This window comes from Anomaloglossus baeobatrachus, chromosome 8 (genome assembly GCF_048569485.1).
Source record: "Anomaloglossus baeobatrachus isolate aAnoBae1 chromosome 8, aAnoBae1.hap1, whole genome shotgun sequence".
In the NCBI taxonomy this organism is placed as follows: Eukaryota; Metazoa; Chordata; class Amphibia; order Anura; family Aromobatidae; genus Anomaloglossus; species Anomaloglossus baeobatrachus.
In genome coordinates, this window is record NC_134360.1 from 208,621,600 (window position 1) to 208,858,740 (window position 237,141).

General features: G+C 47.4%; 2 protein-coding genes and 1 long non-coding RNA gene across 4 annotated transcripts; 1 reads left to right on the top strand and 2 right to left on the bottom strand.

Annotated features, from left to right (window-relative positions):
- Positions 1-18,589: 18,589 nt before the first annotated feature.
- Positions 18,590-163,063, bottom strand: LOC142248819 (uncharacterized). 2 transcript variants are annotated; one of them, XR_012724947.1, is made up of 4 exons: positions 162,895-163,063; positions 161,373-161,484; positions 26,217-27,112; positions 18,590-19,822 (listed from the first exon to the last, which is right to left on the bottom strand). It is a non-coding gene; the product is annotated as an uncharacterized LOC142248819 (long non-coding RNA). The 2 variants fall into 2 exon arrangements; XR_012724946.1 differs by lacking the exon at positions 18,590-19,822 and having other exon boundaries at positions 23,058-27,112.
- On the top strand, positions 19,534-132,079 carry GLIS1 (GLIS family zinc finger 1). The gene is made up of 9 exons (XM_075320129.1): positions 19,534-19,700; positions 26,199-27,138; positions 67,681-67,842; positions 77,089-77,199; positions 88,538-88,622; positions 96,021-96,162; positions 124,683-124,858; positions 128,695-128,784; positions 131,699-132,079. The coding sequence occupies exons 1-9, from the start codon at positions 19,579-19,581 to the stop codon at positions 131,821-131,823; spliced, it is 1,953 nt and encodes a 650-aa protein (XP_075176244.1). The 5' UTR covers positions 19,534-19,578; the 3' UTR covers positions 131,824-132,079.
- A 686-nt stretch (positions 163,064-163,749) lies between the features above and the next one.
- DMRTB1 (DMRT like family B with proline rich C-terminal 1) lies at positions 163,750-214,019 on the bottom strand. The gene is made up of 5 exons (XM_075320128.1): positions 213,501-214,019; positions 197,143-197,223; positions 176,081-176,289; positions 173,885-174,035; positions 163,750-166,046 (listed from the first exon to the last, which is right to left on the bottom strand). The coding sequence occupies exons 1-5, from the start codon at positions 213,790-213,792 to the stop codon at positions 165,967-165,969; spliced, it is 813 nt and encodes a 270-aa protein (XP_075176243.1). The 5' UTR covers positions 213,793-214,019; the 3' UTR covers positions 163,750-165,966.
- Between the last annotated feature and the right edge of the window lie 23,122 nt (positions 214,020-237,141).

Sequence of the window (237,141 nt, forward strand, 5' to 3'; positions counted from 1 at the left end):
CCAGGGCTGGTTTTCGCTTCAGGACCGCTTCCCAGCTGCCGGTTGCCGCAGGTCCCAGTACCCTCAAGCATCACCCAAGGACACAGTTCTCTTTAAACAACAAAGTTTCTTTACTGAGTAAAACAATATCAAGTCTCTCATCACGCCTGCAGCAGGTACATTTCTTCTGAGTTACAGGGGCCACAAAAGTACTTTTCCATAATACTTCAGATGTACACTCCGGTTCCCCATCGGGATTGCCACCAGCAACTGGAGTCACTCTTAATTTGCTGGCCAGCCACTTCCCTGGTACTTGGGCCTCTGAGTCCTTCATTCCCTTACCCAACTTAATTCTGCTGGGCAGATCAAATAGTCCTTCAGGTCACCCCTCGTCCCACCCACAGGGATTTAGCTGTTAGCTATGATGGGACCTTCTTGGATGGCACTCCTCTCCCCGGCTCCATCAAGATCTACTCCCGTTGTTGGAGCCCACTGACCTTCCGTTGTTTGAGGGGGTTCTTTGGGTATCCACCAGGGGGTGGCCACCATGGTTTGGACTTCACCCGCTCGGTACGTGGTTAGACTAGCCCAACTCTCACTTGGGCCCCACGGGTCCGGTACCAGGATACGACAGAGTGGGTAAGAGTATTTAAGTAGTATATTGGGATCTTATCTCCTCACACCTCTCACAGATATGAGGTTTCTCTCTCCCATCAAGACTCTCCTGTCTCTTACTCAGGGTTCGCCTTTTTTGTGCGCATTACTCCTCCCTCACTAACCCTTTCCTATCTAGCAAGCACCAGGGAATTGGCTGAGCACACCATGGCCACCTAGTGGCCGTTTACCCATAACATACAAAAATGCAAAACGTTACATGACACTTATACAAAATGGATTTGCAGGTCTGGGGTGGGCCGAGCCCAACACTCTATCACAAGGTACAGAACTCTGTCATCTCCACCATCAGGGGTAATCCGGATGTAAGGGATAGCCTAGGGTCCTCTAGCGTCAGAGACAGTATCGGGACCCCTGTCCCTCGCTATTCTGCAGTCACAATGTGGATTTTTCACAAACCTCCTAACATCTCCGTGGATGAAAATCATTACAATATGTCTTGTTACCTTGAAATCTTAATATAAATTATTAGAGTAAAACTTATATTAACACTTTCATAGGGCATTAGTGATTACATTTTATTTGGAGCGCATTACCATCAGAATGTGTTTGATTATAGGAATAAAGCAACCACAAAGGAAAAGCGAGTGATTTTCTTTCCTTGTGTGTCTGATATTGTCGGAGCCGATTATAAACTTCATTGGTGTTGCGGTTTTGGCAACAGTGGAAGCGGCTTTCAGCTGTTTGACATGTCTTGTAGCCGTGTTATATTCTAGAAACATAGCTGTGGAATGATCGGCCGGGCACATCTGCTTTCTATTTCATGCTCTTTCTGACGTGAAAACCTCTTATTGCCTCTGTGCTTTAGGTAGAAAGCACGTGTGGAATCATTACACAGGGTTCTCTCTGAATTGGGAAAAAACAAAATACAAAAAAAACAAACCAATGATTGTCGCCAGTTCTAGGTAGTGACGTATGGTAATAATATGAAGCCAGGAAGAAGGGGGGATCTGATACTTTTGCATATCATATCTTCATGTTGTGGAGACGGTAACTGGATCAGCTTTGCGTTCTTTATTCCTGGAAGCCTAAAGAGGAAGGTATGGTCCTAAATGATTATTAGCTATAAGTGCTCAATGCATATATTCAGTCTTCTATTGGGGATTGGGGATTTCTGATTATCAAACATTCCGGAAGAAAGGATGGAGATATATGAATGATATAGAAAAGCATTAATCATTTATTTATAAAATTGCTGATTGTTTTATCTGCTCCCACTTCTGCTACTAATCTAAAAACAAAAATCTAGGTTATTATTTTGGGCCAGAAATACATGCCAAACTATTAGAATCTTCTTATCTGATTTATGCGGCAAACATCCTATATAGCATCTCTAGGCCTCATTGAGATGTCCATTTTTCACGTTTTTTACATGTTTTTCATGAGTAGAACAAGTATTCATTATAGTCTATGGAGCAATTTACATGTCTGTGTAAACAAGGCCACAGGGGGCGCTGTAGTCATGATCTGCATTGTGTCTAAGTGCAGCCTCCTAAATAATAAATAAATACACTGCACTCATAGATTGTGATGCAAAAATCTGTGAAGTCATTCGACGTTTCGACCCCACGTGGGTCTTAAGGCCCCGTCACACGCAACGACATATCTAACGATATATCGCCGGGGTCACGGATTCCGTGACGCCCATCCGGCATCATTAGCGACATCGTTGGGTGTGGCACCAACGAACAGCCGTTAACGATCAAAAATACTCACCTTATCAATGATCGTTGACATGTCGTTCATTTTCAAAAAATCGTTGATTGTTGCAGGACGGAGGTTGTTTGTCGTTCCCGAGGCAGCACACATCGCTACGTGTGACACCTCGGGAACGACGAACACAGCTTACCTGCGGCCGCCGGCAATGAGGAAGGAAGGAGGTGGGCGGGATGTTACGACTGCTCATCTCCGCCCCTCTGCTTCTATTGGGCGGCCGCTTAGTGACTTAGAAAGGAGGCAGTTCGCCGGCAACAGCGACGTCGCTAGGCAGGTAAGTCCGTGTGATGGCTCCTAACGATATTGTGCGCCACGGGCAGCGATTTGCCCGTGGCGTACAAACGACAGGGGTGGGTGCTTTCACCAGCAATATCGCTAGCGATATTGCTGCGTGTAAAGCCTTCTTTAGTCAAGAGTTGCTTAGAGATGAGTGCCAGGGATATGGAAATTTGAGTGGATTATAGCGTTGGTAGAGAATACCTTGAGGATAAAGGTCCTGGGTTTAGCCAGCGCAGAATACACCATATCAACAGCCACAGCGCTGCTGTGCTGGCTAAACCCAGGACCTTTATCCTCAAGGTATTCTCTACTAACGCTATAATCTACTCAAATTTCCATATCCCCGGCACTCATCTTTAAGCGACTCTTGACTAAGGCGGGCTTTACACGTTGCGACATCGCTACCGATATATCGTCTGGGTCACGTCGTTAGTGACGCACATCCGGCGCCGGTAGCGACATTGCAATGTGTAAATCCTAGATGCGACGATGAACGAGCGCAACGCTGATCTGTGTAACGTCGTTCATTTCCATAATATCGTTACTGCTGCAGATACGATGTTGTTTGTCATTCCTGCAGCTCCACACATCGCTGTGTGTGACACTGCAGGAACGACAAACATCTCCTTACCTGCGTCCACCGGCAATGCGGAAGGGAGAAGGTGGGCGGGATGTTATGTCCCGCTCATCTCTGCCCCTCAGCTTCTATTGGCTGGCCGCTTAGTGACGTCACGGTGACATTGCTGTGACGCCGAACGCACCTCCCCCTTGAAGGAGGGATTGTTTGGTGGTCACAGCGACGTTGCCGACCAGGTATGTGCGCGTGAAGCTGTCGTAGCGATAATGTTCGTTACGGCAGCAAGCACCAGATATCGCATGTACGACGGGGGCGGGTGCTATCGCGCTCGACATCGCTAGCAATTGCTAGCGATGTGGCAGCGTGTAAAGTCCGCCTAAGACTCAGGCGGGGTCGAAACATCGAATGACTTCACAGTCGCCTCAATAAATTTAAAAAATTGTTTTTGCACCACAATCTAGGAGTGCAGTGAATTTATTTATTATCTTGGATTGGACCCATTTTTCACTTGCACCACCACCCACTTGCCTGAGTGCAGACCAATTTTTTTGATCTATACTAAGTGCAGCCTCCTTTCCCTGCTACAGGCAGGTTGTCAGGCCAGTAGACATCTGGGGTTCATCCACTTACTTGCCACATGGGATACTTTGGTTCCTTCTCTTCTCTGGGTGCAGATTCAAGCAAGGAGACAACAATCAGGGTTTCTTTTCTTAAAGGGAATCAATCACCAGGATTTTCGTATATAACCTAAAGCCATACTGATAGTGCTATGCTGGCACTATGAGGCTGATATTGAACTACTACAACAAAAAAGTGTACAATTTTTTTTTTTAACATTTTATAATCTTAAAAGAACATGCACACTTTCTGAGGTAGACAGTCGATTTAAATCTCTGGATTCAGGAGATTTGTTATGTATCTTCAAGAAATAAAATATGGCTTCCCTAATTGTAACACACAAGACTAGGTTTCAGGATCCTTCTTTACTAGAAAATTTAGGACATGGTATTAAATTGCCCTCCTGGTTTACAATTGCAGTATGTGAAGATTAAAAAACAGGCTGGTATTCAGGTGCCGCTGTGCAAGTATATCACACATCAATGAATTTATAGGCACACTACACTGACTATGCAGGTCCTGCACTTCTCTGTCTCACTTGAATATTTGGATCATTATTAGGAGACTGATTAAAACTCCTATTTTCACTGTGCTTCAACACAAGTGCAGTTAGTAGAACACAATCCAATTTTGGCCTTTCTCGTATGTGTGAAATGTGCTGTAGCCTCTATCCCTACAGTATAAAAACATAAAATGGTGCTGTCTGTCCAGTCTCCATTTTTTATACTGGCTGTAATAGTCCCAGCTGATTGGCTATGCTAGACCATGTGCTATCTGTAGAACACTATGGGGAAGCCAGCACAGGCATGCTTGATCTAATTAGCGCTCTGAATCTGGCACCAAGCATTTGTTTTTATTCCGCAATCATCAAATAGCAGACTGATTTAATTTTGTGAGGACCAGCAAATATCAGGAAATTGTACTTGAAGTCCATTCTCCGCAGATTCATTAAATCATCTGTAGTATATATGTTTGTTTGTATATATGTATATATATATGTGTGTATATATATATATACTGTGTATATATATATATGCCATATATAACTGCTAGCTGCCAGCATATAGAGAGCATTATACAGAGTATAGTAAAGTATAGTAGTACAATGTTTTTGCAATCAAAAAGTTGGCAGACTGTAAGTATTAAAGCCTGGTAGGGAAGCCACATATTTTAATTAAAATGCAATAAATAGAGGACATCTCATAAAGCTATTCCTTTTGTACATATTGATTTAATAAATATATTTTTTATTAGTTGGTAAGCAAAGTATAACTTCAGGCAAAAATGAAAAATTTAGGCTTCATTTCTTATCCTCAATATATTATCTGGCCTGTCTGTAAGAAGGGTGCCTATGGCACATTGGTGAACTTGGGCTGACCGTCAGAGAAGTCAGACACCATCATGTGCGATGTGCCTATGTTATGGTTGATGCGCAGGGGATGTCATGATATTACCATGTTTCATTTGACGGTCTTAGTCCCTTTAAAAGTAATGATTACTGTGCGTCTCTGATCAGTGATGCTATGTGACAGGGTAATGTGGTACAGCATGTTTCTGTTGCAGGAAAAAGTCTAATTTATATATTATGAGGAGCTGGTCATGAACTAAAGACTATTTCCAGCATGGAGTGCTGGCTATGTCCAGCTTATTGTTGTGTTTTATTAGAGATTTGCTTGCTTGTCAGTTTAAGGTCACTTGTCTGTACACAATTGGAAGGGGGAAGGGGTTGTATCACTCTGTCATATTGGTTGGTCTCTATGGACTCTAATGCTCTCAGGCCTACAGTAGGATTAATTTCCCGCATCTAGCGGGGGCTGTGTCTTTGTTACTTCCTGCAGGGGGCTTCCCTGATATACAATCCTGCAGACAGTCCACAGACTGCCCTCCTTCATACTTAGAGTTACAATAAACAAATGTATAAGGGAGTCGGATATGATCTCATCTCTTCACCCAGAGGGCTGAACCCAAAAGAGGTAGAAAAGAGAGGAGACACATGTTTTATCAGTAGTTGGTGCTGTGACGTGAAGGGCGAGGATCTGTTACTGTGGCCAGGTCCTGTGGCCATGAATTGACCATAGAGATTGGTGCTGGATACACGTTCTATGGTTGTGATATCTGTCCTCTGGCTTGAGGAACTATCCTAAGGACTGTTGTTGTCGGATGGAGCTGGATACAAGCACTATGGTCATGATAGCCGTCGTCTGGAGGAGCATAAGGACTATGGTTGCTTTAAGAATGTGTACGGAAGGAAAAAAAAAAGTTGCATTGTTAACCTGGTTATTAATACAACCCACAACCTCAGATCTTTACATATATTATGCTGTGTTTTGACGTGTTTATCATAGCAAAAGCCGAGCTGCAAAGGGCAGTACCACCTTGGAGTTTATATAACTTGATAGCAGCTGTATTTGGCATTTGCAGAAATTAAGAACACAAGTGACCAGAGAGAGAGAGACAGAGAGAGTATGTAAGACTGAATCCCCTAGTGCCTGAGCAGTAGCATGGAATGGGTTACCAGTAGTGATGGGCAGACTTGCAGATAAGTGGGACCAGAGAGTATAACCGGATTAAAAAAAAATCCCAGTTTGAGCCCATGATTGGTCCCGGTTATCTGGCCAGACACCGGTCCCCATATAAGTCTATAGAGACCAGAATCAGCCAATTAAAAATAATGGTAGAAGGGAGAGGGGGAAAGGAGCAAATGCTTAATACTTACCGAGGCTCCGGCGCGGCTGTAATTTCTCCCACAGCTGCTCATTCACTTCTGGGGCCACTCATTATTGCTAATCCATATGCACTGCTTTCCATTGCTATCATAACATGGGGGGACCCTACGCCAATTGTTTTATTTATTTGTTTTTATACCATGATAGTGACCTGCAGACAGCGCCTGTGATTGGTTGCAGTCAGACGCTGTCACAATGGCTGTAAGTGCATCTGACTGCAACCAATCACAGACATGAGGACGGCCGGTGGGCGGAGAAAGCAGTGCATATGGATGAGCAATAATGAGCGGCCTCGAAAGTGAACGGTTGGCCTCAGGAGCAGTTACAGCCTCGCTAGAGACTCAGTAAGTATGAAGCGCTTGCTTTATTCTTATTTTTTCTTTCTTTTTTTTTTTATTCTCCAATGCCAGATTCAGATCATTAGTCAGAATTCCCTGAGAATTCCGGGCCTGATGTTTGAAACCGTGTGGATCCGGACTTTTACAGTCCAGGTCTGCCCATCACTAGTTACTAGCAAGCACCAAGAGCAGGGCAAATATTTCCCCCATAACCCACTAGTAATGTCCGCTGAGTGCCTCATTAAAATAAATAATGCGTACATGGGTTCCCAGCTCACACAGACAAAGTCCACGCACCCAACAAGGACCAGGTACTTCATGCAGCGTGGCAGGGGCGTCCGGAGTCAGTCCTCCACCCTCTACTACTGCTCCGCGACCACTCTACAACTATACTATACAACTGTACTGCAAAAGCATAATAGTCGGGGCCAGGCTATAAATTATTTTACCTCGACGGCCAAGGTTGGCCACTTCCTAAATTTCTTCTGGTTCTTAAATGCTCATTATTGTAAATTTAGGAATGGGATGGTGAGGGGGTTTTTGAATTGCCAAATGTGTATTTAATAATGAAACGTAAGATTTTCCTTTTTAAGATTGAGCCTCTAGGATTCATCATTCTCTTCTCTTCCCCCCTCCCAATGCTAAAGATGATTTCCAGCTTTATAAGCATATAAAATTTTAGGCCAAATTAATAAAATAAATTAATAATTGGATGATGCGATACTTAAACTTTGTAGACGACGCCAAAAATTATACTGTGATATTGGACTGTCTTCCTGGCAATGGAGGATTCATGCAATTGTCTTAACATGATCTAGAGAACGTTAGATGGCAGAAAGAACTGATCGATTCACTCTGAAGACTTATGTCTATGGCTGCATCCTCTCAGCAGTAATGGTTTTTATACAGTGAGATGTTACCCCAAATTACGATGGTCATCAGACACCTGTGGAATATTTATTTTGAGATAAAGGGAGTCTGTCATACCCCAAAACAAAAAATTAAAGACGACTTTTCACTGTATATACAGTTAGGTCCAGAAATATTTGGACAGTGACACAATTTTCGCGAGTTGGGCTCTCCATGCCACCACATTGGATTTGAAATGAAACCTCTACAACAGAATTCAAGTGCAGATTGTAACGTTTAATTTGAAGGTTTGAACAAAAATATCTGATAGAAATTGTAGGAATTGTACACATTTCTTTACAAACACTCCACATTTTAGGAGGTCAAAAGTAATTGGACAAATAAACCAAACCCAAACAAAATATTTTTATTTTCAATATTTTGTTGCGAATCCTTTGGAGGCAATCACTGCCTTAAGTCTGGAACCCATGGACATCACCAAACGCTGGGTTTCCTCCTTCTTAATGCTTTGCCAGGCCTTTACAGCCGCAGCCTTCAGGTCTTGCTTGTTTGTGGGTCTTTCCGTCTTAAGTCTGGATTTGAGCAAGTGAAATGCATGCTCAATTGGGTTAAGATCTGGTGATTGACTTGGCCATTGCAGAATGTTCCACTTTTTTGCACTCATGAACTCCTGGGTAGCTTTGGCTGTATGCTTGGGGTCATTGTCCATCTGTACTATGAAGCGCCGTCCGATCAACTTTGCGGCATTTGGCTGAATCTGGGCTGAAAGTATATCCCGGTACACTTCAGAATTCATCCGGCTACTCTTGTCTGCTGTTATGTCATCAATAAACACAAGTGACCCAGTGCCATTGAAAGCCATGCATGCCCATGCCATCACGTTGCCTCCACCATGTTTTACAGAGGATGTGGTGTGCCTTGGATCATGTGCCGTTCCCTTTCTTCTCCAAACTCTTTTCTTCCCATCATTCTGGTACAGGTTGATCTTTGTCTCATCTGTCCATAGAATACTTTTCCAGAACTGAGCTGGCTTCATGAGGTGTTTTTCAGCAAATTTAACTCTGGCCTGTCTATTTTTGGAATTGATGAATGGTTTGCATCTAGATGTGAACCCTTTGTATTTACTTTCATGGAGTCTTCTCTTTACTGTTGACTTAGAGACAGATACACCTACTTCACTGAGAGTGTTCTGGACTTCAGTTGATGTTGTGAACGGGTTCTTCTTCACCAAAGAAAGTATGCGGCGATCATCCACCACTGTTGTCATCCGTGGACGCCCAGGCCTTTTTGATTTCCCAAGCTCACCAGTCAATTCATTTTTTCTCAGAATGTACCCGACTGTTGATTTTGCTACTCCAAGCATATCTGCTATCTCTCTGATGGATTTTTTCTTTTTTTTCAGCCTCAGGATGTTCTGCTTCACCTCAATTGAGAGTTCCTTAGACCGCATGTTGTCTGGTCACAGCAACAGCTTCCAAATGCAAAACCACACACCTGTAATCAACCCCAGACCTTTTAACTACTTCATTGATTACAGGTTAACGAGGGAGACGCCTTCAGAGTTAATTGCAGCCCTTAGAGTCACTTGTCCAATTACTTTTGGTCCCTTGAAAAAGAGGAGGCTATGCATTACAGAGCTATGATTCCTAAACCCATTCTCCGATTTGGATGTGAAAACTCTCATATTGCAGCTGGGAGTGTGCACTTTCAGCCCATATTATATATATAATTGTATTTCTGAACATGTTTTTGTAAACGGCTAAAATAACAAAACTTGTGTCACTGTCCAAATATTTCTGGACCTAACTGTATATATATATATATATTTATTTATTTAAACTGAATACATCCTCCAATTGCTGTTGCCTCACTGATTCTGGAACCATTTTTCATTTTCTTTTGTGCCCCTGCGTTCAAATGTGAAGCCACCCAGTAATAATGGGGCAAACCTGTGCTTCCATCGGCTTCAGAAATCAAATAAGGCGGATCCTTATTTCTCCCTTCATTATCAGTCGGGGAGTCCCATACAAATTAGACTGTCAACCGAATCTATCAATGTCAGAGTCCAATGTGTATGGGGGCATTAAGACAGATACACTAAAGCCAAGGAGCACCAGGGTCACGATGTGACTGCAGGATAGGGAGGACCAGGGGGCTCCTGCTAGGGAACCCTTGGCTATCCTTAACCTCAGGGTTACCCCTAATGGTGTAGATGCCTAAGTCCCATGCCTAGCTATTCTCCTAACCATATCTAATCTCTAACCCCCACCCACCCAAGAAAGGAAGGGGCAGGAGTATGATGGTAACAGAATAAATCAGACAGGGGAAAACCAAACTCAGACACACTGCAAACTCACAGAAACAAAAACTAAGAGACTAAGGAAAAATGCAAGAGCAGGAAGGTGGCAACAAAAAATACAACAAGGGTTAAGACCACAACTGCTCACTTTAATAATGTGCAACAACCACCAGCAAGTCTGTATCACAACACCTCACCAGAACAGTATAGGTAAACTATAGCTGGCATTAATGAAATAGTAAAGTCAGCATATATAGGAGGGGAGTGAAAGTGATTGGCTCCCCCACAGCATGTGATCAAAGAGACTAACAAGCAGCCCATCAGAGGTTAACTCTTGCTAGCCTGCTGAAGCCTATGGGTCAACTCCTGTGTCTGCCTGCGCGGGTCACAGACATCATAGAAGTTAGCAGGCAGAGAGCCAGAATCTGTAGTTTCCACAGATCCTGACGTCGCTATGACAGTTGGTTATGCCTGCGACAACTACTAAGGACCGATCGAGCCCCTCAATAGGTTTATGACTGTCTTCTTACTATCTTACGGGAGAGGCTTAAAATTGTTGAAACCTATTGTAGCTGTGATGGTAGAACTTCTCAGAGTAGTATATTGCTTCAATAGCGATCCAATAGTCGGCGGGCATCCATTGCCGTTCACCACTGTATTATTCTTTGATACATGCCCTGTCATCATATCAGTAAGATGAATAGTCTTCTCCAGGGGAGTTTTGCAAGTAAAAGTCAGCATTTAAGTTCTCACTATGCATCCACTGCCAGATCCTACCAAAAAACTGATGACACTCATATAAGTTCATGGAGCTTTCTTTGCACTTTCAGGGCCAGATTATAATGAAATGCATGCTATGTACAGTCATATGAAAAAGTTTGGGCATCCCTAATAATGTTAACCTTTTTTCTTTATAACAATTTAAGTTTTTGCAACAGCTATTTCAGTTTCATATATCTAATAACTGATGGACTGAGTAATATTTCTCGATTGAAATGAGGTTTATTGTACTAACAGAAAATGTGTAATCCGCATTTGAACAAAATTTGACCGGTGCAAAAGTATGGGCACCTCAGCATAAAAGTGACAATAATATTTTGTAGATCCTCCTTTTGCAAAAATAACAGCCTCTAGTCGCTTCCTGTAGCTTTTAATGAGTTCCTGGATCCTGGTTGAAGGTATATTTGACCATTCCTGTTTACAAAACAATTCCAGTTCAGTTAAGTTTGATGGTCGCCGAGCATGGACAGCCGCTTCAAATCATCCCACAGATGTTCAATGATATTCAGGTCTGGGGACTGGGATGGCCATTCCAGAACATTGTAATTGTTCCTCTGCATGAATGCCTGAGTAGATTTGGAGCGGTGTTTTGGATCATTGTCTTGCTGAAATATCCATCCCCTGCGTAGCTTCAACTTCGTCACTGATTCTTGCACATTATTGTCAAGAATCTGCTGATACTGAGTTGAATCCATGCGACCCTCAACTTTAACAAGATTTCCAGTGTGGCATTGTGGCATTGGCCACACAGCCCCAAAGCATGATGGAACCTCCACCAAATTTTACTGTGGGTAGCAAGTACTTTTCTTGGAATGCCGTGTTTTTTTGCCTCCATGCATAACGCCTTTTTGTATGACCAAACAACTCAATCTTTGTTTCATCAGTCCACAGGACCGTCTTCCAAAATGTAACTGGCTTGTCCAAATATGCTTTTGCATACTTCAGGCGACTCTGTTTGTGGCGTGCTTGCAGAAACGGCTTCTTTCGCATCACTCTCCCATACAGCTTCTCCTTGTGCAACGTGCACTGTATTGTTGACCGATGCACATTGACACCATCTGCAGCAAGATGATGCTGCAGGTCTTTGGAGGTGGTCTGTGGATTGTCCTTGACTGTTCTCACCATTCTTCTTTTCTGCCTTTCTGATATTTTTCTTGGCCTGCCACTTCTGGGCTTAACAAGAACTGCACCTGTATTCTTGCATTTCCTTACTATGTTCTTCACAGTGGAAACTGACAGTTTAAATCTCTGAGACAACTTTTTGTATCCTTCCCCTAAACAACTAGGTTGAATAATCTTTGTTTTCAGATAATTTGAGAGTTGTTTTGAGGAGCCCATGATGCCACTCTTCATAGGAGATTCAAATAGGAGCACAACTTGCAAGTGGCCACCTTAAATACCTTTTCTCATGATTGGATACACCTGCCTATGAAGTTCAAAGCTCAATGAGGTTACAAACCAATTTAGTGCTTTAGTAAGTCAGTAAAAAGTAGTTAGGAGTGTTCAAATCAAGAAATTGATAAGGGTGCCCATACTTTTGCAGCGGTCAAATTGTGTTTAAATGCGGATTGCACATTTTCTGTTAGTAAAATAAACCTCATTTCAATCCAGAAATATTACTGAGTCCATCAGTTATTAGATATATGAAACTGAAATAGCAAAAACCCAAATTGTTATAAAGAAAAAAGGTTAACATTAATAGGGGTGCCCAAACTTTTTCATATAACTGTATGTAACATATGCTCAACATATAGTGATGTATCATTTTATTTTCCTCTATTAAAGTGGACCTGTAACTTGTAAAATAAAAATGCATAAATATGCATTTTTGCCTGGTGCAAATGCCTCTCTTCTCCTGAGTCTGACATTGTTTTTCTTTTGTTTCTACTCCTCTACATTCCTGAAAATTGACATTATCTTTCCTGCAGGAAAATATTGTCTTTTTAGCCAACTGGGCGTTGTCATTAAGAAGACACCCACAAGGAAGAGTTGAAGACCATGCCCACTTGGTTAAAAAAAAAATATATATATATATATATATACAGTACAGACCAAAAGTTTGGACACACCTTCTCATTCAAAGAGTTTTCTTTATTTTCATGACTCTAAAAATTGTAGATTCACATTGAAGACATCAAAGCTATTAATGAAAACATGTGGAATGAAATACTTAAAGTGTGAAACAACTGAAAATATGTCTTATATTCTAGGTTCTTCAAAGAAGCCACCTTTTGCTTTGATTACTGCTTTGCACACTCTTGGCATTCTCTTGATAAGCTTCAAGAGGTAGTCACCGGAAATGGTCTTCCAACAGTCTTGAAGGAGTTCCCAGAGATGCTTAGCACTTGTTGGCCCTTTTGCCTTCACTCTGCGGTCCAGCTGACCCCCAAACCATCTCAATTGGGTTCAGGTCTGGTGACTGTGGAGGTCAGGTCATCTGGCGTAGCACCCCATCACTCTCCTTCTTAGTCAAATAGCCCTTACACAGCCTGGAGGTGTGTTTGGGGTCATTGTCCTGTTGAAAAATAAATGATGGTCCAACTAAACGCAAACCGGATGGAATAGCATGCCGCTGCAAGATGCTGTGGTAGCCATGCTGGTTCTGTATGCCTTCAATTTTGAATAAATCCCCAACACTGTCACCAGCAAAGCACCCCCACACCATCACACCTCCTCCTCCATGCTTCACGGTGGGAACCAGCCATGTAGAGTCCATCCGTTCACCTTTTCTATAAAGACATGGTGGTTGGATCCAAAGATCTCAAATTTGGACTCATCAGACCAAAGCACATATTTCCACTGGTCAAATGTCCATTCCTTGTGTTCTTTAGCCCAATCAAGTCTCTTCTGCTTGTTGCCTGTCCTTAGCAGTGGTTTCCTAGCAGCTATTTTACCATGAAGGCCTGCTGCACAAAGTCTCCTCTTAATAGTTGTTCTAGAGATGAGAAGGTGTGTCCAAACTTTTGGTCTGTACTGTATTAGGGAAGAGGGGACCATATCTCAGGAATGGATTGGTAAAGGACCAGAACAAAACTAGGGCCAGATTCAGGAGAACAGAGGCATAGACCCCCTCCATGAAAATAAAGGGTAGATAATGTAACTGGACATTTTTGGAGTAATCCACTGAACCCACCTCCCCTAATTCTGCATTGCCGGCTGTAGAATAAAGACTAAATCCTTACTAATAAATATAAGAGAGCTACATAATCATCCCTTTTCTCATATGTTAACAGTACAGCGTCACTTACTGTGTATATATATATATATATATATATATATATATATATATATATATATAAAATTTACTACTTAAAATTATATATTAATTCCCACTTTATTTTACAAATCTATTTTCATCTTTGGATTGTAGATTTTTTGCATGATTATGTAGGTGAACTTTGCTTTAACCATATAGCGTTATCTTTTACACCACCCACATGGACCACAGTAGAACCATAAGGCGACTCAGTGGTGATTCACATCAAATATTTACTATACAGCAACAGGGAGTTAGTGGACTAAGGGATAATCAATACACGGTACAAAAGTACAAATCAGGCAAATCAATGACAGTTGATAATATACACAGTAGCAATCTTTTGATCTATTACATACAAGTAATTAAGATTCTGTTTAATAGGGTCTTACCAATGTTATCCCAATCCCACCCTTTCTGTCAGGGAAGTGTCAGTGTCACCCTACTTCTGGTTATAATATTCCCTTTTACAAACAAATTCAAAGTTTATATAACTGTTTATATATTATTTGTACACTAGACTTGACGTGGCTGCACTAAAATTTACTGCTCCACTAATACAACTGCGATAACTAGCTTTACTTTTTTAGTACCATACGTCAAGGCGGGAAGTAACGGCCCAACTCACTCGGGCACTGCACTGGAGCGAATGTTCAATTCTCGATCTCCAGTCGTCGGTATTCACTCTTTGGTGCTTGGTCCTCCTCTGGAACCGATGTTCGGCGTTCGGTCTTCTGTGCTTGACCTTGAAGACTTGTCTTTCTCAGAACCGATGCTCGGAGTTCAACTTTCAGTGATTGACCACGAAGTCTGATCTCCCTCTGGTAGACAGTATTCAGTTTTCGGGGTTCCTCGTTGTAGTTGGTATGACTCAGGTGTCCTTCAAACTCAGTTCACTATAAGTTGCTTCCACCGCAGTCGAGATGGGCCTGCTTCTCTGTGTATATCCGCCTCCCTGCTACTTGTCCACCTCTTTTCCGCCTGCCCGTGTTTTTGTATTTTTGTGCCACAGTTGTCACCTAACCTGGCGTCCCCTTCAAACCCTTCCTTAGAGAAAACACACTCTTTGCACTTTAGTTCCTGTTGGTTCTGTCTCACCAGCAGATGGCGATGTTTGCTTACAAGTACTATGGGACATTGGGCACGAGCGTCTTCTGTTTGTCATCCCCTTACACAAGATTTTGCAATATTTTTTTTACTTGCAAGAGTAGCAGGTCGTATGCTATCTATGTTTAAAGTGTCCATTTTGGAAGTTTAGATGACCTAATTTTTTACTTTAAAAATGTTGGTAGGTATGAGTTGACAAATTAATAAAAGATATAAGCATAAAAGTCTTTTCTCCCTACAGATTTCCTTTAAATCTTTATATTCTTGGAGAACAAATTTAGTTGCTGCTGAAGGCTGCTGGACAGGCTTGGAGGGCTACTGTATGTGATAGATACCGCTGGTCAAATGACCCTTTTTTCTTCCCTGTGTCACTGGTGTGTCATGGTTGACAGACAACCCTCTGGTGTCCGGCTGTAGAAGGTCGCTGTGTTTGGCTACACAATCTACTCCTTGATATTCCATTGTTCTCTGATGTGAATGGAGTGCTATGTATCTTCTTTGTTAGGGTTAAAGCTGGGTTCACACACAACGACAATGACGTCGCTGTTACGTCACCATTTCCTCTGACGTAATAGCGACCTTACATGATCGCTAGTTCGCCATCAAACATGTAATTTTAAGCAGCGAAGGAGCAGCGATCATAGCGACCTTGACGGTCGTTGGGACGTGTCACACGCGTCGCTGTGCGACGACTCAGACCTTGATAGAGGCGTGGTGTTTACCCCTAGACATGTTTTGCGTTGCCTCTTTTCACGCCCCTCTGTTCCGATAGGTGATCGCTACAGCGCCTTTGCGTTGCCTTTTTCACTCCCCTCTGTTTCAATTGGTGATCACTACAGCGGCGCCTGATTGGGTGACCGTGCCAAACAAAGAAAGACACAAAGAACGATACACTAGCGACACCAGACAGAGACTCTACTACGTGGAACAAAGAATGGAACTTAAAGAATGAAATCACTGTAACGCCTTTGGCAAGTTACCCAATCGGAACGCTGTTATGACCACCAATCGGAGTTGTGGGGGTGTTGTAAAATACACCGCAAAAACACGCCCTTGTCCTGCCTTCAGTCCTACGTCACTGCCTTCAGCGTCGTCGCGACCGTCGCTGCTGCGGTGTCAAACACAAGGATGCATGTGGCGCAGCAAGATAGCAGCGATCAAAAAATGACCTGGAATATTCAAGAGCGAGCAGCGATCTCGCAGCAGAGGTCTGATCGTTGTTATGTGTCACACACAGCGACGTCGCTGTTGAGGTCGTTGCTACGTCACAGAAAATGGCGACTTAGCAGCGATGTCGTTGTCATCGTCGCTGTGTGTGACACCACCTTAACTCTTTCCCTTTTGCACCCTGTGGATATCTAGGCAGTTCAACTGCAAATCTTAATCCCCACTCTATATATACCTTAGTTTGTTGCCATTGATAGAGTTTACTCCTATGCTGTCCAGATTGCAAGCAGCCGGCTTGAAATCTCATGATGGAACATGTTGCTGTCATTCTCCCAAAGTCACCTTGCAGATAAGTTGTCAATTTGCATCCCCATGTTTGTTTTCCCTGTGTGTTCTTTAGGTCTTAGTGGGGTTGACTAGTGCTCATCCCATCCTGTCACTACCTAGGGAATATTTCAGGGTCAGCCAGGGCCTAGGTATCCTGATCGGCATATAGGTGCGGAACCTATCAAGGGGCGTCAGTGGAGCCAGGGGCCAGGGTAGGATTTACCAGGGTTCACCATCTTCCCCTTCCCTAGAGACAGGGTTTCCCTCTCCCCCACCTTTTCGCAGTTCATCTGGAATTCACCCATATGAGCGTGGCACCCTGTTATGCAGTGCTGCATGAATATGCCACTATTTAGAAATGTCAGATCAGTGGAGCCCAACCTAATGAACCAAAAGTTTGTGGAGTAGATATTGGTGACTAATTCTTATCAGATCATTGGAAGTTCAACACCTGGAACCTCGACAGATCAGATGTTCACAGCTTTGGCCAAATGTGTACAGAGCCGAAACAGCACAGCTGCATACACAGTGTGGTGGGAATAGGGACTGAGCTGGGGTGTCACCATTAATAGGTCACACATACAGTAGTTTTATTTATGGAACAATATTTTTAAAGGGAATCTGTCACCAGATTTTTGCTTCCCCATCTGAGAGCAGCATAATGTAGAGACAGAGACCCTGATTCCAGCGATGTGTCACTTACTGAGCTGTTTGCTGTCATTTTGATAAAATCAATGTTTTCTCTGCTGCAGATTTAGCAGTTATTCAGAGCTCACGAATATGCTGGACTGCCTGCAGCAAGCCAAGTAGTCCTGTAATTATAATCTACTGCTGATTGAACTGTGATTTTATCAAAACTACACTAAGCTGCCCAGTAAGTGACACATCGCTCGAATCCGGATCTCTGCTCCTATGTTATGCTATTGTCAGATTAGGTGGCAAAAACCTGGTGACAGATTCCCTTTAAGGCTCTGTTCACACATCAGTTTGTTATCTGTTTCTAATAGATCCATTTGGAAAAGATAAAGCGCAGTTACCAAAGTTTCAGTTTTTAAATTGATACATTCATCTACAATTTTTGTGTCCTATTTCTATTTGTTTGTATCTACATTTGCTAGAAGTATCTCTGAGCACCTCTAGTTTTCGGGGTACACCCAGTGCTTATAAACAGATCCGTGAACAGATGACATAACAGGTGACCATCCATTATCATCCATTTCCCATATATTTCAGTCGAGATCAGACAAGTGTATTATATGTATATGTTCTGTCGGAGTTAAAATCGGAAAGAACACGGAACGCGCATAAATCAATGTTATTCAATAAGGCTGTTCAGATGAAAGTGTACATTGGTGTCTTACGCATTTTGGAAGAAACTCACCCATTTATGTCTATGGGTGTGAAAAAAATGGATCTAAAACATATCATCTGTTTTTTTGTACGGATACATGGCAATTATTAAAACAATTCTTAAAATTTAAAAAATGTACAAGGCCCAATAAAGCTTTTTAACTGTTGATTTTAGACAAACAGTGGCCCTATGAATGTAAGAAATGGACGATAAAAAGATGCCATATGGATTGAATATGGATAATACAACATATGGATGAAATTTGTTTTTTTCTGTATTTTTCTAAAACTCATCTGAACTCGGCTTTAAAAGGTTGGCCACTACTTTTTTTATATGAATGACCTATGCTTTGATGCTTTATTAATGACCTATCCAAAGGATAGATAATAATAGATACAATGGATAGATAATAATAGAAAGTAGTGACCGACCCCTTTAATGTTAAATAAAAAACAGAAGTGTAATTTTCTTTATTTTTTGGGATGTAAAAAATTTGTGCAGACAGCTTTTTTATCAGTCGGAAATTGGGATAGGTCTTGTAACTGAACGTTTTATTTCTATTTTCCAGAAAAGCGGAAATAAAAAACAGACATGTGAACACAGCTTTATTGTATGAGGTTGAACAGTAAAAATGGATTCTACTTTTTTATTATAATATACTAGGTGTAGAACCTTGCATTGCCCGGGATAGTAACTGTCTCTCTGTCTCTGTCCCACTCCCTCTATCAGCCCATCTCTATCCGTCTCTCTGTCTCTCTCTGTCCACCTCTATCCACGTCCTCTCTCCCTATCTGCCTCACTCTCTGTCTTTCTATCTATCTCTGTCTGTCTGTCTCTCTGTTGCTCTCTGTCTGTCTCTCTATGTCTTGCTGTCTCTCTGTCTGTCTCTGTTGCTCTCTGTCTCTCAATGTTTCGCTGCCTCTCTGTCTATCTCTGCCTGTCTCTTTCTGTCTGTCCTTGTCTGTCTCTTTCTGTCTGTCTCTCTGTGTCTTTCTCCCTGTCTCTGTGTGTCTCTTCTCTGTCTCTACCGAAATCATATTACCTCACACATAAGCTTCTTATACTAAGAATGTCCTTCGTTGCCTATAGCAACCAATCACAGCTGCTATTAATGACCTGTAGCTCCCAGCTCCATTGACTTTAATGTAACAAGGTTTTTTGGCGAATAATTGTAAAGTGCAGGGTTACATTTTCCCCTAAAACATAATCTATGAAGTTCCCTGAGTCAAATGAGACGTCTGTACAAAATTTTGTGATTGGAAATGTGACAGTGCGGATTCCTTTAGCGAACATACACACATACATACACACATATACATACATACATATATACACATACATACACACATACATACACTCTAAATTATATATTAGATGATTATAATGTTGGCTTGATTCACTATAACATATTGATTTTGGACTCGAAAGAGTCTTTACGTATTCTTATTCTGTTTTAGTGAATGGAGGATTTGCTCAGTTCAATCTGAAGAAAAGTTTCCTTGGAATTGAAGGGATGACCAGCACAGTCTTTGAGGACAGAGACACTTTCCTTGGTCATGTCAGGAATCCGGCATCTTCTGATGATCTCATGGGTTCTTATGAGACGGCGTCCGACGCTGAGTACACAAATACCAGGTAATGAATGTATGTGCTCTAAGGAGAGCTCTGTAGTGTCAAACAAATGACCGCGGAGTAGGCTACACTATATGTCCTCTTGGTGTTGATGTATCATTCAGATTAGATGTCATATCTCTTATCTACGAATAAAAAAAATAACAAAAAACGAGAGTAGCGTAATTATGTCGTCTCATCTTCAGTCAGTCAGGGCAATTATAAGACAATAGTAATTAGGAGGGAGAGTATAAAGCACAGGTTAAGGGTCAGGACGGATACTTGTTACCATATTGTACTTCCCATAATGAAGGGATGAGAGATGCTCATACATCAGAAATCCGACCCCTCTCTCCATCTCATCCCTAATGTTTTTCCCAGGACGAAGAGACACGTTACACAGGAGCAGGTTCATTGTCCTTGTCACGTGGTCTTCTCGTGATCTCACCAATCAGGTTGTACATCAAAGACTTAACACAATGTAGTTCTCCAAGGATCCATCTAGGCTGTAGTAGTGAATGGTGCGATATCGAAGGGAGACATAGAGTGTTAGATAGAGGAGAGCAGCGAACGGCGCGCGAACGGCGCACTCCTGGGGGTGTGATCGAGGTAAGGCCGTGTTTTCTGCTGTTATAGTATATACATATATATATATATACATATATATATGTACATATACAGTATATATATATATATATATATATATATATATACATACACATACAGTACATATATATATATATATATATATATACATACATATACAGTATATATACATATATATACATACATATACAGTATATATATATATATATATACATACATATACAGTATATATATATATATATATATATATATATATATATATATATGTACAGTTAGGTCCAGAAATATTTGGACAGTGACACAAGTTTTGTTATTTTAGCTGTTTACAAAAACATGTTCAGAAATACAAATATATATAATATGGGCTGAAAGTGCACACTCCCAGCTGCAATATGAGAGTTTTCACATCCAAATCGGAGAAAGGGTTTAGGAATCATAGCTCTGTAATGCATAGCCTCCTCTTTTTCAAGGGACCAAAAGTAATTGGACAAGGGACTCTAAGGGCTGCAATTAACTCTGAAGGCATCTCCCTCGTTAACCTGTGATCAATGAAGTAGTTAAAAGGTCTGGGGTTGATTACAGGTGTGTGGTTTTGCATTTGGAAGCTGTTGCTGTGACCAGACAACATGCGATCTAAGGAACTCTCAATTGAGGTGAAGCAGAACATCCTGAGGCTGAAAAAAAAGAAAAAATCCATCAGAGAGATAGCAGACATGCTTGGAGTAGCAAAATCAACAGTCGGGTACATTCTGAGAAAAAAGGAATTGACTGGTGAGCTTGGGAACTCAAAAAGGCCTGGGCGTCCACGGATGACAACAGTGGGGGATGATCGCCGCATACTTTCTTTGGTGAAGAAGAACCCGTTCACAACATCAACTGAAGTCCAGAACACTCTCAGTGAAGTAGGTGTATCTCTCTCTAAGTCAACAGTAAAGAGAAGACTCCATGAAAGTAAATACAAAGGGTTCACATCTAGATGCAAACCATTCATCAATTCCAAAAATAGACAGGCCAGAGTTAAATTTGCTGAAAAACACCTCATGAAGCCAGCTCAGTTCTGGAAAAGTATTCTATGGACAGATGAGACCAAGATCAACCTGTACCAGAATGATGGGAAGAAAAGAGTTTGGAGAAGAAAGGGAACGGCACATGATCCAAGGCACACCACATCCTCTGTAAAACATGGTGGAGGCAACGTGATGGCATGGGCATGCATGGCTTTCAATGGCACTGGGTCACTTGTGTTTATTGATGACATAACAGCAGACAAGAGTAGCCGGATGAATTCTGAAGTGTACCGGGATATACTTTCAGCCCAGATTCAGCCAAATGCTGCAAAGTTGATCGGACGGCGCTTCATAGTACAGATGGACAATGACCCCAAGCATACAGCCAAAGCTACCCAGGAGTTCATGAGTGCTAAAAAGTGGAACATTCTGCAATGGCCAAGTCAATCACCAGATCTTAACCCAATTGAGCATGCATTTCACTTGCTCAAATCCAGACTTAAGACGGAAAGACCCACAAACAAGCAAGACCTGAAGGCTGCGGCTGTAAAGGCCTGGCAAAGCATTAAGAAGGAGGAAACCCAGCGTTTGGTGATGTCCATGGGTTCCAGACTTAAGGCAGTGATTGCCTCCAAAGGATTCGCAACAAAATATTGAAAATAAAATTTTTTTTTTTGGGTTTGGTTTATTTGTCCAATTACTTTTGACCTCCTAAAATGTGGAGTGTTTGTAAAGAAATGTGACAATTCCTACAATTTCTATCAGATATTTTTGTTCAAACCTTCAAATTAAACGTTACAATCTGCACTAGAATTCTGTTGTAGAGGTTTCATTTCAAATCCAATGCGGTGGCATGCAGAGCCCAACTCGCGAAAATTGTGTCACTGTCCAAATATTTCTGGACCTAACTGTGTATGTATATATATATATATATATATATATATATGTTTTAACCTGGGCAGATAAAAAAAAAGTGATGCTGGGTTACAGTGCATTTATACCATACCTACAGATTAAATGCACAAGGAATGCAATTAAAAATTCATATAATTCTATTTAATCAAAAAATGGTTAAGAAAAAAACATTTAACCATATTTTGATTGAATAAAATTATATGCATTTTTAATAGTATTCCTTGTGCATTAATCTGTAGGCTGGGCAGATATCAATTGAAAAGTTTTAGTTAAAAATGTATATGTAAATATTTACAAAAAAAAGACATATTAGGAAATTCATAGAGCATATATAAAGAGTAACTAAACTTTTTTGCCTTTATTTTGGCCAGCATGGCAAGCTATAACACTCAACAATATAATACTGTTGTGCTAAGGCGGGCTTTACACGCTGCGACATCGCTAGCAATTGCTAGCGATGTCGAGCGCGATAGCACCTGCCCCCGCCGTACATGCGATATCTGGTGCTTGCTGCCGTAGCGAACATTATTGCTACGGCAGCTTCACACGCACATACCTGGTTGGCGACGTCGCTGTGACTGCCGAACAATCCCTCCTTCAAGGGGGAGGTGCGTTCAGCGTCACAGCGACGTCAACGCGACATCACTAAGCGGCCGGCCAATAGAAGCGGAGGGGCGGAGATGATCGGGACATAACATCCCGCCCACCTCCTTCCTTCCGCATGCCGGTGGACGCAGGTAAGGAGATGTTTGTCGCTCCTGCGGTTTCACACACAGCGATGTGTGATGCCGCAGGAACGACAAACAACATCGTATCTGCAGCAGTAACGACATTATGGAAATGAACAACGTGACACAGATCAGTGATTTTTTACACTTTTGCGCTCATTCATCGTCGCACCTAGGATTTACACATTGCGATGTCGCTACCGGCGCCGGATGTGCGTCACTAACGACGTGACCCCAACGATATATCAGTAGCGATGTCGCAACGTGTAAAGCCCGCCTAACAGAGGTGTAGTCCTTGTCAAAATAGGGCCATTAAATATCTCCACAGGGTTTAACCCATATGCAATAATAACGATACACTGGTAAAAAAAAGACTAAAATGGAATACACCGATATATGCAAGTTATACAATCACTTTATTAGCGGATTTGTCTTCATTCCTGTAAAAAAAATACTTTTAAGTGGCTTCCAGACTCCCGCTTTCTCCCATTTATTTGCCTGCCTTCTGATGTATTGATACTAGAACTGGACCACGGATGATGGACGTGAAAGGATCAGCTCAGCACCTGTGTCACTAACGTTGAGGAGGAGATTGTCCGGATAAGGTTCTCAGGCACATGACCGAATTTTCAGCCAAGTGAGATCCGACAAAACATTGGATCACACTTGGAGCAATGTTATTCTATGGGGCCATGCACATGTCTGATTTTTTTTTTTTCCTCAGGCTGAGACGGTCCACGGAAAAAAAAACCCATAATGTCCAAGTTGCGTCCAATTATCGGATCGCACTCGGCCATGCAAGTCAAAAAATTGGACCAAACTCGAATGACATCTGAGTGTCATTCGATTTTCAAGGACTGATACAATGGAGAAGATGGAGAATTGCTTTTACCATCTTCTCCACATCTGAGAAAATCAGATCATACACTGCTTATACTCTGATCAGAGTGTGATCCGGTTATCTCGGATGAGAGAAAGTACTTTCGTCTGCACCTAGCCTAAAAAGAACACTCAGAGGAAGACATCAGTGCTGACCCATCACTGCCATCATCTGTACTCCAAATACGTTCTCATGTCAGTGCAGCTGGAGGCAGGTAAATAGACTGGGGAGAAGCCGGGGTTTGGAAGCCTCTTAAACATGCATTTTTTTTAATAGAAATGAAGACAAATTCCCTAATAAAGTGATTTACAAAGTTTCATAACTTTTAATGCAGGACAAAATGATTGAAAATAAAAGCTTAGTTACTATTTAAGAAGCTTAATGAGTAGAGCAAAACAACTACAGTGGTTATAAATGTCAATGGATAGCGGATATGTCATTATATTAGAGGACATGAATGAAATATTGTAGCTTTGATCTGTAGTCCTAAAGTTTAACTTTTTGAACTGCAAAGTTGTGAACAAGAATATGATCCTTTATTTTTGGGTGAATGCATTCAAGAATTACCATCACAAGACTGCATTTTAATGACTGTGATGGGAACACATTTTAAAGGGAATCTGTCAGCAGGTTTTTGCTACGTAAGCTAAAGACAGCATGCTGCAAGGGTTAAAACATAGAATTCCGGGATGCCTGTGTTATCAAGGTCCAATTTGTTTTTTATTTGCTATGTTTGTTTAAGCAGTAGGACTCCTCATGGCTGGGACTACAATGACATGTGCACAGCAGCCTACACGCCCCCTCCTCTGATTGACACCTCACTGTCAATGTATAATCTTTATATAGAGCCTGGTGTGGGCAGGGACAGCTCTCTCAGCTCTGCTACATGATTAAACCTAAAAATTGTGATTGTGTCCGAACGGCTGTACCCAGTAATCTAAGTGATACATCGTTGGATTCAGGATCTCTTTGCTTACATCATGCTGCTCTCAGATGACATAGCAAAAGATGCTGACAGATTCCCTTTAAGAACTGTAGTATGGCAGTATATGAATCACTGTAGTACTGCTGCATTTTAATGACTGTAATATGGCAGTATTTTAATTATTGCAGTATGGTGGTATTTGAATGACTGTGGTATGGCCGCATTTTAATGATTGTAGTATAAAACTATTTTAATGATTGGCAATATTTTAATGACTGTAGTATGGCAGTATTTTAGTGATTGTAGTATGGCAGTATTTTAGTGATTGTAGTATGGCAGTATTTTAGTGATTGTAGTATAGCAGTATTTTAATGATTGTAATATGGCAGTAGTGTAATGACTGTAGTAAGGCAGTATTTTAATGATTGTAGTACAACAGTATTTTAATGATTGTAATATGGCACTATTTTAATGATTGTAGTATAGCAGTATTTTAATGGTTGTAATATGGCAGTATTTTAATGATTGTAGTATAACAGTATTTTAATGGTTGTAGTATGGCAGTATTTTAATGATTGTAGTATGGCAGTATTTTAATGATTGTAGTATGGCAGTATTTTAATGATTCTAGTATAGCAGTATTTTAATGGTTGTAGTACAGCAGTATTTTAATGATTGTAATATGGCAGTATTTTAATGATTGTAGTATAACAGTATTTTAATGGTTGTAGTATGGCACTATTTTAATGATTGCAGTATGGCAGTATTTTAATGATTGTAGTTTAGCAGTATTTTAATGGTTGTAGTATGGCAGTATTTAAATGACTGTAATATGGCGCTATTTTAATGACTGTAGTATTGCAGTATTTTAATGATTGTAGTATAGCAATAATTTAATGATTGTAGTATAGCAGTAATTTAATGGTTGTAGTATGGCAGTATTTAAATGACTGTAATATGGCGCTATTTTAATGACTGTAGTATGGCAGTATTTTAATGATTGTAGTATAGCAGTAAATTAATGATTGTAGTATAGTAGTATTTTAATGATTGTAGTAAAGGAGTATTTGAATGACTGTGGTATGGCCGCATTGTAATGACTGTAGTATGGCAGTATTTTAATAACTGTAGTATGGCTGCGTTTTCCGGCCTGATATATATGAGACTGCCAGTACTAGTCATAAGATCTGTAGTCGGAATATGAATACATTATGGTTGTCTGAAGACCTAAGAAAGACTTCTCAAAATTGACCCATTTGGTGAAAAATTTTACATAACTTTCAGTTCTATGCCGTCCATAACGTTTTTGAAAATTGGGTGGCCTAGTGTATCAAGGTGAAATAATGATTTAGTAAAGGTAAGAAATTTCGGCTGTGTAAGATGCGGTCAGAAAATTGTAAATTTGAGAGAACAGTTTAGTTATACTTCGGTTCAGTGTCTTTGTCCCCTCTTTCCCTGCAGGTCTGCCTGTTATTGCACCTCTATATCTTTTTGTCTGAATGGGGCGCGCTCTTCCAGTCGAATCAAGCAAGAGGGTTCCTGTGACTTCTCCCACCTATCGGCAGGATCACGGCACTCGGGCATCTCAGAGTTAAGAGCGTCTCTTCTTCCGGACACAGCGGTGACACACAATGGATTGAAACAGTGTCTGTCATCATACTTTTTAGACGCCACACACAGCACTTTCCCAGGCTCATTCACAGCCAGTAACCATTCTACCTCTGCCCAGCACCAGTCTGGAGGAAGACGAGGATGTTCCACTGATAGCGTAGAAATAGTGGGAATTATTCACTCCTCGCACACGTCGTTGCCACCTTGCGTGAATGGGATTTGCGCTTCCCCTCCTCGTACACAATTTAATTCCGGGGGTGTTCCTAACTGTAGCCCCCCAAAGGCATCCCAACCTGAGGGGTTTTGTACATTGCCTTCTTCTGCTCAGTGCCTGCTTCCTAGTGCCGGAGGGTATGAACTGAAATCCCCTGAGCAAGTGAATGTGCCCTGCTCAGAGGGCAGTGCCAATCTCTTCCTAAACACAATTCCCAATGACTGTAGTAAGCTCAACTTTCTGAAGCAGGAGCCAGAAGACAACTATCCACAAGGACTGCTTTCTCCCCTTCATCTTACGCTTGCCATGCCGCCAAAGACGATTTCAACTGATGAGCGGGACGACCTTGGCACGGAGAGGAGACAGCTGTGCCGCTGGATAGATTGCAGCGCCTTTTATGATCACCAGGAGGAATTAGTGAGGCACATTGAGAAGACTCACATTGACCAGCGCACCGGGGAGGATTTCACGTGTTTCTGGGCTGGTTGTACGAGACGTTTCAAACCTTTCAATGCCCGGTACAAACTGCTCATCCACATGAGGGTGCACTCTGGGGAAAAGCCAAATAAGTGTATGGTGAGTTCATATCTTCCATCATTTTTAGAGTACCATAAAGTGAATCTCTACCTTTTACTACAATGCTATGGTAATACACACAGTAATGTCACAGCACAGGGGTAATACACACAGTAAAGTCACAGTACAGGGGTAATACACACAGTTAAGTCAAAGTACAGGGATAATACACACAGTGATGTCACAGTACAGGGATAATACACACAGTGATGTCACAGTACAGGGGTAATGCACACAGTGATGTCACAGTACAGGGGTAATACACACAGTGATGTCACAGTACAGGGATAATACACACAGTGATGTCACAGTTCGGGGATAATACACACAGTGATGTTACAGTACAGGGATAATACACACAGTGATGTCACAGTTCGGGGATAATACACACAGTGATGTTACAGTACAGGGATAATACACACAATAATGTCACAGTGCAGGGATTATGCACACAGTGATGTCACAGTACAGGGATAATACACACAGTGATGTCACAGTACAGGGGTAATACACACAGTGATGTCACAGTACAGGGATAATACACATAATGATGTCACAGCACAGGGGTAATACACACAGTGATATCACAGTACAGGGTAATACACACAGTGATGTCACAGTACAGGGATAATACACACAGTGATGTCACAGTACAGGGATAATACTCACAGTGATGTCACAGTATAGGGGATAATACACACAGCGATGTCACAGTAGAAGGATAATACACATAATGCTGTCACAGCACAGGGGCAATACACACTGTGATGTCACAGCACAGGGGGTAATACACACAGTGATGTCACAGTAGAGGGATAATACACACAGTTATGTCACAGTACAGGGATAATACACACAGTGATGTCACAGTACAGGAATAATACACACAGTGATGTCACAGTATAGGGGATAATACACACAGCGATGTCACAGTAGAAGGATAATACACATAATGATGTCACAGCACAGGGGTAATACACACAGTGATGTCACAGTTCGGGGATAATACACACAGTGATGTTACAGTACAGGGATAATACACACAATAATGTCACAGTGCAGGGATTATGCACACAGTGATGTCACAGTACAGGGATAATACACACAGTGATGTCACAGTACAGGGGTAATACACACAGTGATGTCACAGTACAGGGATAATACACATAATGATGTCACAGCACAGGGGTAATACACACAGTGATATCACAGTACAGGGTAATACACACAGTGATGTCACAGTACAGGGATAATACACACAGTGATGTCACAGTACAGGGATAATACTCACAGTGATGTCACAGTATAGGGGATAATACACACAGCGATGTCACAGTAGAAGGATAATACACATAATGATGTCACAGCACAGGGGTAATACACACTGTGATGTCACAGCACAGGGGGTAATACACACAGTGATGTCACAGTAGAGGGATAATACACACAGTTATGTCACAGTACAGGGATAATACACACAGTGATGTCACAGTGCAGGGATAATACTCACAGTGATGTCACAGTATAGGGGATAATACACACAGCGATGTCACAGTAGAAGGATAATACACATAATGATGTCACAGCACAGGGGTAATACACACTGTGATGTCACAGCACAGGGGGTAATACACACAGTGATGTCACAGTAGAGGGATAATACACACAGTTATGTCACAGTACAGGGATAATACACACAGTAATGTCACAGTACAGGGATAATACACACAGTGATGTCACAGTACAGGAATAATACACACAGTAATGTCACAGTACAGGGGTAATACACACAGTTAAGTCAAAGTGCAGGGATAATACACACAGTGATGTCACAGTACAGGGAAAATAAACATAGTGATGTCACAGTACAGGGATAATACACACAGTGATGTCACAGTACAGGGATAATACACACAGTGATGTTACAGTACAGGGATAATACACACAATAATGTCACAGTACAGGGATTATACACACAGTGATGTCACAGTACAGGGATAATACACACAGTGACGTCACAGTACAGGGTAATACACACAGTGATGTCACAGTACAGGGATAATACACATAGTGATGTCACAGTACAGGGATAATACTCACAGTGATGTCACAGTATAGGGGATAATACACACAGTGATGTCACAGTACAGGGATAATACACACAATGATGTCACAGTACAGGGATAATACACACAGTGATGTCACAGTACAGGGTAATACACACAGTGATGTCACACTACAGGGATAATACACATAGGGATGTCACAGTACAGGGATAATACTCACAGTGATGTCACAGTATAGGGGATAATACACACAGTGATGTCACAGTACAGGGATAATACACACAATGATGTCACAGTACAGGGATAATACACACAGGGATGTCACAGTACAGGGTAATACACACAGTGATGTCACACTACAGGGATAATACACATAGTGATGTCACAGTACAGGGATAATACTCACAGTGATGTAACAGTATAGGGGATAATACACACAGCGATGTCACAGTAGAAGGATAATACACATAATGATATCACAGCACAGGGGTAATACACACAGTGATGTCACAGTAGAGGGATAATACACACAGTTATGTCACAGTACAGGGGTAATACACACAGTGATGTTACAGTAGAAGGATAATACACATAATAATGTCACAGTACAGGGATTATACACATAGTGATGTCACAGTACAGGGTAATACACACAGTTATGTCACAGTACAGGGATAATACACACAATGATGTCACAGTACAGGGATAATACACACAATGATGTCACAGTATAGGAATAATACACACAGTGATGTCACAGTACAGGGTAATACACAGTGATGTCACACTACAGGGATAATACACATAGTGATGTCACAGTACAGGGATAATACACACAGTGATGTCACAGTACAGGGGTAATACACACAGTGATGTCACAGTACAGGGATAATACACATAATGATGTCACAGCACAGGGGTAATACACACAGTGATATCACAGTACAGGGTAATACACACAGTGATGTCACAGTACAGGGATAATACACACAGTGATGTCACAGTACAGGGATAATACTCACAGTGATGTCACAGTATAGGGGATAATACACACAGCGATGTCACAGTAGAAGGATAATACACATAATGATGTCACAGCACAGGGGTAATACACACTGTGATGTCACAGCACAGGGGGTAATACACACAGTGATGTCACAGTAGAGGGATAATACACACAGTTATGTCACAGTACAGGGATAATACACACAGTGATGTCACAGTACAGGAATAATACACACAGTAATGTCACAGTACAGGGGTAATACACACAGTTAAGTCAAAGTGCAGGGATAATACACACAGTGATGTCACAGTACAGGGAAAATAAACATAGTGATGTCACAGTACAGGGATAATACACACAGTGATGTCACAGTACAGGGATAATACACACAGTGATGTCACAGTACAGGGAAAATAAACATAGTGATGTCACAGTACAGGGATAATACCCATAGTGATGGCACAGTACAGGGATAATACACACAATAATGTCACAGTACAGGGATTATACACACAGTGATGTCACAGTACAGGGATTATACACACAGTGACGTCACAGTACAGGGTAATACACACAGTGATGTCACAGTACAGGGATAATACACATAGTGATGTCACAGTACAGGGATAATACTCACAGTGATGTCACAGTATAGGGGATAATACACACAGTGATGTCACAGTACAGGGATAATACACACAATGATGTCACAGTACAGGGATAATACACACAGTGATGTCACAGTACAGGGTAATACACACAGTGATGTCACACTACAGGGATAATACACATAGGGATGTCACAGTACAGGGATAATACTCACAGTGATGTCACAGTATAGGGGATAATACACACAGTGATGTCACAGTACAGGGATAATACACACAATGATGTCACAGTACAGGGATAATACACACAGGGATGTCACAGTACAGGGTAATACACACAGTGATGTCACACTACAGGGATAATACACATAGTGATGTCACAGTACAGGGATAATACTCACAGTGATGTAACAGTATAGGGGATAATACACACAGCGATGTCACAGTAGAAGGATAATACACATAATGATATCACAGCACAGGGGTAATACACACAGTGATGTCACAGTAGAGGGATAATACACACAGTTATGTCACAGTACAGGGGTAATACACACAGTGATGTTACAGTAGAAGGATAATATACATAATAATGTCACAGTACAGGGATTATACACATAGTGATGTCACAGTACAGGGTAATACACACAGTTATGTCACAGTACAGGGATAATACACACAATGATGTCACAGTACAGGGATAATACACACAATGATGTCACAGTACAGGGATAATACACACAGTGATGTCACAGTACAGGGTAATACACAGTGATGTCACACTACAGGGATAATACACATAGTGATGTCACAGTACAGGGATAATACTCACAGTGATGTCACAGTATAGGGGATAATACACACAGCGATGTCACAGTAGAAGGATAATACACATAATGATGTCACAGCACAGGGGTAATACACACAGTGATGTCACAGTAGAGGTATAATACACACAGTTATGTCACAGTACAGGGGTAATACAGTTAAGTCAAAGTGCAGGGATAATACACACAGTGATGTCACAGTACAGGGAAAATAAACATAGTGATGTCACAGTACAGGAATAATACACACAGTGATGTTACAGTAGAAGGATAATACACATAATTATGTCACAGTACAGGGATAATACACACAATGATGTCACAGTACAGGGATAATACACACAGTGATGTCACAGTACGGGGATAATACACACAGTGATGTCACAGTACAGGGATAATACACACAATAATGTCACAGTACAGGGATTATACACACAGTGATGTCACAGTACAGGGATAATACACACAGTGATGTCACAGTACAGGGATTATGCACACAGTGATGTCACAGTACAGGGATAATACACATAGTGATGTCATAGTACAGGGCTAATACAGTGATGTCACAGTACAGGGTAATACACACAGTGATGTCACAGTACAGGGATAATACACATAGTGATGGCACAGTACAGGGATAATACAGACAGTGATGTCACAGTACAGGGATAATACACATAGTGATGTCACAGTACAGGGATAATACAGTGATGTCACAGTATAGGGGATAATGCACACAGCGATGTCACAGTAGAAGGATAATACCCATAATGATGTCACAGCACAGGGGTAATACACACAGTGATGTCACAGTACAGGGATAATACACACAGTGATGTCACAGTACAAGGATAATACACACTGATGTCACACTACAGGGATAATGCACACAGTGATGTCACAGTACAGGGATAATACACACAGCAATGTCACATTACAGGGATAATAAACACAGAAATGTCACAACATAGAGAAAATTCACACAGTGATGTCACAGTATGAGGATAATAAACACAGTGATGTTACAGTACCAGGATTATCTACTTCATGAAGTTACTGTAAAGTGCTTGTAAAGCTAGTAATGTTACAGTATAGAATACTTACAGACCTTTTAGTCCAGCCCCAGTGCTACCTGATGAACGCCCAAAACTTGCAACATAGAACTGTCAACTTTTGCGATTTACATAAACATTGCTTCTTTTTTACTTTCCCAATGCCAACATTTTCTGGGTTTATTTATTAAAAATTTGGACAGTTCCAGAAAAATTGAACCTTTTCTTAACTACTGTATGCATTGGAAGAAAAAAAAATCAGGTTACAGTCAAAGACGTTGGAATTGAAGATCACAAGGGCATTGCAAGGACTAAACAATAAGGTTTCGTGGCAAAGCTTAGAATGGGACCCCATTCAATATTCTATTTTCCCGTCTGTTATTTAGATGTATCCATGGTCATCATTTACTGCACCTTAGCTTTAAAGGCGAATCATGAATGGGTGATTGAAGCTGCCCAAACCATAGACCATCTCCATCTTTATAAAAGTACTAGCTGTACTACCCGGCTTCGCCCGGGTTAATAACTGTTCTTAACAAAATAGAGTGTATTAACAAAAATGTATTCTGCACACAAAATCCACAAAACAAATAGATAGAAATGTAATTATTAAAAGGCAAAAACTAAGCATTTCACAACATATATTTCAACACCACAGATATTCCACACAGATTTAACTAAATTGGCCAAGTAATGTGCTCCGTCTGTCTCTTTCCCTGTCTGTCTCTTTCCCCGTCTGTCTCTTTCCCTGTCTGGCTGTCTTTGTCTGTCTCTTTTTTTTGTCTGTCTCTATTTCTCTGTTTCTTTCCCCATCTGTCTCTTTCTAGGTCTGTCTCTTTCCCAGGTCTGTCTCTTTCCCCATCTGTCTCCCCGTCTCTTTGTCTGTGTCTTTTCCTGTATGTCTCTTTCCCTGTCTGCCTGTCTCTGTCTGTCTCTTTCCTTGTCTGTCTCTATTTCTCTGTCTCTTTCCCCGTCTGTCTCTATCAAGATCTGTGTCTTTCCCTTCCATCTTTGTCTGTCTCTCTGGCTGTCTCCTCCTTCCCTTTCTGCCTGTCTCTGTCCCTGTCTGCATGTCTGTCTGTCTCTTTCCCGGTCTGTCTCTTTCCCGGTCTGTCTCTTTCCCGGTCTGTCTCTTTCCCGGTCTGTCTCTTTCCCGGTCTGTCTCTTTCACCGTCTGTCTCTTTCACCGTCTGTCTCTTTCACCGTCTGTCTCTTTCACCGTCTGTCTCTTTCACCGTCTGTCTCTCTGTCTGTCTCTCTCTATCCTTCTCCCCACCGACATCTTATTACCTCACATATTAGCTTCTTATACTATGAATGTCTTTTGTTCCTATAGCAACCAATCACAGCTCCTACTAATAACCTGTAGTTCCAAGCTCCATTTACTTTAATGGAGCCATGTTTTTTGGAGAGTAACTGTAAAGCGCGGGGTTAAATTTTCATGTCAAAACATAGTGTACGACGTTCCCTGGGTCACACGAGGTGTCTGTGCAAAATTTCGTGATTGTAAATGCGACGGTGCGGATAAACTTTTCATTTCACTTTTTCCCCATTATGTAGATAGGGGCAAAATTGATTGGTAAATTGGAACGCGCTGGGTTAAAATTTCGCCTCACAACATAGCCTATGACGCTCTCAGGGTCCCGACGTGTGAGTGTGCAAAAGTTTGTGGCTCTAGCTGCGACGGTGCAGATGCCGAACCCGGACATACATACATACATACATACACACACACATACATACATACATTCAGCTTTATATATTAGATATGTATATTGAACAAGAAGCTGGAATGAGGTAATTGTGATTACTAGTCACAATTATACCTACAACCTGGCCAGAAATGTTGGCATCCTTGAAATTGGTTCAGAAAATGAAGTATTTATCCCAGAAAATTATTGCAATTAATTGTTTATTTCCTTTGTGTGTACTGGAACAACATAAAAAAACTGAGAAAAAAAAAGGCAAATTGAACATAATTTCACACAAAACGTCAAAAATAAGCTGGACAAAATTGTTGGCCCCTTTCCAAAATTGTGGGTAAATAACTTTATTTCAAGCATGTGATACTCCTTCAAACTCACTTGTGGCAAGTAATAGGTGGGGGCAATATGAAAATAACACCTGAAACCAAATAAAAAGAGGAGAATTTGACTATCTTTGCATTGTGTGGCACACTAAGCTTGGAGAACAGAAAGAAAAGAGAACTGTCTCAGGACTTGATAATAAAAATTGTTGAAAAATATCAACAATTTCAAGATTACAAGTCTATCTCCAGAGATCTTGATGTTCCTTAGTCTACAGTGCGCAATATAATCTAGACGTTTCCCACCCATGACACTATAGCTCATCTCCCTTGATGTGTATGGCAGAGAAAAATTGATGAAAGGTTGCACCGCAGGATAGTCCTGATGGTGGATAAGCAGCCATAATCAAGTTCCAAAGAAATTTAAATTGTCCTGCAGGCTCAGTGTTCATCAGTGTCAGTGCAAATTATCCATCAACATTTGAAGGAAATCTAATGCTATAGCAGGAGCTCCAGGAGAACCCCATTGCTGACAGAGACATACAAAAGATAGACTGCAGTTCACCAAAATGTGTGTGAGCAAGCCAAAATCCTTCTGGGAAAGTGTCTTGTGGACAGATGAGACCAAGATAAAGCTTTTTGGTAAAGCACATCATTCAACTGTTTACCAAAAATGGAATGATGCCTACAAAAAAAAGAACACAGTACCTACAGTCAAATTTGGTGGAGGCTCAAAGATGTGTTGGGGTTGTTTTTTTTTACTCTGGCACTGGGTGCCTTATTGTGTGCAAGGCATCATGAAATCTGAAGATTACCAAAGGATTTTTGGTGGCAATGTAGTGCCTAATGTCAGAAAGCTGAGTTTGTGTCCTAGGTCATGGGTCTTCTGTAAGGAGAATAAACCCAATCATATTTCCAGAAGCCCACAGAAATGGATGGAAACAAGGCGCTGGAGAGTTCTGAAGTGTCAACAGTGAGTCCAGATCTAAATCCCATTCAACACCTGCGGAAATATATCTTAAAATTGCTGTTGGGAGAAGGTGCCTTCCAGTATAATAGACCTAGAGCAATTTGCAAAAGAAGAGTCCAAAATTCCAGGTGAGAGGAGTAAGAAGCTTGTTGATAGTTAAAGGAAGCGATTGATTGCAGTTTACTCCAAATGGTGTGCAACCAAATATTAAGTAGAGAGGGACAACAATTTTGTCCGGCCCATTTTTGGACTTTTGTGTTAAATTATGTCCAATTTACCTTTTATTCTCAGGGGTTTTTTTATGTTGTTTCAATACGCGCAAAGGAAATAAACATGTGTATAACACAACATATGTAATTGGAATGAATTTATGGGAGAAATACCTCATTTTCTGGAATGATTTCATGGAAGCCACTACTTTAGGCCATGCCTGTATCCCCACCGGCTTCTTTTAGTTTATGCATATTTCTAGAAACCCCGTGCCCACTGTGCTTGTTATTTCAGCAGCAAACACTGACCTGCGGTGCAGCTTTCCAAGCTTTTCCTATGTCAATTGTTTGCTGCGGATTCACATGTGTCCTCCATAGGGAGAACACAAGCGAGAGACCACAGCGCACTGAACCCTGATTGTGGGCACGAGCAGCTGTGGTCTCCTGCGTTCTCCTGCGGAGACGGTCAGGTCAGGACCCGCTGTGTCCAGGACGCAGTGAGCCCTGATCGTGGGCACATACCCTTACAAGGAAATTTGCATTGATACAGAGGCGTTGAGAACCTGCTTTGTTTGCTTCCCTCATACTGATAGCCATACTCGTGCCTAACAGTCTATAACTGGCAAAGCACCGATCTCTTTTTTTTTTTTCTTTTTAAATGTGATGTTTGCTAAAGTTTACATATATGCCAAATCACTGCAACTGTAATGGTCTAGTCACACATAGCGATATCGTTAACGAGATCGTTATTACGTCACAGTTTCCAGATCGTTGTTAAATCATTGGTGAGATATCACACAGTCATTTTCCCAACGACTTTAGTAACGATGCAGCGACCCGTATAACAATCTCGTTGGTCGTTGGGACCCTGTCACACAGCAGCTATGTAACGATTACAACCTCAAATAGGGACAGTGTTTGACGCGGTGAGCCACGTAGGCGTGCATATGCGTCGCCTTTTCCACACCCCTCCGCTCCAATTGGTGGCCAAAACTGTGTTCTGATTAGTTGTCCGGCCTAGAAGGCAACTTTGTATCCCTTCATCCTTTGTCCCTTTTTGAGCCTTGCTTTGAGGATAGAACCTGCGACTGCACCCGGATTCATTCGTACTTTGTTCCTGGTTGCTTGCTTGCTTTTCGGATCAAAGCTGCATCTGCACTTTTATTATCATAGCATATTGCAATTTTAGCATATCAAAATTGAACAAAGCATGAACCGATACCCAATCAGAACGCAGTACTGTTATCAGCACCAACCAATCGGTGCAGAGGGGGTGTGGAAAAGGTGACGCAACTACACGCCTGCGTGTCACAATTTTAAGTTCTCATCTAGGTCGTTAACGAGATCGCTGTTAGGTGTCAAACATACAGATCCATCCTGCCCAGCAGGACTCCAACGAGCCAAAAATGGCCCAGGAGATTCAGCAACGACCAACGATCTCACAGCAGGGGGCGGATCGTTGGTACGTGTCAAACATAATGAGATCGCTGGTGTAGTCGTTGTTTCGTCACAGAAACTGACGTAGCAACGGTGTCGTTAGCGATCTCGTTATGTGTGAAGTGGCCTTAAGAGGAAAGTCTTAAAATGTGTAAAAGGTTTAAGAAAGGATACAAACATCCATAACAATTTAATGGGGGAACCTTACTCAAAAAGATGAGTTTCGATTACTGGAAATGTGATTTAGTACGGTCGTTGGAAGAAAATAGCTTATAATAATGTTTTTTTTCACTACCGCTGTTGACTAGCAGCTAGAATTTATTGAGTCACCTTGGAAAGATAGTCGGAGATCTGAGGCAGAGGCTGCACGCAATGTGGCATGTAACAAGGAGCAGCTTGTACGTTGCATCGTGCCGCATTCCACTGAAGTACATCGAATCACATCTATCAGTGATCATGAAAGACTGCAATTTCCAAAAACTGTCATCAAATCTTAAGCTTCAGAGAAAAACAAGATTTTCCTTCATCCAAAGCGGAGATTTAGTTTTCTGCTTTAGACATATCTAAATGCCAGAGCTGCTAGCCTGATTTTTTCTTTTTTTTTAAATGGACAACTTATCCTAAAATAATGGATAATTAACAATTTTACATAAACATTGCAAAATCATAATGAATCATAAAGATTAAAAGTGATGCATGTCACTTGAAAAAGGATCCACTGTCAAGTCTACTTCTTGTAGTTTTGCAAATTAGTGGCGAGGCGCTCAGAGGTGCACACCACTCGTCAGACACATTCTTGATTCATTAAGAGTAGAGATGAGTGAACCCAAGGTTTGGTGTACAGTGTTCGTATCTAGCACAAACTTTTCAAAAAGAACAGAATTCGAGTGCTTTATGTATGTAAACCACTCTCGCGGGTGTCGCTTTGCTTAGGTACACTCGGTGCTCGTCCAGTGTAAGCCGCTTGCACTGTTTGAACGGCTCGGACTGGGGGCGACAACAGCATGATCGGATGTGTCTTGCCCCAGGACTATGGGGTACTCGGTCCCGGGCCGTATATGTATGGGGATGCTGTGTCACGGGTGTGGTATGGCCGTTGCTCGATTCCGTGACCCTGGGGGTCGCTTTAAAAGGGGTTATTTATACAGGGGAGATTATAGAGTTTATATTATGACGCCACTTGCGGGTTGCGGTTATAGTTTTGGAACCGCCACTGCACAATCTATTGGCACTGTGGCTGGTGGTGATGGCAGCTTGGATGTAGGGCCCTCTGCAAGTAGGGCCGGGGCCCCAGGGGGTTGATGAAGGTATTCGGCGTGGAAAGAAGGGAGACCACACGATGGGGATACAGTGCAACTGGTGTTTACTCACAGCGGTGGTAATGCTGGTTCACTGAGGATGGCTGGTTTCGACCCCTGGTCCCTTTAGTCCCAGTGCCGGTGTGGTAATGTACCGCCCTGAGAGGGGCTCGGCTGCTCCCTTGCTGGGCCAAGCCGCTCGAGGTCCGGGCTCGGGTTGTCGGTGTCTCGAGCGCCTCCGGACCGGGGGCCACGTCGCTCTGTTAAGGGGAGGCAGTGAGGTGGTGGTGTGGGACAAGGTTCGCAGCCGGGGGCCGCGTTGTCGTTGTATGGGTCGTGACGCCACCCATGGGTCGTGGTGACGGGATGCACCACCGCTGCGGCTGGAGTGAAGGGGGCTCCCAGGATCGGTGTTGAAGGCGCAGCCTGGATGTTAGCCCCTCCGTGGGTAGGGGCGGTGTGTCCCGGGGCCCGGCGGGACGGGCGATGATGTTGTCGGGGTGCAGGGTGCCGTGCTGCGGTGCGGGGTTGTGCCCGGATGGCACTGGTGTACTCACTATTAATTCACACTCAAAGTCACTGGTAAACCACAGTTCGGGTATGGTCGGGTCCCGCAGCCAGCTGCTTGTGTCCCTTGTGAGGCTGATGGTGGCCCCTTTCCCTTGCACCTTCTGTTGTGATCTTTGTCTCCCCTGCCTGGGCAGTGGTAGCCCGCTCCCCGGCGTTTAGCTGCCGGAAGAGCCCTTGGTCGCCCACAGGCGCTGGCCCATCGGATGTTTGGCCCTTGGCAGGGGCTCTCACCCGGTATCGGTGGGCTGTTGCCTTCTTTCGGGACTTTGGGTGAGGATAAACCCGTGAGGTCCAGACTGCAATCAGTGAATTTGCCTAAACTCAGTGGCTTCTAAGCTAGGACGGGGTCTGAGTACCTGGTTTCTGGTGCTCCGGTAAATGGTTGACTCCCCAGTTCAGGGCCGGCGGGCTCCAACCCTGGCCCGGTGCCTACTGTTCCGCCGGTTGCTATACCGGTACTCCTGCAGGCGGCCACCAACGTCTGCCTGCCTGACGTTACGGGGATCCCAGGCTCCAACTTGGGACCCTAACAGCTTTTCTCCTCACACCTCCTGTCAACTCCAACTCTCCTCAGACTCTCCTCAAAACTAACTAACTGTTTGAAACTCCTGCCTCAGGACAGTAGTCTCCTCGGTGGGCGTGTCTTTCCGCCTGACTCCGCCCACCTGGTGTGCCCTACTGGCCCTGAGGGAGGCATCAGGTCTCCCTTTGGGGTGACGGGTGTGTCCTCACAAGGGGTGGGTGTGTGTGTGTGGGGTGTGTTGTTACCTGTGACCCCCTGGGGTCCAGGGCGTCACAGTAACCTGATGGCTTATTTCCCCTGCATCTCTCACTGGTTTGGTGGAACCCCAAAGCTTGAAGCGTCTGGGGGGTCTCTTATTGTTGTGGTCAGTTTCTGGTCCGTACGGCTGGCAGTGTGAACCCTGTAGGGTCAGTGTTTTGTTCCGCTCCCTGGCTCTCTCGTTACTGCTGGTGCCCCCAGATTCTTGGGTCAGTGAGGTCTTGGATGGTCCTCTCACTGAGCAGGTATTTGCCAGGCAGCGTGAAATGCTCACCTGACCTAGGCCCTGTGCCCCGTCGGTGCTATGGTTCCAGGGGTACCTCGTCGTACCCTCCCTAGCAACCACTCTCCTTCACTCTCTGTCCCCTTCCACTGTCACTACAGACTCTCCTACTGTCTTGCTCCCCCCCAGGTTGGCCGGATCGGCTCCACCCGTAAGTGGCCATCCATTGGGTCCCAAATTAGTCAGTCACCCATGATTGGGAGAGGGGAACTGGAGATGTTTATGTGTTTTGATGTTACTGGCACTGGTCTTCCAGGTCCCTGGGGGTAGGCCCTACATCCTTGTCAGGATGCAGTACTTAGTAGTGCCCTGATGGGTTCAGGAGTGCTACAGATGTAGTGTGCACCAAACACAAAAGAGTGGAAAACGATCAGATGTGATCTCTTGGCTGCATGGGGTGGAGACCTGAACTGCCCAATTATTGACTTCTATTGGGGTTCAGGTTAAGTCCGAGTCCCAAATCGAACAGTATCTAAAGTGCAGCTGAACTCGCTGAACCGAATATCCAAGGGTCCGCTCATCTCTAATTAAGAGGGGTGCATCTCTTCATAAATCAGGAGTGCCTGCATCCAGTAGAAAATCGCCGGTCTGGATGAATCGGGGCCAATATGTCTGACTCAACTGTTTAGTAAAAGGATTGTGGACTCTTTAACAACAGGAAACAAATGAGACATTTTATTGTGGTCCTTCAAAATTCCGCTTAATCCTCTTCTGATAGTTCCAAAAAAAGAGTGATCACAAGGTAATTCCTTGTAGTAACAAGCTCATCCCTCCATCTGATGTCAATTACTGTCTTCCTCCTTCTCATCTGGACGCTCAAGGTTTTCCTGGCTTGTCCATCACTGCCAGATCCTATATTTACCCCCCTACTTCATATAGTCTTCTTCTCAACAGGTCCACTCACTTGGGCCATGCAGTAGTAAGAGGAAACCGCCTAATCTCCCTGCAATATCCTGTTATGTTTCATACTTAGTGCATGTTATTTTAGTTTTATTGCATTTGAGATTTATCTGCATTATAATCAGAAAAGTGTCCAACCAAAATAATGAGGCAATGCCTTCTAGACCTTCATGTTTGAAGATTAATTTTGCTGCTTTCTTAGATTCAGTGTTCCAGACAACTGGAATTTTGATTGTCTGAGACAAGAGAAATTAGCAAATTTAATATGCTTTTGTATGGAAGCAGAATAACCTCCGTCGTCCCAGTCGGCTCTTACATTATCCGGCTTTTCAATCTATGGATGGAGTGTGGGCCGTGAAATGGACTTTACTTCCAAAATGATGAAGTCATTGTGTGAAACATCCTTATCACTATATATTTTAACAAATGTGTCTCACTTGGGTGACCATGGGTAAGTGCAAACCTACCAACCTGTCAAATTCAGAGCAAATCATCTGCCCCATAAGGTAAGGGGTTCACAAAGTTACACATGTCTTTTTTTTAAAAAATGTCTCTGTAGGTAATGCAAGGCAAATATGAGTGTAAACGCCATCTTGTCCTGGATTTTGGATATCTTCATATAATCATGTCCATAACAAGTCATTCTCTTCCTATTGAGGAAAAACGTAAATTGCGATTATACAAGATTATAGTGGGACCAAATGCACTGGGCATCTTGGGATACATTGTCCAATTCAATGAGTCTACAGATTTTAGAAAAGTTAATGATTTTTTTTGGTCATTGCTATTACATGGAGTCAATTCAGACTCCGCTGTCCCTCGTAGGGATTCAAGCATATCCATATCCCAATTAGGTATGTGGAAAAGGTCAGTCCAGATTGAACAACCCCTTTAAAGGGCCATTTACACGCTGCGACATCGCTAACGATATATCGTCGAGGTCACGGTGTTTGTGACGCACATCCGGTGTCGTTAGCGACATCGCAGCGTGTGACAGGCTGGAGCGACCTTAAACGATCGCAAAAGAGACAAAAATCATTGGTATATGAGAGGTCGTTCATTTACCAAAAATCGTTGTCTGGTAAGTAGCGATGTTGTTCCTCGTTCTTGCGGCAGCACACATCGCTATGTGTGACACCGCAGGAGCGACGAACATCTCCTTAACGCCGTCCACCGGCAATGAGGAAGGAAGGAGGTGGGCGGGATGTTCCAGCCGCTCATCTCCGCCCCTCCACTGCTATTGGACGGCTGCCGTGTGACGTCACTGTGACGCCGCATGAACCGCCCCCTTAGAAAGGAGGCGGATCGCCGGCCAGAGCGACGTCGCAGAGCAGGTAAGTCCGTGTGACGGGTGTTAGCGATGTTGTGCGCCACGGGCAGCGATTTACCCGTGACGCACAACCGACGGGGGCGGGTACGCTCGCAGAGCAGGTAAGTCCGTGTGACGGGTGTTAGCGATGTTGTGCGCCACGGGCAGCGATTTACCCGTGACGCACAACCGACGGGGGCGGGTACGCTCGCTAGCGATATTGGTACCGATATCGCAGCATGTAAAGTACCCTTAAGTCTTCAGTCCTCATAATTGTCTCTCCAGGAAAGGAGACAAACTCTAGCGCCACCTATTGGAAGTAGCAATCCTAAAAGTCAAAAGTGGCCATTTAACAAGCCTTTTCATATGATCTAGGATATATGCCAGTTCAGAATCCCAGTTTGCAGACATGGTGTTTTGGGGTGATTGCCCCTCGTCAGTGCAAAGTGTGGGTTTAAGGACAAACTCTAGCGCCACCTATTGGAAGTAGCAATCCTAAAAGTCAAAAGTGGCCTTTTAACAAGCCTTTTCATATGATCTAGGATATATGCCAGATGAGAATCCCAATTTGCAGACACGGTGTTTCGGGGTGATTGCCCCTCGTCAGTGCAAAGTGTGGGTTTAAGGACAAACTCTAGTGCCACCTATTGGAAGTAGCAATCCTAAAAGTCAAAAGTGGCCTTTTAACAAGCCTCATAAGTAAGCCATTTGGTAGATAGGACAAAAAAAATCACATATGTTTTAATTAGGTGATGTACATTGTATACATTGTAATAAGAGCATTGAAGATCATTGATAAATATTCCACATCCATCTGTCAGAATATGAAAATGGAATCCAAATGTAACATTCCCTAAACTATTCTAACTGTAAATCTCACCTCGGCCTGCAAATAATTACAACCATCCGCACGATGTGGAATGAATACATCTGGACGGTACCCAGCGTACAGGTCAAAAAATTTATTGCCTCGGGGAATGCTTTCATAGTCATGGAGTTTATGAGTGGACCAAGGGGGTTTATTCTTCAGTGATGTAATGGCACTTCATGTACTTCATGTACGCTCTGCGGAGGATACTGCGCACACGATGGTACTGTACATTGCACAATTCTGCTGCATCACATGCAGTGTGGCCGTCCTCCATAAACACCTTTCACTGTCCATTCTTTCTTTCTTCTGTACTTTTATGGACTATTATTTTCTTTTCAGAAATGAGAATTATTCAATAATTAAAAGGTTCCTACACACATTGCTGATTTGGCCTGGATTGTACTCAGCACAACTGCAGCTAATCTGCAAGATCTGTACATCTTATATTAGGATGGTTTTGAGGATTTGCAGCAGATTTTCAATCTTTGCAATACAAAGGGGGAAATCCATTCTGAAAACCCACAGATAGAATTGACGTATTGCAGATTTCATAATTATAAGCATGAAAATTTTCCATTACACACAGATGAGATTTTTTTTGTAGTAGGTACTGTGATTACATTGCAGATTTTCTGCTCAGAAATCCATGCGGAAAATCCCTCGCAAAAGTTCTATGTGTGTTTCTGCCCTATGGACACTTTTAGGTTGGCAGAACATGCAGTGACATTTTGATGTAAACCCTACAAATGTAGCTCATACGATAGTGATAGTCTTCGAATGACAATGCAATCCAAATTTCCAGCAAAGTACCCCTTACATTAATAGTGCCAGTGAATTCCCACCTTAACGAACAGAGTCACGTATGAACAGTTCAAGTTGACAGGAGCCAATGCAAAAGCCCCATAGGGGACGCCCAAGGGGTCTTCAGGTTCCCATACCAGACTGCACCCATTTTTGCCCAGGCAAAATTTTGTTGGGGCTAGACCCTTATACACTTACACTCTAAAAATGCTGACAGTCATATCACAGCATAGGAATAATTATTAAAGATATGTCACAGAATCTGTGATGCTAGTCACTACTTACGGGCAGTATGGACGGAAGGTTAGTCAGACAAGCCGGGATCAGAACACAGGAAGACACGACAGGACACAGGGAATAAGCAGAAATGCAGTCAAAGAACAGGCTGAGGGTCAGAATTCCAGGAGAGTTCATACTCGATACAGGGAGCAGACAGAGACGTGGTCAAGTAATGGTCCGAGGTCAGAAGCCAGGAGGTCACGACAAGAACAGGGAGCGGGCAGAGAGGGGTCAATAAACAGTCCGGGGACAGGAAGCCAAGATCAGAATGCAAACAGGAGCCAAAAGCACAACTGAAGAACCAGGTTGTACGACTGGTGAAGTTCTGGTAAAGCATGCGCAGGACTGAAACAGAGCAATTACCAGGAACAAGGAACACCTGAACAAGTGCCTTCCAGAACCAGCATGTAAACCTTGAGTAGAAAAACAACCTGTCAGCAAGTGCTCAACAAACACAGCACAGAATTACACATGCATGCAGAATGGAACGCATAGAGGCCCTGTAGTGGAACGCATAGAGGCCCTGCAGTGGAACGCATAGAGGATCTGCAGTAGAATACATCGATGCGTTCCTCCGCAGGACCTCGTGCTGCACTGCACTGCGTCTCATGTCGTCTAGAAGCAATTAGTATCGCCATATTTGGTGAGTGTGTGCGATCTGATGTGTGATTGTGTGTGATCTGATGTGTGTGGGTGTCCGTTCTGCTGCAGGTCTTCCCATTAGGCGTCTGGTGAGTACGATTGCGGGGTCTTCTGTCTTCTTCCTTCTCTCTTTTGGGGATGTCTATAATAAAGTGTCCTGCTGTATTTTTTTTAACTTTTTTAACTGAATGGACACGTCATTATTGAACTGTGACTAGGTGTCACGCTTGCAGGGTGTAGCAAGCGTGGCGAAGTGCATTCAGACCTACATGCATCTGAAGCACAACAAAAAAATCACAAGAAAAGGGTGGCACCGAGGACACAAAAACAATGGGAGGCCCTGGAACTAGTGAGAGGGGTAGGTTGGCATATCCTAACCTCACCTGTAATTGTTCCTTCTCTCCTCACCAGTCCCAATTACAGTCTCAGCAACTGTTGCCGAAAAGGAACCTGGGACCCTCGGAAGACCCTACAGTTACGCTGACTAGTGGGGAACAGAAGGGGTTTACTAGACCTAACCACTACACTAACCACACCCGGGAAGTAAAGACACGCAGGGGGAAAATTTGCAAACAAAAGGATATAGCCTGCGCACAGGAACTTGACTTGCAGAACCTTCCTCAAAGGTGGCCAGAACACAAATCAGTTTGTATCTCAGCAGGGGATGCTGGGATACACCACTATTTAAAGCTGAAGGGTGTGATTACTTAGTAAGTGCAGCTGATCATTTAGCAAGGAAATATGGCGCCCCTGGGCTTCAGGCCCCACAGGGTATTGCACCTCATTTCAGGGGTAATATCCATCCCGGGTTAGGAGGGCATTAACTGCTGGCGTCTTCACAAAACACACACATACAACAGTAAGGTGCTTACCCACAGGGGGTTGGACTAGGGTAGTTAGCCATCACGAAGCATGGAATATACAAAAATACTCCGGCACACTAGCTTGAATGATGAGAAATGCAATATGGTGCTCAAAAAAGTTTTATTCTGATATATTCGTAGAAGACATTGCCCGACGTTTCAACCCTGTGGGTTTTTATCAAGGACTTTTGTCTAATTTTATTAAATACAGAAAGAATAAAAAAATTGTTAGAACAGAATAACATACATGATTATATCAGAAAAATATGATCGATTACATGATAGTCATGACAAGACAGTAATTACTTGGAGATCCCAAGATCATCATCACAATAATGTGAGTAAAATAAAGGATGAGCCTCCTATGACACAAGATTTTAATGTTCTATGGAAAGAACATCTCCTATACGTGTTCAATGATTATCAGAAAAATACATAATGTCAAAATGACCATTGAGAAAGGATTCTCCAGTCGTGCTGTGTGTGTTACCCACCATTACCATCTGTAAATAATACACGGACTGCATGTGACTTGGTTTAAAATTGGCCACAGCAGCCTTTATTACCTATTATTTACATACTAACACAAGGGGGCGCCGTCTAACGGGCGACCCCAACAAATAACAATAGGTAACACAGTAACCAATACAGTAAATATACAACCCTGGGTAGGCCCAGTCCAGGAACCACTTCTCACTCCAGTATCCCTGGCCGCAACACACCGACCCAGAGATGAGGTATTAATCACCTACGGATTAACCCCCCAACTTTGCAGAACCCCGTGCCTGCAACATCCCGGAACCTGGAGCCACCATACCAAGATGGTGTCTCTCTGTCCAGTTACCATTGCCTTCAACCGCCTCTGGACCAGACCTACCCCCCGCTGCTGTGACAAAGAAACAACCCAGACAAAATTCCCCTCGGTATTAAACACAAGGGAGGGTGGGCGGGGATCGTTCCATATCCGGAAGTCAAGAGAGAGGGGGGTAAGTCAAGGTCCTTTACTTACACCCCTCAACTGTCCCACCTCTTCCTCCAGGGAACTCCTCCTACCCACCAATCCCTCTATTCTGCCTTATAAACAAACCATTCCTGTTTCCATTAACCCCATCACTCCTTCCCTTCCCTCTAGTCATGTCGCCCCTCCACCCTATGGGTTCCATGGCTTTCTTGACCATTGAGAAAGGATTCTCCAGTCGTGCTGTGTGTGTTACCCACCATTACCATCTGTAAATAATACACGGACTGCATGTGACTTGGTTTAAAATTGGCCACAGCAGCCTTTATTACCTATTATTTACATACTAACACAAGGGGGCGCCGTCCAACGGGCGACCCCAACAAATAACAATAGGTAACACAGTAACCAATACAGTAAATATACAACCCTGGGTAGGCCCAGTCCAGGAACCACTTCTCACTCCAGTATCCCTGGCCGCAACACACCGACCCAGAGATGAGGTATTAATCACCTACGGATTAACCCCCCAACTTTGCAGAACCCCGTGCCTGCAACATCCCGGAACCTGGAGCCACCATACCAAGATGGTGTCTCTCTGTCCAGTTACCATTGCCTTCAACCGCCTCTGGACCAGACCTACCCCCCGCCACAGGACAGGGCACGTGACTCCTTACGTGGCCTGGACCCGCCACACACCAAAAGCTTGTACCACACCTCCACGCAATCACAGCGTCCACAAAACAGCACCAATAACGTTAAGATACACCCCCATCGCATCTCCAAAACCACCAGTTCAGCGTCACCAACTTTGGCGCCGCCCCCAATAAGGCTCGATTGATACTGCCTACTGCACGAGCCCCACGCCATTCCAACCTGGTCACACTATCAAAACTACCCCACGCTTAAGCCCGGGTATGTCTTCCACAATGCAACAAACCAACAACAATTTTTTTTTTTTTTTTTTTTTAAACATTCATAAATAACTTCTCGAGGTACCAAATCGCTGCCTCCCACTTACTGGACCAGTACCATCGACCCGTCCAGACCCAACTGGCAAAATTCGGGCGAGCCTCAGACCCCCGAGGCCCCGAGAACCAACGAATGCCCAAATATCCAAATGAGGCACACCCTCACCACAAAACCCAGAGGTTATAAACCCACAGATAACACCAACCTGTTACACCAACCCATTCCACTCCCAAAATTACTCAAACGCCCCCATTGGCCTTAACCCGATAACAACTGAGGCCAAACGTAACGCCGACAAACGGGAGGACTCCCACCTCCCAATACTTTTCACAACCCCTTTTCTGAGACCACCGAGGGGCCTTTGTGGCAGCCCAATCCAGAGGGAATACGACCCGTAGTATTCCGGGCGCCCACCCCCACCACTTGCAATCAAGTCTGCAGCACTGCCACAAAATGGTACCTTAACTAACGTGACACAACAATAACCCTGGGCGTCCTCATAACATAATTCCGCACCCGGGACTGCATACAACAACACCAACCTTCACCATCCGCCTAGCCTGATTCGGTGAGCGACGAAGCCGGCGCTCAACCCACTGCACCACCGCGGACACATCCTCCAACATTCAACCTCCGCTCTTAACCGTAGATGGGCTGACCAACCCCACAATCTCAAAGCCCCCCAAAAGGCTAACACGAACCGTTGTGGACAAGAGGAAACAAAACCCGCTCGTGCTCAGATGAACATAGCAACCACAAAACACTCACCAAACGCTGCCACAAAACAACGGAGACGGACCCTTGTGTCCCGCTCCCTCACACCCGTACGACAAAACCCCTTCAAGGCCTGCCGCGCACTAAGATCCTGTGAAAACATCTCTCCACATCTAATCCTCAACAAGACAGCCACAGCCGCCACCCTCTGCTCCACTGCCGACGCCGGCCTAGCAACCTGAAAACCGTTACTCACCACTGCCAACGCCGCCACCAAATACTCCACCAGGCTTTCCTCACACATGGCCCCAAACCACGTTATCCGCGCCCCCCACACTTCTAGATATCAGCACCAAATAACCTCAGTCACTGAGCTCTGAGCCGCTCCCCAACACAGCCACACCAGACTCCACAAGCCCTTCGGACACACCGTGCCCACCTCGTCTGCTACCCGGCCTCAACTCCCGAAACCTGCAGAACTGGAAGGAAACAAAGCAGCTGCTATACCCTTGGCGAACCCCCAGTACTGGTTGCGCCACGCATAAAATTTTTTTTTTTTTTTTTTTAAAAACGCATACAATTGAGAAACCAACTGCCACAAGTACGCCACCCTTGGCCCCAGGATTAGCAAACCAACTATTAATCTAATTCTCCACCAACTGATAGTCAGAATGACAGCACACCTTCCTCTCGGAAAAAACTACCAACCTCCACAACTCGACCCCTACCACCGATTGGAAGTGCTACCCACGATGCCCAACCCGAAAACAACTGGACCCGCTGCAACCGAGTACCGCAGCCACGTTCCATCAGGTACCACCTTACCCAGCCAGAATCCGCGGCCACTAAATCGCCGTAAGAAAAACAAAAAACCTCCTACACCATCAGATCATCATTGATCTCCCTCGTGACCCACACAAATGATCCGATGGCTGCACCCTCGGCGCAGCCATCGCCAGCCGTCCAGCAGACACTCGCCCCAGCGGCGTAACTCTGCACCCGTGGTTCGACCGCCCCAGCAAAGACTGCACCGCCTGAAACCACACCGTCTTAGCTGGCCTAACTGCCTCTATCACAGCCCATAGGACCACCCCATTACCCACGAAGCCTACCTCTCTGACCATAACATCAAACTTTATCCCCCACAAACCGTATCACTGGCGTTGGACCCTCAGTCTTCGCCTGCGCCAACCGGCCCAAAAAAAAAAAGAGTATCCACCACCATCTGCAATGAAACAATCAACCCAAACGAATCATCAACCCGCCAACCCGATGGAAAGAGAATCAACCTATAATGAATGAGAGGTGTAAGCTTGGACACACCACGCACCAAACACTCCACCAAGGAATAACTGCCTCCAAAGGAACATAAAATGGGACAAAACCCATTAGCCCCCACCGATCAACATAATAATAACTCCCCTCCCCCCCGCAGCACCCGAACTGCTAGCTAGCAGGGTAGACCAGTAACAACCTAATGCCACCTCCAAAACCGCCTTTGCCATCAATGCTCCACGGCTCACCGCCTTTACCAAATCCCACCCTCTGTCAAACGACACATAATAAACCGCCGACAATTCTGGAGCCAAGCAGGCATACACCGATGACTCCTCCAGATAAGATACGTTTTGAACAAGCCGAAATATATATATATATATATATATATATATATATATACGGCTCCTTTCCGGCACTGCCCCCCCAACAGAGAAACCCAATCATGACAAGGAGGGCCCCGAATGGCCCACCCATCCTGCCCAAAGCCACTTCCTGACCCCTATTTCCACCGACAACCACCAGGCGTCCCCTAGCCCAGCGCAAACTTCCAATAAGGAGGCGAAGATCCACCAATACAAATAGAAAGACACAGAATTACTATGATCTTTACCACCACCCAACACTTATGCTTAAGACAACCGTCCGCGCCAAATCTGCACCACCCATCATTCTATGCCCCCCAAACAACCCTCATTGTCCGTGTCGCCGGGGTTCCAAGCCCCGAACCGCCAACTGCCCCCCAAAAGGGGCTGACTAGGAGCCGCCATCCACTGCAGCCCTAAGGATGTGCCCGTATGATCCTACCGCATACCGGCACGCAACACCTTCCCTTGCTGAAATTACTCGGCGTACTGAAGCCAGACTAAACCGCCATATGACCTAACACGCCACCCCAAATGGATCCATATAACCAAACCATGCCGAACCAATTACCCAATTCCTTCCCCTAATACCCTTGCCAAAAACGCAAATGCCCGCAGCCACGTTGCAAATGTACGAGGGGTGAGCCTCCACCGGCGCTCCCCCCCCTCTACTTATCCTTCCCGGAATCACTTGGCTTAACCTAATCCAGGTGCCACTGTTCCAGGGGGAGCAGCGAAATTATTTCTACACTTTCCCCCATTCAAATCTTATCCCTCACATCCTCCAGCAGGTGAGCCCCCCCCAACGGGCCTTCGAAGTACCCATACCTCTCACACTTGGCCACTGTCATCCAGACGCACCACCTCACCCCGTCTTCTTTCTTCACCACTCACTCTGTCACAGCCCTTGCCGCCTCTGCCCGAAAATGCTCCCCTGCCGCCTCATGCGCCCTCACTCTGCTTGCCGCACCTGCGCCCACTAACCACCGATCCCGTCCATGCCCCCGGCGGTGCATGCGCACTCTCCACAACCGTATATACCACTGCAGTAAAATACCCCATGCCTGATCAAAACACAAAAACCCACTCGGCGCTGCCGTGTCCGCAGCCGCCCCCCCACCAACTGCGCCCCAACCCTGCCGAATCCACGGCCGTCTCACCCGACCGCGACCCGGCGTATCCTGGAATAAAAGTCACGCCATCCGGACATCTGATTCTTCCGTCGCTGCTTCCTCCTCCTCCTCGCTGGAGCCAACCGCCTCTGGCTCATGTAACGCAGACGCCGCTGAAGCGCTGCCACCACCACGGCCGTCCTCCTGGTACGCCGCGTGGGCACCATCCTCCAAGCTCCATCTTCTGTCCCGCGGCGACAACCCCGGAAACCGTCCCGTCCCACGGGCTGCCAGCGCGGGCCTCATCTTCTGGCCCGACCCCCCCCCGCTGCCTGCAAGGACGGGGGAGTGCCTGTGGCCCGACCCGCTGCCAGCAGACTCCCATCCAGAGCCGCCAGCCTTCTGCCCTCCTGGGCCCAGAAGGCATCCGTCCGCCGGGCCCTCCACCCCCTGGGGGAGACCGCCGCTGCCGGGAGCTGCACGCCTGCTCTGGGTGACCAGGCAGGGACCGCAGGGCCCCCGTCGTCACCCCCACGTACCGACGCCTCCCGGGCATCCGTCGCACCAGGCTCGCCTGCCCTGGTGCCGGACCCCCTGCTGGCTGCAGCCCCCCGGCCCCCCCCCCTCCACTCGCGGGGGGGGGATAACGCTGGCCTCCGTCCTCGCCGGGCGCTCTCCTGGCCAGGAGCCGCCGCATCCAGCCCTCCTGGGCCCGTGAAAGCCTCTGTCCGCTGGGCCCTCCCCCTCCTGGGGGAGACCGCCGCGGCCGGGAGCTGCACCCTGATCTGGGTGACCAAGCAGAAACTGCAGGGCCCCTGCTGTCACCCCACTCACCGCCGCCTCCTGGGCACCCGTCGCACCAGGCCCGCCTGCCCTGGTGCCGGACCCACCACTGGCTGCAGCTCCGCGGCCCCCCCCGCCGTCCGCGAGGGGTAAAGCTGGCCTCTGTCACAGCCGGGCGCTCTCCCCGTCCGGGAGCCGCCGCATCCAGCAATCCAGGCCGCGTCTCGGACCGGAAGTAGGCCGCAGACTAGCCACGCCCCCTTCCCGGTTGCCGCGGCCCGGACGGAGATTCCTCCCGCGGCCGGAGCAGCAGCTAAGTACTGCCCTGCCCCACGTCACTACCGCGGAGGGTCCCCGAAGGGGCTCTCGCATCTCCTCCTCGCTCCCCCCGCACACGGCCAGTACCTGAGAGATGAGGGAGGGGGGGGGGACGCCGCCCGCAGCTGACAGGGGAGCGAGGGGAAAGTGCCAACGGGTTAACCCCCAGCAGCCAAGACGTGGGACCGCGCTGCCAGGGGCCCGTGCACTGCCATGATGAATCCGCTGGTCCCGGATAGCAGCCATCCTGTCGCACGTCCGGATCGTTCCATATCCGGAAGTCTGGTGATGTGAGGGGCTGGGGAACCTCCATCATGACGTCCTTGTACAGATCTTTGTGTCCTTCTAAATACTCCCACTCCTCCATGGAGAAATAGAAGGTGACGTCCTGACACCTTATAGGAACCTCTCCAGTCAGATCGTTCCATATCCGGAAGTCAAGAGAGAGGGGGGTAAGTCAAGGTCCTTTACTTACACCCCTCAACTGTCCCACCTCTTCCTCCAGGGAACTCCTCCTACCCACCAATCCCTCTATTCTGCCTTATAAACAAACCATTCCTGTTTCCATTAACCCCATCACTCCTTCCCTTCCCTCTAGTCATGTCGCCCCTCCACCCTATGGGTTCCATGGCTTTCTTTCCAGGAGCAAGGTAAGTACACACATACCTATCAATACAAGGTGAGTTGCGCGAGGAGCACCAAGAACGCAATATCTCTAAGGCCCCCTTCACACGTCCGTGATACACGTGCGTGTTTGGTCCGTTTCCGTATATACCGGAGACACGGCCAAACGTGCACCAATGTTAATCTATGATTGTGGTCACACGTGCGTTATTTCATTATGTCCGTGTGTGCGTGTCCGTGATCCGTATGTGTTTGCGTTTTGCACGGATGCATGTCCGTTATCTGCACGGAGCACGCACACGTGGACACAATGAAAGTCTATGGGTATGTGCACACACGTTAGTAAACACGTATGCATCTACCTATAGTCCGTGTCCGTTTGGTGTTTTTATTTCTAGTGATGTCGGCTATTCTTTCTATTTCTGTGTATGTCGGTCAATCTCCCTGAGTCCGTCGGTCGGTCTCTCTGTCGCTCTCTGTCTCTCTGTCCCTCTCTCACAGTCTGTCGGTCAGTTTCCCCCTCTCTCATACTCACCGTTCCCCGATCTCCGGCGCGGCTCTGCACGGCTTTCACACACAGGATGTTCCAGCGTCGCATCCAGCTCTGCTGCATGGAGGTGACCGGAACTGCAGCAGACACAGCCGCTCCTGTCACCTCCACGCAGCTAATGAAGACAGCCGCGCGATCAGCTGAGCTGTCACTGAGGTTACCCGCTGTTACTGGATCCAGTGACAGCGGGTAACCTCAGTGACAGCTCAGCTGATCGCGCTACTCACCTCATTTGCTGCGTGGAAGTGACCGGAGCGGCGGTGTCTTCTGCAGCTCCGGTCACCTCCATGCAGCAGTGCTGGATGCGACGCTGGAGCATCCTGGATTCCGGCGGACATGGAGGGCTTTTTGGGGCTGATTAAAGTGGTGAACCAGGGTATATGTTTGTGTTTTTTATTTCTAATACAGGATTTTTTTCTGGTGTGTGTGTTTATTTACTGTAATTTACAGATTAATCATGGAGGGTGTCTCATAGACGCCTGACATTATTAATCTAGGATTTAGTGGCAGCTATGGGCTGCCATTAACTCCTTATTACCCCGATTTGCCAAAGCACCAGGGCAAATCGGGAAGAGCCGGGTACAGCCCCAGAACTGTCGCATATAATGTATGCGGCAATTCTGGGCGGCTGCTGACTGATATTGTTAGGGTGGGGGGCTCCCCATAACGTGGAGCTCCCCATCCTCAGAATACCAGCCTTCAGCCGTATGGCTTTATCTGGCTGGCATTAAAATTGAGGGGGACCGCACGCCATTTTTTTTTAATTATTTATTTATTTATTTTACTGTACAGTATAGACACGCCCACCGGCTGCTGTGATTGGGTGCAGTGAGGCACCTGTCACTCAGTGTGGGGGCGTGTCTCACTGTAACCAATCATAGGTGCCGGTGGGAGGGGAAAGCAGGGAATAGGAGATTGTTTAATGAGCGGCCGGCTTTTTCAAAATAGTAAAAGCCGCCGCAGCAGTGTGAATGCCGTGCAGCGCCGGGGATCGAGGAACGGTGAGTATGAGTGAGGGGGGGAAACTTCAGTCACTCGGGGGATTAGCGGTCACCGGTGAATCCTTCACAGGTGACCGCTAATCAGTACTCGACACAGACAGAGCCGCGGTATGAGGATAAAGTCGGGTGAAGTTCACCCGAGTTCATTCTCATCGCGCAACTCTGTCTGCTGTCAGCCGACATTTATAAACGACATTGTGCATCACACACACGGACATTCCACACGGACATTCCACACGGACATTCCACGTACACATACACGTTAATTCCACACGCACACACGGACGTTCTACACACAAACACGGCTAGCATACGCAATTCACACAGGTGCCACACGGACCATAAAAACGGACACAAAAACGGGACACGGACCCGAAAAACGGCCCGTAAGACACGTGCGTGTTTTTCACGGACGTGTGAAGGGGGCCTAAGAGAGATCATGGGGTTTCTGAAGGAAAAAAGATCTCAATCAGTGTACATGCAATGACATACTGAAAGATAGGAAAGACAGTGGTGTATTAATGCGGTACCCAATATGCATAAGTAAAATGGGGAATGTTGTTTGGGGTATACCTGCAACCGCCTTTATCGTATGTGCAGATGTCGCTCTTTCACCAGTAGGTGATATAGAAAAAACAGGTGTATGTTCACCTGTAAAAGGGGATTATTGACGTAATTAAGTATTCTTAATAACCAAGAGATGGGGATGGACAAAAATAGGCAAGTGAATACCTTATGTTCATGAGAAGATTATCAAGGATATCAGGTATGGTATAAGAGATACGCAGTATCTATATCACTGTAGGTAATAAGGAGAAAAAGAATTTCATAGGTGATGTACAAAAATACTCATTCTGATAAGAGAGACTTGTTTTGTCTATAGGGGTACATACCTGTGTCAAGGACTACTTGAGGGACAAGTAAGGGATATGTGGATCCAATAGATGGATAGCTGATAAAGAGGCAAGAGAACGTAGTGGTAAATCTATCATTGATGTGTCTCTATGGTTGTAAAACACATTTGGACCATATTGATTAGTATCATATAAGACTCCATATGTGATACATAATGACAATGCTTAACGGCTGAAATATCAGGGTTAATATATCTGAGTGCACACATGAACATAAATAAATTATGCAGAGGGAGGATACATTAAACAGGCAGCGCTTAAAGGGACCTTTCTAGTCAATCACAGATATCTGCACATATCTCACATCAGAGTTAGCACGTGAACATACATATAATATGAGGAATGTGGATGCATTAAAAAAGCGAAGCTTAAAGGAGCCTCTCTAATCAGGTCACATACCTCCCGGTTGAGATGAGGTACATGTGGGTTGTTAGTGGTATATGCCAATGGCTCTAAAGGGAACAATTGGGGGGTAAGAGATAAGTAACAGGCTTAAGGTGAAGGACACAGTGACGGGGAGAGGACGTACATACCTGTCGTGATGCAAGGAGGACCCAGGGAGCGTGTGGAGCCTATGGTGTGGGTCAGCCTGTGGCAATTTATGTCTGAGTGCAATGCCATAGCGGCGTATGACATGCGCTGACGCATGCGCGTGGGGTAGAATGCCCCGCGCATGCGCGGTGCGACAGGGTACCCCAGGGACGTTCGTCGTCACAGCACACGCGCGGCAGGCAGACAGCCACGCGCACGTGTGTGGGCGGTGGAAGTGTGATGTGTCAACGCATGCACATAGGGCGGAACGCCCCGCGCGTGCACGGCGCAATGGAGCACCCCAGGGGGGAAAGCCCGTCGTCACCGCGCAAGCGCGGCAGGCAGACAGCCCCTAGCCTCCTAGATAAAGTTAAAAGCCTTTTTTGCAACATGGAAGCGGCTATATACAGGTTACAGGTATGTGTGCTCCATTATGGTTCTGCTTTTAACTTTATCTAGGAGGCCGCATGGCACATGAAATACAGAATATAGAGTAGGACCCCCGTATTGAGATTTGCCGTGACGTTGGCAGGGGTGGCTCAAAAAATTGATCAATTTGCTAAAAATCTCATTTTTTTTATTATAGTACAGTTGGAATAAATCTGTGAATTTTCACTTTTTATATGATGCATGCCAATTTCAGATCGTGCTGGCTCCTTTTTTTTCATTGATAGGTATGTGTGTACTTACCTTGCTCCTGGAATTTTGACGTTATGTATTTTTCTGATAATCATTGAACACGTATAGGAGATGGTCTTTCCATAGAACATTAAAATCTTGTGTCATAGGAGGCTCATCCTTTATTTTACTCACATTATTGTGATGATGATCTTGGGATCTCCAAGTAATTACTGTCTTGTCATGACTATCATGTAATCGATCATATTTTTCTGATATAATCATGTATGTTATTCTGTTCTAACAATTTTTTTCTTCTTTCTGTATTTAATATAATTAGACAAAAGTCCTTGATAAAAACCCACAGGGTTGAAACGTCGGGCAATGTCTTCTACGAATATATCAAAATAAAACTTTTTGAGCACCATGTTGCATTTCTCATCATTCAAGATAGTGTGCCGGAGTATTTTTGTATATTGCACTCCTATTTTTCCAGAGCACCTAAATTTATGGTAGTTGAGCCAGGTCTAATCTTTCTACATCACGAAGCATGGGACTTCCCCAGTCGCTAGGACAATCGCTGGGGGCGGGCACCACTTGAGGTAAGAAGTTGGCGCAACTATCACACTAGAGCAGACTTTCCCGGGCACAGCTTGGGATAACATGTTGCACAGACAACAGGAGTTGAGCGTTCCTCTCTCTTCATGGACCCGTGGCTTGGAGCTGGAGGCTCAGCCCGGGTTCCGGATAGCAACCAAGAGACTCTTCACTAGAAAGACTTTCACGGGCACCGGCGGTGACCGCCAACTATCCGGGATCAGCTGGAGCCCATCGTGCCAGAGATCGGTACTCTGGGGAAGCGCCTGAACTACTTGTGAGTAAAAGACCTGGAACCGCAGCCCCTGCCTCTGCCTCTCATTTGCCAGCGCCATCGCCCAGTGCTGCAGCGCCAACGGGAACCACCACCACAGTCTGTCCTCCATCATCCTCCCCGGGGTAACCCCGCTCCACCTGTGGGGAGCGACACCATCCCGGCTGCGACCTTCACCATCAGCCCCGGAGAGCAGCACCCGCAGCAGAGGCCCATCTCTGGCCGCGGACCACAGGTGGCATCACGATCATAAAAAGACTTTCCTCACCATCACTACCACTCCCATCCTTCATCCTTTCTCCCGTCCACCGCCTTCCCTCCCTCCTGTATGCCTCGGAGGCACAAAATCGGGCCAGGCCACCTCAGGACGACGCAGAGGATCTGCAAACCCTGGCCCGGCGACGTGTCGGATGAAAACCCCTGGACCCCAGGGTGTTACAGAACTGTTTTGGAAAAGCTGCAATAGTAATACTGGCACTTAACCACTTCAGTGCCAAGAGAAATGAAACCCATTTAAATGAAGAGAGCCAGGTAAGAGGCTCCAGTCCAAGGGCTATCACTGGTCTCAACATGCAGGGATCGTAACACTAGAGCTTATTTTCGGTGTAGGGCTTATATTTAAGCCTTAAGCGGGCTTTACACACTGCGATATCGGTCCCGATATCGCTAGTGTGGGTACCCGCCCCCATCTGTTGCGCGACACGGGCAAATAGCTGCCCGTGCCGCACAACATCGCCCGGACTCGTCACACATACTTACCTGCCCGGCGACGTCGCTGTGACCGGCGAACCGCCTCCTTTCTAAGGGGGCGGTCCGTGCGGTGTCACAGCGACGTCACTGAGCAGCCGCCCAATAGCAGCGGAGGGGCGGAGCTGAGCGGGACGTAACATCCCGCCCACCTCCTTCCTTCCGCATAGCGGCCGGGAGGCAGGTAAGGAGAGCTTCCTCGTTCCTGCGGTGTCACACGGAGCGATGTGTGCTGCCGCAGGAACGAGGAACAACCTCGTTACTGCTGCAGTAACGATTTTTGAGAATGGACCCCCATGTCACCGATGAGCGATTTTGCACGTTTTTGCAACGATGCAAAATCGCTCATCGGTGTCACACGCAACGGCATCACTAATGCGGCCGGATGTGCGTCACCAATTCCGTGACCCCAACGAGTTCGCAATGTCGTAACGTGCAAAGCCCCCTTTACACCGAAAATGCTGAAAATCCTTCCTTGGACTTATTTTTGGGAGAAGTCTTTTATATTTTTTTTAAATTCTTTATTTAACCGTAAACATGTAAACATTCCAAACTGAATCAATTGCAATGGAGAAGTCTTATTTTTAAAAGCAGTAATTACTGCACCTCCCTAGTAAAATAGAACATTCTCCCACAAGTTCTGAGCGCTTTTGATTCTGCTGAAAGATGAAATCTGCAACATCATCATTATAGATCCTTATGATGCTTTGGTGATTTGACTTCGGTTGAGCAGAGCCAGGGGATGTCTCAGTATTCCAGCCCAAATTACAGACACTAATTAGGCATCCCTATTACAGGCATATGATAACGACCCCTGGAAAAAAAGCATATAGCACCCAATCTCGAGATCTTATCAATAATAGTTGTAAAGTCAGTAAATTTCAAAGTTTTAACTATTTAATGCTCACAAAAGAATGGCTGATGCATATATAGATAGTACACGTTATTGCTACTATGGTTTGTCCGCTCTCTGCAAAAGAATAATTTGTTAATTCCAAAAAGAAACCCTCAAAGAGCTGAGAAAGTGCGGTGCCTGGCCTGGCTGAATGGGATCTTTGTTTGGAGCTGACGTAATGTATACACTAATTGTATATCTTGTATTAAGTTTGTAATGGCCGGGGCTGCATCACTTAATCAAAACACGGCCTGATGGCAGAAGGCTTAATTAGCTGCTTCAGTGGGAGCGCAGCTAGTTAAATATTGTGATTAGATTAATTAGAAGGGATTATGGTTACGTTTCTCGCTTCTGTACACTGTGAATTTTCCGTGGTGGTCTAAGCTTCAGTTCTGTAATGCATAGCTTAACCCATAAATTGCCAGGGGTGTTTTCAATTTAGGGAACAGCCATACAGGGGCTTTTCTGAAAATACAGATTAACATGAAATCCAGTGCAGAATAATGCAAAACATAAGGAATCTTAGTCATTTACTAATCTTAGCTGATCAGCTTGTTATCTAATATATAAAGCTGAGTGTATGAATGTATGTGTGCATGTCCGCTAAAGGAATCCGCACCGTCGCATTTACAATCATGAAAATTTGCACAGATGCCTCATGTCACCCAGAGAACGTTGTAGACTGTTTTGAGGGGAAAATTTAACCCTGCGCTTTACAGTTACTCTCCAAAAAGCTGCCTCCATTAAAGTGAATGGAGCCTGGAACTACAGGTTATTAATAGGAGCTGTGATTGGTTTCTATAGGAACAAAGGGCATTGTTAATATAAGAAGCTTATGTGTGAGGTAATAAGATGTCGGTGGGCAGACAGATAGAGAGAGAGACAGAGAAAGACAGACAGACAGAGACAGGCAGGGACAGACGGGGAAAGAGACAGATAGAGACAGACGGGGAAAGAGACAGACGGGGAAAGAGACAGACACAGATAGCCTGATACAAAGACAGACAGAGAGATAGAGACATAGACACAGACAGACAAGGAAAGAGACAGACAGACAGCGACACACAGACAGAGACTGGGAGAGAAACAGAGAGACAGTTACTATCCCGGGCAACGCCCGGGTACTACAGCTAGTGTTCTATATATTTAAAGGGATTGTCTGGGACTAGAAAATTGATGACCTCTCTATAGGATAAGTCAACCATATGAGATCGGTGGGGGTCCAACACCTGGCACTCCCACCGATCAGCTGATGATATTTGCTCCAACATTGGCCCAATGTAAGCTGAAAAAACGTAGATCTGTACATTATTTAGTGGCAGCTGATGAATACAGCAGTTTCTCTCCTGGCCACTTGATGGGTTATCATCAATTCTTTGGTCCTGGAAAATCATGATCCATACTGTTATACTGAACAAAAGTTACATGGTTAAGACTCTATGGTAATCCGTGATTGATTCAGTAGTAGCCTGTATGGGTACCCTTTAAGGAATTTGCATTTTGTTCTTCTATCATTAATCACTTACACTCAAAAAGAAATTGATAAGGATGATGTGAATAACGGGGAAAAGATATCTGTAATTATTGTATCTGTCAGGAATCAGCCCAGAACTACTTGGGAGGACCTGGTCAATGACCTGAAAAGAGCTGAGACCACAATCTCAAAGATTACAGTTAGTGACACACTACCTCGTAATGGACTAAAGTCCTGCAGGGCACGCAAGGTCCTACTACTTATGCCAGCACATGTCCAGGTCTGTTTGAAGTTTGCCAATGACCATCTGGATGATCCAGAGGAGGTTATGTGATCAGATGAGACCAAAAAAGAACTCTTTAGTATCAGATTTACTTGCCATGTTTGGAGGAACAAGATGGATGAGCACAACTTCAAGAATACCATCCCAACCATGAAGCATGGAGGTGGAAACATCATACTTTGGGGGTACTTGTCTGCAAAGGGGACAGAACGACTGCACCGTATTGAAGGGAGGATGGATTGGTTCATGTATAGCAAGATTGTGGCAAACAACCTATATGCTTCATCCTTCATGCAGGTGGCAGCTCAGGATGAACTGCGCCCTCGTTGTGCCCCTCTGCCCAGCCTGAGCCGCCTGCTTCATGCTTCATACGTCATACTAATGTGTAGTGTCCCAACACTAACCTGTGTGGCCGCTCAGGGGCCCAAGAGGTTAGGGGACCCATTTCTACCTACAATGCAGGTGGAATTGTGTATTTTGATGAGCTCTTTGGCTGCAAAGGGCCCATATATTGTTCTTGCACAGGGACCCTTTTCTGTCTGTGTCTGTCAGTGCCCAACACGTTTGTCCATATAGTGTATATAAGTATACAGTATTGTAAAACTGGAATGTAATTTGATGATGAAAACACAGATATAATTGATAAACTATTCAATATATTTCTTACCCAAATACATGGAATATTTTCGCAGCATGTAAACTGAATGTTCATAACATCAGAAAATTCAACAGTACGAATACAAATTCAAACATTTCCTTTTTTAGGAGTCTTCATAAAGAAAACTGTTAAAATTCCCAAATGGGTTTAATTAAAAGTCTCTTAATATAATAAGGCATCTCCCAGCGCTCCGTTAACTATCTCCAATAAATCTTCTAATGCAAATCAGGCAAAAATAGATATTTCACATTCTAAGTTCTAGTATTAATATTTGGTTATTTAAGTTCTATATAAAGAAGTTATTTTTAAGTCTTGTAAGAATCATTACTTATTTATTATAATCGCATCCGAATTACAGAACTGGTTATTTTGCCAAATACCAATCTGGTTCTTCTGCTATCAACCATGTAAAACTGAAAATGTGCAGATCGTGAGGTGCGAGGGATCAGCCCAGTCCGTCCATTCAACTCAGACATGTCATCTTTGTTGTTCTGAATCATGGCTCGATTCATATGAGCACTTTATGGCGCTATTTTTTTGCACTATATTCAGAATGTTTGGCACTGGTAATGGTATGTCGTTATTCATCAAAGCGCTTTATATTATTACTAGCTGTACTACCCGGCTTCACCCGGGTTAATAACTGCTGTTAACAAAATAGAATGTATTAACAAAAATGTATTCTGCACACAAAAACCACAAAACAAATAGATAGAAATGTAATTATAATGTCTGTCTCCCCCTCTGTATATATCTCTCTGTCTCTCTCTCTATCTCTTTGTCTGTCTGTCTCTTTTCCTGTCTGTCTCTGACTGTCTTTGTCTCTTTCTCCGTCTGTCTCAATCTCTTTCCCTGTCTGTCTATCTCTGTCACTTTCCCTGTCTGTCTCTTTCCCTGTCTGTCTCTTTCCCTGTCTGTCTCTTTCCCTCTTTCCCTCTGTCTCTTTCCCTGTGTCTGTTTCTTTACCTGTCTCTTACCCTGTCTGTCTCTTTCCCTCTCTTTCCCTGTCTGTCTCCCTCTCTTTCCCTGTCTGTCTGTTTGCCTGTGTCTGTCTCTTTGTCTGTGTCTGTCTCTTTACCTGTCTGTGTCTGTCTCTTAACCTTTCTCTCTCTTTCCCTCTCTTTCCCTGTCTGTCTCTTTCCCTGTCAGTCTGTCTCTTTGTCTGTAAATAAGAAAGCCGCGGAGACACCATCACGTGTTTCTCAACGCTGGCAGGAAACTAGCCAGGTCTTTCACCGGGAAGGAACAACCACGGGAAGGGCAGTCTCCAGTCAAGGAGACCACCTATACCAAACATGGTATCCATCCACAGACAGCCGTTTCGGGGTATTTGCACCTCATCAGTGTGGAGTAGGAATCTGGCTAGTGAGGGCAATGCCTAGTAAAAGACTACTTAAGCAAGCATTGTTGACCTTAGGGAGATCAACATATCCACTGCGGAGACACCATCACGTGTTTCTCAACGCAGTGATTCTAGAGCATTGCCCCCTGGGAAGTATGCAAATAAGAAAGCCGCGGAGACACCATCACGTGTTTCTCAACGCTGGCAGGAAACTAGCCAGGTCTTTCACCGGGAAGGAACAACCACGGGAAGGGCAGTCTCCAGTCAAGGAGACCACCTATACCAAACATGGTATCCATCCACAGACAGCCGTTTCGGGGTATTTGCCCCTCATCAGTGTGGAGTAGGAATCTGGCTAGTGGGGGCAATGCCTAGTAAAAGACTACTTAAGCAAGCATTGTTGACCTTAGGGAGATCAACATACTTCCCAGGGGGCAATGCTCTAGAATCACTGCGTTGAGAAACACGTGATGGTGTCTCCGCAGTGGATATGTTGATCTCCCTAAGGTCAACAATGCTTGCTTAAGTTGTCTCTTTGTCTGTGTCTGTCACTTTGTGTCTGTCTCTTACCCTGTCTATGTCTGTTTCTTACCCTGTCTATGGCTGCCTCTTTCCCTGTCTGTGTCTGTCTCTTTCCCTGGCTGCATTGTGACACGCCAACATTCCATATAACGGCGTGGCTGCGCATTCTTCTGAAGTTCTGGCCGCACTGTGGCTCCCAGCTCCATTCGCTTTAATGGAAGCAGGTTTTTTGGCGAATAACTGTAAAGCGCGGGGTTAAAATTTCCCCTCAAAACATCGCCTATGACACTCTCGGGTCCAGACGTGTGAGTGTGCAAAATTTTGTGGCTTTAGCTGCGACGGTGCAGATGCCAATCTCGGACATACATACACACACAGACACACACACACATTCAGCTTTATGTATTAGATTGATATATGCACTGTTTGGTACTACTATTAATACAGACACTGTATGGTACTTTTTATATTTGCACTGTTTGATACTATTAATATGGACACTATATGGCACTTAATTTTTATAAATTTAACTTTTATTAACATTATCAATAACACAGGAAACACCGTATTGTACAGAATAAAGCACAATGTCAGAACACAAGCATTGTATCGAGGAATTGTTAGCAGATCAAATCCTAAAATATGGGGAGATACAAAACTCAAGACTGTATAAACAACGATGAAGCTGTAACCGACTACTGTCGGAGGATCAACATAATACCTTTTTATACTATATAACGAGGCCACTTTAGAGGAGTGAACAAAACCGGGGCCGTAACTCAAGTGTGAGTTGGCAGAATAGAAGATACTGAGTAAAACATGAACAAGAAAGAAAAAGAGAGAAAAGAAAGTCAGAGAAGAAAAAGGTGGGAGGGTTGGGCACTATATGGCACTTTTAATATGGGCACAGTGTGGTACTATAATTATGGTACTTTGTATATGTTGCATTTTTCCTTAATGTTAACATGGGTGCTGAATATTACTTTTTATATAGGCACTGTATGTCATTATTTTGGAAACTTTATATGAAAATGTTCATGACGATTATGTATGCGGTTTTTGATCTGAGCACTGTATATTAATACACGCTTAAGTACTGTATGGCGTCATTCATATGGGCATTATATGATACTGTAAGTTTATAATGTGCTGTTTTACTTGATGCATTGAATTAATGATTTGCTCCTGCACATTCTCCCTGACACATTTGGATCACCTGAAAAATGTGAACTGGAAAAATCTAAATTTCTCCCATTTTCACTTACAATAGTTTTGCTAAATCGCCCTTCAGGGTATTATTACCACCTGTGCCTGTCATTCAGCCATAGTGGGACTCAATTATGGCATTGATCTGATCAACATTTGCCAGCATTATTTATTTCTACTCTTGTTGTGATCTGTGTAGGTTGTAACACAGGACATATACTGGGTACGGAAAGTATTCAGACCCCTTTAAATTTTTCACTGTTTAATTGCAGCCATCACTATTTTTGGTTAGGTCTGGGATCCTGGATATGAGATGGACAAGGTTGCCCAGTATCCCAGTATACTGTATATCAGGGTACGAAAGGAATGATGCCTGTGTTGCGACGGGAGACAGACCACTGCAGGGGGGCTACTCGAAACGCTTGGATACGGGATCGTTGCTGTGGCTCGAGTGGCAGCCAGACCCGGGCTCGTGCAGCCGTCCATCCTCACAACTATATAAAAGGGGTTATTTACAGGGGAGAGTTTGTCAGTGACGCCGCTGCCTTGGTATGGGTTCCCGACGCTGATGGATTGGGGCAGCAGGATGGTATCCCCTCCACGGGTAGGGGAGGTGTTGTCCCGGGGCCCAAGTGTCTGGAGGAGGATGCTGCGGAGTGTGTTCTGCAGGGTTGGACCGGGTGGTATTGGTGTATTCACAGTTCTGGAAGAATTCACACAGAGTCTGTCGCGGGCGGCTGGGCGCTGCGCTCGCTAACGCTCAGGTCCGGCGCTGCTGCTTGGTGGCTCGAGCGGTGGGCCGGATCCGGGGACTCGAGCGGCGCTCCTCGCCCGTGAGTGAAAAGGGTGGTTGGTTTGTTTGGGGATTTAGTCCGTGACGCCACCCACGGGTTGTGGTGAAGATGGGCACCACCGCTGCTGATGACTGGGATCCCGGGAGCGATGGTAGGGAGCAGCTGGGATGTTGTTTTCCCCCTCCGTGGGTAGGGGTCGGTGGTCCCGGGGCCCGGTGGTGTGACGGGGAGGCAGGGTAGGTAAGGTGCAGGGTTGCAGGGACAGCGCGGCGCGGTGCCGGATGGCACGGGTGTACTTACTCAGCAAGAGATGCACAAAGTCCTCGGTAAACCAAACGGCTGGATGGACGGGTCCCGCAGCCGGCTGCAGTGTCTCTACCCGGGCAGGTGATCGCGGCTGTCTTTCCCTGCACCTTTGTGTACTGTCTTGACTATGATGGGTCCCCAACGGTAGTCCACTCCCCGGTGTATGGATGACGGAGGAGCCCGTTTGCCCGCAGGCGCTGGCCCTTGGGCCTCTAGCCTTTGGCGGTAGCTGTATACCCTCACGGTGCGGACGGTTGCCTTCTAACTTCTTTGGCTGTTAGGAAACCCCTAGGGTTCCTGTCACACTCGGATTTGACTGTTGACGGCGACTCCAAGCCTAGTCGGGGTCCGATGGCCCTGCCTGTGTGTACTGGCTTCACTTCGCTCCCCGATCGGTATCGGCGGGCCACCGCCCGTCCCCGGTCCTATGGTTCCGCGTTGATTCACCACTCCTGCAGACAGCCACCACCGTCTGCCAACCTTCTTTTCAGTGCCTGGGCCACAAACCCAGACACTCTCCACTTCACTCCTCTCACTTCAACCTCCTCCACTGTCCTGCTCCTTTTCCAGCCTCCAGGCCTGTGAACTCCTCGGTGGGCGGGGCCAACCGCTTGGCTCCGCCCCACCTGGTGTGGACATCAGACCCTGGAGGGAGGCAACAAGGGTTTTGTGTTTGGCTAATGTTGCTGTCTAGTGGGTGTGTGTGTGTGTGTTACCTGTGACGACCTGGCTAGTCCAGGGCGCCACAAGTCCAAATGGTAAACCAAATTGCCAGTGACCGGTAACCTCCGGCGGGTGTATTCAGGTCCCACACCCTGGTACAGCAAACAGGGGTCCCTTCCTCCTGCACTTAGTGTTTGTGCCCTTAGTTTGACTACTCCGCTTGAAACGGGGAAGCCCACTCCCGGTGATTTTTGTGTGTAGGGAGCTGTGGCCCACGAGAACTGACCCATGGGATCTTTGCAGGCAATTGCGGAGCCCTATCCCCCTTGTTTAGCTTCTGTCTCGCTCTATCTGGGCCCTCTTGTGGGACAAGACCTGCAATCTTGTCCTCGGCTGGTCAATTAGAAAGGTGCTTGAAGCTGTCCTTGCTCTAGGGTCCAGGTACCCCGACAGTGCATGGCCTCTGGACCGGATTCCTGCTGTCAGCACCGGCGGGCTACAACCCTGCCCCAGTCCACTTAAGGTCTCCCGCAACCAGATCTCCGTCGCCTGTGGCCCTATCTGCCGACTGCCACCTAGTCAGTAGTCCGGTAGTCCAGGGGCTCCAACCCCTGACTCCGCTGTCACTTCACACTCCTCTCACTTCCTCTCCCTGACTGAACTCAACTCCAACTCACTTGCTCCCTCCCATCACACCTCAGGACCCCTAGGTGGGCGTCACCATCCGCTTGGCCCCACCCACTGGTGTGTCCCTATTGTCATGGGGGGTCACTAGGCTTTGCTGGCTGATGTTGTGTACCTGGGTTTGGGTTAGGTGTTGTGGTGCCAAGGAGGAGAGATTCCTGCACCTTGAGGAGGGGTGCAGTCATCTGTTACACCCTGATTTTGTCAGGGCATCACACCTGTTCTCTTTATTTAGCAATATTAATAAATAAATGAATATTACATTTACCTGTTATAAGTGGATCAGGGTGACAGATTTTACCCACAATGACACTTTAAACAAGACGATCAGCAGGACGTGATGAAGACCGTTTTCAGCTTCTGACTATAAAGCATGAGATTTTTCCATTGGAATTGGGGTCAATTTACTTGTGTATGGCCAGGATAACGGAATACCTGGCCTTTCCCCAATTTTAGCCTTATCTGCTTGGTGCAAATGAGTCACTTATGCAAATTTAAAATATATATTAAATTATTTACATTTTTATCTAATGATAAAGTATTATTGATATTATTTTTTTGCAGTTTGAAGGCTGCAATAAAGCATTTTCCAGGCTGGAAAACTTGAAAATTCACCTACGTAGCCACACTGGAGAAAGGCCGTACGTGTGTCAACATCCCGGCTGTCAAAAAGCCTTTAGCAACTCCAGTGACAGAGCCAAGCACCAGAGAACCCACCAGGACACGGTAAGAAGTGTAGGCAAGAAGAACACGAGATGTTTACACCCACAAATATGCATCTTTAAAGGATTATTGTTGGCTAATGTTTGTAAAAGCAAGCACTTTTGCAAGCCACTGCTAATCAAAACTCACAACATTTTTTAAAGGGATTGGTCACATCCAAAATGCTATTCAATTCCAAGCAGAAAGTTATATAGCGGACTTAGCCTTCAAACAAAATCATACCTTTTATCTAGTTTTTCATGCCTTTGTTGTCCATAAATTGATTTCTATTTAATATGCAAATAATTAACTCTAATTTGCATATTTAATAAAGATCGTTTTCTGAATAACAAAAGCCACCGGAAATTAGAACAGCTATGATTTTTATAGAGGCTATGTCCACTATATGGATATCAGCTAAGTTTAAACTGAGTTTTGGGGGTGACAGAGTCCCTTTAAATGTTAAGTAGAGAGCCCGCAAAAACAAATAAAAATGAACATGCCAATAATAAGTGCTCATCAAATGCATTTTATTAACCAAAATCAAGTTTATCATGACTGGGGTCTCATAAGCTTTAGTTCCCCAGCCCGGATTACTCCCAGTCCACCCCCGGATGTATGTACTATGCCTACACAGATCATATTTATTAGTTACATTAGTCTCATAATTAAGCCAAAATTTGTTCCCACGACACACCCACTTAGTTCTTTGGCCTGAATATTAATCTCGAGTTCTATGAGAGCATGTCATGTCATGCTGCCCAAAATGCAAAGTACAGAAAACAAAGCAATAAAAAATGTGAATATAATCAAATGTTATACATTTATTCATTCCATAAATTAGACTAAAAGGATTACTGGGAACGTAGAATTGCGGCATTACCGAATATGGCGCTAGAGCCAAAGTAAAAAAAAACAACAAAAACATACAATGATCTATATTTAATGGGATATCTATGACTTAATAACTGCTGGCCCTGATCACTGGTAAACAATCATGTGTAACGCAATATTGTGGCCGTGTGTGCCAGCGAACATAACGACGTATAGGCTGTTGTGCTAAGTGACACTTTACTGACAGTAATGCATTAAGGTTTAACGAAGCCTCATATAAAGTTTATATAAAGTTTTTTACATAAACATGAAAAAAACCCTTGTTAATAGCCTCTTAAAGGTGTCCAGGCACACGACCGTATGAAATAGATACCAGACATGGGGGGAGATAGGAGAAAAACAAAGTAAGTACAAGCCATGGAGGCCCGTAGAGAGAAGCTCGGCCCTGGTTGGTCTCCACCCCATAACTCTAGAGTCGTGAGGACTTATGTAGGACTCCCCTCCCCAGAGGAACATTAGAAGGTAAAGGGACGTGTAGAGTGAAAGAAACAAACTGTTGGTTTTGGGGAGGATGGTCTTGGAGCCCCCATAATGGGAATCTTATTTTGATCCTTGATATCCGGCCTTTCTAATCAGGATTCTAATTGGATCGTTGCTATGAGGCCTCCTCTTTTTAGTTATTAATGCTAAATTTGCACTAGTATTACTTCCTACAACCCATCGAGAGCAGAGATCAATAGTGTCAGGCTCCAAAGGGTTTTCTGGCTAGTAAAAATGCGTTAAATAAAAAATACTCATCAATCCCCCACCATTACTGTTTTGTCTAGTACTCAACTATCCATACTTCCATTTATAGCAATTATTGGTCAACACAGGGACATGGATAGTTGCCAACATTTCGGGGTTTGGAGAAGGGGGTATCCTGCCCCGACCCCTCTCTACCTGGGAACGCTCACCCCTGTCCATCTCATATCGCCCACATTTATTTACCCCTTAATGCCCAAGTGTCCCAGAAAATCCAGGAACATGAGGAACATGTACCACCAGGTCGTATGGGCACCGCGCTCTTTCACCAAGGACACTCAAAGTAGAGGTGTGATTTCAGGTGGGCTGCATGACACTTACTGGATCTTCAAGCTGATATCCATCATTCCACTGCCGGTCCCGCAGCACCAGACTTCACTTGGCAACCAAACTTGTTCAGTTTATTCTTCATACCGTTATGACAAACATGGCCTCAATCCCCATGGTTCTGATTCTATTGTTTCTGGGGTACTGTCCCCCGCTATCTTGGACCTCGTCCTCAAGCTACTGAGTCTGTGTCTCCGTTTCCTCACTTCTTCATGATTTCGTCTGCTTCTGGGCTTTGACGGGCGTCTAGTCACACAACTCTCTAAGCCCGTGGGGTGAGCCGTAGACTCTGCACCTCTCGAGGTTACCTTAGGGTTCCCTGACACCGTGGTCAAGTCTTCTCACACCCAAACCCTATTCAGACCTGGCACCCTATGAGGTCTGTGTTACTAGCCAACCCTATTGCCACTTGCCATTCCTCCTCTACCTCAACTGAACTCTGTCCTATCTGATAGTTAATCTACCGCTGCTCTGTCCTTCCCGCTATTTGGCGCCTGCTGGTGAACGGCCCCAGCTCTGCTACAACAGGAACCTACTAGCACTACTAGCAGCATTTACAGTACATGTTAACACACACTTATAACAATCAACACCATATACTATATTCTTAGTATAAACTGATCTTTCACAGTACAATTAGACAACATGTGGCATAAAACAGTTTAGGAACACGACCACCTCTTACACCTCACATGGTGCCATAATGTACTTTGTCACCAACAACCACACACCAGACCAAATTGGCAGTGTCAATGAAATTACACATCTTTACCAGTATATACTTTTCAAAACAGAATTAAATAAACACATCCATATAAAAAATGAATGTCATATATGTAAAATGAGGTTTATGTTTTCTATTCACTGACTATAAAACCAATGTAAATTATAGGCAGAGCTTCACTTTATTGAATGCTCTTAGTACAGACTGTACTTTCTGACTTTACTGACATAATCTGTCTTTTTCTTTTCTTTCTCTGAAATATATTTTATCTGCAGAAAGGTAATGTAAAAAATTCCTTATAACCCTTGTTGTGTTTCTAACATGAACATACTGTTCACTGCACACCTGTAGTAAATGTATTTTAGATGTGCATCAAATCATACGTTTACCCTTAAAGGGGTATTCCCATCTCCAAGATCCTATCTCAATATGTAGTAGGTGTAAAAATAAGAATATTAGCAAATATCTCCAATTAGAAGTGTAGTATAGTTCTCCTGATTACCTATATCATTAACCTCATGTGCAGGGCATTGCAGGAGCTTAGGTATCCAGAATTATGACCACTAGCACTAACTAGATGAGTGGCCGTAACTTTAGATACCTAAGCTACTGTAATGCTCTGCACATGAAGTAAGTGATATACCTTTTTAGAAGAATTAAACTACATTTTTAATTGGAGATATTTGATAATATTCTTATTATTACGTCTACTACATATTAGGATAGGTTCTTGGATATGGGAAAGGGTTATTCTCAACAAAATCATGTCCATTGGAGAGGGGATAACTTGTTGATAGCACAGGGTCCCCCAGCAATCCTAAGATTCAGTCTCTGCAGCCCTTTCAGGCATGGATTCACAGTGTCCATACTCGGCCTCCTCTCCATTTGTGGTCAATGGGGCTGCCAGAGAAAGCCGAGTACAGCACTTGATTTTCTCCAATAGTCCCTTAGGCTATGTGCGCACTAGACCGTTTTTCCCGCAGATTTGCCCCGGAAATTTCTTGAGAAATGTCTGCAATCTTTGTGCAGACATTTCCCATGAAATTCAATGAGAAAAAAAAATAGCTCTGCGCACTGTGCGGATTTTTCTCAAGAAAATTTCTTGAGAAAATTTTCTCGAGAAACTTTCTTGAGAAAATGTGCATGTCCATTAATTTCCGCAGGTACCGGGGGTATTCCGGGGGTATTCCGCAGGTAGCAATGATGTGCGGTATACCACCGGAATAGCCGCGATTTACCTGCGGTAATGCCCATCGCTGCCTGCGGTTTTGCAGGAAGCGATGTCATTATGCCAGGAAGAGGAGCAGAGGAAACACACGTCACACTCCCTGGACGCCGCACAGAAGCACTTCCGTGCGACCTCCAGGTGTTTGTGCAGTGTGTGTCCTGCTCCGGCCTCGCGGCTGCCTGCACTGCAGGGTGTCAGTGTCTGCCCGCAGTGTCAGCAGCCTGTCACGCGGCAGCGCAGGCAGACACTGACATCCTGCAGTGCTGGGAGCCGCGGGGATGACGATCGCTGCTGTCAGGAGGTGAGATCATTACCTGCTGTGACGATCTCCTGCCTCCTGACGTCAGCGCTGTCACTGCTGTCTATGCCCGTCTCGCGAGCGGCCCGAGACTGTCACTAGCGGTGACGTCACGGGCTCTCGCGATAAGTCAGTGACAGCGCTGACGTCAGCAGTACAGGAGATGATCACAGAAGGTAATGATCTCATCTATGCTCCTGATGGCAGCGCTCGTCATCCCCTGCAGTGACCTGAGCTGACCTATTGATGTTAGCTCAGGTCACTGCATTGCTCTCCCAGCCAATGGGGAACATTCTGTTTTTCATTGACTGGGACAGCGACTATGGTATGGATCGCCGTGCCCCCCCCCCTTATTGGATTACGCCGGACGTGGAATTGATTGTGCTCTTTTCAATAAATTGGTTAAAGAGGGAATGTTTTGGGGAGTGTTTTTTCAAATAAAACTTTTTTTGTTGTCTATTTTTTAATTATTACTGACTGGGTTGGTGATGTCGGGTATCTGATAGACGCCTGACCTCACCAACCCCAGGGCTTGATGCCAGGTGACATTACACATCTGGCATCAACCCCATATATTACCCCGTTTGCCAACGCACCAGGGTGCGGGATGAGCTGGGGCAAAGCGCCAGGATTGGCACGTCTAATGGATGCGCCACTTCTGGGGCGGCTGCGGCCTGCTATTTTTAGGCTGGGGAGTGTCCAATAACAGTGGACCTCCCTAGTCTGAGAATACCAGACCCCAGCTGTCCGCTTTACCTTGGCTGGTGATCCAATATGGGGGGGACCCCACGTTTTTTGTTTTAAATTATTTATATAATTTAAAATAACAGCGTGGGGTGCCCACTGTTTTGGATTATCAGCCAAGGTGAAGCTGCCAGCGGTGGTCTGCAGGCTGCAGCCGTCTGCTTTACCCTAGCTGGCTACAAAAAATGGGGGGACCTCACGTCATTTTTTTTTAATTATTTATTTATTTTATGGCTAAATACAAGGCTAAGCACCCTTTAGGCTACTTTCACACATCCGGCTTGAGCTCTGCGGCTCAATCCGGCTGTGCAAGCTATGCAACGGATGCGGTGAAAACACCGCATCCTTTGCATAGGTTTTTCCTTTGCGGCCAGTCCGGTTTTTGCCGCTTGCGGCATGCTACTGAGCATGCGCAGTGGCAAAAACCGCATGCGGCGGCCGGATGCGGTTATTGCCGCATCGCGCCGCATCCGGCCGCCATAGGCATGTATTGAAAAATGTGCCGCATCGGCCGAATGCGGCGCGATGCGGTTTTTTTTTGCCGCACGAAAAAACGTGCCAGGCAACGTTCCATCCGGCCGCCGCATCGGCTACATCTGCCGCATGCGGCAAAAAACGGACGGAACGCAAGGCCATGCGGCACAATGCGGCACTAATTAAAGTCTATGCAGGAAAATCGCAACCGGCAGCAAAAAAAACCGGTTGCGATTTTCATGCAAAGTGCCAGATTGTGCCGCATAGCAAAAACCGGAGGTGTGAAAGTAGCCTAAGTGCCACATGAAAGTCACTAAAGGGTGCCAGCTTAGAAAATGCAGGGAGGTGGAACATTATATAGGTTTTTCTCATCTATCTATCTATCTATCTATCTATCCCTCTATCTATCTATCCCTTTATCTATCTATCTATCCATCTATCCATCTATCCCTCTATCTATCTATCTATCTATCTATCTATTATCTATCTATCCCTCTATCTATCTATCCATCTATCCCTCTATCTATCTATCTATCTATCTATCTATCTATCTATCCATCTATCCCTCTATCTATCTATTCATCTATCTATCTATCTATCCCTCTATCCCTCTATCTATCTATCTATCTATTCATCTATCCATCTTTCCCTCTATCCATTATCTGTCTATCGATTATCTTTATTATTTATTGCAGGGACAAACCTGCGGTAAATCCGCGGTAAATCCGCGGCAAATTCGCGGCAAATCCGCGGCAAATCCGCGGCAAAAACGCATGCGGATTTGGTGCGGATTTTTTCCGCAGGTCCGGAAATCTTTCACTGGCAGAAGTTTCTCAAGAAATTTTCTTGAGAAACTTCACATTTCTAGTGCGCACATAGCCTTAGACAATGAAAGGGCCAGTAGTCCCATAGACAATGAAAGGATCGGAAGTCAAGCGTGCACACTTCTGCTCTATTCCTGATGGGGCTGCAAAGCGCTAACATCAGTTGCTTCCAGCAGTTAGGCCCCCATTATTGATAGAATTTGGGGTACATATATTTTGGTCCCTTTTTGCTGCAATTTTTAAGGCAAAACAGAAATTCTGGAGCTTCACGTTTTTCTTTTCTTTATGGCGTTCATCGTATAGGTTAATTTATATTTTGATTGGTTGGACTTTTAGAGACTCATTGATACCAAATATGTAAAAAATTATATATACAGTACAGACCAAAAGTTTGGACACACCTTCTCATCTCTAGAACAACTGTTAAGAGGAGACGTTGTGCAGCAGGCCTTCATGGTAAAATAGCTGCTAGGAAACCACTGCTAAGGACAGGCAATAAGCAGAAGAGACTTGTTTGGGCTAAAGAACACAAGGAATGGACATTAGACCAGTGGAAAACTGTGCTTTGGTCTGATGAGTCCAAATTTGAGATCTTTGAATCCAACCACCGCGTCTTTGTAGAAAAGGTGAACGGATGGACTCTACATGGCTGGTTCCCACCGTGAAGCATGGAGGAGGAGGTGTGATGGTGTGGGAGTGCTTTGCTGGTGACACTGTTGGGGATTTACTCAAAATTGAAGGCATACAGAACCAGCATGGCTACCACAGCATCTTGCAGCGGCATGCTATTCCATCCGGTTTGCGTTTAGTTGGACCATCATTTATTTTTCAACAGGACAAAGACTCCAACACACCTCCAGGCTGTGTAAGGGCTATTTGACTGAGAAGGAGAGTGATGGGATGCTACGCCAGATGACCTGGTCTCCACAGTCACCAGACCTGAACCCAATCGAGATGGTTTGGGGTGAGCTGGGCCGCAGTGTGAAGGCAAAAGGGCCAACAAGTGCTAAGCATCTCTGGGAACTCCTTCAAGACTGTTGGAAAACCATTTCCGGAGACTACCTCTTGAAGCTCATCAAGAGAATGCCAAGAGTGTGCAAAGCAGTAATCAAAGCAAAAGGTGGCCTAGAAGAACCTAGAATATAAGGCATATTTTCAGTTGTTTCACACTTTTTTAAGTATTTCATTCCACATGTGTTAATTCATAGTTTTGATGCCTTCAATGTGAATCTACAATTTTCAGTCATGAAAATAAAGAAAACTCTTTGAATGAGAAGGTGTGTCCAAACTTTTGTATTGTACTGTATATATATATATATATATATATATATATATATATATATATATATATATATATATATATATTTTATTATTATTATTATTTTTACATTGTGAAAAGAAGGATTTGAAACTTTCTGTTTTACTTTATTGGGGACTAAAATATGTGATTTTTTTTTTCATTGCTTATTTTATATAGTGCAATACTGCACTGGCAACTCAGTGATGTCAGATATTGACAGCAGACTTTAAAAGGTTAAATTGTAGCGATTGGAGCTCAGGTCCGGTCACTACTTTTAGGCCACGTTCCCACGTTGAGTATTTGAGTTTTTTTACCTCAGTATTTTTAAGGCTGTGTGCGCACGTTGCCGAATTTCATGCATTTACACTGAGTATTGCACCGCAGCGTAAATGCATGCGACCTGCGTCCCCTGCACAATCTATGAAGATTGTGCAGAATCCATGTGCACGTTGTGCAGTGATTTGGATGCCAAAATTTTGTTCCAAATCGCTGCGTTCTAAAAAGTAACATGTCAATTATCCCGTGCGCTTTGGATGCAGCCCCCGCTCTGTCTATGAGAGAGGCAGCAGCCAGAGCGCATGAAATCGGCTTTTTTTCTGCAGAAACACTGCATCCATTATGCAGTGTTTCTGCAGCGATTTAAAGCGCACGTGAGCTGTCAAATCCCTGCAGAAATTTCTGCAGGGACACGACACAACGTTCACACATAGCCTAAGGCCACGCAAACACATTCCGTAGGGCCCAGTGCACATATCGAGTATTTAGTGAGTTTTTTATCTCAGTATTTGTAGCCAGAACCAGAGTGGAACAATCAGAGGAAAGGTACAATAGGAACACTGGCACCAGTTCTGGATTTCCTGGTTTTGTCTTACAAATACTAAAGGCCGCTTTACACGCTGCGATATCGTGACCGATATCGCTAGCGTGCGTACCCGCCCCCATCGGTTGTGCGACACGGGCAAATCGCTGTCCGTGGCACACAACATCGCACGGACCCGTCACACTACTTACCTGCCTGCGCTGTGACCGGCGAACCGCCTTCTTTCTAAGAGGGCGGTTCGTTCAGCGTCACAGCGACGTCACAGCAGCGTCACCGAACCGCCGCCCAATAGAAGTGGAGGGGCGGAGATGAGCGGGACGTAACATCCCGCCCACCTACTTCCTTCCTCATTGCGGGCGGCCGCAGGTAAGGTGAGGTGGTTCTTCATTCCTGCAGTGTCACACATAGCGATGTGTGCTGCCGCAAGAGCGACAAACTACTTTGTACACCGAGCAGCAGCGATATTCGAGATTAGGGGGGGATGTCACCGAGCAGCAGCGATTTTGACCGTTTTTGCGACGATTCAAAATCGCTCATAGGTGTCACACGCAAAGACATCGCTAAAGTGACCGGATGTGCGTCACAAGTTCCGTGACCCCCAACGAGATCGCTTGAGTGATGTCGCAGCATGTAAAGCGGCCTTTAGGCAAAAAACTCACCAAATACTAATACTCGACGTGTGCTCGGGGCCTTACAGGGTATGGTGTGGGCTCAGCTCCTGATATACTACTACATCCTATATCCAGAAGGGAATTTTAATACTGAACACTGTAAATTCCCCGAAATAAATCTAATTATTTTTCTTTGTTGTATATATATATATGGGTATAATTGTGCAAATTCATTATTGTCGAAAAATAAAATGTCTATTATTTGTCCGATTCCTTCCACAGAAGCCGTATGCCTGTCAGATCCCTGGCTGCTGTAAACGCTACACAGACCCGAGCTCCCTACGGAAACACGTGAAGGCGCACACCGTAAAAGAGCAGCAGCTGCGCAATAAGGTACCCGAGCTACAGAAAAGTGCTACTGGAATAATAAGCCAACACTGCGGGTCTAGAGAATGCAGATTATTCATTTCTGTACACATTAGGCTTCAAAATTGTAATTTCTTGTGCAAATTTCTGCGACTGAAAAAACCCTTAATCTCACTTCTGTTAAAGTAGCAAACTCTAGAAATGTCGACAATTCTGCAGTGAATGTGCTACGATTGCTGGTTTATGTGGATGTTTTTAGGTCACGTTAGCACCATGCCTTTTGGTGAGTTTTTATATTGCACATTTTTTGCGTTTATGACTTTTTCATGTGTCATGTTTTAAATAAAGCTACTTTGTTTTAGGCCTCTGCCACACTTACGTGACAAAACGTAATGTTTTTGTCACGTACGTGTTAAAGGGGTGGTTTTGTTCCCCGTGTGCCGTGTTTATGGCACGTACGTGTTCTCCGTGTGTTATACGTAATAACACACGGAGAACGGAAACTCCGCTTTACCTGTTTCATCCGGAGCTGTCTGCGGTGCTGAATGACAGCATCCGGCACTGGCCACGCCCCGCTGACGCTGCTTCTGGCCCCCAGTGAAGAAGATGCGTTGTTCAAATTCACTGGGGGATGGATGCAGGTGACAGCCACGGCAGACACTGCAGGGCTCGTGGAGGTCAGTGTGTGTTTTTTTATTTTTAACCTGACGTGTGTTTCTCCGGCGCGTGTCACACGGAACCGCATCCACACTACATCCGTGTGGTACGTGTGCGGGCCGCAGCAACACGGACATGTCAGCGTATGGAACTCACGGAGACACGTAAGTACGGAACGGACACACGTGCTGTTCCTAAATACTTACGTTTCTCCTAACCATTGGGATTACCTAGGTCCCCGTGTGTACGTGTCTCCGGTATGTGTAAAAAATGGCAAACACGTACCGGAGGCACGGATGTGTGATGGAGGCCTTAGATACGTCCTGGTATTTGGCTTAGGTAAAACATTATTGATACAGTCGAGTACGGATTACTGTGGGGGTTTTTTTGGCGACTTTTCCGCATCTAATGCAAGTCTAAGGGTACAATCTGCACAGAAAATTGAGTGTTCCAGCAAGAGGAATTGACATGTTGCAGATTTGAAACACACACCACAGGTCTGAGTATAAAATAAGCACAGCGAGCAGGAAATATCTACAGTCAGGGCCAGAAATATTTGGACAGTGACACAAGTTTTGTTATTTTAGCTGTTTACAAAAACATGTTCAGAAATACAGTTATATATATAATATGGGCTGAAAGTGCACACTCCCAGCTGCAATATGAGAGTTTTCACATCCAAATCGGAGAAAGGGTTTAGGAATCATAGCTCTGTAATGCATAGCCTCCTCTTTTTCAAGGGACCAAAAGTAATTGGACAAGGGACTCTAAGGGCTGCAATTAACTCTGAAGGCGTCTCCCTCGTTAACCTGTAATCAATGAAGTAGTTAAAAGGTCTGGGGTTGATTACAGGTGTGTGGTTTTGCATTTGGAAGCTGTTGCTGGGACCAGACAACATGCGGTCTAAGGAATTCTCAATTGAGGTGAAGCAGAACATCCTGAGGCTGAAAAAAAAGAAAAAATCCATCAGAGAGATAGCAGACATGCTTGGAGTAGCAAAATCAACAGTCGGGTACATTCTGAGAAAAAAGGAATTGACTGGTGAGCTTGGGAACTCAAAAAGGCCTGGGCGTCCACGGATGACAACAGTGGTGGATGATCGCCGCATACTTTCTTTGGTGAAGAAGAACCCGTTCACAATATCAACTGAAGTCCAGAACACTCTCAGTGAAGTAGGTGTATCTGTCTCTAAGTCAACAGTAAAGAGAAGACTCCATGAAAGTAAATACAAAGGGTTCACATCTAGATGCAAACCATTCATCAATTCCAAAAATAGACAGGCCAGAGTTAAATTTGCTAAAAAACACCTCATGAAGCCAGCTCAGTTCTGGAAAAGTATTCTATGGACAGATGAGACAAAGATCAACCTGTACCAGAATGATGGGAAGAAAAACGTTTGGAGAAGAAAGGGAACGGCACATGATCCAAGGCACACCACATCCTCTGTAAAACATGGTGGAGGCAACGTGATGGCATGGGCATGCATGGCTTTCAATGGCACTGGGTCACTTGTGTTTATTGATGACATAACAGCAGACAAGAGTAGCCGGATGAATTCTGAAGTGTACAGGGATATACTTTCAGCGCAGATTCAGCCAAATGCCGCAAAGTTGATTGGACGGCGCTTCATAGTACAGATGGACAATGACCCCAAGCATATAGCCAAAGCTACCCAGGAGTTCATGAGTGCAAAAAAGTGGAACATTCTGCAATGGCCAAGTCAATCACCAGATCTTAACCCAATTGAGCATGCATTTCACTTGCTCAAATCCAGACTTAAGACGGAAAGACCCACAAACAAGCAAGACCTGAAGGCTGCGGCTGTAAAGGCCTGGCAAAGCATTAAGAAGGAGGAAACCCAGCGTTTGGTGATGTCCATGGGTTCCAGACTTAAGGCAGTGATTGCCTCCAAAGGATTCGCAACAAAATATTGAAAATAAAAATATTTTGTTTGGGTTTGGTTTATTTGTCCAATTACTTTTGACCTCCTAAAATGTGGAGTGTTTGTAAAGAAATGTGTACAATTCCTACAATTTCTATCAGATATTTTTGTTCAAACCTTCAAATTAAACGTTACAATCTTCACTTGAATTCTGTTGTAGAGGTTTCATTTCAAATCCAATGTGGTGGCATGCAGAGCCCAACTCGCGAAAATTGTGTCACTGTCCAAATATTTCTGGACCTAACTGTATAAATCTCATTTATTTAGCTGGAAGTGTAGGATGCTCCATTCTTGATGCAGCGAAAATCTACAGCGTCTAAAATTAATTGTGGACACAAAGGATAAAGGTTTTCCCTTTTTTAGGCATTATTATTTATTATTATAGCACCATTTATTACACGGCGCTTTACATGTGAAAGGGGTATACATAATAGGGACAAGTACAATAATCATAAACAATACAAGACACAGACGGGTACAGGAGGATAGAGGACCCTGCCCGCGAGGGCTCACAGTCTACAAGGGATGGGTGAGGGTACAGGAGTCGAGGGTAGAGCTGGTTGTGCGGTGCTATATCAGACTGAGGGTTACGGCAGGTTGTAGGCTTGTCGGAAGAGGTGGGTCTTCAGGTTCTTTTTGAAGCTTGTCAAGGTAGGTGAGAGTCTGTTGTGTTGTGGCAGAGCATTCCAGAGTATGAGGGAGGCACAGGAGAAATCTTGGATGCGGTGGTCAGAAGAGGAGATGAGAGGGGAGTAGAAAAGGAGATCTTTCTGAGGATCGAAGGTTACGTGCAGGTAAGTACCAGTAGACTAGGTCTACAGATGTAAGGAGGAGACAGGCTGTAGATGGCTTTGTAGGTCATGGTTAGGGTTTTGAACTAGAGTCGTTGGACATTTAAAGACAACCTGTAAGAAGATGCTTGCTGTCCAACCCATGGGCAGCATGTAGATCCTACAGACTCATGTTAGACTATAGGTTGAAGTCGATCGACTTAAAGGGTTATTCCTATCTCCAAGCTCCTATCCCAATTTGTAGTAGGTGTAATAATAACATTAGCAAATATCGCCAATTAGATATGTAGTATAGTTCTCTCTTACCTCATGTGCAGGGGATTGCAGCTTAGGTATCCATGGTTACATCCACTGAGATAGAGACAGTTTGTTGCTCGTGGTCATAACCATAGATACCTAAGCTGCAATGGCCTGCACATGAGGTAAGAGACATGGCTATATCAGGAGAAATATACTACATTTCTAATTGGAGGTATTTGCTAATATTCTTATTATTACACCTAGTACTGTACATATTGGGATGGGATCTTGGAGATGGGGATATTCCTTTAAGTCTACCTTCAAAATTAAAAAAAACTATGAAACAACTGTTTCAGGGCTCACTCAGACGTCAGTTTTACGAATGAGCACTACCCATGATTTTCACAACTATAACTAGTACCTATGATAGTCTATGGGGCTGTTTACATACCCATTTTTTGTAAGAGTGAATGGTCCGCACAAAATCTCGAACACTTGTGCGATATTGATACGGGTGTCTGATTAAGAATAACAATGTTATGGATCCGTGAAAAAAAATTGGACAGTGCTCAGATGCCATCCTTGTGCTGTCCAATTTTTACGGACTGATTGATAGGAGAAATGATCAAAAACTCTGCTGAAACTTTTTACGTTGTTCTCATCCATGAAAAAAAAAAAAAAATATTTCTGGAAGAGACAAATGCGCAGATAGTGTCTTATCCTGGTGGAACCAGAATAAAATGCACGGAAACACTCACCTGGTGGAGTTCTGAGGGTCACAACTACCATGAAAGCAGACATATGGGGGCCGCCATCTTTGTTATTTGCTGGCCTGCACTACATATAGTTTAAATCACCATTTTCATTTGGTCGTTCCCCCGCTTCTTGGGGTATACTTTTGTACTCTATGTGACCTCTATTATGTGTAATGTTTGTTATATATGTCTTTTAATGCATTTCAATAAATATTTTGATATATTTTCCAAAGATGGCGGCCCCCATATGACTTCTCAAAAATGGCTGCCATTGTGTGCACATGCACTAAACCCTCCTGCTTGTATTCAATCCGCGCCGGCCATCAATGTATGCACCGCCGTCATGCATATGACGTCACCGGGTCACATGTTACCCAGCATGCCGGCGGTGTAATGATGGCAATGGGCGTATATAATTAGCGGGAATAGAGTTTCACTGCCGTGTGCCACCTGTTTGGTACCAAGAAAGTAGAATTGGTCACCACGTTGGCTGCCGCAGACCCAGAGGGTGAATCGGTGTATGTAGAGCAGAGGACAGAGTTAACCCACACTGCCGTGTGGATAGAAGTAATTACTAATCTTCATGATTTTATTATTCAACGCGTTTCAGAGTCTATACAACACCTTCTTCAGGAATCAAAATCACTAATGTACATGTTGTTGTTGTAGTTTTGGCTTTAGAGACAGATGTGTGTATACTTGAATACTATCTATTTCCAGAGCTGGGCTCACACATATTGTGGGTATTTCCTTGCTGATACTCATGTTTTTCCTATTGCTCTTTCATTTTACTCCGTCTGTCATTCTTATCCCTTTTGCATTAACTGCCCAGATGTAAAACATCTGCTGGCGTTGTGCCCGACCACATCCAAATAGAGGGAAAGTCTGAAGCTGACTTATTTGTAGGTTTTAGCGGGGATTTAACGCCAAACAGACCTACTTCACCAACCTTGTTTCCTCACTTGCCAACAATCCAAAAAAACTCTTTGACACCTTTCACTCCCTCCTCAGTCCCAAAGTACAGACCCCTGTCACAGCCCTTCATGCTGATGACCTGGCCTCGTATTTCACAGAGAAAATAGAAAACATCCGCCAAGAGATCAGCTCCCAGCCACCAAGCCCTGTGAATCCCATCCCTCCCCATATTCCATCCAGCTCACTTTCCACATTTGACCCAGTCACAGAGGAGGAAGTCTCCAGGCTCCTATCCTCCTCTCGTCCTACAACTTGCCCTACTGATCCCTTCCCCACACCTCTACTCCAGTCCCTCTCTCCGGTTGTCGCCACTCACCTAACTAAAATCTTCAATCTCTCTCTCTCTTCGGGTATCTTCCCCTCCTCCCTCAAACACTCTATCATTACTCCATTATTAAAAAAACCTTCTCTTGATCCGTCCTGCACAAGCAACTACAGACCAGTCTCCAATCTCTCCTTCATCTCTAAACTCTTGGAGCGCCTGGTCTACTCTCGCCTCACCCGCTACCTCTCCTCTCACTCTCTTCTAGATCCTTTACAGTCTGGCTTCCGCCCTTTACACTCAACAGAAACTGCCCTTGTCAAAGTGACCAATGACCTATTGACAGCAAAACGTAACGGTGACCACTCTCTGCTTATTCTTCTTGACCTTTCTGCTGCCTTTGACACTGTTGACCACCATCTCCTTCTCTCTATGCTCCACTCTATCGGCCTAAAGGACACTGTTCTTTCCTGGTTCTCTTCCTATCTTTCTGGCCGCTCATTCAGTGTATCATTTGCTGGCTCCACATCTTCTCCTCTTCCTCTCACTGTTGGGGTCCCTCAAGGCTCAGTCCTTGGCCCTCTTCTTTTCTCCCTCTACACTGCCCCAATTGGTCAGACCATCAGCAGATTTGGCTTTCAGTACCATCTTTATGCTGATGACACACAGCTATACACCTCCTCCCCTGAGCTCACCCCCGCTGTACTACAGAACACCAGTGACTGCCTGACTGCAGTTTGCAATGTCATGTCTGCTCTCTATCTGAAACTTAACCTTTCCAAAACTGAACTTCTTCTTTTCCCTCCATCTTCCAACTTTCCTCAACCTGACATCTCCCTCTCTGTGTGTGGCACAACGATAAGTCCTAGGCCACAAGCCCGCTGCCTGGGGGTTATACTTGACACTGATCTTTCCTTCACCTCCCACATACAATCTCTTGCCCGCACCTGCCGCTTGCACCTCAAGAACATCTCTAGAATCCGCCCCTTTCTCACAATGGAAACGACAAAAACCCTCACCGTGGCCCTGATCCACTCTCGCTTGGACTACTGTAACTCTCTATTAATTGGTCTCCCCCTAACTAGACTCTCTCCTCTACAGTCAATCCTTAATGCAGCAGCCCGGGTCACCTATCTGGCTAACCGCTACTCGGATGCCTCTGCTCTGTGCCAGTCATTGCACTGGCTGCCCATATATCATAGGATCCAATTCAAACTGCTTGTTCTCACCCACAAAGCTCTCCACAGTGCAGCACCCCCCTACATCTCCACCCTCCTCTCTGTCTATCAGTCCACCCGTTCTCTACGCTCTGCAAGCGACTTTCGACTAACATCCACACTAATTCGAACCTCCCACTCCCGGATCCAAGACTTCTTCCGAGCTGCACCAACCCTCTGGAACGCTCTACCCCAAGAAGTTAGGACAAATCACAACTTACTCAGCTTCAGACGCACCCTAAAGACGCATCTTTTTAGGGCGGCCTATCACACTCCCTAATCAGATTCGATTCACATAGTCCCTCTACAACCTCTCACAACATAGCTCCACATCAAACTCCATGGCACCCAAAGGCATCTCAAGGCTCGGGCCCACTGGTCCAGGAAACCATTATCCAGCCCCATTTCCGTGAGATGGTTGGATTGTCATTGTAAATAAGCACTTGAACCTTGCCTCTCCCCCCATCTCATTGTAGATTGTAAGCTCTCACGAGCAGGGTTGTATTTTTTTTTCCCCTCTAAATATTGTATTTCTATAACTGTTACTTGTTTGTATATGATCCTCCTGAATTGTAAAGCGCTACGGAATATGTTGGCGCTATAGAAATAAAGATTATTATTATTATTATTATTATTAAGGGTGAAAGAATTGAATTAGGCTAGGTCTTAGATTCTTCATTTTTTTTTAAAAGAATGCTATGATATGAAAACATTTTATCCTGTAATTTAAAGACTATGGGTCCAGTCTTTATCCTGGGCTCAATCCCAATTCAAATGTTTTACTTACAATGAATGTCATGAACTTTTCTTCAAAGCACATCTGACTTCTTCATTCTCTTAGATAAGGGATCACAAAGTAGCAGAGTTATACAGAACATTTTTACAAGCTTTAGGCTGAGTGCGCACGCTGGGTTCTGCCGTGACAAATATTCGGCACCGTTTTGTCACTGCATTTGCGTTTCAAAACGCTGCCGAAAAGCTGCGTTTTGGAAGTATTTTGAATGCGGAATGGATGCAGAAATCATGCGTTCTAGATGCTTGTTCTTACCAAAGACAGAGTTGGAAAAGCATCCAAAATGCACAAAAGAAGTGACATGTTACTTTTTAGAACGCATCAATTTTGTAAAAAATTTGGCATGCAAAACGCAGTGTTTTAAAACGCAACGTGTGCATGGATTTTGCAAAATTCTCATAAACTTTGCTGGGGACGCAGAACGCATGCGTTTACGCTGCAGTTTAAAACGTTGCGTAAACGCATGAAAAATGCACACGTGGGCACATAACCTAAGGGGTACCTTGCACACTACGATATCGCAGGTGCGATGTCGGTGGGGTCATGTCGAAAGTGACGCACTTCCTGCGTCGCTCTCAACATCGTAGTGTGTAAAGCCTAGATGATACGATTAACAAGCGCAAAATCATCATAATCGTATCATCGGTGTAGCTGACGCGACGGTCCGATGTTGTTCCTCGCTCCTGCGGCAGCATACATCGCTGTGTGTGAAGTCGCAGGAGCGAGGAACATCTCCTACCGGCGTCACCGCGGCTCCCGTCAGATATGCGGAAGGAAGGAGGTGGGCGGGATGTTTACATCCCTCTCATCTCTGCCCCTCCGCTCCTATTGGCCGCCTGCCGTGTGACGTCGCAGTGACGCCGCACGACCCGCCCCCTTAATAAGGAGGCGGGTCGCCGGCCAGAGCGACGTCGCAGGGCAGGTGAGTGCATGTGAAGCTGCCGTAGCGATAATATTCGCTACGGCAGCTATCACAATGATATCGCAGCTGCGACGGGGGCGGGGACTATCGCCCTCGGCATCGCAGCATGGCTTGCGATGTTGCTGCATGAAAAGTACCCCTTAGAGTTGTCATTTGGTCATAGAGTCACTAAAGCTTCATAGTAAGGGTACGGTTTCACTTGCGCATAGCTTCCGATGTGACAGCATCGGAAGCAATATCCTAATGACCCTCTGCTGTGAGCATCAGCCGAGGGTCATGTGACTATGATGCGATCTTGCGATTAGGTCACAGCTGCGGAGGAGGGGGGAGCACTTTCTTCCTCTCCTCCGCGGCCTCTGGTCTCTGCGTACATCGCACTGCAGTCGGATGACATGCAAGTGCAGTGCGATGTTTCACACGCTCCTATAGACTTGTATGGAGGTGCGTGAGCCGAGAATCGCTGACAAACGCAGTATGCTGCGATTCATTCCGAATACCGATATGGCAGGAGAAATCAATCACAGATGGACACTGCTTGAAAGTTTTGCACTGGTGCGAGTGCAGATCAATGTTTTATCAGATTTCACTCATCCGTAGAAAAAGCAAGTGAAACCGTACCCTAAATCACATACTCTGATCTCATTCTTCCAGTGGCTGAAAGTCTATAAGATATGAAGTAGATTGATCAAACTTATTTTTCCAGCACATCCCACAGATGCTTGATCAAATTGGGATTTTGTAAGACAGGAATTTTGCCATGTACATCAAACCGTTCATGAACATTTTTTACAATGTGGCAGGGGCATTATACTGCTGCCATGAAGCTGGGAACTTAGTGTGTAGAATGTTTTGGAAGGTGGTACATGTCATAGTAACTTCCACATAAATGCCAAGATTTCCCAGTAGAACACTGCCCAGAGTATCTTATTGCCTTTTCCATCCTGTCTACTTGCTGTGATGCATCCTAGTACCATCTCTTCCCCAGGTAAGTGAAGTACATGCATCCAGCTATCTATATGATGTAAAAGAAAATAGGATTCCTCAGACCAGGCTACCTTCTTCCACTGCTCTGTGATCCAATTATAATGGTGATGAATGTGTCGCATCCGTATGTTACATCTTGTATTGGAGTGGATTTACTTTCATTTGATGTTGAAGGGGTTAAAGACCCTTTCCCTAATGAGATTATTCATAGCCTTTATCACAGCTGCAGCATCTTATCATTACTCCCTCCCGCTATATTTATCCACTCCTGGTTTCACTCCATGCCAGTTATAGATCTTCTATACTGACCACTTTGAAAGAGCCTGTTTCTGTAGAAGTTGAGCTGTTTGTTTCAGTTGCAGCTGTGGAGCTTCTTGCTGGAGAAATCGAGGAGGAATGTTGTGTCTTTCCCCCAGCCATTTGTCTTACCTTCCTTGTTCTATTGTAGTAGTGAGACTAGTCTCTCAATGACCTGCACACTAGTCAGGGTGAGTTCATGGCCAAGGAGGGCCTAACCATGTGAAAGTGCACAGAGGAAGAACCCGTTTAGGGACGTTAGCAAGTGCAGGGATCAGTCTCAGCTGAGTGTTAGAAGGTGACCCCACTTCCCTCTATCTATCACCAGGGTCTTCCTTTACATCTTCTTTGCTACTACCTTTGTGTTGTGCCATACGCTGGGCATTCCCTCACCCCGGTGTGACATCACAAGAGGCAATGGGCACCTTTACTTGTCTGTTGCTACACAGCCCAATCTACAGAAAACTGTTCTCACATTTTCATTTGTTGACAGCATTATTTTACTTTTTTCAGAAATTCATGGATAATACTAGGAATTCAAAAGGAGGCCAATATTTACTATAAATATGAATTGTGTATTTATTGGGAAATTATTACTGTGAGATGAAGGGTCTATTTAAATGGGAATTCTCAAGAAGACAATATTTTAAATAGAGGCCTAAAGGGGGCTTTACACGCTGCGACATCGCTAATGATTTATCGTCGCGGTCACGTCGTTAGTGACGCACATCCAGCGTCCTTAGCGACATCGCAGTGTGTGCCACGTACGAGCGATCTTAAACGATCGCAAAACAGGCAAAAATCGTTGGTTTTGGAGAGGTCGTCCTAAAACCAAATATCGTTGCTTGTTTATTAGCGATGTTGTTCGTCGTTCCTGTGGCATCACATATCGCTATGTGTGACACCGCAGGAGCGAAGAACATCTCCTTACCTGCGTCCACCGGCAATGCGGAAGGAAGGAGGTGGGCGGGATGTTACGTCCCGCTCATCTCCGCCCCTCCTCTGCTATTGGACGGCTGCCGTGTGACGTCGCTGTGACGCTGCACAACCCGCCCCCTTAGAAAGGAGGCGGTTTGCCGGCCAGAGTGAGGTCGCTGACCAGGTATGTGCGTGTGACGCTGCCGTAGCGATAATGTTCGCTACGGCAGCGATCACACAATATCGCACGTACGACGGGGGCGGGTGCTATCGCGCTCGACATCGCTAGCCGATGCTAGCGATGTCGAAGCGTGTAAAGCCCGCTTTAGTCATATGACTGGCAATAATATGGAGTTTTAGGGCTTTTTTTTCATACTGATAGGTAATTTAGATTGTGAGCGCCAATGGAGACAGTGATGATCACGTCTGTAAAGCGCTGTGGAATTAATAGCGCTATATAGGTGAGTAAATCATACTAAACTACGACAATTATAAACAATTAGTAAAGTACATTGATATTGGAAGACATAATACTTGCGTACCAGGCTGAATATTCCATTTTTTTTTACTGTTTGGGGATAAATCATTTACAAACTGTTTTTTTTTTCACAGGTGCAACATACACTGGACGGAAAATGGACAAAAGCCATCACACATGAGATTATGAATGGCACGAGACCGTGTGACATGCTGACAGGTATAATCCTAATCCTACAGTATGTTAGACGCCGGTCACATGATGTGCCAGAACATTGTCCGTCACTGACCATGTGGCGGCCTCCAAACAGTTAATTACATACAGATGGATAAGCATTTGTTTTCTAGCCATTAATCATAGTGGTAAATAACCAGGCTAGCCTGGGAATAATAAGTCAGTTAACCCTATATTCCCCAGGAGTCAGAACTAATCAGTAGACTGCAGGTTTCTTCTTGGGATAAGGGTCATTATTATAGATGAAATCACGTCATTTATATTTTATTTCAAAGAAGCCATAGTATTACTCTGCCGAGACGAGAGTCGAGTTGGGAATGAAATTTCTAGAATGTTTTTCTTTTATTGAGTTTTCAGACACCGTACAGATATTTACTAATTACCAAAAAATCCTCCTGGAAAAGGAACTTTTATATATATATATATATATATATATATATATTATATATATTATATATATATATATATTATATATATTATATATATATATATATATATATATATATATATATATACTGCTTACAACAGTGGTCTCCCATCTGTAGCCTAAATATTGTATAACTACAACTCCTCACAGCCTGCAGATGTAATAGTATGCTGGGAGTTATACTGCTGACACAGCTGAAGAGCCACGGGTTGCACAAGAGGCATAGAGGCAGAAATCACACGTCAGAAATACCTCTGTCTCATAAGAAATCACTGCTCAAAAAAAAGGGAACATTTAGATCACACATCAAATCGCAATGACTCATTCAAGATTAAAAATGGAATATAGATTGTCAAAGTCGTAAAGTTTTTCCTTGCGGTAATCACCAAGTTGGGGTAAGGAGGCTTATAGTCCATGCAATGCTCCCATGAGAATTTAAAGAGGTTGTCCACTGCTTTTATATTGATGAATTATCTTTAGCATAGGTATCATAGTATCATAGTATCATAGTTTTTAAGGTTGAAGGGAGACTCTAAGTCCATCTAGTTCAACCCGTAGCCTAACATGTTGATCCAGAGGAAGGCAAAAAACCCCAATGTGGCAAACAAGTTCCAATGGGGAAAAAATTTCCTTCCTGACTCCACATCCGGCAATCAGACTAGTTCCCTGGATCAATACCCTGTCATAAAATCTAATATACATAACTGGTTATATTAAATTTTTCAAGAAAGGCATCCAGGCTCTGCTTAAATGTTAGTAGTGAATCACTCATTACAACATCATGTGGCAGAGAGTTCCATAGTCTCACTGCTCGTACAGTAAAGAATCCTCGTCTGTGATTATGATTAAACCTTCTTTCCTCAAGACGTAGCGGATGCCCCCGTGTTCCAGTCGCAGGCCTAGGTGTAAATAGATCTTTGGAAAGGTCTCTGTACTGTCCCCTCATATATTTATACATTGTGATTAGATCTCCCCTAAGCCTTCGTTTTTCCAGACTAAATAACCCCAAGTTTAATAACCTGTCTTCGTATTGCAGCCCCCCCATTCCTCTAATAATCTTGGTCGCTCTTCTTTGCACCCTCTCCAGTTCAGCTATGTCCTTCTTATATATCGGTGACCAGAATTGTACACAGTATTCTACGTGCGGTCGCACTAGTGACTTGTACAGAGGTAGAACTATATTTTTTTCATGAACACTTATACCTCTTTTAATACATCCCATTATTTTATTAGCCCTGGCAGCAGCTGCCTGACACTGTCCACTAAAGTGAAGTTTACCATCCACCCATACACCCAAGTCTTTTTCTGTGTCTGTTTTACCCAGTGTTCTACAATTAAGTACATAATCATAAATGTTATTTCCTCTACCCAAGTGCATGACCTTACATTTATCTACATTAAACTTCAATTGCCACTTCTCAGCCCAATCCTCCAATTTACATAAATCTCCCTGTAATATAAAATTATCCTCCTCTGTATTGATTACCCTGCAGAGTTTAGTATCATCTGCAAATATTGAAATTCTACTCCGCATGCCCCCAACAAGGTCATTTATAAATATGTTGAAAAGAAGCGGGCCCAATACTGACCCCTGTGGTACCCCACTATGAACTGAGACCCAGTCCGAGTACGTACCATTAATAACCACCCTTTGTTTCCTATCACTGAGCCAGTTTTTAACCCAGTTACACATATTTTCCCCTATCCCCATTATTCTCATTTTATGTACCAACCTTTTGTGTGGCACCGTATCAAAAGCTTTTGAAAAGTCCATATACACAACATCCACTGCATTTCCCTGGTCCAGGCTTGAACTTACCTCTTCATAGAAGCTGATCAAATTAGTTTGACAGGATCGATCCCTCATAAACCCATGTTGATACTCTGTCATAAGGTTATTTTTCTTGAGATACTCCAGTATAGCATCTCTCAAGAAACCCTCAAGGATTTTACCAACCGTAGAGGTTAAACTTACCGGCCTATAATTTCCCGGCTCAGTTTTTGTCCCCTTTTTGAATATTGGCACCACATTTGCTATGCGCCAGTCCTGCGGTACCGACCCTGTTATTAAGGAATCTAAGAAGATTAAAAATAATGGTCTATCTATCACAGAACTCAATTCCTGTAGTACTCTGGGGTGTATGCCATCCGGGCCCGGAGATTTGTCAACCTTAGTGATTTCGAGGCGGCGGCGTACTTCCTGCTGGGTTAAGCAGGTAATATTCAAGGGTGAATTTATGGCATCACTGGTCATGTCATCTGCCATGGCATTTTCTTGTAATGTCTGATCAGCCGGGTCCGACACCCGACAATTAGCTGTTCTCGGTGCAGGCGGCGGTAGACGCAAGCGGCAGAAACTGCCCCGTCTCCTGATAGCAGCTGGGGATTTGAACATCTGCCTCCCTTTCAAATCAATAGAAAACGGATGTACAGTACTCGCTATCAAAAGACGGAGCAGCTCCAGAACTGAGCTTTTACAGCTACCTGCTGCTGCCGGTGGCACAGCGAACAGCTGATCGGTGGGTGAGCAGGCCAATCAGACATTGATGACCTATCCTAAGGATAGCCCATCAATGTAAATATAGTGGACAACCTCTTTAAATATGCAGGGGAGCCTGAAACTCTAGTGATACCTATTGAAAGTAGGATTGTTACTTGCAATAGGAGGCATTAGGCCTAAGCCACACGGCATGAAATTCGGAGCGAGTGGAATGCGATAAAACATCAGATAAATGCGAATGCGATAAAACTCAGACCAATATTAGCCTGTGTGCCAGTACCCATGAGCGATTATTTTCTCAGCCCTAATCGGACCGAGAAAACAATCGCAGCATGCTGGGGGTGCAATGCAATCCTTGTTTCTCTCACACCCATTCAAGTCTATGGGGCGAGAGAAAAATCGCACTGCACTCGCATACACCGGTGTAATGCGAGTGCAGAGCGAGAATGGCAATAGCCGGCAACAGAGGAGAGAGGAAGATAAATCCCTCCCTCCCCTGCACAGAGCCGGCCCTCCCCTGCTCAGAGCCGGCCAGCCCCCTGCAGCCGTGGTCCGATCGCAAGATCAGACCTTAGTCGCAGTGACACTCGCATGACACTCGGCTCCCGCTGTGCTGCCAGCATGAGCCGAGTGTCATGCGAAGATCGCAGTAGTCCCCCGTGTGGCCCTGGCCTTAGAGTACCTGTTGCTATGTGAAACGGCTACTTGCATATATAAATTCCCAGGGGAGCATTCCACGACCCAGAAGTTTCCTTTTGCCGACTTGGTGCTCCCTACAAGACAAAACGTTCGACCTTCTGATTTGCACTAATGAGGGTCAAAAGCCCTGAAAGACGTGTTTATGAAATAAATCTCAGCCTTTAGGCTAAGCTCAAGAATAGCCTCTGTTTAAGTTAGGGCAGATGTATATAATGCACAGTGCGTGAAAGCTTTGGGGTGTACGTTGAGTGCCTCATATCATCATTTGATAAGGTGGCCCAGATATCCACGATAGATACTCTTGGCTGAATAGTTTGAGAGCCCAAGGTGCAGACGTGACCTGGGTGTGGGATCCTATGTGTTTTTCATGACCCATCTACACAGCACTTCCTTTTCATAATTGTAAGCATACACCCTTATGAGAATGGGAATTTTTATATTTCTCACCTCCATTATTTATTTTAATTATTTTCAGTGTGTGTCACTTTGTTCACTATGTATTCTCCTATTAAGGATTATTTTGAGGATCCGTTATGGATTTTCTCCTTATCCGCCTACAGGGTGAAGGTTTATCTTTCCTTTGCAAACCTCAGGTTCTTCTCCAGGATGAGAATCAACCTAGACTGAGCTGCTATTTCCACTGGGGTGGCAGCCGAGGTGGATGCAGAGAGGACAACCAGCCCTCTCTAAGTTTCATGGAGGGGAGGACAGGAATACCTTACCCTCATGGTTCTTTTCTGGTTTGGCGGGAAAGGGGAAGATTTATGTGGGGGCCCTTCTCACTTTGGAATTGGCAGATGTTTGTGCACTTTTGTAGTATCCACATTTTTAGCTTATTTTGCTGATAAGCATAATCTCAGGCTCTAAATAAAAAGATGTGTTTACTAGTGATGAGTGAGCACTACCATGCTTGGGTGCTCAGTATTCGTTGAGAGTAGTTGGACGCTAGGATGAGCGCAACTTGAGTATTGAGCATAATAAGTCAGTGGGGGACTAGCGCATCTTCTGGAATATTTTCCATACCTAACAGCAGTCAGATTGTCGTTGGCTATCACAAGTAGGTATTTGTGACCCTCCAAGAATGTGCCACCAGTGACCATCACTGAGCCATTGCCAAATCGGCCCTGCTGGATGATATTGAAGGCAGCATTACGTTCACCATGAAGTCTTGAGACTCTCATGTATGTAACATGTGCGCAGTGAAAACCTGCTCTGTGAGAAGAACTTGGCATCAATGGTGGACCTGCCAATTCTGGCACTCTCCAGTGACCCCTAGAAAGGCAATTGAGCTTCGTCATGCTGGGCTCTGAGCACAAGTCCAACTACAGGAGATCAGGCCACCATGCCACTCTCATGGAGTCTAGTTTTGACAATATGGTCAGAAAAATGCATACCAGCAGACCTCTGGAGGTTATTTTGTATTGATCTGTTAGAGATCCTCATTGCACAAAGCAGCAGATACCAGTTCTGCTATTGGATTGATGTCCTTCTATGTACCTCTTTATATAATAGTTAGTGCCATGGCTTCTGCTAGCAGCTCTTGAGACTGCGTTGGGAGACACAGCGAGCATTTTTGAGACGGCACATATGAATGTATCATTTTGGGTGTGCTGGTCTACCTGTCCAACCTGAATGAGCTGCATGTACCACCTCATGTTATCAGTAGTGATAAGAACAGTATCAAAAAGCAAAACTAAAGAAGATAGCAATTGCTTGTGGTCACCACCTAGAAATCAATTCCCTTTTTGGGATTTGACTTGCAGTTGCCACTTCAGCACTCTGATTACAATTACCAATACTGGACAGATTGATATCCCTGAACAGAAACTGACGCATGATGCATGGTTATATTGTGATGTGCAAGTGTTTCCCAACAATTTTTGAGCAGTGTATATAAAATATTATACAGTGCCTTGCGAACGAATTCGGCCCCCTTGAATTTTTCAACCTTTTCCCACATTTCAGGCTTCAAACATAAAGATAAAAATTTTAATGTTATGGTGAAGAATCAACAACAAGTGGGACACAATTGTGAAGTTGAACGAAATGTATTGCTTATTTTAAACTTTTTTTTTTAAAAATAAATAACTGAAAATTGGGGCGTGCAATATTATTTGTTTACTTTACTTTCTGTACAGCAAACTCACTCCAGAAGTTCATTGAGGATCTCTGAATGATCCAATGTTGTTGTAAATGACTGATGATGATAAATATAAGCCCCCTGTGTGTAATCAAGTCTCTGTATAAATGCACCTGCTCTGTGATAGTCTCAGTGTTCTGTTTCAAGCACAGAGCATCATGAAGACCAAGGAACACAACAGGCAGGTCCGTGATACTGTTGTGGAAAAGTTTAAAGCTGGATTTAGTTACAAAAAGATTTCCAAAACTTTAAACATCCCATGGAGCACTGTGCAAGCGATCATATTGAAATGGAAGGAGTATCATACCACTGCAAATCTACCAAGACCCGGCCGTCCATCCAAACTTTCATCTCAAACAAAGAGAAGACTGATCAGAGATGCAGCCAAGAGGCCCATGATCACTCTGGATGAACTGCAGAGATCTACAGCTGAGGTGGGAGAGTCTGTCCATAGGACAACAATCAGTCGTATATTGCACAAATCTGCCTTTATGGAAGAGTGGCAAGAAGAAAGCCATTTCTCAAAGATATCGATAAAAGTGTCGTTTAAAGTTTGCCACAAGCCACCTGGGAGACACCAAATATGTGGAAGAAGGTGCTCTGGTCACATGAAACCAAAATCAAACTATTTGGCCACAATGCCAAACGATATGTTTGGCGTAAAAGCAACACAGCTCATCACCCTGAGTACACCATCCCCAATGTCAAACATGGTGGTGGCAGCATCATGGTTTGGGCATGCTTTTCTTCAGCAGGGACAGGGAAGATGGTTAAAAATTGATGGGAAGATGGATGGAGCCAAATACAGCACCATCACTCTTGAAGAAAACCTGTTTGAGTCTGCAAAAGACCTGAGACTGGAACGGAGATTTGTCTTCCAACAAGACAATGATCCCATACATAAAGCAAAATCTACAATGGAATGGTTCACAAGTAAACGTACCCAGGTGTTAGAATGGCCAAGTCAAAGTTCAGACCTGAATCCAATTGAGAATCTGTGGAAAGAGCTGAAAACTGCTGTTCACAAACGCTCTCCATCCAACCTCACTCAGCTCCAGCTGTTTACAAAGGAAGAATGGGCAAGAATTTCAGTCTCTCGATGTGCAAAACTGATAGACACATACCCCAAGCGACTTGTGCTGTAATCGCAGCAAAAGGTGGCGCTACAAAGTATTAACTTAAAGGGGACGAATAATATTGAGCCCCCAATTTTCAGTTATTTATTTTTTAAAAAGTTTAAAATAAGCAATAAATTTCGTTCAACTTCACAATTGTGTCCCACTTGTTGTTGATTCTTCACCAGAACAATACATTTTGTATCTTTCTATCTATGTTTGAAGCCTGAAATGTGGGAAAAGGTTGAAAAATTCAAGGGGGCCGAATCTTTTTGCAAGGCACTGTAGCTGGAGACCCTGATGTAGATTTAGCTTTGGGGCCCAGAGACTTCAATTTAAACCTCTGCAGTGCTTACAATGCACAAGTGTAAAATCAGGATAATACTTAGACGGTCCGAAGATATGGGATCTCCATGTTGTGCCAATACATCCTTCTGTAGCAGCCTATCCTCACATATTACTATGTATTGATAGTTTCTATATTTCTTGGTTTATACTTCAGGGCTATACAGTCTGTGCTCCAATAACCAGAGCATATCAAGTCCTGGTTTACTGTCCCCGGCCTCTGCAGTTTCGTCAAGATGTCCTGCGTTGGATTCACCTGCTAACTGTCTGCTATCTGTTGCCGAGAGCGCTCTGGAGAGGTAATGTTTATACAATCGGGATGTACATTAAAAGGGTTTATATTGATGTCCCGTTCTTAGGATAGGTCATCAATGTCTCATCAGTTGGTGTCCGACACCTGGCAGCCCTGCCGATCAGCTGTGCACACTGCTGGCAGCGGCAGCCAGAAATGCTCAGTTCCAGAGCTGCACTGTCTTCTGATAGTGGCCGTGTACTGCACATCCGCTTCCTATTGATTAGAAGTGGAGGTAGATGTGCAGTACCCGGCCACGGCCGCTATCAGAAGACGGGTCAGCTCTGAAAATGAGCATTTCTGGTCGCCTACTGCTGGCACCAGCAGAAATCAGGCAGTCGGCAGGGGTGCTAGATGTTAAGCAGGCTTTACACACAGCGACATCGCTAGCGATGTCGCTGGTGAAAGAACCTGCCCCCGCCAATTGTGCGTCACGGGCAAATCGCTGCCTGTGGCGCACAATATCGCTTACACCCATCACACGCACTTACCTGCTTAGCGACGTCGCTGTGGCCGGCGAACCGCCTCCTTTCTAAGGGGGCGGTTCGTTCAGCGTCACAGTGGCGTTACTAAGCGGCCGCCGAAAAGAAGCGGAGGGGCGGAGATGAGCGGGCAGAACATTGCGCCCACCTCCTTCCTTCTTCATTGCGGGCGGCCGCAGGTGCGGTGATGTTCCTCGTTCCTGCGGTGTCACACATAGCGATGTGTTCTGCCGCAGGAACGACGAACACCCGCGTTCTGCAACAGCAACGATAATTGGGATTAGAATGACCGGTCAACGATTAGGTGAGTAATTTTGATCGCTAACAGTCGTTCGTGCGTTTCACAAACAACGACGTCGCTAACAACGCCGGGTGTGCGTCACGAATTCCGTGACCCCAACGACACCTCGTTAGCAATGTCGTTGCGGGTAAAGCACACTTTAGACCCTGACCGATCAGACATTGATGATCTATTCTAAGGGGCCCTTTGCACACTACAACATCGCAGGTGCGATGTCGGTCGGGTCAAATCGAAAGACGCACTTCCGGCGTTGCTCTCGACATCGTAGTGTGTAAAGCATTTTTGATACGATTAACGAGCACAAAAGCGTCGTAATCGTATCATCGATGTAGCATCGGTCATTTCCATGAATTGGGAAAGACCGATATTACGATGTTGTTCCTGTGGCAGCACACATCGCTGTGTGTGAAGCCGCAGGAGCGAAGAACATCTCCAACCTGCGTCCCGGCCGGCTATGTGGAAGGAGGGAGGTGGGCGGGATGTTTACGTCCTGCTCATCTCCGCCCCTCCGCTTCTATTGGCCGCCTGTCGTGTGACGTCGCTATGACGCCGCACGACCTGCCCCCCTAGGAAGGAGGCGGGTCGCCGGCCAGAGCGACGTCGCAGGGCAGGTGAGTGCATGTGAAGCTGCCGTAGCGATAATGTGCTTTACGGCAGCTATCACCATGATATCACATGAGACTATCGCGCTCAGCATCGCAGCATCGGCTTGCGATGTCGTAGTGTGCAAAGGGCCCCTAAGGATAGGCCACCAATGTAAAAGTAGTGGCCAACCTCTTTAAGGCCATGTTCAGACAGGGAAGAATTGTCACAAATTGCAGCATGAGTTTAGCACAGAAAAAGTTGTGGCAGTTTAAAGAAAAATACAAGATATGTCTTTTAAAATCCCACTTGGGAGGAAAATCTTGTGTACAAGTAGGAGCATGCTGTGGATTTTTATACCTGCAGCAAGTTTATTATGTTACAGAGGAACAATATACAGTATTTTCACTATGGGTCTTGTTCCCCCGTAGCGTACCGTAAACAGTATTATCCACTGCATTTTTTTTATGCATGAAACCTGCAATGTGTAACAGCTCAATCAAAGTGGATGTAATTGTGTAAAAACTCATACCCACTGCTCAACTTGTGCTTTTCATTATGCATTTTTTTTCACTATAAGCTTCTATTTGAAGTCTGAAAAAAAATCAATATAATAAACACAATTGTGTATTTAATTGCAGAATCCCAGCATTTCTACATTGCAAAAAAATGCATTAAATATAAACGGCTGCATTAAATGTAACCAAAAATGCATAAATAAGGTAAAAACATATTAAAGAAAATGCTGAAAAAAACAGTAATTAGAGTTTTCTTTGTCGCTCCATTGGGAGACCCAGACAATTGGGTGTATAGCTTCTGCCTCCGGAGGCCACACAAAGTACTTTAAAAAGTGTAACCCCTCCCCTCTGCCTATACACCCTCCCGTGGATCACGGGCTCCTCAGTTTTATGCTTTGTGTGGAAGGAGGCACACATCCACTCATGCATTCTCAACTTAGTTATGTCGGTTGGAAGAAAAGAGGGCCCCCACGGGGCCCCCGGCATGTTTCCCTTCTTACCCCACTACGTCGGCGGTGTTGTTAAGGTTGAAGTACCCATTGCGGGTACAGAGGCTGGAGCCACATGCCGTCTCCTTCACCATCCCTTAAGCGGCTCTGGGAGAAGTGGGATCCTGACCGGTCATCCATATACTGGGACCGTGCTCCATCCGCAGCCCCTGTGGGAACCTGCCGGACCGGAGCCTCTTCAACCTCAGGGACCGGGCCCTGCAACTCAAAGGTACTCTGTGTCCCCATAGGGGACTGTGCAGGGAGCGCACCTTCTTCCCGGAAGCCGCGGCGGCTGCTGAATTCAGGAGGCCGGTGGACTTCCGCGCCGACCGTGCCTGCTTGTCGGGCGCGGTCTCAAATTTAGTCCCCGGCTTCATCGCGGCCTAGTCGCAAAAATCCCGCCCCCGGGCCTGCCTGTCAGGGGTAAGGGCGGGATTACCGACCTGACGTCGAATGTGAGGGCTGGAGCATCCTGCATGTTTCCTCCCCCCTCACTGATCACTGTGGGGACCCCAGATTCCCGCACTTTTGCTGGCGCCGCCCACGGCTCCACTCCTCCCCTGAGAGCTCCGGCAGCCATTTTTTGGCATTCTGCCGGTGGAGGATTCTCAGTGAACAGCCCTGCAGCTCCGGGGGACACAAGGCAGGGAATCTGGAGGACACACTCCGCTCGTTAGTGGTCGGTAAGCCACACCGGTCACCCGGTGCTGGTCCCCCTAGGGTGCCGGATTAGATACGTATATATCTATATCTATCTGTTCGGTGGGCTGTATACCCCTTTCCCATATACCCTCAGTGATCACTCTCCTAGGAGACAACAGCATGTCGTCCACAAGGAGCAAAGCTGCTAAGGCACAGGGTTTTTTTGCGGCCTATACCTCTTGTGGGGCTATGTTACCTGCGGGTTCCACCTACCCTCACTGTGAGCAATGCTCGATCCCTGTTTCGCTTGCTCAGCCGGAGCCTCGGACACTGGTGGGCCCCTCGGCTCATGTAGACCCCCCTGCTCCCCCTGACCAGGCTGCAGGGACAGAGTTCGCCTCTTTTGCTGAGAAACTCTCTGAGTCACTTTCTCAATCCATTGCACAGTCTATGGACAAATGGTCTTCTAAGCTGCTAGAGGCTTTGCAGTCCAGACCGGACCCTTCACAGGCCCCAGCCCCTGTTGGCTCGTCGCCTCCAGGCCCCTCTCGGTCCGCGCCACAGGGGTGGCTTATAGGTTGGCCCCTCGGTCTCAGGCGGAGGACTCCTGCCCGGACCGCAGCCCCCGACCGGCTAAGCAGTCTCGCTGGGACTCTTCCCCGACTTCCTCTCGCTGCTCGGGATCCCAGCTTGAGGACTCTCTGGAGGACGAGGCAGATGTCGCAGCTCAGGGCTCTGACTCTGACGTCGCCCTTAACCTTGATACACCTGAAGGGGACGCCTTAGTAAATGATCTTATCTCGTCCATCAACCAGGTGTTAGATCTCTCTCCCCCGCCTCCTCCTGTAGAGGAGTCGGCGTCTCAGCAGGAGAAACACCAGTTTCGGTTCCCCAAACGTACACGCAATACGTTTTTCGATCACTCTAACTTCAGGGACGCTGTCCAGAAGCCCAGAGCGGTCCCGGACAAGCGCTTTACTAAGCGCCTCACTGACACGCGTTACCCCTTTCCACCTGAAGTCGTTAAGGGTTGGGCTCACTGTCCCAAGGTGGATCCTCCAGTCTCCAGATTGGCGGCTAGATCCGTGGTGTCGGTTGCAGATGGCTCATCGCTAAAAGATGCCACTGACAGACAGATTGAGCTCCTGGTGAAGTCCATCTATGAGGCCACGGGCGCGTCTTTTGCCCCGGCCTTTGCAGCCGTGTGGGCACTCCAAGCTATCTCGGCTTGTCTGACTGAGATTAATGCTGTCACACGTAATTCTGCTCCGCAGGTTGCGTCTTTGACCTCTCAGGCGTCAGCCTTTTCATCCTACGCCATGAACGCCGTCCTGGACTCTGCTAGCCGTACAGCTGTAGCATCCGCTAACTCGGTGGCAGTCCGCAGGGCCATGTGGCTGCGCGAATGGAAGGCAGATTCGGCTTCCAAGAGGTTCTTAACTGGTTTGCCGTTTTCTGGCGACCGTTTGTTTGGCGAACGATTGGATGAGATTATTAAGGAATCCAAAGGAAAGGATTCCTCCTTACCCCAGGCCAAACCTAAGAGACCTCAACAGAGAAAGGTTCAATCGAGATTTCGGTCCTTTCGTCCCTCCGCCAAGTCTCAATCCTCTTCGTCCAACAGGCCGGAGAAAGGCCAGAGGAACTCCTATGCGTGGCGATCCAAGTCTCGCCCACAAAAGGCCGCAGGAGGCACTGCCTCCAAGACGGCTTCCTCATGACTCTCGGCCTCCCCTGACCGCATCCTCGGTCGGTGGCAGGCTCTCCCGCTTTGGAGACACCTGGTGTGGCCACATGTTCAAGACCGATGGGTGAGAGACATTCTGTCTCATGGTTACAGGATAGAGTTCAGCTCTCATCCTGCGGCTCGCTTCTTCAGAACCTCTCCGCCCCCCGCTCAGGCCGACGCACTTTTTCAGGCAGTAGCCGCTCTAAAGATGGAAGGAGTTGTTATCCCCGTTCCCCTTCAGGAACGTGGTCGCGGATTTTACTCCAACTTGTTCATGGTGCCAAAAAAGGACGGGTCATTCCGTCCTGTTCTGGACCTCAAGCTGCTCAACAGACATGTGAGAACCAGACGGTTCCGGATGGAATCTCTCCGCTCAGTTATCGCCTCAATGTCACAAGGAGACTTCCTGGCATCGATCGACATCAAGGATGCTTATCTCCATGTACCGATCGCACCCGAGCATCAACGTTTCCTGCGTTTCGCCATCGGGGACGAACACCTCCAGTTCGTGGCATTGCCTTTCGGCTTGGCGACAGCACCACGGGTTTTCACCAAAGTCATGGCATCCGTTGTGTCAGTCCTGCATTCTCAGGGCCACTCGGTGATTCCCTACTTGGACGATCTCCTAGTCAGGGCCCCGTCTTGGGTGGCGTGTCAACAAAGTCTATCTGTCGCTTGGCGACTCTCCAGCGGTTCGGGTGGATCATCAACTTCCCGAAATCCATAGTTTCATAGTTTCATAGTTTTTAAGGTTGAAGGGAGACTCTAAGTCTATCTAGTTCAACCTGTAGCCTAACATGTTGATCCAGAGGAAGGCAAAAAAAACCCAATGTGTCAAATAAGCTCCAATGGGGGAAAAAATTCCTTCCTGACTCCACATACGGCAATCAGACTAGTTCCCTGGATCAACACCCTGTCATAAAATCTAATATACATAACTGGTAATATTAAATTTTTCAAGAAAGGCATCCAGGCTCTGCTTAAATGTTAGTAGTGAATCACTCATTACAACATCATACGGCAGAGAGCTCCATAGTCTCACTGCTCGTACAGTAAAGAATCCTCATCTGTGATTATGATTAAACATTCTTTCCTCAAGACTTAGCGGATGCCCCCTGTTCCAGTCGCAGGCCTAGGTGTAAAGAGATCTTTGGAAAGGTATCTGTACTGTCCCCTCATATATTTATACATTGTGATTAGATCCCCCTAAGCCTTTGTTTTTCCTAACTAACCCCAAGTTTAATAACCTGTCTTGGTATTGCAGCCCCCCCCATTCCTCTAATAATCTAGGTCGCTCTTCTATCTACCTGTAAGATTATGCTATTTATAACCTTCTATACTTTTGCTAACAAGAAATGCATCCATTCCTCTCTTAAATTCATTCAGTGAGTTGGCCATCACTACTTCCTCAGGAAGAGAGTTCCAGAGCCTCACTGCTCTTACCGTGAAGAACCCTCTTCTATGCTGATGTAGGAATTTTCTTTCCTCCAATCGAAAAGAATGCCCCCTTGTTCTTGTCATAGTCCTTGGTACAAACAGATCATGGGAGAGATCTCTATATGGCCCTCTGATATATTTGTGCATATTTATTAGGTCTCCCCTAAGTCTTCTCTTTTCTAGAGTAAATAGACCTAATTTTGATAACCTTTCCGTGTATTGTAATGCACCCATTCCATTTATTATTTTAGTAGCCCACCTCTGAACCCTTTCAAGTTCAGTAATGTCTTTCTTCAGCACCGGCGCCCAAAATTGCACACAATACTCCAAGTGTGGTCTGACTAGTGATTTGTACAGAGGGAGAATGATGTTTTCATCTCGTGCCCCCAGACCTCTTCTAATGCATCCCATCACCCTATTTGCTTTGGTGGCTGCTGCCTGACACTGGGCACTCCAATTTAGATTCTTATTCACTAAGATGCCTAAGTCTTTTTCCATGTCTGATTTCCCCAGCAGTTTCCCATTTAGTAAGTAATCGTAGCATCTGTTTCTCCTTCCCATGTGCATAACCTTACACTTATCTGTGTTAAACCTCATTTGCCATTTTTCAGCCCAATTCTCCAATTTACTCAAATCCATCTGTAGTTGCAAACTGTCCTCCTTTGTGTTAACTACCTTACATAGTTTTGTATCATCTGCAAATACTGATATTTTACTCTGTAAACCATCCACCAGATCATTAATAAATATATTAAATAGTAGGGGGCCCAATACAGACCCCTGTGGCACCCCACTAGTAACCCTGGCCCAATCTGAGTATGCACCATTAATAACCACTCTTTGTTTTCTACCACTAAGCCAGCTACCTACCCATCTACACACATTTTCCCCGAGCCCAAGCTTTCTCATTTTACTTAGCAGTCTTTTATGTGGGACAGTGTCAAATGCTTTACCGAAGTCGAGATAAATGACATCCAATGATTCTCCTCGGTCCATGTGAGAGCTTACATCCTCATAGAAGCTGATCAGGTTAGTTTGACAGGAGCGATCCTTCATAAATCCATGTTGATATGGAGTTAAACAGTTATTAACATTGAGACATTCCATAATAGTATCCCTTAAAAACCCTTCAAACATTTTACCCACAACAGATGTTAAGCTTACCGGCCTATAGTTTCCAGGTTCCCTTTTGCACCCTTTTTTGAATATTGGTACCACATTTGCTAGCCGCCAATCCAGTGGAACAGACCCAGTTTCTATAGAGTCTTTAAATAAAAGGAATAGAGGCCTGTCTATCACATTACTTAACTCCCTTAATACCCGAGGGTGAATGCCATCAGGGCCTGGTGATTTGTCAATTTTAATGTTACTAAGTCGGTTCTGCACTTCTTCCTGGGTTAGGCAGGTCATACTTAATGGGGCATTTACATGATCACTCTGCATTTCCCCTGGCATATGCTTTTCCTGTGTGAACACAGTTGAGAAAAAAGTATTTAAAACATTTGCTTTTCCCACATCGCTTTCTATGATTTTACCCTCATTATTCTTTAAAGGGCCAACACCATCAATTTTAATCTTTTTTCTGTTTATATAATTAAAGAATAGTTTGGGATTTGCTTTGCTTTCCTTAGCAATGAGTCTCTCAGTTTCTACTTTTGCTAAATATATTTGTTTTTTACACATTTTATTTTTTTCTCTATATATTTTTAATGCTTCCTCGCTGCCTTCTTGTTTTAGCTTTTTAAATGCCTTTTTCTTATTATTCATTGCCCCTTTTACATCCTTATTTAGCCACATTGGTTTTCTCCTGTTCCTAGCCCTCTTATTTCTGTATGGTATGGCTAGCTCGCAGTGGGTGTTTAATACCGATTTAAACATTTCCCACTTATTTTCTGTGCTCCCATTTTTGAGGACATTGTCCCAATCAATTTGGCGAAGGTCTTCTCTAAGCTGATCAAACTTTGCTTTGCTGAAATTCAGCATTTTTTTTGACCCAATCACTGACGTACCTTGGGATGGAGTTTCATACCCAGCAAGCGTTAGTCAAGCTTCCGAGAGACAAACAGCTTTCTCTGCAGGCAGGGGTGCAATCCCTTCTTCGGAGTCAGTCATACCCCTTAAGGCGCCTCATGCACTTCCTGGGGAAGATGGTGGCAGCTATAGAGGCAGTCCCGTTCGCGCAATTCCATCTTCGGCCACTCCAATGGGACATTCTCCGCAAATGGGACAGGAGTTCGGCTTCCCTCGACAGGAACGTCTCTCTTTCCCTTGCAACCAAGACGTCACTTCAGTGGTGGCTCCTTCCCAACTCTCTGTTGCAGGGAAAATCCTTCCTACCCCCAACCTGGGCTGTAGTCACCACGGACGCGAGCCTGTCAGGGTGGGGAGCGGTTTTTCTCCACCACAGGGCTCAGGGAACCTGGACTCCGATAGAGTCATCCCTTCAGATCAATATTCTGGAAATAAGGGCAGTGTATCTAGCCCTATTGACTTTTCATCGGTGGCTGGAGGGCAGGCAGATCCGTATCCAGTCGGGCAACGCCACTGCCGTCGCATACATCAACCACCAAGGCGGCACTCGCAGTCGTCAAGCCTTCCAGGAAGTCCGACGGATTCTGCAGTGGGTGGAAGCCACAGCTTCCACCATCTCCGCAGTTCACATCCCGGGCGTAGAGAACTGGGAAGCAGATTTTCTCAGTCGTCAGGGCATGGACGCGGGGGAATGGTCTCTGCACCCAGACGTGTTTCGAGAGATCTGTCGCCGCTGGGGAACGCCGGACGTCGATCTCATGGCGTCACGGCACAACAACAAAGTCCCGGCATTCATGGCACGGTCTCAGGATCACAGAGCTCTGGCGGCGGACGCGTTAGTTCAGGATTGGTCGCAGTTTCGACTGCCTTATGTGTTTCCTCCTCTGGCGATGCTGCCCAGAGTGTTACGCAAGATCAGGTCCGACTGCCGTCGCGCCATTCTCGTCGCTCCAGACTGGCCGAGGCGGTCGTGGTACCCGGATCTGTGGCATCTCACGGTGGGTCAACCGTGGGCGCTTCCAGACCGCCCAGACTTGCTGTCACAAGGCCCGTTTTTCCATCTGAATTCTGTGGCCCTCAACCTGACTGTGTGGCCATTGAGTCCTGGCTCCTAGCGTCTTCAGGGTTATCTCAGGATGTCATTGCCACCATGAGACAGGCCATGAAGCCTACGTCCGCCAAGATCTATTATAGGTCTTGGCAAATCTTCCTATCCTGGTGCGCTAATAACGGTTTTACTCCATGGCCGTTTGCCTTACCCACTTTTCTTTCATTCCTTCAATCCGGAATGGACAAGGGTTTGTCACTTGGCTCTCTCAAGGGCCAAGTATCGGCGCTCTCCGTGTTTTTTCAAAAGCGCCTAGCCAGGCTTCCGCAGGTCCGCACGTTCCTGCAGGGAGTTTGCCACATAGTCGCACCTTACAAGCGTCCGCTGGAACCCTGGGATCTTAACAGGGTACTAACGGCTCTTCAGAAACCACCTTTCGAGCCGCTGCGGGATGTCTCTCTATCATGTCTTTCGCAGAAGGTGGCCTTCCTAGTGGCAGTCACATCACTTCGGAGAGTGTCTGAGCTAGCAGCGCTGTCATGCAAAGCCCCCTTCCTGGTGTTTCACCAGGATAAGGTGGTTCTGCGTCCGGTCCCGGAATTTCTCCCTAAGGTGGTATCCCCTTTTCATCTCAATCAGGATATCTCCTTGCCTTCATTTTGCCCTAATCCAATTCACCAGTGTGAAAAGGATTTGCACTCTTTGGATCTTGTGAGAGCACTCCGGCTCTACGTGTCTCGCACGGCGCCCCTTCGTCGTTCAGATGCGCTCTTTGTCCTTGTCGCTGGCCAGCGTAAGGGCTCGCAGGCTTCCAAGTCAACCTTGGCTCGGTGGATCAAGGAACCGATTCTCGAAGCCTACCGTTCTTCTGGGCTTCCGCTTCCTTCAGGGCTGAAAGCCCATTCTACCAGAGCCGTGGGTGCGTCCTGGGCATTGCGGCACCGTGCTACGGCTCAGCAGGTGTGTCAGGCAGCTACGTGGTCTAGTCTGCACACTTTCACGAAACACTATCAAGTGCATACCTATGCTTCGGCAGACGCCAGTCTAGGTAGGCGAGTCCTTCAGGCGGCGGTTGCCCACCTGTAAGAGGGGGCCGTTTTTTCGGCTCTTTTTATTGAGGTATTCTTTTACCCACCCAGGGACTGCTCTTGGACGTCCCAATTGTCTGGGTCTCCCAATGGAGCGACAAAGAAGAAGGGAATTTTGTTTACTTACAGTAAATTCCTTTTCTTCTAGCTCCTATTGGGAGACCCAGCACCCGCCCCTGTACCCTTCGGGCTGGTTGTTCTTTTGTGTACACATGTTGTTCATGTTGAATTGTTCTTTTGGTTCATGGTTTGCAGTTCTCTGAACATCCTTCGGATTGCATTTACCCTAGACCAATTTATAAGTTTTCTCCTTCCTGCTTTTGCACCAAAACTGAGGAGCCCGTGATCCACGGGAGGGTGTATAGGCAGAGGGGAGGGGTTACACTTTTTAAAGTACTTTGTGTGGCCTCCGGAGGCAGAAGCTATACACCCAATTGTCTGGGTCTCCCAATAGGAGCTAGAAGAAAAGGAATTTACGGTAAGTAAACAAAATTCCCTTCATTGTGCATAATAAAAAACAGCAGAAAAAAAGCAGAATTTTCACAACTGAGAAAGCCTCCTAATAGCTGTTTAATATTTATTTATTATATACTGATAATTTAAAGGATTATTCCTAAAATAAAAAGGTATCCCTTACCCACAGGATAGGGGATAACTATGGACTCAGACGTCACTGAATTTCTGGTGCGAGAAAATCAGTCCTGTTTTTTAATCCGAATTTTATCAGTGTCAGAGTTTGGTCCGAGTTTCATCAGTTTTTCTTGGATTGAAAAAAATAAATTTAGGTTTCTCAACATTCACATATCAAACAGCCCATGAAAAAAAGACAGCACACAAGTGCCACCCAATTTTTTAATGGATCCATAGATTGATAAATCAAAGTCTGACAAGTGTCCGTAATTTTGTGCAGCGACAGCAAAAATACGATGGACATGTGAACAGCCCCATAGACTAAAATAGGTATGAGAGCTATCCATGAAAAACACGGACGTCTGCGTGAGCCCTAAGGCTATGTGCCCACTGTACTTTCCTATACAGAGACCACTGCAAACAATCGTATACCCCTTACCATGGGTCTCTATAGTGGTCTAATGGCTTGTCATTCATCCAGACAGTGGCCACCGTCTGGGGCATACCTACTCAGCAAATGTGCCCAATAATAGTCAAAAACATAAGCGGGCTTTACACGCAACGACATCGCTAACGAGATGTCATTGGGGTCACGGAATTCGTGACACACATCCGGCCTCGTTAGCGACGTGTGCGTGTGAAACGCAGGAACGACCGCTAACGATCAAAATTACTCACCTAATTGTTGACCAGCTGTTCTAATCCCGATTATCATTGCTGTTGCAGGACGCAGGTTGTTTGTCGTTCCTGCGGCAGCAAACATCGCTACGTGTGACACCCCAGGAACGAGAAACAACATCGTACCTGTGACCGCTCGCAATGAGGAAGGAAGGAAGGAGGTGGGCGGGATGTTACACCCGCTCATCTCCGCTTCTATTGGGCGGCCGCTTAGTGACGCCGCTGTGACGCCGCATGGACCGCCCCCCTAGGAAAGGAGGCGGTTCGCCGGCCACAACGACGTCGCTAGGCAGGTAAGTATGTGTGACGAGTGTTAGCGATGTTGTGCGCCACGGGCAGCGATTTGCCCGTGACGTACAACCGACGGGGGCGGGTGCTTTCACCAGCGACATCGCTAGCGATGTCACTGTGTGTAAAGTGGCCTATAGGATGCTTGCAATCCTGAGAATGGTGCATTGGAGCAAGGGAACAATCCTGCACAGCTCAATCTCTTCTCCATTCATTGTCTATGGGACTGCTGGAAACAAAGGCAGATTGCATGGCTAGGTGCTTGATTTTATACACAATGGGTCTGAATAAAAACCTCTTGTCCATTTAGTGTGTGTGTATATATATACTGTATAATTATATTTATATATATATATATATATATATATATATATATATATATATATATGTGTGTGTATATATATATATATATGTGTGTGTGTGTGTATATATATATATATATATATATATATACATATATACAGTTAGGTCCAGAAATATTTGGACAGTGACACAATTTTCGCGAGTTGGGCTCTGCATGCCACCACATTGGATTTGAAATGAAACCTCTACAACAGAATTCAAGTGCAGATTGTAACGTTTAATTTGAAGGTTTGAACAAAAAAATATGATAGAAATTGTAGGAATTGTACACATTTCTTTACAAACACTCCACATTTTAGGAGGTCAAAAGTAATTGGACAAATAAACCAAACCCAAACAAAATATTTTTATTTTCAATATTTTGTTGCGAATCCTTTGGAGGCAATCACTGCCTTAAGTCTGGAACCCATGGACATCACCAAACGCTGGGTTTCCTCCTTCTTAATGCTTTGCCAGGCCTTTACAGCCGCAGCCTTCAGGTCTTGCTTGTTTGTGGGTCTTACCGTCTTAAGTCTGGATTTGAGCAAGTGAAATGCATGCTCAATTGGGTTAAGATCTGGTGATTGACTTGGCCATTGCAGAATGTTCCACTTTTTTGCACTCATGAACTCCTGGGTAGCTTTGGCTGTATGCTTGGGGTCATTGTCCATCTGTACTATGAAGCGCCGTCCGATCAACTTTGCGGCATTTGGCTGAATCTGGGCTGAAAGTACACTTCAGAATTCATCCGGCTACTCTTGTCTGCTGTTATGTGATCAATAAACACAAGTGACCCAGTGCCATTGAAAGCCATGCATGCCCATGCCATCACGTTGCCTCCACCATGTTTTACAGAGGATGTGGTGTGCCTTGGATCACGTGCCGTTCCCTTTCTTCTCCAAACTTTTTTCTTCCCATCATTCTAGTACAGGTTGATCTTGGTCTCATCTGTCCATAGAATACTTTTCCAGAACTGAGCTGGCTTCATGAGGTGTTTTTCAGCAAATTTAACTCTGGCCTGTCTATTTTTGTAATTGATGAATGGTTTGCATCTAGATGTGAACCCTTTGTATTTACTTTCATGGAGTCTTCTCTTTACTGTTGACTTAGAGACAGATACACCTACTTCACTGAGAGTGTTCTGGACTTCAGTTGATGTTGTGAACGGGTTCTTCTTCACCAAAGAAAGTATACGGCGATCATCCACCACTGTTGTCATCCGTGGACGCCCAGGCCTTTTTGAGTTCCCAAGCTCACCAGTCAATTCCTTTTTTCTCAGAATGTACCCGACTGTTGATTTTGCTACTCCAAGCATGTCTGCTATCTCTCTGATGGATTTTTTCTTTTTTTTCAGCCTCAGGATGTTCTGCTTCACCTCAATTGAGAGTTTCTTAGACCGCATGTTGTCTGGTCCCAGCAACAGCTTCCAAATGCAAAACCACACACCTGTAATCAACCCCAGACCTTTTAACTACTTCATTGATTACAGGTTAACGAGGGAGACGCCTTCAGAGTTAATTGCAGCCCTTAGAGTCCCTTGTCCAATTACTTTTGGTCCCTTGAAAAAGAGGAGGCTATGCATTACAGAGCTACGATTCCTAAACCCTTTCTCCGATTTGGATGTGAAAACTCTCATATTGCAGCTGGGAGTGTGCACTTTCAGCCCATATTATATATATAATTGTATTTCTGAACATGTTTTTGTAAACAGCTAAAATAACAAAACTTGTGTCACTGTCCAAATATTTCTGGACCTAACTGTATATGTATTCATATTCACTGGTTTCCTATGTCCCATTTAAAGCTGCTTTACACGCAGCGACATCGCTAGCGATGTCGCTGGTGAAAGCATCCACCCCCGTCGGTTGTGCGTCACGGTCAAATTGCTGCCCGTGCCGCACAACATCGCTCGGACCCGTCACACTATACTTACCTGCCTAGCGACGTCACTGTGGCCGGTGAACTGCCTCTTTTCTAAGGGGGCGGTTTGTGCGGCGTCACAGCGACGTCACACGGCAGCCGTCCAATAGAAGCGGACGGGTGGAGAAGCAGCTGAAAGAAAGTGATGTCCACCTTGTTGCTGGAGTACGCAGGTATGGTGATGTTCCTCGTTCCTGCGGTGTCACACATAGCGATGTGTGCTGCCTCAGGAACAACGAACAACCTGCGTCCTGCAACAGCAACGATATTTGGGATTAGCACGACGTGTCAACGATCAACGATTAGGTGAGTAATTTTGATTGTTAGCAGTCATTCATACGTTTCACACGCAACGACGTTGCTAACGAGGCCGGATGTGCGTCACGAATTCTGTGACCCCAACGGCATCTCGTTAGCGATGTTGTTGCGTGTGAAGCCCCCTTAACATCAATCAGTTTTGTTAGCTCAGAACAAGGTTAGTTTTGGACATTATTGCAATTTTTGCCTTTATAGTGTTAATTTATCGATTCATTTAGAACCCTAATTAGCATGCGACCAATTTTATCTGAGGTGGCGGACGAAAACTGTGAGCGAGATTTAAAGGGTTAACAAACTGTGCATCATGTTTTGAGCCAAAATAAGCACAATCCCCTCCTTCCCTCATAACTCTAGACATTTAAATATTTCTGTAAAATTACCTACTAATTTACTTGCAAATGTTCAGGCAGGATGTGACAGCATCAAGAACGCTGTTTACTCTGGGGGAGGGGAGACCAGTGGCCGAAGTTGCTTAGAGTGGTCAGTTTGTTACAGTTTTTCGCCTTAATGATTGACGACCATGAGGTAGGATATATGCAGAGAGACCTGCGGTGATTAATGTCTGAGCGGTTCAGGAAACATGCATCTCACAGCGCTAACAGTCAGCGTGGAGCTGTGACACTTGACAATCTTTATAGACATAATTTACAAAACCAGTCGGTAAATCGTTACATTACTGCATACGCTTGTAGCACGTACACCAATTAATGTCAATGCACTCACAGCAGCTAATGCATTAGATAATGTCTATCACCCCCAGCTCTACCTGTTTGGGTGGTGAAGTGTCAAATTTGTTTGGACTATATGGCCCTATTTGATCCCTGAATATCAGAAGCTTCATGCACTCGACATTGAATTCTAATGTGCGGTTACCATTGAGGGCAGAAGGGCAATAGCTCAGAAACCTCCTCCATCAACACTAAATCAGAATATAATAAAAAAATGAATTTATTTTAGTAATTCAATACAAAAAGGGTAACACATATTATATAGAGTTATTACACACAGAAGGATCTATTCCTATATATTATATAGAGTCATTACACACAGAGTGATCTATTCCTATATATTATATAGAGTTATTACACACAGAAGGATATATTCCTATATATTATATAGAGTCATTACACACAGAGGGATCTATTCATATATATTATATAGTCATTACACACAGAGGGGTCTATTCCTATATATTATATAGAGTCATTACACACAGAGGGATCTATTCCTATATATTATATAGAGTCATTACACACAGAGGGATCTATTCCTATATATTATATAGATTACACACAGAGGGATCTATTCCTATATATTATATAGAGTCATTACACACAGAGGGATCTATTCCTATATATTATATAGAGTCATTACACACAGAGTGATCTATTCCTATATATTATATAGAGTTATTACACACAGAAGGATCTATTCCTATATATTATATAGAGTCATTACACACAGAGGGATCTATTCATATATATTATATAGTCATTACACACAGAGGGGTCTATTCCTATATATTATATAGAGTCATTACACACAGAAGGATCTATTCCTATATATTATATAGAGTCATTACACACAGAGGGATCTATTCCTATATATTATATAGAGTCATTACACACAAAGGGATCTATTCCTATATATTATATGGAGTCATTATATACAGAGGGATCTATTCCTATATATTATATAGAGTCATTACACACAGAGGGATCTATTCATATATTATATAAAGTCATTACACACAGAGGGATCTACTCCTATATATTATATACAAATTGTCTCTCCAGGAAAGGAGACAAACTCTAGCACAGCGCCACCTATTGGAAGTGGCAATGCTAAAAGTCAAAAGTGGATATAGTCATTACACACAGAGTGATCTATTTATATATATATTATATAGAGTCATTACACACAGAGGGATCTATTCCTATATATTATATAGAGTCATTACACACAGACTGATTTATTTCTATATATTATATAGAGTCAATTCACACAGAGGGAACTATTTGACGTGTTTATTTTTGTTAATGTTGATGATTATGGCTTACTGCCAATGAAAACCCAAAAGTCATTATCTCAAAAAAATTAGAATATTATATAAGACCAACTAAAAACAAGATTTTAAACTCAGAAATGTTGGCGCCTACTGCAAAGTCTGTACAGTAAATGCCTCAATACTTGGTCGGGGCTCCTTTTGCATGAATTACCGCATCAATGCGGCGTGGCATGGAGGCGCTCAGCCTGTGGCACTGCTGAGGTGTTATGGAAGCTCAGGTTGCTTTGATAGCAGCCTTCAGCTCGTCTGCATTGTTGGGTCTGGTGTCTCTCATCTTCCTCTTGACAATACCCCATAGATTCTCTATGGGGTTTAGGTCAGGCGAGTTTGCTGGCCAATCAAGCAAAGTGATACTACGTTTAATACACCAGATGTTGGTGCTTGAAAGTCCTGCTTGAAAATGAAATTTCCATCTCCAAAAAGCTTGTCAGCAGAGAAAAGCATGAAGAGCTCTAAGGCTATGTGCCCACGAGCGCATGTTTCCCGCAGCTGCCAGCCGGCGTCCGCTGATATTTTTAGCTGCGAGATTCCAGCTGAATAGCTGCGGGAAACATGCGGACATTCATGCGGCTTACCTGCGGACGTCCCGGCCTCTATCTCCATAGCGGAGGGCCGGGACATCCGCAGGTAATTCCACATGAATAATTGACATGCAATTATACGTGCGGATGCGGACATCCGCAGAATGTTCGGCAGCCACACTTTCCGCAGTGTGGACACAGCACTCCCCATGTCCCATAAGATAACATGGGGAGTGACTGTACATGCTAAAACCTGCGGATTTATCTGGAAAATCCAGATAAATCCCCAGGTTTTCCGCGGCAAAATCCGCAGATGCAAGCTCCCATGGGCACATAGCCTAAAAGTACCTGGTAGACGGCTGCACTGACTTTGGTCTTGATAAAACACAGTGGAGCTACACAAGCAGATGACATGGCTCCCCAAACTATCACTGATTGTGGAAGCTTCACACTAGACCTCAGGCAGCTTGGATTGTGGTCTCTCCACTCTTCCTCCAGACTCTGGGACCGCGATTTCCAAATGAAATGCAAAATTTACTATCATCTGAAAACAGCACCTTGGACACTGAGCAACAGTCCAGTTCTTTTTCTCCTCGGTCCAGGTAAGACGCTTCTGGCATTGTGTATCGGTCATAAGTGGCTTGACACAAGGAATGCGACACTTGTAGCCCATGTCCTGGATACGTTTGTGTGTGGTGGCTTTTGAAGCACTGACTCCAGCAGCATTCACTCCTTGTGAATCTCCCCAAATTTTTGAATGGCCTTTTCTTAACAATCCTATCAAGGCTGCGGTTATCCCGGTTGCTTGTGCACCTTTTTCTACCACTCTTTTTCCTTCCACTCAACATTCCATTAATATGCTTGGATACAGCACTCTGTGAACAGCCAGTTTTTTTTTAGCAATGACCTTTTGTGGCTTACCCTCCTTGTGGAGTGAGTCAATGACTGCCTTCTGGACATCTGTAAAGTCAGCAGTCTTCCCCATGATTGTGTAGCCTACTGAACCAGACTAAGGGACCATTTTAAATGCTTAGGAAGCCTTTGGAGGTGTGTTATGGTTATTATTACAATTTTCTGAGATAATGACTTTTGGGTTTTCATTGGCTGTAAGCCATAATCATCAAAATTAATAGAAATGAACACTTGAAGTAGATCACTCTGTGTGTAAGGACTCTATATAATATTTGTGTCCCTTTTTGTATTGAATTACTTATTATTATTGAGATGTACCTGTAACTTCCAGCCATCAAAAACTTTCAACATAACATCTGTGCATCGCACAAAAATTTCACTCATGCCCAAGTTATTGTTGAGGCTGGTCCAGTCTGGGTCTAGCTGTCTCACCACACTAGTCCTGCTGGATGTGCACATGGTGAGCAGCTCTACATAAGTTGATTTTACAGAAATGTAAGTCAGTATGGAACATCAAAAACATTTGATTAATTCTGAATAAATCTCTAAGGCTATGCTTACCAGAAATTATGAGTGGACAATTTTGGCCGGATTTAAAAAAAAAAAAATGTTTGGTTCGAGACCCGAACTTGACCCCAAACCCCATATAAGTCAAAGGAGAACCGAACTTCTGTGCTGTAAAATGGTTGTAGTAAGGACTCGGGGGCTGCAGAAGGAAGCAAGATGGGGGCAATTGCACTGCAAACAAATGTGGATGTCACGGGTTGTGACAGGATCACTAGGAACAAGGGAGCCTACACTGGCCCTCAGGCTAGGGGAACCCTCACTGACCCTGATCCCAAAGATATGCATAAAGGTGGCGATGTTTGGGAGGTTTTGCTAACCCTAGCTCCTGAACAGCACTGGTCTAGTGGCTCGCCTCCCTCCACACAGGAGAGGGCCGGGACAGAAGAGATTAATCCCACACGAACAGACAAAACTCAAAATCACAGCAATCGCTCACAGACTTATAGACAATACGTGCTAAGGAGGAAACTAAAGGAAGGGAGGAAATAATCAGACAACAAGAGTACTTCCAAAACACACCAAACAGCTCACAGAATTTCACCAGGATCTGGATCTCAAAGCACAAGGAATAAGATCGCATAAAGCTATCATATGGCATGGTAGACCAGGTTCCACCATCTTAAAAAGGGCGGAAGCGACTGTAAGGCTGTGTCCGCACTTTGCGTTTTCACCTGCTTTTCTGAAGAGTTTAGAACTGCAGCGTTTTCATGCCAAAAAGCATGCGTTTTGATTTTCCAGCAAAGTCTATGGGATTTGCGGAATTCTTGGCCGCACTTTGCGTTTCAAAACGCTGTGTCAAATTTGCATAATTTTGGGCAAAAACTCAGCGTCCAAAGAAGCAGCATGTCAATTGTTTTTGCCATTTGGGCTGCGTTTTGCTAACACTGAAGTCAATGAGAAGTGGGAAAAAACAACAACCATCAAAATTCCAGCGTTTTAGCTGCTTTTTACCAGCAGAAATCATGCGTTTTGGACTACAACAACGCATGCGTTTAGATCATCAAAATAATGGAATGATATGTTCCTTTACACACACACATAGTCCGACAATTAAATTAATTTAAATTATTAAATTGTTATTTTTAACAAAAATTGTATAAAACCGCTATAATTATATGATATAGATCTTTTATCATTATGATTTAAATAAATTTAATTTTTTTTTCTTTTTTTCCCTTTTTTCATAGTGTTTGCTTGTTTAAACTTTATTTATCAGTGTCTTTATGTTCAAAACGCATCTGTCTTTATGCAATGGAAACTCATGTAAAAAGCGCTAAAAACGCAGGTAAAACGCGGTAAATACGCACGCGTATTTACCGCTAATTTATGGTCAAAAGCAACTTTGGCAAATGCAATTTCTGCCAGAGGATGCGTTTTGAACTGCAACTACCTTGACGCAAAGTGCGGACATAGCCTAATAGGTCTTCTGCAACACGTGATTCAAGCAGTAATCCACAGGCTAGCAGAAATTAACTCCTGCAAGCTCGATTACTAACAAGAGCACTGCCTGTGCAACTCATAAGCAGCATTGTGTGGCGTGTCTGACTCGGCTGTGTGAACAGCATCTGAAGTAATCCTGACACTCATTGAGTTTCAAGCCAGACACCGTGTGACAGTAGATAGGGTATAAAATATAAAAATGACGTGGGGTCCCACCTATTTTTGATAAACCGCGCAGGTAAAATAGAAAACTGCGGGCTTTAACACTCAGCTGTCAGTGTTATCTTGGCTGGTTATCAAAAATAGGCGGGAGCCCACGCCTTTTTTTAAGTTATTTAAATAAGTAATTTAATAAAATGATGTGGGGGTCCCCCAGTATGTTTGATAAGCAGCCAAGGTAAAGCAGACAGCTGGGGGCTGATATTATTATCAGACTGGTAAGGCCCATGGATATTTGGCCCTTCCCAACCTGATAATCTAATCTAATGGATGCACCACTTCTGGGGCGGTTGTGTGCTGCTCTTTTTAGGCTGGAAGAGCCCAATAACTATGGACATCCCCAGCCTGATAATACCAGCCCCCAACTGTCTGTTTTACCTTGGCTAGTTATCAAAAATATGGGGGACCCCATGTCATTTTTTGAAATTATTTACTTAAATATTTTTTTTGATAACCAGCCAAGATAAAGCTGACAGCTGAGGGTTAAGGCCCACAGATGTCTATTATACCTGTGCTAATTATCAAAAATAGGTGGGAGCCCACATCATTTAAAAAAAAAAAAAAATTAATGTTCACAGAAGCATACAGCAACTTTCACATGCAATAAAGCCTGTTGATGGTCTGTGCTGCTGTCTTTCAACAAACTTTAACATATGAACACTACCCCAATTCGGACACTGACTTATTTTTTAGTATGTGAGTCCGAGACCCTGACACTTGGTATAAACACGAATTTAAGGTTAGGCCCCCACTTTGCGTTTCCACCTGCGTTTTTGGTGCTTTTTAGGTCCGTTTTGAGAAGCACCTTTTTTATGCCAAAAGGCATGCGTTTTGATTTCCCAGTAAATTCTATGGAAAATGGGGATTTTTAGACCACACTTTGCGTTTTAAAACGCTGCATTTAATTTGCATATTTGCATATTGTTGCAAAAACCATGCGTTCAAAGAAGCAACATGTCGATTGTTTTTGCCATTTTGGGTGCGTTTTGCTAACATTGAAGTCTATGAGAAATGGCAAAAACCAAGATTCCAGCAAATTCCTGCGTTTTACCTGCTTTTCCAGTGCAGAAAACATGCGTTTTGGACTTCAAAAACGCATACTTTTTGGACATCAAAAATCTTAATTACTCACCGGTAATGGGATTTTCAATAGCCCATGACAGCACCACATGAGAGATAGGTTCCGCCCACATCAGGACAGGAAACCCACTGATAAAAAGGCGGTACCTCTCCTCCACATCAGTAGGTTTTCAGAGCCAGAGAGGACCAACAAAACACAATAAACAGATTAATCACACCACCACCCAAGGAAACCACCAATAACTCTAACACTCCCCGAAGGGTGCCCACAACCAGTGAATAGGGGGGGAACTAAGGGTGCTGTCATGGGCTATTGAAAATCCCATTACCGGTGAGTAATTAAGATTTTTCCCTGCCGCCCATGACAGCACCACATGAGAGATTTATATAGACCAACCACCTTAGGGAGGGACCACCGCTTGTAAGACCCGTCTCCCAAAGGAAAGGTCAGTTGTGGAGGACAAGTCCAGCCTATAGTGCCGAAAGAAAGTCCCAGGAGACGACCAAGTAGCCGCCCGACAGATCTGGTCAAGAGAGGCATCCGCCCTCTCCGCCCAAGACCGCAACACTACCCTATCATCCAGAATCTGGGTATAAGGGTGAACCACAGACAAGGCTTGGAGATCCCCCACCCGCCTGGCCGAGGTGAGCGCGACGAGGAGGAAAACCTTAAGTGACAGCAGTTTAAGAGGGACTTCCCCCAAGGGCTCAAACGGAGGCCCCGTGAGGGCATCCAACACTAAATTAAGGTCCCAAGGGGGAACCCTGGGAGCCCGAACAGGTACAGACTTGGACTTAGATTTAATGAACCGGCAAACCCATTCATTCTGCGCCAGACTACAATGAAACAGAGCCCCTAAGGCTGATACCTGCACCTTGAGCGTACTGGTGGAGAGCCCCAATTCCAACCCCTTCTGGAGGAATTCCAGAATAGCCGGGATAGGAGGGGGGCCCTCCGCCCGAGCCCCCGACTGAAGGAGAAAGCGCTTCCAGACCCTACCGTAAATGGCTGTGGTGACCGCTTTCCTACTGCGAAGAAGAGTATCGATCAAGCAAGAGGAAAACCCACGTCGAGCTAGCAGCCGCCGCTCAAACGCCAAGCCGTCAAATGGAGAGCCGGGTCGGGGGGGGTGACGGACTGGGCCCTGGGACAGGAGACGAGGGGCGTCCGGGAGAACCCAAGGATCCCCCAGAGATAGTGTCCGCAGCCAGTAAAACCACGCCCGTTTTGGCCAGAAGGGGGCGATGAGAATAATCTCTGCCCTGTCGGTCCGGATTTTCCGGAGAACCGAAGGCAACAGGATCAGGGGAGGAAATGCGTACAGGAGGCCCTGAGACCAAGACATCTGGAAGGCATCGAGGGCAACAGGATCGTCTCGGGGGTTGAGAGAGCAGAACCTGTCCACTTTCCGATTTGCCCGGGTAGCGAACAGGTCCAGAACAGGGACACCCCATAGAAGCGTGATCTTGTGAAAGACCTCCGGGTCCAAGGACCACTCCCCCTGACGGAGACAGTGCCGGCTGAGGAAGTCTGCCTCCTCGTTGTCCGTCCCCTTGATATGAAGAGCTGTCAAGGAGGAGAGATGTTGTTCGGCCAGCTGGAAGATGTGCAAAGTCAGAGCCAGAAGAGAAGGGGATCTGGTGCCGCCCTGATGGTTGATGTACGCTACCGTCACCCTGTTGTCCGAAAGGATCCGAACATGGCGACCTTCCAAGAAGGGGAGGAACCCCTCTAGCGCCTTGAGAACCGCCATGAGCTCCCTGAAGTTGGAGGACTGTCTGACCAACTGAGCGTCCCAGGGACCCTGAAGCACCAGGTGGCGTAGATGGGCACCCCACCCCCAATGGCTGGCATCCGTGACTATAGTGTCCGTGACCGGGGAAAGCCAAGGAACCCCCATCCGGAGGTGAGAGGGGTCCTGCCACCAACCCAGGGAGTGCAAAGTGGCCGCAGACAGGGTCAAAAGCTTCTCCAAACAGCCCCCTAACAGTCTCTGAAACCGAAGGACCTCCATCTGGAGGATTCTGGAACGCAGTTGGGCCCACCACACTCCTGGGATGCAAGAGGTAAGAGCCCCGACCAGCGACATAGCTTGTCGCAAGGACATGCGAGGGCAACTTTTCACGGAAGAGAGAAAGGACAAGATCCTGGCGACCTTGTCCTCTGGCAGGTGGCACAACTGGCTGGTGGAGTCCAAGACGAGACCCAGGAAGACTTGACACTGGAGAGGCTGGAGTCTGGACTTCTGTCGATTCACCACCCACCCCAGTCCTTCTAGGATGGTGATGACCTTGGTCACGTGAGTCGCACAGAGAGACTCCGACTGACCCACTATCAGGAGGTCGTCCAGATACGGAACGATCAATATGTCCTGTTCCCTGACATGAGCCATGACCTCCGCGAGGACTTTGGTGAAGATCCGTGGGGCCATGGAAAGCCCGAATGGCAGCGCTGCGAATTGGAAGTGTCTCAGCCTCCCGGAGACGCGTAGTGCGAATCTGAGGAACCGCCGGTGAGCCGGAAAAATAGGGATGTGATAATAGGCGTCCTTCAAGTCGAGGACCGCCATGAAACACCCTGGATACAACAGTCTGACAGTCGACTTCATGGTCTCCATTTTGAAGGCTCGCTGTTCCAGATGCAAATTTAAGCTTCTCAGGTTGAAGATGGTGCGGAAGGAGGAGTCCGGCTTCCGAACCAGAAACAGAGTGGAGTAAAACCCCTCCCCTTCTTGACCTATGGGGACCTCCTGAACGACGTTCCTTGAGAGGAGAGTGAGCACTTCTACTTCCAAGGCCATCTGCCGCTCTGGGGACCGCAAGGACGTTAGTATGAGAGACCCCCGAGGGGGCGAACGGAAGTCCAATTTCAACCCCTCCTCCACAATCTGAAGGAGCCACCTGTTGGAGGAGATTGCCCGCCATGCATGGAGGAAGAGGGACAACCGACCCCCTACCTGATGATAGGCGTCATTGAGAGGACTTGGGCTTATTATCGGAGTGCTTGCCGAAGAGAAAACCCGAGTTGTTCTTTCTACGGTCCTTCCACTGATCATGCGGTTTTTGAGACTTCTTTGCAAAAAACTGACGTCTCCGAAAGGGCCGGCTGCGAGAGGACGCCACCGGAAAAACTGGAAACCCCTGTTTCCTATCGGATGCTTTAGTGAGGAGGTCGTCCAGGCTAGAGCCAAAAAGATAGGCACCCTCACAAGGCATGCTGCAAAGCCGTCCCTTGGATTGGACATCACCCTTCCAAGTCTTCAGCCAGAGGGCCCGACGCGCTGAATTGGACAGCGCCGCCGACCTGGCGAACAGTCTTAAAGAATCAACCGAGGCATCAGCCAGAAAGGCAGCAGCACCCTGTATTAAGGGCAAGGACGAGATAATATCCTTCCTAGGAGCGTCATTGCGCAACTGGTCTTCCAACTGCTGAAGCCACACCATCAAAGACCGGGCAACACAGGCGCCGGTCACGGCCGGGCGCAAGCCACCCGCCGCAGACTCCCATGTACCTCTCAGAAAACCATCAGCCTTCCTATCCAGCTGATCCTTAAGGGACCCCAAGTCCTCAAACGGCAAGGTAGTGGAACGAGACGCCTTGGCAATAGCGACATCAATTTTTGGGGTCCTATCCCAAGAGGTAGACGCCTCCTCATCCACAGGGTACTTCCGTTTTAGGGAAGAGCTAAGATTCAACCTTTTGTCCATCTTTTTCCACTGGTCAGTAATGAGACCTTGAACCTTTTGGGGAATGGGAAACCCCTTACGCTTCCTGGAATCCAAGCCCCCAAACATGACATCCTGGGTAGATTCGGGCCCCCTGGAGTCCACTATGCCCATGGTCGAACGTACAGCCTTCACCAAAGGTCCCACGTCTGCTGTAGGGAAACAAGGACGACCACCCTCATCGGAAGAGGAAGAGGAGCCAGAATCGGAGGGGGAAGATCCCGAGGATCCCGACGACCGAGAGCCCCGGGCCGAACCCGCCGAGGTATCGGGAGTAGACTGCTTATGATGACGGGACTTCTTGCGCCTCCTGCCTCCCTTAAGGGATTTAAGGGACTCCTGTACTTCCGCCCTGATAATGGAGCGCAATTCAGAGGAGAACCCCGGCCCCTCTTTGAGCAGGGTCTGTTGGATACAGTCTGCACATAGGGCCTTGGTGTAATCCGAAGACAGGGAGGATTGGCATATGGCACATTCCTTGTGACGCTGCTTGGAGGCACTCTTCTTCGGTACCTAACAAGAGAGGGGACACGGAAACGGGGACTTAGAAACACGAAGACCACGAAGTCCACTCACCCCCACGACTCCAGGCAATACCGGATCAGGAGGCGGATTCCCCTTGGATCTCCTGGGACCCACCGACCGAACGCTGCCCGGGCTCGACACAGCCTTCCGGGAACGATCCGCAGAGCCGCGGTCCGAGCCACGCTGGGGCGACTCCTTGCGCTGCTCCTTGCTGCGGGGGGAATCTCCTGCCATAATGGAGGAGAAAAAAAAAACTCACCAGTCCCAAGCGCCGGCCAGAGATATCTCTTTAGATGGGCGCCGCCATCTTGGATCCGAGTGCGCATGCGCACACCAGTCACTTCCTGGTCGCAGGGCGCACGGCATCCTGGAATCGCGTCACTTCCGGTCGGAGCGTCCAGCTTCACCCCGGCGTGCAGCACAGCAGGGACAAGCCTTCCAGCGGCCGCCGTGAGTGCGCACATCCCCGGAGCGACGCCGGGCCGACCTCCCGCTCCAGGCCCGCGCCTCACCGCCGCAGAGGTCCGAGACCGAGGGGGGGTGCATCCAGGCCCGAGCACCGGCTTCAGGTAAGTACCAGGCTTCCACACCGGGCCGGACCTGGGACATCAATGGGTTGTCCATACCAGGACAGGAAACCAAACTGATGTGGAGGAGAGGTACCGCCTTTTTATCAGTGGGTTTCCTGTCCTGATGTGGGCGGAACCTATCTCTCATGTGGTGCTGTCATGGGCGGCAGGGAAAATAATGATTTCATATGTCCCTTTACACACACACATAGTCCGACAATTAAAAATAAGAATTTTAATAAATTATTGCTATTTTTCCATTAAATATCATATTACCGCTATAATTTCATTAAATTAATCTATTTTCATTATTTTTCACAAAAATATAGATTTGTTTCTTTTTTTCCAATTTTTTCATTGAGTTTGACTATTTAAACTTTATTTAGCAGTGTCATGATGTTCAAAACGCATCTATCAAAACGCAGGTGGAAAAGCATGAAAAAAGCGCTGAAAACGCATCTAAAACACGGTAAATACGCATGCATTTTCAGCGCTAAATTTCTGAAAAAGGCAACTTTGGTCAAATCAATTAAGCCCAAAACGTGCGTTTAGAACTGCAAGTAGATGAACGCAAAGTGGCGCCCTAGCCTAACAGTTCAGGTTTGTTCATACCTACTTACAAGGTCTTTTTCAGCAGAACCACTTCAAAATACTCCTTAAAAATGCTTAGAAAATTCCTCTTATGTATTGGAATGGCGAAGCCACATTTATTTTTTTGTTCTTGGAATGGATTTGAAAAGTGCCCAATTGAAAAAAAAAGGTGCAAAAATTTTGTGAAGAGGACCCTCTTGGAATCCATTTCAAACTAGACACTAAAATCAAAAGGCTCCAAAAAGCGCTCAAGGAAAAAACTTTTCCAAAACTCTTCAGGAAAAGAAAAATTTGCCTCCAAAATTAGTGTTTCCTAAAGTGATTTCAACATGAAAAACTTGTCATTTTTGAACGCCTCATTCTGTGTTAACAAAACGTAAAACATAATGGTGGCGGTATAAGGCTATGTTCGCACGTTGCGTTTTTTCCCGCGTTTCTGCAGCGTTTTTAGCTGCAGCGTTTTTGTGCCAAAACGCATGCGTTTTTGTTTTCCAGCAAAGTCTATGGGAAAAGCAGAAATCCTGTCTGCACTTTGCTTTTTTTTCTGCAGCGTTTAATTTGCATATTTGTGGTCAAAAACAATGCTGAAAAAGAAGCAGCATGTCAGTTGTTTTTGCCATTTCTGCAGCGTTTCCTTAACATTGGAGTCAATGAGAAATGGCAAAAAGCAACCAAAATCACAATTCCTGCGTTTTTCATGCTTTTTACCTGCTTTTCCACTGCGTTTTTGGCTCCAAAAACGCATGCTTTTCTGGACATAATTTAATGGGTTCTAATGTTCCTTTACACACACACAATAACCGAAAATTTGAATGTTAAAAAATTAGAAACTTCACCTATTTTTCTGATAGAATGTGCATAACCACTATTTTTTCATTAAAAATGATAATTTCCCATATCGTTTTATTAAAAGTTAATTTTATACTTTCTTTCTCTTTTTTCATTCTTTTTGACTAATTCAACTTTATTTCTCAGTGTCTTGATCTCAAAAACGCATCTGCAGAAACGCAGGTGAAAACGCAGGTAAAAAGCGCTAAAAACGCACTAAAAACGCGGTAAAAACGCATGCGTTTTTAGCGCTAAAAATGGTCAAAAGCCATTTGGTCAAAAACCAAGGGAAGGAAAACGTGCAGAATAAACTGCAGGTACTCCGACGCAACGTCCGCACATAGCCTAAAAGTGTTGGGACCTTGCAGGTTCCCTGTAATCAATAGATTAAATTCTGAATATGGGACATCCTTTTCTTACCCATCCTGAGAAATAACAGAGAAATAAAGAAAGTACATTTTTGGCTAAAAAAAATCTTTAATATGTCAGAATTGTCACGATGGCAACAATCCTTGTGTTTGTACAGCTTGTGATGTTCCTGTTAAAAAAAAGATCTAGGAGACTCTCGATGAATAGGTCTTGTTCCTGGACTAGGGCCAAGTAGCTGCCCCAAATAATGAGACATTCCAATATATTGATCCTCCAGAACATAGGGAACCAATTAACACTTACAATCTAAGCATGACAAAAAGTACAAATATGCCAGCAACCTGGGAGATAGCAAATTAAGTGATCCATATCCAAACTAAAGTGATCCATGTGCGCGAGATTTGCAAATGAACAATTCTGTAACCGCTTTCTAAACTAGACTACGACAGTAATAATTCTGGAAGCCAAGGTAGATGATGTTAATGTACGGTGTATATAGGGCAGGGGCACTACTGGGCAGTGGTTATGAAAACGGCGGCACCATGCCTTCCAGAATGACATTCTCTCCTCTTCTATGTGTCACACAGAATGTCTCCCCATGTTCTCAGTCATCTCTCCAGTCCTATGAAGTCTACGGTCTCATCTTCATTACTACACCGGGAATCTTCTACCAGCTCCCACCAGAAGTCTCACCATGGAGAGCAAAGTTTAGTGGGGAAACATTACCGCACATTTCAGGGTCCTACAGCACCCCAAATCTCAGGTATTAAAATGTGTTTGTGTACATATCTGTTTTGTCTTCTTTTTATATTGTTTTATTATACAAATAGATTAATGAAACCAAAATTCAATTATCCCAAGTATACTCACATTGTAGTCACCCGCCTCCACGCTTTGTTGCCATAAGTTATTCTATATTCTAGGACCACATGGGAGCAGATGTATTGGTTTCCATGAGTAGGTTTGGTCCTGTAATACTAGAGCTACAAGTTGTGTGGCCAATGTTTGCTCTATGCTGCTACCACTTTGTAGGTCAATGGAGCCACATTACAATCTGCAAAGTACTACAGCCATGACAAACAAGTTACAAAAAAATCTGTCTGTCACCAGGTTTTTGCTGCCATATCTGAGAGCAGCATAATGTAGGGGTAGAAACACTGATTCCAGCGACGTATCACTTACTGGTCTATTTGCTGGAGTTTTGATAAAATCTGTTTTATCTACCAGCCCTCTAATTCTTACTCTGTATAGTCTTACCCACACCACTGATTGGCAGCTTTCTGTGTACACTGTGCATAGACAGAAAGCTGCCGATCAGTGGTGGGGACGTGCTTGGGACAACCTGGCAGCATGAAAGTAGTGCAGTAATGATAGTTTCCTGCTGATAAAATAGTGATTTTATAAAAGCTTCAGCAGGCAGCCCAGTAAGTGACACATCACTGCAATCTGGTCTCTTTACCATGCTTCTCTCAGATTAGGTGGCCTAAATATACCACATTTCACTGCCCCTCCAGTCTTCAGAATGCAATATTTAATGTACAACTAGTGGGGCAGATATACAGCACATTGATGATTATGTCCCATAAATCTGTTTTTTACTAGTTATTTATGATGCATTGCTTATATAGCACCAACAAATTCTGCAGCGCTTTACAGAGATTATCATCACTGTCCCATTGGGGCTCACAATCTAGATCAGTTTGTCTTTAGTGTGTGGGAGGAACCTGGAGAACCTGGAGGAAACCCACGCAAACACTGGGAAAACATACAAACTCCTGACAAACTACTGAGCCACCGTACTGCCCTATATATAGTACAGTGTTAACCACTGAGCCACCGTGCTGCCCTATATATAGTATATTGCTAACCACTCAGCCAGCATGCTGCCACATATATAGTACAGTGCTAACCACTGAGCCACCGTGCTGCCCTATATATAGTATATTGCTAATCACTCAGCCAGCATGTTGCCCTATATATAGTATATTGCTAACCACTCAGCCAGCATGCTGCCACATATATAGTACAGTGCTAACCACTGAGCCACCGTGCTGACCTATATAAACCGTAGTACATTGCTAACCACTGAGTCACCGCGCTGCCCTATATATAGTACAGTGCTATCCACTGAGCCACCGTGCTGCTCTAGTTAGGAATGATTGAGACACATGAAAGCAGGCGGATGCTCATGGTAGTTGTTAATGAATTTGGTGCATGGTAATTCAGGGTTCCCTTCATTCTTCATTAAAACTGACACGCACAACAAAAGAATTGAGGCAATCAAACAGCCCTGTTCAACGTGTAATGGCTGCTTCCCAGTGTTGCAGATCAATTCATATTTATTTCAGTGCAATGTTTACGTAGTGATATCACCAAAGCTAATAACCACTGATCAATGGGTGTTTTTAGTATTTGGATCAGATAATCTGATATGTATGACCTGTATTAAGATTTGGTCATCAAAATAAGACAACCCCTTCAATGTTTCAAAATTGAGAGAAAAAAAATCCTTTTAGGCTATGTGCGCGCTAGAAAAGTGATTTTTCTCAAGAAAATTTCTTGAGAAACTTCTGGAAGTTGAAGATTACCGCACCTGCGGTAAAAAAAACGCACCAAAACAGTGGGAAAAACGCATGCGTTTTTGGCGCGATTTTGCCACAGGTTGGTCCCTGCGTTTTTTTTATGCTGAACTGCAATAAATAATATAGATAATAGATAGATAATCGATAGATAGACAGATAATGGATAGAGGGAAAGATGGATAGATGAATAGATAGATAGATAGATAGATAGATGAAAAAGACCTATATAATGTTCCACCCCCTGCATATCGTAAGCTGGCACCCTTTAGTGACTTTCATGTGGCACTAAAGGGTGCCTAGCCTTGTATTTGGCCAAAAAATAAATAAATAATTTAAAAAAAAAATGACGTGGGGTCCCCCCATCTTTTGTAGCCAGCTAGGGTAAAGCAGACGGCTGCAGCCTGCAAACCACAGCTGGCAGCTTCACCTTGGCTGGTAATCCAAAACAGAGGGCACCCCATGCTGTTATTTTACATTAAATAAATAATTTAAAACAAAAAACGTGGGGTCCCCCCCAAATTGGATCACCAGCCAAGGTAAAGCGGACAGCTGGGGTCTGATATTCTCAGACTAGGGAGGTCCACTGTTATTGGACACTCCCCAGCCTAAAAATAGCAGGCTGCAGCCACCCCAGAAGTGGCGCATCCATTAGACGTGCCAATCCTGGCGCTTCGCCCCAACGCATCCCGTTGCCCTGGTGCGGTGGCAAACGGGGTAATATATGGGGTTGATGCCAGATGTGTAATGTCACCTGGCATCAAGCCCTGGGGTTAGTGATGTCACGCGTCTATCAGATACCCGACATCACCAACCCAGTCAATAAGAAATAAAAAATAAACAACAAAAAAGTTTTAATTGAAAAAACACTCCCCACATTCCCTCTTTCACCAATTTATTGACAAGAACAATCAAATCCAGGTCCGGCGTAATCCAATAAGGGGTGGAGGGGTCTCACGACGATCCATACCATAGTCACTGTCCCAGTCAATGAAGAACAGAAGGTTCCCTGTTGGCTGGGAGAGTAATGCAGTGACCTGAGCTAACATCAATAGGTCAGCCCAGGTCACTGCAGGGGATGACGAGCGCTGCCATCAGGAGGTTAGATGAGATCATTACCTGCTGTGACGATCTCCTGCAGTCATGCCATCAGCGCTGTCACTGCCTTCTATGCCCGCCGCGTTCTCAGCAGTATCGCGAGAGCCCGTGACATCACCGCCAGTGAAAGTCTCGGGCCGCGGGCATAGACGGCAGTGACAGCGGTGACGTCAGGAGGCAGGAGATCGTCACAGCAGGTAATGATCTCATCTCACCTCCTGACAGCAGCGCTCGGCATCCCCGCGGCTGCACGCGCTGCTGTGTGTCAGTGTCTGCCTGCGCTGCACGGTGACAAGCTGCTGACACTGCGGGCAAACACTGACACTGCTGTGCTGGCAGCGGCGGGGCCGGAGCGGGACACAGACTGCACGGGCACCAGGAGGTCACACGGAAGTGCTTCTGTGCGGCGTCCAGGGATTGTGACGTCTGTGTTTACTCTGCTCCGCTTCCTCTTCTATCATAATGACATCACTTCCTGCAAAACCGCAGGCAGCGATTAACATTACCGCAGGTAAATCGCGACTATACCGGGGGTATACCGCACATCATTTGCTACCTGCGGTATACCCCCGGAATTTCGCGATTACATTATAGTGAATGGAGTGAAATACCGGGGGTATACCGCAGCTACCTGCGGAAAAGAAGTGACATGCACATTTTCTCAAGACATTTTCACAAGAAAATCTTCACAAAGAATTTTCTCGAGAAAAAAAACACTGTGTGCGCAGAGCTATTTTTTTTTCCCATAGGTTTTGCTGGGAAATGTCTGCAGAAAGATTTCAAACATTTCTCAAGAAATTTCCGCAGCAAAACCGCGGGTAAAAACGCCTAGTGCGCACAAGGCCTTAGAATGTATTGATACAAGATCTGAGTTTTTGTGATGATTTTAGTGCAGATGATAAAAATAATTTTATTTGTGCAGAATTTCAAGGTAGTTTTGTGCAGTATCCAGAATGCTACAGAGAGGCGCTGGAACCAGACCGGTACCATGGCCCAGGCACACCGAATGCAGGTACAGATTGTTGTTTTTTTGTGTGTGTGTGTGTGTGTATTTATTTATTTATTTTTTATTATATTTTGTAGCCTCCAAACATAATATCAATATAAATAGATAGATAGATAGATAGATAGATAGATAGATAGATAGATAGATAGATAGATGGGGATTATGCTTGTACTTTAGTCCAGCAAAATAAGAATTCTCTGAGATTGAAGCTAATTAGCTGCTAAGAATACCATCATGAAAATACTCCCCCTCCGCACAAAAAAAAAAAAAAAGATTTCTTTATATGGTTTTTGGACGTTTTTTTCAACCAGAAAAATCAATGTAAAAAACATTGTGTCAACCTACCCTTTGGCCTCATTCAGACATGCATGTTCTATCTGTGACAGGCTACTCACATCTCTGTGGATGTCTGCACACCGTGTGTCAGTAAAAAAATCAGAGACATATCCACCTTTTAATCCAAGTCATAAATGAATATTAACCATACAAGTCAATGGGTTCGAGAACATCACACGGATATCATCCTTCTTCAATCACTGTAATGGGCAGGAGAAGCTTTGCAATTTATTCATTTAATTTTTCATACGTGAAAGCTCTACCATGCTCGGCACTTGTTACACGCAGTTAAAGCTCGGTTGAGCATGGAAGATTTCCCAGTAAAGCACTTGAGTCCCCCATTGCCTTCCATTATACTTGGGGACCCAAGTCGCACCCACCCGAGCCTTCAACTGCTCATTACAAGCACCCGAGCATAGTAGTCCTCACTCATCACTGTTGATGAAAGTCCATTATTTAACCTTACTAGAAAAAGCATGGATGTTTGAATGATCCCTTAGTGGTAAGGCTGCGAATGCAGTTTGCATTCTCCTACTTGCAGTTCTAAACGCACGTTTTTGGCTTAATTGATTTGACCAAAGTTGCCTTTTTCAGAAATTTAGCGCTGAAAACGCATGCGTATTTACCGCGTTTTAGATGCGTTTTCAGCGCTTTTTACCTGCTTTTCCACCTGCGTTTTTGTTAGATGCGTTTTGAACATCATGACACCGCTAAATAAAGTTTAAATAGTCAAACTCAATGAAAAAATTGGAAAAAAAGAAACAAATCTATATTTGTGTGAAAAATAATGAAAATAGATTAATTTAATGAAATTATAGCGGTAATATGATATTTAATAGAAAAATAGCAATAATTTATTAAAATTCTTATTTTTAATTGTCGGACTATGTGTGTGTGTAAAGGGACATATGAAATCATTATTTTGATGTCCAAAAAGCATGCATTTTTGAACTCCAAAACGCATGTTTTCTGCACTGGAAAAGCAGGTAAAACGCAGGAATTTGCTGGAATCTTGGTTTTTGCCATTTCTCATAGACTTCAATGTTAGCAAAACGCACCCAAAATGGCAAACACAATTGACATGCTGCTTCTTTGAACGCATGGTTTTTGCCACAAAATATGCAAATTAAACGCAGCGTTTTAAAACGCAAAGTGCGATCTGAAAATCACCATTTTCCATAGACTTTGCTAGGAAATCAAAACGCATGCCTTTTGGCATGAAAAAGGTGCTTCTCAAAACGGACCTAAAAAGCACCAAAAACGCAGGTGGAAACGCAAAGTGGGGCCCTAGCCTTAAAGGGAACCTGTCAGCAGAAATTTCGCCCAAAACCTAAAAGATTCCCCCTCTGCAGCTCCTGTGCTGCATTCTAGAAAGGTCCCTGTTATTATTGTGCCCCCTTTCTGACCAAAATAAAGACTTTATAAAGTGGTACCTTTTTGTATTCAGATTCTGTAAATGTGACACGGGGGCGGGCTGCCTGATGGCCGTTAGTCTGCCTCCTGCCGCTTTAGGCCGTCCCCCATCGCTGATTTCCATAGCTGTGGACGCCGCCCAGTGCTCCACAGGTCCCCGCGCATGCCCAGTGCTCATCTCTCGTGGATGAGCACTGTGCCCAGTGTCACCGCTGGTGACGTGCGTGCATGCTTTAAATTATGGGCGGTGCTCTGATGTTTATTACCAAGCAACCGCCCATAATCGCAGGACCGCGCTTTCCCCCTCGGCGTCCTTCGTTCTGCGCAAGCGCGGTGCTGCTGACCCCACGTCACCTCCTTCTATCTATTTCCTGCCTCAGGGCAAGATGGGAAGGAGGTGACGTGGGGTCAGCAGCACCGCGCTTGCGCAGAACGAAGGACGCCGAGGGGGAAAGCGCGGTCCCGCGATTATGGGCGGTTATTATTATTATTTATTTATAGAGCACCATTAATTCCATGGTGCTGTACATGAGAAGGGGGTTACATACAAAATACATATACAAGTTTGCTTGGTAATAAACATCACAGCACCGCCCATAATCTAAAGCCTGCGCGCACGTCACCAGCGGTGACAGTGGGCACAGTGCTCATCCATGAGAGATGAGCACTGGGCATGCGCGGGGACCTGTAGAGCACTGGGCGGCGTCCACAGCTATGGAAATCAGCAATGGGGGATGGCCTAAAGCGGCAGGAGGCAGACTAACGGCCATCAGGCAGCCCGCCCCCGTGTCACATTTACAGAATCTGAATACAAAAAGGTACCACTTTATAAAGTCTTTATTTTGTTCTCACAGGGGGCACAATAATAACAGGGACCTTTCTAGAATGCAGCCCAGGAGCTGCAGAGGGGGAATCTTTTAGGTTTTGGGCGAAATTTCTGCTGACAGGTTCCCTTTAAAGTGTTCCCGGTGTACCCCTTGTTTGTGGTGGTGAAAACCATGTTTGTGTCTCACCTGCACACCTGACCTTCCCCCAAGTCCATGCGTGACACAAACAATCAGATTCCAGCTCACATTTTTAGAAAAACTTTTGAAAAGAAAATGGTCAATGTAACTGGTTGTCACTTGCAACTCCTCCACTTAACAGTAAGTTTTACTTTTTCTTTCCACAGGATATGATGGACATTGTATCCCTGAAAACGGCAGGACCAACTGCTCCCAAGAAAGAGACTTCTTTCCGAATGCGGCCTTTGATCACTGTCTCCCCCAAATTCCGTCCATTTACACAGACACTTAGAGCCGCTCATCACTGCACCATATGGTCTCCAATCCACATAACCTGCTCTAATTTAATGAATATTTTCTTGTGCAATTGTCTGTATATTATATTATTTCCTTCATCTGAAGATTTTGTCATTCTGTGACAGAATTCGAACTTAAGGCACTTTGAAAATTGTACTTTATATATAGATATATCTATACACAGTATATTTTAATGTAGGTATTGATAACACTTAGTAACTCCAGCACAGACCTCATGTATATATGATTTATAACCCTTGTATTCTGTTTTATACGTTCTATCCTATGTGAGAACATTAAAACTGGACGTAATGCAAATTACAATGGTTTTTTTGTATTATATGTATATAAAAGAAAACAAATTATTTCTGGGCCCATAAGAAAAATGTGTATCTGGGCACTCTCAACCATCACATGCCACTTTTAATATTGATGTCTTACATGGCAGAGGAGCCTTGAGCGGGCTTTACATGCAACGACATCGCTAACGAGATGTCGTTGGGGTAACGGAATTCGTAACGCACATCCGGCCTCGTTAGTGACGTCATTGCGTGTGAAACGCAGGAACGACCGTTAACGATCAAAATTACTTACCTAATCGTTGACACGTCGTTCCTTTTCCGATTATCGTTGCTGTTGCAGGACGCAGGTTGTTCGTCGTTCCTGCAGCAGAACACATCGCTACATGTGACACCGCAGGAACGAGGAACATCACCCTACCTGTGGCCCTCCGCAATGAGGAAGGAAGGAGGTGGGCGGGATGTTACGGCCGCTCATCTCATCCCATCCGCTTCTATTGGGCGGCCGCTTAGTGACGCCACTGTGACGCCGAACGAACCACCCCCTTAGAGAGGAGGCAGTTCGCCGGCCACAGCGACGTTGCTAGGCAGGTAAGTAGTGTGATGGGTCCTAGCGATGTTGTGCGCCACGGGCAGCGATTTGCCCGTGACGCACAACCGACGGGGATGGGTGCTTTCACCAGCGACATTGATAGCAATGTCGCTGTGTGTAAAGCCCGCTTTTGGGTTGAGATGAGACTTCTACCTCTTCATAGGTAATTTACTAAATATGTTGAAGATGGGAAAATGGAGTGTCATCTCATCAAATGTTGTTGCACTTGATTAAGGAGATCTGGGTCATCGCATGTAAATGCCCGGTTTAGCTTCAATTTAAGGGGTACTTTGCACACTACGACATCGCAAGCCGATTGTAGCGATACCGAGCGCGATAGTACCCGCCCCCGTCGCACATGCGATATCTTGTGATAGCTGCCGTAGCGAAAATTATCGCTACAGCAGCTTCACATGCACATACCTGCCCTGCGACGTCGCTCTGGCCGGCGACCCGCCTCCTTCCTAAGGGGGCGGGTCGTGCTTTGTCACAGCGACGTCACACGGCAGGCGGCCAATAGAAGAAGAAGGCCGGAGATGAGTGGGACGTAAACATCCTGCCCACCTCCTTCCTTCCTCATTGCAGCCGGGACGCAGGTAAGGAGATGTTCCTCGTTCCTGCGGCTTCTCACACAGCGATGTATGCTGCCGCAGGAACGAGGAACAACATCGTACCTGTCGCTGCAGCGACATTATGGAAATGACCGACACTACACCGATCATACAATTTTGACACTTTTGCGCTCATTAATTGTAGTAAAAAGGATTCACATACTCCGATGTCGACAACGACGCTGGATGTGCGTCACTTTTGATTTGACCCCACCGACATCGCAGCTGCGATGTCGTAGTGTGCAAAGTACCCCTAACAGTTAGCAATGAAGAGTCCACCAGCAATGAAACCATGAGTGAAAAAAATAAAACTTCACATTTATTGTGGTGGATTAAAAATCATCATTGTAGAAGCCGATCCACATTATGGCTTAAAATGTACGTTTCGGGTTTTTGCAGTGCGAAAACGCTCTAAAAACGCATGAGCATTTTTTACTTGTTGGTTTTCTGTATGGGGAACATCCGCACATGAATCTCAGTATACCCACAGAAATTGACATGTTGCAGATTTGAAACACGCACCGCAGGTCAGTTTACGCAGCAGAAAAAAAGCACAATGGGCAGGAGATTTCTGTAAATCCTATCCACTTTTCTGGATCTGTAAGATGCTGAGATTCTAATTCAGCGAAAATATGCAGCGTCAAAACCTCTTCATGGGCACAAAGCCTTATGGACACTGCAATGCTAAACATGTTTAGTTGTAGCATTTTTAAATTGTGAAGAGGCAGATATCAAGTGTTTCTTTTTCAAAAATTAAAAAATATTAATTTTTACTTTTTTAGTCTTCTAGTGGACTAATAGTATATAGCACATATGTAAAACTCAGTCCCGTGGGCAAATCTGGCCAGCAGGCTGACTTTACTTGTCCCGCCATGATGGGCGTGGATGCCCAAACAGTTGAAAGCAATGATGGAAAAGCAGAGTCGGCTCCCTCCCCCATCATTCTGTGCCTGACGTCTCAGCACAAGGGGCACAATGAGCACTCAAAGTGAGTATTTATTATTTTTTTTTAATGTGGGTTCATTAATCTGGAGGGCTATGTGGGGCCCATAATACTGAATGGAGGACAATGTAGGGCCTATTAGGCTATGTGCGCACAGTGCGTTTTTCGCGGCGTTTTTGCGCGTTTTTCGGGTGCGTTTTTGGCCTTAAAACTGCAGGACTTTGCTTCCCCAGCAAAGTCTGAGTTTTCATTTTTGCTGTCCGCACACATCTGTTTTTTTTACCTGCGTTTTTGAGTTAAAAAAAAAAAATGGACATGTCAGTTCTTTCCTGCGTTTTTCGCCCATGCAATGCATTTGAAAAACGCAGCTGTCACAAACCACCGGGGGGGTCACTCAGAAATCCCCCGCGCTGGCTACCAGTACGTCACAATCGGGGGGTAACAAGTGGGGGTCACCCCTCCTTTATACCTCCCGACCGACAGACAGAGCACGTGACGCGCTCTCTAGCGCCCCTCTTATAGTCAGGCCAATTATGGAATTGCCCGACAATAAGCAAGGAGGCCGCTATACTACTTATGCCGATTATTGAAGGGTCCCCAGTGAGAGTAGGGTATATATTCCCCCGACCTCCGCGGGCGGAATATATAATATCTTCCCGAGTCTCACTGGCCTCCCCACAAGAATCCTTGGCACAACTCGCTGCCACCAACCGCTTCACGGTAACTATTAGCCGAACACACAGACGTGGGATTCAAGATCGAGATAACAGAACAGCCCAAGATTAATTATATAATTTAATCAGCCTAAAGCACACTAGAAACTACAATATATACAATAGGGAATCTACAGAATATACATATGTCAGAGTACAGTTACAATCAAAGCATGGGTTACAAACAGGCATACACAGTTCCAGCAGTTACCTTGTTGCGTCTGGCCACAGGGGGGCGCTGTAGACCAGGTTTCCAGGAACTCCCTCACAGGTCTTTCCCAACCAGGCCCCCGAGCAGAAGAACACTGGAAAATGGCCGAAGTAGGGTTATCAACCTGGGCAATCCAGGTCCCCTCCTACCTTAGTGACCTCACAGGGAGCACTGCTCCACCCCGGGCTGGAGTTATGGACAAAATCCACAACATGGAATATGGCCATAACTTGGCCTGGGAGCGTCGTAGGCGGACGCCAATGCTCTCATTGTGACAGTTATGAATTTAGCTACAGAATGAGGGGACTCATGACCTGTCTGCCAGTTCCCCATTGGCTGATATCACGCCTGGGGCATTTCCCAATGTCCTGCTCCCATAAAAAGGGGGTGCCGGCATCGTCCACATGCGGAGACACCATTTTTATGGTTGCCATATTTATCGGAAATATGGCTTGCGAGATATGAACCATTTTTTACTGGAGTCGTTCTGTCTGGCTATTTCCATAGCCTTGCTAACTAGCTAGCAGCCCCCACTACAGGGTCACGGCAGGGAGTCATCCTGTGTCCATTGTCCCTAAGCCACCTAATTTCCATATCACAGGACATGGCCATGGGATTTGTTGCTAAACCAGTTGTGTGAAGGAAAGGGGGGGTGACACCAGGAGAGGGCTTCCTGACATACTTGCATATCATGATTTATCGTCATATCTCCGGATTTACCTCACAGCAGCGACACGCAGAGATCAAAAACGCAGCAAAACGCAGCCAAAAACACACCAAATCGCGGCAAAAACGCATGCGTTTTTGATGCGTTTTTCGACGCAGGTGCGTTTGTGCGTTTTTAGTGGCCAAAAACGCACAAAAACGCAGCGTCAAAACAACGCAGCGTGCGCACATAGCCTTATTCTGTATGCAGGACTACAGTGGGTACGGAAAGTATTCAGACCCCTTTAAATTTTTCACCCTTGTTTCATTGCTTCCATTTGGTAAATTCAAAAAAGTTATTTTTTTTTCTCATTAATGTGCACTCTGCACCCCATCTTGACAGAAAAAAAAACAGAAATGTGGAATTTTTTGTAAATTTTATTAAACAAGAAAAACTGAAATATCTCATGATCATAAGTATTCAGACCCTTTGCTCAGTATTGAGTAGACGCTCCCTCCTTTTGAGCTAGTACAGACACGTGTCTTCTTGGGAATGATACAAGTTTTTCACACCTGGATTTGGGGATCCTCGGCCAGTCTTCCTTGCAGATCCTCTCCAGTTCCGTCAGGTTGGATGGTGAACGTTGGTGGACGCCATTTTCAGGTCTCTCCAGAGATGCTTAATTGGGTTTAGGTCAGGGCTCTGGCTGGGCCGGTCAAGAATGGTCACAGAGTTGTTCTGAAGCCACTCCTTTGTTATTTTAGCTGTGTGCTTAGGGTCATTGTCTTGTTGGAAGGAGAACCTTCGGCCAAGTCTCAGGTCCAGAGCACTCTGGAAGAGGTTTTCTTCCAGGATATCTCTGTACTTGGCCACATTCATCTCTCCTTCCATTGCAACCAGTCATCCTGTCCCTGCAGCTGAAAAACACCCCCATAGCCTGATGCTGCCAGCACCATGTTTCACTGTTGGGATTGTATTGGGCAGGTGATGAGCAGTCCCTGGTTTTCTCTACACATACCGCTTAAAATTATCACCAATAAGTGCTATCTTCATCTCATCAGACCAGAGAATCTTATTTCTCGTAGTCTGGGAGTCCTTCATGTGTTTTTTTGCAAATTTTATGCGTGCTTTCATATGTCTTGCACTCAGGAGAGGCTTCCGTCGGGCCACTCTGCCATAAAGGCCCGACTGGTGGAGGGCTGCAGTGATAGTTGACTTTGTGGAACTTTCTCCCATCTCCCTACTTCATCTCTGGAGCTCAGCCACAGTGATCTTGGGGTTCTTCTTTACCTCTCTCACCAAGGCTCTTCTCCCATGATTGCTCACTTTGGCTGGATGGTCAGGGAAAGGAAGGGTTCTGGAAGAACCTTGAGCACTGCAGAAATTGTTTTGTAACCTTGGCTGGATCTGTGCCTTGCCACAATTCTGTCTCTGAGCTTCTTGGGCAGTTCCTTTGACCTCATGATTTTCATTTGGTCTGACATGCACTGTGAATTGTGAGGTCTTATATAGACAGGTGTGCGCCTTTCCAAATCAAGTCCTATCAGTTTAATTAAACACAGATGGTATCCAATGAAGGAGTAGAACCATCTCAAGGAAGATCAAAAGGAAATGGACAGCATGTGACTTAAATATGAGTGTCTCAGTAAAGGGTCTGCATACTTATGACCATGTGATGTTGTAGTTTTTCTTGTTTAAAAAATTTGCAAAGATTTTAACATTTCTGTCAAGATGGGGTGCAAAGGTGTACATTACTGAAAAAAAAAAGAACTTTTTTTGAATTTACCAAATGGCTGCAATGAAACAAAGAGTGAAAAATTTAAAGGGGTCTGAATACTTTCCGTACCCATTGTATGTGGGGCCCACTAGTCTGTATGGAAGGCTATGTTGGGTTAGTGGAAGGCTATGTATTATCATGTATGGAGGACTATGTGGGGACCATTTTTCTGTATGGAGGACTATGTGGGGCCCATTATTCTGTATGGAGGACTATGTGGGGCCAATTAGTCTATATGGAGGGCTATGTAGGGCCCATTATGCTGCATGGAGGACAATGTGGTGCCCATTATGCTTTATGGAGGGCTTTGTGCGGCACATTATTCTGTATGGAAGATTATGTTGGGCCCCAATTAGGTTGCCCCTTGACTTTGTCAAAGTTTTTATTTTTGGCCCTGTCTGTATTTGAGTTTGACATCCCTGGTGTATAGTAACATTGACTTTCTCATATGAAACCTAGCCATAGGCTGAGCCTCATAGAAGGACCAAGATCGTAGCTGGGGACCTTTGGTTACGATCCCTTATGATTATAGACTACTGCACATCAGAGTCATTTTGGACAGTGGAGCATGAAGAATGTAAATGGGTTTGTTCTCGCAATATGACTCCTGGCATTATACCCTATTAGGATTCATGATCAGACGAGGGTCAATGCTATGGATTACAATGACAAAAGCAGAGTGAACTCTACATAGGTCTGGAAATAGGCACAACAAATTACTTTGTACTGAACGTTGTATTTTCTACTCCATATAATATGGATAATATTCTATGGACTAAAGAGCCTTCATTCTTGTATTTCATCAGATCTCAAATGTCATAAATGTAGTACAGCAGGTTAAGGGCACAAGGGCATCATGTACATGGCCCCGAGAGATCTGGGTATAACTGAATTATTGTTATTCTGTGATATTTAAAAGCAAGAACCTGTTGATAAAAACATATTGTACTGATTACGCTGTTATTTTTCTCTTCTGACCTGCATGAGACAAGTGACAGAGACAGGAGACAGCTGCTGTAATGGCTCTATGTATCACAATCACGCTGTAAACTATCAAAATGTCAACAACAACGGCCTGTGGCCCCAGGTTTGTGTATACAGAACGGCTGCCATGAAATTATTTGTACGGCAGACATAATTCGGTAAAGAAAGCCTTTCAGCAGTCCATTACTTAACATGCCTTGGTCCCAAAGTAACCATGTTATGGGGCGCCATCAGTTATTCCACCTACTCTGAAAGTGGTGCCTTGCAGCAAGATACCATGGTGCCGCAAAACCTAAATAGTCAGGTTTGTTTACAGCCAGAAGCTGAGTTAATAGTAATGTCTTAAAGGTGGTGTCACACACAGCGACAACGACAATGACGTCGTTGCTACGTCACCATTTTCTGTGACGTTGCAGCGACGTCCCGTCGCTGTCGCTGTGTGTGACATCCAGCAACGAGCTGGCCCCTGCTGTGAGGTCGCCGCTCGTTGCTGAATGTCCAGCTTCATTTTTTGGACGTCGCTCCCCCGCTGTGACGCACAGATCGCTGTGTGTGACAGCGAGAGAGCGACGAAATGAAGCGAGCAGGAGCCGGCATCTGGCAGCTGCGGTAAGCTGTAACCAAGGTAAACATCGGGTAACCAAGGTGGTTACCCGATATTTACCTTAGTTACCAGCCTCCGCCGCTCTCACGCTGCCAGCGCCGGCTCCTGCTCTCTGCACATGTAGCTGCAGTACACATCGTGTAATTAACCCGATGTGTACTGTAGCTAGGAGAGCAAGGAGCCAGCGCTAAGCAGTGTGCGCGGCTCCCTGCTTTCTGCACATGTAGCTGCAGTACACATCGTGTAATTAACCCAATGTGTACTGTAGCTAGGAGAGCAGGGAGCCAGCGCTCAGTGTGCGCAGCTCCCTGCTCTCTGCACATGTTGCAGCACAGCGACGCGTGTCGTTATGATCGCTGCTTCGGCTGCTGTGTTTGACAGCTAAGCAGCGATCATAACAGCGACTTACAAGGTCGCTGCTACGTCACAGAAAATGGTGACGTAACAGCGACGTCGTTGTCGCTGTCGTTTAGTGTGACCCCAGGTTAAGACTTTAGTATAATGTCCAATGTTTGGAAATGCAAATGAAGATACAATGAAGATAATGTGTGTCTGCTGTCACAATCAGCTGTACGTCAGGTGCCTCATTCTGAAAGGATGTCTTTTATGACAAAAACAGATATTTGTAGCCTTCATGTGCCAATTAAATGGTTGAGATATATAGTACTACTACGAGTGACTAACGTTGTCCTCTGACGTTTTGGGGTTATCTGAACATAGCGCTTCAGGAGTGCCCTGCTCCCCAGCCTCCTGTCTGCCAGGGAACAGTGCGCTCCTGATGACTGGCAGCTTGTGCTGGCTGCATCGTGACTTGAATTGAACGCCCTCATGAAGCCGACCAGGGAGATCTTCAGAGCATCGCTAACATATTCTATGGCAAAGTACTTGCAAGCATTGCGCTTTGTGCCTAGGAGACCGACCACTGCTGCTAGACTGCATAGGTAGCTGGTAACCTAGGAAACAACCTCTACACTATAGAATTAAAAATCCTTTAATTTTTTAATTCCTTACCAACATAGGCCGTATGTCTGCTCTCTGACTTTGATGTGAGCCCGCATGCCGAGCCCACATCTTTCCCTGCCCACATCAGCTGATCTGATTGGAGATGGCTATTAACCAGTTAAATCCCACTGTCAATCTCTGACTTAACGCGCGCTGGCGGGGAGTGAGTCATTCCCTGCTCCCATTGGTGGCTCCGTGATGTGATCATGTGGTGCAGATGTGTTGTCATGACTTCCAGGGGTCAGCTGATGACCCCTGTGTTTGTCATGACGAACCTCCTGTGAACACTGGCTGTGTGGTGGCATTCACAGGAGATCTGCATACAGCAGAGATGTTGATGTGCTGCTCTGTGCAAGCAATCTGATAATCGCGGCTTCAAGTCCCCCAAAGGGACTAGTAAATACAAGAAGAAATGGGGAAAAAAGTTAAAAAATATGAAAAAGACACCAAAAAAAGCAAACGTTCAAACCACCCTGTTTTTCCCCATTGAAAATTAAAACAATAATAAAAAAAATGCAGATTTGGTATAGCCGAGTTCACAAATGTCTGATCTATCAAAATATAAATGAATCATATCGGTAAAGGATACAATGAAAAAAATATATAAAAAAGCTACAACATTGAATATAATGCAATAAGAGGCGATTCAAACATCGTATGCACCCAAAAATGGTATAATTAAAATCATCAGCTCAGGGCGCAAAAAATAAGCCATTACTGAGTCCTAGATTCTGAAAAATGACAATGTTACGAGACATAGAAAATAGCGCAAAGAATGACAATTTTTTTTTTCAATTTTCTGAATTTTTCTCCTCCCACATATTAAAAAGAAACCTTTTCATGATTGGTATCTAACAACCCGTACTGACCTGGGAAATAAAATTGAAGGGTTAGTTTTATCATATAGTGAACGTGGTAAATAAAAAATTTTTTAAAAAAAAACAACTATTGTAGAATTGAAATTTTGTTTACAATTTCATTGCACTTGGAATTTTTTCCCTATTTTCCAGTACAATATGGGGCAGAATGAATGGTGTCACTCAAAAGTACAACTCGTCCCGCGAAAAAAAAAACCAAACAAGCCCTCAAATGGCTATGTTGAAAATAAAAAGTTATGATTCTTGGAAGATGAGCAAGAATAAATAAAAATGGAAAATGTGTACGGCATGAGGAGGGGTGGGGGGTAAAGAATTTTTAATATGAGGTAAGTTGCAAAGTTATTTTTACAGGTACTTTGCAATTTTAACCATTGATCATGATGTCAAGACAACTCCTTTATGTGGATTTTTCCACAACTGACTATTTTTATACCTATCGATGATATGTGATAGATGTCAGTTCACTGGGAGTCCTTCTTCTGTGACCTCCACCAATGGCTAGAATGGGGATCCTATATAACCTCACTGTGCGATCAGTGTTCGATCACATGCCCTGCAACTTAAACTCTATGAAACTGGTGGAGACAGCAGAGTACATCGTAAAGTAACCATAGATATTAAATGGCCTTGATGGGTGCATGCTCGATCAATTGCTTCATTCAACCTTTTCCCCGCTACAGTCATAAATTGAGAAGAGGCTCATTTGAGTGATCGTTGGAGGATGGGTTCCCGATGATCAAACATTTATCACTCATCCCACTAAATATAAATTGTGGGAAAACCACCTTAAAATATGTTCAGTAAGGTTCTGCTGAGGTGACCATCATTTGTGATTTTTTTTTTTTGTTCCTATGGAATATCTATCATCTCCAATGTAGTAGTGAACAAAGCCTAAATCATATATGTCTTGTGCTACCTTATACCCTGTAATCAGCACAATACGATTCCCCGGACACTTTCTTATAACTGTATCCGGTGAATCTGACATTATAAGGCTCCATTGGTCACATAAACTGCTCACAGAAATATTTGGATTTCGGGTGAAATTTCAGGATGATTCTAAAATGCACTCCTGTGAACTTAATGTGACCTTCTCTAAACCTTTGGATGCTCAGGTCCAACTGTTCAGTGTTTGAGGACTTTTTGCACAACTTGCTGTTCGCTAACAAGGAGCTTACTGACAAACTTCACAACAGGTGTTAGATCTACAAATCGTCCAAAATATTTCGGGGTTCATTTAGAATTGGTATTAAACAGTGCTCCACATCATGCTGTTGACGTTCTGACATGGCCAAGATGACACCTAACAATTGATCAGCAGTACCGCGCCATTGTGAGGCTTCAAGCAGGAAGTGGCCATTGAGCTTAGTGTCACAGAGTGTCATCAGCAGGTTGTACAGAGATACAGAGAGACTAGGAGAGTCACAGAAAGGCAGAGAAGTGGACATCCTTTAGCCACATCCCACACTGATGACCGCTTCATTGTGAACAATGACCCTCGGATCCGGATGATGGGTGCCTCCCACCTCCCGGCATTCAAGTGTCATGTCAAACCATTTGAAACCGTTAAAATTAGCATGGTCTGCATGCAAGGCGATCGACAAAGAACCTGACCACACCACCAAGCACAGGCGTCATCTATGCTGGACGAGGGACAAGTGAGTCTCAGTGCTGGTCACTGATGAAAGTTGACTTATGCTCAGCAGTGATGATGATCGCCATTGATGTTGGAAAGGTCAAGGAGAAAACTATGTATCGGCCACTATTGTCACCAGACGAGCCTTTGGTGATGGTGGTATTACAGTGTGGGCTGGTGTCTAGTCAATACAGAACGACCCTACACTTTGTGGATGGTACAGTGACAAGCCCCTACTACTTGAATAACACAATCCAGTAATTGCGCCTCTGCATGAACAACACCGGCCTAATTTCTTCTTCATGGATGACAATGCTCCAGCTCATCAAGGTCTCATCATTAGGGAACGGCTGCTGGACACTGTGGTACTTCAAATGGAGTTACATGCACTTTCTCCAGATCTTAATCCCATAGAAAACCTATGGGATCAGCTGAGTCGCAGTGTAGAGGCTGTAACTCTGTACCCCAGAACCTCAATGACCTGAGGGCCGCCCTTCAAGAAGAGTGGGATGCCTCCGCAGAAAATAACTCCACTTGTGACCAACAGGAGACTTCATTGTCAGCTGTAATTGATGCTCAAGGCCACATGTCAAGTTACTGAGACACTGAATTTTTTCTTGGGGTTAGGGGGGTATACCCACCACTGTTGTTGCTTTGGTTTAAATAAATTGTTTGAGATTAGGAAATCCCCATTGCACGCTTCTACTTACATGCCCTACTGTCATGGTAAAATATCACAGCAGCATGAACTTTTTAGTTTTCCTTAAATTTCATCCGAAAGCCAAATATCCTTAACTTTTTGTGAGTAGTGTATACATTCTTTATTAGTGAGGTGTCACTAATTTGACAAAGGTGTTTTAATAACTGAGCTAATGAGTTTTTTTAACTAAACTTCACAACGGCAGCCATGGTTCTCAGACAACCTACAGAGACATTGATGCATTCTCCTCTCTGTGAAGCTGTGTCTAATTAGCGAGGCCATAAAAGAGACGAAACGCTTTCAGACCAATGGCTCCGGGCAGAACACTAAATCTTATTGTTAGCACAGTAATAACATTCAAATACAAGTAATTGAGTTAATAATTAAAAGTTACGGGGAAATTAAATAAGGAGGGCTGGCCATATGGCTTACATTACCGAACATTTCCAAGTTCAGTTTTACATCCACGTAAGGAGAGTTGTGTAATTTGTGGAATTTGTCAGAGTACGCCAGTGACTGCACTACAGCGAGGTGGAAATGGCTAGGAAGAAACAGGAACCAGACCAGAAAAAAAATCTCTCTTATTCAAAAAAGCCTCTTTAGGTCGGGTTGACACAAGAGGTCATTATTGCATTTGCACTACTTTTTGTCAAGTTTTTGGTGTTTGCATCTTTTTTTTTGTTCATACCATATTCATCATTCCATTTGTCATTTTTAAAGTCACTTTAAGGGCTTGTTCGCACGTAAATGCTGAAATTTCTGCAGCGATTTGACAGCACATGTGCGCTTCAAATCGCTGCAGAAACACTGTGTAATGGATGCAGTGTTACAGCAGAATAAATGCCGAATTCATACGCTCGGGATGCTGCCCCCACCATAGACAGAGTGGGAGCTGCATCCAGAACGCACAAATTAATTGACATGCTGCTTTTTTGTACGCACGGATTTGGGTCAAAATTTTGGCATCCAAATCGCTGCGTTCAAAAAAGCAACGTGCGCACGTATCATGCACATCTACATAGATTGTGCAGGGTACGCAGGACGCATGCATTTACGTAGCAGTGCAATACGCAGCGTAAATGCATGCAATTACGTAATGTGCACATGAGCCCTAATGTGTTCTGTCTGTTCATTTTCTTAGCTCAAGATTATATGTGGAGTTTATTTTAGGCTATGTGCGCACTAGGCGTTCACGCTGCGTTTTTATGTGCGTTTTTGTCTAAAAAACGCACCCGCGGCTAAAAAACCGCGGCAAAAACGCATGCGTTTTTGCCGCGATTTGGTGCGTTTTTTGCTGCGTTTTTGCTCACTGCGTTTTTAATCAGTGCACAATGCCATTAAAGATTGTTGATGGAAAAAAAAAAAAAAAAAGGTCTGATGTCATTTCCTTCTTCAAAATGTTCATTGTATGCAGGAGAGCAGACAGCAGCTGCAGAACTACAAGTCTCAGCATCCTCCATTCACTAGTGTATGCAGGAGAGCAGACAGCAGCTGTAGAACTACAAGTCTCAGCATCCTCCATTCACTAGTGTATGCAGGAGAGCAGACAGCAGCTGCAGAACTACAAGTCTCAGCATCCTCCATTCACTAGTGTATGCAGGAGAGCAGGCAGCAGCTGCAGAACTACAAGTCTCAGCATCCTCCATTCACTAGTGTATGCAGGAGAGCAGACAGCAGCTGCAGAACTACAAGTCTCAGCATCCTCCATTCACTAGTGTATGCAGGAGAGCAGGCAGCAGCTGCAGAACTACAAGTCTCAGCATCCTCCATTCACTAGTGTATGCAGGAGAGCAGACAGAAGCTGCAGAACTACAAGTCTCAGCATCCTCCATCCAGGACTGTATGCAGTTTTTTGCCCAAAAAGAAAAAAAAATGACATGGGCTTCGCCATATTTTTGTATGCTAGCCGGGTACAGCAGGCAGATACGGGCTGCCCCCAACCCCCAGCTGCCTATTTGTACCCGGCTGGGAACCAAAAATATAGAGAAGCCCTTTTTTTTTAATTATTTCATGAAATAATTAAAAAAAAAAAATGACGTGGGCTTCGCCTAATTTTTGAGTCCAGCCGGGTACAACTAGGCAGCTGGGGATTGGAATCCACAGTGCAGGGTGCCCATGCTTTCTGGGCACCCCCACTGCGAATTGCAGTCCGCAGCCACCCCAGAAAATGGCGCTTTCATAGAAGCGCCATCTTCTGGCGCTGTATCCAACTCTTCTAGCTGCCCTGATGCCGGGTGGCTAGCTAGGTAATAATGGAGTTAGGGCTAGCTGTATATTATCAGCTAGCCCTAAGCCCGAAATTCATGGTGTCACGCCAATATTAGACATGGCCACCATGAATTTCTAGTAATGATAAAAAAAAAACACAACACACAGAAAAATATTTTTATTAGAAATAAAACACAACACAATTAGTGACTCCATCTTTATTGAAAGCCCCCTCCGCAGTAATCCTGGGTCAGGGTCCCGCGCCGTCCAATCAGGATCCAATATCATCTGATCGGTTTGCTGGAAGGCAAAGCGATGAGATGATGTGTCAGGTTCAAGTGCCTGAATCACATCACACATCAGCTGATTGTATAAAAGCCGGTTATACAATCAGCTGATGCATCAGTAGAAAAAAAAAATAATAATACCGGTAATACTCACTTATGTGCTGTGGTGATTACCGGCAGCTCCTGGAGCGATCGATTGGACAGGAGTCTGATCCTATACGATCGCTGCCGGAGCTGCCGGTAATCAGCTGATGAAGTCCCCTGACGGCAGGATCAGCTGATAGCCGGCCGGGCGCGAAAAAGCCGGCGAGACTACGATCAGCTGATGCGTCAGGTGACTGCATCAGGTGATCAGCGCCAGGTCCTGCAAGCAAGGTCCTGCCCCGGGGAGACTGCACACAGCCAGAGCGGCGGGACCGGGAGGAGCTGGGAGCGGGCATGGCACCGGGACCCTGCGGACAGGTGAGTATATGACATTTTTTTATTTTTCTACTGTTCACTTTTGTTTTCGCCGCTGCCTCCACCTCCCGCCCAGACATGGCGCCGCACGGAGCTGACATGCACAGGACGGGAGGTGGAAGCAGCGGTGACGGTACCGGGAGGATTCCTGCTTCTGTGTTTACCAACAGAAGGAATCCTCTTCCTGTACACGTCACTGTAGTGCCCACCCCTTGCGTTTATAGCTGCGTTTTTAGTCATAGAAACGCGGCTATATGCGTTATTCATTGCGTTTTTAACATCTCATTGAATTCAATGAGTGAAAAACGCAGTGGAAAACGCAGAAATAATTGACATGCTGCGTTTTTGTGGTCACCACAAAAACGCAGCTAAAAAAAAACGCTGTGTGAGGACAGCACTTCTGAAAACCCATTGACATTGCTGGGGAAGCAATGTCACTGCGTTTTCAGCACAAAAACGCGGTAAAAAACGCCGCTAAAAACGCGGCAAAAACGCCTAGTGCGCACATAGCTTAGGGTTCCAGATATGTTTTGCAAACGTATTCCAGTTGAGGCAAGCTCAGACAAAGAGAAATAAAACAGTGTTACAAACTTTCCTGCTAGACTTTCAGAAGGAGCTCAATGTCAGATTTTCAGATAAAGGCCGGCCACTTCCTCTTATTAGTGCAGTTTTCCTCAAACACTGACCAGCACAATGGCTGCTGGAGAAGGCGCATGTGACCCAATCAGTCCATTGGAACCATCCAATTGTAAAACACCTCCTCACGGTAAAAGCTGCTTTTCTATTTGGGGATAGATTGGTTTGGTTACACTGATCTTCTTTAGAATTTGCCTCCAGAGCTTATTATAAATGAAAGAAGGCATTAACAGAGTAAGACATATAGATAAAAGAGCAGACTGTCAGTCATTACATGTCTCACACTTGTAACATTTCCTTTTATTTATAACAAGCTCTGGAGGAAGATTCTCAGGGAGATCTATGTCTGACTGTGACGGCTGGTGGATGTGGACCCACTGCACCATGGGCCAGGATAACCTGGAGTGGCGTAACTAAGAAACTACCTGGTCTTCACTAGGGCCAACGATGGTGATGATAGGCTTGGCGGCAGGTAGTCGCCAGGTACCACTCAAGGGCAGTCCCCGGGTCTACAGCAGCTGACCGACGGGTGAGGGCAGACGTACGAGGTACAGGCTGACAAGGGAAAAAGCCAGTCTGAGGACGGGGCAGGCAGCACAGGTTCAGGATACAGAGCCAAGGTCAGGAGCGAAGTGATCACACTGGACGGATAAACAAGCCAAGTCAAACACATGAGAATCATTGCAAAATAAAGCCAGACTCAGCACAAGTCAAAGTCAGACTAAACCTATATATAATCAGGCAAAGGTGTGGAGGTAGGAGCTGTCTCATATGACACCAGAAAGCAGAGGATAGGCCAGGGAAGCAGAACTCTGCAGGACACAGTGGATATAAATTCCAGCATAGTCTGGCTGCGCCTCCCCATAGCCAGGTGGAGATTTTCCAAGACAGGAGTATGCAGCAGAGCTGGGAGTACTGCAAAGCAGCTGAGCAAAAAGACCTGCCACTAGGGAAGCAGGGCGGAGAATGTGGTGAGTAGGATGGTACTGAGAAGGCATGCGAGACACCAGCGTGACACCGACCAATAGATCTTAACAGCTCAGTTACATATTAAGAGAAATATGAATTTTTCTGGAATAAGACATTACATTGCAGATAACAAGGTTTCACGTTATTCAATTTTCACACCACATCTCCTGAGCAGGGGAGGATGCAACAGAGTATAAAGACATTACAGCATGGGATCATAGTTGATTCTTTTTGTGAGGTAAAACATTTTTCTGCCTGTTTTTAAAAAATATTTTACCTCAAAGAAGAAGGGAATTTTGTTTACTTACCGTAAATTCCTTTTCTTCTAGCTCCAATTGGGAGACCCAGACAATTGGGTGTATAGCTATTGCCTCTGGAGGCCACACAAAGTATTACACTTAAAAGTGTAAGGCCCCTCCCCTTCTGGCTATACACCCCCAGTGGGATCACTGGCTCACCAGTTTTAGTGCCAAAGCAAGAAGGAGGAAAGCCAATAACTGGTTTAAAGACCAATTCAATCCGAGGAAACATCGGAGAACTGAACCATACCACATGAACAACATGTGTACCCGAAAAAACAGAAAAACCCCGAGAAAACAGGGCGGGTGCTGGGTCTCCCAATTGGAGCTAGAAGAAAAGGAATTTACGGTAAGTAAACAAAATTCCCTTCTTCTTTGTCGCTCCATTGGGAGACCCAGACAATTGGGATGTCCAAAAGCAATCCCTGGGTGGGTAAAAGAATACCTCATGATAGGGCCGTCAAACGGCCCTCTCCTACAGGTGGCCAACCGCCGCCTGAATGACTTATCTACCTAGGCTGGCGTCTGCCGAAGCGTAGGTATGCATCTGATAATGCTTGGTAAAAGTAAGTAGACTCGACCAGGTGGGTGCCTGACACACCTGCTGAGCCGTAGCCTGGTGCCGTAATGCCCAGGATGCACCCACGGCTCTGGTAGAATGGGCCTTCGGCCTTGAGAGAACCAGAAGCCCAGTAGAACTGTAGGTTTCAAGAATTGGTTCCTCGAGCCCCCGAGCAAGGGTGGATCTGGAAGCTTGCGACTGTTTACGCCGACCAGCGACAAGGACAAAGAGTGCATCCGGGTGGCGCAGGAGCGCCATGCGGGAAGTAGAACCTGAGTGCTCTCACCAGAACCAACAGATGCAAATCTTTCTGAAATTGATGGACTGGACGAGGACACAAAGAAGGTGAGGTGATATCCTGATTGATATGAAAATGGGATACCACCTTAGGGAGAAATTCCGGAACCGGACGCAGAACTACCCTGTCCTGGTGAAGGACCAGGAAGGGAGTTTGTATGAGAGCGTTGCTAGCTCGGAAACTCTCCTAAGAGACGAGACCGTTACTAGAAGGCCACTTCCCGTGAAAAACGGGAAGGGAGACATCCTTCAAAGGCTCGAAAGGCGGCATCTGGAGAGCAATTAGAACCTTGTTCAGATCTCAGGGCTCTAACGGCCGCTTGTACGGAGTGCTGAGAAGACAAACTCCCCGTAGGAACGTGCGTACCTGAGGAAGTCGTCGTTTCTGAAAAAAAAAAACAGAAAGCGCTGAGACTTGTCCCTAAAGGGAACTGAGCGACAACCCATTTTCCTACCTAGATTGCAGGAAGGAAGGAAACATAGACGATGCAACCGGCCAGGGAGAAACACCCTGCGCCGAGCACCGAGATAAGAACATCTTCCACGTCCTGTGGTCAATCTTGGCGGACGTTGGTATGCTAGCCTGTCTCATGGTGGCAACCACGTCCTGAGGTAATCCTGACGACACTAGGTTCCAGGACTCCATGCCACACCATCCGGTTGAGGGCCATAGAATTCAAATGGAAGAATGGCCCTTGAGACAGCCAGTCTGATTGGTCTGGTAGTGCCCCCGGTTAGCCTACCGTGAGGCACCACAGAACCGAGTACCACAACATCCTCGGCCAATTTGTAGCGACGAGGATGGCGCGGCCGCAGTCGGTCTTGATCTAGCGCAGTACTCTGGGCAACAATGCCAGAGGTGGCACCTAAGGTAGCTGGAACTGCGACCAATGCTGAACTAAGGCGTTTGCCGCCAGAGCTCGATGATTGTGAAACCGTGCCATGAAGCTGGCACATTGCTGTTGTGCCGTGACGCCATTAGATCGACGTCCGGCCTCTGTCAGCGGCGCCCGATCTCCTGAAACCCGTCCGGGTGAGGAGACCATACTCTTTCGGCCACACCTCAGCGACTTAGGAAGTCAGCTTCCTAGTTTCCACACTTGGGATGTGAATTGTGGATATGGTGGATGCCGTGTCTTCCACCCACATCAGAACCTGCCGGACTTCCTGGAAGGCTTGCCGGTTGCGCGTTCTTCCTTGGTGGTTGATGTATGCCACCGCTGTGGAGCTGTCCGACTGAAGTCGGATATGCTTGCTTTCCAACCGCTGTTGGAAGGATTGTAGGGCAAGATACACTGCTCTGTGTTCAAGAACATTGATCTGAAGAGTGGACTCTTGCTGAGTCCACGTACCCTGAGCGCTGTAGTGGAGAAAAACTGCTCCCCACCCTGATAGACTCGCGTCTGTCGTAACTATCGCCCAGGACGGGGATAGGAAGGACCTTCTTTTTGACCAAGAGGTGAGAAGAAGCCACCACCGTAGAGATTCCTTGGCCGCCTGAGAAAGAACGACGACTCTGTTGAGGGACGTCGATTCCTCGTCCCATTGGCGGAGAATGTCCCATTGTAGTGGACGCAGTAAACCTGCGCGAAAGGAACTGCCTCCATTGCTACCATCTTACGTAGGAAGTGCATGAGGCGTCTCAATGTGTGCGACTGGTTCTTAAAGAAGAGCTTGCAGCCCGTAGTGAATGCTGTTTGTCTAGCGGCAGCTTCACTATCGCTGAGAGAGTAAGAAACTCTATGCCTAGACATGTTATCGATAGGGTCGGGGTCGGATCTGACTTTAAAAAGTTGATGATCCACCCAAAACTCTAGAGAGTCTCCAGCGCAACGTTCGGGCAGTGTTGGCATGTTTCCTAAGAGAGTGCCTTGACAAGTAGATCGTCTAAATACGGGACCACAGAGTGACCCTGAGAGTGCAGGACTGTGACTACTGCTGCCCTGACCTTGGCGAAGACCAGTTGGACTGTCGCTAGCCGGAAGGTAGAGCTACGAACAGAGGGTGTTCGTCTCCTATAACGAAGCGTAGAAACGCTAGTGCTCTGGATCAATCGGCACGTGTGGATAAGCATCCTTGATGCCTAATGATGCTAGGAAATATCCTTGGGACCTTGAGGCGATGACATGGCGGAGGGATTCCATCCGGAACCGCCTGGTGTCCACGAGCTTGCTGAGCATTTTTAGATCCAGAACGGGACGGAACGGCCCGTTGTTATAGGTACCGCAAAGAATTTGGGGTAAAAACCGTGACCTTGTTCCTGAAGAGGAACGGGGGTCATCACTCTTTCTGCCTATAGAGTGCACCCTGTTTGCAGAAGAGCAGCGGCCCGGCCGGGAGGTGGAGAAATTCTGAAGAATCGAGTTGGAGGACGAGAAGTGAGCTCTATCCTGTACCCGTGAGACAGAATGTCTCACACTCAATGGTCATTGACCTATGGCAGCTAAATATCGCCGAGGCGGGAGAGCCTGCTACCGACCGAGGCCGCAAGTCATGAGGAAGCCGCCTTGGAAGCGGGTTTTCAGACTGTCGCTTTTTTGGGCGAGACTGAGCCCGCTAAGAATCTTAGCTCCTCTGATCCTTTTGAGTCCACATTGGACGAGGAAAAATGGGACCTGCCCGAGCCTCGAAAAGGCCGAAAACCCCGACTGCCTCTTGCACTGTTGGGGTTTGTTGTGTCCGGGCTGAGGAAAGGATGAATCCTTACCCCTGGACTGTTTGATGGTTACATCCAACGCTCACCAAACAGTCGGTCAGCAGAAAAAGGCAACTGGTTAGGCAACCTTTTTTGGAAGCAGAATCTGCCTTCCATTCACTTAACGAGCAGACCAGGCTCTGCTTAAAAACACGGAGTAGCGGAGGCTACCGCCGCACGGTTCGCAGAGTCCAGGACAACCTGAATCGCGTAAGAAACAAATGCAGACATTTGAGAGGTTAAGGATGCCACCTGCGGCACAGATGTACGGGTAACCGTGTCAATCTGTGTAAGACAAGCTGAAATAGCTTGGAGTGCCCCAAGGGAGAGAATGCCGGAGCCAACGGTGCGCCGACAGCCTCATAGATGGCTTTCGACCAGAGATCCATCTGTCTGTCAGTGGCATCTTTGAGTTTGCAGTTCCATCTCCCACTGCAACTATGGATCTAGCTACAAGCCTGGAGATTGGAGGATGCCGCTCGGGACATTGGGTCCAGTCCTTGACCAAGTCAGGGGACAGGGATAACGTGTATCCTAAGCCGTTTGGAGAAGCGCATATCTGGATAAGCGTGGTGTTCCTGGACTGCCTCTCTGAAGGCAGAGTGGTCCAGAAAAATACGTGAAGCTGACTCCTCCACTGGAGGAGCTGTGAGAAATAACCCACATTCTATAGATGGACGCTATAAGATTATTTACTATGGCGTCACAATCAGGTGTATCCAGATTGAGAGCGGTCTCAGGATCAGAATCCTGAGCCGCTACTTCCGCCTCATTACACAGCGAGTCCTTCTGTTAGGACCCTGATGAAACCGAGGCCGCTCATAGCGAGCCCACTTAGGCTGTCTGGGACTGACGTCCGTGCAGAGCCGTGACTCTGGGATGCGTGTGACATTCCCGGAGCTGTTAGTTATTCACACTGAGGGGGGCCATGGATCAATGATTCAACAGTGCCCATATTGTGAGAGACATGTCCGGACTGCTAGGCTTCTAGTATCATAGCCATAGTCTCAGAAAAACTGTCAGTAAATACTGCAGACACCGTCCTCATCCCCTGGCCATTAGTGCATACAATGGGAGTCTATGTACCTGCCGGCCGTATAGCCGTACATGCTGTACCAGCTGTATAGAAAAACATGTGGTTCTGCACCTTTGTTTTACACAGAGAATATGCTGATAACTCCTCCGCACAATCCAGGAGGGTATATACAACGTGCGACCAAACAGTGCAATGTATATAGTACAAGCATATCTATAAGTGCACTTCTGCACTAGTGGGGTTAGCACCACAGGTGCTGCTTAACGCCTGTTACAGCGATTGTGTGACTATCAGAATGCCAGGGTCTTCCACACTTGTCTCTGTATCGTACAGAAACTGACACTAATGGCTGCCGGTGTCCTTGTAGAGAAGGAAGCCGTGGGCGTGCCTGAGAAAGTGCGGGAATCCGGATTCACAGTGCACACAGTGAGAGGGGTGGAGTATGCAAAACATACTCCAGCTCTCAGCTCTGCTCTATGCAGCGTCACGCCCCTACCCTGACTGTCAGGGCTGTGGGCGGTAACGAAGGGAGACTAGGCCCAGAAGCCGGGGACTCGAGTTAACAGCGCGGCCGCCGTAAAAGCGCGGGCCGCGCTGAAGTCCCCGGCGCACCACAAGTGCCAGCCGCGCCGCAGTTCCAGCGGCCGGCGCGACCGATTCATAGAAGTGGCCAGCGTCCCGCCCCTCTCCTGACTGGCAGGTCTGGGGGCGGGAACGAACGGAAGCAGGCCGCAAAAGCCGGGGACTCTAGTTATCAGCGCGGCCGCCGTAAAAGCGCGGGCCGCGCTGAAGTCCCCGGCGCACCACAAGTGCCAGCCGCGCCGCTGCCAGCGGCCGGCGCGACCGATTCCTGGAAGTGGCCAGCGTCCCGCCCCTCTCCTGACTGGCAGGTCTGGGGGCGGGAACGAACGGAAGCAGGCCGCAAAAGCCGGGGACTCTAGTTATCAGCGCGGCCGCCGTAAAAGCGCAGGCCGCGCTGAAGTCCCCGGCGCACTACAAGTGCCAGCCGCGCCGCAGTCCCAGCGGCCGGCGCGACCAATTCCGATAAGTGAGCCTGCTTCAGCAAAGCTGAATGAGGCCATGGCACAGGCGCCGCAGCGCTGATGTCCCCCGGCGCACTACAACACCCAGCATGCTGCGGTGTGAGCGCCAAATGCACGGGGACACAGAGTACCTTGAGGAAGCAGGGCCATGTCCCTGATGTACTCCGCTCCATCCAGCATCTTCTCCAGGGGCTGTAGATGGAGCACGGTCTCAGTGCCTGGAGACCGGTAAATCCCACTTCACCCAGAGCCCTGTAAAAAGGGATGGGGAAGGAATCAGCATGTGGGCTCCTGCCGCCGTACCCGCAATGGGTACCTCAACCTTACAAACACCTCCGACATACAGTGGGGTGAGAAGGGAGCATGCTGGGGACACTATATGTGTCCTCTTTTCTTCCATCCGACATAGTCAGCAGCTGCTGCTGACTAAAAAGTGGAGCTATGCGTGGATGTGTTGCCTCCTTCGCACAAAGCACAAAACTGGTGAGCCAGTGATCCCACTGGGGGTGTATAGCCAGAAGGGGAGGGGCCTTACACTTTTAAGTGTAATACTTTGTGTGGCCTCCAGAGGCAATAGCTATACACCCAATTGTCTGGGTCTCCCAATGGAGCGACAAAGAAAGAATTATTTGAGATCCCGTGCTGTAATGTTTGTACACTAATTTACTTCATCCCCTGCCCAGGAGATGTGGTATGATCAGACCATGTCCCTGTACGGTCAGACATGGCCATTACACAGTACACAGCAGGGGCACAGATATAAGATTATCTCAGCACAGAAACATTTTTTTTAAAACACATCCAATTGTGGAAATTATGATTATTCCAAGATCTGTTGATTAAAATGAACTTTGTTCTAGAAGAACCCCTTTAAGTTTCTTTAACTGCCATGTTGATATAAACTACAGTGTGATTGGTTGTCATGAGCTAATTGTTTGGTGTGCATTTTTCATGGTGTTTTGTTTCCAGGACATATTTTGCTTTTTAATAACACAGCTTGCAGCATGTCCTCTATGTTCCATTTGTGTTAGGTTTTGTCCCCACTGAGTATGAAAAACTTTACAATTATTTACTACAAGTACTATTTTAACAAAAACTATGGCAGATAACCACTCTAAGATATTATCTGCTCTTGATCTGACTCTGTGGAGTCAATTCATCAAACACTATGCAACAGAATTCTGCCATAAAAGTATTTAATTTGCAAAAAAAATTTGCAAAAATGTTGTAATTTTTATGCCAGCCCCAAGAATATTTTTGAAAAGTGGGTGTGGCTTAATCAGTGAGGGTGTGGTCAATTGCAGAATACAAATTTACCATCATTTTTTAATTTAGACTGAAATATACTCCATACATTAAATATCTCTGGTGAACACCTCTTTAATGAATTAAGCTTACCTTACTCCAGGGACTCTGCGTCAAGACCGACTTATAAAACTCCAATTTTTTTTAACCTTCCTTATGTGTTTTTCAGTACAAATATAAATGAATTTTTGTGTTCATTGGGTTATTTCTTTTAAGGGTAACCATTCACTAAAAAGGTATGTAAAATACCCTGTTTCCCCGAAAATAAGGCACTGTCTTATATTTTTTTTTGCCCTGAAAAAAGCGCTAGGTCTTATTTTCAGGGGGTGTCTTATTCTCGAGGAGACATGGTTGGGGGTAAGTTTACCCCACCACAAAAAGCAGACCCCCCCCTCATCCCAGGATCGTCATGCTTACCAGCCCAGGGCGTCTGTATGGCTCCCAGATCCTCCTGTGATCTCCCAGCAGGTACGCTGCATGCCTCCCCTGCGTCTGGCCGATATCAGATCTCTCTCTCTCACACACAGACACACACACACATCACTTCTCCCTGCAGCTGTGCTCCCCTGCGTCTGGCTGACATCAGATCACACACACATACACACACATCATTTCTCCCTGTGATCTCCCTGCAGCTGTGCTCCCCTGCGTCTGGCTGACATCAGATCACACACACACACACACACACATCATTTCTCCCTGCAGCTGTGCTCCCCTGCGTCTGGCTGACATCAGATCACACACACACACACACACACATCATTTCTCCCTGCAGCTGTGCTCCCCTGCGTCTGGCTGACATCAGATCACACACACACACACACACACACACATCACTTCTCCCTGCAGCTGTGCTCCCCTGCGTTTGGCTGACATCAGATCACACACACACACACATCATTTCTCCCTGTGATTTCCCTGCAGCTGTGCTCCCCTGCGTCTGGCTGACATCAGATCACACACACACACATCATTTCTCCCTGCAGATGTGCTCCCCTGCGTCTGGCTGACATCAGATCACACACACACACACAATCATTTCTCCCTGTGATTTCCCTGCAGCTGTGCTCCCCTGCGTCTGGCTGACATCAGATCACACACACACACATCACTTCTCCCTGCAGCTGTGCTCCCCTGCATCTGGCTGACATCAGATCACACACACACACTTCTCCCTGTGATCTCCCTGCAGTTGTGCTCCCCTGCGTCTGGCTGACATCAGATCACACACACACATCACTTCTCCCTGTGATCTCCCTACAGCTGTGCTCCCCTGCGTCTGGCTGACATCAGATCACACACACTCACACACACACTGAAACCCCACTTCTCCCGTGGCCGGTCCCAGCAGCTGTGCTGCACGCCGTGCTCCTCTGCCTCCTGCCGACACTCACAGATCCGATCGCTTACGTTCACACACAGTCACACATCAGACAGCATACACGCACACATCTGATTGCATACACTCACACACACACACCCCACTTCTCCCTGTGCCCTCCTGTGGGCGGTCCCAGCAGCTGTGCTGCACGCCGTGCTCCTCTGCCTCCTGCCGACACTCACAGATCCGATCGCATACACACACACACATCACTTCTCCCTGCAGCTGTGCTCCCTTGCGTCTGGCTGACATCAGATCACACACACACACACACACACACATCATTTCTCCCTGTGATTTCCCTGCAGCTGTGCTCCCCTGCGTCTGGCTGACATCAGATCACACACACACACATCATTTCTCCCTGCAGATGTGCTCCCCTGCGTCTGGCTGACATCAGATCACACACACACACACAATCATTTCTCCCTGTGATTTCCCTGCAGCTGTGCTCCCCTGCGTCTGGCTGACATCAGATCACACACACACACACATCACTTCTCCCTGCAGCTGTGCTCCCCTGCATCTGGCTGACATCAGATCACACACACACACATCATTTCTCCCTGTGATTTCCCTGCAGCTGTGCTCCCCTGCGTCTGGCTGACATCAGATCACACACACACACTTCTCCCTGTGATCTCCCTGCAGCTGTGCTCCCCTGCGTCTGGCTGACATCAGATCACACACACACATCACTTCTCCCTGTGATCTCCCTGCAGCTGTGCTCCCCTGCGTCTGGCTGACATCAGATAACACACACTCACACACACACTGAAACCCCACTTCTCCCGTGGCCGGTCCCAGCAGCTGTGCTGCACGCCGTGCTCCATTGCCTCCTGCCGACACTCACAGATCCGATCGCTTACGTTCACACACAGTCACACATCAGACAGCATACACGCACACATCTGATTGCATACACTCACACACACACACACCCCACTTCTCCCTGTGCCCTCCTGTGGGCGGTCCCAGCAGCTGTGCTGCACGCCGTGCTCCTCTGCCTCCTGCCGACACTCACAGATCCGATCGCATACACACACACACATCACTTCTCCCTGCAGCTGTGCTCCCTTGCGTCTGGCTGACATCAGATCACACACACACACACACACACACACATCATTTCTCCCTGTGATTTCCCTGCAGCTGTGCTCGCAGCTGTGCTCCCCTGCGTCTGGCTGACATCAGATCACACACACACACACACACACACACACATCATTTCTCCCTGTGATTTCCCTGCAGCTGTGCTCCCCTGCGTCTGGCTGACATCAGATCACACACACACACATCATTTCTCCCTGTGATCTCCCTGCAGCTGTGCTCCCCTGCGTCTGGCTGACATCAGATCTCACACACACACACACACACACACATCATTTCTCCCTGTGATTTCCCTGCAGCTGTGCTCCCCTGCGTCTGGCTGACATCAGATCACACACACACACACACACACACACACACACACACACATCATTTCTCCCTGTGATTTCCCTGCAGCTGTGCTCCCCTGCGTCTGGCTGACATCAGATCTCACACACACACACACATCATTTCTCCCTGTGATTTCCCTGCAGCTGTGCTCCCCTGCGTCTGGCTGACATCAGATCACACACACACACACACATCATTTCTCCCTGTGATTTCCCTGCAGCTGTGCTCGCAGCTGTGCTCCCCTGCGTCTGGCTGACATCAGATCACACACACACACATCATTTCTCCCTGTGATCTCCCTGCAGCTGTGCTCCCCTGCGTCTGGCTGACATCATATCTCACACACACACACACACACACATCATTTCTCCCTGTGATTTCCCTGCAGCTGTGCTCCCCTGCGTCTGGCTGACATCAGATCACACACACACACACACACACACACACACAATCATTTCTCCCTGTGATTTCCCTGCAGCTGTGCTCCCCTGCGTCTGGCTGACATCAGATCACACACACACACACACACACACACACACACACACACACACACATCACTTCTCCCTGCAGCTGTGCTCCCCTGCGTCTGGCTGACATCAGATCACACTCACACACACACACACACACACATCATTTCTCCCTGTGATTTCCCTGCAGCTGTGCTCCCCTGCGTCTGGCTGACATCAGATCACACACACACACACACACACACACACACGCACATCACTTCTCCCTGTGATCTCCCTGCAGCTGTGCTCCCCTGCGTCTGGCTGACATCAGATCACACACACAGATCACTTATCCCTGCAGCTGTGCTCCCCTGCATCTGGCTGACATCAGATCACACACACACACACACACACACACATCATTTCTCCCTGTGATTTCCCTGCAGCTGTGCTCCCCTGCGTCTGGCTGACATCAGATCACACACACACACACACACATCATTTCTCCCTGTGATTTCCCTGCAGCTGTGCTCCCCTGCGTCTGGCTGACATCAGATCACACACACACACACACACACATCACTTCTCCCTGCAGCTGTGCTCCCCTGCGTCTGGCTGACATCAGATCATACACACACATTTCTCCCTGTGATTTCCCTGCAGCTCTGCTCCCCTGCGTCTGGCTGACATCAGATCACACACACACATCACTTCTCCCTGTGATCTCCCTGCAGCTGTGCTTCCCTGCGTCTGGCTGACATCAGATAACACACACACACACACACACGCACATCACTTCTCCCTGTGATCTCCCTGCAGCTGTGCTCCCCTGCGTCTGGCTGACATCAGATCACACACACACACACATCACTTCTCCCTGCAGCTGTGCTCCCCTGCGTCTGGCTGACATCAGATCACACATACACACATATCATTTCTCCCTGTGATTTCCCTGCAGCTGTGCTCCCCTGCGTCTGGCTGACATCAGATCACACACACACACACACATCACTTCTCCATGTGATCTCCCTGCAGCTGTGCTCCCCTGCGTCTGGCTGACATCAGCTCTCACACACACACACACACACACACACACACATCACTTCTCCCTGTGATCTCCCTGCAGCTGTGCTCCCCTGCGTCTGGCTGACATCAGATCACACACACACACATCATTTCTCCCTGTGATTTCCCTGCAGCTGTGCTCCCCTGCGTCTGGCTGACATCAGATCACACACACACACACACACACACACATCACTTCTCCCTGCAGCTGTGCTCCCCTGCGTCTGGCTGACATCAGATCACACACACACACACACACACACACACACACACACATCATTTCTCCCTGTGATTTCCCTGCAGCTGTGCTCCCCTGCGTCTGGCTGACATCAGATCACACACACACACACACACACACATCACTTCTCCCTGCAGCTGTGCTCCCCTGCGTCTGGCTGACATCAGATCACACACACACACACATCACTTCTCCCTGTGATCTCCCTGCAGCTGTGCTCCCCTGCGTCTGGCTGACATCAGATCACACACACACACACACACACACACACACTCAAACCCCACTTCTCCCGTGGCCGGTCCCAGCAGCTGTGCTGCACGCCGTGCTCCTCTGCCTCCTGCCGACACTCACAGATCCGATCGCTTACGTTCACACACAGTCACACATCAGACAGCATACACGCACACATCTGATCGCATAAACTCACACACACACATCACTTCTCCCTGTGATCTCCCTGCAGCTGTGCTCCCCTGCGTCTGGCTGACATCAGATCACACACACACACACACACATCACTTCTCCCTGTGATCTCCCTGCAGCTGTGCTCCCCTGCGTCTGGGTGACATCAGATCACACACACACACACACACACACACACACACACTCTCTCTCAAACCCCACTTCTCCCGTGGCCGGTCCCAGCAGCTGTGCTGCACGCCGTGCTCCTCTGCCTCCTGCCGACACTCACAGATCCGATCGCTTATGTTCACACACAGTCACACATCAGACAGCATACACGCACACATCTGATCGCATACACTCACACACACACCCTTCTCCCTGTGCCCTCCTGTGGGCGGTCCCAGCAGCTGTGCTGCACGCCGTGCTCCTCTGCCTTCTGCCGACACTCACAGATCCGATCGCATACATTCACACACACACACAATATCGCACATACGCGCGCACACACTCACAACATCTGGACATACCACATGATTCCGGCCATGTGATCCTCGGCAGGTCCTGGAAGGTCACTGCACGCACAGTATCGCTGCTGAGAATTAAGCGATATCGCCGGATGTTGTGAGTGTGTGGATGCGATCTGTAGTGTGTGTGTGTGTGTGTGTGTGTGTGTGTGTGTGAGAGTGAGTGAGTGTGGTCTCATGTGTGTGTGTTCCGCTGCAGGACCTTGATGCGCTCACCTGCTCCCGGTCGGCGTCTGGTAAGTATGATCGGGGGTCTTCTTTCTTCTGTCTTCTCTCTTCTGGGGGTGCCCGCTGCCTATAATGAAGTGTCCTGCAGTGTCTTTAACTCTTTCACCGCTGCATGACACTTCATTATTGACCGCGGCTAGGTCTTATTTTCAGGGAATATCTTATATTAAAGCTTCCCTGAAAACTCCTGGGAGGTCTTATTTTCGGAGGAGGTCTTATTGTCGGGGAAACACGGTAGGTACTAACCCAATTATGTGACTCGTAATCTAGCTATGCTCCCTATGTATCTTATACAGCAGGGGTGGGGAACCTTTTTACTGCCGGGGGCCATTTGGAATTTTCTACCAACCTTCGGGGGCCGCATCAAATTATCAACTTGAAAACCACCAGGCTATATTTGGTCAAACAATTAATTAACTCACCCCTACTGTGGTGGCAGGAGCTGCTTCTCTTTGGTGTGGCTGTGATGTTCGGTGATATTGATCATTTTGTTTCTCACAACTGCTTTTCCAGGTTTGTCTTGGTCTGGAGAGGCTGGGGGCATACACATCCCAGGAGAAGATGGGGCATATACATCACAGAAGACACTGGGACGCATATACATCACAGGAGACACTGAGGCATATACATCACAGGAAACATTGAGGCATATACATCCCAGGACAGGCTGGGGCGTATACATCACAGGAGGAGCGTATAGATCACAGGAGGGGTGTATACATCACAGGAGATGCTAAGCATGGACAGCACTAGTGGCGGGCACAGACAGCACTAGGCGGCGGCACAACGGACAGCACTAGGCGGCGGCACAACGGACAGCACTAGGCGGCACAACGGACAGCACTAGGCGGCACAACGGACAGCACTAGGCGGCACAACGGACAGCACTAGGCGGCACAACGGACAGCGCTAGGCGGCACAAAGGACAGCGCTAGGCGGCACAACGGACAGCGCTAGGCGGCACAACGGACAGCGCTAGGCGGCACAATGGACAGCGCTAGGCGGCAGCACAGAGAGCGCTAGGCGGCAGCACAGAGCGCTAGGCGGCAGCACAGAGCGCTAGGCGGCAGCACAGAGAGCGCTAGGCGGCAGCACAGAGAGCGCTAGGCGGCAGCACAGAGAGCATTAGGTGGCAGCACGGACAGAACTAGGTGGCAGCACGAACAGCACTAGGCGGCAGCACAACGGACAGCACTAGGCAGCATAACGGACAGCACTAGGCGGCACAACGGACAGCACTAGGCGGCAACACAGAAAGCGCTAGGCGGCAGCACAGAGAGCGCTAGTTGGCAGCACAGAGAGCACTAGGTGGCAGCACAGGGAGCACTAGGTGGCAGCACAGGGAGCACTAGGTGGCAGCACAGGGAGCACTAGGTGGCAGCACAAAGAGCACTAGGTGGCAGCACAAAGAGCACTAGGTGGCAGCACAAAGAGCACTAGGTGGCAGCACAAAGAGCACTAGGTGGCAGCACAAAGAGCACTGACAGTGACAGCACAGAGAGCACTAGGTGGCAGCACAGAGAGCACTAGGTGGCAGCACAGAGAGCACTAGGTGGCAGCACAGAGAGCACTAGGTGGCAGCACAGAGAGCACTAGGTGGCAGCACAGAGAGCACTAGGTGGCAGCACAAAGAGCACTAGGTGGCAGCACAAAGAGCACTAGGTGGCAGCACAAAGAGCACTGACAGTGACAGCACTAAAAGGCAGCATGGACTACATTAGGTGACAGCACTAGGAGGCAGCAGGGAGAGCACTATGTGGCAGTACTGACAGCACTAGGAGGCTGCACAGATTACACAGCACTGAGGGGTTACACACAGTACTGGGGGGTACACAGCACTTGGGGCAACACATAGTACTGGGGGTACACAGCACTTGGGGCTACACACAGTACTAGGGGGTACACAGCACTGGATGGGGGGGCAGCGATGGGTTGCATACTCACAGTACAAGGGGAGGAGGAGGAGTAACATAGCACAGGTCCAGGAGGCATGTACCGCAGGAAGGCATCTGCTGCACCTCTTCTGCTGTGACTGGAGCACAGCGCGCTGTTTACCCCGCCCTCAAGGTAAACCCTCAGCATGCGAGCACAGGCCCGGGTTCAGTCTAGAATGTATGGGCTGTAGTCAGGTCCCGAAAAGAGCCCGTACATTCTAGTATGGGCTGCAATCAGGATCTGTAAATAGCCCGTACATTCTAGCATCTACCCATAACGCACTGGGATTTTAAAGGGCCGGCGGCTAGCAAAAGCGCAAGTGCCACTCGAGGACTGGGGTAGCCTGGAATGTGCCCGGGGGCCGCATTAAATGTCATCGCGGGCCGGAGGTTCCCCACCCCTGTTATACAGTATAGACAATAATACACAGAGTATATGAGCTTATAGGCGGCATGCAACCAATTTAAGGATAAAATAGATTGTGCTTTGCTGCCCCCTTATGGATAAATATCAGAATGTATTAGGTAATTGAGAGATTATTGTATATTGTTGTATCTGATATTATCTGTATCTTATATTATTTTACAAAGGTACAGTATATCTTTTATCTACAGGGTATTTTCACCTACTAGATTTTATATGTAGTCAGCAGAGAAAGAAATTTACAGGTGATATTTTTGAAGACCACGCCCATGTCTAGTCCTGCAATTTGAAATAAATGGGGGTGGTTGTATACTGTGTGTGTGTGTATATATGTATTATATATAATTTTAACGTCAAATAAAAAAAGCCATTTATTATCAAGTAGACACACACTGTTTTAGATTTACAGGTTTTCGAAACAGATGTTAGTAAAGGGCACGCTCAACTTTTATTTGCCAAATTTTTTATTCAATCCTCTGGTAAGCTGCAAATGAACAATTGCAATGTGATAAAGTAGATGAGACAAAAACTGCATCAATCACATCCTATGTAACAATTATAACTGAAAACAGGTAAATATAGACATAACAGTTCTAGGTACGAGGAAAAGGCAGATTTTTTTTTTTTACAGTTCAGTATTTTTAAGTTAAACTGTAAGAAATTCGTGAAAGAGTATGTTAAAAATGCTCATGTCACAATTATCTTCTTGCGTAAACAGGCTGAAGATCAGCAGATGAACAAGCAAATGATGAACAAGCAAAATGCTCATTCATTGGGTGAAATGATCTTTAGTGCAGGGAAAAATTGTTCTCAGCAGTGCATCATCCGGTGTAAACAGAACTCACGCTGCTCGAAAACTGCAGCAGCCTGTGCGCACTGAGTGATCTAGTATAGATCGCTCACTGCACATCGCTTACTTTGGTCTGACTGTGTAAATAGGCATTTAAACGAGCGCCGATTGGTAAAAGTTTACCGATCGACAGTCATATTTTGCTGCTGGTCAGTTCGTGTAAATGGATCCTTAGCCCCATAATTGGCGCTTTGGGTGATTTTCTCTCATGTACATACCTACAGAGCAGGATAAAGAAGCTGAGCATAAGAGAATCCCTTTCAGCAGCTCTTGGCAACATCTACAACAGATCTGTGGGAGCTGCGGATTTGTGCAGATGTGTAAAGTGCTCTGCCTTCAGTGGATGCTGCGCAGTGGCTCCCAAAATGTAATTTAGAGACTATACAGTATTATCATTTAACACCCTCTATGTCCCTTTGCCTGTAGGCTCTTCTGTTTTTAATATTAACAAGACACTTAAAGGGAAGCAGTCCCGTTGTAGACGCTGCCTGATCTGTGAGCAGCATGGTATAGAGGAGGAGCAGAGCAGAATGATATATAGGACTGTTAAAAAAAACTCACTAACACTAATATTTTATTCATTGAAATCCTGCTGTTTGAATGTTAGAGTCCAGTGGGCGGTCCTACTCAATGATTGACAGCTACATCTGTATGCAGTCATACAAGGAAGACTGTCAAATCACTGAAAAGGACCGCCCACTGGACTCACATGCATAGAAATAGCCGACATTTTCATGAATAAAATGCAAATTCTACTGAATCTTTTCCAACAAAAATGTATGAGTCTGATTAGCTCTATAACATCCTTCCTACAGATCAGACCCCATTTTCAAAATGGCAGGTTCCCTTTAGGATAGGGTATGTTAAAAATTTGCGGAGTACTACAGCAGCAATGTTATGAATGAGGTTTCAAAATTAGTGATGAGCGAGCACTACCATGCTCGGGTGCTCAGCACTCGTGACGAGCAGTTGATGCTTGGATGGGCGCAACGTGAGCACCCGAGTATAATGGGAGTCAATAGGGGACTCGAGAATTTTTACGGAGAGTTCCCAGAAAAATGCTTAAGTTTCCCATTGACGTCTTTTATGCTTGGGTACACGATTCTCACCCATCCGAGCATAAACTGCTGGCTACAAGTACCGTGCACCCGAGCATCGTACCTGCTCATCATACAGTACTTGAAATCCACAGCATGAATTGACCAGTGCTGCAGATTTTACCCCTTTCATTACAATAATGAGCAATACAGAAAATCTGCACTTCTGCAACTCAATCTGGGGTGGTTACATTCTCTAAAAGTAAGACTCTGTTCAGGTTACATTTTTTTGCAGTCTGATATACAATAAAGCAATATAAAAAATAAGAACCCGGGCCTTTACTAACTGAAAAGTAGCCACATACCTATTGACCTGTGTTACCCTTTGGTGTATGTTAGGCAGGTTTATTTTTACAGTTCTGAAAAGGATAGGTAATGTTTGTTTTTTTTCTTATTCATCTGCCATATAGTAACATCTTTTTCTTTTTTACCCAAACTGAATGGCTTAGGCCCAGTATGAAGACAGTGTAACGTTACTATGAATTTCAGATATAAATTCATTTACTGAGCTCATGTTTCTCCGCTGGCGTGTGCGGAGCTAATTCATACATGGACTCAGACATATATAAAACTGTACTTGGAGATCCTACAGTTTTCTTCCATTTCAATACAACTGTACAACACCCCGTCACACAAGTGATGAGGGCATAATAACAGATAAACCAAAAAATATCAATACATAGATACATATGTCAGCATTGCTACAAATAATTAGGTACTTTTTCCCCTGGTTGGTGTCTCGCTCCTCTCTGATGCAATCCTAAGGCTCTGGCTATCTGGAACAGCCTGACCTAAAACACAAAGATATAGGTATTAACATACAAATGCCATTTGATCATCAGGATAAATCCTGCCGTGTTTTCAGCAGCTTATAAGAATTGTGAATAATGTTTATAGGTTGCTTTAAACAACACACAAAAGTAAAGGCCCCGTTACACGGTACGATATATCGGGTGATATGTTGTCGGGGTCACGGATTCCGTGACGCACATCCGGCATCATTAGAGATATGTCACGCTTCCCGGTCCCCGTGTCACGCTCCCCGGTCCCGCTCTCCGGTTCCCGACGGCGCTCCCTGTTCACCGCTCCGGTCCCCGGTCCTCTCCTCCACGGCCTTCCTGCTCCCTCTCCCTCGCCTGCGTCCTCCATGCGTCCTGTTCCCCGCTCCCGGCGCTCCTCTGCGACGCAGGACACTCTGCCAGGCACTCCGTCTTCCTCTGCACCGCTTCCTGCCCTGGCTTCTGGCACACGGGCCTCGTGCATGCGCATTAGGGCGCGCGCGCGGTCATTGACCCTCTCTTAAAGGGCCAGCGTCCAGAAACAGGATATTGCCTATGCAGGTACAGGGTATAAGAGGATTCTCCTTCCAGGTGGGCGGGGCCTGTTCTACGTGTTTAGTAAGCTAGGAGTTCAGGTCCCCCTTTTGCCTTCTCCGGTATTAACCCTTGTCTGTCTCGCAGAGCCGGTCCTGCCACGCCAACCGGTCCTAACCACGACTGCTCCAGAACTCCTGTCGGTGACTGTCGGCTGATATTCCACTACCTCTTCAGTCCCGCAAGTCTGCGGTCCCTGGCTCCGTTTGGTGACCTGCCATCTTGCTCAGCTGTTTCCGGATTCCGCCTGACATCTCAACCCGGCCTCTGATTCTGAGCCTCGTCACCCGGACTACCTTCTGGAACTCTGTGATCCCAGGGACATCTACTTCCGAGTTCTCTGTACGGACTGTCTTGCTACCAGGAGTGCTTCGGCTGCCGTGCATCAAGGCCCTCTGGCGGGGTGACCGGCCTGGTTGCCTCACCAGGGGAATCCGGTGTACGGTCCAGTGTTTCCACCACCCGGATCTAACAATATCGTAGCGTGTGACAGCTACGAGCGACTGTTAACGAGCAAAAATACTCAACTTATCGTTGCTCGTTGACACGTCGCTCATTTTCAAAATATCGGTCACATTCCTTGATGCCGGTTGTTCGTCGTTCCTGAGGCAGCACACATCGCTCCGTGTGACACCCCAGGAACAACGAGCACAGCTTACCTGCGTCCCACCGGCAATGAGGAAGGAAGGAGTTGGGCGGGATGTTACATCCCGCTCATCTCCGCCCTTCCGCTTCTATTGGGCGGCCGCTGTGTGACGTCGCTGTGACACAGAACGTCCCTCCCCCTTCAGGAAGAGGATGTTCGCCGCCCACAGAGAGGTCGTTCAGGAGGTAAGTGCGTGTGACAGGGGTGACCGACTTTGTGCGACACGGGCAACAAATTGCCCATGACGCACAAACGATGGGGGCGGGTGCAATCGCACATGCGATCGCACAATAAATCGACGCGTGTAACGGGGCCTTAAGATGCTTGAGAGAGTTGAGCACATTTTTGCCAGATGAGGATGCATTGGTGGATTCACTAAGAAAAGTTGATCTAGATTCGATCTAACAAAATTGTTATCGGCAAAAAGACACACGGCAAATAGCGGATACAAAGAAGGCTGCATTTAGAATGAGGGAGAACATCTTACATTTTAAGGAGAAATATTGTATTAATTTTTTAAACCGTCTTTATTGAAAGAAAAACAAAGGTACACACACATATCCAAGATAAAATAAAAGGAAACAAAAGAAAATACACTTTGTCAGTAGTTAAAAAAAAAAAGGGAGATAAAACGGCATATTTTAAGTATAAACCAACAAATAGGGAGAACTTCCCTATATTAAGTTTTTAATACTTCTCACTTTTAACTCTATTCCTGCATTTTTCTAAAAATAAAAATCACATGGAAAAACAATGAAAATAGCAAATGTATAACCTGGACCTTACACGTACTCAACAAGACAAATTAATAGCTCACTTGCTGATCTATAGGGGCACCAACCAATGGGTCGGTGCTAACTTGTTAATATGTGGGGTTTGTCTTAAGGGGGCTTTCCACGCTGCAACATCGCTAATGCGGAGTCGTTGGGGTCACGGAATTTGTGACGCACATCCGGCCGCATTAGCGATGTTGCTGCGTGTGACACCGATGAGCGATTTTGCATCGTTGCAAAAACGTGCAAAATCGCTCATCGGTGACATGGGGGTCCATTCTCGATTATCGTTACTGCAGCAGTAACGATGTAGTTCGTCGCTCCTGCGGCAGCACACATCGCTCCGTGTGACGCCGCAGGAACGAGGAAGCTCTCCTTACCTGCCTCCCGGCCGCTATGAGGAAGGAAGGAGGTGGGCAGGATGTTACGTCCCGCTCATCTCCGCCCCTCCGCTTCTATTGGGCGGCTGCTCAGTGACGTCGCTGTGACGCCGCATGGACCGCCCCCTTAGAAAGGAGGAGGATCGCCGGTCACAGCGACGTCGCCGGGCAGGTAAGTATGTGTGACGGGTCTGCGCGATGTTGTGCGGCACGGCCAGCGATTTGCCCGTGTCGCACAACAGATGGGGGCGGGTACCCATGCTAGCGATATCGGGACCGATATCGCAGCGTGTAAAGTAGCCTTTACTCTCCGGGCTACAGCCAGATATTTGTCCTACCGTCATGGATCCCTCTGTGCATCAGGTTACCATGTTAATCCAGCATGCACCGCTGAAGTCGTGTCCCTAAGCTTTTTTTAGACCAGCTCAGGTGACACGCCACTTGAATATTCTGGTAGTTTGACCACAATCTTAAGCGGGCTTTACACGCTGCGACATCGCTAGCATCAGCTAGTGATGCAAGCGCGATAGTCCCCACCCCCGTCGTACGTGCGATATCTTGTGATAGCTACAGAAACGAACATTATCACTACAGCAGCTTCACACGCACTTACCTGCCCTGCGACGTCGCTCTGGCTGGCGACCCGCCTCCTTCCTAAGGGGGCGGGTCGTGCCGCGTCACAGCGACGTCACACAGCAGGCGGCCAATAGAAGCAGAGGGGCGGAGATGAGCGGGACGTAAACACCCCGCCCACCTCCTTCCTTCCTCCTGCATAGCCGGTGGTGGCAGGTAAGGTGATGTTCCTCGCTCCTGCGGCTTCACACACAGCGATGTGAGCTGCTGCAGGAACGAGGAACAACATCGTATCTCCTATTGGTGCGACATTGTGAAAATGACCGACACTACACAGATCACCGATTTTCGACGCTTTTGCGATCGTTTATCGGCGCATCTAGGCTTTACATGTTGCGACGTCATTACCGGCGCTGGATGTGCGTCACTTTCGATTTGACCCAGACGATATCGCAGTAGCGATGTCGCAGCGTGCAAAGTACCCCTAAGGCCCTGTGCGCTCGTTTTTTCCCGCACGTTTCGCTGCAGAAAATGTTCATAACATCTCTGCAGTGATTCACCAGCAAAACCTATTGGAAAAAAAAATGCTGTGCGCACTATGCGGAATTTGACAGCTGCATGTTTTGCTGCGGGATTCCCGCAGCAAAAACAATTGCATGTCACTTCTTTTCCGAAGGTCCCTGCGGGATTTCACTCCATTGACTGCCATGTAATCATGAAATCCCGCAGGGAAGTGATGTCATTACAGGAAGAGGAAGCGGAGCAGAGAGTAAACACACACACATCACTCACACACAGACATACAATACACACACATCACACTCACACACAGACATATAGAATACACATACAAATCAAACGGAAATATATAAAAAAAAACACGTGGGCTCCGCCGTATTTTTACCTTCCAGCCGAGGTAAGCACACAGCGGCGGCCCGGTATTCTCAGGCTGGGGAGGGCGAGGGGCAGGGTTAATGTCCCCCCTCCTCCTGCAGCCGGGAATATCAGCCGCAGCTGCCCCGGGACTGTCGCATGCATTATGCGACAGTCCCGGAGTGTCCTCGGCTCTTCCAGATGCCGTGGCTATCCAGGTAATAACGAGTTAATGGCAGCGCATCGCCGCCATTAACTCCAGGCTTGATCATGGCAGCGTCTATGTGACAGCTGACATGATTTACCCGTAAGTAAAGTGAATAAACACGCACCGAAAAATCCTTTCTTTTAAAGCCTCCTCTTTAACCCCTTTATTAACCCCTCCCATCACACAGCTCCGGCGTAATCCACAGCTCCGGCGTAATCCACGTCTTGCACTGCTTGCATCCAGAAGCGAGTGACACAGACACAGGCTGAATGCAGCCTTGCAACGAGACAGCAGAGGTAACCACAGGGCATTTCCCACGGCCGGTAATGTGAACTCACATTATTGCTCGGGAGAAATGCAGCGTGTGCTCACAGGGACTCTATCTATCCCTCTGTCTATCTATCTATTCTTCTATCTATTCCTCTACCTGTCTATTTATCTATCTACTATCTATCTCAGAAGGAAATGACCCCTTTTTTTTTTTTTTTTCAATGTGCTTTATTGCATTGAATGCATTAAAGCACACGTACCAACCCGCACACAGCAAAACCGCGGCAATACCGCGAACAATACTGCAGTTAAACCACGGCACACCGCATGCATTTTTCGGGTGTGAATTGCTGCGTTTTTTTACCGCGGGTGCGGTAATCTTTCAGACCCTGCGGAATTTTCTTAAGAATATTCCGTTTTCCAGTGCACACAGGGCCTAAGGGTGACGAAGTCAGAGGAGTTGACCGAGTTACCTGAGAAATCTAGCATGGACTACTGCAAAGGAAGGCAGTCATATGAGAAGAAAGTGAGGCCAAGAGCTTTTGCCGGGATAGGTAACACCAGCTCTGCCATACCTGGGATCTCCTACATCAACCCTCAAGTGCAACTCCTAACAAACCTAGCTCTGACATACCATTGGGCTCTGCTACATTGGAGTATGATCACACTTTTTTTTTGCTGCATTTTGTTTGCAATTTTTTTTTTCAATAGTGTTATGCAAATAAAAAAAAGCTGTAAACATAGGACGAAAAAAAAACGCAGCTAAAGGAAAAACACAACAAAAATGTGGCAAAAAGTGCAGAAAAACCCCCCAGCTTTTTGTAAATAGCTTTTTTACTGCCAAGATAACAGGTTTTACTGTAGAAGAAAAGAAGGGAATTTTGTTTACTTACCGTAAATTCCTTTTCTTCTAGCTCCAATTGGGAGACCCAGACAATTGGGTGTATAGCTATTGCCTCTGGAGGCCACACAAAGTATTACACTTAAAAGTGTAAGGCCCCTCCCCTTCTGGCTATACACCCCCAGTGGGATCACTGGCTCACCAGTTTTAGTGCCAAAGCAAGAAGGAGGAAAGCCAATAACTGGTTTAAAGACCAATTCAATCCGAGGAAACATCGGAGAACTGAACCATACCACATGAACAACATGTGTACCCGAAAAAACAGAAAAACCCCGAGAAAACAGGGCGGGTGCTGGGTCTCCCAATTGGAGCTAGAAGAAAAGGAATTTACGGTAAGTAAACAAAATTCCCTTCTTCTTTGTCGCTCCATTGGGAGACCCAGACAATTGGGATGTCCAAAAGCAATCCCTGGGTGGGTAAAAGAATACCTCATGATAGGGCCGTCAAACGGCCCTCTCCTACAGGTGGCCAACCGCCGCCTGAATGACTTATCTACCTAGGCTGGCGTCTGCCGAAGCGTAGGTATGCATCTGATAATGCTTGGTAAAAGTAAGTAGACTCGACCAGGTGGGAGAACTGTAGGTTTCAAGAATTGGTTCCTCGAGCCCCCGAGCAAGGGTGGATCTGGAAGCTTGACTGTTTACGCCGACCAGCGACAAGGACAAAAAGTGCATCCGGGTGGCGCAGGAGCGCCATGCGGGAAGTAGAACCTGAGTGCTCTCACCAGAACCAACAGATGCAAATCTTTCTGAAATTGATGGACTGGACGAGGACACAAAGAAGGTGAGGTGATATCCTGATTGATATGAAAATGGGATACCACCTTAGGGAGAAATTCCGGAACCGGACGCAGAACTACCCTGTCCTGGTGAAGGACCAGGAAGGGAGTTTGTATGAGAGCGTTGCTAGCTCGGAAACTCTCCTAAGAGACGAGACCGTTACTAGAAGGCCACTTCCCGTGAAAAACGGGAAGGGAGACATCCTTCAAAGGCTCGAAAGGCGGCATCTGGAGAGCAATTAGAACCTTGTTCAGATCTCAGGGCTCTAACGGCCGCTTGTACGGAGTGCTGAGAAGACAAACTCCCCGTAGGAACGTGCGTACCTGAGGAAGTCGTCGTTTCTGAAAAAATACAGATAGCGCTGAGACTTGTCCCTAAAGGGAACTGAGCGACAACCCATTTTCCTACCTAGATTGCAGGAAGGAAGGAAACATAGACGATGCAACCGGCCAGGGTGCCTGACACACCTGCTGAGCCGTAGCCTGGTGCCGTAATGCCCAGGATGCACCCACGGCTCTGGTAGAATGGGCCTTCGGCCTTGAGAGAACCAGAAGCCCATCCTTCGCACAAAGCACAAAACTGGTGAGCCAGTGATCCCACTGGGGGTGTATAGCCAGAAGGGGAGGGGCCTTACACTTTTAAGTGTAATACTTTGTGTGGCCTCCAGAGGCAATAGCTATACACCCAATTGTCTGGGTCTCCCAATGGAGCGACAAAGAAAATGCAACGTGTGAACATAGCCCAAGTGTGTCTCCTGACAATGCAGTTCTGTCATGCTGCGGGCTCGGCTTCTCTAGCCTATAGCAAGGCATCAAACATATTCAGCTCTATTACTCCACGCTGTTCCAGGTGCCATCTGGCCTATCTAGTTCAGCTGCACGAACACCTCCAGTGTCTGTAGCCCGATTAGACCTACGGCATAAACAATCCATCTCACCAGGTGAGCCTTTTTAGAATAAGCACCTTGAACAAAGCCAAAGATGTTTTTTGCAGTTGATGTCACAGGAATAGGTTAATGTAGCTCTCTATAGATCACAATTTTCCACTCCCTGTTGTAGCGCTGCCAACTCAAGGCTATACTGTATGTCACTGGTCTCCGATTTTACAATGTTGATTTCTTGTCGTCTGATATATCAGCCTATCAGATAGTATATATGTCAGCAACAAAGACTGCATGAAGTGAGAATAATTATCCAAGCTACAGCACTATTATTAGGGCTCCTATTAATAAAAACTTGTGGTGTATCCCTGTACATAGTTACTTTTATAAAGAAGATAAGTATGGGCTTGATTCATTAAGATTGGAATTTTGTATACTAGTCTTAATGAAGACAGCTTGAATAAGAAGCGCTTAACTTAGTAAGAAGCTTGTATCTCTTAATGAATTTGGTGCACTTTACAACTGTCGTGCGCCTTTGCCTTTGTGTATATATTTGTGTTTCTTCAGATATTTTGTCATACCATGCCTGAGGAAGAGACCTGAGATGTCTCGAAAGCTTGCTTTAGAACATCATATTTTACTTTTATTTTAGTTAGCCATTAAAAGGTATCACAACTACAAAATTTTAATTTTGTTTCTCTCACTGAGAGCAATCAATCATTTTGCCAAACATGTTACTCCAGTCTGGGGGCTGCCATAATTTACGCTAGTAAGTTGTAAATAATTCTGAATTTGCCAGGCGGGCTTCGCCACACTTCTTCCTAGCTCGGCCCAGTTTGGTGGCGCTGACCCGGACTGGCGTAAAATATTGAAAATTGCAACATTTTTTAACATAAATTTTACGATATTTCAAAGTCGCCAGCATTCTTGTGAATAAACCATGATACATTGGTCCCATATGTTTGTCCCTTACCAGATAAGATTTTCTTGGGTTCTGCCATGAAACTAACATTCAGAGGCATGGAAGGAGGCATGTAGTGTAGGCCTGACAGATAACCAGGGGGTATGTACTGAGGTATGGGAGGGTAATAGCTTGGACGGAAATCTCCTCTTCCATCTTGAAACTGCAAGAATGAAACAAAGCATAAAATATATATACACACAATATATTACCATTATACTACTAGACAAATTAGTATTCGCTGCCCTCTTAATATTTTCCCTGTGTTATCAATGCAAATAATTATTGGCTTTTAACGCTAGAACGCATACCTGGGGCCTCGCAGGCCTGCTAGGTCATATGTTTTCTATGGTAGATTGAATTGCTTGCGCGTTCTAGGGTTAATCATCACAGACACAATTACCGTATTTTTCGGACTATAAGACACTTTTTTCCCCCCAAATGTTGGGGGAAAGTTTGGGGTGCGTCTTATGGTCTGAATATAGGGCTACGGCCGGGAATGAGGGTGCTGCGGTGGAACGGGCCATCGGGGGCACGAGCAGGCTGTAGCAGCTCCTGCCGTGACCACGTTGGCTCGCTCATTACATATGCACGCCCATCATCCCTCAGCGCTGAAGCCGGCGCTGACAGGTGGGCGGGATGATGGGTGGGGGTGCGCGCATAATTAACATGATCACCCCTGGCAACTACAGCCTGGAGTGATCATGTGCGGCTGTATTCACTGCCCCCTGCGCATCATTATCAGCACGGGGGGCAGTGAATAAGTACGGTATATTCACCGGCCACTTCCGTGCAGCACCGCGATCTCCTGCAGTCTGCCGGTTAGCTGATCTGTATAGAGAGCGGTGAGCACAGCGATGACGCCATCGCTGTGCGCGCCGCTAGTCTCCACGCACGTCAGCTGACCGGCAGACTGGAGGAGATCGCGGTGCTGCAGGGAAGTGACCGGTGACGGCTCCACACAGATCAGCGGCGCTGCTGCCACCACAGACAGGAGGAGGAGCGATGCTGCATGGAGCGAGGAAAGGTGAGTATAAACGTTTATTGTTTTTTGTGTGATACAGGATACATGCCATATAGCAGGATGAGGGTATATAGCAGCATGAGGGTATATAGCAGCATGGGGCCATATAGCAGGATGAGGGTATATAGCAGCATGGGGGTATATAGTAGGATGGGGCCATATAGCAGGATGAGGGTATATAGCAGCATGGGGGTATATAGCAGGATGGGGCCATATAGCAGGATGAGGGTATATAGCAGCATGGGGGTATATAGCAAGATGGGGCCATATAGCAGGATGGCAGTATATAGCAGGATGGGTGTATATAGCAGGATGAGGGCATATTCCAGGATGGCAGTATATAGCAGGATAGGGGTATATAGCAGGATGAGGGCATATACCAGGATGGGGTACCTTAGCAGAGAATTTGGGGACATTACCCCCATAACAGTGTCAGCAGCAGATCCTCGCCCCATAGCAATGTGTCATGACCACATTTTTTGCTTAAGATTTTGTTTTCCTATTTTCCTCCTCTAAAACCACGTCTTATAGTCCGAAAAATACGGTAAGACTTCTGTAATATATAAAATATTCAAATGTTCAAGAAATGTCTGTTTTTTCATAATTCACTATGTGACTTGTCTCCATTCAGCCATGGTGTGTATAACCCCACCCAGACGATGGATGAAATAGCTGGTCCAAAATGCAGGTGATCTGTCACAAAATGATGTATAGTTAGTGGCTGCAGGCTGTAATATACCGGCATCATCCGCCTAACATGGCTAGGAACAAAGAAAACTCTGTCTTCAGCCATTTAACCCCTTACATTCAATGGTGATTAGAAACGGCAGTATATCGTGTGGTTAAACAAAAGGAATCAGCTCAGATTTGCACATTATGGTATTTTAATGGGGTTTAATTAAAAAATGTTAATTTTTTTCCATGACATGTTAAAACCTCACATATATAGGCTACCACTGCAATTATAATGACTTGTATAACTATGTTAATAAGTTAGTAAAGCTGCTGTAGCTGATGGCTGTAATCAGATCTGTTCAGTCCAACTATAAGATGTAGGATTATTTTGGGGTCTTTATCCACTTTCATTTAGGTAGGCAACGGTTACGTGGCAGCCTCATGACTGTTCCATCTCAGACAGTGTACATAGTGTAGCCAAACTAATTTCTTGGTAGTCCTGTACTCACCGGGTAACATGGTCGTAAGCCTCTCAATGGAATAACAGGAGGAGTGGTATTAGTAGGAGGAATTAATGTACTTCCAAATCCTGGTGAAGGTAAGCCCACTGGGAAGGCAGGGTAGTGATATATAGGTGAACAGCCAAGATACATCCTCGTAGTCTCTCTTTCAAAGTAATCCAAGGTTGGCGCATATTCTGAGGAGTACATAGGAGGTCCTGAAAAAAAGCAGTGATCCTACCGATTTATCTATTGGTCTGGATTTACTTATCTACAATATATCATTTAGCTACAGACAACGAAGCAGACATTTTCGGCACATCCAAAAAAAGGGAATTTTGTTTACTTACCGTAAATTCCTTTTCTTCTAGCTCCTATTGGGAGACCCAGACAATTGGGTGTATAGCTTCTGCCTCTGGAGGCCACACAAAGTAATTACACTTTAAAAAGTGTAACCCCTCCCCTCTGCCTATACACCCTCCCGTGGACCACGGGCTCCTCAGTTTTGGTGCAAAAGCAGGAAGGAGAAACTTATAAATTGGTCTAGGGTAAATTCAATCCGAAGGATGTTCGGAGAACTGAAAACCATGAACCATAAGAACAATTCAACATGAACAACATGTGTACACAAAAGAACAACAGCCCAAAGGGCACAGGGGCAGGTGCTGGGTCTCCCAATAGGAGCTAGAAGAAAAGGAATTTACGGTAAGTAAACAAAATTCCCTTTTTCTTTGTCGCTCCATTGGGAGACCCAGACAATTGGGACGTCCAAGAGCAGTCCCTGGGTGGGTAAAAGAATACCTCGATAAAAAAGAGCCGAAAAACGGCCCCCTCTTACAGGTGGGCAACTGCCGCCTGAAGGACTCGCCTACCTAGACTGGCGTCAGCCGACGCATAGGTATGCACTTGATAGTGCTTCGTGAAAGTGTGCAGACTAGACCACGTAGCTGCCTGACACACCTGCTGAGCCGTCGCCCGGTGCCGCAAAGCCCAGGACGCACCTACAGCTCTGGTAGAATGGGCTTTCAACCCTGAAGGAAGTGGAAGCCCAGAAGAACGGTAGGCCTCGAGAATCGGTTCCTTGATCCACCGAGCCAAGGTTGACTTGGAGGCCTGAGAGCCCTTACGCTGGCCAGCGACAAGGACAAAGAGCGCATCTGAACGGCGCAGGGGCGCCGTGCGAGACACGTAGAACCGGAGTGCTCTCACTAGATCCAAAGAGTGCAAATCCTTTTCACACTGGTGAATTGGATTAGGGCAAAAGGAAGGCAAGGAGATATCCTGATTTAGATGAAAAGGGGATACCACCTTAGGGAGAAATTCCGGGACCGGACGGAGAACCACCTTATCCTGGTGAAAAACCAGGAAGGGAGCTTTGCATGACAGCGCTGCAAGCTCAGACACTCTCCGAAGAGACGTGACTGCCACTAGGAAGGCCACCTTCTGCAAAAGACGGGAGAGAGAGACATCCCGCAGTGGCTCAAAAGGCGGCTTTTGAAGAGCCGTCGGGACCCTGTTAAGGTCCCAACGGACGTTTGTAAGGTGGGACTATGTGGCAGACCCCCTGCAGGAACGTGCGGACCTGCGGAAGCCTGGCTAGACGCTTTTGAAAAAACACGGAGAGCGCCGACACTTGGCCCTTGATAGAGCCGAGGGACAAAACCTTGTCCACTCCAGATTGAAGGAATGAAAGGAATGTGGGTAAGGCAAACGGCCATGGAGAAAAACCGTTAGCAGTGCACCAGGACAGGAAGATTTGCCAAGACCTATAATAGATCTTGGCGGACGTTGGCTTCCTGGCCTGTCTCATGGTGGCAATGACATCCTGAGATAACCCTGAAGACGCTAGGAGCCAGGACTCAATGGCCACACAGTCAGGTTGAGGGCCACAGAATTCAGATGGAAAAACGGACCTTGTGACAGCAAGTCTGGGCGGTCTGGAAGTGCCCACGGTTGACCCACCGTGAGATGCCACAGATCCGGATACCACGACCGCCTCGGCCAGTCTGGAGTGACGAGAATGGCGCGACGGCAGTCAGGCCTGATCTTGCGTAGTACTCTGTGCAGCATTGCCAGAGGGGGAAACACATACGGCAGTCAGAACTGCGACCAATCCTGCACTAACGCGTCCGCCGCCAGAGCTCTGTGATCCTGAGACCGTGCCATGAAGGCCGGGACCTTGTTGTTGTGCCGTGACGCCATGAGATCGACGTCCGGCGTTCCCCAGCGGCGACAGATCTCCCGAAACACGTCTGGGTGAAGAGACCATTCCCCCGCGTCCATGCCCTGACGACTGAGAAAATCTGCTTCCCAGTTTTCTACGCCCGGGATGTTAACTGCGGAGATGGTGGAGCCTGTGTCTTCCACCCACTGCAGAATCCGCCGGACTTCCTGGAAGGCCAGACGACTGCGAGTGCCGCCTTGGTGATTGATGTAGGCGACGGCAGTGGCGTTGTCCGACTGGATTCGGATCTGCCTGCCCTCCAGCCACCGATGGAAAGCCAATAGGGCTAGATATACTGCCCTTATCTCCAGAATATTGATCTGAAGGGACGATTCTATCGGAGTCCAGGTTCCTTGAGCCCTGTGGTGGAGAAAAACCGCTCCCCAACCTGACAGGCTCGCGTCCGCGGCGACCACAGCCCAGGTTGGGGGTAGGAATGATCTTCCTCCCGACAGAGATGTGGGTAGGAGCCACCACTGAAGTGATGTTTTGGTCGCGAGGGAAAGAGAGACGTTCTTGTCGAGGGAAGCCTCACTCTTGTCCCATTTGCGGAGAATATCCCATTGGAGTGGCCGTAGATGAAATTGTGCAAACGGCACTGCCTCCATAGCTGCCACCATCTTCCCCAGGAAGTAAAGTGCATCGGCCTGAGCGGGGGGCGGGGAGGTTCTGAAGAAACGAGCCGTAGGACGTGAGCTGAACTCTATCCTGTAACCCTGAGACAGAATGTCTCTCACCCATCGGTCTTGAATATGTGGCCACCAGGCGTCTCCAAAGCGGGAGAGCCTGCCACCGACCGAGGATGCAGCTAGGGGAGGCTGAGAGTCATGAGGAGGCCGTCTTGGAGGCAGTGCCTCCTGCGGCCTTTTGGGGGCGTGACTTGGACCGCCACGCATAGGAGTTCCTCTGGCCTTTCTCCGGCCTGTTGGACGAGGAGGATTGTGGCTTGGCGGAGGGACGAAAGGACCGAAACCTTGATTGTATTTTTCGTTGCGGAGGCTTCTTAGGTCTGGACTGGGGTAAGGAGGATTCCTTTCCCTTGGATTCCTTAATAATCTCATCCAATCGTTCGCGAAATAAACGGTCGCCAGAAAAAGGCAGACCAGTTAAGAACCTTTTGGAAGCCGAGTCTGCTTTCCATTCGCGCAGCCACATGGCCCTGCGGACTGCCACGGAGTTAGCGGATGCTACAGCCGTTCGGCTAGCGGAGTCCAGGACAGCGTTCATGGCGTAGGACGAAAAGGCAGATGCCTGGGAAGTCAAAGACGAAACATGCGGAGCAGAATTCCGTGTGACAGCATTAATCTCAGCCAGACAAGCCGAGATCGCTTGGAGAGCCCACACAGCGGCAAAGGCCGGGGCGAAAGACGCGCCCGTGGCCTCATAGATGGACTTCACCAAGAGCTCTATCTGTCTGTCAGTGGCATCCTTCAGGGATGAGCCATCTGCAACAGACACAACGGATCTAGCAGCCAATTTGGAGACTGGCGGATCCACCTTGGGAGAGTGAGACCAGCCCTTAACAACTTCAGATGGAAAGGGATAACGCGTGTCAGTATACCGTTTAGCAAAGCGCTTGTCCGGGACCGCCCTGGGCTTCTGGACAGCATCCCTGAAGTTAGAGTGATCAAAAAACGTATTTCGCGTACGCTTGGGGAACCGAAACTGGTGTTTCTCCTGCTGAGAAGCCGACTCCTCCACAGGAGGAGGCGGGGGAGAGAGATCCAACACCTGGTTGATGGATGAGATAAGATCATTTACTAAGGCATCCCCCTCAGGTGTATCAAGGTTAAGGGCGAAGTCAGGGTCAGAGCCCTGAGCTCCCACATCCGCCTCGTCTTCCTGAGAGTCCTCCGAGCAGCGTGAGGAAGACGGGGAAGAGTCCCAGCGAGACAGCTTTGCCGGTCTGGGACTGCGGTCCGGGCAGGAGTCCTCCGCCTGAGACCTAGGGGCCAACCTGGGAGCGCGCTGCGGCGCGGACCGAGAGGGGCCTGGAGGAGACAAGCTAACAGGAACCGGGGCCTGTGAAGGGTCCGGTCTGGATTGCAATGCCTCCAGGAGCCTAGAAGACCATTTGTCCAAAGACTGTGCCATGGATTGAGAAAGGGACTGAGAGAGTTTCTCAGCAAAAGAGGCCAACCCCTGTGACTCTGTCCCTGCATGTTCAGGGGGAGCAGGGGGGTCTACCTGAGCCGAGGGGCCCACCAGTGCCCGAGGCTCCGGCTTAGCAAGCGTGGCAGGAGTCGAACACTGCTCACAGTGAGGGTACGTGGATCCCGCAGGCAACATAGCCCCACAAGAGGTACAGGCCGCGAAAAAAACCTGTGCCTTAGCAGTTTTGCTCCTTGTGGACGACATGCTGTTGTCTCCTGGGAGACTGACCAACTGAGGGTATATAGGGACCAAGGTATACGGACTGACCGAACAGATATATATATCTATTGTATAAATATATATATGTATCTATACCGGCACCCCAGGCGGGCCAGCACCGGGTGACCGGTGTGGCTTACCGACCGCTAACGAGCGGAGTGTGTCCTCCAGATTCCCTGCCTTGGATCCCCCGGAGCTGCTGAGCTGTTCACTGAGAAGCATCCACCGGCAGAATGCCAGAAAATGGCCGCCGGAGCTCTCAGGGGAGGAGTGGAGCCGAGGGCGGCGCCAGCCAAGAGCGGGAATCTGGGGTCCCCACAGTGGTCAGTGAGGGGGGAGGAAGACATGCAGGATGCTCCAACCCTCACATCCGACGTCATGCCGGAGAACCCGCCCTTACCCCTGACAGGCAGGCCCGGGGGCGGGATTTTTGCGACTAGGCCGCGGTGAAGCCGGGGACTAAATTTGAGGCCGCGCCCGACAAGCAGGCACGGTCGGCGCGGAAGTCCACCGGCCTCCTCAGTTTTAAACTACCGCGGCTCCCGGGAAGAAGGTGCGCTCTCTGTACGATCCCCGACAGGGATACAGAGTACCTTTAAGTTGCAGGGCCCGGTCCCTGGGGTTGAAGAGGCTCCGGTCCGGCAGGTTCCCTCAGGGGCTGCGGATGGAGCACGGTCCCAGCAAATGGAAGACCGCTCAGGATCCCACTTCTCCCAGAGCCGCTAAGGGATGGTGAAGGAGACGGCATGTGGCTCCAGCCTCTGTACCCGCAATGGGTACCTCAACCTTAACAACACCGCCGACGTAGTGGGGTGAGAAGGGAACATGCCGGGGGCCCCGTGGGGGCCCTCTTTTCTTCCAACCGACATAAAAAGTCTGAGAATTCATGAGTGGATGTGTGCCTCCTTCCACACAAAGCATAAAACTGAGGAGCCCGTGGTCCACGGGAGGGTGTATAGGCAGAGGGGAGGGGTTACACTTTTTAAAGTGTAATACTTTGTGTGGCCTCCAGAGGCAGAAGCTATACACCCAATTGTCTGGGTCTCCCAATGGAGCGACAAAGAAAAGAAGAAACTGCAACATATAAATGGGCTCTGTAAACTCTGAAATGCTATGATATGAAACCCATGACCCCCCAAAACATTGAATGCTGGTCACGCATATGGCGCTCATTTAACTTTGATGCTCAAAGTGGCCCCCGTCAGCTGCAATGCACATCTGGACTCTGGACAGCATACTGTATCTTGCTGCACGTTGTGCAATATGGAAGGTGACACGTTTGCACAAGCATCTGTGATACGTCGTCGTAGGTCCTGCAATGTTGGTGGAGGGGTCGCATACACCTGCTGTTTGATGTGACCTCACAGAAAGAAGTCCAATGGGGTCAGGTCAGGTGAGCGTGAAGGCCACTCCACACAGCCACCATACCCAATGACTTGTAGGAAGGTCTCCATGAGGTATCGCTTCACGTCCGCAGCCTTGTGAGCTTTACACGTTCTAATCATAGCATGTCTGTATGCAAGGTGTCGATTCGTATTGAATTGATGATGCCCTACAACTTTGTAATTCACTTTTGTTCTCTATCTCGTTCCGTTTTCGAGATATGAAATGCTAACTCCGTTGTTTTCCACCAGGTGGCGCTATAGGTGGTTTCATTGCGTAGCACATGGCTACTTTACTATACCTAGACACCACTTCTATGCCTATAGCTGCCGCCGTTCTCAATTTAATGGCGGTGGACATGATATTGGTGGACACACTGTATAACCATGATGAGAAAGGAGTGGTGGCAGATCTCATGACAACATGTAGATTTTTTTTACACTTGATGAATAACTTATGAAGTGACTGAAGCCATATATTACACAACTAAGGGGTGGAATACATCAAGACATGCTATATGTCCACCAGTTTTGGTTCACTGGAGCAAGACTTGTAAATTAACCCCTACAGGGAACCAAACATCAGGATTTTCGTGTATAAGCTGCAGCCAGTGCAGTACTGGCACTATCAGGCACATTGTGTACATACCATCAGGGGGCAGCTCGGGTGTTTAGGCAGTGAAAAAGGGAATTTTGTTTACTTACCGTAAATTTCTTTTCTTCTAGCTCCTATTGGGAGACCCAGACAATTGGGTGTATAGCTTCTGCCTCTGGAGGCCACACAAAGTATTACACTTTAAAAAGTGTAACCCCTCCCCTCTGCCTATACACCCTCCCGTGGACCACGGGCTCCTCAGTTTTGGTGCAAAAGCAGGAAGGAGAAAACTTATAAATTGGTCTAGGGTAAATTCAATCCGAAGGATGTTCGGAGAACTGAAGACCATGAACCATAAGAACAATTCAACATGAACAACATGTGTACACAAAAGAACAACCAGCCCAAAGGGCACAGGGGCGGGTGCTGGGTCTCCCAATAGGAGCTAGAAGAAAAGGAATTTACGGTAAGTAAACAAAATTACCTTTTTCTTTGTCGCTCCATTGGGAGACCCAGACAATTGGGACGTCCAAGAGCAGTCCCTGGGTGGGTAAAAGAATACCTCAATCGAAAGAGCCGAAAAACGGCCCCCTCTTACAGGTGGGCAACCGCCGCCTGAAGGACTCGCCTACCTAGACTGGCGTCAGCCGACGCATAGGTATGCACTTGATAGTGCTTCGTGAAAGTGTGCAGACTAGACCACGTAGCTGCCTGACACACCTGCTGAGCCGTCGCCCGGTGCCGCAAAGCCCAGGACGCACCTACAGCTCTGGTAGAATGGGCTTTCAACCCTGAAGGAAGTGGAAGCCCAGAAGAACGGTAGGCCTCGAGAATCGGTTCCTTGATCCACCGAGCCAGGGTTGACTTGGAGGCCTGAGAGCCCTTACCCTGGCCAGCGACAAGGACAAAGAGCGCGTCTGAACGGCGCAGGGGCGCCGTGCGAAACATGTAGAACCGGAGTGCTCTCACTAGATCCAAAGAGTGCAAATCCTTTTCACACTGGTGAATTGGATTAGGGCAAAAGGAAGGCAAGGAGATATCCTGATTTAGATGAAAAGGGGATACCACCTTAGGGAGAAATTCCGGGACCGGACGGAGAACCACCTTATCCTGGTGGAAAACCAGGAAGGGGGCTTTGCATGACAGCGCTGCAAGCTCAGACACTCTCCGAAGAGACGTGACTGCCACTAGGAAGGCCACCTTCTGCAAAAGACGGGAGAGAGAGACATCCCGCAGTGGCTCAAAAGGCGGCTTTTGAAGAGCCGTCAGGACCCTGTTAAGGTCCCAAGATTCCAACGGACGTTTGTAAGGTGGAACTATGTGGCAGACCCCCTGCAGGAACGTGCGGACCTGCGGAAGCCTGGCTAGACGCTTTTGAAAAAACACGGAGAGCGCTGACACTTGGCCCTTGATAGAGCCGAGGGACAAACCCTTGTCCACTCCAGATTGAAGGAACGAAAGGAATGTGGGGAAGGCAAACGGCCATGGAGAAAAACCGTTAGCAGTGCACCAGGACAGGAAGATTTGCCAAGACCTATAATAGATCTTGGCGGACGTTGGCTTCCTGGCCTGTCTCATGGTGGCAATGACATCCTGAGATAACCCTGAAGACGCTAGGAGGCAGGACTCAATGGCCACACAGTCAGGTTGAGGGCCACAGAATTCCGATGGAAAAACGGACCTTGCGACAGCAAGTCTGGGCGGTCTGGAAGTGCCCACGGTTGACCCACCGTGAGATGCCACAGATCCGGATACCACGACCGCCTCGGCCAGTCTGGAGCGACGAGAATGGCGCGACGGCAGTCGGACCTGATCTTGCGTAGTACTCTGGGCAGCATTGCCAGAGGGGGAAACACATACAGCAGTCGGAACTGCGACCAATCCTGCACTAACGCGTCCGCCGTCAGAGCTCTGTGATCCTGAGACCGTGCCATGAAGGCCGGGACCTTGTTGTTGTGCCGTGACGCCATGAGATCGACGTCCGGCGTTCCCCAACGGCGACAGATCTCCCGAAACACGTCTGGGTGAAGAGACCATTCCCCCGCGTCCATGCCCTGACGACTGAGAAAATCTGCTTCCCAGTTTTCTACGCCCGGGATGTGAACTGCGGAGATGGTGGAGCCTGTGTCTTCCACCCACTGCAGAATCCGCCGGACTTCCTGGAAGGCCAGACGACTGCGAGTGCCGCCTTGGTGATTGATGTAGGCGACGGCAGTGGCGTTGTCCGACTGGATTCGGATCTGCCTGCCCTCCAGCCACCGATGGAAAGCCAATAGGGCTAGATATACTGCCCTTATCTCCAGAATATTGATCTGAAGGGACGATTCTATCGGAGTCCAGGTTCCTTGAGCCCTGTGGTGGAGAAAAACCGCTCCCCAACCTGACAGGCTCGCGTCCGTGGTGACCACAGCCCAGGTAGGGGGTAGGAATGATCTTCCTCCCGACAGAGAGTTGGGAAGGAGCCACCACTGAAGTGATGTTTTGGTCGCGAGGGAAAGAGAGACGTTCTTGTCGAGGGAAGCCGCACTCTTGTCCCATTTGCGGAGAATATCCTATTGGAGTGGCCGTAGATGAAATTGTGCAAACGGCACTACCTCCATAGCTACCACCATCTTCCCCAGGAAGTGCATGAGGCGCCTTAAGGGGTGTGATTGACTCCGAAGAAGTGATTGCACCCCTGCCTGCAGAGAAAGCTGTTTGTCCCGCGGTAGCTTGACTAACGCTGGCTGTGTGTGAAACTCCATCCCAAGGTAAGTCAGTGATTGGGTTGGTGTCAACTTGGATTTCGGGAAGTTGATGATCCACCCGAACTGCTGGAGAGTCGCCAGAGCGACGGTAAGGCTTTGTTGACACACCACCCGAGAAGGGGCCCTGACTAGGAGATCGTCCAAGTAGGGGATCACCGAGTGGCCCTGAGAGTGTAGGACCGCCACGACGGATGCCATGACTTTGGTGAAAACCCGTGGGGCTGTTGCCAGGCCGAAGGGCAATGCGACGAACTGGAGGTGTTCGTCCCCAATGGCGAAACGCAGGAAACGTTGATGTTCGGGTGCGATCGGCACATGGAGATAACCATCCTTGATGTCGATGGATGCCAGGAAGTCTCCTTGTGACAACGAGGCGATGACTGAGCGGAGAGATTCCATCCGAAACCGTCTGGTTCTCACATGTCTGTTGAGTAGCTTGAGGTCCAGAACGGGACGGAATGACCCGTCCTTTTTGGGCACCACAAACAAGTTGGAGTAAAAACCGTGACCACGTTCCTGAGGGGGAACGGGGATCACAACACCTTCTGACTTCAGAGCGTCCACTGCCTGAAAAAGTGCATCGGCCTGAGCGGGGGGTGGGGAGGTTCTGAAGAAACGAGCCGCAGGACGTGAGCTGAACTCTATCCTGTAACCCTGAGAGAGAATGTCTCTCACCCATCGGTCTTGAACATGTGGCCACCAGGCGTCTCCAAAGCGGGAGAGCCTGCCACCGACCGAGGATGCGGCTAGGGGAGGCTGAGAGTCATGAGGAGGCCGTCTTGGAGGCAGTGCCTCCTGCGGCCTTTTGGGGGCGTGACTTGGACCGCCACGCATAGGAGTTCCTCTGGCCTTTCTCCGGCCTGTTGGACGAGGAGGATTGTGGCTTGGCGGAGGGACGAAAGGACCGAAACCTTGATTGTATTTTTCGTTGCGGAGGCTTCTTAGGTCTGGACTGGGGGTAAGGAGGATTCCTTTCCCTTGGATTCCTTAATAATCTCATCCAATCGTTCGCCAAATAAACGGTCGCCAGAAAAAGGCAGACCAGTTAAGAACCTTTTGGAAGCCGAGTCTGCTTTCCATTCGCTCAGCCACATGGCCCTGCGGACTGCCACGGAGTCAGCGGATGCTACAGCCGTTCGGCTAGCGGAGTCCAGGACGGCGTTCATGGCGTAGGACGAAAAAGCAGACGCCTGGGAAGTCAAAGACGAAACATGCGGAGCAGAATTCCGTGTGACAGCATTAATCTCAGCCAGACAAGCCGAGATCGCTTGGAGAGCCCACACAGCGGCAAAGGCCGGGGCGAAAGACGCGCCCGTGGCCTCATAGATGGACTTCACCAAGAGCTCTATCTGTCTGTCAGTGGCATCCTTCAGGGATGAGCCATCTGCAACAGACACAACGGATCTAGCAGCCAATTTGGAGACTGGCGGATCCACCTTGGGAGAGTTAGACCAGCCCTTAACAACTTCAGATGGAAAGGGATAACGCGTGTCAGTATACCGTTTAGCAAAGCGCTTGTCCGGGACCGCCCTGGGCTTCTGGACAGCATCCCTGAAGTTAGAGTGATCAAAAAACGTATTTCGCGTACGTTTGGGGAACCGAAACTGGTGTTTCTCCTGCTGCGAAGCCGACTCCTCCACAGGAGGAGGCGGGGGAGAGAGATCTCCGAGCAGCGTGAGGAAGACGGGGAAGAGTCCCAGCGGGACCGCTTTGCCGGTCTGGGACTGCGGTCCGGGCAGGAGTCCTGCGCCTGAGACCTAGGGGCCAACCTGGGAGCGCGCTGCGGCGCGGACCGAGAGGGGCCTGGAGGAGACAAGCTAACAGGAACCGGGGCCTGTGAAGGGACCGGTCTGGATTGCAATGCCTCCAGGAGCCTAGAAGACCATTTGTCCAAAGACTGTGCCATGGATTGAGAAAGGGACTGAGAGAGTTTCTCAGCAAAAGAGGCCAACCCCTGTGACTCTGTCCCTGCATGTTCAGGGGGAGCAGGGGGGTCTACCTGAGCCGAGGGGCCCACCAGTGCCCGAGGCTCCGGCTGAGCAAGCGTGGCAGGAGTTGAACACTGCTCACAGTGAGGGTACGTGGATCCCGCAGGCAACATAGCCCCACAAGAGGTACAGGCCGCGAAAAAAACCTGTGCCTTAGTAGCTTTGCTCCTTGTGGACGACATGCTGTTGTCTCCTAGGAGAGTGACCAACTGAGGGTATATAGGGACCAAGGTATACGGACTGACCGAACAGATATATATATATATATCTATTGAATAAACATATATATATGTATCTATACCGGCACCCCAGGGGGGCCAGCACCGGGTGACCGGTGTGGCTTACCGACCGCTAACGAGCGGAGCGTGTCCTCCAGATTCCCTGCCTTGGATCCCCCGGAGCTGCTGAGCTGTTCACTGAGAAGCATCCACCGGCAGAATGCCAGAAAATGGCCGCCGGAGCTCTCAGGGGAGGAGTGGAGCCGAGGGCGGCGCCAGCCAAGAGCGGGAATCTGGGGTCCCCACAGTGGTCAGTGAGGGGGGAGGAAGACATGCAGGATGCTCCAGCCCTCACCTCCGACGTCATGCCGGAGAACCCGCCCTTACCCCTGACAGGCAGGCCCGGGGGCGGGATTTTTGTGACTAGGCCCCGGTGAAGCCGGGGACTAAATTTGAGGCCGCGGCCGACAAGCAGGCACGGTCGGCGCGGAAGTCCACCGGCCTTCTCAGTTCTAAAGAAGGGAATTTTGTTTACTTACCGTAAATTCCTTTTCTTCTAGCTCCAATTGGGAGACCCAGACAATTGGGTGTATAGCTATGCCTCCGGAGGCCACACAAAGTATTACACTAAAATATTACACCCCCCGTGCTGCCACGGGCTCATCAGTTTTGGTGCAAAAGCCCGAAGGAGGAAAAAATTATAAACTGGTTTAAAGTAAATTCAATCCGAAGGAATATCGGAGAACTGAAACCATTTAACATGAACAACATGTGTATACAAAAAACAGGGGCGGGTGCTGGGTCTCCCAATTGGAGCTAGAAGAAAAGGAATTTACGGTAAGTAAACAAAATTCCCTTCTTCTTTGTCGCTCCTTATTGGGAGACCCAGACAATTGGGACGTCCAAAAGCAGTCCCTGGGTGGGTAAATAATACCTCATAATAGAGCCGTAACGGCTCCGTCCTACAGGTGGGCAACTGCCGCCTGAAGGACTCGCCTACCTAGGCTGGCATCTGCCGAAGCATAGGTATGCACCTGATAGTGTTTCGTGAAGGTGTGCAGGCTCGACCAGGTAGCTGCCTGACACACCTGCTGAGCCGTAGCCTGGTGTCGCAAGGCCCAGGACGCTCCCACGGCCCTGGTAGAATGGGCCTTCAGTCCTGAGGGAACCGGAAGCCCCGAGGAACGGTAAGCTTCGAGAATTGGTTCCTTGATCCACCGAGCCAGGGTTGACTTGGAAACTTGTGTCCCTTTACGCTGGCCAGCGACAAGGACAAAGAGTGCATCCGAGCGGCGCAGGGGCGGCTTACGAGAAATGTAGAGTCTGAGTGCTCTCACCAGATCTAACAAGTGCAAATCCTTTTCACATTGGTGAACTGGATGAGGACAAAACGAGGGTAAGGAGATGTCCTGATTGAGATGAAAAGTGGGCAAGGCAAATGGCCAGGGAGAAAATCCCTGAGCAGAGCACCACGACAGGAATATTTTCCACATCCTGTGGTAGATCTTGGCGGACGTTGGTTTCCTAGCCTGTCTCATAGTGGCAATGACCTCTTGAGATAATCCTGAAGACGCTAGGATCCAGGACTCAATGGCCACACAGTCAGGTTGAGGGCCGCAGAATTCAGATGCAAAAACGGCCCTTGAGACAGCAAATCTGGTCGGTCTGGCAATGCCCACGGTTCGCCGACCGTGAGATGCCACAGATCCGGGTACCACGACCTCCTCGGCCAGTCTGGAGCGACGAGGATGACGCGGCGGCAGTCGGCCCTGATCTTCCGTAACACTCTGGGCAACAGTGCCAGAGGAGGAAACACATAAGGAAGCCGAAACTGCGACCAATCCTGAACTAAGGCGTCTGCCGCCAGAGCTCTGTGATCTTGAGATCGAGCCATGAATGTTGGGACCTTGTTGTTGTGCCGTGACGCCATTAGGTCGACGTCCGGCATCCCCCAGCGGCAACAGATCTCCTGAAACACGTCCGGGTGAAGGGACCATTCCCCTGCGTCCATGCCCTGGCGACTGAGAAAGTCTGCTTCCCAGTTTTCTACGCCCGGGATGTGAACTGCGGATATGGTGGATGCTGTGGCTTCCACCTACAGCAGAATCCGCCGGACTTCCTGGAAGGCTTGCCGACTGCGTGTCCCACCTTGGTGGTTGATGTAAGCCACCGCTGTGGAGTTGTCCGACTGAATTCGGATCTGCTTGCCTTCCAGCCACTGCTGGAACGCTTTTAGGGCAAGATACACTGCCCTGATCTCCAGAACATTGATCTGAAGTGAGGACTCTTGCTGAGTCCACGTACCCTGAGCCCTGTGGTGGAGAAAAACTGCTCCCCACCCTGACAGACTCGCGTCCGTCGTGACCACCGCCCGGGATGGGGGTAGGAAGGATTTCCCCTTCGATAATGAGGTGGGAAGAAGCCACCACCGAAGGGAAGCTTTGGTTGCCTGAGAGAGGGAGACGTTCCTGTCTAGGGACGTCGGCATCCTGTCCCACTTGCGTAGGATGTCCCATTGAAGTGGACGCAGGTGAAACTGCGCGAAAGGGACTGCTTCCATTGCTGCCACCATCTTCCCCAGGAAGTGCATGAGGCGCCTCAAGGGGTGTGACCGACCTTGAAGGAGAGATTGCACCCCTGTCTGTAGTGAACGCTGTTTGTCCAGCGGAAGCTTCACTATCGCTGGAAGAGTATGAAACTCCATGCCAAGATATGTCAGCGATTGGACCGGTGTCAGATTTGACTTTGGAAAATTGATGATCCACCCGAAACTCTGGAGAATCTCCAGAGTAACGTTGATGCTGTGTTGGCATGCCTCTTGAGAGGGTGCCTTGACCAGCAGATCGTCTAAGTAAGGTATCACTGAGTGACCCTGAGAGTGGAGGACCGCAACTACTGTAGCCATGACCTTGGTGAAAACCCTTGGGGCTGTCGCCAGGCCGAACGGCAGTGCCGCGAACTGAAGGTGTTCGTCTCCTATGGCGAAGCGCAAGAAGCGCTGATGCTCTGGAGCAATTGGTACGTGGAGATAAGCATCCTTGATATCGATCGATGCTAGGAAATCTCCTTGGGACATTGAGGCGATGACGGAGCGGAGGGATTCCATCCGGAACCGCCTGGTCCTTACGTGTTTGTTGAGCAGTTTTAGGTCCAAAACAGGACGGAAGGACCCGTCCTTCTTTGGAACCACAAACAGGTTGGAGTAGAAACCGTGACCCTGTTGCTGAAGAGGAACCGGGACCACCACTCCTTCTGCCTTCAGAATGCCCACCGCCTGCAGAAGAGCCTTGGCTCGCTCGGGAGGCGGAGATGTTCTGAAGAATCGAGTCGGACGAGAGCTGAACTCTATCCTGTAACCGTGAGACAAAATGTCTCTCACCCAACGGTCTTTTACTTGTGGCAGCCATGTGTCGCAAAAGCGGGAGAGCCTGCCACCGACCGAGGATGCGGTGTGAGGAGGCCGTAAGTCATGAGGAAGCCGCCTTAGTAGCGGCACCTCCGGCGGTCTTTTTAGGGCGTGATTTAGACCGCCATGCGTCGGAGTTCCTCTGATCCTTCTGCGGCCTTTTGGACGAGGAGAATTGGGACCTGCCCGCACCCCGAAAGGACCGAAACCTCGACTGTCCCCTCCTCTGTTGGGGTGTTTTTGGTTTGGCCTGGGGTAAGGATGTTTCCTTTCCCTTGGATTGTTTGATGATTTCATCCAATCTCTCACCAAACAAACGGTCGCCAGAAAATGGCAATCCAGTTAAGCACTTTTTGGAAGCCGAATCTGCCTTCCATTCCCGCAGCCACAAGGCCCTACGTATTGCCACTGAATTGTCGGCTGCAACCGCCGTACGGCTCGCAGAGTCCAGGACAGCATTAATAGCGTAGGACGCAAATGCCGACGTTTGAGAGGTTATGGACGCCACCTGCGGCGCAGACGTACGTGTGAGTGCGTCAATTTGCGCCTGACCAGCTGAGATAGCTTGGAGTGCCCATACGGCTGCGAATGCTGGAGCAAAAGACGCGCCGATAGCTTCATAGATGGATTTCAACCAGAGCTCCATCTGTCTGTCAGTGGCATCCTTGAGTGAAGCTCCATCTTCCACTGCCACTATGGATCTAGCCGCAAGTCTGGAGATTGGAGGATCCACCTTGGGACACTGAGTCCAGCCCTTGACCACGTCAGGGGGGAAAGGGTAACGTGTATCCTTAAGGCGGTTGGAAAAACGCTTATCTGGACAAGCTCGGTGTTTCTGGACTGCCTCTCTGAAGTCAGAGTGGTCCAGAAACATACTCTTTGTACGCTTGGGAAACCTGAAACGGAATTTCTCCTGCTGAGAGGCTGACTCCTCCACTGGAGGAGCTGAGGGAGAAATATCCAACATTTCATTGATGGACGCAATAAGATCATTCACTATGGCAAGGTTGAGAGCGGCTTCAGGATCAGAATCCTGATCAGCTACCTCCGCTTCATCATACAGAGAGTTCTCTCGCTGAGACCCTGAACATTGTGATGATGTCGAGGGGATATCATAGCGAGCTCGCTTAATCGGTCTGGGGCTGCGGTCCGTGTCAGAGACCTCACCCTGGGATCCATGAGACACCCCGGGAGGACATTGCTGTTCCAACTGAGGGGGACCAGGGGGCAATGATTCCACAGTGCCCCTGGCTTGAGATGCCGGCCTGGACTGCAAGGCTTCTTTGAGAAAGTGCCACAGGGGCCGAGCATTGCACACAATGAGGGTCAGTGGAACCTGCCGGCAGTATAGCCGTACATGCTGCACAGGCAGCATAGTAAGCCTGTGCTTTGGCACCCTTGCTATTTGTGGACGACATGCTGTTGTCTCCTCTGAACAATACAGGAGGGTATATAGACAAAAATCAACAGTGCACCATACAGTGTAAAGTATAGTCTATAATCATATAATCTATAAGTACACTTCTGCACTAGCGGGGCCAGCACCACAGGTGCTGCTTACCGCCTGCGCAAAGCGGTTGTGTGGGCACCAGAAATCCTGGCTGGGTCTCCCTGAGCTTGTCTCTCCTCTCCAGCGTTAGCAGAGCTGAGAGGAATGGCTGCCGGCGTCCCTGGACACTGTTAACAGGTGGTTCTCCCTGAGGAGAGGAGGGAGCCGTGGTCGTGACCCAGAAAAGTGCGGGAACTGGTGCCCCACTGTGCAGAGTGAGGGGGGTGGAGTATGCAAAGCATGCTCCAGCCCTCAGTGCTGCCGTCCTGTACAGCGTCCCGCCCTTCCCCTGATTGGCAGGGCTGGGGGCGGGAAAAAAACGAGACTAGGCCGCAAAAGCCGGGGACTCGAGTTATAAGCGCGGCCGCCGTATAAGCGCGGTCGGCGCGGAAGTCCCCGGCGCACTAACAGTCCCAGCCGCGCCGCAGTGATAACCATGGCAGCGGCGGTCAGCGCGGCAGTCCCCCTACACGAACACACTCAGCGACGCTGAAGTGTGTAATGGCACAAACGCAGTCAGCGCTGCTGTCCCCGGTGCACTAGCACACCCAGCAATGCTGGAGTGTTGCTGTGCGCGGTCCCCACGGGGACACAGAGTACCTCAAAGTAGCAGGGCCATGTCCCTGAACGATACTCGGCTCCTATCCAGCATGGTCCTCAGGAGCTGTGGATGGAGCACGGTCTCCTGTGCCTGGAGACCGAAAGGATCCCACTTCACCCAGAGCCCTAATTGAGGGATGGGGAAGGAAAGCAGCATGTGGGCTCCAGCCTCCGTACCCGCAATGGATACCTCAACCTTAACAACACCGCCGACAAGAGTGGGGTGAGAAGGGAGCATGCTGGGGGCCCTGTTATGGGCCCTCTTTTCTTCCATCCGACATAGTCAGCAGCTGCTGCTGACTAAGCTGTGGAGCTATGCGTGCATGTCTGACCTTCTTCGCACAAAGCATAAAAACTGATGAGCCCGTGGCAGCACGGGGGGTGTATAGGCTGAAGGGGAGGGGCTTTACACTTTTAGTGTAATACTTTGTGTGGCCTCCGGAGGCATAGCTATACACCCAATTGTCTGGGTCTCCCAATAAGGAGCGACAAAGAAAGTACCGCGGCTCCCGGGAAGAAGGTGCGCTCTCTGTACGATCCCCGACAGGGATACAGAGTACCTTTAAGTTGCAGGGCCCGGTCCCTGGGGTTGAAGAGGCTCCGGTCCGGCAGGTTCCCTCAGGGGCTGCGGATGGAGCACGGTCCCAGTAAATGGAAGACCGCTCAGGATCCCACTTCTCCCAGAGCCGCTAAGGGATGGTGAAGGAGACGGCATGTGGCTCCAGCCTCTGTACCTGCAATGGGTACCTCAACCTTAACAACACCGCCGACATAGTGGGGTGAGAAGGGAACATGCCAGGGACCCCGTGGGGGTCCTCTTTTCTTCCAACCGACATAAAAAGTCTGAGAATTCATGAGTGGATGTGTGCCTCCTTCCACACAAAGCATAAAACTGAGGAGCCCGTGGTCCACGGGAGGGTGTATAGGCAGAGGGGAGGGGTTACACTTTTTAAAGTGTAATTCTTTGTGTGGCCTCCAGAGGCAGAAGCTATACACCCAATTGTCTGGGTCTCCCAATGGAGCGACAAAGAAATATAACTTTATAAAGTTTGAAATTTCGTGCACTTTTTGATTGACGTGTGCACCTCTCTCTTAATGTCCGGGCGGGTTATGCAGGAGTTCCCCGCCCCCCCACCAGCCTGTTCCTCCCTCTCTCCTGATGTCCGGGCGGGTTATGCACGTGTTCCCCGCCCCCCCTGTTCCTCCCTCCCTCCCTCTGGCTGTATGTAAATATCTAATCTTCAGAAACATGGCGCCGGAGTGGGCCTCTGCGCATAGCGCTTATCTCCGGCGCCATGTTTCTGAAGCCCCCGCATTACACAACTTGGTGTCTGAGAGGGCGGCGCATGCGCCCTCGTTTCTTCACAGCCCGTTGTGACCGCGGGAGCGCGCGCGATTAGAACAGGACAGAACAGCTGACCGGAGGACGCGATTACCTGCTGCTCCTGTATCGTGCCGCCCCAGGACACCGGGCAACACACCAGCCGGTGTGACATCGCTGTGGCGCCGCCCTCTCAGACACCAAGTTGTGTAATGCGGGGGCTTCAGAAACATGGCGCCGGAGATAAGCGCTATGCGCAGAGGCCCACTCCGGCGCCATGTTTCTGAAGATTAGATATTTACATACAGCCAGAGGGAGGGAGGGAGGAACAGGCGGCGCGGGGGGGCGGGGAACACGTGCATAACCCGCCCGGACATCAGGAGAGAGGGAGGAACAGGCTGGTGGGGGGGCGGGGAACTCCTGCATAACCCGCCCGGACATTATCTGCAGAGGTGCACACGTCAATCAAAAAGTGCACGAAATTTCAAACTTTATAAAGTTGTATTTCACTGCCTAAACACCCGAGCTGCCCCCTAATGGTATGTACACACTGTGCCTGATAGTGCCAGTACTGCACTGGCTGCAGCTTATACACGAAAATCCTGATGTTTGGTTCCCTTTAATTATTTTGAGGCCCCACATAAAAACAATCGATACTCATCTCCAGCAGGGGTGCTGTATGCAAATTCAGCTGGATTTTTTTTGGGTGGGTCACTTAACGTGAGGTAGTCAACCTCTGTGGTCAACTCCTTTAAGAAGTGCACACCTCTTGATAAAATTCAGTATATAATTTAGCTGCCATGCAAATGTACTCCAGTCATGAGATAGACTACAATTATGGACCTTTGGCCACTTACTGGCATAAATTATAATGGCTGTGTCATGGCCGTGCTCGGTCGCAGCCCCTCACACTAAGCTCCACCAACATTTCAGAAAATTTCCAGAGCTGGTGTAAAATGCCAAAAGTGGTAAATTCTAGTAAAACAATTGCACAAACATTTGCAAACTTATGTATCTTAGTTCTCTAGTTAATTCTAGTTAATTCCCCAGGTGTCTTATTTAAAGCATTTATTCTACTACTTCAAGACATTTTATCAATGGACCCAGGGTGAGCGAGCACAAAGTAAATAAAAGAGGTTACTCCTCTACCAGGACGACATTGCTCGTCTATACAGCTACAAATGCCAATTTCCTGACTTTCTTTTCTGGCAAAGGTTAATGAGGTGTAGGTGACCGCTGCAGTGAAACTGCTTCCTCCTGTTCAAACAAAATGACTAGCTGCAGTGGTGTCAGCCAAACCATGTCAGAGCCGGAAGCCAGCCAGCTAGTGGGAAGCAGGAGGTGAGCGTTCTCTTTTTTTTTTTAACTTTTTGACCACCTTGGGCCCAATAATAAAATATCGACAATCCCTTTAAACACTGCTTTGTCATAGAATAGGAAAATCTGAGTAGTATTCCAATATTTGGTCCGCTACCGGCTTAAAAGCGGCTAATGAGATATTTCTGGTATCTCTCAGGTGAGTAGAGCCCTATGGATACAATGGCTGTGTACATTAAAGACCTTTTTCCAAATGTACATTTCAACAATGTAAGGATAAACATCAGCCACATCAATAATGCTGTGCATGAACAGTCTAATGCCGGCGTCACACGGTACGATATATCGGGCGATATGTCGTCGGGGTCATGGATTCTGTGACGCACATCCGGCATCGTTAGAGATATCGTAGCATGTGACAACTACGAACGACTGTGAACGAGCAAAAATACTCACCTTATCGTTGCTCGTTGACACGTCGTTCATTTTCAAAATGTCGTTCCTCTTTCTGTGCTCCGGTTGTTCATCGTTCCTGAGGCAGCACACATCGCTACGTGTGACACCTCGGGAACGATGAACACAGCTTACCTGCGTCCCGCCGGCAATGAGGAAGGAAGAAGGTGGGCGGGATGTTGTGTCCCGCTCATCTCCGCCCCTCCGCTTCTATTGGCCGGCCGCTGTGTTATGTCGCTGTGACGCCGAACGTCCCTCCCCCTTCAGGAAGAGGATGTTCGCTGCCCACAGCGACGTCGTCCGGGAGGTAAGTACGTGTGACGGGGGGTTAACGACTTTGTGCGCCACGGGCAACTAATTGCCCGTGACACACAAACGACGGGGGCGGGTACGATCGCTCGTGTGATCGCACGATAGATCGCACCGTGTGATGCCAGCCTAAGGCTGTGTCCGCATGTAAATGCTGAATATTCTGCAGCGATTTGGCAGTGCATGTGCACTTCAAATCGCTGCAAAAACACTGCGTAATAGATGCAGTGTTTCTGCTGAAACTGCATCCATTACGCAGTGTTTCTGCAGCGAATTGATGCCGATTTCATGCGCTCTGGATGCTGCCTCTCCCATAGACACAGTGAGAGAAGCATCCAAAGTCCACGAAAGAAATGACATGCTGCATTTTTAGGCACAGTGGATTTGTTAAATTTTTGACACTCAAATCGCTGCGTTTAAAAAAGCATCGTGAGCACGGATTATGCTTAATCTTCATAGATTGTGCAGGGGACGCAGGACGCATGCATTTTCGCTACAGTGCAATACACAGCGTAACTGCACGAAATTACGCTACGTGCGCACCCAGCCTTATACTACAAGGTACTGCGTGTAAACCTATGGACCATACCTGTCAGCATGGAGGCAGCATTTCTTTTCACACTTTCAAAAGCTGAAATCCTGGGCGGTGAGGTTTTCTTTCTTTTCAAATCTAAAATGTGAACGTGATGACAAGGTTAACAAGTCACCTAATAGCATTTACATTGGTATACAAAACTACACACCAAACCAGCCTATATATCAATGCACCGACAATCAGCATGACATTGGCAGTCGCACCCCGTTGACGACAGAGCACAGCGGAAGAGAAAGAGCTGCTCTGTTGGCGTGGAGCAGCTGAATCGCTGGCAAGAGTGGACCATGACCTCTCCAAGCCAGCGCCAGGTAGAACAGGCAGGGAGTTAACAGCTGCCTGCCTGTTAGTATTAAGGCCCATACTAAAAAAAAAAATTATATAGCCCTGGACAACCCTTTTAAACAGAGTGAGAAACTTTTAATACTTTCCAATGTGTGACATAGTACGGTGCTTTGTCAAGTGTTTTGTCTTTGAAAGAGCTAAATGCACATGTAAATAGTTTTTGGGTGGGGGACAATCCTGCTGATAAATTCTCTGTAGCTATTTAAATGCTACTATCAATGTCTGACAGCGGCATTTCAAAGATCCCACCGCCCAATGCTGTGGCTCAGTCTCTGCCTGAAGTCAACAGTGAGGGGTCATGTTCTGTCCCTGCGCGCTGTGCCTTCAGTATATAGCAGAACTGGAATCCGTCATGGGACCTCGTGTTGATTAATTCGGACCTGGGTGTTTTGGGGTTAATAAGTTGGAGAAAGAGGGGGGCTTTTTGTATTTTTTTTTTTCAAATGAAGGGAATTTTGTTTACTTACCGTAAATTCCTTTTCTTCTAGCTCCTATTGGGAGACCCAGACAATTGGGTGTATAGCTTCTGCCTCCGGAGGCCACACAAAGTATTACACTTTAAAAAGTGTAACCCCTCCCCTCTGTTATACACCCTCCCGTGCATCACGGGCTCATCAGTTTTGGTGCCAAAGCAGGAAGGAGGAAACTTATAAATTGGTCTAAGGTAAATTCAATCCGAAGGATGTTCGGAAAACTGAAACCATGAACCAAAAGAACAATTCAACATGAACAACATGTGTACACAAAAGAACAACAGCCCGAAGGGAATAGGGGCGGGTGCTGGGTCTCCCAATAGGAGCTAGAAGAAAAGGAATTTACGGTAAGTAAACAAAATTCCCTTCTTCTTTGTCGCTCCATTGGGAGACCCAGACAATTGGGATGTCCAAAAGCAATCCCTGGGTGGGTAAAAGAATACCTCGATAAAAAGAGCCGAAAAACGGCCCCCTCTTACAGGTGGGCAACTGCCGCCTGAAGGAGTCGCCTACCTAGGCTGGCGTCTGCCGAATCATCGGCATGCACCTGATAGTGTTTCGTGAAAGTGTGCAGACTCGACCAGGTAGCCGCCTGACACACCTGCCGAGCCGTAGCCTGGTGTCGCAATGCCCAGGACACCGACGGCTCTGGTAGAATGGGCCTTCAGCCCTGCAGGAATCGGAAGCCTAAAAGAACGGTAGGCTTCAAGAATCGGTTCCTTGATCCACCGAGCCAAGGTTGACTTGAAAACCTGAAATCCCTTACTCTGGCCCGCGATAAGGACAAGAGCGCATCAGACCGGCGCAGGGGCGCCGTGCGAGAAATGTAGAGCCGGAGTGCTCTCACCAGATCTAATAAATGCAAATCCTTTTCACATTGGTGAACTGGATGCGGACCCAAAGAGGGGGAGACGATATCCTGATTGAGATGAAACGGGGATACCTTAGGGAGAAAGTCCGGACCGGACGTAGAACCACCCTATCCTGGTGAAACACCAGGAAGGGGGCTTTGCATGACAGCGCTGCTAGCTGAGACACTCTTCTGAGTGATGTGACTGCCACTAGGAAGGCCACCCTTTGCGAAAGGCGAGATAGAGAGATCCCGCATCGGCTCGAAAAGTGGCTTCTGAAGAGTCGTCAGCACCCTGTTAAGATCCGAGGGTGTTAACGGACGCTTGTAAGGTGGGACCGGAAAGCGCCGATACTTGTCCCTTGAGAGAGCCGAGAGACAAGCCCTTGTCCATTCCGGATTGAAGGAAAGAAAGAAAAGTGGGCAAGGTAAACGGCCAGGGAGTAAAACCCTGATCAGAGCACCAGGATAAGAAGATCCTCCAAGTCCTGTGATAGATCTTGGCGGACGTTGGTTTCCTGGCCTGTCTCATGGTGGCAATGACATCTGGAGATATCCCTGATGATGCTAGGAGCCAGGACTCAATGGCCACACAGTCAGGTTTAGAGCCGCAGAATTCAGAAGGAAATATGGCCCTTGAGGCAGCAAGTCTGGTCGGTCTGGGAGTGTCCACGGTTGACCCACCGTGAGGTGCCACAGATCCGGGTACCACGATCACCTCGGCCAGTCTGGAGCGACGAGGATGGCGCGGCGACAGTCTGACCTGATCTTGCGTAACACTCTGGGCAGAAGTGCCAGAGGAGGAAAAACATAAGGCAGTCGAAACTGCGACCAGTCTTGAACTAGCGCGTCTGCCGCCAGAGCTCTGTGATCCTTGGACCAAGCCATGAATGCCGGGACTTTGTTGTTGTGCCGAGACGCCATTAGATCGACGTCCGGCGTTCCCCGGCGGCAACAGATCTCTAGAAACACGTCCGGGTGAAGAGACCATTCCCCTGCGTCCATGCCCTGGCGACTGAGAAAATCTGCTTCCCAGTTTTCTACGCCCGGGATGTGAACTGCGGAGATGGTGGAGGCTGTGGCTTCCGCCCACAGCCGAATCCGCCGAACTGCTCGGAAGGCTTGACGACTGCGCGTGTGCCGCCCTGGTGGTTCATGTACGCAACCGTCGTGGCGTTGTCCGACTGAATTCGGATCTGCCTGCCCTCCAGCCACCGCTGGAACACCTTTAGGGCTAGATCCACTGCCCTTATCTCCAGAACATTGATATGAAGGGAGGACTCTGTCGGAGTCCAGGTTCCCTGAGCCGAGTGGTGGAGGAAGACCGCTCCCCACCCTGACAGACTCGCGTCCGTCGTGACCACAGCCTCAGCTGGGGGCCGGAAGGATTTTTCCTCCGCCCAGGAAGTGGAAAGAAGACACCACTGAAGAGAGGTTTTGCTGCAAGGGAAGAGAGACGTTCTTGTCTAGGGACGTCGACCTCCTGTCCCATTTGCGGTGTCCGATAGAATCGGACGCAGACGAAACTGCGCAAGGGAACTGCCTCCCTTGCTGCCACCATCTTCCTTAGAAAGTGCATGAGGCGCCTCAAGGGGTGACTGGGCCCGAAGGAGAGATTGCACCCCTGTCTGTAGTGAACGCTGACTATGCAGCGGAAGCTTCACTATCGCTGAGAGAGTATGAAACTCCATCCCGAGGCAAGTCAGTGATTGGGTCGGTGTCAGTTTTGACCTTGGAAATTTGATGATCCACCCGAACCCCTGGAGGGTCTCCAGAGCAATGGTCAGGTTGAGTTGACATGCCACCCAGGAGGGTGTCTTGACTAGAAGAATCGTCTAGGTAAGTGATCACCGAGTGGCCCTGTAGGACCGCCACCACTGCTGCCATGACCTTGGAGAAGATCCGTGGGGCTCTCGCCAGGCCGAATGGCAGTGCCACGAACTGAAGTGTTCGTCCCTGATGGCGAAACGCAGAAAGTGTTGAAGCTCGGGTGCGATCGGCACATGTAGATAAGCATCCTTGATGTCAATTGATGCTAGGAAGTCTCCTTGTGACATCGAGGCTTCAGAGTGTTCACCGCCTGAAAAAGTGCATCGGCTCGCTCGGGGGGCGGAGATGTTTTGAAGAAACTAGTCGGAGGACGAGAGCAGAGCTCTATCCTGTAACCTTGAGACAGAATGTCTCTCACCCATCGGTCTTGGACATGTGGCCACCAGGCGTCGCAAAAGCGGAAGAGCCTGCCACCGACCGAGGACGCGGTCTTGGTGAGGCCGAAGTCATGAGGAAGCCGCCTTGTGACTTAGACCGCCATGCAGAAGAGTTCCTCTAGCCCTCCTCTGACCTGTTGGACGTGGAGGAACGGAACTTTGCTGAGGACCGAAATGACCGAAACCTTTGGACTGGGGCAAGGACGATACCTTTCCCTTGGACTGTCTAGTAACTTCATCCAATTGCTCGCCAAACAAACGGTCGCCAGAAAATGGCAAACCGGTTAAGAACTTCTTGGAAGCAGAGCCTGCCTTCCATTCACGTAGCCACATGGCCCTGCAGACTGCCACCGAATTGGTGGATGCTACCGCTGTACGGCTCGCAGAGTCCAGGAACGGCGTTCATGGCGTAGAACGAAAAAACCTACGCCTGAGAAGTGAAGGACACAACCTGCGGGGCAGAGGTATGTGCAACCGCAATAATCTCAGCCAGAGAAGTTGAGATAGCTTGGAGTGCCCTCACGGCTGCGAAGGCTGGAGCAAAAGATGCGACTATGGCTTCATTGATGGATTTCATCATAAGCTTTATTTGCCTGTTAGTGGCATTCGTGAGAGATGGCATCTGCCACTAATATTACGGATCTAGCCGCCAGCCTAGAGACTGGAGAATCCACCCTGTGACACTGAGCCCAACCCTTAACAACGTCAGGGGGGAAAGGGTAACGCGTGTCAATAAGGCGCTTAGTAAGCGCTTGTCCGTAAAGTTCTGTGCTTCTGGACGGCCCCTCTGGAGTTAGAGTGATCGAAACACGCACTCCTGATGAAGTCGGGGAAGGTTCCGAGCGGGCCCGCTTAGCCTATCAGAGGCCGCGGTCCGTGACGGAGTTCTCACCGTGGGATCTGGGTGTTACTCCAGGAGCCCCTTGTTGTACCGACCCAGAGGGACCCGGGAGCGATGAACTCACAGCTCCCTGGCCCTGTGTTATCGGTCTGGACTGCAAGGCTTCCAGTATCTTAGCAGACCCTCTGTCCATAGACTGAGTCCTGGAATGTGAAAGCTACTCAGAGATTTGCTGATTCCAACATGCAAAATCTGTCCCTGTCATCTGTGCAGTGGAAACCGGCGGTACCACCTGGCCGAGGGTCCCACCAGTGCCGGAGGCTCCGGCTGAGTGAGTGCCCTCGGGGCCAAGCATTGTACACAATGAGGGTATGTGGAGCCTGCCTGTAATATAGCCGCACAAGAGGTACAGGTTGTAAAATAAGCCAGTGCCTTGGCACCCTTACTCTTTAAGAGCAGACAACAGCATGTCGTCCGCAGAGTATTCAGTGAGGGTATACAGCCAAAAGCAAATAATGCTGCCGAACAGTGAGATCATATACCATATAAATAAACATATATATATACACTGCGGCACCAAGGGGGGTCAGCACCTGAAAACTGGTGCCCCACAGTGCTCAGTGAGGGGGAAGGAGGATACCAACGTATGCTCCAGCCCTCCCTGCCGACGTCCAGTCGGCCGTCCCGTCGTTACCCCTGACTGGCAGGCCTGAGAACGGGAGTATATGGTACTAGGCCGCAAGAGCCGGGGACTAAATTTAAAAACGCGGCCGGCAAACATGGCGCGGTCGGCGCGGTAGTCCCAGTCTCACAAACCACTCAGCAACCGCTGCGGCATTTGTAACACAGATGCTGCATGCACCGTCCCTCAGGGGACACAGAGTACCTTATGATGCAGGGCTCTGTCCCTGATGATGTCCAGTCTCCTGTCCGTCAGAATCCCCCAGGGGCTGCGGATGGAGTCCGGTCCCAGTGCATGGCGACCGGTTAGGATCCCCCTCTCCCAGAGCAGTGGGAAACCTTTGCAGGTTCTGAGATCCTCCACCGGCAGAATTATAACAATGGCTGCCGGCGTTCCGAGGGGAGGAGAGAGCCGTGGGCGGAACCGCAAAAGTGCGGGAACCTGGTGGCCCATAGAGATCAGTGAGGGGGGCGGAGGACAGCGAAGTGTGCTCCAGCCCTCACTGTCGGCATCATACCGACCGTCCCGCCTTTCTCCCTGACTGGCAGGCTCAGGGGCGGGAGTTTAACACACTAGGCCGCAAAAGCCGGGGACTAAAGTATAAACCGCGGCCGACAAACAGGCACGGTCGGCGCGGTAGTCCCAGACAAAAAATCCACACCGCAGTCGCAGCTGCGTCTGAGGCCAAGGTGCTTCATGCGCCGTCCCAACGGGGACACAGAGTACCTGTAGATGCAGGGCCATGTCCCTGACGATACTCCGTCTCCTGTCCAGCAGATTCCCCCAGGGGCTGCGGAGGGAGCCCGGTCCCAGTGGCTGGATGACCGTTTAGGATCCCACTTCCCCAGAGCCCCTAAGGGATGGGGAAGGAAAACGGCATGTGGCTCCTGCCTGTGTACCCGCAATGGGTACCTCAACCTTAACAACACCGCCGACCTGAGTGGGGTGAGAAGGGAGCATGCCGGGGGCCCTGTTAGGGGCCCTCTTTTCTTCCATCCGATATAATCAGCAGCTGCTGCTGACTAAAATGTGGAGCATTGTGTGCATGTGTGCCTCCTTCAACACAAAGCATAAAAACTGATGAGCCCGTGATGCACGGGAGGGTGTATAGCAGAGGGGAGGGGTTACACTTTTTAAAGTGTAATACTTTGTGTGGCCTCCGGAGGCAGAAGCTATACACCCAATTGTCTGGGTCTCCCAATGGAGCGACAAAGAAAAAAGAATTTCTTCGGTGTGTTTATTTCTTTTCCTTTACAGATTAGTAATGGGGTGGGTCTCATAGACACCTCCCATTACTTATCTAGGGCTTAGTTGCAGCTGTGAGCTGTTATTAATCCCTTATTACCTCAATTTGCCACAGCACTAGGGCAATTGGGATCTAATGTATGTGACAATTCTGGGCGGCTAAAGGCTGCTATTTTTAGACTGGGGGGCCCAATCACCATGGGTCTTCCCAGCCTGATAATACCAGCCCCCAGCTATCGGCTTTATTATGGCTAGGTATCAAATTTGAGGGGGACCACACACTGTTTTTTAAAATATTTTGTTTAAAAAAAGCAGCATGCAGTTCCTCTTATTTTGATACAAAGCCAAGAGAAGCACATGGCTGGGGGCTGCAACGTGTAGCTGTATGCTTTATCTGTATCATAATATGGGGGGACCCTACGCCAATTTTTGTTCTTTATTTTTACACCACGATATGGGGACACACAGCGCCTGTGATTGAAAGCAGTCAGACATGCTGTCATGCAAGGTGGGGGCGCAGTCTGACTGCAACCAATCATAGACGCTGGGACTGCCGGTGGGTGGTGGAAGTAGTATGAAGGATAATGGAAGTGGTGCTACAGCTGCGCAGAGACTGGTAAGTATAATGTGCCTGCTTTCCTCTTTTTTCTTTATTTTTTTTTTTTTTAAAAAAAAGGAAAAATTAAGAAAGCTAAAAAAAAAATTACCCAAGTTCCTGAATAAGTATAGTTACCCAGAGTTCCCTGAGAACTCCAGGCTCGGGGTCAGTGCTCGGGTACTTTTGAACCAGCGCAGATTTGAACTTTTACAGTCCGGGTCCGCCCGTCACTAATTGCAAGTCATACAGGTGAGTTTGAGTCATGCGCACTACTTCAGTTTGAAGCCAGGACGCATACACCCGGCTTCATAGAGCGCATGACTCAAACTCCGGGGTCAGACACACTGAGCCGAAATCCAGCGTCTGGCGACGGAGAGGTGAGTGAGATCATCCTCTGACACTGCACATTCATTAGCATGTTAGCATACCCACAAGGGCGTACTAACATGCTAATGTGGCCGACTAGCCAGGGGAACTAATGCCCAGGGGACTACTCCCCTCGCTCATTAGCATACGGTAAAATATCTTTAGAAATACTTTTTCTAAAGATCTCTTTATCTATTCTACTAGATACAGGGATGATTAGGCAGGGATTAGCAATATGCACCCAGAACTGCTCGTAGTTCTGGGTGCATATTGCACCTGACAGGTTCCCTTTAACTTTGGTAATTACTGATTGTTTGCACCTGTAATTAGTTTTTAATGACTCTAAATTATTGCAGTTTTTAATGTATTATCTATGACTGAAAGCACACTTTGCACTTGAAATGCACAAGAGAACCAGCATGGTTTTTTTTTATAAATGTTTTGATATTAATATTTGTGCAATAAAACTTTATCCTTTTATCCTGATGCCTATCCTATACACTTTTTTCATGGTTTACTTGTGGTCACAGGTAAAAGGCACATGGACCTATTTTCTGGAGCAATAGAGGTGAGTGCTTGCGATGAGTACATGTTTTTGAGATGTATATCTATATAAATATCTATATCTACATACCGTATATTGCTCAAAAAAATAAAGGGAACACCAAAATATCACATCCTTGTTTAAAGGGAACCTGTCACCACTTTTTTGGCGTATAAGCTGCGGCCACCACCACCGGGCTCTTATATACAGGATTCTAACATGCTGTATATAAGAGCCCAGGCCGCTGTGAGAACATAACTCTGCTTTGCAGTTCAAAACGCAAATGGCAAAAACAATTGACATGTTGCTTCTTTGAAAAGAAGAGTTTTGCCCAAATTTCTGCTACAAAAGAAGGGAATTTTGTTTACTTACCGTAAATTCCTTTTCTTCTAGCTCCTATTGGGAGACCCAGACAATTGGGTGTATAGCTTCTGCCTCCGGAGGCCACACAAAGTATTACACTTAAAAGTGTAAACCCCTCCCCTCTGCCTATACACCCCCCCCCCGTGCATCACGGGCTCCTCAGTTTTGGTGCAAAAGCAGGAAGGAGGAAACTTATAAATTGGTCTAAGGTAAATTCAATCCGAAGGATGTTCGGAGAACTGAAAACCATGAACCCATAACAATTCAACATGAACAACATGTGTACACAAAAGAACAACAGCCCGAAGGGAACAGGGGCGGGTGCTGGGTCTCCCAGTAGGAGCTAGAAGAAAAGGAATTTACGGTAAGTAAACAAAATTCCCTTCTTCTTTGTCGCTCCATTGGGAGACCCAGACAATTGGGACGTCCAAAAGCAGTCCCTGGGTGGGTAAAAGAATACCTCGGTAATAGAGCCGTAAAACGGCCCCTTCCTACAGGTGGGCAACCGCCGCCTGAAGGACTCGCCTACCTAGGCTGGCATCTGCCGAAGCATAGGTATGCACCTGATAGTGTTTCGTGAAAGTGTGCAGACTCGACCAGGTAGCCGCCTGACACACCTGCTGAGCCGTAGCCTGGTGCCGCAATGCCCAGGACGCACCCACGGCTCTGGTAGAATGGGCTTTCAGCCCTGAAGGAACCGGAAGCCCAGAAGAACGGTAGGCTTCAAGAATTGGTTCCTTGATCCACCGAGCCAAGGTTGACTTGGAAGCCTGCGACCCTTTACGCTGGCCAGCGACAAGGACAAAGAGCGCATCCGAGCGGCGCAGGGGCGCCGTACGAGAAATGTAGAGTCTAAGTGCTCTCACAAGATCTAACAAGTGCAAATCCTTTTCACATTGGTGAACTGGATGAGGGCAAAAAGAAGGTAAGGAGATATCCTGATTGAGATGAAAAGGGGATACCACCTTAGGGAGAAATTCCGGAACCGGACGCAGAACCACCTTGTCCTGGTGAAACACCAGGAAGGGGGCTTTGCATGACAGTGCAGCTAGCTCAGACACTCTCCGAAGTGATGTGACTGCCACTAGGAAGACCACCTTCTGCGAAAGGCGTGAAAGAGAAATATCTCTCATTGGCTCGAAAGGTGGTTTCTGAAGAGCCGTTAGCACCCTGTTCAGATCCCAGGGTTCTAGCGGATGCTTGTAAGGAGGGACTATGTGGCAAACTCCCTGCAGGAACGTGCGGACCTGCGGAAGCCTGGCTAGACGCTTTTGAAAAAACACAGAGAGCGCCGAGACTTGTCCCTTAATAGAGCCGAGAGACAAACCCTTTTCCATTCCGGATTGAAGGAAGGACAGAAAAGTGGGCAAGGCAAATGGCCAGGGAGTAAAGCCCTGATCAGAGCACCAGGATAAGAAGATCCTCCACGTCCTGTTGTAGTTCTTGGCGGACGTTGGTTTCCTGGCCTGTCTCATAGTGGCAATGACCTCTTGAGATAACCCTGAAGACGCTAGGATCCAGGACTCAATGGCCACACAGTCAGGTTGAGGGCCGCAGAATTCAGATGGAAAAATGGCCCTTGAGACAGTAGGTCTGGACGGTCTGGTAGTGCCCACGGTTGACCCACCGTGAGATGCCACAGATCCGGGTACCACGACCTCCTCGGCCAGTCTGGGGCGATGAGGATGGCGCGGCGGCAGTCGGACCTGATCTTGCGTAATACTCTGGGCAGTAGTGCCAGAGGAGGAAATACATAAGGCAGCCGAAACTGCGACCAATCCTGAACTAATGCGTCTGCCGCCAGAGCTCTGTGATCTTGAGACCGTGCCATGAATGCCGGGACCTTGTTGTTGTGCCGGGACGCCATTAGGTCGACGTCCGGCTTCCCCCAGCGGCGACAGATCTCTTGAAACACGTCCGGGTGAAGAGACCATTCCCCTGCGTCCATGCCCTGGCGACTGAGAAAGTCTGCTTCCCAGTTTTCTACGCCCGGGATGTGAACTGCGGAGATGGTGGAGGCTGTGGCTTCCACCCACAGCAGAATCCGCCGAACTTCCTGGAAGGCTTGCCGACTGCGTGTGCCGCCTTGGTGGTTGATGTATGCCACCGCCGTGGCGTTGTCCGACTGAATTCGGATCTGCCTGCCTTCCAGCCACGGCTGGAACGCTTTTAGGGCTAGATACACTGCCCTTATCTCCAGAACATTGATCTGAAGGGAGGACTCTGGCTGAGTCCAGGTACCCTGAGCCCTGTGGTGGAGGAAGACCGCTCCCCACCCTGACAGACTCGCGTCCGTCGTGACCACAGCCCAGGATGGGGGTAGGAATGATTTCCCCTTCGACAAAGAAGTGGGAAGAAGCCACCACTGAAGGGAGGCCTTGGCTGCCCGAGAAAGGGAGACGTTCCTGTCGAGGGACGTCGACTTCCTGTCCCATTTGCGGAGAATGTCCCATTGAAGTGGACGCAGATGAAACTGCGCAAATGGAACTGCCTCCATTGCTGCCACCATCTTCCCTAGGAAGTGCATGAGGCGCCTCAAGGGGTGCGACTGGGCTCGAAGGAGAGATTGCACCCCTGTCCGTAGTGAACGCTGTTTGTCCAGCGGAAGTTTCACTATCGCTGAGAGAGTATGAAACTCCATCCCGAGATATGTCAGCGATTGGGTCGGTGTCAATTTTGACTTTGGGAAATTGATGATCCACCCGAATCTCTGGAGAGTCTCCAGAGCAATGTTCAGGCTGTGTTGGCATGCCACCCGAGAGGGGGCCTTGACAAGGAGATCGTCTAAGTAAGGGATCACCGAGTGTCCCTGAGAGTGTAGGACTGCTACCACTGTTGCCATGACCTTGGTGAAGACCCGTGGGGCCGTCGCCAGGCCGAAAGGCAGCGCCACGAACTGAAGGTGGTCGTCCCCGATGGCGAAACGCAGGAAGCGCTGATGCTCTGGTGCAATCGGCACGTGGAGATAAGCATCCCTGATGTCGATTGATGCTAGGAAGTCTCCTTGGGACATCGAGGCGATGACGGAGCGGAGAGATTCCATCCGGAACCGCCTGGTTTTCACGTGTTTGTTGAGCAGTTTGAGGTCCAGAACGGGACGGAAAGATCCGTCCTTTTTTGGCACCACAAACAAGTTGGAGTAAAAACCGTGACCCCATTGCTGAAGGGGAACAGGGATCACCACTCCTTCTGCCTTCAGAGTGCTCACCGCCTGAAGAAGAGCATCGGCTCGCTCGGGGGGCGGAGATGTTCTGAAGAAACGAGTCGGAGGACGAGAATGGAACTCTATCCTGTAACCGTGAGACAGAATGTCTCTCACCCATCGGTCTTGGACATGTGGCAACCAGGCATCGCAAAAGCGGGAGAGCCTGCCACCGACCGAGGATGCGGTTTGGGGAGGCCGAAAGTCATGAGGAGGCCGCTTTGGGAGCGGTTCCTCCGGCGGTCTTTTTAGGACGTGACTTAGACCGCCATGAATCAGAGTTCCTCTGACCCTTCTGTGGCCTGTTGGACGAGGAGAATTGAGACTTGGCTGAGGGCCGAAAGGACCGAAACCTCGATTGTACCTTCCGTTGTTGAGGTCTGTTTGGTTTGGACTGGGGTAAGGACAAGTCCTTTCCCTTGGATTGTTTAATGATTTCATCCAATTGTTCGCCAAACAGGCGGTCGCCAGAAAATGGCAAACCGGTTAAGAACTTTTTGGAAGCAGAGTCTGCCTTCCATTCACGTAGCCACATGGCCCTGCGGACTGCCACCGAATTGGCGGATGCTACCGCCGTACGGCTCGCAGAGTCCAGGACAGCATTCATGGCGTAGGACGCAAACGCCGACGCCTGAGAGGTTAAGGACACAACCTGCGGAGTAGAGGCACGTGTGACTGCATTAATCTCAGACTGACAAGCTGAGATAGCTTGGAGTGCCCATACGGCTGCGAATGCCGGAGCAAAGGACGCGCCAATAGCTTCATAGATGGATTTCATCAGGAGCTCTATCTGCCTGTCAGTGGCATCCTTGAGTGATGCACCGTCTGCCACTGCAACTATGGATCTAGCCGCCAGTCTAGAGATTGGAGGATCCACCTTGGGACACTAAGCCCAACCCTTGACTACGTCAGAGGGGAAGGGATAGCGTGTGTTATTAAGGTGCTTAGTAAAGCGCTTATCTGGAAAAGCTCGGTGTTTCTGGACTGTATCTCTGAAGTCGGAGTGATCAAGAAACGCACTCCGTGTACGTTTGGGAAACCTAAAATGGAATTTCTCCTGCTGAGAAGGAGGAGTTGGAGGAGAAAGATCCAACACCTGATTGATGGACGCTATAAGGTCGTTTACTATGGCGTCCCCTTCAGGTGTATCAAGGTTGAGAGCGGCGTCAGAATCAGAGCCCTGATCTGCCACCTCTGCTTCATCCTCCAGAGAGTCCTCATGCTGAGACCCTGAACACTGTGATGAAGTCGAGGGAAGCTCCCGGCGAGCCCGCTTAGCCGGTCTGGGACTGCGGTCCGTGTCAGAGTCCTCACCGTGGGACCTATGAGTCGCCCCAGGAGCACTTTGCTGCGCCGACCGAGGGGGGTCTGAGTGAAAAGGTTCAACAGTGCCCGGGGCCTGTATTACGGGTCTGGACTGCAAAGCTTCTAGTATCTTAGCAGACCATTTATCCATAGACTCAGAAAGTTTGTCAGCGAATACTGCAAACTCTGTCCCTGTCACCTGGACAGTGGCAGCAGGTGGTTCCACCTGGGCCGAGGGTCCCACCAGTGGCAGAGGCTCCGGCTGAGTGAGTGTCACAGGGGCCGAGCATTGCACACAATGAGGGTAGGTGGAACCTGCAGGTAGCATAGCCGCACATGAGGTACAGGTTGCAAAGTAAGCCTGTGCCTTGGCACCCTTGCTTTTTGCGGACGACATGCTGTTGTCTCCTCTTAGAGCAATCAGAGAGGGTATATAGCCAAAGCAATAGTGCGGCCGTACAGAGTAAATGTATACAATATAAGCATATAAATATACACTTCGGCACCTAGGGGGGCAAGCACCTAGTAACAGGTGCGGCTTACCGACCGCCCTCAGCGTTTGTGTAACCACCAGATTCCCTGCCTGGGCCTCCCAGAGCTGTAGGAGCTCTTCTCTGAAGTTCTCCAGCGTCAGAAGTGCTGATAGGAATGGCTGCCAGCGTTCTGAGAGGAGGAGGGAGCCGTGGGCGTGCCTTAGAAAGTGCGGGAATCTGGTGCCCCACGGTGCTCAGTGAGGGGGGAGGAGGATACTAAGTATGCTCCAGCCCTCAGCGCTGACGTCCAGTGCAGCGTCCCGCCCTTACCCCTGACTGGCAGGCCCGGGGGTGGGAATATGCGGTACTAGGCCGCAAAAGCCGGGGACTAAAGTTATAAGCGCGGCCGGCAAACAAGCGCGGTCAGCGCGGTAGTCCCGGCGCACAAACACAACCAGCAGTTGCTGCAGCGTCCATTAGACAGGCGCTCTATGCGCCGTCCCCAAGGGGACACAGAGTACCTCAGAGGAGCAGGGCCTGTCCCTGACGATACCCGGTCTCCTGTCCAGCAGATTCCCCCAGGGGCTGCGGAGGGAGCACGGTCCCAGTGCCTGGTGACCGATTAGGATCCCACTTCACCCAGAGCCCCTAAGGGATGGGGAAGGAAAACAGCATGTGGCTCCAGCCTTGTACCCGCAATGGGTACCTCGACCTTAACAGCACCGCCGACCAGAGTGGGGTGAGAAGGGAGCATGCCGGGGGCCCTGTTATGGGCCCTCTTTTCTTCCATCCGATATAGTCAGCAGCTGCTGCTGACTAAATTGTGGAGCTTGCGTGCATGTGTGCCTCCTTCAACACAAAGCATAAAAACTGAGGAGCCCGTGATGCACGGGGGGGGGTGTATAGGCAGAGGGGAGGGGTTTACACTTTTAAGTGTAATACTTTGTGTGGCCTCCGGAGGCAGAAGCTATACACCCAATTGTCTGGGTCTCCCAATGGAGCGACAAAGAAAGGCAGCATTTTGAACAGCATAGTGCGCACAAGAAACCCAAATTCCAATAGACTATACTTGAAAAGCAGAACAAATCCATTTTGGCATTAAACGCTGCAGTTGAAAAAGCAGCAAAAAAGCAGGTAAAAAGCAACGTACGGACATAGCCTAATACTCACCTAACGGTCGCGCTGTGGGCCATATGGGCGTCTCAGTTCTCCGGTGCCGGCGCAGCCTCTTTTGGCCATCTTTGTTCTCCTTCTCTAGCCGCGTTGCATGATGCGTCCAACGTCATACACACTCGCCGGCATTCAGGTCCTGAGCAGGCGCAGATCAAAGTATTGTAGTGCGCCTGCGCAGGACCGGCGAGTGTGTATGATGTAGACGCGTCATGCACACAGGCTTCAGGAAGAGGACGAAGATGGAGAACGGAGACGCCCATATGGCCAACCGTGCGACCGTTAGGTGAGTATTATAAAGTGGTTTTTATGTTCTCACATCGGCCTGGGCTCTTATATACAGCATGTTAGAATGCTGTATATAAGAGCCCGGTGGTGGTGGCCGCAACTTATACGCCAAAAAAGTGGTGACCGGTTCCCTTTAATGCTACTTTCACACATCAGTTTTTTTCCATCACGCACAATCCAGAAAAAAATGGAAAAAAAAAAAAGATCCGGAACCGGATCAGTTTTATCCTAATTGATTTGTATTAGCGCCGGATTGTGCCTGATGGCCATGCGTTGCATCTGATCCGGCGTAATTGGCTAATGCAGCAGCCGGATAGAACATCTCTTGTAACGTTTTTGTCTGACAAAAAAACGCATTGCGCCGGATCCGTCGCGATACGGCGTGATTTACAATGGAAGCCTATGGACGCCGGATACGGCGTAATGCGGTAAAAAACGGTTGCGGCCGCCGGATCCGTTTTTGCAAACTGAGCATGCTTCAATTTATTGAAAAAACGGATCCAGCAAAAAAACGGATGAAACAGATGCAAAAACAGATGCCCGGATCTGTTTTTTGACGGATCAGGTATACCGGATCCGTAAAAAAAAAAAAGGATCTGGCACATCCGTTTTTGCATATTCTGCGCCGGATCCGTTGCATCAGGCAGACGCCGGATTGTGCCTGTTGCCAAAAAACTGATGTGTGAAAGTAGCCTAGTGTTCCCTTTATTTTTTTTAGCAGTATATATGTGAGTGCTGGCAGTGTTTGCTTGTTTTTTGATATATAGCAATAGCAAAAACAAGCAAACATCACCAGCACTCACTTCTATTGCTCCAGGAAATAGGTCCATGTACCTTCAACCTATGACCACAGGTACACCATGAACAAAATGTATAGGATAGGCATCAGGATAAAAGATATATACAGTATAACTCTATAGAAATTTACTTTGGTTCCTCCATGATTGATCTGACCCTCAGAATCAGGTTTCCAGATCACACACTAAAACCTAAAAAAAAAACACAATGGAGAAATTGCATTCTTTTCACCATGTTATTGCACTTGGCTTTTATTCTCCGTTTTTCTGTACATTATTTGGTAAAATGAATGGTGTTGTCGTTTAAAAACTAAAAAATAAATTATGGCTCTTGGAGGTAAAATAAAAGCGTGAAAATAAGAATTGTGTGCAGCAGAAAGCGATTAAAGGGATATTTCCAGAGCATCTCCCATAGGGATGAATGCTTTCCTGCCACTTCCTAGTGTTTTGTGTGGATTTTATCACTGTCGTGCAGACAATATGGCCTCCTAGTAACAGATCCGTCCTCACAATGCAGCAGAACACATGAAAACTGTCATGACATCACAGCAATCATGTCGTGACGTCACCCCCCTCCCTCTGCCGTGACGTCACTAGTGTGGTTACCCGTGGACAGGCTGAGCACGGAGTTCTCGGTTCTCTCGGGGGTCCCGACCTTCTCCCGTCCGTCCTCCGGGGCTTGCTCCTCGCTCCCCGGTTTACGGAGCACTTTATGCGCCGCCAGTATCTTGTGTCTCTCGGTGATGAGGGCACATTTGGGGCAATTGCAAAGTTTCCACCCGCAATTCCCCGAGTGACCCCGCACCGGTACCAAAACGCCGTGATTTCGGCAGCGGGTACATTTTGGGGTCCGTGGGGGTCGAACTCGAGCGGCAGAATCACTAGCAATGGCCGACATGTTGTTGTTACAGCCGTGTGGTGACTGAGCGCAGCCGCCTGTGACCAACCGTCCGAGAAGGAACGGGGAGTGAGGGGGAGGGACCGACAACTTGTTACAACCGTCTGCGCGCGGCCCAATGGAAGGCGGCGCTGAGGAAAGTAACAACCGGCCTCATGTAACAGCCGCCATGACGGCAAACCACACACCTGCCCCTGACTGTGAAAACATGACACAAAGTACTGAGATCACAAACAGCCCCGCAGAAATAAAGCGCGTGATAAGCGCCTCTATCTACTGTATCTGTGAGGTAAAATGGCGCCATTACCTCACAAACACCTCCTGTTATAACGCAGGATAACTGTATCAGAACACAAGGGGCATTTACTCCTTTGTCCAGATGTTCAGTTATGGAGAATTTTCAGTCACATTTTGGGCCTCGTCTATAAAACTCAGTGTAGTAACAAGAATAATAAAAATGGCGGGGTTGCCCATAGCAACACAGGTTTAAGGATAATTTTCAGTCATTTTGGGCCTCGTCTATAAAACCTGGAGTCATAATAAAAATGGAGTGGTTGCCGATAGCAACACAGGTTTATGGATAATTTTCAGTCACATTTTGGGCCTCGTGTATAAAACCCAGTGTAGTAATAAAAAATAATAAAAATGGAGGGGTTGCCCATAGCAACACAGGTTTATGGAAAAATGTAAGTCGCATTTTAAGCCTTGTCTTTAAAACTCAATGCAGTAATAAAAATGGAGGGATTGCCCATAGTGACACAGGTTTATGGAGAATTTTCAGTCACCTTTTGAACCTTGTTTATAAAACCGGGAGTAGTAATAAAAATGGAGTGGTTTCCCATAGCAACACAAGTTTATGGCAAAATTCCAGTCACATTTTGGATTTCAGCAATAAAACCCAGTGCAGTAACAAAAATAATCATAAAAAAATGGTGTGGTTGCCCATAGCAACACAGGTTTATTGCGCATTTTCAGTCACAGATTGGGCCTCGTCTATAAAATTCAACGCAGTAATAAAAATTGAGGGGTTGCCCATAGCAACACAGGTTTATGGAGAATTTTCAGTCACATTTTTTGACTCGTCTATAAAACCTGGTGTAGTAATAAAAATGGAGGGGTTGTCCATAGTGACACATGTTTATGGAGAATTTTCAGTCACATTTTGGGCCTCGTCTTTAAAATTCAGTGCAGTAGTAAAAATGGAGGTTTTGCCCATAGCAACACAGGTTTATGGAAAAATTTCAGTCACACTTGGGGCCTTGTCTATAAAACTCGGTGCAGTAATAAAAATGGAAGTGTTACCCATAGCAACGCAGGTTTATGGTGTATTTCCAGTCACATTTTGGGCCTCGTCTTTAAAATTCAGTGCAGTAATAAAAATGGAGGGGTTGCCCATAGCGATACAGGTTTATGGAAAAAATTCAGTCACATTTTGGGCCTTGTCTATAAAACTCAGTGTAGTAATAAAAATAATAAAAATGGAGGAGTTGCACATAGCACCACAGGTTTATGGATAATTTTCAGTCACATAGTGGGCCTCGACTATAAAACGCAGTGTAGTAATGAAAATGGAGTTGTTTCCCATAGCAACGCAGGTTTATGGTGCATTTTGAGTTGCATTTTGGGCCTCATCTATAAAACCCGGAATAGTAATGAAAATAATCATAAAAATGGTGTGGTTGCCCATAGCAACGCAGGTTTATAGTGCATTTTGAGTCGCATTTTGGGCCTCGTCTGTAAAACCCGGTGTAGTAATGAAAATCATCATAAAAATGGTGTGGTTGCCCATAGCAACGCAGGTTTATAGTGCATTTTTAGTCGCATTTTGGGCCTCGTCTGTAAAACCCGGTGTACTAATGAAAATAATCATAAAAATGGTGTGGTTGCCCATATCAACACAGGTTTATGGCACATTTTCAGTCACATTGTGGGCCTCGTCTATAAAACCCGGTGTAGTAATGAAAATAATCATAAAAATGGTGTGGTTGCCCATAGCAACACAGGTTTATGGCGCATTTTCAGTCACAGTTTGGGCCTCGTCTATAAAATTCTGTGCACTAATAAAAATGGTGTGGTTGCCCATAGCAACACAGGTTTATGGACAATTTTCTGTCACATTTTGGGCTTCGTGTATAAAACAGCATGCAGTAACAAAATCGAGGAGTTGCCCATAGCTATGCAAGTAAGGAAAGGAATGGAGTGGTTGCCAAGGGGCAGGGTTGCCAACCGTCCAGAAATTCCAAAATCTTTATTACAGATAAAAAAATTCCCTGTTCTGCCGATCGGTGCCGGTCCCAGTGGTCGGACCCCCAACGATCAGGAAATAATTTGTTTGTGTCAAACAACCCCTTTAAAGATCAGTGATAGTTGGGGCCCTGTTGGAAATTTTGCATTGGGGACCACAAGCTTTAAATTATGCCAGTGGTGGATGCCGGGGCAACTGGTCTATTTTTTTTTGTGCTTGTGTTACATTTCAGCTGTTTGCACTCTATATTTGGTTTGTTTTTATTGTATGCATACAAACACTGTTTGAAAAGCCTATATTCCAATTGTATTTTTTTTCCTTTATTTTTCCCCCCCTTTCTTACAAGAGCCATCATATTTATATATTTTTTTATTCACCAAGCCTGTTTTTTTTTTTTTGTGGTACTAGTTATCATTTTGAATAATCCATTAACTTTAACATATAAAGTGCTAAAATAACAGAAATAAGAAAAATCATAGTGGGTTGGAAATAAATAAATACGGAAATTTTGCAGCTGTGCTAGATTCACACTTGCGTTGAACGGCATCCGTTACATTGCGTTGTGTGATGCATGCAATGGATGTGTTGCATATAGTGGCACAATGGATGCAACGGATCGTACAAAACAACGGAATCTGCTTTTTTTTTCTTTACAGTTTTACCGGCGCCAGACTATTGTGAACGATCAGTTGATCGCTCACAGCAGCCAGTCGCCGGGTGATGAGCTGATCGTTCGGCCGCCGAGAATGTGAGCGGCAGGGGGCGGAGTGCGGGGTGGGTGGAGCCGAGTGGGACCATGGCGCTGAGAACGTCATTGCCACAGGGACATGCTTGCCTGGATACAGGTGAGTGCGTGTGTGTGCGTGCTTGTGTGTGCGTGCGTGTGTGTGGAGTGGAGTGCGGGAGGGGGCGGAGCCGAGCGGGGAAGTGTCGGGCTCCCTGCACACGTAGCCAGGGTAAATATCGGGTAACTAAGCAAAGCACTTTGCTTGGTTACCCGATATTTACCTTGGTTACCAGCGTACACCACTTAGCGCTGGCTACTTGCACACGTAGCCAGGGTAAATATCGGGTTACTAAGCAAAGCACTTTGCTTAGTAACCCGATGTGTACCCTGGTTACGGGTGCAGGGAGCCAGAGAGAGCATACGCAGCGAAATCCTAAGGATTCCGCTGCTCAAAAAATGTTACATGCTGCGTTCCTTCCGCCCGGCAGAAGCAACGCAGCGTCGGCCAGCGGAAGCAACGCAGGTCCATTAGTCACAATCCGCGTCCATACAAGTCTATGGGAAGCAGCGGAATCCGTTAACGGATTCCGCTGTTTTCCAAAACGACGGATTGCGACTGAAGGAAAACAACGCAAGTGTGAAACTAGCCTTATGCAATTTATGTTTTTATGACAGGTCAGTATGGTTATGGTGGCACCAAACTTAAATAAAGTATTTCTCATTTTTCATTTCACTAATTAAATTTGGGATCCATAAGACGTTGTAATTAGTGATAGGCGGACTCGCAGATAACCGAGACCGGTGGACCTAACCAGATTTAAAAAAAAAAATCTGGTTCCAGCCCAGAATTGATCCCAGATATCTGACCGGATGCCGGTCCCCACAAGTAACTTCTTCCTGGCCGCTCATTCACTTCCGGGGCCGCTCATTACCTTCATTGCATATGCACTGCTTTGCCTACCCGCGTCTGTGATTGGTTGCAGTCACACATGCCCCACCCTTAGGGGTACTTTGCACGTTGCGACATCGCTACTGCGATCTCGTCGGGATCAAATCGAAAGTGACGCAAATCCGGCGCCGGTTACAACGTCGCAAAGTGTAAAGCCTAGAAGCACCGATAAACGATCGCAAAAGCGTCGAAAATCGGTGATCTGTATAGTGTCGGTCATTTCCATAATTTCGCTGCAGCCACAGGTACGATGTTGTTCCTCATTCCTGCGGCAGCACACATTGCTGTGTATGAAACCGCAGGAGTGACGAACATCTCCTTACCTGCGTCCCGCCTGCAATGTGGAAGGAAGCAGGTGGGCGGGATGTTTACATCCCGCTCATCTCTGCCCCTCCGCTTCTATTGGCCGCCTGCAGTGTGACGTCCCTGTGACGCCACACGACCCGCCCCCTTAGGAAGGAGGCGGTTCGCCGGCCAGAGCAACGTCGCAGCGCAGGTAAGTGCGTGTGAAGCTGCCGCAGCGATAATGTTCGCTACGGCAGCTATCACAAGATATCGCATCTGCGACGGGGGCGGGGACTATCGCGCTCGGCATCGCTACAATCGGCTAGCATGCAAAGTACCCCTTAAGCGGGCTTTACACTCTACGATATCGCTAGCAATTACTAGCGATATCGTACGCAAAAGCACCCGCCCCCCTTGTGCATGTGATTTCGTGTGATCGCTGCCGCAGCGAACATTATTGCTACGGCAGCGTCACACGCACTTACCTGGTCGTCGTCGTCGCTGTGACTGCCGAACATTCCCTCCTTCAAGGGGGAGGGACGTTCTGCATCACAGCGACGTCACCGCGACGTCACTAAGCGGCCGGCCAATCAAAGCGGAGGGGCGGAGATAAGCGGGACGAACATCCCGCCCACCTTCTTCCTTCCTCATTGCTGGCGTGTGGCAGGTAAGGAGACATTCCTCGCTCCTGCGGTGTCACACACAGCGATGTGTGCTGTCGCAGGAGCGACGAACCACATCGATAATCAACCATTACCGATTTTTGGTTTTGGGACGACCTTTCCATGGTGAACGATTTTCACCATTTTTGAGGTCGCTTAAGGTCGCTGATAAGTGTCATAATGACGCCGGATGTACGTCACTAACAACGTGACCCCGACGATAAAGCATTAACGATATCGTAGCGTGTAAAGCCCCCTTTAGTGTCAGGTGACTGCTTCCAATCATAGACTCTGCGTGCGTGACGTCTATCGTGGTATAAAAATAAATACATACAGAATTTGATGTAGTGTCCCCCCCCATATTATGATACATAGCACAGATAAAGCAGACAGCTACAGGTTGCAGCCCCCAGCTGTGCGCCTATCTTGGCTGTGTATCAAAATAAGAGGAACCGTATCCGGCTTTTTAAAATATTATTTAAATAATTACTTCACTAAACTCCTTGACCCCACCTGAGGTGAGCTCACAGACTTTACTGAAAACACCTGAGGTCAGGTTAGCTGCGGTCACAGGTGGAGGACCTTGGGAACCTCCAGCTGTGGCCGTAAATCACCTGAGTAACCTTACTGCTGATCGTTGAGGTTCAGTCTCTGCCTAAAGTCCACAGTGGGTGGTCATGTTCCAAGATCACGTGCTCTGGATTCAGATGTACCAGAGCTGCAATCATCGTGGGACCTTGTATGGATTACGTTGGACCTGCAGGGGTGTTTTTGGGGTTAATAAAGTGGTGAAAGAGGGTGGATGTTTTTGTATTTTATTTCAAATAAAGGATTTTTTCGGTGTTTGAGTTTATTTCTTTTACAGATAAGTAATGGGAGAGTTTCATAGACCCTCTTGATTACTAATCTAGGGCTTAGTGACAGTTGTGAGCTGTGATTAACCCCTTATTACATCGATTGCCCTGCACTTGGGCAATCGGGAACAGCCGGATAAAGTTCCGGGATTGTCTCATCTAATGGATGCGACAATACTGGGCATAAGCAGGCTGCTATTTTTAGGCTGGGGGCCCCAATAACCATGGGTCTCCCCAGCCCTCATGTGTTGGCTTTATCATGGTTGGGTATCAAAATTGGGGGGGACAGCATGCCGTTTTTTTAAATATTTAAATTAAAAAAAGCCGTGTGCGGTTCCTCTTATTTTGATACACAGCCAACATAAACGCACAGATGGGGGCTGTAGCCTGTAGCCTTATGCTTTATCTGTGCTGAACATTATAATATGGGAGGACCCTAAGTCAATTATTTTTTATTTATTTTTACTGTATGATATAGACCTGCAGACAGCGCCTGGGGATGCAAATGTAGCGCCCCTGAGACTGGGTGCTACAGGGTATTGTATTTTTATGTACTTTATAATATCCGGCCACCTTGGGCAGGCAGAGGTTAAAATCTTAGTAAGTTTCATTTTCTGTTTCACACAGCCTCACACACAGGCAGAGGGGACATTCCTTAGGCTGCTTTCACACATCCGGTTTTTGCCGTGCGGCACAATACGGCACTCTGCAGAAAAAACGCAACCGTTTTTTTTTTTGCCGCTGGTTGCGTTTTTTCCTATGTGCCGCATGGCCTTGCGTTGCGTCCGTTTTTTGCCGGATGCGGCATATTTAGCCCATGCAGCGGCCGGATGGAACGTTGCCTGGCACGTTTTTTGGTGATGCGTGACGGATTCCGGCGTGATGCAGCGCGATTCACAATGCAACCTGCGGCAAAAAACGCATCCGGCCGCCGGATGCATTTTTTTGCACTGCGCATGCTCAGTATCAAGCCGCATCCGTCAAAAAACGGACGGGCCTCATGGAAAACTTATGCAACGGATCCGTTTTTTTCGCCACATCCGTTGCATATGTTTTTGAGCCGGATTGTGCCGCTCAGCACAAACCGGATGTGTGAAAGCAGCCTTAGGTGGGGCACGTGCAGGATGGAGTTACAGACAGTTTAGCTTTCAGTTTTCTTCAGAACGCCTTGGGAAAGCACTGAGATAGGCCACGTAGTGACCAGCTCTCTCAGGGAGCTCTGTCTCTCTCTCAGCGAGGCAGAGCAGTGGAACCATCAAGTCCAGACCGGTTCATACACCCTTTCCTTACCTAGGACTGGGCGAGTGGATGGTTGAGGACCCCTAAGCTGAGAGAGCGGACAGTGCCGGTTAGGAGGCTCCAGGTCCATTAGCCGGCAGAGACCTGGAATGGGAGAGGTGGCTAGGCGGGATGAAGTACAGAGCCCTGCAGCTTCGGGTGGCAGAGTAATGGGTCCCAAGAGCTCCAGAGACAAGGAGGGGACTACCACACAAGAGCACAGGGGTAGAAAGCCCACTGGCTGCTCTACAGGACTTAATCTCTGTCCTGCCTGGGAACGAACTGAGTCATTGCAGAAATAGGAAAGAACTGTGAGTAAACAAAATCTGAAGCCCGTAACCCAGTGACTGACTCTGTTTGTCATCACCCTGTGATCCGGCGATTCCCTGCTCCCCGTTCTCCCTACCCGGGGGGGGGGGGGGGACGCTCCGCCTGTGGGGAGTGATATCATCCCGGCTGCACCCCAACATCTCCCCTGGCGAGGTACCATGCAGCGGCGGCCTTATCCCTGGCCGCACACCACAGGTGGCGTAGTCAACATCATCTGTTCCACTCCTGGAGGAGGAAAGGTCGGAGGAAGTGTCCGCAGCGGAGGAGGCCGGGACCCCAGTCACCACCGTAACCGGTGACTACCTCTCCAGGAACAATCTTTGCTAGCCTCCCTTTACTGTGCACCACGGGGCCATGGAACTGGGTCAGGCCACGACTTCTACAAACCACTGGCCCGGCGACAGGTATACAAGGTATGAATTTAAGCTCCTATCTTGAGCTCCATGGGGTGTCACACAAAGTAACAAAAAAAACATCAACTTGGCCATTTCAATTTTTTTTCCGTTCTTGGAACTCACTTTATTGAATACATATAACAGGTAATTTTTTTTCCCCTAACTGTCTGTGACTGGTGTGTGTGTGTGTATGTATGTATATATTTTTTTTTTTTTAAATAAAGGTTGGAGACCAGCTCACCTGTCTGAGCTCAAGCCCCGGCGTCCTTGTTCTCCTTATTGCACGGACCCGAAGTGGGAGACTTCCAAGATATGTAGAACAAGCTGAAGAAGGATCCAGCAAGGCAGAATGACTCCAAAGGGCAACAAAAGTTGTTTTTTGTTTTTTTTCTCTGACTTTATTATCTAAGAATAAAAAATTCCAGAGCTCTTGAGTTAAGTGCAAGGTATATGCAGTATGGACTACGCGTTTCAGCGGACGCAGCCGTCTTCTTCACGGTCCCAAGACAAAAATATTCTTAGATAATAAAGTCAGAGAAAAAAAACAAAAACTTTTGTTGCCCTGTGGAGTCATTCTGCCTTGCTGGATCCTTCTTCAGCTTGTTCTATATATATGTATATATATATGTGTATATATATATATATATATATATATATATATATATATATATATATATATATATATATATATATAATATATATATAGTATAGTAGTAGTGTATATATATATATATATATATATATATATATATATATATATATATACACTACTACTATACTATATATATATATATATATATATATATATATATATATATATATATAACTACTGACACTGACCTACAAAGCCATCTATAATCTGTTTCCTCCGTATATCTCTGAACTACACCTCAACACGCCACCTCCGGTCCTCCCAAGATCTCCTTCTCTCCTCCTCTCTCATTCGCTCCTCATGCAACCGACTCCAACACTTCTCACGAGCATCCCCAGTCTTCTGGAACTCACTGCCTAAACACGTCAGACTATCCGCTACACTTCCAAGCTTCAAATGGAACCTGAAAACTAACCTGTTCAGAAATGCCTATAATCTACAATGCCCTCACTGCCTGACCACCGTGCGGAGCTGCCGCCTGACCACCGTGCGGAGCTGCCGCCTGACCACCGTGCGGAGCCGCGAGCCTGACCACTGAGCGGAGCTGCCGCCCGACCTAAACCCCACCTACTGTCTCCTCCCCAAAATCCTGTAGAATGTAAGCCCGCAAGGGCAGGGCCCTCTTTCCTCTGTACCAGTCTGTCTACTGTAACTTGTATATGTATTCTGTATGTAACCCCTTCTCATGTACAGCACCATGGAATCAATGGTGCTCTATAAATAAATAATAAATATAAAATATATATATGTGTGTGTGTGTATATATATATATATATATATATATATATATATATATATATATATATATATATACAGTGCCTACAAGTAGTATTCAACCCCCTGCAGATTTAGCAGGTTTACACATTCAGAATTAACTTGGCATTGTGACATTTGGACTGTAGATCAGCCTGGAAGTGTGAAATGCACTGCAGCAAAAATGAATGTTATTTCTTTTTTTATTTTTTTTTTAAATTGTGAAAAGTTTATTCAGAGGGTCATTTATTATTCAACCCCTCAAACCACAAGAATTCTGTTTGGTTCCCCTAAAGTATTAAGAAGTATTTCAGGCACAAAGAACAATGAGCTTCACATGTTTGGATTAATTATCTCTTTTTCCAGCCTTTTCTGACTAATTAAGACCCTCCCCAAACTTGTGAACAGCACTCATACTTGGTCAACATGGGAAAGACAAAGGATCATTCCAAGGCCATCAGAGACAAGATCGTGGAGGGTCACAAGGCTGGCAAGGGGTACAAAACCCTTTCCAAGGAGTTGGGCCTACCTGTCTCCACTGTTGGGAGCATCATCCGGAAGTGGAAGGCTTATGGAACTACTGTTAGCCTTCCACGGCCTGGACAGCCTTTGAAAGTTTCCACCCGTGCCGAGGCCAGGCTTGTCCGAAGAGTCAAGGCTAACCCAAGGCCAACAAGGAAGGAGCTCCGGGAAGATCTCATGGCAGTGGGGACATTGGTTTCAGTCAATACCATAAGTAACGTACTCCACTGCAATGGTCTCCGTTCCAGACGAGCCCGTAAGGTACCTTTACTTTCAAAGCGTCATGTCAAGGCTCGTCTACAGTTTGCTCATGATCACTTGGAGGACTCTGAGACAGACTGGTTCAAGGTTCTCTGGTCTGATGAGACCAAGATCGAGATCTTTGGTGCCAACCACACACGTGACGTTTGGAGACTGGATGGCACTGCATACGACCCCAAGAATACCATCCCTACAGTCAAGCATGGTGGTAGCAGCATCATGCTGTGGGGCTGTTTCTCAGCCAAGGGGCCTGGCCATCTGGTCCGCATCCATGGGAAGATGGATAGCACGGCCTACCTGGAGATTTTGGCCAAGAACCTCCGCTCCTCCATCAAGGATCTTAAGATGGGTCGTCATTTCATCTTCCAACAAGACAACGACCCAAAGCACACAGCCAAGAAAACCAAGGCCTGGTTCAAGAGGGAAAAAATCAAGGTGTTGCAGTGGCCTTGTCAGTCTCCTGACCTTAACCCAATTGAAAACTTGTGGAAGGAGCTCAAGATTAAAGTCCACATGAGACACCCAAAGAACCTAGATAACTTGGAGAAGATCTGCATGGAGGAGTGGGTCAAGATAACTCCAGAGACCTGTGCCGGCCTGATCAGGTCTTATAAAAGACGATTATTAGCTGTAATTGCAAACAAGGGTTATTCCACAAAATATTAAACCTAGGGGTTGAATAATAATTGACCCACACTTTTATGTTGAAAATTTATTAAAATTTAACTGAGCAACATAACTTGTTGGTTTGTAAGATTTATGCATCTGTTAATAAATCCTGCTCTTGTTTGAAGTTTGCAGGCTCTAACTTATTTGCATCTTATCAAACCTGCTAAATCTGCAGGGGGTTGAATACTACTTGTAGGCACTGTATGTATATATAGGGCAGTTGAAACCGGAAGACTACATATACTCTCTCTAAACACACATCTGCATGTTTTTCTCACTATCTGACATTAAATCAGAATAAACCTTTCCCGTTTCAGGTCAATTAGAAACCAAAATTATTTCTATTTGCAAATGCCAGAATAATGAGAGAGAGAGAATGTTTCAGGCCCTGTGCGCACTAGAAAATGGAATTTTCTTAAGAAAATTCCGCAGGCTCTTAAAGATTTCCGCATCTGCGGGAGAAAAACGCAAAAAATCTGCACCGAAATCCGCATGCGGTATGTTGCGTATTGGTGCGGATTTGGTGCGGAATTGCCGCAGGTTGTTCCCTTCGGGATTTCACAGTTCTCCCCGCTCCTGCTGTCCGTGGTGCTGAAGTCTCCGGACCGTGCTTTTGTCCCGCGCAGCTGCATCCGGCGCTCTGCTGTTTGCGGGTCAGCTGTGCACTGCATAACTGCATATGCATGAGCTGGCCTAGAAGCAGGAGAGCAGTGTCCGGAGGCAGCCTCACAGGAGAAAGTCAGTATAAGATCAGCGGTGACTTCAGTCAGCTGATGTGCAGTGACCGCTGGAGTCCTCCACCTGGAGTCCTCCACCTGTCACTGCAAAGCACATCAGCGAAGTCACCGCTGATCCCGGCGGCTCACTTCACTTGCGTCCTGACCCTCACAGTGAGCAGTCATGGTCTATGGCGCTCACTGTGAGTGCCAGGTGTAGCAAAGCTGGAAGCGTCGTGGGACATCTTGTTGATTACGTCGGACCTGGAGGGCTATTATTAGGGGTTAATAAAGTGGTGAAAGAGGGGGCTTTTTTCTCTTTTATTTCAAATAAAGGATTTTTGGGGTGTTCGTGCTTATTTACTTTCACTTACAGTTTAGTGATGAGGGGGTGTCATATAGACGCCTGCCATCACTAAACTAGGACTTATGCGGGCGTCACACGAGATGAGCTATCGCGCGATGCATCGTCGGGGTCACGGTTTTTGTGACGCACATCCGGCATCACTTGCGACATCGTTTCGTGTGACACCTTCGAGCGACGCAGAATCGCTCACAAATCGTGAGTCATGTACTCGTTGCTTATTTTTAAAAAATTGTTTATTTTTAATGGCGCCGGTTGTTCATCGTACCCGGGGCAGCACACATCGCTCCGTGTGACACCCTGGGAACGATGAGCACAGCTTACCGGCGTCCCGCGGCTCCCGCCTGCAATGCGGAAGGAAGGAGGTGGGCGGGATGTTTACGTCACGCTCATCTCCGCCCCTCCGCTTCTATTGACCGGCCGCTGTGACGTCGCTGTGACGCCGAACGTCCCTCCCCCATCAGGAAGTGGATGTTCGCCGCCCACAGCGAGGTCGCTCAGCAGGTAAGTGTGACGGGGGTTTAACAACTTTATGCGCCACGGGCAACTAATTGCCCGTGACGCACAAACGATGGGGGCGGGTACGATCACTCGTGCAATCGTACGATAGATCGTACCGTGTGAAGCCCGCATTAGTGTCAGCTATGGGCTGCTGCCATTAACTCCTTCATTACCCCGATAAGTGACATGCAATTGTTTTAGCTGTGGGAATCCATTAGCAAAACATGCAGCTGTCAAAATCCGCATAGTGCGCACAGCATTTTTTTTCCCCATAGGATTTGCTGGTGAATCACTGCAGAGATGTTATGAACATTTTCTGCAGCGAAACATGCAGCAAATCCACAGGAAATTCCGTCTAGTGTGCACAGGGCCTTAAGCAATTTTTATTACTTTTGTCAAAGTCAAAAGTTTCCATACATTTCATTAGTATTTTGTACCTTTGCCCTTAAACTGTGTGACTTGGGTTAAACATTTTGGATATCCGCTCACAATAGTTGGTAGGAATTTGGGCCCATTCCTCCTGACAGAACTGGTGTAACTGAGCCATTTTTGTAGGTCCTCTCCTTGCTCGCACCGGCCTTTTCAGCTTTACCCATAAATTTGCAATAGGATTGAGATCAGGGTTTGTGATGGCCACTCCAAAACATTGACTTTGTTATCCTTAAGCCACATTGGATCCAGTTTGGCAGTATGCTTCCGGTCTTTATCTCGTGGTGTGTGGTAATATGGAGTATCACCGCTGCAGTTGGGAGTACCCGGATGCGATGGAATGTGGCAGCCAGGTATTGAACCCTCCACAGGTAGGGGGAATGCCCTGGGACTCGGTGATGATGAGGGGGTAGTGCCGTTGGGTGCGAAGGGGGTCACTTTCTTACTCAGTCCAGTAAGCTTACACCGACAACTGGGTAAACCAAAGTTCTGTATACCGCTGTCGCTGAGGGGAGCTAGTTCGGGTCCCGTCCCCAATGGTGCTGCCTGGTGATCTGTGACCTTGCTCCTGGCACTAAGTTTACTTCTCTGTTGGTCCCGGTAGTATGGAACTGGTTGGGTCCTGCTCCACAGTGTGGCTAAATGTGGGAGCTTGCTCTCAGGGTTCATGATTGGGATTTTCTGGACCGTTTTAGTGGAAAGTCCTATCCCCCTCGTTGCGCTAGTACCCCAATTTTGGAGCGGGTGGAGAGCGGATCTTGAAGGCTCCATTATCATCGGGTAAATTGTCAGGTTGCCTGACGCTACTCCCTGACGTAGGGTCCACGTACCCTGTCGTGCCCTGGTCCCAGTCCGGTGATGGTACAAGGCCGTCGGCTGTCCTCCTCGACAGTTCCGTGCCCCTTGTCACGATCCCCTGCGACCGGGGGTCCAGCTCCTCTAGGCCCAGACCGCCGTCTGCTACCTAGATAGTTCCTAGGAGCCATGCTTCTGACCTCTTCTCTCCTTCACTTCCAAACTACTTCCCTTGACTGACACTCCTTACCTCCCCTTACCAACCCCCCAAGTGGGCGACCCTATTCCACTCAGGCCGTCCACTGGTGTGTCTGGTGGGTGTGGTGCAGAGTGTACCTAGGATTTTATTAGCTGTTGTACGCAACACCATTTAGTTGGGGACCCGTAACCAAGAAGGAGGTGCACGTGAGTATTGCACGGGAGGGCAGATTGTGCAATACCCTGTGATGACCTGATAGTCCAGGGGCGTCATACATCCGCTTCACATGCCCGCACCACCGCGGCCACTCTTCTCATCTCGACTCTCCCCGGACAGTGGGGATTTGGTAAACGGGTGGCTTGGCCTTGGCAAGCAGTGTGCAGGGGTCAGATTACTCACTGCAGTAGTCGTGGTGCTGGATTAGTTGGAATAAGCAGACACTCACACAGATGGTAAACCAAAGTCTCAAGGCACCGCAGTCTCTACGGGGGGAGCCTGTCCAGGTCCCGCTCCCACCACTGTCACTTGGTAAGTCCGAAGCCCTGCCTCCGTGCATAAATTGATTGACCGTTGTGGCCCCTCGGCTTGAAGCTTTCGGGGCCCGCTATCCATGTGTATGGCAGCTGTGCTCTTGATGGCTGGCACTTGGGATTTCAGTGGGTTGTGTAGTTTGGAGAACCCTATCCCCCGCGTTGTGCTGATGCCTTCAATCTCTGAGCTCTTGGGGAAAGTTCATAAAGAGACTATCCTCCACAGGTGAATTATCAGGTTGCGTGAAGCTACTCCCTGATCTAGAGTCCAGTACCCCGCCGTGCTCGGTACTGGTCCGGTTACTGGACTTCTGGTGCCAACCGTTCTCCAGAACTTAGTCTGCTACACCCTCTCCAATATCCTGCGACCGGGTTTCCGACTCCTGTGGTCCCGAACCACTGTCTGCAACCCAACCTGTCGCCTCCCTGGGAGCTCCAACTCCCAAGCTCCTCACTCTTTGAAGGCTAACTCACAACAACCCTGTCTCCCCTCCAACCAGTCTACCTGACCCCTAGGTGGGCGGCCCTGCTCCAACCTGACCAACTCACTGGTGTGTCTGTACAGGTCTGGTGTGAGGTATGGTTGGGATTTGTAGTGCGTGTCTTAGGCCAGTTTCACACCTGCGTTCAATGCAATCCGCCGCTATGGAGAATAGCGCAGTCTGTTAATGCACTGCGCTATTCTCCATAGACTTGTATGGACGACGCACTGTAACGCAAGTGTCTGCGTTGCATCCGCTGCACGACGCAGCGTCGTTATTTTGACGCTGTGTCAGTCATTAAAATAATGCACCTTGATGGATTCCGTTAGTATCCGCCAAGGTGTGTAATGATTGTCTATGGCGGCGGATTCCGCCGCAATGCACTAAGCGGCGGAATCTGCGGACGGTTCCCGTCATGTTCTACTGGGCATGCTCAGCATGTCCAGCAGAACGATTTAAATCGTTTAAAATCACTGCTGGACTCTCTCCCCCCTTTCCCCCCCCTCTCTCATATTCACCGATCATGGGCGCGGCGCTGTACGGCTGTTACAAAGCTCTGGCGGCTTTTCCTCTTTTGAAAATGCCGGACGCTCATTAATCCATATCGTATTCACTGCTTTCCCCGCCCACCGGCGCCCATGATTGGTTGCAGTCAGACCCGCCCCCATGCTGGGTGACAGCTCTCTCACTGCAACCAATCACAGCCGGTGGGCGGGTCTATATCGTGCAGTAAAATAAATAAATAATTTTAAAAAAGCGGCGTGCGGTCCCCCCTAATTTTGATACCAGCCAAGATAAAGCCACACGGCTGAAGGCTGGTATTCTCAGGATGGGGAGCCCCCTGTTATGGGGAGCCCCCAAGCCTAACAATATTAGCCGGCAGCCGCCCGGAATTGCCGCATCCATTAGATGCGACAGTCCCGGGACTCTACCCTGCTCATTCCGAATTGCCCTGGTGCGGTGGCAATCAGGGTAATAAGGAGTTAAATGGCAGCTTATAGCTGCCACCAAGTCCTAGGTTAATCATGGCAGGCGTCTCCCTGAGATACCTTTCATGATTAATTATTTGGAATAAAAGACAAAAAAACACCCTCTTTCACCACTTTATTAAAATCCCCAAATACCCCTCCAGGTCCGGCGTAATCCACACGAGGTCCCGCGATGCATCCAGCTCTGCTACATGAAGCTGACAGGAGCAGCAGTAGAACACCGCCGTTCGCTATCAGCTCCACGCAGCAACTGAAGTGAGCCCAGCGATCAGCTGTGCCCTCATTCAGGTGACCCACGGACACAGCTCTCGGGTGGAGGACTGCAGCTGTGGCCGCGGGTCACCTGAGTGACGGCACAGCTGATCGCGTGGCTCACTGCAGTCACTCAGGAGATTTGCGGTCACCTCTCTCTCTCCTCCCGACCGCAAATCTCCTTTCCCGGCGAAACATTAAAAAAAAAACGCATAACGTTCTTTTAAAGGAATCTGTTGCCTTTATTAGCACACTATTTGCAACGCATCCATCACATGCGTCACACAACGCACTGTGACGGATGCCTCACAACGCAAATGTGAAACCGGCCTTAGTGACACTGTTGATGGGAACCTGGAACCATGGGGGGTAGGCCCTGCACCCTGGGGGACAGGATGCAGTTCCCTGTAGCACCCTGATGTAAGTCAGGGGCGCTACATAATCACCTTTGACCCGGAGCCCGAACTGGGAGCTTGGGGTGGCAATCCCCTGGGAATGACTTGAGTAGACCGCTGCGCTGAGCTGGAGCCTCTGTCCCCGGAGTCCATCAGCCAAGAGGACAGAGACTGGGCCATTTGCCAGGCCACCCTTTCCAAACTAGCTGAAGAGGAGAGTGTATGCCAGGAGCGGCTAGCAGGCATGGAAACCCGGAACCTTACTGCAAAGCAACGGCTCCGGAAAAGCCACCCATTAGACCGAGGCCATATATGGACTGGAGTGGTCTCACAGTTCGATCTACAGCGGGGTTGGATGCTTCATCGCGTAAAAATGACTTTCCAAAGAAGTGTGTGTCTCCCGCCGTGATTTCGCCTTCTACCTCCGTAGGGGCCACCCTGGTCGAGACCTGTTCACCGGAAACCTGGTAACATACACTCGGCACAAGGGAGAGTGGGGCATCATAGCAAGTAACCAGTATTACCTGGGTGAGCAGCACAGCACTAAAGGGTACTTTACACGCTGCGATATCGGTAACTATATATCGTCGGGGTCACGTCAGTAGTGACGCACATCTGGCGCCATTACCGACATCGCAGCGTGTGACACTGTGAAGCCCCACAGGTGTTGTGTCGGTGCATTACCTTCAGGGACTCCACTCGGCTGGATCCTGTCACAGGTAGGAGATCTTCTTCTAGGATTGTCGTGACGCCACTCTCAGAATTGCGGTCAGTGGGGACCGCCACTGCAGATTAAGGGATGCCTGGGGCTGATGGTGGGTGCAGTCAGTTGTAACAGCCTCCTGAGAGTGAGGCAAGCCCCAGGGCCCTGTGTAGGTGTGTGGAACCACAAGGCGCAGAATAACTCCACACACGCAGGATGTCTTTCAGGGGTTTTACTCACTTCAGGTGGCAGGGTGAGTAACCCGGGCGTAGCTGGGATGAACCAGGCGGGAACCAGGTATCCTTCAGGCTGACTTCTGATGGTGACTACCAACTCGCCTTCCTTAGCCCTTGGTGGTTTGGGGTAACCCCGACTTTTAGTCCCTATGGGGGTCACCCAGGGAAGTTGCTGAAGCCTCTCTCCCCTTCGTTTGCCGTTTGCTTGTTGCCTGGGCCAGATCACTCCAGCTGCTTGCCTCCTGTGAACTATGGGCCCTAACTGTGGCTACGTGGCTGCGGCTTTTGTGGTGTTGTGGTGTGGGCTTTGAGGGCCCCACACCGGCAGGTTTAGCAGGGAAAGGTGGATCTATCCCCGCTCCGGGATCTGCCGCCCGTTTGGGCCTGGTACTCCCTAGCAGTCTCCTTACTTCCCCCTCTGTGCTCTCTCTTTAGCTGGAGATGGGTTTCGGGTAGCACTCCTAGGTGACCGTTCTCCCCCGTCGGTAGCCACTGCGCGGACGCTGTCAGACTGCAACAGCCCCAGGGGTAGGGGTCAGCTCCGCTCGGAGCTCCCTGGACTCTGCACTGAACCGGCTCACTGCTCCTCCTCTCCTGTTCTTGCCTACGCCACCTAGCAACCAGGCTCTCTTACCACACCCCTTGAGAGGAGATGGAGGCTTTTGGCCCCCTCCACTATTCCAGTGGAGGTGAAGGCTTTTCCCCCTCCTGGGATCCCCAGGGGTCCTCTCATAGGTACATGTGTGAGACCTGATCACTATGCGCCTGTGTAGTCACACCTCGGTCAGCCTTCTGGATTACCTGTATTGTACTGTCCCCAGTATGGGTGCAGTACTCAGTGGTGCCTGACCAGGTCAGGGGCGCCACATTCCCCCTTAGTTATCACCAGCACGTCCTCGGGCTGCAAGACAACATTTTAAAATGCATAAAACAGTAAAACATGGTAAAACTTTAAAACCACCAGGTACCATACATCACCACCCTCCACCCACAAGTCCGTTAACCCACCCAAAACCCTCTCACGTTGGCCGCGCCTTCAGCCACTTCTGGCAGGATGTAGAGGCGGCTTTCGTGGTTTGGTGGTCTTCAGGGTATACCTGGCCTGGTGGATCCGCGCCTTCAGCCACTTCTGGCAGGATGTAGAGGCGGCCTTCACAGTTGGTGCTGACCAGGTACCCTCTTTGTGGTGGAGAGCCAGGCCCCATAAACAGGCATGCTCTCTGGTTGCAGGTAAGCCAAGGCCCTATATACGGACGTGCTCCCTGGTTGCAGACGAGCCAAGCCCCTAAACAGGCTGGCTCTGGTGGTGGTGGTGCCCTCTGGTGTAACTATTTACACTGCGAGAGTTTGTGGCTATAGCCAGTTCATAGCCTTAAGGTTCATTTCTCACATTAGTTTATGTGGGCACATCTCTTAAACAGTAACGTTGCAAAATTTCAAACTGGTCAAAACAGTAACTTGTTGTACTTCTTACTTTACTTTCCTCTACTCCTCCATACCAGGGCTTGGGCCTGTAGGGCTGCGGCACCTGTTGGTTTCTTGATCTCTTTCATCGTCCGTAGTGGTCTCATCAGTGGGCTCTTTGTCTGTTCTTTCTCTATCTTTCCTTTCTTCTTCCGTGTCTGTTTCTTTTTCTTTAGGACATGGTGTTACATCTAGGGCATACCAGCCTCTTTCGCCTTGATGCATGGTAAATTGCACTGTGTCTCCCATTCTTAGGTTTCTTCCAGGATGTCCTCTGGGCAAATGAGCTCTAACGTCTCTTCTGTTGACAAAAATACCTTCCTTCATACCAGGTGCAACTATAAAGCCGTATCCCGATTTTAGGCTAAAATCTTCTACTACTCCTCGACAAAGGGGTCCTCTGACCTGGGCTTTGGCTCTTCTCAGGAACCGTTTCTCCTCTAGGTCTCTGGCCGTTATTTCATCTCTTTGCTCTGGAGACTGCGGTGCAGGGAAAGACTGGGTTCTGTTACGGCGCCGTGTCTTGCGGGCTGGATTCTGCGGGGTACAGCTTACAAGCTCCCAGGTGAGGCTTTTGGGCAGATCTTCTTCAGCAGACGGTGTTAGGTCTTCCTCATCCCAGCGGGAATATGGCAACATCTCCGGCTCTGGGCATGGATCCACTGCTGGTGGCTCCTGAGTCAGCTCCTCAGCTTCCTGGCCTCCCCTCCCCCTTAGTTCTTCTGAGCACTCCTTTGGTGGCAGTGCTGGGGATGGACTTTCTTCAGCAGGCCCAGGCGGGGGACTCTTTGGCGTGGTTGCTGCAGGGGTTGCCGGAATCCTCTTGGGGGTATGCGGAGGGAGCATGTACCGGTCCACCATCTCCTGTGGGAACTTGGCCTCCAGGTCAGCCTTCAGCTGCCAGTATGCGGGGTCCTCACCTATCAGGGACTTCCTTGCAGGGACTTCCTTGGACTGGGGAGCGGTGTCTGCTCTGGCCTTGCAGGCCGGGGTAAACGGTGATACAATCTTATCTTGGCGGGCCGCGCCTGACATGGCGGCGGCCTGGTCTTGGCGGGCCGCGCCTGGCATGGCGGCGGCCTGGTCTTGGCGGGCCGCGCCTGGCATGGCGGCGGCCTGGTCTTGGCGGGCCGCGCCTGGCATGGCGGCGGCCTGGTCTTGGCGGGCCGCGCCTGGCATGGCGGCGGCCTGGATGGGCGTTTCTGGCGCAGCTTGGATCGGCGTCGCAGCTGCGATGGGGTCTTTGCAGGCTGGGCTGGGCGTCGCTGCAGCGATCTGGGCTTGGCGGGCCGCACCTGACGGGGCTGCGGCCTGGTTCAGCACCTCACTTGCGGCGCGGACGAGCGTTGCGGCTGCGGTAGGGTCTCGGCGGGCCGGGCCTAGCATGGCGGCGGCCTGGGTCAGCGTCACACCTGCGGCGCGGATGAGGGTCGCGGTGGCAGCCGGTTCTCTGCGGGCCGAACTGGGCGTCGCTGCAGGGACCGGGTCTTGGTAGGCCGAGCAGGGCATCGCTGCGGCGGCCTGAGCTTGGCGGGCTGCACCTGGCGTGGCTGCGGCCTGCTTCAGCGTCGCCGCGCCGGACGCCTCTTCAGGGACCGCGGACGTGGCAGCAGGGGTCGGGGCACTCGCGCTGGCAGGGGCATCACTGGACTCACCCATCGGTGGCAGCATCGGGGTCTGAGTCGTCACCGCCCGGTCTGGCACTCGGCGCGCGGCTCTCCCTTCATAGGCCTGAACCGCCGCGGTCATTCCCAGGAACTCCGCACGTCCCTCTCTGATCAGCCTTCCGACCCTGGCCTCCAGTTGATCGCAGAACTCGGCAAGCTCCCGACACCACCAGGCAGCGGAGCCTGGCTCTGGGTCTCTGCATTCAGACGCCATTTTCTCTAACAACAAGCTGCTGGCTTCTTTTCCGTTCCGCCGTCTCTGGACGCTTCCGCTCTCTTCACAAGCGAGGTCAGAACTCTGCAGGGGATCTCTGGGTAGCCACACCTCTTCGTGGGCGGTAACTTCTCCCAGCGCGGGCTGCTGTTGTTTTTCAGCGCGCTTTTCATGGTGGCAATATGGCGGCGCTTCCAATTTTTCAAGCGGACCGCCCAGGCACATGGTCACCTGTCTGAACAGGTCTAGTCCTTATCCTGTTCGTGACGCCAGATGTGAAGCCCCACAGGTGTTGTGTCGGTGCATTACCTTCAGGGACTCCACTCGGCTGGATCCTGTCACAGGTAGGAGATCTTCTTCTAGGATTGTCGTGACGCCACTCTCAGAATTGCGGTCAGTGGGGACCGCCACTGCAGATTAAGGGATGCCTGGGGCTGATGGTGGGTGCAGTCAGTTGTAACAGCCTCCTGAGAGTGAGGCAAGCCCCAGGGCCCTGTGTAGGTGTGTGGAACCACAAGGCGCAGAATAACTCCACACACGCAGGATGTCTTTCAGGGGTTTTACTCACTTCAGGTGGCAGGGTGAGTAACCCGGGCGTAGCTGGGATGAACCAGGCGGGAACCAGGTATCCTTCAGGCTGACTTCTGATGGTGACTACCAACTCGCCTTCCTTAGCCCTTGGTGGTTTGGGGTAACCCCGACTTTTAGTCCCTATGGGGGTCACCCAGGGAAGTTGCTGAAGCCTCTCTCCCCTTCGTTTGCCGTTTGCTTGTTGCCTGGGCCAGATCACTCCAGCTGCTTGCCTCCTGTGAACTATGGGCCCTAACTGTGGCTACGTGGCTGCGGCTTTTGTGGTGTTGTGGTGTGGGCTTTGAGGGCCCCACACCGGCAGGTTTAGCAGGGAAAGGTGGATCTATCCCCGCTCCGGGATCTGCCGCCCGTTTGGGCCTGGTACTCCCTAGCAGTCTCCTTACTTCCCCCTCTGTGCTCTCTCTTTAGCTGGAGATGGGTTTCGGGTAGCACTCCTAGGTGACCGTTCTCCCCCTTCGGTAGCCACTGCGCGGACGCTGTCAGACTGCAACAGCCCCAGGGGTAGGGGTCAGCTCCGCTCGGAGCTCCCTGGACTCTGCACTGAACCGGCTCACTGCTCCTCCTCTCCTGTTCTTGCCTACGCCACCTAGCAACCAGGCTCTCTTACCACACCCCTTGAGAGGAGATGGAGGCTTTTGGCCCCCTCCACTATTCCAGTGGAGGTGAAGGCTTTTCCCCCTCCTGGGATCCCCAGGGGTCCTCTCATAGGTACATGTGTGAGACCTGATCACTATGCGCCTGTGTAGTCACACCTCGGTCAGCCTTCTGGATTACCTGTATTGTACTGTCCCCAGTATGGGTGCAGTACTCAGTGGTGCCTGACCAGGTCAGGGGCGCCACAACACAAATGAGCGACGATCAATGAGCACAAAATCGTTCAGAAATGGTGATCGTTGACACGTCGCTCATTTCCTTAATATCGCTGCTGCCACCAATACGATGCTGTTCGTCGTTCCTGTGGTACCACACATCGTTATGTGTGACACCGCAGGAGCGACGAACATCTCCTTACCTGTCTTCACCGGCAATGCGGAAGGAAGGAGGTGGGCGGGATGTTACGTCCCGCTCATCTCCACCCCTCCGCTTCAATTGGGCGGCCGCTTAGTGATGCCGCAGTGACGTCGCTATGACGCTGAACGCACCTCCTCCTTGAGGGAGGGATTGTTCGGCCGTCACAGCGACGTCGCAGACAAGGCATGTGTGTGTGATGCTGCCGTAGCGATAATGTTTGCTACGGCAGCGATCAACAAATGTCGCACGAGCGACGGAGGCGGGTGCTATCGCGCTCGACATCGCTAGCAATAGCTAGCGATGTCGCAGCGTGTAAAGTACCCTTTACAGTGAGTAAACAACCTGGAAGCGCAGCCATAGACTCTTACTCTTTATTACCCGTACTGCCGCTCCGAGCCGCCATCACTACTCCCCTCATCCACCTGTGGGGAGTGATACCACCCATAGCTGCTACTACCATTTGCCCCGGAGGACAGTGACAGCAGCGGCAGCCCATTCCCTGGCCGCATACCACAGGTGGCATCACGACAAACACCTCACCACTACCCCCATCATGCTTCCCCAGCCATCTTCTGTACGCCTCAGGGCAATGGCGTTGGGCTAGGCCGCCCGTGATAGTGACAGTCTACGGCCCGGCGACAAATAGGTTAAATGCACCTGCCCCATGGGGTGCTATACTAGAGATGAGAGAATCCAAACTGTAAAGGTCGGGGTTTGTACTGAACACGGAATTGAAAAAAAAAAATCAGTGTCCAAGTTCGGAGTTCGGGGGTGCTGTACGTATGCTGACCACTCAATCGAGCATTGCTGTGTTCAGGTACATTTGGTGCTCGGCCCAGTGGGAGCCGCGTGCAGTCTCTTGTTGTCACTAGTGGTGAAAACAACGTTATTGGATGTGGTGTGTTCAAAAAAACCATGCTCCCTCTACGAGAAATTCTCTGTGGATGACTGTATGTGGACAAAGAGCTGAACTTCCCAATGACTTAATGGGGTTCGGGCTATGGGATCAAGTACAGGTCAATTCTGGGTCCCGAAATGAACTTTACCAGTACCAGCAAAATGAATAAAATTTTTGAAATCTTACACACTTGCTGCTTTTTTTTTCCTTGCGGAGTTTAACCATCAATACAATTTTTCAAATCTTCAGCATTTTTTCAGTAGTTTTTAACCATTCAAATAAATGAACGGGAAAAAATTATGTAAAAATGCTGCGAAAACATATGCAAAAA

What these genes read in the sequence shown, in the direction of transcription:
- GLIS1 (XM_075320129.1), top strand. Translation starts at nt 19,579, where the DNA reads ATGACCAGCACAGTCTTTGAGGACAGAGACACTTTCCTTGGTCATGTC. An exon ending in GCCGAGAGCGCTCTGGAGAG is followed by an intron (nt 96,163 to 124,682) that starts GTAATGTTTATA and finishes TGTGTCACACAG; the next exon opens with AATGTCTCCCCATGTTCTCA. An exon ending in TACAGCACCCCAAATCTCAG is followed by an intron (nt 124,859 to 128,694) that starts GTATTAAAATGT and finishes TTATTTGTGCAG; the next exon opens with AATTTCAAGGTAGTTTTGTG.
- DMRTB1 (XM_075320128.1), bottom strand. Translation starts at nt 213,792, where the DNA reads ATGTCGGCCATTGCTAGTGATTCTGCCGCTCGAGTTCGACCCCCACGG. An exon ending in CGTGCTCAGCCTGTCCACGG is followed by an intron (nt 197,224 to 213,500) that starts GTAACCACACTA and finishes TTCACATTTTAG; the next exon opens with ATTTGAAAAGAAAGAAAACC. An exon ending in TGCTGCCTCCATGCTGACAG is followed by an intron (nt 176,290 to 197,142) that starts GTATGGTCCATA and finishes GCTTTTTTTCAG; the next exon opens with GACCTCCTATGTACTCCTCA.